This window comes from Triturus cristatus, unplaced genomic scaffold (genome assembly GCF_964204655.1).
Source record: "Triturus cristatus unplaced genomic scaffold, aTriCri1.1 SCAFFOLD_292, whole genome shotgun sequence".
NCBI lineage: Eukaryota > Metazoa > Chordata > Amphibia > Caudata > Salamandridae > Triturus > Triturus cristatus.
Window position 1 is genome coordinate 226,133 of NW_028188527.1, and position 275,737 is coordinate 501,869.

The following is a 275,737-nucleotide window of genomic DNA, read 5'->3' on the forward strand; positions in this document are numbered from 1 at the left end:
AGCCAGGGGTGAAACCTGAAATCTTACCCTGCGCGGAGCTCCATGACCCTGGGTAGAAGGCGCGACTTCATCCCCTTGAAGCCTAACAACTACAAATGTCACAAGTATCAGTAAAACTGGTGCCAGGAGGCTGGATGTAGGCCCAAGACCTTGCAGGCCTTATTCTGATACTGTAAAGGAGTTAAATACACTTTCCTGAGTATGTGATGTGTTTTATTTTCACTCCTCCAGCCTGGGGCGAAGCCTGAAATCTTACCCTGCGTGGAGCTCCATGACCCTGGGTAGAAGGTGCGACTTCATCCCCTTGAAGCCTAACACCTGCAAATGTCACAAGTATCAGTAAAACTGGTGCCAGGAGGCTGGAAGTAGTCCCAAGGCCTTGCAGGCCTTATTCTGATACTGTAAAGCAGCTAAATACTCTTTCCTGAGTATGTGAAGTGTTTTATGTTCACACTTCCATCCAGGGGTGAACCCTGAAATCTCACCCTGCGCGGAGCTCCATAACCCTGGGTAGAAGGTGCGACTTCATCCCCTTGAAGCCTAACCCCTGCAAATGTCACAAGTATCAGTAAACTGGTGCCAGGAGGCTGGAAGTAGGCCCAAGGCCTTGCAGGCCTTATTCTGATACTGTAAAGCACCTAATACACTTTCCTGAGTATGTGAAGTGTTTTATTTTCACACTTCCATCCAGGGGTAAACCCTGAAATCTTACCCTGCGCGGAGCTCCATAACCCTGGGTAGAAGGTGCGACTTCATCCCCTTGATGCCTAACACCTGCAAATGTCACAAGTATCAGTAAATTGGTGCCAGGAGGCTGGAAGTAGGCCCAAGGCCTTGCAGGCCTTGTTCAGATACTGTAAAGGAGTGAAATGCACTTTACTGAGTATGCGAAGTGTTTTGTTTTCACCCCTGCAGCCAGGGGTGAAACCGGAAATCTTACCCTGCGCGGAGCTCCATAACCCTGGGTAGAAGGTGCGACTTCATCCCCTTGATGCCTAACACCTGCAAATGTCACAAGTATCAGTAAATTGGTGCCTGGAGTCTGGAAACACACCCAAGACCTTGCAGGCCTTGTTCTGATGCTGTGAAGGAGTTAAATACACTTTACTGAGTCTGTGAAGTGTTTTGTTTTCACCCCTGCAGCCAGGGGTGAAACCTGTAATCTTACCCTGCGCGGAGCTCCATAACCCTGGGTAGAAGGTGCGACTTCATCCCCTTGAAGCTTAACACCTTAAAATGTCACAAGTATCAGTAAATTGGTGCCTGGAGGCTGGAAGTAGGCCCAAGGCCTTGCAGGCCTTGTTCTGATACTGTTAAGGGTTAAATAGACTTTACTGAGTATGTGAAGTGTTTTATTTTCGCACCACAGCCAGGGGTGAATCCTGAAATCTTACCCTGCGCGGAGCTCCATAACCCTGGGTAGAAGGTGCGACTTCATCCCCTTGAAGCCTAACACCTGCAAATGTCACAAGTATCAGTAAAATTGGTGCCTGGAGGCTGGAGGTAGGCCCAAGGCCTTGTTCTGATACTGTAAAGGGGTTAAATACACTTTGCTGAGTATGTGAAGTGTTGCGTTTTCACATCTCCAGCCCGGGGCGAAACTTGAAATCTTACCCTGCGCGGAGCTCCATAGCCCTGGGTAGAACGAGCTACTGTGTCCCCATAAACCTGTAAATTTCAAAATGTCATAAAAAGAACAAAACAAGCGCCTGGAGGCTAGAAATGGGCCCGAGACACTGAAGTCTTGGATCTGATAATGTAAAGGGCTTTATGTACCCTTTGAGTGAAGTATTTTTCCCACCTCCAGTCGAGGGGTAAATCCTGAAATATTACCCCAATTGGAGCACCCTGTGTAGAAAAAGTGACTTCGTCCCATTTGACCTAAAATTTTAGTATTTTTATTTTTATTTTTTATTAAACATTGTTAAAGGGGTGACTGGAGGCTACAAAATGGACCAGATACTGTGAAGGACGTTATTTCATTTTTGGGTGAAAAAAAATAAAAATATATGTATTTTATTAGGATTACGATTTTTTTTTTTTTGGGGGGCCCATCTCCAGCTGAGGGGGAAAACCTGAAATGTTACCCGAAGTGGAGCTCCATTGCCCCGGGTAGAAGTAGTGCCGTGGTCCCCTTGAACCAAAATGTCAACAAAACAATAATAAAAAAAAAAAAGCACTAAAACAGGTGCTTAGAGTCCCGAAATCGGTCACAAAAAAAAATGAGGATCGCACACCCCATGGGCCTGCATGGGAACGCTCTATTTTACCGACTATTAAGCCCCCACGAAGTGGGGGCTTACAGCGCCCGAGCGAGAGACAAAAGTTAGAGGTAGCGCGGCCGTTCCGCCGCCCGGCCATCTGGTCGCGCAGCTCCGTGGGCCATCTGGTCGCGCAAATCGGCGACCAGATGGCCGGCCGCGCGGCCGCCGCCGCTAGCTCGAACCTTTGTCCCTCATTCGTGTTCTGTAAGCCCCCACTACGTGGGGGCTTAATAGTCGAGGGAAATGACCGGCCCTGGGCCGGGCCAAACTCGCCATGGGTCCCCAGTCCAGGGCTCCAGGATGGCGGGCCCCCGGGCCGGGCTATACCCGCCTTAGGTCCCAAGTACAGAGCTCCAGAATGGCGGGCCCCTGGGCCGGGCTATACCCGCCTTAGGTGGCCAGTACAGGGCTTCAGGACAGCGGGCCCCGTGGGCGGGACTAGGATGGACGCGGGGCTCCAGGAAGGTGCCCTGGCCCCAGGACAGTGCCTTGCATGGCGGTTTCGGAGAAATGCCCCCCTCACCCGACCGGCTGTGGGCCTACAAAGCAGGCCTGCCCTGCGGGATCCCTAGTGCATAGATACAGCTCTCCCATGACATCGTGGTCGGCTCTTAAAAGAGCCTTTGGGTTGGTGTTTTTTTTTCTCTTTCTTTCCGTGGGCAAGTCGAGAGTTTAACCGCCGAATCCGTAGAGGGTGCGGCCCTGGCGCTTCAGGGCGTAAACGACATCCATGGCGGTGACGGTCTTCCTCTTGGCGTGCTCGGTGTAGGTGACGGCGTCCCGGATCACATTCTCCAGGAAAACCTTCAGCACCCCGCGGGTCTCCTCGTAGATGAGGCCGGAGATGCGCTTGACCCCGCCACGGCGCGCCAGGCGGCGAATGGCCGGCTTGGTGATGCCCTGGATGTTGTCCCGGAGCACCTTGCGGTGCCTCTTGGCGCCGCCTTTGCCGAGCCCCTTCCCTCCTTTGCCGCGTCCAGACATGTTGTCCTGTCGGTACTGTGACTGAGCAGAAATGAGGAAACAGCCAGCGACGGCTGCTTATATGGAGGAGCTGCGGCGGACCGGCTAGGGCGCTCCAAGCGGCCCACGTGACTCAACGGAAGGCGAGGGGGAGCCCGCCCCTGGACCGCCCTCTGCAGGGAGCGGGGGGCTGGAGCGGCCGTTGCCGTTTGAAAAAGAGCGCGCTCCCAGCCGCCTCTTTGTCGTGGGCTCAGCAGCTGCCGCCGGGGCACGGATCACAGTCAAGCACACACACACGCCTCCCTTCCCGGCCCCCACTCATCACCGCGGCCCGCCTAACCCTGGCGCTCGGTGCCCGCTCCCACTATGAACAGCAGGCTCTGAAATGTTTTAATGGAGCCAACACATTAACGGCCTCACCGGCACCACCCCGCTGTGTGCGGCCGCCCGCAACCCCGTAACACTGTCCACAGGTCAGGCCCGGTCGTGGCAAGTCTGTAAACTGCCCCTATAAACACGTATTTATTTATTTTTACAAAAAGATTATTCTCGTCGGCCTCAAGCTCGGTTTTGGGACGGGGGCAGCATTTATGTGTCCGTCCGAGGGCTTGGGCATCCCTCCTATGTAGCGACGGTGCGGGCGCTGCCGCGACTATGAAGCCTGCCAGAGTAACACCTTGGCACGGATACGCTCTTTGATGGAGTCTGTGGTTGGCCCTGAAAAGAGCCTTTGTGTTTAGGGTGTGTTTCCACGGTGGTCTGCGGGCCTTTACTTGCTTGCTTTGCCCCCTGCCTTGTGGCTCTCGGTTTTCTTGGGCAGCAGCACGGCCTGGATGTTGGGCAGGACTCCTCCCTGGGCGATGGTGACTCGGCCCAGCAGCTTATTCAGCTCCTCGTCGTTGCGGATGGCCAGCTGGAGGTGTCTGGGGATGATGCGGGTCTTCTTGTTGTCACGGGCAGCGTTGCCGGCCAGCTCCAGGATCTCAGCGGTCAGGTACTCCAGGACTGCAGCCAAATAGACGGGGGCACCGGCGCCCACCCTCTCGGCGTAGCTTCCCTTCCGGAGTAACCTGTGCACACGGCCCACGGGGAACTGGAGCCCGGCTCTGGAAGAGCGTGTCTTGGCCTTAGCGCGGGCCTTTCCTCCTTGCTTTCCGCGTCCAGACATGGCGATCGATGCAGGGGCTCACTCACACAACAGAGAGATTAGTACTGCTGTTCGGCTCGACTCCGGCGATATAAAGACTTCGGGTGCGTCTGATTGGTTGACAGCTAGGCGCTGATAGTACTTCTCATTGGAGGGAGGAGGGCTTCTGTTTCACCAATCAGAGACCCAGAACCGCAGTACACTAGGAGGTGGGGGGCTTGCCTTTGCCTGCCAATGAGAAGGGAGAGCAGAGAAGCAGCTACTTTACACGCCCAGCCTATAAATACAAGTGCCGGGCTCGCCTGGCCTTATTTCTCTCGGCTCCACAGGAAGCGGTGCAGATTGTCGACCATGCCTGAACCAGCCAAGTCCGCGCCGGCTCCCAAGAAGGGCTCCAAGAAAGCGCTCTCCAAGCCGCCCAAGAAGGACGGGAAGAAGCGCAAGAGGAGCAGGAAGGAAAGCTATGCAACCTACATTTACAAAGTGATGAAGCAGGTGCACCCGGACACCGGCATCTCCTCTAAGGCCATGGGCATCATGAACTCCTTCGTGAACGACATCTTCGAGCGCATCGCCGGGGAGGCTTCCCGCCTGGCCCACTACAACTCGCGGCGCACCATCACCTCCCGGGAGATCCAGACCGCAGTGCGTCTGCTGCTGCCCGGAGAGCTGGCCAAGCACGCCGTGTCGGAGGGCACCAAGGCCGTCACCAAGTACACCAGCGCCAAGTAAGGCTTCGAGGCGCATCCCCAACTAACACAACGGCTCTTTTAAGGGCCAACCACGTCCTCCCCTAAGAGCTAATGTGCTTCTATTATGACCGGAGAAATAAGTGTTTTAAAAGGTAATGTTGAGCGCACAAGACCCGCTCTCACGGGTCTTGCTGCAGACCGAGGGACGATGGAGCAGGCAACCCGTTTTTAATAAACATGTTTATATGAATGAGCCCTCTCTTTGGGACCAAGTCTCACGTAAGCACTGTAATGTAACGATGACGTTAAATGAGCGAGGGACGATGGAGCAGGCAACCCGTTTTGCCTGTTTAAATAAACCTGTTTATATGAATGAGCCCTCTCTTTGGTACCAAGTGTCACATAAGCACTGTAATGTAACGATGACGTTAAATGAGCCCACGGGCTTATTGTTTTCGGCGACCAGTTTTAGTGTGTGCGGGTGTCACGTTGTGTTTGTACTTTAAGACCAAGGGCAACGGCAATAATCCGCCCCTGGGCAAGCGCTCCCGAAATCGGACACATGAACCCGATGTACCGGGAGCACAGATGCCCCACAGCGCTGGCTTGTGACCAGCGGATCCCAACACAACCCTCCACCCAAACAAAGCTCTTTATTAAACGATGGACACATTGAAGATGCGATTGTGCACTGTGAACACGGAGTGCTCTGGTCACCCAGTGCCGGTATAAGTTACCCAGTACTCGTGGTACTCTCAGCCAGCCCACCCACCCTAACCTGTAGAACATGCCATGGCAGATAAGAGAAGCTCGTATGTGACAGGGTGGTGGCCCTTAAAAGAGCCGTTGTGGTGGTTGTTCGGGTCGGCGTGTCTCCTTAGGCCCTCTCGCCTCGGATACGACGGGCCAGCTGGATGTCCTTGGGCATGATGGTCACCCTCTTGGCGTGGATGGCGCACAGGTTGGTGTCCTCGAAGAGCCCCACCAGGTAGGCCTCGCTGGCCTCTTGCAGGGCCATGACGGCGGAGCTCTGGAAGCGCAGGTCGGTCTTGAAGTCCTGGGCGATCTCCCTCACCAAGCGCTGGAAGGGCAGCTTGCGGATGAGGAGCTCGGTGGACTTCTGGTAGCGGCGGATCTCGCGGAGAGCCACAGTGCCGGGTCGGTAGCGGTGAGGCTTCTTGACGCCGCCGGTGGCAGGCGCGCTCTTGCGGGCAGCCTTGGTGGCCAGCTGCTTGCGAGGCGCTTTGCCGCCGGTGGACTTGCGGGCTGTCTGCTTGGTGCGGGCCATGGCGGGAGCGGTCTCTCTCAGCGACAAGCGAGGAAGAATGGAGTTCAAGCAGGCAAGAGCCCTATTTATGCACTCGAAGACGGAGGGCTGCTCTGGTTGGCTGAAGCGACCGCCCCACGTTTGAAAATAGCCCGCGGTGTGCAATGATTGGCCAATGAACCGGAGGCTGCAGCCTGTCTCTCCAATGAGCTGTGGAGAAAAAGACACCCTCCGATTGGATGATGTACGTTGGAGCCGTAGCCCGCGCTTGGGTCAGCCTTTGTCTCCGTGTCCATCCATAGTCACACGAACCACTCGCCCCCGGTCAACTGGGCGAGGAGCCCAGGATTTTATAAGTGTACTGCCCTTGGTCACCCTGGAACACGCCGCCGTTAACTGCGCTCGATTTCACGTTCACAATCGTCTGCTTTATGCAGACACCACTTCGAATCTGCCCGGATACAGTGAAAGCACCAAGGCACACGTTATTTCACATTTATTATAAACGGAGGTCTAATAAACTCCCAGACCCCCTTCTTTATTTGGTACACAGATTTCAATCCACGCAGCACCAAAAGAGCCGTTTACATGACCAAGATCACACACGGCACTCGCGTGCGGAAAGGTGCGCTATGGATTTACTGTGCCGTTTATTATTATAGAGAAGTGTGCACGCGGGGTGCAAGGGTGGGGACGAACAAGCTCTCTTCTGGACCGGGTGGATGGCTCTTAAAAGAGCCGTTGTGTTTGCAGTGTCTTGGTGCAAGCCCTTACTTCTTCTTGGGCGCTGCCTTCTTGGGCTTGGCTGCTTTGGGCTTGGCTGCCTTGGGTTTGACTACCTTGGCAGGGCTTTTCTTGGCCACTTTGGGCTTCGCCGCCTTGGCTTTCGCTGGGCTCTTGGCAGCCTTCTTGGCGGGGGCAGCCTTGGGCTTCTTGGGGCTCTTTGCTGCCGCAGGCTTCTTGACCTTCTTCGGGCTCTTCTTGACCCCCGCGGGAGCCTTTTTGGGCTTCTTGGCGGCAGGGGCAGCTTTCTTGGCCGCTGGTTTCTTGGTCTTGGCGGCCGCCTTCTTGGCCGCCTTCTTGCCCTCCAGCTGCTTCTTGTTCACCTTGAAGGATCCGGAGGCCCCGGTGCCCTTCAGCTGGGCCAGGGCGCCTTTGCTGACCAGGCTCTTGAGGGAGGCCTTGACCCGGCTCTTGTTCTTGTCCACATCGTAGCCCTCGGCGACCAGCCCCTTCTTCATGGCCGACAGGGAGACTCCCTTCCTCTCGGCAGAGGCGGTCACCACCTTCAGGATCAGATCGGCCACGCTGGGGCCGGAAGGCTTCTTGGCCTTGGAGGCCCCCGCTGTCTTCTTCTGCTGCTTTTTCTTGGGGGCGACCTCAGCGGGAGGCGCCGCGGCGGCTGGAGCGGTTTCGGCCATTGTAATGCGAGTCTCGGCGCGGGCGCTGTCACTGAACAGAAATGTCCCTCCCAAACCCGAGCCCCGTGAATATATACAGGGAGGAGCCGGCCTCTGATTGGTCCCGAGCAGACAGGGCTGTGCGAGGCACACTCGGCTCTTTGCTCCCAGCTGACTTTTGTGTTTCCTACCTTCGGATTATCCACGTTTTAAAACACAATCAGTTAAACACGCGCTTCCACGCATACATGACCAGGAGCCCAGCTTCGGCCCTCTCCCGGGCCTGCCCCCGTTTCGGATCCACCCCTCATCCCTGGCTTGTGATCCGCGGGGAGAATCGGCGCTCCCCCGACGGCGGGCGCCTCCATGCCTGAAATCCCGGGCTCCGGACCCCTTTTCCCCGGTCCTCTCTCGACTCCTGCGGCCGGGAGCGGCGGCCCGCGGGAGGGAGGGGGCTCCTGCAGGGAGCGGGCCCTGTGGCGTCACAGTGGGGCTGCGGGGGCCGCGGGGAGCGCGTTCTGGAACGGGCCGAAGTAACACAGGGCTCCGCCGGCCGAGCGCGGGGTGGAAACAATGCCAGGGAGCCCCTGGCACGGGGGCCAGGGGGCCCTCCCCGCGCGCCTGCACCCTCGGCTGTGGCACCCTCGGCTCGGGGCTTACAAGCAGCGGGGCACGGCCCTGGCTCCAGCCTCGCACGCATCACCAGGCGGCCGTGTGCTGGCAGCTTCACATGCAGGCAGAGAGCATTCACTGCCGAGCGCCGAGCCAGAGGAGGCGGGTGCAGACTCAATACAATAAATACACAGTGACACAATGAAGGAAGGCGGCCGAGTTAGGCCTACATGTTTTAAGACACCCCAAGTGAGAGCAGAGGGTGTGAATGCACCTGAAATGGTGACCCCAGTACCGGCATGGAGGCACTCTGCTGAGCTGATTTTTACAGCTGGAGCTAGGTGTACCTCTGAGGTGACATCTGTAGACAGAGTGAGTTACTGTATGTCAGACGCTGAGCCTATGACCGGGGAGGCCCACTGCGGAACTGAATAGTACAGTACAGAGTGAGGCCTGTGACTACCACTGTTCTACTGAGCCCTATCGCTGGAGTGGGGACCACTCCTGAATCCAATGGTATGTCACGAGGGAGACCTGAGACCAGAAATCATATTCTGCGCACTGTAGCCTGATCGAGGCCTGCTGCTAATTTGGATGGAGGTAGGGGAAGAAAACAAAACACTTCACAAAGTCCAGAACGCACATGAACACCATTCACAGTATCAGATCTTAGCCTTCAGGATCTCCGGCCCATCCCTAGCTTCCAGGTACATGTTTTAGTAATATTTGTGACATTTGGAGGTTTACAGCTTCAAGGGGATGAAGTCGCACCTTCTACCCAGGGTTATGGAGCTCCGCGCAGGGTGAGATTTCAGGGTTCACCCCTGGCTGGAGGTGTGAAAACAAAACAATCCACATAGTCACACCTCCAGCCAGGGGTGAACCCTGAAATCTCACCCTGCGCATAGCTCCATAACCCTGGGTAGAAGGTGCAACTACGTCCCCTTGAAGCTTATCTCCTCCAAAGGTCACAAAGTATCAGTAAAACTGGTGCCTGGAGGCTAGAAACACACCCAAGGCCATGCAGGTCTTGTTCTGATACTGTAACGGAGTTCACACCTCCAAACCTCAAATCGTACCCTGCGCGGAGCTCCATGACCCTGGGTACAAGGTGCGACTTCATCCCCTTGAAGCCTAACACCTTAAAATGTCACAAAGTATCAGTAATACTGGTGCCTGGAGGCTGGAAGTAGGCCCAAGGCCTTGCAGGCCTTATTCTGATACTGTAAAGGAGTTAAATACACTTTCCTGAGTATGTGAAGTGTTTTATTTTCACTCCTCCAGCCTGGGGTGAAGCCTGAAATCTTACCCTGCGCGGAGCTCCATGACACTGGGTACAAGGTGTGACTTCATCCCCTTGAAGCTTAACACCTTAAAATGTCACAAAGTATCAGTAATACTGGTGCCTGGAGGCTGGAAGTAGGCCCAAGGCCTTGCAGGCCTTATTCTGATACGGTAAAGGAGTTAATTACACTTTCCGGAGTATGTGAAGTGTTTTATTGTCACACCTCAAGCCTGGGGTGAACCCTGAAATCTCACCCTGCGCGGAGCTCCATGACCCTGGGTAGAAGGTGCAACTTCATCCCCTTGAAGCCTAACACCTGCAAATGTCACAAGTATCAGTAAAACTGGTGCCAGGAGGCTCGAAGTAGGCCCAAGGACTTGCAGGCCTTATTCTGATACTGTAAAGGAGATAAATACACTTTCCTGAGTATGTGAAGTGTTTTATTTTCACTCCTCCAGCCTGGGGTAAACCCTGAAATCTCACTCTGCGCGGAGCTCCATAACCCTGGGTAGAAGGTGCGGCTTCATCCCCTTGAAGCCTAACCCCTGCAAATGTCACAAGTATCAGTAAATTGGTGCCAGGAGGCTGGAAGTAGGCCCAAGGCCTTGCAGGCCTTGTTCTGATACTGTAAAGGAGTGAAATGCACTTTACTGAGTATGCGAAGTGTTTTGTTTTCACCCCTGCAGCCAGGGGTGAAACCTGAAATCTTACCCTGCGCGGAGCTCCATAACCCTGGGTAGAAGGTGCGACTTCATCCCCTTGATGCCTAACACCTGCAAATGTCACAAGTATCAGTAAATTGGTGCCTGGAGGCTGGAAACACACCCAAGGCCTTGCAGGCCTTGTTCTGATGCTGTGAAGGAGTTAAATACACTTTACTGAGTCTGTGAAGTGTTTTGTTTTCACCCCTGCAGCCAGGGGTGAAACCTGAAATCTTACCCTGCGCGGAGCTCCATAACCCTGGGTAGAAGGTGCGACTTCATCCCCTTGAAGCCTAACACCTTTAAATGTCACAAGTATCAGTAAAACTGGTGCCAGGAGGCTGGAAGTAGGCCCAAGGCCTTGCAGGCCTTGTTCTGATACTGTTAAGGGTTAAATAGACTGTACTGAGTATGTGAAGTGTTTTATTTTCGCACCACAGCCAGGGGTGAATCCTGAAATCTTACCCTGCGCGGAGCTCCATAACCCTGGGTAGAAGGTGCGACTTCATCCCCTTGAAGCCTAACACCTGCAAATGTCACAAGTATCAGTAAAATTGGTGCCTGGAGGCTGGAGGTAGGCCCAAGGCCTTGTTCTGATACTGTAAAGGGGTTAAATACACTTTGCTGAGTATGTGAAGTGTTGCGTTTTCACATCTCCAGCCCGGGGCGAAACTTGAAATCTTACCCTGCGCGGAGCTCCATAGCCCTGGGTAGAACGAGCTACTGTGTCCCCATAAACCTGTAAATTTCAAAATGTCATAAAAAGAACAAAACAAGCGCCTGGAGGCTAGAAATGGGCCCGAGACACTGAAGTCTTGGATCTGATAATGTAAAGGGCTTTATGTACCCTTTGAGTGAAGTATTTTTCCCACCTCCAGTCGAGGGGTAAATCCTGAAATATTACCCCAATTGGAGCACCCTGTGTAGAAAAAGTGACTTCGTCCCATTTGACCTAAAATTTTAGTATTTTTATTTTTATTTTTTATTAAACATTGTTAAAGGGGTGACTGGAGGCTACAAAATGGACCAGATACTGTGAAGGACGTTATTTCATTTTTGGGTGAAAAAAAATAAAAATATATGTATTTTATTAGGATTACGATTTTTTTTTTTTTGGGGGGCCCATCTCCAGCTGAGGGGGAAAACCTGAAATGTTACCCGAAGTGGAGCTCCATTGCCCCGGGTAGAAGTAGTGCCGTGGTCCCCTTGAACCAAAATGTCAACAAAACAATAATAAAAAAAAAAAAGCACTAAAACAGGTGCTTAGAGTCCCGAAATCGGTCACAAAAAAAAATGAGGATCGCACACCCCATGGGCCTGCATGGGAACGCTCTATTTTACCGACTATTAAGCCCCCACGAAGTGGGGGCTTACAGCGCCCGAGCGAGAGACAAAAGTTAGAGGTAGCGCGGCCGTTCCGCCGCCCGGCCATCTGGTCGCGCAGCTCCGTGGGCCATCTGGTCGCGCAAATCGGCGACCAGATGGCCGGCCGCGCGGCCGCCGCCGCTAGCTCGAACCTTTGTCCCTCATTCGTGTTCTGTAAGCCCCCACTACGTGGGGGCTTAATAGTCGAGGGAAATGACCGGCCCTGGGCCGGGCCAAACTCGCCATGGGTCCCCAGTCCAGGGCTCCAGGATGGCGGGCCCCCGGGCCGGGCTATACCCGCCTTAGGTCCCAAGTACAGAGCTCCAGAATGGCGGGCCCCTGGGCCGGGCTATACCCGCCTTAGGTGGCCAGTACAGGGCTTCAGGACAGCGGGCCCCGTGGGCGGGACTAGGATGGACGCGGGGCTCCAGGAAGGTGCCCTGGCCCCAGGACAGTGCCTTGCATGGCGGTTTCGGAGAAATGCCCCCCTCACCCGACCGGCTGTGGGCCTACAAAGCAGGCCTGCCCTGCGGGATCCCTAGTGCATAGATACAGCTCTCCCATGACATCGTGGTCGGCTCTTAAAAGAGCCTTTGGGTTGGTGTTTTTTTTTCTCTTTCTTTCCGTGGGCAAGTCGAGAGTTTAACCGCCGAATCCGTAGAGGGTGCGGCCCTGGCGCTTCAGGGCGTAAACGACATCCATGGCGGTGACGGTCTTCCTCTTGGCGTGCTCGGTGTAGGTGACGGCGTCCCGGATCACATTCTCCAGGAAAACCTTCAGCACCCCGCGGGTCTCCTCGTAGATGAGGCCGGAGATGCGCTTGACCCCGCCACGGCGCGCCAGGCGGCGAATGGCCGGCTTGGTGATGCCCTGGATGTTGTCCCGGAGCACCTTGCGGTGCCTCTTGGCGCCGCCTTTGCCGAGCCCCTTCCCTCCTTTGCCGCGTCCAGACATGTTGTCCTGTCGGTACTGTGACTGAGCAGAAATGAGGAAACAGCCAGCGACGGCTGCTTATATGGAGGAGCTGCGGCGGACCGGCTAGGGCGCTCCAAGCGGCCCACGTGACTCAACGGAAGGCGAGGGGGAGCCCGCCCCTGGACCGCCCTCTGCAGGGAGCGGGGGGCTGGAGCGGCCGTTGCCGTTTGAAAAAGAGCGCGCTCCCAGCCGCCTCTTTGTCGTGGGCTCAGCAGCTGCCGCCGGGGCACGGATCACAGTCAAGCACACACACACGCCTCCCTTCCCGGCCCCCACTCATCACCGCGGCCCGCCTAACCCTGGCGCTCGGTGCCCGCTCCCACTATGAACAGCAGGCTCTGAAATGTTTTAATGGAGCCAACACATTAACGGCCTCACCGGCACCACCCCGCTGTGTGCGGCCGCCCGCAACCCCGTAACACTGTCCACAGGTCAGGCCCGGTCGTGGCAAGTCTGTAAACTGCCCCTATAAACACGTATTTATTTATTTTTACAAAAAGATTATTCTCGTCGGCCTCAAGCTCGGTTTTGGGACGGGGGCAGCATTTATGTGTCCGTCCGAGGGCTTGGGCATCCCTCCTATGTAGCGACGGTGCGGGCGCTGCCGCGACTATGAAGCCTGCCAGAGTAACACCTTGGCACGGATACGCTCTTTGATGGAGTCTGTGGTTGGCCCTGAAAAGAGCCTTTGTGTTTAGGGTGTGTTTCCACGGTGGTCTGCGGGCCTTTACTTGCTTGCTTTGCCCCCTGCCTTGTGGCTCTCGGTTTTCTTGGGCAGCAGCACGGCCTGGATGTTGGGCAGGACTCCTCCCTGGGCGATGGTGACTCGGCCCAGCAGCTTATTCAGCTCCTCGTCGTTGCGGATGGCCAGCTGGAGGTGTCTGGGGATGATGCGGGTCTTCTTGTTGTCACGGGCAGCGTTGCCGGCCAGCTCCAGGATCTCAGCGGTCAGGTACTCCAGGACTGCAGCCAAATAGACGGGGGCACCGGCGCCCACCCTCTCGGCGTAGCTTCCCTTCCGGAGTAACCTGTGCACACGGCCCACGGGGAACTGGAGCCCGGCTCTGGAAGAGCGTGTCTTGGCCTTAGCGCGGGCCTTTCCTCCTTGCTTTCCGCGTCCAGACATGGCGATCGATGCAGGGGCTCACTCACACAACAGAGAGATTAGTACTGCTGTTCGGCTCGACTCCGGCGATATAAAGACTTCGGGTGCGTCTGATTGGTTGACAGCTAGGCGCTGATAGTACTTCTCATTGGAGGGAGGAGGGCTTCTGTTTCACCAATCAGAGACCCAGAACCGCAGTACACTAGGAGGTGGGGGGCTTGCCTTTGCCTGCCAATGAGAAGGGAGAGCAGAGAAGCAGCTACTTTACACGCCCAGCCTATAAATACAAGTGCCGGGCTCGCCTGGCCTTATTTCTCTCGGCTCCACAGGAAGCGGTGCAGATTGTCGACCATGCCTGAACCAGCCAAGTCCGCGCCGGCTCCCAAGAAGGGCTCCAAGAAAGCGCTCTCCAAGCCGCCCAAGAAGGACGGGAAGAAGCGCAAGAGGAGCAGGAAGGAAAGCTATGCAACCTACATTTACAAAGTGATGAAGCAGGTGCACCCGGACACCGGCATCTCCTCTAAGGCCATGGGCATCATGAACTCCTTCGTGAACGACATCTTCGAGCGCATCGCCGGGGAGGCTTCCCGCCTGGCCCACTACAACTCGCGGCGCACCATCACCTCCCGGGAGATCCAGACCGCAGTGCGTCTGCTGCTGCCCGGAGAGCTGGCCAAGCACGCCGTGTCGGAGGGCACCAAGGCCGTCACCAAGTACACCAGCGCCAAGTAAGGCTTCGAGGCGCATCCCCAACTAACACAACGGCTCTTTTAAGGGCCAACCACGTCCTCCCCTAAGAGCTAATGTGCTTCTATTATGACCGGAGAAATAAGTGTTTTAAAAGGTAATGTTGAGCGCACAAGACCCGCTCTCACGGGTCTTGCTGCAGACCGAGGGACGATGGAGCAGGCAACCCGTTTTTAATAAACATGTTTATATGAATGAGCCCTCTCTTTGGGACCAAGTCTCACGTAAGCACTGTAATGTAACGATGACGTTAAATGAGCGAGGGACGATGGAGCAGGCAACCCGTTTTGCCTGTTTAAATAAACCTGTTTATATGAATGAGCCCTCTCTTTGGTACCAAGTGTCACATAAGCACTGTAATGTAACGATGACGTTAAATGAGCCCACGGGCTTATTGTTTTCGGCGACCAGTTTTAGTGTGTGCGGGTGTCACGTTGTGTTTGTACTTTAAGACCAAGGGCAACGGCAATAATCCGCCCCTGGGCAAGCGCTCCCGAAATCGGACACATGAACCCGATGTACCGGGAGCACAGATGCCCCACAGCGCTGGCTTGTGACCAGCGGATCCCAACACAACCCTCCACCCAAACAAAGCTCTTTATTAAACGATGGACACATTGAAGATGCGATTGTGCACTGTGAACACGGAGTGCTCTGGTCACCCAGTGCCGGTATAAGTTACCCAGTACTCGTGGTACTCTCAGCCAGCCCACCCACCCTAACCTGTAGAACATGCCATGGCAGATAAGAGAAGCTCGTATGTGACAGGGTGGTGGCCCTTAAAAGAGCCGTTGTGGTGGTTGTTCGGGTCGGCGTGTCTCCTTAGGCCCTCTCGCCTCGGATACGACGGGCCAGCTGGATGTCCTTGGGCATGATGGTCACCCTCTTGGCGTGGATGGCGCACAGGTTGGTGTCCTCGAAGAGCCCCACCAGGTAGGCCTCGCTGGCCTCTTGCAGGGCCATGACGGCGGAGCTCTGGAAGCGCAGGTCGGTCTTGAAGTCCTGGGCGATCTCCCTCACCAAGCGCTGGAAGGGCAGCTTGCGGATGAGGAGCTCGGTGGACTTCTGGTAGCGGCGGATCTCGCGGAGAGCCACAGTGCCGGGTCGGTAGCGGTGAGGCTTCTTGACGCCGCCGGTGGCAGGCGCGCTCTTGCGGGCAGCCTTGGTGGCCAGCTGCTTGCGAGGCGCTTTGCCGCCGGTGGACTTGCGGGCTGTCTGCTTGGTGCGGGCCATGGCGGGAGCGGTCTCTCTCAGCGACAAGCGAGGAAGAATGGAGTTCAAGCAGGCAAGAGCCCTATTTATGCACTCGAAGACGGAGGGCTGCTCTGGTTGGCTGAAGCGACCGCCCCACGTTTGAAAATAGCCCGCGGTGTGCAATGATTGGCCAATGAACCGGAGGCTGCAGCCTGTCTCTCCAATGAGCTGTGGAGAAAAAGACACCCTCCGATTGGATGATGTACGTTGGAGCCGTAGCCCGCGCTTGGGTCAGCCTTTGTCTCCGTGTCCATCCATAGTCACACGAACCACTCGCCCCCGGTCAACTGGGCGAGGAGCCCAGGATTTTATAAGTGTACTGCCCTTGGTCACCCTGGAACACGCCGCCGTTAACTGCGCTCGATTTCACGTTCACAATCGTCTGCTTTATGCAGACACCACTTCGAATCTGCCCGGATACAGTGAAAGCACCAAGGCACACGTTATTTCACATTTATTATAAACGGAGGTCTAATAAACTCCCAGACCCCCTTCTTTATTTGGTACACAGATTTCAATCCACGCAGCACCAAAAGAGCCGTTTACATGACCAAGATCACACACGGCACTCGCGTGCGGAAAGGTGCGCTATGGATTTACTGTGCCGTTTATTATTATAGAGAAGTGTGCACGCGGGGTGCAAGGGTGGGGACGAACAAGCTCTCTTCTGGACCGGGTGGATGGCTCTTAAAAGAGCCGTTGTGTTTGCAGTGTCTTGGTGCAAGCCCTTACTTCTTCTTGGGCGCTGCCTTCTTGGGCTTGGCTGCTTTGGGCTTGGCTGCCTTGGGTTTGACTACCTTGGCAGGGCTTTTCTTGGCCACTTTGGGCTTCGCCGCCTTGGCTTTCGCTGGGCTCTTGGCAGCCTTCTTGGCGGGGGCAGCCTTGGGCTTCTTGGGGCTCTTTGCTGCCGCAGGCTTCTTGACCTTCTTCGGGCTCTTCTTGACCCCCGCGGGAGCCTTTTTGGGCTTCTTGGCGGCAGGGGCAGCTTTCTTGGCCGCTGGTTTCTTGGTCTTGGCGGCCGCCTTCTTGGCCGCCTTCTTGCCCTCCAGCTGCTTCTTGTTCACCTTGAAGGATCCGGAGGCCCCGGTGCCCTTCAGCTGGGCCAGGGCGCCTTTGCTGACCAGGCTCTTGAGGGAGGCCTTGACCCGGCTCTTGTTCTTGTCCACATCGTAGCCCTCGGCGACCAGCCCCTTCTTCATGGCCGACAGGGAGACTCCCTTCCTCTCGGCAGAGGCGGTCACCACCTTCAGGATCAGATCGGCCACGCTGGGGCCGGAAGGCTTCTTGGCCTTGGAGGCCCCCGCTGTCTTCTTCTGCTGCTTTTTCTTGGGGGCGACCTCAGCGGGAGGCGCCGCGGCGGCTGGAGCGGTTTCGGCCATTGTAATGCGAGTCTCGGCGCGGGCGCTGTCACTGAACAGAAATGTCCCTCCCAAACCCGAGCCCCGTGAATATATACAGGGAGGAGCCGGCCTCTGATTGGTCCCGAGCAGACAGGGCTGTGCGAGGCACACTCGGCTCTTTGCTCCCAGCTGACTTTTGTGTTTCCTACCTTCGGATTATCCACGTTTTAAAACACAATCAGTTAAACACGCGCTTCCACGCATACATGACCAGGAGCCCAGCTTCGGCCCTCTCCCGGGCCTGCCCCCGTTTCGGATCCACCCCTCATCCCTGGCTTGTGATCCGCGGGGAGAATCGGCGCTCCCCCGACGGCGGGCGCCTCCATGCCTGAAATCCCGGGCTCCGGACCCCTTTTCCCCGGTCCTCTCTCGACTCCTGCGGCCGGGAGCGGCGGCCCGCGGGAGGGAGGGGGCTCCTGCAGGGAGCGGGCCCTGTGGCGTCACAGTGGGGCTGCGGGGGCCGCGGGGAGCGCGTTCTGGAACGGGCCGAAGTAACACAGGGCTCCGCCGGCCGAGCGCGGGGTGGAAACAATGCCAGGGAGCCCCTGGCACGGGGGCCAGGGGGCCCTCCCCGCGCGCCTGCACCCTCGGCTGTGGCACCCTCGGCTCGGGGCTTACAAGCAGCGGGGCACGGCCCTGGCTCCAGCCTCGCACGCATCACCAGGCGGCCGTGTGCTGGCAGCTTCACATGCAGGCAGAGAGCATTCACTGCCGAGCGCCGAGCCAGAGGAGGCGGGTGCAGACTCAATACAATAAATACACAGTGACACAATGAAGGAAGGCGGCCGAGTTAGGCCTACATGTTTTAAGACACCCCAAGTGAGAGCAGAGGGTGTGAATGCACCTGAAATGGTGACCCCAGTACCGGCATGGAGGCACTCTGCTGAGCTGATTTTTACAGCTGGAGCTAGGTGTACCTCTGAGGTGACATCTGTAGACAGAGTGAGTTACTGTATGTCAGACGCTGAGCCTATGACCGGGGAGGCCCACTGCGGAACTGAATAGTACAGTACAGAGTGAGGCCTGTGACTACCACTGTTCTACTGAGCCCTATCGCTGGAGTGGGGACCACTCCTGAATCCAATGGTATGTCACGAGGGAGACCTGAGACCAGAAATCATATTCTGCGCACTGTAGCCTGATCGAGGCCTGCTGCTAATTTGGATGGAGGTAGGGGAAGAAAACAAAACACTTCACAAAGTCCAGAACGCACATGAACACCATTCACAGTATCAGATCTTAGCCTTCAGGATCTCCGGCCCATCCCTAGCTTCCAGGTACATGTTTTAGTAATATTTGTGACATTTGGAGGTTTACAGCTTCAAGGGGATGAAGTCGCACCTTCTACCCAGGGTTATGGAGCTCCGCGCAGGGTGAGATTTCAGGGTTCACCCCTGGCTGGAGGTGTGAAAACAAAACAATCCACATAGTCACACCTCCAGCCAGGGGTGAACCCTGAAATCTCACCCTGCGCATAGCTCCATAACCCTGGGTAGAAGGTGCAACTACGTCCCCTTGAAGCTTATCTCCTCCAAAGGTCACAAAGTATCAGTAAAACTGGTGCCTGGAGGCTAGAAACACACCCAAGGCCATGCAGGTCTTGTTCTGATACTGTAACGGAGTTCACACCTCCAAACCTCAAATCGTACCCTGCGCGGAGCTCCATGACCCTGGGTACAAGGTGCGACTTCATCCCCTTGAAGCCTAACACCTTAAAATGTCACAAAGTATCAGTAATACTGGTGCCTGGAGGCTGGAAGTAGGCCCAAGGCCTTGCAGGCCTTATTCTGATACTGTAAAGGAGTTAAATACACTTTCCTGAGTATGTGAAGTGTTTTATTTTCACTCCTCCAGCCTGGGGTGAAGCCTGAAATCTTACCCTGCGCGGAGCTCCATGACACTGGGTACAAGGTGTGACTTCATCCCCTTGAAGCTTAACACCTTAAAATGTCACAAAGTATCAGTAATACTGGTGCCTGGAGGCTGGAAGTAGGCCCAAGGCCTTGCAGGCCTTATTCTGATACGGTAAAGGAGTTAATTACACTTTCCGGAGTATGTGAAGTGTTTTATTGTCACACCTCAAGCCTGGGGTGAACCCTGAAATCTCACCCTGCGCGGAGCTCCATGACCCTGGGTAGAAGGTGCAACTTCATCCCCTTGAAGCCTAACACCTGCAAATGTCACAAGTATCAGTAAAACTGGTGCCAGGAGGCTCGAAGTAGGCCCAAGGACTTGCAGGCCTTATTCTGATACTGTAAAGGAGATAAATACACTTTCCTGAGTATGTGAAGTGTTTTATTTTCACTCCTCCAGCCTGGGGTAAACCCTGAAATCTCACTCTGCGCGGAGCTCCATAACCCTGGGTAGAAGGTGCGGCTTCATCCCCTTGAAGCCTAACCCCTGCAAATGTCACAAGTATCAGTAAATTGGTGCCAGGAGGCTGGAAGTAGGCCCAAGGCCTTGCAGGCCTTGTTCTGATACTGTAAAGGAGTGAAATGCACTTTACTGAGTATGCGAAGTGTTTTGTTTTCACCCCTGCAGCCAGGGGTGAAACCTGAAATCTTACCCTGCGCGGAGCTCCATAACCCTGGGTAGAAGGTGCGACTTCATCCCCTTGATGCCTAACACCTGCAAATGTCACAAGTATCAGTAAATTGGTGCCTGGAGGCTGGAAACACACCCAAGGCCTTGCAGGCCTTGTTCTGATGCTGTGAAGGAGTTAAATACACTTTACTGAGTCTGTGAAGTGTTTTGTTTTCACCCCTGCAGCCAGGGGTGAAACCTGAAATCTTACCCTGCGCGGAGCTCCATGACCCTGGGTAGAAGGCGCGACTTCATCCCCTTGAAGCCTAACAACTACAAATGTCACAAGTATCAGTAAAACTGGTGCCAGGAGGCTGGATGTAGGCCCAAGGCCTTGCAGGCCTTATTCTGATACTGTAAAGGAGTTAAATACACTTTCCTGAGTATGTGATGTGTTTTATTTTCACTCCTCCAGCCTGGGGCGAAGCCTGAAATCTTACCCTGCGTGGAGCTCCATGACCCTGGGTAGAAGGTGCGACTTCATCCCCTTGAAGCCTAACACCTGCAAATGTCACAAGTATCAGTAAAACTGGTGCCAGGAGGCTGGAAGTAGTCCCAAGGCCTTGCAGGCCTTATTCTGATACTGTAAAGCAGCTAAATACTCTTTCCTGAGTATGTGAAGTGTTTTATGTTCACACTTCCATCCAGGGGTGAACCCTGAAATCTCACCCTGCGCGGAGCTCCATAACCCTGGGTAGAAGGTGCGACTTCATCCCCATGATGCCTCACACCTGCAAATGTCACAAGTATCAGTAAATTGGTGCCTGGAGGCTGGAAACACACCCAAGACCTTGCAGGCCTTGTTTTGATGCTGTGAAGGAGTTAAATACACTTTACTGAGTCTGTGAAGTGTTTTGTTTTCACACCTGCAGCCGGGGGTGAAACCTGAAATCTTACCCTGCGCGGAGCTCCATAAACCTGGGTAGAAGGTGCGACTTCATCCCCTTGAAGCCTAACACCTGCAAATGTCACAAGTATCAGTAAAACTGGTGCCAGGAGTCTGGAAGTAGGCCCAAGGCCTTGCAGGCCTCATTCTGATACTGTAAAGGAGCTAAATACACTTTCCTGAGTATGTGAAGTGTTTTATTTTCCCACCTGCAGCCAGGGGTGAACCCTGAAATCTCACCCTGCGCGGAGCTCCATGACCCTGGGTAGAAGGTGCGACTTCATCCCCTTGATGCCTAACACCTGCAAATGTCACAAGTATCAGTAAAACTGGTGCCAGGAGGCTGGAAGTAGGCCCAAGGCCTTGCATGCCTTATTCTGATACTGTAAAGCAGCTACATACACTTTCCTGAGTATGTGAAGTGTTTTATGTTCACACTTCCATCCAGGGGTAAACCCTGAAATCTCACCCTGCGCGGAGCTCCATAACCCTGGGTAGAAGGTGCGACTTCATCCCCTTGAAGCCTAACCCCTGCAAATGTCACAAGTATCAGTAAACTGGTGCCAGGAGGCTGGAAGTAGGCCCAAGGCCTTGCAGGCCTTATTCTGATACTGTAAAGCACCTAATACACTTTCCTGAGTATGTGAAGTGTTTTATTTTCACACTTCCATCCAGGGGTAAACCCTGAAATCTCACCCTGCGCGGAGCTCCATAACCCTGGGTAGAAGGTGCGACTTCATCCCCTTGAAGCCTAACCCCTGCAAATGTCACAAGTATCAGTAAAACTGGTGCCAGGAGTCTGGAAGTAGGCCCAAGGCCTTGCAGGCCTCATTCTGATACTGTAAAGGAGCTAAATACACTTTCCTGAGTATGTGAAGTGTTTTATTTTCCCACCTGCAGCCAGGGGTGAACCCTGAAATCTCACCCTGCGCGGAGCTCCATGACCCTGGGTAGAAGGTGCGACTTCATCCCCTTGATGCCTAACACCTGCAAATGTCACAAGTATCAGTAAAACTGGTGCCAGGAGGCTGGAAGTAGGCCCAAGGCCTTGCATGCCTTATTCTGATACTGTAAAGCAGCTACATACACTTTCCTGAGTATGTGAAGTGTTTTATGTTCACACTTCCATCCAGGGGTAAACCCTGAAATCTCACTCTGCGCGGAGCTCCATAACCCTGGGTAGAAGGTGCGGCTTCATCCCCTTGAAGCCTAACCCCTGCAAATGTCACAAGTATCAGTAAATTGGTGCCAGGAGGCTGGAAGTAGGCCCAAGGCCTTGCAGGCCTTGTTCTGATACTGTAAAGGAGTGAAATGCACTTTACTGAGTATGCGAAGTGTTTTGTTTTCACCCCTGCAGCCAGGGGTGAAACCTGAAATCTTACCCTGCGCGGAGCTCCATAACCCTGGGTAGAAGGTGCGACTTCATCCCCTTGATGCCTAACACCTGCAAATGTCACAAGTATCAGTAAATTGGTGCCTGGAGGCTGGAAACACACCCAAGGCCTTGCAGGCCTTGTTCTGATGCTGTGAAGGAGTTAAATACACTTTACTGAGTCTGTGAAGTGTTTTGTTTTCACCCCTGCAGCCAGGGGTGAAACCTGAAATCTTACCCTGCGCGGAGCTCCATGACCCTGGGTAGAAGGCGCGACTTCATCCCCTTGAAGCCTAACACCTGCAAATGTCACAAGTATCAGAAAAACTGGTGCCAGGAGGCTGGAAGTAGGCCCAAGGCCTTGCAGGCCCTATTCTGATACTGGAAAGGAGATAAAAACACTTTCCTGAGAATGTGAAGTGTTTTATTTTCTCAGCTCAAGCCTGGGGTGAACCCTGAAATCTTACCCTGCGCGGAGCTCCATAAACCTGGGTAGAAGGTGCGACTTCATCCCCTTGAAGCCTAAAACCTGCAAATGTCACAAAGTATCAGTAAAACTAGTGCCAGGATGCTGGAAACACACACACGGCCTTGCAGGCCTCATTCTGATACTGTAAAGGAGCTAAATACACTTTCCTGAGTATGTGAAGTGTTTTATTTTCCCACCTGCAGCCAGGGGTGAACCCTGAAATCTCACCCTGCGCGGAGCTCCATGACCCTGGGTAGAAGGTGCGACTTCATCCCCTTGATGCCTAACACCTGCAAATGTCACAAGTATCAGTAAAACTGGTGCCAGGAGGCTGGAAGTAGGCCCAAGGCCTTGCATGCCTTATTCTGATACTGTAAAGCAGCTACATACACTTTCCTGAGTATGTGAAGTGTTTTATGTTCACACTTCCATCCAGGGGTAAACCCTGAAATCTCACCCTGCGCGGAGCTCCATAACCCTGGGTAGAAGGTGCGACTTCATCCCCTTGAAGCCTAACCCCTGCAAATGTCACAAGTATCAGTAAACTGGTGCCAGGAGGCTGGAAGTAGGCCCAAGGCCTTGCAGGCCTTATTCTGATACTGTAAAGCACCTAATACACTTTCCTGAGTATGTGAAGTGTTTTATTTTCACACTTCCATCCAGGGGTAAACCCTGAAATCTCACCCTGCGCGGAGCTCCATAACCCTGGGTAGAAGGTGCGACTTCATCCCCTTGAAGCCTAACCCCTGCAAATGTCACAAGTATCAGTAAAACTGGTGCCAGGAGTCTGGAAGTAGGCCCAAGGCCTTGCAGGCCTCATTCTGATACTGTAAAGGAGCTAAATACACTTTCCTGAGTATGTGAAGTGTTTTATTTTCCCACCTGCAGCCAGGGGTGAACCCTGAAATCTCACCCTGCGCGGAGCTCCATGACCCTGGGTAGAAGGTGCGACTTCATCCCCTTGATGCCTAACACCTGCAAATGTCACAAGTATCAGTAAAACTGGTGCCAGGAGGCTGGAAGTAGGCCCAAGGCCTTGCATGCCTTATTCTGATACTGTAAAGCAGCTACATACACTTTCCTGAGTATGTGAAGTGTTTTATGTTCACACTTCCATCCAGGGGTAAACCCTGAAATCTCACTCTGCGCGGAGCTCCATAACCCTGGGTAGAAGGTGCGGCTTCATCCCCTTGAAGCCTAACCCCTGCAAATGTCACAAGTATCAGTAAATTGGTGCCAGGAGGCTGGAAGTAGGCCCAAGGCCTTGCAGGCCTTGTTCTGATACTGTAAAGGAGTGAAATGCACTTTACTGAGTATGCGAAGTGTTTTGTTTTCACCCCTGCAGCCAGGGGTGAAACCTGAAATCTTACCCTGCGCGGAGCTCCATAACCCTGGGTAGAAGGTGCGACTTCATCCCCTTGATGCCTAACACCTGCAAATGTCACAAGTATCAGTAAATTGGTGCCTGGAGGCTGGAAACACACCCAAGGCCTTGCAGGCCTTGTTCTGATGCTGTGAAGGAGTTAAATACACTTTACTGAGTCTGTGAAGTGTTTTGTTTTCACCCCTGCAGCCAGGGGTGAAACCTGAAATCTTACCCTGCGCGGAGCTCCATGACCCTGGGTAGAAGGCGCGACTTCATCCCCTTGAAGCCTAACACCTGCAAATGTCACAAGTATCAGAAAAACTGGTGCCAGGAGGCTGGAAGTAGGCCCAAGGCCTTGCAGGCCCTATTCTGATACTGGAAAGGAGATAAAAACACTTTCCTGAGAATGTGAAGTGTTTTATTTTCTCAGCTCAAGCCTGGGGTGAACCCTGAAATCTTACCCTGCGCGGAGCTCCATAAACCTGGGTAGAAGGTGCGACTTCATCCCCTTGAAGCCTAAAACCTGCAAATGTCACAAAGTATCAGTAAAACTAGTGCCAGGATGCTGGAAACACACACACGGCCTTGCAGGCCTCATTCTGATACTGTAAAGGAGCTAAATACACTTTCCTGAGTATGTGAAGTGTTTTATTTTCCCACCTGCAGCCAGGGGTGAACCCTGAAATCTCACCCTGCGCGGAGCTCCATGACCCTGGGTAGAAGGTGCGACTTCATCCCCTTGATGCCTAACACCTGCAAATGTCACAAGTATCAGTAAAACTGGTGCCAGGAGGCTGGAAGTAGGCCCAAGGCCTTGCATGCCTTATTCTGATACTGTAAAGCAGCTACATACACTTTCCTGAGTATGTGAAGTGTTTTATGTTCACACTTCCATCCAGGGGTAAACCCTGAAATCTCACCCTGCGCGGAGCTCCATAACCCTGGGTAGAAGGTGCGACTTCATCCCCTTGAAGCCTAACCCCTGCAAATGTCACAAGTATCAGTAAACTGGTGCCAGGAGGCTGGAAGTAGGCCCAAGGCCTTGCAGGCCTTATTCTGATACTGTAAAGCACCTAATACACTTTCCTGAGTATGTGAAGTGTTTTATTTTCACACTTCCATCCAGGGGTAAACCCTGAAATCTCACCCTGCGCGGAGCTCCATAACCCTGGGTAGAAGGTGCGACTTCATCCCCTTGAAGCCTAACCCCTGCAAATGTCACAAGTATCAGTAAAACTGGTGCCAGGAGTCTGGAAGTAGGCCCAAGGCCTTGCAGGCCTCATTCTGATACTGTAAAGGAGCTAAATACACTTTCCTGAGTATGTGAAGTGTTTTATTTTCCCACCTGCAGCCAGGGGTGAACCCTGAAATCTCACCCTGCGCGGAGCTCCATGACCCTGGGTAGAAGGTGCGACTTCATCCCCTTGATGCCTAACACCTGCAAATGTCACAAGTATCAGTAAAACTGGTGCCAGGAGGCTGGAAGTAGGCCCAAGGCCTTGCATGCCTTATTCTGATACTGTAAAGCAGCTACATACACTTTCCTGAGTATGTGAAGTGTTTTATGTTCACACTTCCATCCAGGGGTAAACCCTGAAATCTCACTCTGCGCGGAGCTCCATAACCCTGGGTAGAAGGTGCGGCTTCATCCCCTTGAAGCCTAACCCCTGCAAATGTCACAAGTATCAGTAAATTGGTGCCAGGAGGCTGGAAGTAGGCCCAAGGCCTTGCAGGCCTTGTTCTGATACTGTAAAGGAGTGAAATGCACTTTACTGAGTATGCGAAGTGTTTTGTTTTCACCCCTGCAGCCAGGGGTGAAACCTGAAATCTTACCCTGCGCGGAGCTCCATAACCCTGGGTAGAAGGTGCGACTTCATCCCCTTGATGCCTAACACCTGCAAATGTCACAAGTATCAGTAAATTGGTGCCTGGAGGCTGGAAACACACCCAAGGCCTTGCAGGCCTTGTTCTGATGCTGTGAAGGAGTTAAATACACTTTACTGAGTCTGTGAAGTGTTTTGTTTTCACCCCTGCAGCCAGGGGTGAAACCTGAAATCTTACCCTGCGCGGAGCTCCATGACCCTGGTTAGAAGGCGCGACTTCATCCCCTTGAAGCCTAACAACTACGAATGTCACAAGTATCAGTAAAACTGGTGCCAGGAGGCTGGATGTAGGCCCAAGGCCTTGCAGGCCTTATTCTGATACTGTAAAGGAGTTAAATACACTTTCCTGAGTATGTGATGTGTTTTATTTTCACTCCTCCAGCCTGGGGCGAAGCCTGAAATCTTACCCTGCGTGGAGCTCCATGACCCTGGGTAGAAGGTGCGACTTCATCCCCTTGAAGCCTAACACCTGCAAATGTCACAAGTATCAGTAAAACTGGTGCCAGGAGGCTGGAAGTAGTCCCAAGGCCTTGCAGGCCTTATTCTGATACTGTAAAGCAGCTAAATACTCTTTCCTGAGTATGTGAAGTGTTTTATGTTCACACTTCCATCCAGGGGTGAACCCTGAAATCTCACCCTGCGCGGAGCTCCATAACCCTGGGTAGAAGGTGCGACTTCATCCCCATGATGCCTCACACCTGCAAATGTCACAAGTATCAGTAAATTGGTGCCTGGAGGCTGGAAACACACCCAAGACCTTGCAGGCCTTATTCTGATACTGTAAAGCAGCTAAATACACTTTCCTGAGTATGTGAAGTGTTTTATTTTCACACTTCCATCCGGGGGTAAACCCTGAAATCTCACCCTGCGCGGAGCTCCATAACCCTGGGTAGAAGGTGCGGCTTCATCCCCTTGAAGCCTAACCCCTGCAAATGTCACAAGTATCAGTAAATTGGTGCCTGGAGGCTGGAAACACACCCAAGGCCTTGCAGGCCTTGTTCTGATGCTGTGAAGGAGTTAAATACACTTTACTGAGTCTGTGAAGTGTTTTGTTTTCACCCCTGCAGCCAGGGGTGAAACCTGAAATCTTACCCTGCGCGGAGCTCCATAACCCTGGGTAGAAGGTGCGACTTCATCCCCTTGAAGCCTAACACCTTTAAATGTCACAAGTATCAGTAAAACTGGTGCCAGGAGGCTGGAAGTAGGCCCAAGGCCTTGCAGGCCTTGTTCTGATACTGTTAAGGGTTAAATAGACTGTACTGAGTATGTGAAGTGTTTTATTTTCGCACCACAGCCAGGGGTGAATCCTGAAATCTTACCCTGCGCGGAGCTCCATAACCCTGGGTAGAAGGTGCGACTTCATCCCCTTGAAGCCTAACACCTGCAAATGTCACAAGTATCAGTAAAATTGGTGCCTGGAGGCTGGAGGTAGGCCCAAGGCCTTGTTCTGATACTGTAAAGGGGTTAAATACACTTTGCTGAGTATGTGAAGTGTTGCGTTTTCACATCTCCAGCCCGGGGCGAAACTTGAAATCTTACCCTGCGCGGAGCTCCATAGCCCTGGGTAGAACGAGCTACTGTGTCCCCATAAACCTGTAAATTTCAAAATGTCATAAAAAGAACAAAACAAGCGCCTGGAGGCTAGAAATGGGCCCGAGACACTGAAGTCTTGGATCTGATAATGTAAAGGGCTTTATGTACCCTTTGAGTGAAGTATTTTTCCCACCTCCAGTCGAGGGGTAAATCCTGAAATATTACCCCAATTGGAGCACCCTGTGTAGAAAAAGTGACTTCGTCCCATTTGACCTAAAATTTTAGTATTTTTATTTTTATATTTTTTTTTAAACATTGTTAAAGGGGTGACTGGAGGCTACAAAATGGACCAGATACTGTGAAGGACGTTATTTCATTTTTGGGTGAAAAAAAATAAAAATATATGTATTTTATTAGGATTACGATTTTTTTTTTTTTGGGGGGCCCATCTCCAGCTGAGGGGGAAAACCTGAAATGTTACCCGAAGTGGAGCTCCATTGCCCCGGGTAGAAGTAGTGCCGTGGTCCCCTTGAACCAAAATGTCAACAAAACAATAATAAAAAAAAAAAAGCACTAAAACAGGTGCTTAGAGTCCCGAAATCGGTCACAAAAAAAATGAGGATCGCACACCCCATGGGCCTGCATGGGAACGCTCTATTTTACCGACTATTAAGCCCCCACGAAGTGGGGGCTTACAGCGCCCGAGCGAGAGACAAAAGTTAGAGGTAGCGCGGCCGTTCCGCCGCCCGGCCATCTGGTCGCGCAGCTCCGTGGGCCATCTGGTCGCGCAAATCGGCGACAAGATGGCCGGCCGCGCGGCCGCCGCCGCTAGCTCGAACCTTTGTCCCTCATTCGTGTTCTGTAAGCCCCCACTACGTGGGGGCTTAATAGTCGAGGGAAATGACCGGCCCTGGGCCGGGCCAAACTCGCCATGGGTCCCCAGTCCAGGGCTCCAGGATGGCGGGCCCCCGGGCCGGGCTATACCCGCCTTAGGTCCCAAGTACAGAGCTCCAGAATGGCGGGCCCCTGGGCCGGGCTATACCCGCCTTAGGTGGCCAGTACAGGGCTTCAGGACAGCGGGCCCCGTGGGCGGGACTAGGATGGACGCGGGGCTCCAGGAAGGTGCCCTGGCCCCAGGACAGTGCCTTGCATGGCGGTTTCGGAGAAATGCCCCCCTCACCCGACCGGCTGTGGGCCTACAAAGCAGGCCTGCCCTGCGGGATCCCTAGTGCATAGATACAGCTCTCCCATGACATCGTGGTCGGCTCTTAAAAGAGCCTTTGGGTTGGTGTTTTTTTTTCTCTTTCTTTCCGTGGGCAAGTCGAGAGTTTAACCGCCGAATCCGTAGAGGGTGCGGCCCTGGCGCTTCAGGGCGTAAACGACATCCATGGCGGTGACGGTCTTCCTCTTGGCGTGCTCGGTGTAGGTGACGGCGTCCCGGATCACATTCTCCAGGAAAACCTTCAGCACCCCGCGGGTCTCCTCGTAGATGAGGCCGGAGATGCGCTTGACCCCGCCACGGCGCGCCAGGCGGCGAATGGCCGGCTTGGTGATGCCCTGGATGTTGTCCCGGAGCACCTTGCGGTGCCTCTTGGCGCCGCCTTTGCCGAGCCCCTTCCCTCCTTTGCCGCGTCCAGACATGTTGTCCTGTCGGTACTGTGACTGAGCAGAAATGAGGAAACAGCCAGCGACGGCTGCTTATATGGAGGAGCTGCGGCGGACCGGCTAGGGCGCTCCAAGCGGCCCACGTGACTCAACGGAAGGCGAGGGGGAGCCCGCCCCTGGACCGCCCTCTGCAGGGAGCGGGGGGCTGGAGCGGCCGTTGCCGTTTGAAAAAGAGCGCGCTCCCAGCCGCCTCTTTGTCGTGGGCTCAGCAGCTGCCGCCGGGGCACGGATCACAGTCAAGCACACACACACGCCTCCCTTCCCGGCCCCCACTCATCACCGCGGCCCGCCTAACCCTGGCGCTCGGTGCCCGCTCCCACTATGAACAGCAGGCTCTGAAATGTTTTAATGGAGCCAACACATTAACGGCCTCACCGGCACCACCCCGCTGTGTGCGGCCGCCCGCAACCCCGTAACACTGTCCACAGGTCAGGCCCGGTCGTGGCAAGTCTGTAAACTGCCCCTATAAACACGTATTTATTTATTTTTACAAAAAGATTATTCTCGTCGGCCTCAAGCTCGGTTTTGGGACGGGGGCAGCATTTATGTGTCCGTCCGAGGGCTTGGGCATCCCTCCTATGTAGCGACGGTGCGGGCGCTGCCGCGACTATGAAGCCTGCCAGAGTAACACCTTGGCACGGATACGCTCTTTGATGGAGTCTGTGGTTGGCCCTGAAAAGAGCCTTTGTGTTTAGGGTGTGTTTCCACGGTGGTCTGCGGGCCTTTACTTGCTTGCTTTGCCCCCTGCCTTGTGGCTCTCGGTTTTCTTGGGCAGCAGCACGGCCTGGATGTTGGGCAGGACTCCTCCCTGGGCGATGGTGACTCGGCCCAGCAGCTTATTCAGCTCCTCGTCGTTGCGGATGGCCAGCTGGAGGTGTCTGGGGATGATGCGGGTCTTCTTGTTGTCACGGGCAGCGTTGCCGGCCAGCTCCAGGATCTCAGCGGTCAGGTACTCCAGGACTGCAGCCAAATAGACGGGGGCACCGGCGCCCACCCTCTCGGCGTAGCTTCCCTTCCGGAGTAACCTGTGCACACGGCCCACGGGGAACTGGAGCCCGGCTCTGGAAGAGCGTGTCTTGGCCTTAGCGCGGGCCTTTCCTCCTTGCTTTCCGCGTCCAGACATGGCGATCGATGCAGGGGCTCACTCACACAACAGAGAGATTAGTACTGCTGTTCGGCTCGACTCCGGCGATATAAAGACTTCGGGTGCGTCTGATTGGTTGACAGCTAGGCGCTGATAGTACTTCTCATTGGAGGGAGGAGGGCTTCTGTTTCACCAATCAGAGACCCAGAACCGCAGTACACTAGGAGGTGGGGGGCTTGCCTTTGCCTGCCAATGAGAAGGGAGAGCAGAGAAGCAGCTACTTTACACGCCCAGCCTATAAATACAAGTGCCGGGCTCGCCTGGCCTTATTTCTCTCGGCTCCACAGGAAGCGGTGCAGATTGTCGACCATGCCTGAACCAGCCAAGTCCGCGCCGGCTCCCAAGAAGGGCTCCAAGAAAGCGCTCTCCAAGCCGCCCAAGAAGGACGGGAAGAAGCGCAAGAGGAGCAGGAAGGAAAGCTATGCAATCTACATTTACAAAGTGATGAAGCAGGTGCACCCGGACACCGGCATCTCCTCTAAGGCCATGGGCATCATGAACTCCTTCGTGAACGACATCTTCGAGCGCATCGCCGGGGAGGCTTCCCGCCTGGCCCACTACAACTCGCGGCGCACCATCACCTCCCGGGAGATCCAGACCGCAGTGCGTCTGCTGCTGCCCGGAGAGCTGGCCAAGCACGCCGTGTCGGAGGGCACCAAGGCCGTCACCAAGTACACCAGCGCCAAGTAAGGCTTCGAGGCGCATCCCCAACTAACACAACGGCTCTTTTAAGGGCCAACCACGTCCTCCCCTAAGAGCTAATGTGCTTCTATTATGACCGGAGAAATAAGTGTTTTAAAAGGTAATGTTGAGCGCACAAGACCCGCTCTCACGGGTCTTGCTGCAGACCGAGGGACGATGGAGCAGGCAACCCGTTTTTAATAAACATGTTTATATGAATGAGCCCTCTCTTTGGGACCAAGTCTCACGTAAGCACTGTAATGTAACGATGACGTTAAATGAGCGAGGGACGATGGAGCAGGCAACCCGTTTTGCCTGTTTAAATAAACCTGTTTATATGAATGAGCCCTCTCTTTGGTACCAAGTGTCACATAAGCACTGTAATGTAACGATGACGTTAAATGAGCCCACGGGCTTATTGTTTTCGGCGACCAGTTTTAGTGTGTGCGGGTGTCACGTTGTGTTTGTACTTTAAGACCAAGGGCAACGGCAATAATCCGCCCCTGGGCAAGCGCTCCCGAAATCGGACACATGAACCCGATGTACCGGGAGCACAGATGCCCCACAGCGCTGGCTTGTGACCAGCGGATCCCAACACAACCCTCCACCCAAACAAAGCTCTTTATTAAACGATGGACACATTGAAGATGCGATTGTGCACTGTGAACACGGAGTGCTCTGGTCACCCAGTGCCGGTATAAGTTACCCAGTACTCGTGGTACTCTCAGCCAGCCCACCCACCCTAACCTGTAGAACATGCCATGGCAGATAAGAGAAGCTCGTATGTGACAGGGTGGTGGCCCTTAAAAGAGCCGTTGTGGTGGTTGTTCGGGTCGGCGTGTCTCCTTAGGCCCTCTCGCCTCGGATACGACGGGCCAGCTGGATGTCCTTGGGCATGATGGTCACCCTCTTGGCGTGGATGGCGCACAGGTTGGTGTCCTCGAAGAGCCCCACCAGGTAGGCCTCGCTGGCCTCTTGCAGGGCCATGACGGCGGAGCTCTGGAAGCGCAGGTCGGTCTTGAAGTCCTGGGCGATCTCCCTCACCAAGCGCTGGAAGGGCAGCTTGCGGATGAGGAGCTCGGTGGACTTCTGGTAGCGGCGGATCTCGCGGAGAGCCACAGTGCCGGGTCGGTAGCGGTGAGGCTTCTTGACGCCGCCGGTGGCAGGCGCGCTCTTGCGGGCAGCCTTGGTGGCCAGCTGCTTGCGAGGCGCTTTGCCGCCGGTGGACTTGCGGGCTGTCTGCTTGGTGCGGGCCATGGCGGGAGCGGTCTCTCTCAGCGACAAGCGAGGAAGAATGGAGTTCAAGCAGGCAAGAGCCCTATTTATGCACTCGAAGACGGAGGGCTGCTCTGGTTGGCTGAAGCGACCGCCCCACGTTTGAAAATAGCCCGCGGTGTGCAATGATTGGCCAATGAACCGGAGGCTGCAGCCTGTCTCTCCAATGAGCTGTGGAGAAAAAGACACCCTCCGATTGGATGATGTACGTTGGAGCCGTAGCCCGCGCTTGGGTCAGCCTTTGTCTCCGTGTCCATCCATAGTCACACGAACCACTCGCCCCCGGTCAACTGGGCGAGGAGCCCAGGATTTTATAAGTGTACTGCCCTTGGTCACCCTGGAACACGCCGCCGTTAACTGCGCTCGATTTCACGTTCACAATCGTCTGCTTTATGCAGACACCACTTCGAATCTGCCCGGATACAGTGAAAGCACCAAGGCACACGTTATTTCACATTTATTATAAACGGAGGTCTAATAAACTCCCAGACCCCCTTCTTTATTTGGTACACAGATTTCAATCCACGCAGCACCAAAAGAGCCGTTTACATGACCAAGATCACACACGGCACTCGCGTGCGGAAAGGTGCGCTATGGATTTACTGTGCCGTTTATTATTATAGAGAAGTGTGCACGCGGGGTGCAAGGGTGGGGACGAACAAGCTCTCTTCTGGACCGGGTGGATGGCTCTTAAAAGAGCCGTTGTGTTTGCAGTGTCTTGGTGCAAGCCCTTACTTCTTCTTGGGCGCTGCCTTCTTGGGCTTGGCTGCTTTGGGCTTGGCTGCCTTGGGTTTGACTACCTTGGCAGGGCTTTTCTTGGCCACTTTGGGCTTCGCCGCCTTGGCTTTCGCTGGGCTCTTGGCAGCCTTCTTGGCGGGGGCAGCCTTGGGCTTCTTGGGGCTCTTTGCTGCCGCAGGCTTCTTGACCTTCTTCGGGCTCTTCTTGACCCCCGCGGGAGCCTTTTTGGGCTTCTTGGCGGCAGGGGCAGCTTTCTTGGCCGCTGGTTTCTTGGTCTTGGCGGCCGCCTTCTTGGCCGCCTTCTTGCCCTCCAGCTGCTTCTTGTTCACCTTGAAGGATCCGGAGGCCCCGGTGCCCTTCAGCTGGGCCAGGGCGCCTTTGCTGACCAGGCTCTTGAGGGAGGCCTTGACCCGGCTCTTGTTCTTGTCCACATCGTAGCCCTCGGCGACCAGCCCCTTCTTCATGGCCGACAGGGAGACTCCCTTCCTCTCGGCAGAGGCGGTCACCACCTTCAGGATCAGATCGGCCACGCTGGGGCCGGAAGGCTTCTTGGCCTTGGAGGCCCCCGCTGTCTTCTTCTGCTGCTTTTTCTTGGGGGCGACCTCAGCGGGAGGCGCCGCGGCGGCTGGAGCGGTTTCGGCCATTGTAATGCGAGTCTCGGCGCGGGCGCTGTCACTGAACAGAAATGTCCCTCCCAAACCCGAGCCCCGTGAATATATACAGGGAGGAGCCGGCCTCTGATTGGTCCCGAGCAGACAGGGCTGTGCGAGGCACACTCGGCTCTTTGCTCCCAGCTGACTTTTGTGTTTCCTACCTTCGGATTATCCACGTTTTAAAACACAATCAGTTAAACACGCGCTTCCACGCATACATGACCAGGAGCCCAGCTTCGGCCCTCTCCCGGGCCTGCCCCCGTTTCGGATCCACCCCTCATCCCTGGCTTGTGATCCGCGGGGAGAATCGGCGCTCCCCCGACGGCGGGCGCCTCCATGCCTGAAATCCCGGGCTCCGGACCCCTTTTCCCCGGTCCTCTCTCGACTCCTGCGGCCGGGAGCGGCGGCCCGCGGGAGGGAGGGGGCTCCTGCAGGGAGCGGGCCCTGTGGCGTCACAGTGGGGCTGCGGGGGCCGCGGGGAGCGCGTTCTGGAACGGGCCGAAGTAACACAGGGCTCCGCCGGCCGAGCGCGGGGTGGAAACAATGCCAGGGAGCCCCTGGCACGGGGGCCAGGGGGCCCTCCCCGCGCGCCTGCACCCTCGGCTGTGGCACCCTCGGCTCGGGGCTTACAAGCAGCGGGGCACGGCCCTGGCTCCAGCCTCGCACGCATCACCAGGCGGCCGTGTGCTGGCAGCTTCACATGCAGGCAGAGAGCATTCACTGCCGAGCGCCGAGCCAGAGGAGGCGGGTGCAGACTCAATACAATAAATACACAGTGACACAATGAAGGAAGGCGGCCGAGTTAGGCCTACATGTTTTAAGACACCCCAAGTGAGAGCAGAGGGTGTGAATGCACCTGAAATGGTGACCCCAGTACCGGCATGGAGGCACTCTGCTGAGCTGATTTTTACAGCTGGAGCTAGGTGTACCTCTGAGGTGACATCTGTAGACAGAGTGAGTTACTGTATGTCAGACGCTGAGCCTATGACCGGGGAGGCCCACTGCGGAACTGAATAGTACAGTACAGAGTGAGGCCTGTGACTACCACTGTTCTACTGAGCCCTATCGCTGGAGTGGGGACCACTCCTGAATCCAATGGTATGTCACGAGGGAGACCTGAGACCAGAAATCATATTCTGCGCACTGTAGCCTGATCGAGGCCTGCTGCTAATTTGGATGGAGGTAGGGGAAGAAAACAAAACACTTCACAAAGTCCAGAACGCACATGAACACCATTCACAGTATCAGATCTTAGCCTTCAGGATCTCCGGCCCATCCCTAGCTTCCAGGTACATGTTTTAGTAATATTTGTGACATTTGGAGGTTTACAGCTTCAAGGGGATGAAGTCGCACCTTCTACCCAGGGTTATGGAGCTCCGCGCAGGGTGAGATTTCAGGGTTCACCCCTGGCTGGAGGTGTGAAAACAAAACAATCCACATAGTCACACCTCCAGCCAGGGGTGAACCCTGAAATCTCACCCTGCGCATAGCTCCATAACCCTGGGTAGAAGGTGCAACTACGTCCCCTTGAAGCTTATCTCCTCCAAAGGTCACAAAGTATCAGTAAAACTGGTGCCTGGAGGCTAGAAACACACCCAAGGCCATGCAGGTCTTGTTCTGATACTGTAACGGAGTTCACACCTCCAAACCTGAAATCGTACCCTGCGCGGAGCTCCATGACCCTGGGTACAAGGTGCGACTTCATCCCCTTGAAGCCTAACACCTTAAAATGTCACAAAGTATCAGTAATACTGGTGCCTGGAGGCTGGAAGTAGGCCCAAGGCCTTGCAGGCCTTATTCTGATACTGTAAAGGAGTTAAATACACTTTCCTGAGTATGTGAAGTGTTTTATTTTCACTCCTCCAGCCTGGGGTGAAGCCTGAAATCTTACCCTGCGCGGAGCTCCATGACACTGGGTACAAGGTGTGACTTCATCCCCTTGAAGCTTAACACCTTAAAATGTCACAAAGTATCAGTAATACTGGTGCCTGGAGGCTGGAAGTAGGCCCAAGGCCTTGCAGGCCTTATTCTGATACGGTAAAGGAGTTAATTACACTTTCCGGAGTATGTGAAGTGTTTTATTGTCACACCTCAAGCCTGGGGTGAACCCTGAAATCTCACCCTGCGCGGAGCTCCATGACCCTGGGTAGAAGGTGCAACTTCATCCCCTTGAAGCCTAACACCTGCAAATGTCACAAGTATCAGTAAAACTGGTGCCAGGAGGCTCGAAGTAGGCCCAAGGACTTGCAGGCCTTATTCTGATACTGTAAAGGAGATAAATACACTTTCCTGAGTATGTGAAGTGTTTTATTTTCACTCCTCCAGCCTGGGGTAAACCCTGAAATCTCACTCTGCGCGGAGCTCCATAACCCTGGGTAGAAGGTGCGGCTTCATCCCCTTGAAGCCTAACCCCTGCAAATGTCACAAGTATCAGTAAATTGGTGCCAGGAGGCTGGAAGTAGGCCCAAGGCCTTGCAGGCCTTGTTCTGATACTGTAAAGGAGTGAAATGCACTTTACTGAGTATGCGAAGTGTTTTGTTTTCACCCCTGCAGCCAGGGGTGAAACCTGAAATCTTACCCTGCGCGGAGCTCCATAACCCTGGGTAGAAGGTGCGACTTCATCCCCTTGATGCCTAACACCTGCAAATGTCACAAGTATCAGTAAATTGGTGCCTGGAGGCTGGAAACACACCCAAGGCCTTGCAGGCCTTGTTCTGATGCTGTGAAGGAGTTAAATACACTTTACTGAGTCTGTGAAGTGTTTTGTTTTCACCCCTGCAGCCAGGGGTGAAACCTGAAATCTTACCCTGCGCGGAGCTCCATGACCCTGGGTAGAAGGCGCGACTTCATCCCCTTGAAGCCTAACAACTACAAATGTCACAAGTATCAGTAAAACTGGTGCCAGGAGGCTGGATGTAGGCCCAAGGCCTTGCAGGCCTTATTCTGATACTGTAAAGGAGTTAAATACACTTTCCTGAGTATGTGATGTGTTTTATTTTCACTCCTCCAGCCTGGGGCGAAGCCTGAAATCTTACCCTGCGTGGAGCTCCATGACCCTGGGTAGAAGGTGCGACTTCATCCCCTTGAAGCCTAACACCTGCAAATGTCACAAGTATCAGTAAAACTGGTGCCAGGAGGCTGGAAGTAGTCCCAAGGCCTTGCAGGCCTTATTCTGATACTGTAAAGCAGCTAAATACTCTTTCCTGAGTATGTGAAGTGTTTTATGTTCACACTTCCATCCAGGGGTGAACCCTGAAATCTCACCCTGCGCGGAGCTCCATAACCCTGGGTAGAAGGTGCGACTTCATCCCCATGATGCCTCACACCTGCAAATGTCACAAGTATCAGTAAATTGGTGCCTGGAGGCTGGAAACACACCCAAGACCTTGCAGGCCTTGTTTTGATGCTGTGAAGGAGTTAAATACACTTTACTGAGTCTGTGAAGTGTTTTGTTTTCACACCTGCAGCCGGGGGTGAAACCTGAAATCTTACCCTGCGCGGAGCTCCATAAACCTGGGTAGAAGGTGCGACTTCATCCCCTTGAAGCCTAACACCTGCAAATGTCACAAGTATCAGTAAAACTGGTGCCAGGAGTCTGGAAGTAGGCCCAAGGCCTTGCAGGCCTCATTCTGATACTGTAAAGGAGCTAAATACACTTTCCTGAGTATGTGAAGTGTTTTATTTTCCCACCTGCAGCCAGGGGTGAACCCTGAAATCTCACCCTGCGCGGAGCTCCATGACCCTGGGTAGAAGGTGCGACTTCATCCCCTTGATGCCTAACACCTGCAAATGTCACAAGTATCAGTAAAACTGGTGCCAGGAGGCTGGAAGTAGGCCCAAGGCCTTGCATGCCTTATTCTGATACTGTAAAGCAGCTACATACACTTTCCTGAGTATGTGAAGTGTTTTATGTTCACACTTCCATCCAGGGGTAAACCCTGAAATCTCACCCTGCGCGGAGCTCCATAACCCTGGGTAGAAGGTGCGACTTCATCCCCTTGAAGCCTAACCCCTGCAAATGTCACAAGTATCAGTAAACTGGTGCCAGGAGGCTGGAAGTAGGCCCAAGGCCTTGCAGGCCTTATTCTGATACTGTAAAGCACCTAATACACTTTCCTGAGTATGTGAAGTGTTTTATTTTCACACTTCCATCCAGGGGTAAACCCTGAAATCTCACCCTGCGCGGAGCTCCATAACCCTGGGTAGAAGGTGCGACTTCATCCCCTTGAAGCCTAACCCCTGCAAATGTCACAAGTATCAGTAAAACTGGTGCCAGGAGTCTGGAAGTAGGCCCAAGGCCTTGCAGGCCTCATTCTGATACTGTAAAGGAGCTAAATACACTTTCCTGAGTATGTGAAGTGTTTTATTTTCCCACCTGCAGCCAGGGGTGAACCCTGAAATCTCACCCTGCGCGGAGCTCCATGACCCTGGGTAGAAGGTGCGACTTCATCCCCTTGATGCCTAACACCTGCAAATGTCACAAGTATCAGTAAAACTGGTGCCAGGAGGCTGGAAGTAGGCCCAAGGCCTTGCATGCCTTATTCTGATACTGTAAAGCAGCTACATACACTTTCCTGAGTATGTGAAGTGTTTTATGTTCACACTTCCATCCAGGGGTAAACCCTGAAATCTCACTCTGCGCGGAGCTCCATAACCCTGGGTAGAAGGTGCGGCTTCATCCCCTTGAAGCCTAACCCCTGCAAATGTCACAAGTATCAGTAAATTGGTGCCAGGAGGCTGGAAGTAGGCCCAAGGCCTTGCAGGCCTTGTTCTGATACTGTAAAGGAGTGAAATGCACTTTACTGAGTATGCGAAGTGTTTTGTTTTCACCCCTGCAGCCAGGGGTGAAACCTGAAATCTTACCCTGCGCGGAGCTCCATAACCCTGGGTAGAAGGTGCGACTTCATCCCCTTGATGCCTAACACCTGCAAATGTCACAAGTATCAGTAAATTGGTGCCTGGAGGCTGGAAACACACCCAAGGCCTTGCAGGCCTTGTTCTGATGCTGTGAAGGAGTTAAATACACTTTACTGAGTCTGTGAAGTGTTTTGTTTTCACCCCTGCAGCCAGGGGTGAAACCTGAAATCTTACCCTGCGCGGAGCTCCATGACCCTGGGTAGAAGGCGCGACTTCATCCCCTTGAAGCCTAACACCTGCAAATGTCACAAGTATCAGAAAAACTGGTGCCAGGAGGCTGGAAGTAGGCCCAAGGCCTTGCAGGCCCTATTCTGATACTGGAAAGGAGATAAAAACACTTTCCTGAGAATGTGAAGTGTTTTATTTTCTCAGCTCAAGCCTGGGGTGAACCCTGAAATCTTACCCTGCGCGGAGCTCCATAAACCTGGGTAGAAGGTGCGACTTCATCCCCTTGAAGCCTAAAACCTGCAAATGTCACAAAGTATCAGTAAAACTAGTGCCAGGATGCTGGAAACACACACACGGCCTTGCAGGCCTCATTCTGATACTGTAAAGGAGCTAAATACACTTTCCTGAGTATGTGAAGTGTTTTATTTTCCCACCTGCAGCCAGGGGTGAACCCTGAAATCTCACCCTGCGCGGAGCTCCATGACCCTGGGTAGAAGGTGCGACTTCATCCCCTTGATGCCTAACACCTGCAAATGTCACAAGTATCAGTAAAACTGGTGCCAGGAGGCTGGAAGTAGGCCCAAGGCCTTGCATGCCTTATTCTGATACTGTAAAGCAGCTACATACACTTTCCTGAGTATGTGAAGTGTTTTATGTTCACACTTCCATCCAGGGGTAAACCCTGAAATCTCACCCTGCGCGGAGCTCCATAACCCTGGGTAGAAGGTGCGACTTCATCCCCTTGAAGCCTAACCCCTGCAAATGTCACAAGTATCAGTAAACTGGTGCCAGGAGGCTGGAAGTAGGCCCAAGGCCTTGCAGGCCTTATTCTGATACTGTAAAGCACCTAATACACTTTCCTGAGTATGTGAAGTGTTTTATTTTCACACTTCCATCCAGGGGTAAACCCTGAAATCTCACCCTGCGCGGAGCTCCATAACCCTGGGTAGAAGGTGCGACTTCATCCCCTTGAAGCCTAACCCCTGCAAATGTCACAAGTATCAGTAAAACTGGTGCCAGGAGTCTGGAAGTAGGCCCAAGGCCTTGCAGGCCTCATTCTGATACTGTAAAGGAGCTAAATACACTTTCCTGAGTATGTGAAGTGTTTTATTTTCCCACCTGCAGCCAGGGGTGAACCCTGAAATCTCACCCTGCGCGGAGCTCCATGACCCTGGGTAGAAGGTGCGACTTCATCCCCTTGATGCCTAACACCTGCAAATGTCACAAGTATCAGTAAAACTGGTGCCAGGAGGCTGGAAGTAGGCCCAAGGCCTTGCATGCCTTATTCTGATACTGTAAAGCAGCTACATACACTTTCCTGAGTATGTGAAGTGTTTTATGTTCACACTTCCATCCAGGGGTAAACCCTGAAATCTCACTCTGCGCGGAGCTCCATAACCCTGGGTAGAAGGTGCGGCTTCATCCCCTTGAAGCCTAACCCCTGCAAATGTCACAAGTATCAGTAAATTGGTGCCAGGAGGCTGGAAGTAGGCCCAAGGCCTTGCAGGCCTTGTTCTGATACTGTAAAGGAGTGAAATGCACTTTACTGAGTATGCGAAGTGTTTTGTTTTCACCCCTGCAGCCAGGGGTGAAACCTGAAATCTTACCCTGCGCGGAGCTCCATAACCCTGGGTAGAAGGTGCGACTTCATCCCCTTGATGCCTAACACCTGCAAATGTCACAAGTATCAGTAAATTGGTGCCTGGAGGCTGGAAACACACCCAAGGCCTTGCAGGCCTTGTTCTGATGCTGTGAAGGAGTTAAATACACTTTACTGAGTCTGTGAAGTGTTTTGTTTTCACCCCTGCAGCCAGGGGTGAAACCTGAAATCTTACCCTGCGCGGAGCTCCATGACCCTGGGTAGAAGGCGCGACTTCATCCCCTTGAAGCCTAACACCTGCAAATGTCACAAGTATCAGAAAAACTGGTGCCAGGAGGCTGGAAGTAGGCCCAAGGCCTTGCAGGCCCTATTCTGATACTGGAAAGGAGATAAAAACACTTTCCTGAGAATGTGAAGTGTTTTATTTTCTCAGCTCAAGCCTGGGGTGAACCCTGAAATCTTACCCTGCGCGGAGCTCCATAAACCTGGGTAGAAGGTGCGACTTCATCCCCTTGAAGCCTAAAACCTGCAAATGTCACAAAGTATCAGTAAAACTAGTGCCAGGATGCTGGAAACACACACACGGCCTTGCAGGCCTCATTCTGATACTGTAAAGGAGCTAAATACACTTTCCTGAGTATGTGAAGTGTTTTATTTTCCCACCTGCAGCCAGGGGTGAACCCTGAAATCTCACCCTGCGCGGAGCTCCATGACCCTGGGTAGAAGGTGCGACTTCATCCCCTTGATGCCTAACACCTGCAAATGTCACAAGTATCAGTAAAACTGGTGCCAGGAGGCTGGAAGTAGGCCCAAGGCCTTGCATGCCTTATTCTGATACTGTAAAGCAGCTACATACACTTTCCTGAGTATGTGAAGTGTTTTATGTTCACACTTCCATCCAGGGGTAAACCCTGAAATCTCACCCTGCGCGGAGCTCCATAACCCTGGGTAGAAGGTGCGACTTCATCCCCTTGAAGCCTAACCCCTGCAAATGTCACAAGTATCAGTAAACTGGTGCCAGGAGGCTGGAAGTAGGCCCAAGGCCTTGCAGGCCTTATTCTGATACTGTAAAGCACCTAATACACTTTCCTGAGTATGTGAAGTGTTTTATTTTCACACTTCCATCCAGGGGTAAACCCTGAAATCTCACCCTGCGCGGAGCTCCATAACCCTGGGTAGAAGGTGCGACTTCATCCCCTTGAAGCCTAACCCCTGCAAATGTCACAAGTATCAGTAAAACTGGTGCCAGGAGTCTGGAAGTAGGCCCAAGGCCTTGCAGGCCTCATTCTGATACTGTAAAGGAGCTAAATACACTTTCCTGAGTATGTGAAGTGTTTTATTTTCCCACCTGCAGCCAGGGGTGAACCCTGAAATCTCACCCTGCGCGGAGCTCCATGACCCTGGGTAGAAGGTGCGACTTCATCCCCTTGATGCCTAACACCTGCAAATGTCACAAGTATCAGTAAAACTGGTGCCAGGAGGCTGGAAGTAGGCCCAAGGCCTTGCATGCCTTATTCTGATACTGTAAAGCAGCTACATACACTTTCCTGAGTATGTGAAGTGTTTTATGTTCACACTTCCATCCAGGGGTAAACCCTGAAATCTCACTCTGCGCGGAGCTCCATAACCCTGGGTAGAAGGTGCGGCTTCATCCCCTTGAAGCCTAACCCCTGCAAATGTCACAAGTATCAGTAAATTGGTGCCAGGAGGCTGGAAGTAGGCCCAAGGCCTTGCAGGCCTTGTTCTGATACTGTAAAGGAGTGAAATGCACTTTACTGAGTATGCGAAGTGTTTTGTTTTCACCCCTGCAGCCAGGGGTGAAACCTGAAATCTTACCCTGCGCGGAGCTCCATAACCCTGGGTAGAAGGTGCGACTTCATCCCCTTGATGCCTAACACCTGCAAATGTCACAAGTATCAGTAAATTGGTGCCTGGAGGCTGGAAACACACCCAAGGCCTTGCAGGCCTTGTTCTGATGCTGTGAAGGAGTTAAATACACTTTACTGAGTCTGTGAAGTGTTTTGTTTTCACCCCTGCAGCCAGGGGTGAAACCTGAAATCTTACCCTGCGCGGAGCTCCATGACCCTGGGTAGAAGGCGCGACTTCATCCCCTTGAAGCCTAACACCTGCAAATGTCACAAGTATCAGAAAAACTGGTGCCAGGAGGCTGGAAGTAGGCCCAAGGCCTTGCAGGCCCTATTCTGATACTGGAAAGGAGATAAAAACACTTTCCTGAGAATGTGAAGTGTTTTATTTTCTCAGCTCAAGCCTGGGGTGAACCCTGAAATCTTACCCTGCGCGGAGCTCCATAAACCTGGGTAGAAGGTGCGACTTCATCCCCTTGAAGCCTAAAACCTGCAAATGTCACAAAGTATCAGTAAAACTAGTGCCAGGATGCTGGAAACACACACACGGCCTTGCAGGCCTTATTCTGATACTGTAAAGGAGTTAAATACACTTTCCTGAGTATGTGAAGTGTTTTATTTTCACTCCTCGAGCCTGGGGTGAAGCCTGAAATCTTACCCTGCGCGGAGCTCCATGACCCTGGGTACAAGGTGTGACTTCATCCCCTTGAAGCTTAACACCTTAAAATGTCACAAGTATCAGTAAATTGGTGCCTGGAGGCTGGAAACACACACACAGCCTTGCAGGCCTTATTCTGATACTGTAAAGGAGTTAAATACACTTTACTGAGTCTGTGAAGTGTTTTGTTTTCACCCCTGCAGCCAGGGGTGAAACCTGAAATCTTACCCTGCGCGGAGCTCCATAACCCTGGGTAGAAGGTGCGACTTCATCCCCATGATGCCTCACACCTGCAAATGTCACAAGTATCAGTAAATTGGTGCCTGGAGGCTGGAAACACACCCAAGACCTTGCAGGCCTTGTTCTGATGCTGTGAAGGAGTTAAATACACTTTACTGAGTCTGTGAAGTGTTTTGTTTTCACACCTGCAGCCGGGGGTGAAACCTGAAATCTTACCCTGCGCGGAGCTCCATAAACCTGGGTAGAAGGTGCGACTTCATCCCCTTGAAGCCTAACACCTGCAAATGTCACAAGTATCAGTAAAACTGGTGCCAGGAGTCTGGAAGTAGGCCCAAGGCCTTGCAGGCCTCATTCTGATACTGTAAAGGAGCTAAATACACTTTCCTGAGTATGTGAAGTGTTTTATTTTCCTACCTGCAGCCAGGGGTGAACCCTGAAATCTCACCCTGCGCGGAGCTCCATGACCCTGGGTAGAAGGTGCGCCTTCATCCCCTTGATGCCTAACACCTGCAAATGTCACAAGTATCAGTAAAACTGGTGCCAGGAGGCTGGAAGTAGGCCCAAGGCCTTGCATGCCTTATTCTGATACTGTAAAGCAGCTACATACACTTTCCTGAGTATGTGAAGTGTTTTATGTTCACACTTCCATCCAGGGGTAAACCCTGAAATCTCACCCTGCGCGGAGCTCCATAACCCTGGGTAGAAGGTGCGACTTCATCCCCTTGAAGCCTAACCCCTGCAAATGTCACAAGTATCAGTAAATTGGTGCCAGGAGGCTGGAAGTAGGCCCAAGGCCTTGCAGGCCTTGTTCTGATACTGTAAAGGAGTGAAATGCACTTTACTGAGTATGCGAAGTGTTTTGTTTTCACCCCTGCAGCCAGGGGTGAAACCGGAAATCTTACCCTGCGCGGAGCTCCATAACCCTGGGTAGAAGGTGCGACTTCATCCCCTTGATGCCTAACACCTGCAAATGTCACAAGTATCAGTAAATTGGTGCCTGGAGTCTGGAAACACACCCAAGACCTTGCAGGCCTTGTTCTGATGCTGTGAAGGAGTTAAATACACTTTACTGAGTCTGTGAAGTGTTTTGTTTTCACCCCTGCAGCCAGGGGTGAAACCTGAAATCTTACCCTGCGCGGAGCTCCATAACCCTGGGTAGAAGGTGCGACTTCATCCCCATGATGCCTCACACCTGCAAATGTCACAAGTATCAGTAAATTGGTGCCTGGAGGCTGGAAACACACCCAAGACCTTGCAGGCCTTGTTCTGATGCTGTGAAGGAGTTAAATACACTTTACTGAGTCTGTGAAGTGTTTTGTTTTCACACCTGCAGCCGGGGGTGAAACCTGAAATCTTACCCTGCGCGGAGCTCCATAAACCTGGGTAGAAGGTGCGACTTCATCCCCTTGAAGCCTAACACCTGCAAATGTCACAAGTATCAGTAAAACTGGTGCCAGGAGTCTGGAAGTAGGCCCAAGGCCTTGCAGGCCTCATTCTGATACTGTAAAGGAGCTAAATACACTTTCCTGAGTATGTGAAGTGTTTTATTTTCCCACCTGCAGCCAGGGGTGAACCCTGAAATCTCACCCTGCGCGGAGCTCCATGACCCTGGGTAGAAGGTGCGCCTTCATCCCCTTGATGCCTAACACCTGCAAATGTCACAAGTATCAGTAAAACTGGTGCCAGGAGGCTGGAAGTAGGCCCAAGGCCTTGCATGCCTTATTCTGATACTGTAAAGCAGCTACATACACTTTCCTGAGTATGTGAAGTGTTTTATGTTCACACTTCCATCCAGGGGTAAACCCTGAAATCTCACCCTGCGCGGAGCTCCATAACCCTGGGTAGAAGGTGCGACTTCATCCCCTTGAAGCCTAACCCCTGCAAATGTCACAAGTATCAGTAAATTGGTGCCAGGAGGCTGGAAGTAGGCCCAAGGCCTTGCAGGCCTTGTTCTGATACTGTAAAGGAGTGAAATGCACTTTACTGAGTATGCGAAGTGTTTTGTTTTCACCCCTGCAGTCAGGGGTGAAACCGGAAATCTTACCCTGCGCGGAGCTCCATAACCCTGGGTAGAAGGTGCGACTTCATCCCCTTGATGCCTAACACCTGCAAATGTCACAAGTATCAGTAAATTGGTGCCTGGAGTCTGGAAACACACCCAAGACCTTGCAGGCCTTGTTCTGATGCTGTGAAGGAGTTAAATACACTTTACTGAGTCTGTGAAGTGTTTTGTTTTCACCCCTGCAGCCAGGGGTGAAACCTGAAATCTTACCCTGCGAGGAGCTCCATAACCCTGGGTAGAAGGTGCGACTTCATCCCCTTGAAGCTTAACACCTTAAAATGTCACAAGTATCAGTAAATTGGTGCCTGGAGGCTGGAAACACACCCAAGACCTTGCAGGCCTTGTTCTGATGCTGTGAAGGAGTTAAATACACTTTCCTGAGTCTGTGAAGTGTTTTGTTTTCACCCCTGCAGCCAGGGGTGAAACCTGTAATCTTACCCTGCGCGGAGCTCCATAACCCTGGGTAGAAGGTGCGACTTCATCCCCTTGATGCCTAACACCTGCAAATGTCACAAGTATCAGTAAATTGGTGCCTGGAGGCTGGAAACACACCCAAGACCTTGCAGGCCTTGTTCTGATGCTGTGAAGGAGTTAAATACACTTTACTGAGTCTGTGAAGTGTTTTGTTTTCACACCTGCAGCCAGGGGTGAAACATGAAACCTTACCCTGCGCGGAGCTCCATAACCCTGGGTAGAAGGTGCGACTTCATCCCCTCACAGCTTAACACCTTAAAATGTCACAAGTATCAGTAAATTGGTGCCTGGAGGCTGGAAACACACCCAAGACCTTGCAGGCCTTGTTCTGATGCTGTGAAGGAGTTAAATACACTTTCCTGAGTCTGTGAAGTGTTTTGTTTTCACCCCTGCAGCCAAGGGTGAAACCTGTAATCTTACCCTGCGCGGAGCTCCATAACCCTGGGTAGAAGGTGCGACTTCATCCCCTTGATGCCTAACACCTGCAAAATGTCACAAGTTTCAGTACAACTGGTGCCAGGAGGCTGAAAAGAGGCCCACGGCCTTGCAGGCCTTATTCTGATACTGTAAAGCAGCTAAATACACTTTCCTGAGTATGTGAAGTGTTTTATGTTCACACTTCCATCCAGGGGTAAACCCTGAAATCTCACCCTGCGCGGAGCTCCATAACCCTGGGTAGCAGGTGCGACTTCATCCCCATGATGCCTCACACCTGCAAATGTCACAAGTATCAGTAAATTGGTGCCTGGAGGCTGGAAACACACCCAAGACTAACCCCGGGCGTAGCACTACGCTTCGCCCACGTAGTGTACGTAGCGCTGCCTGCTTCGCACTTTCCGAAGTAGGCGAAGCAGGGCAGCGCTACGCACACGCCGAGGGCGAAGCGTAGCTGCTTGCCACCCGCCACCCACCTCCCGCCCGCCCTTCTTTTAAATATATGAGCAATGAAAAATAAAGTAAAGTAAGTCGACTTACCCGTAAGCGCGGCGTCTCCGGGGCTCCCTCTTTCAGTTTCTAATTTCTTCTGGCAAATGCGCATGCGCGGACACCCGCGCATGCGCATTTCTCGCGAGAAATGCGCATGCGCGGGCGTCCGCGCATGCGCATTTGCCAGAAGAAATTAGAAACTGAAAGAGGGAGCCCCGGAGACGCCGCGCTTACGGGTAAGTCGACTTACTTTTACTTTATTTTTCATTGCTTATAATATTTAAAAGAATGGCGGGTGGGAGGTGGGTGGCACGTAGTGGGGCTACGCGAAGCGCGTAGTGTGCGTAGATTTGGGCACACTACGTGCTGCTTCACGTAGCCCCACTACGCCCACTACGCCCACCCTTACCCAAGACCTTGCAGGCCTTGTTTTGATGCTGTGAAGGAGTTAAATACACTTTACTGAGTCTGTGAAGTGTTTTGTTTTCACACCTGCAGCCGGGGGTGAAACCTGAAATCTTACCCTGCGCGGAGCTCCATAAACCTGGGTAGAAGGTGCGACTTCATCCCCTTGAAGCCTAACACCTGCAAATGTCACAAGTATCAGTAAAACGGGTGCCAGGAGTCTGGAAGTAGGCCCAAGGCCTTGCAGGCCTCATTCTGATACTGTAAAGGAGCTAAATACACTTTCCTGAGTATGTGAAGTGTTTTATGTTCACACTTCCATCCAGGGGTAAACCCTGAAATCTCACCCTGCGCGGAGCTCCATAACCCTGGGTAGAAGGTGCGACTTCATCCCCTTGAAGCCTAACCCCTGCAAATGTCACAAGTATCAGTAAAACTGGTGCCAGGAGGCTGGAAGTAGTCCCAAGGCCTTGCAGGCCTTATTCTGATACTGTAAAGCAGCTAAATACTCTTTCCTGAGTATGTGAAGTGTTTTATGTTCACACTTCCATCCAGGGGTGAACCCTGAAATCTCACCCTGCGCGGAGTTCCATAACCCTGGATAGAAGGTGCAACTTCATCCCCTTGAAGCCTAACCCTGCAAATGTCACAAGTATCAGTAAATTGGTGCCAGGAGGCTGGAAGTAGGCCCAAGGCCTTGCAGGCCTTGTTCTGATACTGTAAAGGAGTGAAATGCACTTTACTGAGTATGTGAAGTGTTTTGTTTTCACCCCTGCAGCCAGGGGTGAAACCTGAAATCTTACCCTGCGCGGAGCTCCATAACCCTGGGTAGAAGGTGCGACTTCATCCCCTTGATGCCTAACACCTGCAAATGTCACAAGTATCAGTAAATTGGTGCCTGGAGGCTGGAAACACACCCAAGACCTTGCAGGCCTTGTTCTGATACTGTAAAGTAGCTAAATACACTTTACTGAGTCTGTGAAGTGTTTTGTTTTCACCCCTGCAGCCAGGGGTGAAACCTGAAATCTTACCCTGCGAGGAGCTCCATAACCCTGGGTAGAAGGTGCGACTTCATCCCCTTGAAGCTTAACACCTTAAAATGTCACAAGTATCAGTAAATTGGTGCCTGGAGGCTGGAAACACACCCAAGACCTTGCAGGCCTTGTTCTGATGCTGTGAAGGAGTTAAATACACTTTCCTGAGTCTGTGAAGTGTTTTGTTTTCACCCCTGCAGCCAGGGGTGAAACCTGTAATCTTACCCTGCGCGGAGCTCCATAACCCTGGGTAGAAGGTGCGACTTCATCCCCTTGATGCCTAACACCTGCAAATGTCACAAGTATCAGTAAATTGGTGCCTGGAGGCTGGAAACACACCCAAGACCTTGCAGGCCTTGTTCTGATGCTGTGAAGGAGTTAAATACACTTTACTGAGTCTGTGAAGTGTTTTGTTTTCACACCTGCAGCCAGGGGTGAAACATGAAACCTTACCCTGCGCGGAGCTCCATAACCCTGGGTAGAAGGTGCGACTTCATCCCCTCACAGCTTAACACCTTAAAATGTCACAAGTATCAGTAAATTGGTGCCTGGAGGCTGGAAACACACCCAAGACCTTGCAGGCCTTGTTCTGATGCTGTGAAGGAGTTAAATACACTTTCCTGAGTCTGTGAAGTGTTTTGTTTTCACCCCTGCAGCCAAGGGTGAAACCTGTAATCTTACCCTGCGCGGAGCTCCATAACCCTGGGTAGAAGGTGCGACTTCATCCCCTTGATGCCTAACACCTGCAAAATGTCACAAGTTTCAGTACAACTGGTGCCAGGAGGCTGAAAAGAGGCCCACGGCCTTGCAGGCCTTATTCTAAAACTGTAAAGCAGCTAAATACACTTTCCTGAGTATGTGAAGTGTTTTATGTTCACACTTCCATCCAGGGGTAAACCCTGAAATCTCACCCTGCGCGGAGCTCCATAACCCTGGGTAGCAGGTGCGACTTCATCCCCATGATGCCTCACACCTGCAAATGTCACAAGTATCAGTAAATTGGTGCCTGGAGGCTGGAAACACACCCAAGACTAACCCCGGGCGTAGCACTACGCTTCGCCCACGTAGTGTACGTAGCGCTGCCTGCTTCGCACTTTCCGAAGTAGGCGAAGCAGGGCAGCGCTACGCACACGCCGAGGGCGAAGCGTAGCTGCTTGCCACCCGCCACCCACCTCCCGCCCGCCCTTCTTTTAAATATATGAGCAATGAAAAATAAAGTAAAGTAAGTCGACTTACCCGTAAGCGCGGCGTCTCCGGGGCTCCCTCTTTCAGTTTCTAATTTCTTCTGGCAAATGCGCATGCGCGGACACCCGCGCATGCGCATTTCTCGCGAGAAATGCGCATGCGCGGGCGTCCGCGCATGCGCATTTGCCAGAAGAAATTAGAAACTGAAAGAGGGAGCCCCGGAGACGCCGCGCTTACGGGTAAGTCGACTTACTTTTACTTTATTTTTCATTGCTTATAATATTTAAAAGAATGGCGGGTGGGAGGTGGGTGGCACGTAGTGGGGCTACGCGAAGCGCGTAGTGTGCGTAGATTTGGGCACACTACGTGCTGCTTCACGTAGCCCCACTACGCCCACTACGCCCACCCTTACCCAAGACCTTGCAGGCCTTGTTTTGATGCTGTGAAGGAGTTAAATACACTTTACTGAGTCTGTGAAGTGTTTTGTTTTCACACCTGCAGCCGGGGGTGAAACCTGAAATCTTACCCTGCGCGGAGCTCCATAAACCTGGGTAGAAGGTGCGACTTCATCCCCTTGAAGCCTAACACCTGCAAATGTCACAAGTATCAGTAAAACGGGTGCCAGGAGTCTGGAAGTAGGCCCAAGGCCTTGCAGGCCTCATTCTGATACTGTAAAGGAGCTAAATACACTTTCCTGAGTATGTGAAGTGTTTTATGTTCACACTTCCATCCAGGGGTAAACCCTGAAATCTCACCCTGCGCGGAGCTCCATAACCCTGGGTAGAAGGTGCGACTTCATCCCCTTGAAGCCTAACCCCTGCAAATGTCACAAGTATCAGTAAAACTGGTGCCAGGAGGCTGGAAGTAGTCCCAAGGCCTTGCAGGCCTTATTCTGATACTGTAAAGCAGCTAAATACTCTTTCCTGAGTATGTGAAGTGTTTTATGTTCACACTTCCATCCAGGGGTGAACCCTGAAATCTCACCCTGCGCGGAGTTCCATAACCCTGGATAGAAGGTGCGACTTCATCCCCTTGAAGCCTAACCCTGCAAATGTCACAAGTATCAGTAAATTGGTGCCAGGAGGCTGGAAGTAGGCCCAAGGCCTTGCAGGCCTTGTTCTGATACTGTAAAGGAGTGAAATGCACTTTACTGAGTATGTGAAGTGTTTTGTTTTCACCCCTGCAGCCAGGGGTGAAACCTGAAATCTTACCCTGCGCGGAGCTCCATAACCCTGGGTAGAAGGTGCGACTTCATCCCCTTGATGCCTAACACCTGCAAATGTCACAAGTATCAGTAAATTGGTGCCTGGAGGCTGGAAACACACCCAAGACCTTGCAGGCCTTGTTCTGATGCTGTGAAGGAGTTAAATACACTTTACTGAGTCTGTGAAGTGTTTTGTTTTCACCCCTGCAGCCAGGGGTGAAACCTGAAATCTTACCCTGCGCGGAGCTCCATGACCCTGGGTAGAAGGCGCGACTTCATCCCCTTGAAGCCTAACAACTACAAATGTCACAAGTATCAGTAAAACTGGTGCCAGGAGGCTGGATGTAGGCCCAAGGCCTTGCAGGCCTTATTCTGATACTGTAAAGGAGTTAAATACACTTTCCTGAGTATGTGATGTGTTTTATTTTCACTCCTCCAGCCTGGGGCGAAGCCTGAAATCTTACCCTGCGTGGAGCTCCATGACCCTGGGTAGAAGGTGCGACTTCATCCCCTTGAAGCCTAACACCTGCAAATGTCACAAGTATCAGTAAAACTGGTGCCAGGAGGCTGGAAGTAGTCCCAAGGCCTTGCAGGCCTTATTCTGATACTGTAAAGCAGCTAAATACTCTTTCCTGAGTATGTGAAGTGTTTTATGTTCACACTTCCATCCAGGGGTGAACCCTGAAATCTCACCCTGCGCGGAGCTCCATAACCCTGGGTAGAAGGTGCGACTTCATCCCCATGATGCCTCACACCTGCAAATGTCACAAGTATCAGTAAATTGGTGCCTGGAGGCTGGAAACACACCCAAGACCTTGCAGGCCTTGTTCTGATGCTGTGAAGGAGTTAAATACACTTTACTGAGTCTGTGAAGTGTTTTGTTTTCACCCCTGCAGCCAGGGGTGAAACCTGAAATCTTACCCTGCGCGGAGCTCCATGACCCTGGGTAGAAGGCGCGACTTCATCCCCTTGAAGCCTAACAACTACAAATGTCACAAGTATCAGTAAAACTGGTGCCAGGAGGCTGGATGTAGGCCCAAGGCCTTGCAGGCCTTATTCTGATACTGTAAAGGAGTTAAATACACTTTCCTGAGTATGTGATGTGTTTTATTTTCACTCCTCCAGCCTGGGGCGAAGCCTGAAATCTTACCCTGCGTGGAGCTCCATGACCCTGGGTAGAAGGTGCGACTTCATCCCCTTGAAGCCTAACACCTGCAAATGTCACAAGTATCAGTAAAACTGGTGCCAGGAGGCTGGAAGTAGTCCCAAGGCCTTGCAGGCCTTATTCTGATACTGTAAAGCAGCTAAATACTCTTTCCTGAGTATGTGAAGTGTTTTATGTTCACACTTCCATCCAGGGGTGAACCCTGAAATCTCACCCTGCGCGGAGCTCCATAACCCTGGGTAGAAGGTGCGACTTCATCCCCATGATGCCTCACACCTGCAAATGTCACAAGTATCAGTAAATTGGTGCCTGGAGGCTGGAAACACACCCAAGACCTTGCAGGCCTTATTCTGATACTGTAAAGCAGCTAAATACACTTTCCTGAGTATGTGAAGTGTTTTATTTTCACACTTCCATCCGGGGGTAAACCCTGAAATCTCACCCTGCGCGGAGCTCCATAACCCTGGGTAGAAGGTGCGACTTCATCCCCTTGAAGCCTAACCCCTGCAAATGTCACAAGTATCAGTAAACTGGTGCCAGGAGGCTGGAAGTAGGCCCAAGGCCTTGCAGGCCTTATTCTGATACTGTAAAGCACCTAATACACTTTCCTGAGTATGTGAAGTGTTTTATTTTCACACTTCCATCCAGGGGTAAACCCTGAAATCTTACCCTGCGCGGAGCTCCATAACCCTGGGTAGAAGGTGCGACTTCATCCCCTTGATGCCTAACACCTGCAAATGTCACAAGTATCAGTAAATTGGTGCCTGGAGGCTGGAAACACACCCAAGGCCTTGCAGGCCTTGTTCTGATGCTGTGAAAGAGTTAAATACACTTTACTGAGTCTGTGAAGTGTTTTGTTTTCACCCCTGCAGCCAGGGGTGAAACCTGAAATCTTACCCTGCGCGGAGCTCCATGACCCTGGGTAGAAGGTGCTACTTCATCCCCTTGAAGCCTAACACCTGCAAATGTCACAAGTATCAGTAAAACTGGTGCCAGGAGTCTGGAAGTAGGCCCAAGGCCTTGCAGGCCTCATTCTGATACTGTAAAGGAGCTAAATACACTTTCCTGAGTATGTGAAGTGTTTTATTTTCCCACCTGCAGCCAGGGGTGAACCCTGAAATCTCACCCTGCGCGGAGCTCCATGACCCTGGGTAGAAGGTGCGACTTCATCCCCTTGATGCCTAACACCTGCAAATGTCACAAGTATCAGTAAAACTGGTGCCAGGAGGCTGGAAGTAGTCCCAAGGCCTTGCAGGCCTTATTCTGATACTGTAAAGCAGCTACATACACTTTCCTGAGTATGTGAAGTGTTTTATGTTCACACTTCCATCCAGGGGTAAACCCTGAAATCTCACTCTGCGCGGAGCTCCATAACCCTGGGTAGAAGGTGCGGCTTCATCCCCTTGAAGCCTAACCCCTGCAAATGTCACAAGTATCAGTAAATTGGTGCCAGGAGGCTGGAAGTAGGCCCAAGGCCTTGCAGGCCTTGTTCTGATACTGTAAAGGAGTGAAATGCACTTTACTGAGTATGCGAAGTGTTTTGTTTTCACCCCTGCAGCCAGGGGTGAAACCTGAAATCTTACCCTGCGCGGAGCTCCATAACCCTGGGTAGAAGGTGCGACTTCATCCCCTTGATGCCTAACACCTGCAAATGTCACAAGTATCAGTAAATTGGTGCCTGGAGGCTGGAAACACACCCAAGGCCTTGCAGGCCTTGTTCTGATGCTGTGAAGGAGTTAAATACACTTTACTGAGTCTGTGAAGTGTTTTGTTTTCACCCCTGCAGCCAGGGGTGAAACCTGAAATCTTACCCTGCGCGGAGCTCCATGACCCTGGGTAGAAGGCGCGACTTCATCCCCTTGAAGCCTAACAACTACAAATGTCACAAGTATCAGTAAAACTGGTGCCAGGAGGCTGGATGTAGGCCCAAGGCCTTGCAGGCCTTATTCTGATACTGTAAAGGAGTTAAATACACTTTCCTGAGTATGTGATGTGTTTTATTTTCACTCCTCCAGCCTGGGGCGAAGCCTGAAATCTTACCCTGCGTGGAGCTCCATGACCCTGGGTAGAAGGTGCGACTTCATCCCCTTGAAGCCTAACACCTGCAAATGTCACAAGTATCAGTAAAACTGGTGCCAGGAGGCTGGAAGTAGTCCCAAGGCCTTGCAGGCCTTATTCTGATACTGTAAAGCAGCTAAATACTCTTTCCTGAGTATGTGAAGTGTTTTATGTTCACACTTCCATCCAGGGGTGAACCCTGAAATCTCACCCTGCGCGGAGCTCCATAACCCTGGGTAGAAGGTGCGACTTCATCCCCATGATGCCTCACACCTGCAAATGTCACAAGTATCAGTAAATTGGTGCCTGGAGGCTGGAAACACACCCAAGACCTTGCAGGCCTTGTTTTGATGCTGTGAAGGAGTTAAATACACTTTACTGAGTCTGTGAAGTGTTTTGTTTTCACACCTGCAGCCGGGGGTGAAACCTGAAATCTTACCCTGCGCGGAGCTCCATAAACCTGGGTAGAAGGTGCGACTTCATCCCCTTGAAGCCTAACACCTGCAAATGTCACAAGTATCAGTAAAACTGGTGCCAGGAGTCTGGAAGTAGGCCCAAGGCCTTGCAGGCCTCATTCTGATACTGTAAAGGAGCTAAATACACTTTCCTGAGTATGTGAAGTGTTTTATTTTCCCACCTGCAGCCAGGGGTGAACCCTGAAATCTCACCCTGCGCGGAGCTCCATAACCCTGGGTAGAAGGTGCGACTTCATCCCCTTGAAGCCTAACCCCTGCAAATGTCACAAGTATCAGTAAACTGGTGCCAGGAGGCTGGAAGTAGGCCCAAGGCCTTGCAGGCCTTATTCTGATACTGTAAAGCACCTAATACACTTTCCTGAGTATGTGAAGTGTTTTATTTTCACACTTCCATCCAGGGGTAAACCCTGAAATCTCACCCTGCGCGGAGCTCCATAACCCTGGGTAGAAGGTGCGACTTCATCCCCTTGAAGCCTAACCCCTGCAAATGTCACAAGTATCAGTAAAACTGGTGCCAGGAGTCTGGAAGTAGGCCCAAGGCCTTGCAGGCCTCATTCTGATACTGTAAAGGAGCTAAATACACTTTCCTGAGTATGTGAAGTGTTTTATTTTCCCACCTGCAGCCAGGGGTGAACCCTGAAATCTCACCCTGCGCGGAGCTCCATGACCCTGGGTAGAAGGTGCGACTTCATCCCCTTGATGCCTAACACCTGCAAATGTCACAAGTATCAGTAAAACTGGTGCCAGGAGGCTGGAAGTAGGCCCAAGGCCTTGCATGCCTTATTCTGATACTGTAAAGCAGCTACATACACTTTCCTGAGTATGTGAAGTGTTTTATGTTCACACTTCCATCCAGGGGTAAACCCTGAAATCTCACTCTGCGCGGAGCTCCATAACCCTGGGTAGAAGGTGCGGCTTCATCCCCTTGAAGCCTAACCCCTGCAAATGTCACAAGTATCAGTAAATTGGTGCCAGGAGGCTGGAAGTAGGCCCAAGGCCTTGCAGGCCTTGTTCTGATACTGTAAAGGAGTGAAATGCACTTTACTGAGTATGCGAAGTGTTTTGTTTTCACCCCTGCAGCCAGGGGTGAAACCTGAAATCTTACCCTGCGCGGAGCTCCATAACCCTGGGTAGAAGGTGCGACTTCATCCCCTTGATGCCTAACACCTGCAAATGTCACAAGTATCAGTAAATTGGTGCCTGGAGGCTGGAAACACACCCAAGGCCTTGCAGGCCTTGTTCTGATGCTGTGAAGGAGTTAAATACACTTTACTGAGTCTGTGAAGTGTTTTGTTTTCACCCCTGCAGCCAGGGGTGAAACCTGAAATCTTACCCTGCGCGGAGCTCCATGACCCTGGTTAGAAGGCGCGACTTCATCCCCTTGAAGCCTAACAACTACGAATGTCACAAGTATCAGTAAAACTGGTGCCAGGAGGCTGGATGTAGGCCCAAGGCCTTGCAGGCCTTATTCTGATACTGTAAAGGAGTTAAATACACTTTCCTGAGTATGTGATGTGTTTTATTTTCACTCCTCCAGCCTGGGGCGAAGCCTGAAATCTTACCCTGCGTGGAGCTCCATGACCCTGGGTAGAAGGTGCGACTTCATCCCCTTGAAGCCTAACACCTGCAAATGTCACAAGTATCAGTAAAACTGGTGCCAGGAGGCTGGAAGTAGTCCCAAGGCCTTGCAGGCCTTATTCTGATACTGTAAAGCAGCTAAATACTCTTTCCTGAGTATGTGAAGTGTTTTATGTTCACACTTCCATCCAGGGGTGAACCCTGAAATCTCACCCTGCGCGGAGCTCCATAACCCTGGGTAGAAGGTGCGACTTCATCCCCATGATGCCTCACACCTGCAAATGTCACAAGTATCAGTAAATTGGTGCCTGGAGGCTGGAAACACACCCAAGACCTTGCAGGCCTTATTCTGATACTGTAAAGCAGCTAAATACACTTTCCTGAGTATGTGAAGTGTTTTATTTTCACACTTCCATCCGGGGGTAAACCCTGAAATCTCACCCTGCGCGGAGCTCCATAACCCTGGGTAGAAGGTGCGGCTTCATCCCCTTGAAGCCTAACCCCTGCAAATGTCACAAGTATCAGTAAATTGGTGCCTGGAGGCTGGAAACACACCCAAGGCCTTGCAGGCCTTGTTCTGATGCTGTGAAGGAGTTAAATACACTTTACTGAGTCTGTGAAGTGTTTTGTTTTCACCCCTGCAGCCAGGGGTGAAACCTGAAATCTTACCCTGCGCGGAGCTCCATAACCCTGGGTAGAAGGTGCGACTTCATCCCCTTGAAGCCTAACACCTTTAAATGTCACAAGTATCAGTAAAACTGGTGCCAGGAGGCTGGAAGTAGGCCCAAGGCCTTGCAGGCCTTGTTCTGATACTGTTAAGGGTTAAATAGACTGTACTGAGTATGTGAAGTGTTTTATTTTCGCACCACAGCCAGGGGTGAATCCTGAAATCTTACCCTGCGCGGAGCTCCATAACCCTGGGTAGAAGGTGCGACTTCATCCCCTTGAAGCCTAACACCTGCAAATGTCACAAGTATCAGTAAAATTGGTGCCTGGAGGCTGGAGGTAGGCCCAAGGCCTTGTTCTGATACTGTAAAGGGGTTAAATACACTTTGCTGAGTATGTGAAGTGTTGCGTTTTCACATCTCCAGCCCGGGGCGAAACTTGAAATCTTACCCTGCGCGGAGCTCCATAGCCCTGGGTAGAACGAGCTACTGTGTCCCCATAAACCTGTAAATTTCAAAATGTCATAAAAAGAACAAAACAAGCGCCTGGAGGCTAGAAATGGGCCCGAGACACTGAAGTCTTGGATCTGATAATGTAAAGGGCTTTATGTACCCTTTGAGTGAAGTATTTTTCCCACCTCCAGTCGAGGGGTAAATCCTGAAATATTACCCCAATTGGAGCACCCTGTGTAGAAAAAGTGACTTCGTCCCATTTGACCTAAAATTTTAGTATTTTTATTTTTATATTTTTTTTTAAACATTGTTAAAGGGGTGACTGGAGGCTACAAAATGGACCAGATACTGTGAAGGACGTTATTTCATTTTTGGGTGAAAAAAAATAAAAATATATGTATTTTATTAGGATTACGATTTTTTTTTTTTTGGGGGGCCCATCTCCAGCTGAGGGGGAAAACCTGAAATGTTACCCGAAGTGGAGCTCCATTGCCCCGGGTAGAAGTAGTGCCGTGGTCCCCTTGAACCAAAATGTCAACAAAACAATAATAAAAAAAAAAAAGCACTAAAACAGGTGCTTAGAGTCCCGAAATCGGTCACAAAAAAAATGAGGATCGCACACCCCATGGGCCTGCATGGGAACGCTCTATTTTACCGACTATTAAGCCCCCACGAAGTGGGGGCTTACAGCGCCCGAGCGAGAGACAAAAGTTAGAGGTAGCGCGGCCGTTCCGCCGCCCGGCCATCTGGTCGCGCAGCTCCGTGGGCCATCTGGTCGCGCAAATCGGCGACAAGATGGCCGGCCGCGCGGCCGCCGCCGCTAGCTCGAACCTTTGTCCCTCATTCGTGTTCTGTAAGCCCCCACTACGTGGGGGCTTAATAGTCGAGGGAAATGACCGGCCCTGGGCCGGGCCAAACTCGCCATGGGTCCCCAGTCCAGGGCTCCAGGATGGCGGGCCCCCGGGCCGGGCTATACCCGCCTTAGGTCCCAAGTACAGAGCTCCAGAATGGCGGGCCCCTGGGCCGGGCTATACCCGCCTTAGGTGGCCAGTACAGGGCTTCAGGACAGCGGGCCCCGTGGGCGGGACTAGGATGGACGCGGGGCTCCAGGAAGGTGCCCTGGCCCCAGGACAGTGCCTTGCATGGCGGTTTCGGAGAAATGCCCCCCTCACCCGACCGGCTGTGGGCCTACAAAGCAGGCCTGCCCTGCGGGATCCCTAGTGCATAGATACAGCTCTCCCATGACATCGTGGTCGGCTCTTAAAAGAGCCTTTGGGTTGGTGTTTTTTTTTCTCTTTCTTTCCGTGGGCAAGTCGAGAGTTTAACCGCCGAATCCGTAGAGGGTGCGGCCCTGGCGCTTCAGGGCGTAAACGACATCCATGGCGGTGACGGTCTTCCTCTTGGCGTGCTCGGTGTAGGTGACGGCGTCCCGGATCACATTCTCCAGGAAAACCTTCAGCACCCCGCGGGTCTCCTCGTAGATGAGGCCGGAGATGCGCTTGACCCCGCCACGGCGCGCCAGGCGGCGAATGGCCGGCTTGGTGATGCCCTGGATGTTGTCCCGGAGCACCTTGCGGTGCCTCTTGGCGCCGCCTTTGCCGAGCCCCTTCCCTCCTTTGCCGCGTCCAGACATGTTGTCCTGTCGGTACTGTGACTGAGCAGAAATGAGGAAACAGCCAGCGACGGCTGCTTATATGGAGGAGCTGCGGCGGACCGGCTAGGGCGCTCCAAGCGGCCCACGTGACTCAACGGAAGGCGAGGGGGAGCCCGCCCCTGGACCGCCCTCTGCAGGGAGCGGGGGGCTGGAGCGGCCGTTGCCGTTTGAAAAAGAGCGCGCTCCCAGCCGCCTCTTTGTCGTGGGCTCAGCAGCTGCCGCCGGGGCACGGATCACAGTCAAGCACACACACACGCCTCCCTTCCCGGCCCCCACTCATCACCGCGGCCCGCCTAACCCTGGCGCTCGGTGCCCGCTCCCACTATGAACAGCAGGCTCTGAAATGTTTTAATGGAGCCAACACATTAACGGCCTCACCGGCACCACCCCGCTGTGTGCGGCCGCCCGCAACCCCGTAACACTGTCCACAGGTCAGGCCCGGTCGTGGCAAGTCTGTAAACTGCCCCTATAAACACGTATTTATTTATTTTTACAAAAAGATTATTCTCGTCGGCCTCAAGCTCGGTTTTGGGACGGGGGCAGCATTTATGTGTCCGTCCGAGGGCTTGGGCATCCCTCCTATGTAGCGACGGTGCGGGCGCTGCCGCGACTATGAAGCCTGCCAGAGTAACACCTTGGCACGGATACGCTCTTTGATGGAGTCTGTGGTTGGCCCTGAAAAGAGCCTTTGTGTTTAGGGTGTGTTTCCACGGTGGTCTGCGGGCCTTTACTTGCTTGCTTTGCCCCCTGCCTTGTGGCTCTCGGTTTTCTTGGGCAGCAGCACGGCCTGGATGTTGGGCAGGACTCCTCCCTGGGCGATGGTGACTCGGCCCAGCAGCTTATTCAGCTCCTCGTCGTTGCGGATGGCCAGCTGGAGGTGTCTGGGGATGATGCGGGTCTTCTTGTTGTCACGGGCAGCGTTGCCGGCCAGCTCCAGGATCTCAGCGGTCAGGTACTCCAGGACTGCAGCCAAATAGACGGGGGCACCGGCGCCCACCCTCTCGGCGTAGCTTCCCTTCCGGAGTAACCTGTGCACACGGCCCACGGGGAACTGGAGCCCGGCTCTGGAAGAGCGTGTCTTGGCCTTAGCGCGGGCCTTTCCTCCTTGCTTTCCGCGTCCAGACATGGCGATCGATGCAGGGGCTCACTCACACAACAGAGAGATTAGTACTGCTGTTCGGCTCGACTCCGGCGATATAAAGACTTCGGGTGCGTCTGATTGGTTGACAGCTAGGCGCTGATAGTACTTCTCATTGGAGGGAGGAGGGCTTCTGTTTCACCAATCAGAGACCCAGAACCGCAGTACACTAGGAGGTGGGGGGCTTGCCTTTGCCTGCCAATGAGAAGGGAGAGCAGAGAAGCAGCTACTTTACACGCCCAGCCTATAAATACAAGTGCCGGGCTCGCCTGGCCTTATTTCTCTCGGCTCCACAGGAAGCGGTGCAGATTGTCGACCATGCCTGAACCAGCCAAGTCCGCGCCGGCTCCCAAGAAGGGCTCCAAGAAAGCGCTCTCCAAGCCGCCCAAGAAGGACGGGAAGAAGCGCAAGAGGAGCAGGAAGGAAAGCTATGCAATCTACATTTACAAAGTGATGAAGCAGGTGCACCCGGACACCGGCATCTCCTCTAAGGCCATGGGCATCATGAACTCCTTCGTGAACGACATCTTCGAGCGCATCGCCGGGGAGGCTTCCCGCCTGGCCCACTACAACTCGCGGCGCACCATCACCTCCCGGGAGATCCAGACCGCAGTGCGTCTGCTGCTGCCCGGAGAGCTGGCCAAGCACGCCGTGTCGGAGGGCACCAAGGCCGTCACCAAGTACACCAGCGCCAAGTAAGGCTTCGAGGCGCATCCCCAACTAACACAACGGCTCTTTTAAGGGCCAACCACGTCCTCCCCTAAGAGCTAATGTGCTTCTATTATGACCGGAGAAATAAGTGTTTTAAAAGGTAATGTTGAGCGCACAAGACCCGCTCTCACGGGTCTTGCTGCAGACCGAGGGACGATGGAGCAGGCAACCCGTTTTTAATAAACCTGTTTATATGAATGAGCCCTCTCTTTGGTACCAAGTGTCACATAAGCACTGTAATGTAACGATGACGTTAAATGAGCCCACGGGCTTATTGTTTTCGGCGACCAGTTTTAGTGTGTGCGGGTGTCACGTTGTGTTTGTACTTTAAGACCAAGGGCAACGGCAATAATCCGCCCCTGGGCAAGCGCTCCCGAAATCGGACACATGAACCCGATGTACCGGGAGCACAGATGCCCCACAGCGCTGGCTTGTGACCAGCGGATCCCAACACAACCCTCCACCCAAACAAAGCTCTTTATTAAACGATGGACACATTGAAGATGCGATTGTGCACTGTGAACACGGAGTGCTCTGGTCACCCAGTGCCGGTATAAGTTACCCAGTACTCGTGGTACTCTCAGCCAGCCCACCCACCCTAACCTGTAGAACATGCCATGGCAGATAAGAGAAGCTCGTATGTGACAGGGTGGTGGCCCTTAAAAGAGCCGTTGTGGTGGTTGTTCGGGTCGGCGTGTCTCCTTAGGCCCTCTCGCCTCGGATACGACGGGCCAGCTGGATGTCCTTGGGCATGATGGTCACCCTCTTGGCGTGGATGGCGCACAGGTTGGTGTCCTCGAAGAGCCCCACCAGGTAGGCCTCGCTGGCCTCTTGCAGGGCCATGACGGCGGAGCTCTGGAAGCGCAGGTCGGTCTTGAAGTCCTGGGCGATCTCCCTCACCAAGCGCTGGAAGGGCAGCTTGCGGATGAGGAGCTCGGTGGACTTCTGGTAGCGGCGGATCTCGCGGAGAGCCACAGTGCCGGGTCGGTAGCGGTGAGGCTTCTTGACGCCGCCGGTGGCAGGCGCGCTCTTGCGGGCAGCCTTGGTGGCCAGCTGCTTGCGAGGCGCTTTGCCGCCGGTGGACTTGCGGGCTGTCTGCTTGGTGCGGGCCATGGCGGGAGCGGTCTCTCTCAGCGACAAGCGAGGAAGAATGGAGTTCAAGCAGGCAAGAGCCCTATTTATGCACTCGAAGACGGAGGGCTGCTCTGGTTGGCTGAAGCGACCGCCCCACGTTTGAAAATAGCCCGCGGTGTGCAATGATTGGCCAATGAACCGGAGGCTGCAGCCTGTCTCTCCAATGAGCTGTGGAGAAAAAGACACCCTCCGATTGGATGATGTACGTTGGAGCCGTAGCCCGCGCTTGGGTCAGCCTTTGTCTCCGTGTCCATCCATAGTCACACGAACCACTCGCCCCCGGTCAACTGGGCGAGGAGCCCAGGATTTTATAAGTGTACTGCCCTTGGTCACCCTGGAACACGCCGCCGTTAACTGCGCTCGATTTCACGTTCACAATCGTCTGCTTTATGCAGACACCACTTCGAATCTGCCCGGATACAGTGAAAGCACCAAGGCACACGTTATTTCACATTTATTATAAACGGAGGTCTAATAAACTCCCAGACCCCCTTCTTTATTTGGTACACAGATTTCAATCCACGCAGCACCAAAAGAGCCGTTTACATGACCAAGATCACACACGGCACTCGCGTGCGGAAAGGTGCGCTATGGATTTACTGTGCCGTTTATTATTATAGAGAAGTGTGCACGCGGGGTGCAAGGGTGGGGACGAACAAGCTCTCTTCTGGACCGGGTGGATGGCTCTTAAAAGAGCCGTTGTGTTTGCAGTGTCTTGGTGCAAGCCCTTACTTCTTCTTGGGCGCTGCCTTCTTGGGCTTGGCTGCTTTGGGCTTGGCTGCCTTGGGTTTGACTACCTTGGCAGGGCTTTTCTTGGCCACTTTGGGCTTCGCCGCCTTGGCTTTCGCTGGGCTCTTGGCAGCCTTCTTGGCGGGGGCAGCCTTGGGCTTCTTGGGGCTCTTTGCTGCCGCAGGCTTCTTGACCTTCTTCGGGCTCTTCTTGACCCCCGCGGGAGCCTTTTTGGGCTTCTTGGCGGCAGGGGCAGCTTTCTTGGCCGCTGGTTTCTTGGTCTTGGCGGCCGCCTTCTTGGCCGCCTTCTTGCCCTCCAGCTGCTTCTTGTTCACCTTGAAGGATCCGGAGGCCCCGGTGCCCTTCAGCTGGGCCAGGGCGCCTTTGCTGACCAGGCTCTTGAGGGAGGCCTTGACCCGGCTCTTGTTCTTGTCCACATCGTAGCCCTCGGCGACCAGCCCCTTCTTCATGGCCGACAGGGAGACTCCCTTCCTCTCGGCAGAGGCGGTCACCACCTTCAGGATCAGATCGGCCACGCTGGGGCCGGAAGGCTTCTTGGCCTTGGAGGCCCCCGCTGTCTTCTTCTGCTGCTTTTTCTTGGGGGCGACCTCAGCGGGAGGCGCCGCGGCGGCTGGAGCGGTTTCGGCCATTGTAATGCGAGTCTCGGCGCGGGCGCTGTCACTGAACAGAAATGTCCCTCCCAAACCCGAGCCCCGTGAATATATACAGGGAGGAGCCGGCCTCTGATTGGTCCCGAGCAGACAGGGCTGTGCGAGGCACACTCGGCTCTTTGCTCCCAGCTGACTTTTGTGTTTCCTACCTTCGGATTATCCACGTTTTAAAACACAATCAGTTAAACACGCGCTTCCACGCATACATGACCAGGAGCCCAGCTTCGGCCCTCTCCCGGGCCTGCCCCCGTTTCGGATCCACCCCTCATCCCTGGCTTGTGATCCGCGGGGAGAATCGGCGCTCCCCCGACGGCGGGCGCCTCCATGCCTGAAATCCCGGGCTCCGGACCCCTTTTCCCCGGTCCTCTCTCGACTCCTGCGGCCGGGAGCGGCGGCCCGCGGGAGGGAGGGGGCTCCTGCAGGGAGCGGGCCCTGTGGCGTCACAGTGGGGCTGCGGGGGCCGCGGGGAGCGCGTTCTGGAACGGGCCGAAGTAACACAGGGCTCCGCCGGCCGAGCGCGGGGTGGAAACAATGCCAGGGAGCCCCTGGCACGGGGGCCAGGGGGCCCTCCCCGCGCGCCTGCACCCTCGGCTGTGGCACCCTCGGCTCGGGGCTTACAAGCAGCGGGGCACGGCCCTGGCTCCAGCCTCGCACGCATCACCAGGCGGCCGTGTGCTGGCAGCTTCACATGCAGGCAGAGAGCATTCACTGCCGAGCGCCGAGCCAGAGGAGGCGGGTGCAGACTCAATACAATAAATACACAGTGACACAATGAAGGAAGGCGGCCGAGTTAGGCCTACATGTTTTAAGACACCCCAAGTGAGAGCAGAGGGTGTGAATGCACCTGAAATGGTGACCCCAGTACCGGCATGGAGGCACTCTGCTGAGCTGATTTTTACAGCTGGAGCTAGGTGTACCTCTGAGGTGACATCTGTAGACAGAGTGAGTTACTGTATGTCAGACGCTGAGCCTATGACCGGGGAGGCCCACTGCGGAACTGAATAGTACAGTACAGAGTGAGGCCTGTGACTACCACTGTTCTACTGAGCCCTATCGCTGGAGTGGGGACCACTCCTGAATCCAATGGTATGTCACGAGGGAGACCTGAGACCAGAAATCATATTCTGCGCACTGTAGCCTGATCGAGGCCTGCTGCTAATTTGGATGGAGGTAGGGGAAGAAAACAAAACACTTCACAAAGTCCAGAACGCACATGAACACCATTCACAGTATCAGATCTTAGCCTTCAGGATCTCCGGCCCATCCCTAGCTTCCAGGTACATGTTTTAGTAATATTTGTGACATTTGGAGGTTTACAGCTTCAAGGGGATGAAGTCGCACCTTCTACCCAGGGTTATGGAGCTCCGCGCAGGGTGAGATTTCAGGGTTCACCCCTGGCTGGAGGTGTGAAAACAAAACAATCCACATAGTCACACCTCCAGCCAGGGGTGAACCCTGAAATCTCACCCTGCGCATAGCTCCATAACCCTGGGTAGAAGGTGCAACTACGTCCCCTTGAAGCTTATCTCCTCCAAAGGTCACAAAGTATCAGTAAAACTGGTGCCTGGAGGCTAGAAACACACCCAAGGCCATGCAGGTCTTGTTCTGATACTGTAACGGAGTTCACACCTCCAAACCTGAAATCGTACCCTGCGCGGAGCTCCATGACCCTGGGTACAAGGTGCGACTTCATCCCCTTGAAGCCTAACACCTTAAAATGTCACAAAGTATCAGTAATACTGGTGCCTGGAGGCTGGAAGTAGGCCCAAGGCCTTGCAGGCCTTATTCTGATACTGTAAAGGAGTTAAATACACTTTCCTGAGTATGTGAAGTGTTTTATTTTCACTCCTCCAGCCTGGGGTGAAGCCTGAAATCTTACCCTGCGCGGAGCTCCATGACACTGGGTACAAGGTGTGACTTCATCCCCTTGAAGCTTAACACCTTAAAATGTCACAAAGTATCAGTAATACTGGTGCCTGGAGGCTGGAAGTAGGCCCAAGGCCTTGCAGGCCTTATTCTGATACGGTAAAGGAGTTAATTACACTTTCCGGAGTATGTGAAGTGTTTTATTGTCACACCTCAAGCCTGGGGTGAACCCTGAAATCTCACCCTGCGCGGAGCTCCATGACCCTGGGTAGAAGGTGCAACTTCATCCCCTTGAAGCCTAACACCTGCAAATGTCACAAGTATCAGTAAAACTGGTGCCAGGAGGCTCGAAGTAGGCCCAAGGACTTGCAGGCCTTATTCTGATACTGTAAAGGAGATAAATACACTTTCCTGAGTATGTGAAGTGTTTTATTTTCACTCCTCCAGCCTGGGGTAAACCCTGAAATCTCACTCTGCGCGGAGCTCCATAACCCTGGGTAGAAGGTGCGGCTTCATCCCCTTGAAGCCTAACCCCTGCAAATGTCACAAGTATCAGTAAATTGGTGCCAGGAGGCTGGAAGTAGGCCCAAGGCCTTGCAGGCCTTGTTCTGATACTGTAAAGGAGTGAAATGCACTTTACTGAGTATGCGAAGTGTTTTGTTTTCACCCCTGCAGCCAGGGGTGAAACCTGAAATCTTACCCTGCGCGGAGCTCCATAACCCTGGGTAGAAGGTGCGACTTCATCCCCTTGATGCCTAACACCTGCAAATGTCACAAGTATCAGTAAATTGGTGCCTGGAGGCTGGAAACACACCCAAGGCCTTGCAGGCCTTGTTCTGATGCTGTGAAGGAGTTAAATACACTTTACTGAGTCTGTGAAGTGTTTTGTTTTCACCCCTGCAGCCAGGGGTGAAACCTGAAATCTTACCCTGCGCGGAGCTCCATGACCCTGGGTAGAAGGCGCGACTTCATCCCCTTGAAGCCTAACAACTACAAATGTCACAAGTATCAGTAAAACTGGTGCCAGGAGGCTGGATGTAGGCCCAAGGCCTTGCAGGCCTTATTCTGATACTGTAAAGGAGTTAAATACACTTTCCTGAGTATGTGATGTGTTTTATTTTCACTCCTCCAGCCTGGGGCGAAGCCTGAAATCTTACCCTGCGTGGAGCTCCATGACCCTGGGTAGAAGGTGCGACTTCATCCCCTTGAAGCCTAACACCTGCAAATGTCACAAGTATCAGTAAAACTGGTGCCAGGAGGCTGGAAGTAGTCCCAAGGCCTTGCAGGCCTTATTCTGATACTGTAAAGCAGCTAAATACTCTTTCCTGAGTATGTGAAGTGTTTTATGTTCACACTTCCATCCAGGGGTGAACCCTGAAATCTCACCCTGCGCGGAGCTCCATAACCCTGGGTAGAAGGTGCGACTTCATCCCCATGATGCCTCACACCTGCAAATGTCACAAGTATCAGTAAATTGGTGCCTGGAGGCTGGAAACACACCCAAGACCTTGCAGGCCTTGTTTTGATGCTGTGAAGGAGTTAAATACACTTTACTGAGTCTGTGAAGTGTTTTGTTTTCACACCTGCAGCCGGGGGTGAAACCTGAAATCTTACCCTGCGCGGAGCTCCATAACCCTGGGTAGAAGGTGCGACTTCATCCCCATGATGCCTCACACCTGCAAATGTCACAAGTATCAGTAAATTGGTGCCTGGAGGCTGGAAACACACCCAAGACCTTGCAGGCCTTGTTCTGATGCTGTGAAGGAGTTAAATACACTTTACTGAGTCTGTGAAGTGTTTTGTTTTCACACCTGCAGCCGGGGGTGAAACCTGAAATCTTACCCTGCGCGGAGCTCCATAAACCTGGGTAGAAGGTGCGACTTCATCCCCTTGAAGCCTAACACCTGCAAATGTCACAAGTATCAGTAAAACTGGTGCCAGGAGTCTGGAAGTAGGCCCAAGGCCTTGCAGGCCTCATTCTGATACTGTAAAGGAGCTAAATACACTTTCCTGAGTATGTGAAGTGTTTTATTTTCCCACCTGCAGCCAGGGGTGAACCCTGAAATCTCACCCTGCGCGGAGCTCCATGACCCTGGGTAGAAGGTGCGCCTTCATCCCCTTGATGCCTAACACCTGCAAATGTCACAAGTATCAGTAAAACTGGTGCCAGGAGGCTGGAAGTAGGCCCAAGGCCTTGCATGCCTTATTCTGATACTGTAAAGCAGCTACATACACTTTCCTGAGTATGTGAAGTGTTTTATGTTCACACTTCCATCCAGGGGTAAACCCTGAAATCTCACCCTGCGCGGAGCTCCATAACCCTGGGTAGAAGGTGCGACTTCATCCCCTTGAAGCCTAACCCCTGCAAATGTCACAAGTATCAGTAAATTGGTGCCAGGAGGCTGGAAGTAGGCCCAAGGCCTTGCAGGCCTTGTTCTGATACTGTAAAGGAGTGAAATGCACTTTACTGAGTATGCGAAGTGTTTTGTTTTCACCCCTGCAGTCAGGGGTGAAACCGGAAATCTTACCCTGCGCGGAGCTCCATAACCCTGGGTAGAAGGTGCGACTTCATCCCCTTGATGCCTAACACCTGCAAATGTCACAAGTATCAGTAAATTGGTGCCTGGAGTCTGGAAACACACCCAAGACCTTGCAGGCCTTGTTCTGATGCTGTGAAGGAGTTAAATACACTTTACTGAGTCTGTGAAGTGTTTTGTTTTCACCCCTGCAGCCAGGGGTGAAACCTGAAATCTTACCCTGCGAGGAGCTCCATAACCCTGGGTAGAAGGTGCGACTTCATCCCCTTGAAGCTTAACACCTTAAAATGTCACAAGTATCAGTAAATTGGTGCCTGGAGGCTGGAAACACACCCAAGACCTTGCAGGCCTTGTTCTGATGCTGTGAAGGAGTTAAATACACTTTCCTGAGTCTGTGAAGTGTTTTGTTTTCACCCCTGCAGCCAGGGGTGAAACCTGTAATCTTACCCTGCGCGGAGCTCCATAACCCTGGGTAGAAGGTGCGACTTCATCCCCTTGATGCCTAACACCTGCAAATGTCACAAGTATCAGTAAATTGGTGCCTGGAGGCTGGAAACACACCCAAGACCTTGCAGGCCTTGTTCTGATGCTGTGAAGGAGTTAAATACACTTTACTGAGTCTGTGAAGTGTTTTGTTTTCACACCTGCAGCCAGGGGTGAAACATGAAACCTTACCCTGCGCGGAGCTCCATAACCCTGGGTAGAAGGTGCGACTTCATCCCCTCACAGCTTAACACCTTAAAATGTCACAAGTATCAGTAAATTGGTGCCTGGAGGCTGGAAACACACCCAAGACCTTGCAGGCCTTGTTCTGATGCTGTGAAGGAGTTAAATACACTTTCCTGAGTCTGTGAAGTGTTTTGTTTTCACCCCTGCAGCCAAGGGTGAAACCTGTAATCTTACCCTGCGCGGAGCTCCATAACCCTGGGTAGAAGGTGCGACTTCATCCCCTTGATGCCTAACACCTGCAAAATGTCACAAGTTTCAGTACAACTGGTGCCAGGAGGCTGAAAAGAGGCCCACGGCCTTGCAGGCCTTATTCTGATACTGTAAAGCAGCTAAATACACTTTCCTGAGTATGTGAAGTGTTTTATGTTCACACTTCCATCCAGGGGTAAACCCTGAAATCTCACCCTGCGCGGAGCTCCATAACCCTGGGTAGCAGGTGCGACTTCATCCCCATGATGCCTCACACCTGCAAATGTCACAAGTATCAGTAAATTGGTGCCTGGAGGCTGGAAACACACCCAAGACTAACCCCGGGCGTAGCACTACGCTTCGCCCACGTAGTGTACGTAGCGCTGCCTGCTTCGCACTTTCCGAAGTAGGCGAAGCAGGGCAGCGCTACGCACACGCCGAGGGCGAAGCGTAGCTGCTTGCCACCCGCCACCCACCTCCCGCCCGCCCTTCTTTTAAATATATGAGCAATGAAAAATAAAGTAAAGTAAGTCGACTTACCCGTAAGCGCGGCGTCTCCGGGGCTCCCTCTTTCAGTTTCTAATTTCTTCTGGCAAATGCGCATGCGCGGACACCCGCGCATGCGCATTTCTCGCGAGAAATGCGCATGCGCGGGCGTCCGCGCATGCGCATTTGCCAGAAGAAATTAGAAACTGAAAGAGGGAGCCCCGGAGACGCCGCGCTTACGGGTAAGTCGACTTACTTTTACTTTATTTTTCATTGCTTATAATATTTAAAAGAATGGCGGGTGGGAGGTGGGTGGCACGTAGTGGGGCTACGCGAAGCGCGTAGTGTGCGTAGATTTGGGCACACTACGTGCTGCTTCACGTAGCCCCACTACGCCCACTACGCCCACCCTTACCCAAGACCTTGCAGGCCTTGTTTTGATGCTGTGAAGGAGTTAAATACACTTTACTGAGTCTGTGAAGTGTTTTGTTTTCACACCTGCAGCCGGGGGTGAAACCTGAAATCTTACCCTGCGCGGAGCTCCATAAACCTGGGTAGAAGGTGCGACTTCATCCCCTTGAAGCCTAACACCTGCAAATGTCACAAGTATCAGTAAAACGGGTGCCAGGAGTCTGGAAGTAGGCCCAAGGCCTTGCAGGCCTCATTCTGATACTGTAAAGGAGCTAAATACACTTTCCTGAGTATGTGAAGTGTTTTATGTTCACACTTCCATCCAGGGGTAAACCCTGAAATCTCACCCTGCGCGGAGCTCCATAACCCTGGGTAGAAGGTGCGACTTCATCCCCTTGAAGCCTAACCCCTGCAAATGTCACAAGTATCAGTAAAACTGGTGCCAGGAGGCTGGAAGTAGTCCCAAGGCCTTGCAGGCCTTATTCTGATACTGTAAAGCAGCTAAATACTCTTTCCTGAGTATGTGAAGTGTTTTATGTTCACACTTCCATCCAGGGGTGAACCCTGAAATCTCACCCTGCGCGGAGTTCCATAACCCTGGATAGAAGGTGCAACTTCATCCCCTTGAAGCCTAACCCTGCAAATGTCACAAGTATCAGTAAATTGGTGCCAGGAGGCTGGAAGTAGGCCCAAGGCCTTGCAGGCCTTGTTCTGATACTGTAAAGGAGTGAAATGCACTTTACTGAGTATGTGAAGTGTTTTGTTTTCACCCCTGCAGCCAGGGGTGAAACCTGAAATCTTACCCTGCGCGGAGCTCCATAACCCTGGGTAGAAGGTGCGACTTCATCCCCTTGATGCCTAACACCTGCAAATGTCACAAGTATCAGTAAATTGGTGCCTGGAGGCTGGAAACACACCCAAGACCTTGCAGGCCTTGTTCTGATACTGTAAAGTAGCTAAATACACTTTACTGAGTCTGTGAAGTGTTTTGTTTTCACCCCTGCAGCCAGGGGTGAAACCTGAAATCTTACCCTGCGAGGAGCTCCATAACCCTGGGTAGAAGGTGCGACTTCATCCCCTTGAAGCTTAACACCTTAAAATGTCACAAGTATCAGTAAATTGGTGCCTGGAGGCTGGAAACACACCCAAGACCTTGCAGGCCTTGTTCTGATGCTGTGAAGGAGTTAAATACACTTTCCTGAGTCTGTGAAGTGTTTTGTTTTCACCCCTGCAGCCAGGGGTGAAACCTGTAATCTTACCCTGCGCGGAGCTCCATAACCCTGGGTAGAAGGTGCGACTTCATCCCCTTGATGCCTAACACCTGCAAATGTCACAAGTATCAGTAAATTGGTGCCTGGAGGCTGGAAACACACCCAAGACCTTGCAGGCCTTGTTCTGATGCTGTGAAGGAGTTAAATACACTTTACTGAGTCTGTGAAGTGTTTTGTTTTCACACCTGCAGCCAGGGGTGAAACATGAAACCTTACCCTGCGCGGAGCTCCATAACCCTGGGTAGAAGGTGCGACTTCATCCCCTCACAGCTTAACACCTTAAAATGTCACAAGTATCAGTAAATTGGTGCCTGGAGGCTGGAAACACACCCAAGACCTTGCAGGCCTTGTTCTGATGCTGTGAAGGAGTTAAATACACTTTCCTGAGTCTGTGAAGTGTTTTGTTTTCACCCCTGCAGCCAAGGGTGAAACCTGTAATCTTACCCTGCGCGGAGCTCCATAACCCTGGGTAGAAGGTGCGACTTCATCCCCTTGATGCCTAACACCTGCAAAATGTCACAAGTTTCAGTACAACTGGTGCCAGGAGGCTGAAAAGAGGCCCACGGCCTTGCAGGCCTTATTCTAAAACTGTAAAGCAGCTAAATACACTTTCCTGAGTATGTGAAGTGTTTTATGTTCACACTTCCATCCAGGGGTAAACCCTGAAATCTCACCCTGCGCGGAGCTCCATAACCCTGGGTAGCAGGTGCGACTTCATCCCCATGATGCCTCACACCTGCAAATGTCACAAGTATCAGTAAATTGGTGCCTGGAGGCTGGAAACACACCCAAGACTAACCCCGGGCGTAGCACTACGCTTCGCCCACGTAGTGTACGTAGCGCTGCCTGCTTCGCACTTTCCGAAGTAGGCGAAGCAGGGCAGCGCTACGCACACGCCGAGGGCGAAGCGTAGCTGCTTGCCACCCGCCACCCACCTCCCGCCCGCCCTTCTTTTAAATATATGAGCAATGAAAAATAAAGTAAAGTAAGTCGACTTACCCGTAAGCGCGGCGTCTCCGGGGCTCCCTCTTTCAGTTTCTAATTTCTTCTGGCAAATGCGCATGCGCGGACACCCGCGCATGCGCATTTCTCGCGAGAAATGCGCATGCGCGGGCGTCCGCGCATGCGCATTTGCCAGAAGAAATTAGAAACTGAAAGAGGGAGCCCCGGAGACGCCGCGCTTACGGGTAAGTCGACTTACTTTTACTTTATTTTTCATTGCTTATAATATTTAAAAGAATGGCGGGTGGGAGGTGGGTGGCACGTAGTGGGGCTACGCGAAGCGCGTAGTGTGCGTAGATTTGGGCACACTACGTGCTGCTTCACGTAGCCCCACTACGCCCACTACGCCCACCCTTACCCAAGACCTTGCAGGCCTTGTTTTGATGCTGTGAAGGAGTTAAATACACTTTACTGAGTCTGTGAAGTGTTTTGTTTTCACACCTGCAGCCGGGGGTGAAACCTGAAATCTTACCCTGCGCGGAGCTCCATAAACCTGGGTAGAAGGTGCGACTTCATCCCCTTGAAGCCTAACACCTGCAAATGTCACAAGTATCAGTAAAACGGGTGCCAGGAGTCTGGAAGTAGGCCCAAGGCCTTGCAGGCCTCATTCTGATACTGTAAAGGAGCTAAATACACTTTCCTGAGTATGTGAAGTGTTTTATGTTCACACTTCCATCCAGGGGTAAACCCTGAAATCTCACCCTGCGCGGAGCTCCATAACCCTGGGTAGAAGGTGCGACTTCATCCCCTTGAAGCCTAACCCCTGCAAATGTCACAAGTATCAGTAAAACTGGTGCCAGGAGGCTGGAAGTAGTCCCAAGGCCTTGCAGGCCTTATTCTGATACTGTAAAGCAGCTAAATACTCTTTCCTGAGTATGTGAAGTGTTTTATGTTCACACTTCCATCCAGGGGTGAACCCTGAAATCTCACCCTGCGCGGAGTTCCATAACCCTGGATAGAAGGTGCGACTTCATCCCCTTGAAGCCTAACCCTGCAAATGTCACAAGTATCAGTAAATTGGTGCCAGGAGGCTGGAAGTAGGCCCAAGGCCTTGCAGGCCTTGTTCTGATACTGTAAAGGAGTGAAATGCACTTTACTGAGTATGTGAAGTGTTTTGTTTTCACCCCTGCAGCCAGGGGTGAAACCTGAAATCTTACCCTGCGCGGAGCTCCATAACCCTGGGTAGAAGGTGCGACTTCATCCCCTTGATGCCTAACACCTGCAAATGTCACAAGTATCAGTAAATTGGTGCCTGGAGGCTGGAAACACACCCAAGACCTTGCAGGCCTTGTTCTGATGCTGTGAAGGAGTTAAATACACTTTACTGAGTCTGTGAAGTGTTTTGTTTTCACCCCTGCAGCCAGGGGTGAAACCTGAAATCTTACCCTGCGCGGAGCTCCATGACCCTGGGTAGAAGGCGCGACTTCATCCCCTTGAAGCCTAACAACTACAAATGTCACAAGTATCAGTAAAACTGGTGCCAGGAGGCTGGATGTAGGCCCAAGGCCTTGCAGGCCTTATTCTGATACTGTAAAGGAGTTAAATACACTTTCCTGAGTATGTGATGTGTTTTATTTTCACTCCTCCAGCCTGGGGCGAAGCCTGAAATCTTACCCTGCGTGGAGCTCCATGACCCTGGGTAGAAGGTGCGACTTCATCCCCTTGAAGCCTAACACCTGCAAATGTCACAAGTATCAGTAAAACTGGTGCCAGGAGGCTGGAAGTAGTCCCAAGGCCTTGCAGGCCTTATTCTGATACTGTAAAGCAGCTAAATACTCTTTCCTGAGTATGTGAAGTGTTTTATGTTCACACTTCCATCCAGGGGTGAACCCTGAAATCTCACCCTGCGCGGAGCTCCATAACCCTGGGTAGAAGGTGCGACTTCATCCCCATGATGCCTCACACCTGCAAATGTCACAAGTATCAGTAAATTGGTGCCTGGAGGCTGGAAACACACCCAAGACCTTGCAGGCCTTGTTCTGATGCTGTGAAGGAGTTAAATACACTTTACTGAGTCTGTGAAGTGTTTTGTTTTCACCCCTGCAGCCAGGGGTGAAACCTGAAATCTTACCCTGCGCGGAGCTCCATGACCCTGGGTAGAAGGCGCGACTTCATCCCCTTGAAGCCTAACAACTACAAATGTCACAAGTATCAGTAAAACTGGTGCCAGGAGGCTGGATGTAGGCCCAAGGCCTTGCAGGCCTTATTCTGATACTGTAAAGGAGTTAAATACACTTTCCTGAGTATGTGATGTGTTTTATTTTCACTCCTCCAGCCTGGGGCGAAGCCTGAAATCTTACCCTGCGTGGAGCTCCATGACCCTGGGTAGAAGGTGCGACTTCATCCCCTTGAAGCCTAACACCTGCAAATGTCACAAGTATCAGTAAAACTGGTGCCAGGAGGCTGGAAGTAGTCCCAAGGCCTTGCAGGCCTTATTCTGATACTGTAAAGCAGCTAAATACTCTTTCCTGAGTATGTGAAGTGTTTTATGTTCACACTTCCATCCAGGGGTGAACCCTGAAATCTCACCCTGCGCGGAGCTCCATAACCCTGGGTAGAAGGTGCGACTTCATCCCCATGATGCCTCACACCTGCAAATGTCACAAGTATCAGTAAATTGGTGCCTGGAGGCTGGAAACACACCCAAGACCTTGCAGGCCTTATTCTGATACTGTAAAGCAGCTAAATACACTTTCCTGAGTATGTGAAGTGTTTTATTTTCACACTTCCATCCGGGGGTAAACCCTGAAATCTCACCCTGCGCGGAGCTCCATAACCCTGGGTAGAAGGTGCGACTTCATCCCCTTGAAGCCTAACCCCTGCAAATGTCACAAGTATCAGTAAACTGGTGCCAGGAGGCTGGAAGTAGGCCCAAGGCCTTGCAGGCCTTATTCTGATACTGTAAAGCACCTAATACACTTTCCTGAGTATGTGAAGTGTTTTATTTTCACACTTCCATCCAGGGGTAAACCCTGAAATCTTACCCTGCGCGGAGCTCCATAACCCTGGGTAGAAGGTGCGACTTCATCCCCTTGATGCCTAACACCTGCAAATGTCACAAGTATCAGTAAATTGGTGCCTGGAGGCTGGAAACACACCCAAGGCCTTGCAGGCCTTGTTCTGATGCTGTGAAAGAGTTAAATACACTTTACTGAGTCTGTGAAGTGTTTTGTTTTCACCCCTGCAGCCAGGGGTGAAACCTGAAATCTTACCCTGCGCGGAGCTCCATGACCCTGGGTAGAAGGTGCTACTTCATCCCCTTGAAGCCTAACACCTGCAAATGTCACAAGTATCAGTAAAACTGGTGCCAGGAGTCTGGAAGTAGGCCCAAGGCCTTGCAGGCCTCATTCTGATACTGTAAAGGAGCTAAATACACTTTCCTGAGTATGTGAAGTGTTTTATTTTCCCACCTGCAGCCAGGGGTGAACCCTGAAATCTCACCCTGCGCGGAGCTCCATGACCCTGGGTAGAAGGTGCGACTTCATCCCCTTGATGCCTAACACCTGCAAATGTCACAAGTATCAGTAAAACTGGTGCCAGGAGGCTGGAAGTAGTCCCAAGGCCTTGCAGGCCTTATTCTGATACTGTAAAGCAGCTACATACACTTTCCTGAGTATGTGAAGTGTTTTATGTTCACACTTCCATCCAGGGGTAAACCCTGAAATCTCACTCTGCGCGGAGCTCCATAACCCTGGGTAGAAGGTGCGGCTTCATCCCCTTGAAGCCTAACCCCTGCAAATGTCACAAGTATCAGTAAATTGGTGCCAGGAGGCTGGAAGTAGGCCCAAGGCCTTGCAGGCCTTGTTCTGATACTGTAAAGGAGTGAAATGCACTTTACTGAGTATGCGAAGTGTTTTGTTTTCACCCCTGCAGCCAGGGGTGAAACCTGAAATCTTACCCTGCGCGGAGCTCCATAACCCTGGGTAGAAGGTGCGACTTCATCCCCTTGATGCCTAACACCTGCAAATGTCACAAGTATCAGTAAATTGGTGCCTGGAGGCTGGAAACACACCCAAGGCCTTGCAGGCCTTGTTCTGATGCTGTGAAGGAGTTAAATACACTTTACTGAGTCTGTGAAGTGTTTTGTTTTCACCCCTGCAGCCAGGGGTGAAACCTGAAATCTTACCCTGCGCGGAGCTCCATGACCCTGGGTAGAAGGCGCGACTTCATCCCCTTGAAGCCTAACAACTACAAATGTCACAAGTATCAGTAAAACTGGTGCCAGGAGGCTGGATGTAGGCCCAAGGCCTTGCAGGCCTTATTCTGATACTGTAAAGGAGTTAAATACACTTTCCTGAGTATGTGATGTGTTTTATTTTCACTCCTCCAGCCTGGGGCGAAGCCTGAAATCTTACCCTGCGTGGAGCTCCATGACCCTGGGTAGAAGGTGCGACTTCATCCCCTTGAAGCCTAACACCTGCAAATGTCACAAGTATCAGTAAAACTGGTGCCAGGAGGCTGGAAGTAGTCCCAAGGCCTTGCAGGCCTTATTCTGATACTGTAAAGCAGCTAAATACTCTTTCCTGAGTATGTGAAGTGTTTTATGTTCACACTTCCATCCAGGGGTGAACCCTGAAATCTCACCCTGCGCGGAGCTCCATAACCCTGGGTAGAAGGTGCGACTTCATCCCCATGATGCCTCACACCTGCAAATGTCACAAGTATCAGTAAATTGGTGCCTGGAGGCTGGAAACACACCCAAGACCTTGCAGGCCTTGTTTTGATGCTGTGAAGGAGTTAAATACACTTTACTGAGTCTGTGAAGTGTTTTGTTTTCACACCTGCAGCCGGGGGTGAAACCTGAAATCTTACCCTGCGCGGAGCTCCATAAACCTGGGTAGAAGGTGCGACTTCATCCCCTTGAAGCCTAACACCTGCAAATGTCACAAGTATCAGTAAAACTGGTGCCAGGAGTCTGGAAGTAGGCCCAAGGCCTTGCAGGCCTCATTCTGATACTGTAAAGGAGCTAAATACACTTTCCTGAGTATGTGAAGTGTTTTATTTTCCCACCTGCAGCCAGGGGTGAACCCTGAAATCTCACCCTGCGCGGAGCTCCATAACCCTGGGTAGAAGGTGCGACTTCATCCCCTTGAAGCCTAACCCCTGCAAATGTCACAAGTATCAGTAAACTGGTGCCAGGAGGCTGGAAGTAGGCCCAAGGCCTTGCAGGCCTTATTCTGATACTGTAAAGCACCTAATACACTTTCCTGAGTATGTGAAGTGTTTTATTTTCACACTTCCATCCAGGGGTAAACCCTGAAATCTCACCCTGCGCGGAGCTCCATAACCCTGGGTAGAAGGTGCGACTTCATCCCCTTGAAGCCTAACCCCTGCAAATGTCACAAGTATCAGTAAAACTGGTGCCAGGAGTCTGGAAGTAGGCCCAAGGCCTTGCAGGCCTCATTCTGATACTGTAAAGGAGCTAAATACACTTTCCTGAGTATGTGAAGTGTTTTATTTTCCCACCTGCAGCCAGGGGTGAACCCTGAAATCTCACCCTGCGCGGAGCTCCATGACCCTGGGTAGAAGGTGCGACTTCATCCCCTTGATGCCTAACACCTGCAAATGTCACAAGTATCAGTAAAACTGGTGCCAGGAGGCTGGAAGTAGGCCCAAGGCCTTGCATGCCTTATTCTGATACTGTAAAGCAGCTACATACACTTTCCTGAGTATGTGAAGTGTTTTATGTTCACACTTCCATCCAGGGGTAAACCCTGAAATCTCACTCTGCGCGGAGCTCCATAACCCTGGGTAGAAGGTGCGGCTTCATCCCCTTGAAGCCTAACCCCTGCAAATGTCACAAGTATCAGTAAATTGGTGCCAGGAGGCTGGAAGTAGGCCCAAGGCCTTGCAGGCCTTGTTCTGATACTGTAAAGGAGTGAAATGCACTTTACTGAGTATGCGAAGTGTTTTGTTTTCACCCCTGCAGCCAGGGGTGAAACCTGAAATCTTACCCTGCGCGGAGCTCCATAACCCTGGGTAGAAGGTGCGACTTCATCCCCTTGATGCCTAACACCTGCAAATGTCACAAGTATCAGTAAATTGGTGCCTGGAGGCTGGAAACACACCCAAGGCCTTGCAGGCCTTGTTCTGATGCTGTGAAGGAGTTAAATACACTTTACTGAGTCTGTGAAGTGTTTTGTTTTCACCCCTGCAGCCAGGGGTGAAACCTGAAATCTTACCCTGCGCGGAGCTCCATGACCCTGGTTAGAAGGCGCGACTTCATCCCCTTGAAGCCTAACAACTACGAATGTCACAAGTATCAGTAAAACTGGTGCCAGGAGGCTGGATGTAGGCCCAAGGCCTTGCAGGCCTTATTCTGATACTGTAAAGGAGTTAAATACACTTTCCTGAGTATGTGATGTGTTTTATTTTCACTCCTCCAGCCTGGGGCGAAGCCTGAAATCTTACCCTGCGTGGAGCTCCATGACCCTGGGTAGAAGGTGCGACTTCATCCCCTTGAAGCCTAACACCTGCAAATGTCACAAGTATCAGTAAAACTGGTGCCAGGAGGCTGGAAGTAGTCCCAAGGCCTTGCAGGCCTTATTCTGATACTGTAAAGCAGCTAAATACTCTTTCCTGAGTATGTGAAGTGTTTTATGTTCACACTTCCATCCAGGGGTGAACCCTGAAATCTCACCCTGCGCGGAGCTCCATAACCCTGGGTAGAAGGTGCGACTTCATCCCCATGATGCCTCACACCTGCAAATGTCACAAGTATCAGTAAATTGGTGCCTGGAGGCTGGAAACACACCCAAGACCTTGCAGGCCTTATTCTGATACTGTAAAGCAGCTAAATACACTTTCCTGAGTATGTGAAGTGTTTTATTTTCACACTTCCATCCGGGGGTAAACCCTGAAATCTCACCCTGCGCGGAGCTCCATAACCCTGGGTAGAAGGTGCGGCTTCATCCCCTTGAAGCCTAACCCCTGCAAATGTCACAAGTATCAGTAAATTGGTGCCTGGAGGCTGGAAACACACCCAAGGCCTTGCAGGCCTTGTTCTGATGCTGTGAAGGAGTTAAATACACTTTACTGAGTCTGTGAAGTGTTTTGTTTTCACCCCTGCAGCCAGGGGTGAAACCTGAAATCTTACCCTGCGCGGAGCTCCATAACCCTGGGTAGAAGGTGCGACTTCATCCCCTTGAAGCCTAACACCTTTAAATGTCACAAGTATCAGTAAAACTGGTGCCAGGAGGCTGGAAGTAGGCCCAAGGCCTTGCAGGCCTTGTTCTGATACTGTTAAGGGTTAAATAGACTGTACTGAGTATGTGAAGTGTTTTATTTTCGCACCACAGCCAGGGGTGAATCCTGAAATCTTACCCTGCGCGGAGCTCCATAACCCTGGGTAGAAGGTGCGACTTCATCCCCTTGAAGCCTAACACCTGCAAATGTCACAAGTATCAGTAAAATTGGTGCCTGGAGGCTGGAGGTAGGCCCAAGGCCTTGTTCTGATACTGTAAAGGGGTTAAATACACTTTGCTGAGTATGTGAAGTGTTGCGTTTTCACATCTCCAGCCCGGGGCGAAACTTGAAATCTTACCCTGCGCGGAGCTCCATAGCCCTGGGTAGAACGAGCTACTGTGTCCCCATAAACCTGTAAATTTCAAAATGTCATAAAAAGAACAAAACAAGCGCCTGGAGGCTAGAAATGGGCCCGAGACACTGAAGTCTTGGATCTGATAATGTAAAGGGCTTTATGTACCCTTTGAGTGAAGTATTTTTCCCACCTCCAGTCGAGGGGTAAATCCTGAAATATTACCCCAATTGGAGCACCCTGTGTAGAAAAAGTGACTTCGTCCCATTTGACCTAAAATTTTAGTATTTTTATTTTTATATTTTTTTTTAAACATTGTTAAAGGGGTGACTGGAGGCTACAAAATGGACCAGATACTGTGAAGGACGTTATTTCATTTTTGGGTGAAAAAAAATAAAAATATATGTATTTTATTAGGATTACGATTTTTTTTTTTTTGGGGGGCCCATCTCCAGCTGAGGGGGAAAACCTGAAATGTTACCCGAAGTGGAGCTCCATTGCCCCGGGTAGAAGTAGTGCCGTGGTCCCCTTGAACCAAAATGTCAACAAAACAATAATAAAAAAAAAAAAGCACTAAAACAGGTGCTTAGAGTCCCGAAATCGGTCACAAAAAAAATGAGGATCGCACACCCCATGGGCCTGCATGGGAACGCTCTATTTTACCGACTATTAAGCCCCCACGAAGTGGGGGCTTACAGCGCCCGAGCGAGAGACAAAAGTTAGAGGTAGCGCGGCCGTTCCGCCGCCCGGCCATCTGGTCGCGCAGCTCCGTGGGCCATCTGGTCGCGCAAATCGGCGACAAGATGGCCGGCCGCGCGGCCGCCGCCGCTAGCTCGAACCTTTGTCCCTCATTCGTGTTCTGTAAGCCCCCACTACGTGGGGGCTTAATAGTCGAGGGAAATGACCGGCCCTGGGCCGGGCCAAACTCGCCATGGGTCCCCAGTCCAGGGCTCCAGGATGGCGGGCCCCCGGGCCGGGCTATACCCGCCTTAGGTCCCAAGTACAGAGCTCCAGAATGGCGGGCCCCTGGGCCGGGCTATACCCGCCTTAGGTGGCCAGTACAGGGCTTCAGGACAGCGGGCCCCGTGGGCGGGACTAGGATGGACGCGGGGCTCCAGGAAGGTGCCCTGGCCCCAGGACAGTGCCTTGCATGGCGGTTTCGGAGAAATGCCCCCCTCACCCGACCGGCTGTGGGCCTACAAAGCAGGCCTGCCCTGCGGGATCCCTAGTGCATAGATACAGCTCTCCCATGACATCGTGGTCGGCTCTTAAAAGAGCCTTTGGGTTGGTGTTTTTTTTTCTCTTTCTTTCCGTGGGCAAGTCGAGAGTTTAACCGCCGAATCCGTAGAGGGTGCGGCCCTGGCGCTTCAGGGCGTAAACGACATCCATGGCGGTGACGGTCTTCCTCTTGGCGTGCTCGGTGTAGGTGACGGCGTCCCGGATCACATTCTCCAGGAAAACCTTCAGCACCCCGCGGGTCTCCTCGTAGATGAGGCCGGAGATGCGCTTGACCCCGCCACGGCGCGCCAGGCGGCGAATGGCCGGCTTGGTGATGCCCTGGATGTTGTCCCGGAGCACCTTGCGGTGCCTCTTGGCGCCGCCTTTGCCGAGCCCCTTCCCTCCTTTGCCGCGTCCAGACATGTTGTCCTGTCGGTACTGTGACTGAGCAGAAATGAGGAAACAGCCAGCGACGGCTGCTTATATGGAGGAGCTGCGGCGGACCGGCTAGGGCGCTCCAAGCGGCCCACGTGACTCAACGGAAGGCGAGGGGGAGCCCGCCCCTGGACCGCCCTCTGCAGGGAGCGGGGGGCTGGAGCGGCCGTTGCCGTTTGAAAAAGAGCGCGCTCCCAGCCGCCTCTTTGTCGTGGGCTCAGCAGCTGCCGCCGGGGCACGGATCACAGTCAAGCACACACACACGCCTCCCTTCCCGGCCCCCACTCATCACCGCGGCCCGCCTAACCCTGGCGCTCGGTGCCCGCTCCCACTATGAACAGCAGGCTCTGAAATGTTTTAATGGAGCCAACACATTAACGGCCTCACCGGCACCACCCCGCTGTGTGCGGCCGCCCGCAACCCCGTAACACTGTCCACAGGTCAGGCCCGGTCGTGGCAAGTCTGTAAACTGCCCCTATAAACACGTATTTATTTATTTTTACAAAAAGATTATTCTCGTCGGCCTCAAGCTCGGTTTTGGGACGGGGGCAGCATTTATGTGTCCGTCCGAGGGCTTGGGCATCCCTCCTATGTAGCGACGGTGCGGGCGCTGCCGCGACTATGAAGCCTGCCAGAGTAACACCTTGGCACGGATACGCTCTTTGATGGAGTCTGTGGTTGGCCCTGAAAAGAGCCTTTGTGTTTAGGGTGTGTTTCCACGGTGGTCTGCGGGCCTTTACTTGCTTGCTTTGCCCCCTGCCTTGTGGCTCTCGGTTTTCTTGGGCAGCAGCACGGCCTGGATGTTGGGCAGGACTCCTCCCTGGGCGATGGTGACTCGGCCCAGCAGCTTATTCAGCTCCTCGTCGTTGCGGATGGCCAGCTGGAGGTGTCTGGGGATGATGCGGGTCTTCTTGTTGTCACGGGCAGCGTTGCCGGCCAGCTCCAGGATCTCAGCGGTCAGGTACTCCAGGACTGCAGCCAAATAGACGGGGGCACCGGCGCCCACCCTCTCGGCGTAGCTTCCCTTCCGGAGTAACCTGTGCACACGGCCCACGGGGAACTGGAGCCCGGCTCTGGAAGAGCGTGTCTTGGCCTTAGCGCGGGCCTTTCCTCCTTGCTTTCCGCGTCCAGACATGGCGATCGATGCAGGGGCTCACTCACACAACAGAGAGATTAGTACTGCTGTTCGGCTCGACTCCGGCGATATAAAGACTTCGGGTGCGTCTGATGGGTTGACAGCTAGGCGCTGATAGTACTTCTCATTGGAGGGAGGAGGGCTTCTGTTTCACCAATCAGAGACCCAGAACCGCAGTACACTAGGAGGTGGGGGGCTTGCCTTTGCCTGCCAATGAGAAGGGAGAGCAGAGAAGCAGCTACTTTACACGCCCAGCCTATAAATACAAGTGCCGGGCTCGCCTGGCCTTATTTCTCTCGGCTCCACAGGAAGCGGTGCAGATTGTCGACCATGCCTGAACCAGCCAAGTCCGCGCCGGCTCCCAAGAAGGGCTCCAAGAAAGCGCTCTCCAAGCCGCCCAAGAAGGACGGGAAGAAGCGCAAGAGGAGCAGGAAGGAAAGCTATGCAATCTACATTTACAAAGTGATGAAGCAGGTGCACCCGGACACCGGCATCTCCTCTAAGGCCATGGGCATCATGAACTCCTTCGTGAACGACATCTTCGAGCGCATCGCCGGGGAGGCTTCCCGCCTGGCCCACTACAACTCGCGGCGCACCATCACCTCCCGGGAGATCCAGACCGCAGTGCGTCTGCTGCTGCCCGGAGAGCTGGCCAAGCACGCCGTGTCGGAGGGCACCAAGGCCGTCACCAAGTACACCAGCGCCAAGTAAGGCTTCGAGGCGCATCCCCAACTAACACAACGGCTCTTTTAAGGGCCAACCACGTCCTCCCCTAAGAGCTAATGTGCTTCTATTATGACCGGAGAAATAAGTGTTTTAAAAGGTAATGTTGAGCGCACAAGACCCGCTCTCACGGGTCTTGCTGCAGACCGAGGGACGATGGAGCAGGCAACCCGTTTTTAATAAACATGTTTATATGAATGAGCCCTCTCTTTGGGACCAAGTCTCACGTAAGCACTGTAATGTAACGATGACGTTAAATGAGCGAGGGACGATGGAGCAGGCAACCCGTTTTGCCTGTTTAAATAAACCTGTTTATATGAATGAGCCCTCTCTTTGGTACCAAGTGTCACATAAGCACTGTAATGTAACGATGACGTTAAATGAGCCCACGGGCTTATTGTTTTCGGCGACCAGTTTTAGTGTGTGCGGGTGTCACGTTGTGTTTGTACTTTAAGACCAAGGGCAACGGCAATAATCCGCCCCTGGGCAAGCGCTCCCGAAATCGGACACATGAACCCGATGTACCGGGAGCACAGATGCCCCACAGCGCTGGCTTGTGACCAGCGGATCCCAACACAACCCTCCACCCAAACAAAGCTCTTTATTAAACGATGGACACATTGAAGATGCGATTGTGCACTGTGAACACGGAGTGCTCTGGTCACCCAGTGCCGGTATAAGTTACCCAGTACTCGTGGTACTCTCAGCCAGCCCACCCACCCTAACCTGTAGAACATGCCATGGCAGATAAGAGAAGCTCGTATGTGACAGGGTGGTGGCCCTTAAAAGAGCCGTTGTGGTGGTTGTTCGGGTCGGCGTGTCTCCTTAGGCCCTCTCGCCTCGGATACGACGGGCCAGCTGGATGTCCTTGGGCATGATGGTCACCCTCTTGGCGTGGATGGCGCACAGGTTGGTGTCCTCGAAGAGCCCCACCAGGTAGGCCTCGCTGGCCTCTTGCAGGGCCATGACGGCGGAGCTCTGGAAGCGCAGGTCGGTCTTGAAGTCCTGGGCGATCTCCCTCACCAAGCGCTGGAAGGGCAGCTTGCGGATGAGGAGCTCGGTGGACTTCTGGTAGCGGCGGATCTCGCGGAGAGCCACAGTGCCGGGTCGGTAGCGGTGAGGCTTCTTGACGCCGCCGGTGGCAGGCGCGCTCTTGCGGGCAGCCTTGGTGGCCAGCTGCTTGCGAGGCGCTTTGCCGCCGGTGGACTTGCGGGCTGTCTGCTTGGTGCGGGCCATGGCGGGAGCGGTCTCTCTCAGCGACAAGCGAGGAAGAATGGAGTTCAAGCAGGCAAGAGCCCTATTTATGCACTCGAAGACGGAGGGCTGCTCTGGTTGGCTGAAGCGACCGCCCCACGTTTGAAAATAGCCCGCGGTGTGCAATGATTGGCCAATGAACCGGAGGCTGCAGCCTGTCTCTCCAATGAGCTGTGGAGAAAAAGACACCCTCCGATTGGATGATGTACGTTGGAGCCGTAGCCCGCGCTTGGGTCAGCCTTTGTCTCCGTGTCCATCCATAGTCACACGAACCACTCGCCCCCGGTCAACTGGGCGAGGAGCCCAGGATTTTATAAGTGTACTGCCCTTGGTCACCCTGGAACACGCCGCCGTTAACTGCGCTCGATTTCACGTTCACAATCGTCTGCTTTATGCAGACACCACTTCGAATCTGCCCGGATACAGTGAAAGCACCAAGGCACACGTTATTTCACATTTATTATAAACGGAGGTCTAATAAACTCCCAGACCCCCTTCTTTATTTGGTACACAGATTTCAATCCACGCAGCACCAAAAGAGCCGTTTACATGACCAAGATCACACACGGCACTCGCGTGCGGAAAGGTGCGCTATGGATTTACTGTGCCGTTTATTATTATAGAGAAGTGTGCACGCGGGGTGCAAGGGTGGGGACGAACAAGCTCTCTTCTGGACCGGGTGGATGGCTCTTAAAAGAGCCGTTGTGTTTGCAGTGTCTTGGTGCAAGCCCTTACTTCTTCTTGGGCGCTGCCTTCTTGGGCTTGGCTGCTTTGGGCTTGGCTGCCTTGGGTTTGACTACCTTGGCAGGGCTTTTCTTGGCCACTTTGGGCTTCGCCGCCTTGGCTTTCGCTGGGCTCTTGGCAGCCTTCTTGGCGGGGGCAGCCTTGGGCTTCTTGGGGCTCTTTGCTGCCGCAGGCTTCTTGACCTTCTTCGGGCTCTTCTTGACCCCCGCGGGAGCCTTTTTGGGCTTCTTGGCGGCAGGGGCAGCTTTCTTGGCCGCTGGTTTCTTGGTCTTGGCGGCCGCCTTCTTGGCCGCCTTCTTGCCCTCCAGCTGCTTCTTGTTCACCTTGAAGGATCCGGAGGCCCCGGTGCCCTTCAGCTGGGCCAGGGCGCCTTTGCTGACCAGGCTCTTGAGGGAGGCCTTGACCCGGCTCTTGTTCTTGTCCACATCGTAGCCCTCGGCGACCAGCCCCTTCTTCATGGCCGACAGGGAGACTCCCTTCCTCTCGGCAGAGGCGGTCACCACCTTCAGGATCAGATCGGCCACGCTGGGGCCGGAAGGCTTCTTGGCCTTGGAGGCCCCCGCTGTCTTCTTCTGCTGCTTTTTCTTGGGGGCGACCTCAGCGGGAGGCGCCGCGGCGGCTGGAGCGGTTTCGGCCATTGTAATGCGAGTCTCGGCGCGGGCGCTGTCACTGAACAGAAATGTCCCTCCCAAACCCGAGCCCCGTGAATATATACAGGGAGGAGCCGGCCTCTGATTGGTCCCGAGCAGACAGGGCTGTGCGAGGCACACTCGGCTCTTTGCTCCCAGCTGACTTTTGTGTTTCCTACCTTCGGATTATCCACGTTTTAAAACACAATCAGTTAAACACGCGCTTCCACGCATACATGACCAGGAGCCCAGCTTCGGCCCTCTCCCGGGCCTGCCCCCGTTTCGGATCCACCCCTCATCCCTGGCTTGTGATCCGCGGGGAGAATCGGCGCTCCCCCGACGGCGGGCGCCTCCATGCCTGAAATCCCGGGCTCCGGACCCCTTTTCCCCGGTCCTCTCTCGACTCCTGCGGCCGGGAGCGGCGGCCCGCGGGAGGGAGGGGGCTCCTGCAGGGAGCGGGCCCTGTGGCGTCACAGTGGGGCTGCGGGGGCCGCGGGGAGCGCGTTCTGGAACGGGCCGAAGTAACACAGGGCTCCGCCGGCCGAGCGCGGGGTGGAAACAATGCCAGGGAGCCCCTGGCACGGGGGCCAGGGGGCCCTCCCCGCGCGCCTGCACCCTCGGCTGTGGCACCCTCGGCTCGGGGCTTACAAGCAGCGGGGCACGGCCCTGGCTCCAGCCTCGCACGCATCACCAGGCGGCCGTGTGCTGGCAGCTTCACATGCAGGCAGAGAGCATTCACTGCCGAGCGCCGAGCCAGAGGAGGCGGGTGCAGACTCAATACAATAAATACACAGTGACACAATGAAGGAAGGCGGCCGAGTTAGGCCTACATGTTTTAAGACACCCCAAGTGAGAGCAGAGGGTGTGAATGCACCTGAAATGGTGACCCCAGTACCGGCATGGAGGCACTCTGCTGAGCTGATTTTTACAGCTGGAGCTAGGTGTACCTCTGAGGTGACATCTGTAGACAGAGTGAGTTACTGTATGTCAGACGCTGAGCCTATGACCGGGGAGGCCCACTGCGGAACTGAATAGTACAGTACAGAGTGAGGCCTGTGACTACCACTGTTCTACTGAGCCCTATCGCTGGAGTGGGGACCACTCCTGAATCCAATGGTATGTCACGAGGGAGACCTGAGACCAGAAATCATATTCTGCGCACTGTAGCCTGATCGAGGCCTGCTGCTAATTTGGATGGAGGTAGGGGAAGAAAACAAAACACTTCACAAAGTCCAGAACGCACATGAACACCATTCACAGTATCAGATCTTAGCCTTCAGGATCTCCGGCCCATCCCTAGCTTCCAGGTACATGTTTTAGTAATATTTGTGACATTTGGAGGTTTACAGCTTCAAGGGGATGAAGTCGCACCTTCTACCCAGGGTTATGGAGCTCCGCGCAGGGTGAGATTTCAGGGTTCACCCCTGGCTGGAGGTGTGAAAACAAAACAATCCACATAGTCACACCTCCAGCCAGGGGTGAACCCTGAAATCTCACCCTGCGCATAGCTCCATAACCCTGGGTAGAAGGTGCAACTACGTCCCCTTGAAGCTTATCTCCTCCAAAGGTCACAAAGTATCAGTAAAACTGGTGCCTGGAGGCTAGAAACACACCCAAGGCCATGCAGGTCTTGTTCTGATACTGTAACGGAGTTCACACCTCCAAACCTGAAATCGTACCCTGCGCGGAGCTCCATGACCCTGGGTACAAGGTGCGACTTCATCCCCTTGAAGCCTAACACCTTAAAATGTCACAAAGTATCAGTAATACTGGTGCCTGGAGGCTGGAAGTAGGCCCAAGGCCTTGCAGGCCTTATTCTGATACTGTAAAGGAGTTAAATACACTTTCCTGAGTATGTGAAGTGTTTTATTTTCACTCCTCCAGCCTGGGGTGAAGCCTGAAATCTTACCCTGCGCGGAGCTCCATGACACTGGGTACAAGGTGTGACTTCATCCCCTTGAAGCTTAACACCTTAAAATGTCACAAAGTATCAGTAATACTGGTGCCTGGAGGCTGGAAGTAGGCCCAAGGCCTTGCAGGCCTTATTCTGATACGGTAAAGGAGTTAATTACACTTTCCGGAGTATGTGAAGTGTTTTATTGTCACACCTCAAGCCTGGGGTGAACCCTGAAATCTCACCCTGCGCGGAGCTCCATGACCCTGGGTAGAAGGTGCAACTTCATCCCCTTGAAGCCTAACACCTGCAAATGTCACAAGTATCAGTAAAACTGGTGCCAGGAGGCTCGAAGTAGGCCCAAGGACTTGCAGGCCTTATTCTGATACTGTAAAGGAGATAAATACACTTTCCTGAGTATGTGAAGTGTTTTATTTTCACTCCTCCAGCCTGGGGTAAACCCTGAAATCTCACTCTGCGCGGAGCTCCATAACCCTGGGTAGAAGGTGCGGCTTCATCCCCTTGAAGCCTAACCCCTGCAAATGTCACAAGTATCAGTAAATTGGTGCCAGGAGGCTGGAAGTAGGCCCAAGGCCTTGCAGGCCTTGTTCTGATACTGTAAAGGAGTGAAATGCACTTTACTGAGTATGCGAAGTGTTTTGTTTTCACCCCTGCAGCCAGGGGTGAAACCTGAAATCTTACCCTGCGCGGAGCTCCATAACCCTGGGTAGAAGGTGCGACTTCATCCCCTTGATGCCTAACACCTGCAAATGTCACAAGTATCAGTAAATTGGTGCCTGGAGGCTGGAAACACACCCAAGGCCTTGCAGGCCTTGTTCTGATGCTGTGAAGGAGTTAAATACACTTTACTGAGTCTGTGAAGTGTTTTGTTTTCACCCCTGCAGCCAGGGGTGAAACCTGAAATCTTACCCTGCGCGGAGCTCCATGACCCTGGGTAGAAGGCGCGACTTCATCCCCTTGAAGCCTAACAACTACAAATGTCACAAGTATCAGTAAAACTGGTGCCAGGAGGCTGGATGTAGGCCCAAGGCCTTGCAGGCCTTATTCTGATACTGTAAAGGAGTTAAATACACTTTCCTGAGTATGTGATGTGTTTTATTTTCACTCCTCCAGCCTGGGGCGAAGCCTGAAATCTTACCCTGCGTGGAGCTCCATGACCCTGGGTAGAAGGTGCGACTTCATCCCCTTGAAGCCTAACACCTGCAAATGTCACAAGTATCAGTAAAACTGGTGCCAGGAGGCTGGAAGTAGTCCCAAGGCCTTGCAGGCCTTATTCTGATACTGTAAAGCAGCTAAATACTCTTTCCTGAGTATGTGAAGTGTTTTATGTTCACACTTCCATCCAGGGGTGAACCCTGAAATCTCACCCTGCGCGGAGCTCCATAACCCTGGGTAGAAGGTGCGACTTCATCCCCATGATGCCTCACACCTGCAAATGTCACAAGTATCAGTAAATTGGTGCCTGGAGGCTGGAAACACACCCAAGACCTTGCAGGCCTTGTTTTGATGCTGTGAAGGAGTTAAATACACTTTACTGAGTCTGTGAAGTGTTTTGTTTTCACACCTGCAGCCGGGGGTGAAACCTGAAATCTTACCCTGCGCGGAGCTCCATAACCCTGGGTAGAAGGTGCGACTTCATCCCCATGATGCCTCACACCTGCAAATGTCACAAGTATCAGTAAATTGGTGCCTGGAGGCTGGAAACACACCCAAGACCTTGCAGGCCTTGTTCTGATGCTGTGAAGGAGTTAAATACACTTTACTGAGTCTGTGAAGTGTTTTGTTTTCACACCTGCAGCCGGGGGTGAAACCTGAAATCTTACCCTGCGCGGAGCTCCATAAACCTGGGTAGAAGGTGCGACTTCATCCCCTTGAAGCCTAACACCTGCAAATGTCACAAGTATCAGTAAAACTGGTGCCAGGAGTCTGGAAGTAGGCCCAAGGCCTTGCAGGCCTCATTCTGATACTGTAAAGGAGCTAAATACACTTTCCTGAGTATGTGAAGTGTTTTATTTTCCCACCTGCAGCCAGGGGTGAACCCTGAAATCTCACCCTGCGCGGAGCTCCATGACCCTGGGTAGAAGGTGCGCCTTCATCCCCTTGATGCCTAACACCTGCAAATGTCACAAGTATCAGTAAAACTGGTGCCAGGAGGCTGGAAGTAGGCCCAAGGCCTTGCATGCCTTATTCTGATACTGTAAAGCAGCTACATACACTTTCCTGAGTATGTGAAGTGTTTTATGTTCACACTTCCATCCAGGGGTAAACCCTGAAATCTCACCCTGCGCGGAGCTCCATAACCCTGGGTAGAAGGTGCGACTTCATCCCCTTGAAGCCTAACCCCTGCAAATGTCACAAGTATCAGTAAATTGGTGCCAGGAGGCTGGAAGTAGGCCCAAGGCCTTGCAGGCCTTGTTCTGATACTGTAAAGGAGTGAAATGCACTTTACTGAGTATGCGAAGTGTTTTGTTTTCACCCCTGCAGTCAGGGGTGAAACCGGAAATCTTACCCTGCGCGGAGCTCCATAACCCTGGGTAGAAGGTGCGACTTCATCCCCTTGATGCCTAACACCTGCAAATGTCACAAGTATCAGTAAATTGGTGCCTGGAGTCTGGAAACACACCCAAGACCTTGCAGGCCTTGTTCTGATGCTGTGAAGGAGTTAAATACACTTTACTGAGTCTGTGAAGTGTTTTGTTTTCACCCCTGCAGCCAGGGGTGAAACCTGAAATCTTACCCTGCGAGGAGCTCCATAACCCTGGGTAGAAGGTGCGACTTCATCCCCTTGAAGCTTAACACCTTAAAATGTCACAAGTATCAGTAAATTGGTGCCTGGAGGCTGGAAACACACCCAAGACCTTGCAGGCCTTGTTCTGATGCTGTGAAGGAGTTAAATACACTTTCCTGAGTCTGTGAAGTGTTTTGTTTTCACCCCTGCAGCCAGGGGTGAAACCTGTAATCTTACCCTGCGCGGAGCTCCATAACCCTGGGTAGAAGGTGCGACTTCATCCCCTTGATGCCTAACACCTGCAAATGTCACAAGTATCAGTAAATTGGTGCCTGGAGGCTGGAAACACACCCAAGACCTTGCAGGCCTTGTTCTGATGCTGTGAAGGAGTTAAATACACTTTACTGAGTCTGTGAAGTGTTTTGTTTTCACACCTGCAGCCAGGGGTGAAACATGAAACCTTACCCTGCGCGGAGCTCCATAACCCTGGGTAGAAGGTGCGACTTCATCCCCTCACAGCTTAACACCTTAAAATGTCACAAGTATCAGTAAATTGGTGCCTGGAGGCTGGAAACACACCCAAGACCTTGCAGGCCTTGTTCTGATGCTGTGAAGGAGTTAAATACACTTTCCTGAGTCTGTGAAGTGTTTTGTTTTCACCCCTGCAGCCAAGGGTGAAACCTGTAATCTTACCCTGCGCGGAGCTCCATAACCCTGGGTAGAAGGTGCGACTTCATCCCCTTGATGCCTAACACCTGCAAAATGTCACAAGTTTCAGTACAACTGGTGCCAGGAGGCTGAAAAGAGGCCCACGGCCTTGCAGGCCTTATTCTGATACTGTAAAGCAGCTAAATACACTTTCCTGAGTATGTGAAGTGTTTTATGTTCACACTTCCATCCAGGGGTAAACCCTGAAATCTCACCCTGCGCGGAGCTCCATAACCCTGGGTAGCAGGTGCGACTTCATCCCCATGATGCCTCACACCTGCAAATGTCACAAGTATCAGTAAATTGGTGCCTGGAGGCTGGAAACACACCCAAGACTAACCCCGGGCGTAGCACTACGCTTCGCCCACGTAGTGTACGTAGCGCTGCCTGCTTCGCACTTTCCGAAGTAGGCGAAGCAGGGCAGCGCTACGCACACGCCGAGGGCGAAGCGTAGCTGCTTGCCACCCGCCACCCACCTCCCGCCCGCCCTTCTTTTAAATATATGAGCAATGAAAAATAAAGTAAAGTAAGTCGACTTACCCGTAAGCGCGGCGTCTCCGGGGCTCCCTCTTTCAGTTTCTAATTTCTTCTGGCAAATGCGCATGCGCGGACACCCGCGCATGCGCATTTCTCGCGAGAAATGCGCATGCGCGGGCGTCCGCGCATGCGCATTTGCCAGAAGAAATTAGAAACTGAAAGAGGGAGCCCCGGAGACGCCGCGCTTACGGGTAAGTCGACTTACTTTTACTTTATTTTTCATTGCTTATAATATTTAAAAGAATGGCGGGTGGGAGGTGGGTGGCACGTAGTGGGGCTACGCGAAGCGCGTAGTGTGCGTAGATTTGGGCACACTACGTGCTGCTTCACGTAGCCCCACTACGCCCACTACGCCCACCCTTACCCAAGACCTTGCAGGCCTTGTTTTGATGCTGTGAAGGAGTTAAATACACTTTACTGAGTCTGTGAAGTGTTTTGTTTTCACACCTGCAGCCGGGGGTGAAACCTGAAATCTTACCCTGCGCGGAGCTCCATAAACCTGGGTAGAAGGTGCGACTTCATCCCCTTGAAGCCTAACACCTGCAAATGTCACAAGTATCAGTAAAACGGGTGCCAGGAGTCTGGAAGTAGGCCCAAGGCCTTGCAGGCCTCATTCTGATACTGTAAAGGAGCTAAATACACTTTCCTGAGTATGTGAAGTGTTTTATGTTCACACTTCCATCCAGGGGTAAACCCTGAAATCTCACCCTGCGCGGAGCTCCATAACCCTGGGTAGAAGGTGCGACTTCATCCCCTTGAAGCCTAACCCCTGCAAATGTCACAAGTATCAGTAAAACTGGTGCCAGGAGGCTGGAAGTAGTCCCAAGGCCTTGCAGGCCTTATTCTGATACTGTAAAGCAGCTAAATACTCTTTCCTGAGTATGTGAAGTGTTTTATGTTCACACTTCCATCCAGGGGTGAACCCTGAAATCTCACCCTGCGCGGAGTTCCATAACCCTGGATAGAAGGTGCAACTTCATCCCCTTGAAGCCTAACCCTGCAAATGTCACAAGTATCAGTAAATTGGTGCCAGGAGGCTGGAAGTAGGCCCAAGGCCTTGCAGGCCTTGTTCTGATACTGTAAAGGAGTGAAATGCACTTTACTGAGTATGTGAAGTGTTTTGTTTTCACCCCTGCAGCCAGGGGTGAAACCTGAAATCTTACCCTGCGCGGAGCTCCATAACCCTGGGTAGAAGGTGCGACTTCATCCCCTTGATGCCTAACACCTGCAAATGTCACAAGTATCAGTAAATTGGTGCCTGGAGGCTGGAAACACACCCAAGACCTTGCAGGCCTTGTTCTGATACTGTAAAGTAGCTAAATACACTTTACTGAGTCTGTGAAGTGTTTTGTTTTCACCCCTGCAGCCAGGGGTGAAACCTGAAATCTTACCCTGCGAGGAGCTCCATAACCCTGGGTAGAAGGTGCGACTTCATCCCCTTGAAGCTTAACACCTTAAAATGTCACAAGTATCAGTAAATTGGTGCCTGGAGGCTGGAAACACACCCAAGACCTTGCAGGCCTTGTTCTGATGCTGTGAAGGAGTTAAATACACTTTCCTGAGTCTGTGAAGTGTTTTGTTTTCACCCCTGCAGCCAGGGGTGAAACCTGTAATCTTACCCTGCGCGGAGCTCCATAACCCTGGGTAGAAGGTGCGACTTCATCCCCTTGATGCCTAACACCTGCAAATGTCACAAGTATCAGTAAATTGGTGCCTGGAGGCTGGAAACACACCCAAGACCTTGCAGGCCTTGTTCTGATGCTGTGAAGGAGTTAAATACACTTTACTGAGTCTGTGAAGTGTTTTGTTTTCACACCTGCAGCCAGGGGTGAAACATGAAACCTTACCCTGCGCGGAGCTCCATAACCCTGGGTAGAAGGTGCGACTTCATCCCCTCACAGCTTAACACCTTAAAATGTCACAAGTATCAGTAAATTGGTGCCTGGAGGCTGGAAACACACCCAAGACCTTGCAGGCCTTGTTCTGATGCTGTGAAGGAGTTAAATACACTTTCCTGAGTCTGTGAAGTGTTTTGTTTTCACCCCTGCAGCCAAGGGTGAAACCTGTAATCTTACCCTGCGCGGAGCTCCATAACCCTGGGTAGAAGGTGCGACTTCATCCCCTTGATGCCTAACACCTGCAAAATGTCACAAGTTTCAGTACAACTGGTGCCAGGAGGCTGAAAAGAGGCCCACGGCCTTGCAGGCCTTATTCTAAAACTGTAAAGCAGCTAAATACACTTTCCTGAGTATGTGAAGTGTTTTATGTTCACACTTCCATCCAGGGGTAAACCCTGAAATCTCACCCTGCGCGGAGCTCCATAACCCTGGGTAGCAGGTGCGACTTCATCCCCATGATGCCTCACACCTGCAAATGTCACAAGTATCAGTAAATTGGTGCCTGGAGGCTGGAAACACACCCAAGACTAACCCCGGGCGTAGCACTACGCTTCGCCCACGTAGTGTACGTAGCGCTGCCTGCTTCGCACTTTCCGAAGTAGGCGAAGCAGGGCAGCGCTACGCACACGCCGAGGGCGAAGCGTAGCTGCTTGCCACCCGCCACCCACCTCCCGCCCGCCCTTCTTTTAAATATATGAGCAATGAAAAATAAAGTAAAGTAAGTCGACTTACCCGTAAGCGCGGCGTCTCCGGGGCTCCCTCTTTCAGTTTCTAATTTCTTCTGGCAAATGCGCATGCGCGGACACCCGCGCATGCGCATTTCTCGCGAGAAATGCGCATGCGCGGGCGTCCGCGCATGCGCATTTGCCAGAAGAAATTAGAAACTGAAAGAGGGAGCCCCGGAGACGCCGCGCTTACGGGTAAGTCGACTTACTTTTACTTTATTTTTCATTGCTTATAATATTTAAAAGAATGGCGGGTGGGAGGTGGGTGGCACGTAGTGGGGCTACGCGAAGCGCGTAGTGTGCGTAGATTTGGGCACACTACGTGCTGCTTCACGTAGCCCCACTACGCCCACTACGCCCACCCTTACCCAAGACCTTGCAGGCCTTGTTTTGATGCTGTGAAGGAGTTAAATACACTTTACTGAGTCTGTGAAGTGTTTTGTTTTCACACCTGCAGCCGGGGGTGAAACCTGAAATCTTACCCTGCGCGGAGCTCCATAAACCTGGGTAGAAGGTGCGACTTCATCCCCTTGAAGCCTAACACCTGCAAATGTCACAAGTATCAGTAAAACGGGTGCCAGGAGTCTGGAAGTAGGCCCAAGGCCTTGCAGGCCTCATTCTGATACTGTAAAGGAGCTAAATACACTTTCCTGAGTATGTGAAGTGTTTTATGTTCACACTTCCATCCAGGGGTAAACCCTGAAATCTCACCCTGCGCGGAGCTCCATAACCCTGGGTAGAAGGTGCGACTTCATCCCCTTGAAGCCTAACCCCTGCAAATGTCACAAGTATCAGTAAAACTGGTGCCAGGAGGCTGGAAGTAGTCCCAAGGCCTTGCAGGCCTTATTCTGATACTGTAAAGCAGCTAAATACTCTTTCCTGAGTATGTGAAGTGTTTTATGTTCACACTTCCATCCAGGGGTGAACCCTGAAATCTCACCCTGCGCGGAGTTCCATAACCCTGGATAGAAGGTGCGACTTCATCCCCTTGAAGCCTAACCCTGCAAATGTCACAAGTATCAGTAAATTGGTGCCAGGAGGCTGGAAGTAGGCCCAAGGCCTTGCAGGCCTTGTTCTGATACTGTAAAGGAGTGAAATGCACTTTACTGAGTATGTGAAGTGTTTTGTTTTCACCCCTGCAGCCAGGGGTGAAACCTGAAATCTTACCCTGCGCGGAGCTCCATAACCCTGGGTAGAAGGTGCGACTTCATCCCCTTGATGCCTAACACCTGCAAATGTCACAAGTATCAGTAAATTGGTGCCTGGAGGCTGGAAACACACCCAAGACCTTGCAGGCCTTGTTCTGATGCTGTGAAGGAGTTAAATACACTTTACTGAGTCTGTGAAGTGTTTTGTTTTCACCCCTGCAGCCAGGGGTGAAACCTGAAATCTTACCCTGCGCGGAGCTCCATGACCCTGGGTAGAAGGCGCGACTTCATCCCCTTGAAGCCTAACAACTACAAATGTCACAAGTATCAGTAAAACTGGTGCCAGGAGGCTGGATGTAGGCCCAAGGCCTTGCAGGCCTTATTCTGATACTGTAAAGGAGTTAAATACACTTTCCTGAGTATGTGATGTGTTTTATTTTCACTCCTCCAGCCTGGGGCGAAGCCTGAAATCTTACCCTGCGTGGAGCTCCATGACCCTGGGTAGAAGGTGCGACTTCATCCCCTTGAAGCCTAACACCTGCAAATGTCACAAGTATCAGTAAAACTGGTGCCAGGAGGCTGGAAGTAGTCCCAAGGCCTTGCAGGCCTTATTCTGATACTGTAAAGCAGCTAAATACTCTTTCCTGAGTATGTGAAGTGTTTTATGTTCACACTTCCATCCAGGGGTGAACCCTGAAATCTCACCCTGCGCGGAGCTCCATAACCCTGGGTAGAAGGTGCGACTTCATCCCCATGATGCCTCACACCTGCAAATGTCACAAGTATCAGTAAATTGGTGCCTGGAGGCTGGAAACACACCCAAGACCTTGCAGGCCTTGTTCTGATGCTGTGAAGGAGTTAAATACACTTTACTGAGTCTGTGAAGTGTTTTGTTTTCACCCCTGCAGCCAGGGGTGAAACCTGAAATCTTACCCTGCGCGGAGCTCCATGACCCTGGGTAGAAGGCGCGACTTCATCCCCTTGAAGCCTAACAACTACAAATGTCACAAGTATCAGTAAAACTGGTGCCAGGAGGCTGGATGTAGGCCCAAGGCCTTGCAGGCCTTATTCTGATACTGTAAAGGAGTTAAATACACTTTCCTGAGTATGTGATGTGTTTTATTTTCACTCCTCCAGCCTGGGGCGAAGCCTGAAATCTTACCCTGCGTGGAGCTCCATGACCCTGGGTAGAAGGTGCGACTTCATCCCCTTGAAGCCTAACACCTGCAAATGTCACAAGTATCAGTAAAACTGGTGCCAGGAGGCTGGAAGTAGTCCCAAGGCCTTGCAGGCCTTATTCTGATACTGTAAAGCAGCTAAATACTCTTTCCTGAGTATGTGAAGTGTTTTATGTTCACACTTCCATCCAGGGGTGAACCCTGAAATCTCACCCTGCGCGGAGCTCCATAACCCTGGGTAGAAGGTGCGACTTCATCCCCATGATGCCTCACACCTGCAAATGTCACAAGTATCAGTAAATTGGTGCCTGGAGGCTGGAAACACACCCAAGACCTTGCAGGCCTTATTCTGATACTGTAAAGCAGCTAAATACACTTTCCTGAGTATGTGAAGTGTTTTATTTTCACACTTCCATCCGGGGGTAAACCCTGAAATCTCACCCTGCGCGGAGCTCCATAACCCTGGGTAGAAGGTGCGACTTCATCCCCTTGAAGCCTAACCCCTGCAAATGTCACAAGTATCAGTAAACTGGTGCCAGGAGGCTGGAAGTAGGCCCAAGGCCTTGCAGGCCTTATTCTGATACTGTAAAGCACCTAATACACTTTCCTGAGTATGTGAAGTGTTTTATTTTCACACTTCCATCCAGGGGTAAACCCTGAAATCTTACCCTGCGCGGAGCTCCATAACCCTGGGTAGAAGGTGCGACTTCATCCCCTTGATGCCTAACACCTGCAAATGTCACAAGTATCAGTAAATTGGTGCCTGGAGGCTGGAAACACACCCAAGGCCTTGCAGGCCTTGTTCTGATGCTGTGAAAGAGTTAAATACACTTTACTGAGTCTGTGAAGTGTTTTGTTTTCACCCCTGCAGCCAGGGGTGAAACCTGAAATCTTACCCTGCGCGGAGCTCCATGACCCTGGGTAGAAGGTGCTACTTCATCCCCTTGAAGCCTAACACCTGCAAATGTCACAAGTATCAGTAAAACTGGTGCCAGGAGTCTGGAAGTAGGCCCAAGGCCTTGCAGGCCTCATTCTGATACTGTAAAGGAGCTAAATACACTTTCCTGAGTATGTGAAGTGTTTTATTTTCCCACCTGCAGCCAGGGGTGAACCCTGAAATCTCACCCTGCGCGGAGCTCCATGACCCTGGGTAGAAGGTGCGACTTCATCCCCTTGATGCCTAACACCTGCAAATGTCACAAGTATCAGTAAAACTGGTGCCAGGAGGCTGGAAGTAGTCCCAAGGCCTTGCAGGCCTTATTCTGATACTGTAAAGCAGCTACATACACTTTCCTGAGTATGTGAAGTGTTTTATGTTCACACTTCCATCCAGGGGTAAACCCTGAAATCTCACTCTGCGCGGAGCTCCATAACCCTGGGTAGAAGGTGCGGCTTCATCCCCTTGAAGCCTAACCCCTGCAAATGTCACAAGTATCAGTAAATTGGTGCCAGGAGGCTGGAAGTAGGCCCAAGGCCTTGCAGGCCTTGTTCTGATACTGTAAAGGAGTGAAATGCACTTTACTGAGTATGCGAAGTGTTTTGTTTTCACCCCTGCAGCCAGGGGTGAAACCTGAAATCTTACCCTGCGCGGAGCTCCATAACCCTGGGTAGAAGGTGCGACTTCATCCCCTTGATGCCTAACACCTGCAAATGTCACAAGTATCAGTAAATTGGTGCCTGGAGGCTGGAAACACACCCAAGGCCTTGCAGGCCTTGTTCTGATGCTGTGAAGGAGTTAAATACACTTTACTGAGTCTGTGAAGTGTTTTGTTTTCACCCCTGCAGCCAGGGGTGAAACCTGAAATCTTACCCTGCGCGGAGCTCCATGACCCTGGGTAGAAGGCGCGACTTCATCCCCTTGAAGCCTAACAACTACAAATGTCACAAGTATCAGTAAAACTGGTGCCAGGAGGCTGGATGTAGGCCCAAGGCCTTGCAGGCCTTATTCTGATACTGTAAAGGAGTTAAATACACTTTCCTGAGTATGTGATGTGTTTTATTTTCACTCCTCCAGCCTGGGGCGAAGCCTGAAATCTTACCCTGCGTGGAGCTCCATGACCCTGGGTAGAAGGTGCGACTTCATCCCCTTGAAGCCTAACACCTGCAAATGTCACAAGTATCAGTAAAACTGGTGCCAGGAGGCTGGAAGTAGTCCCAAGGCCTTGCAGGCCTTATTCTGATACTGTAAAGCAGCTAAATACTCTTTCCTGAGTATGTGAAGTGTTTTATGTTCACACTTCCATCCAGGGGTGAACCCTGAAATCTCACCCTGCGCGGAGCTCCATAACCCTGGGTAGAAGGTGCGACTTCATCCCCATGATGCCTCACACCTGCAAATGTCACAAGTATCAGTAAATTGGTGCCTGGAGGCTGGAAACACACCCAAGACCTTGCAGGCCTTGTTTTGATGCTGTGAAGGAGTTAAATACACTTTACTGAGTCTGTGAAGTGTTTTGTTTTCACACCTGCAGCCGGGGGTGAAACCTGAAATCTTACCCTGCGCGGAGCTCCATAAACCTGGGTAGAAGGTGCGACTTCATCCCCTTGAAGCCTAACACCTGCAAATGTCACAAGTATCAGTAAAACTGGTGCCAGGAGTCTGGAAGTAGGCCCAAGGCCTTGCAGGCCTCATTCTGATACTGTAAAGGAGCTAAATACACTTTCCTGAGTATGTGAAGTGTTTTATTTTCCCACCTGCAGCCAGGGGTGAACCCTGAAATCTCACCCTGCGCGGAGCTCCATAACCCTGGGTAGAAGGTGCGACTTCATCCCCTTGAAGCCTAACCCCTGCAAATGTCACAAGTATCAGTAAACTGGTGCCAGGAGGCTGGAAGTAGGCCCAAGGCCTTGCAGGCCTTATTCTGATACTGTAAAGCACCTAATACACTTTCCTGAGTATGTGAAGTGTTTTATTTTCACACTTCCATCCAGGGGTAAACCCTGAAATCTCACCCTGCGCGGAGCTCCATAACCCTGGGTAGAAGGTGCGACTTCATCCCCTTGAAGCCTAACCCCTGCAAATGTCACAAGTATCAGTAAAACTGGTGCCAGGAGTCTGGAAGTAGGCCCAAGGCCTTGCAGGCCTCATTCTGATACTGTAAAGGAGCTAAATACACTTTCCTGAGTATGTGAAGTGTTTTATTTTCCCACCTGCAGCCAGGGGTGAACCCTGAAATCTCACCCTGCGCGGAGCTCCATGACCCTGGGTAGAAGGTGCGACTTCATCCCCTTGATGCCTAACACCTGCAAATGTCACAAGTATCAGTAAAACTGGTGCCAGGAGGCTGGAAGTAGGCCCAAGGCCTTGCATGCCTTATTCTGATACTGTAAAGCAGCTACATACACTTTCCTGAGTATGTGAAGTGTTTTATGTTCACACTTCCATCCAGGGGTAAACCCTGAAATCTCACTCTGCGCGGAGCTCCATAACCCTGGGTAGAAGGTGCGGCTTCATCCCCTTGAAGCCTAACCCCTGCAAATGTCACAAGTATCAGTAAATTGGTGCCAGGAGGCTGGAAGTAGGCCCAAGGCCTTGCAGGCCTTGTTCTGATACTGTAAAGGAGTGAAATGCACTTTACTGAGTATGCGAAGTGTTTTGTTTTCACCCCTGCAGCCAGGGGTGAAACCTGAAATCTTACCCTGCGCGGAGCTCCATAACCCTGGGTAGAAGGTGCGACTTCATCCCCTTGATGCCTAACACCTGCAAATGTCACAAGTATCAGTAAATTGGTGCCTGGAGGCTGGAAACACACCCAAGGCCTTGCAGGCCTTGTTCTGATGCTGTGAAGGAGTTAAATACACTTTACTGAGTCTGTGAAGTGTTTTGTTTTCACCCCTGCAGCCAGGGGTGAAACCTGAAATCTTACCCTGCGCGGAGCTCCATGACCCTGGTTAGAAGGCGCGACTTCATCCCCTTGAAGCCTAACAACTACGAATGTCACAAGTATCAGTAAAACTGGTGCCAGGAGGCTGGATGTAGGCCCAAGGCCTTGCAGGCCTTATTCTGATACTGTAAAGGAGTTAAATACACTTTCCTGAGTATGTGATGTGTTTTATTTTCACTCCTCCAGCCTGGGGCGAAGCCTGAAATCTTACCCTGCGTGGAGCTCCATGACCCTGGGTAGAAGGTGCGACTTCATCCCCTTGAAGCCTAACACCTGCAAATGTCACAAGTATCAGTAAAACTGGTGCCAGGAGGCTGGAAGTAGTCCCAAGGCCTTGCAGGCCTTATTCTGATACTGTAAAGCAGCTAAATACTCTTTCCTGAGTATGTGAAGTGTTTTATGTTCACACTTCCATCCAGGGGTGAACCCTGAAATCTCACCCTGCGCGGAGCTCCATAACCCTGGGTAGAAGGTGCGACTTCATCCCCATGATGCCTCACACCTGCAAATGTCACAAGTATCAGTAAATTGGTGCCTGGAGGCTGGAAACACACCCAAGACCTTGCAGGCCTTATTCTGATACTGTAAAGCAGCTAAATACACTTTCCTGAGTATGTGAAGTGTTTTATTTTCACACTTCCATCCGGGGGTAAACCCTGAAATCTCACCCTGCGCGGAGCTCCATAACCCTGGGTAGAAGGTGCGGCTTCATCCCCTTGAAGCCTAACCCCTGCAAATGTCACAAGTATCAGTAAATTGGTGCCTGGAGGCTGGAAACACACCCAAGGCCTTGCAGGCCTTGTTCTGATGCTGTGAAGGAGTTAAATACACTTTACTGAGTCTGTGAAGTGTTTTGTTTTCACCCCTGCAGCCAGGGGTGAAACCTGAAATCTTACCCTGCGCGGAGCTCCATAACCCTGGGTAGAAGGTGCGACTTCATCCCCTTGAAGCCTAACACCTTTAAATGTCACAAGTATCAGTAAAACTGGTGCCAGGAGGCTGGAAGTAGGCCCAAGGCCTTGCAGGCCTTGTTCTGATACTGTTAAGGGTTAAATAGACTGTACTGAGTATGTGAAGTGTTTTATTTTCGCACCACAGCCAGGGGTGAATCCTGAAATCTTACCCTGCGCGGAGCTCCATAACCCTGGGTAGAAGGTGCGACTTCATCCCCTTGAAGCCTAACACCTGCAAATGTCACAAGTATCAGTAAAATTGGTGCCTGGAGGCTGGAGGTAGGCCCAAGGCCTTGTTCTGATACTGTAAAGGGGTTAAATACACTTTGCTGAGTATGTGAAGTGTTGCGTTTTCACATCTCCAGCCCGGGGCGAAACTTGAAATCTTACCCTGCGCGGAGCTCCATAGCCCTGGGTAGAACGAGCTACTGTGTCCCCATAAACCTGTAAATTTCAAAATGTCATAAAAAGAACAAAACAAGCGCCTGGAGGCTAGAAATGGGCCCGAGACACTGAAGTCTTGGATCTGATAATGTAAAGGGCTTTATGTACCCTTTGAGTGAAGTATTTTTCCCACCTCCAGTCGAGGGGTAAATCCTGAAATATTACCCCAATTGGAGCACCCTGTGTAGAAAAAGTGACTTCGTCCCATTTGACCTAAAATTTTAGTATTTTTATTTTTATATTTTTTTTTAAACATTGTTAAAGGGGTGACTGGAGGCTACAAAATGGACCAGATACTGTGAAGGACGTTATTTCATTTTTGGGTGAAAAAAAATAAAAATATATGTATTTTATTAGGATTACGATTTTTTTTTTTTTGGGGGGCCCATCTCCAGCTGAGGGGGAAAACCTGAAATGTTACCCGAAGTGGAGCTCCATTGCCCCGGGTAGAAGTAGTGCCGTGGTCCCCTTGAACCAAAATGTCAACAAAACAATAATAAAAAAAAAAAAGCACTAAAACAGGTGCTTAGAGTCCCGAAATCGGTCACAAAAAAAATGAGGATCGCACACCCCATGGGCCTGCATGGGAACGCTCTATTTTACCGACTATTAAGCCCCCACGAAGTGGGGGCTTACAGCGCCCGAGCGAGAGACAAAAGTTAGAGGTAGCGCGGCCGTTCCGCCGCCCGGCCATCTGGTCGCGCAGCTCCGTGGGCCATCTGGTCGCGCAAATCGGCGACAAGATGGCCGGCCGCGCGGCCGCCGCCGCTAGCTCGAACCTTTGTCCCTCATTCGTGTTCTGTAAGCCCCCACTACGTGGGGGCTTAATAGTCGAGGGAAATGACCGGCCCTGGGCCGGGCCAAACTCGCCATGGGTCCCCAGTCCAGGGCTCCAGGATGGCGGGCCCCCGGGCCGGGCTATACCCGCCTTAGGTCCCAAGTACAGAGCTCCAGAATGGCGGGCCCCTGGGCCGGGCTATACCCGCCTTAGGTGGCCAGTACAGGGCTTCAGGACAGCGGGCCCCGTGGGCGGGACTAGGATGGACGCGGGGCTCCAGGAAGGTGCCCTGGCCCCAGGACAGTGCCTTGCATGGCGGTTTCGGAGAAATGCCCCCCTCACCCGACCGGCTGTGGGCCTACAAAGCAGGCCTGCCCTGCGGGATCCCTAGTGCATAGATACAGCTCTCCCATGACATCGTGGTCGGCTCTTAAAAGAGCCTTTGGGTTGGTGTTTTTTTTTCTCTTTCTTTCCGTGGGCAAGTCGAGAGTTTAACCGCCGAATCCGTAGAGGGTGCGGCCCTGGCGCTTCAGGGCGTAAACGACATCCATGGCGGTGACGGTCTTCCTCTTGGCGTGCTCGGTGTAGGTGACGGCGTCCCGGATCACATTCTCCAGGAAAACCTTCAGCACCCCGCGGGTCTCCTCGTAGATGAGGCCGGAGATGCGCTTGACCCCGCCACGGCGCGCCAGGCGGCGAATGGCCGGCTTGGTGATGCCCTGGATGTTGTCCCGGAGCACCTTGCGGTGCCTCTTGGCGCCGCCTTTGCCGAGCCCCTTCCCTCCTTTGCCGCGTCCAGACATGTTGTCCTGTCGGTACTGTGACTGAGCAGAAATGAGGAAACAGCCAGCGACGGCTGCTTATATGGAGGAGCTGCGGCGGACCGGCTAGGGCGCTCCAAGCGGCCCACGTGACTCAACGGAAGGCGAGGGGGAGCCCGCCCCTGGACCGCCCTCTGCAGGGAGCGGGGGGCTGGAGCGGCCGTTGCCGTTTGAAAAAGAGCGCGCTCCCAGCCGCCTCTTTGTCGTGGGCTCAGCAGCTGCCGCCGGGGCACGGATCACAGTCAAGCACACACACACGCCTCCCTTCCCGGCCCCCACTCATCACCGCGGCCCGCCTAACCCTGGCGCTCGGTGCCCGCTCCCACTATGAACAGCAGGCTCTGAAATGTTTTAATGGAGCCAACACATTAACGGCCTCACCGGCACCACCCCGCTGTGTGCGGCCGCCCGCAACCCCGTAACACTGTCCACAGGTCAGGCCCGGTCGTGGCAAGTCTGTAAACTGCCCCTATAAACACGTATTTATTTATTTTTACAAAAAGATTATTCTCGTCGGCCTCAAGCTCGGTTTTGGGACGGGGGCAGCATTTATGTGTCCGTCCGAGGGCTTGGGCATCCCTCCTATGTAGCGACGGTGCGGGCGCTGCCGCGACTATGAAGCCTGCCAGAGTAACACCTTGGCACGGATACGCTCTTTGATGGAGTCTGTGGTTGGCCCTGAAAAGAGCCTTTGTGTTTAGGGTGTGTTTCCACGGTGGTCTGCGGGCCTTTACTTGCTTGCTTTGCCCCCTGCCTTGTGGCTCTCGGTTTTCTTGGGCAGCAGCACGGCCTGGATGTTGGGCAGGACTCCTCCCTGGGCGATGGTGACTCGGCCCAGCAGCTTATTCAGCTCCTCGTCGTTGCGGATGGCCAGCTGGAGGTGTCTGGGGATGATGCGGGTCTTCTTGTTGTCACGGGCAGCGTTGCCGGCCAGCTCCAGGATCTCAGCGGTCAGGTACTCCAGGACTGCAGCCAAATAGACGGGGGCACCGGCGCCCACCCTCTCGGCGTAGCTTCCCTTCCGGAGTAACCTGTGCACACGGCCCACGGGGAACTGGAGCCCGGCTCTGGAAGAGCGTGTCTTGGCCTTAGCGCGGGCCTTTCCTCCTTGCTTTCCGCGTCCAGACATGGCGATCGATGCAGGGGCTCACTCACACAACAGAGAGATTAGTACTGCTGTTCGGCTCGACTCCGGCGATATAAAGACTTCGGGTGCGTCTGATGGGTTGACAGCTAGGCGCTGATAGTACTTCTCATTGGAGGGAGGAGGGCTTCTGTTTCACCAATCAGAGACCCAGAACCGCAGTACACTAGGAGGTGGGGGGCTTGCCTTTGCCTGCCAATGAGAAGGGAGAGCAGAGAAGCAGCTACTTTACACGCCCAGCCTATAAATACAAGTGCCGGGCTCGCCTGGCCTTATTTCTCTCGGCTCCACAGGAAGCGGTGCAGATTGTCGACCATGCCTGAACCAGCCAAGTCCGCGCCGGCTCCCAAGAAGGGCTCCAAGAAAGCGCTCTCCAAGCCGCCCAAGAAGGACGGGAAGAAGCGCAAGAGGAGCAGGAAGGAAAGCTATGCAATCTACATTTACAAAGTGATGAAGCAGGTGCACCCGGACACCGGCATCTCCTCTAAGGCCATGGGCATCATGAACTCCTTCGTGAACGACATCTTCGAGCGCATCGCCGGGGAGGCTTCCCGCCTGGCCCACTACAACTCGCGGCGCACCATCACCTCCCGGGAGATCCAGACCGCAGTGCGTCTGCTGCTGCCCGGAGAGCTGGCCAAGCACGCCGTGTCGGAGGGCACCAAGGCCGTCACCAAGTACACCAGCGCCAAGTAAGGCTTCGAGGCGCATCCCCAACTAACACAACGGCTCTTTTAAGGGCCAACCACGTCCTCCCCTAAGAGCTAATGTGCTTCTATTATGACCGGAGAAATAAGTGTTTTAAAAGGTAATGTTGAGCGCACAAGACCCGCTCTCACGGGTCTTGCTGCAGACCGAGGGACGATGGAGCAGGCAACCCGTTTTTAATAAACATGTTTATATGAATGAGCCCTCTCTTTGGGACCAAGTCTCACGTAAGCACTGTAATGTAACGATGACGTTAAATGAGCGAGGGACGATGGAGCAGGCAACCCGTTTTGCCTGTTTAAATAAACCTGTTTATATGAATGAGCCCTCTCTTTGGTACCAAGTGTCACATAAGCACTGTAATGTAACGATGACGTTAAATGAGCCCACGGGCTTATTGTTTTCGGCGACCAGTTTTAGTGTGTGCGGGTGTCACGTTGTGTTTGTACTTTAAGACCAAGGGCAACGGCAATAATCCGCCCCTGGGCAAGCGCTCCCGAAATCGGACACATGAACCCGATGTACCGGGAGCACAGATGCCCCACAGCGCTGGCTTGTGACCAGCGGATCCCAACACAACCCTCCACCCAAACAAAGCTCTTTATTAAACGATGGACACATTGAAGATGCGATTGTGCACTGTGAACACGGAGTGCTCTGGTCACCCAGTGCCGGTATAAGTTACCCAGTACTCGTGGTACTCTCAGCCAGCCCACCCACCCTAACCTGTAGAACATGCCATGGCAGATAAGAGAAGCTCGTATGTGACAGGGTGGTGGCCCTTAAAAGAGCCGTTGTGGTGGTTGTTCGGGTCGGCATGTCTCCTTAGGCCCTCTCGCCTCGGATACGACGGGCCAGCTGGATGTCCTTGGGCATGATGGTCACCCTCTTGGCGTGGATGGCGCACAGGTTGGTGTCCTCGAAGAGCCCCACCAGGTAGGCCTCGCTGGCCTCTTGCAGGGCCATGACGGCGGAGCTCTGGAAGCGCAGGTCGGTCTTGAAGTCCTGGGCGATCTCCCTCACCAAGCGCTGGAAGGGCAGCTTGCGGATGAGGAGCTCGGTGGACTTCTGGTAGCGGCGGATCTCGCGGAGAGCCACAGTGCCGGGTCGGTAGCGGTGAGGCTTCTTGACGCCGCCGGTGGCAGGCGCGCTCTTGCGGGCAGCCTTGGTGGCCAGCTGCTTGCGAGGCGCTTTGCCGCCGGTGGACTTGCGGGCTGTCTGCTTGGTGCGGGCCATGGCGGGAGCGGTCTCTCTCAGCGACAAGCGAGGAAGAATGGAGTTCAAGCAGGCAAGAGCCCTATTTATGCACTCGAAGACGGAGGGCTGCTCTGGTTGGCTGAAGCGACCGCCCCACGTTTGAAAATAGCCCGCGGTGTGCAATGATTGGCCAATGAACCGGAGGCTGCAGCCTGTCTCTCCAATGAGCTGTGGAGAAAAAGACACCCTCCGATTGGATGATGTACGTTGGAGCCGTAGCCCGCGCTTGGGTCAGCCTTTGTCTCCGTGTCCATCCATAGTCACACGAACCACTCGCCCCCGGTCAACTGGGCGAGGAGCCCAGGATTTTATAAGTGTACTGCCCTTGGTCACCCTGGAACACGCCGCCGTTAACTGCGCTCGATTTCACGTTCACAATCGTCTGCTTTATGCAGACACCACTTCGAATCTGCCCGGATACAGTGAAAGCACCAAGGCACACGTTATTTCACATTTATTATAAACGGAGGTCTAATAAACTCCCAGACCCCCTTCTTTATTTGGTACACAGATTTCAATCCACGCAGCACCAAAAGAGCCGTTTACATGACCAAGATCACACACGGCACTCGCGTGCGGAAAGGTGCGCTATGGATTTACTGTGCCGTTTATTATTATAGAGAAGTGTGCACGCGGGGTGCAAGGGTGGGGACGAACAAGCTCTCTTCTGGACCGGGTGGATGGCTCTTAAAAGAGCCGTTGTGTTTGCAGTGTCTTGGTGCAAGCCCTTACTTCTTCTTGGGCGCTGCCTTCTTGGGCTTGGCTGCTTTGGGCTTGGCTGCCTTGGGTTTGACTACCTTGGCAGGGCTTTTCTTGGCCACTTTGGGCTTCGCCGCCTTGGCTTTCGCTGGGCTCTTGGCAGCCTTCTTGGCGGGGGCAGCCTTGGGCTTCTTGGGGCTCTTTGCTGCCGCAGGCTTCTTGACCTTCTTCGGGCTCTTCTTGACCCCCGCGGGAGCCTTTTTGGGCTTCTTGGCGGCAGGGGCAGCTTTCTTGGCCGCTGGTTTCTTGGTCTTGGCGGCCGCCTTCTTGGCCGCCTTCTTGCCCTCCAGCTGCTTCTTGTTCACCTTGAAGGATCCGGAGGCCCCGGTGCCCTTCAGCTGGGCCAGGGCGCCTTTGCTGACCAGGCTCTTGAGGGAGGCCTTGACCCGGCTCTTGTTCTTGTCCACATCGTAGCCCTCGGCGACCAGCCCCTTCTTCATGGCCGACAGGGAGACTCCCTTCCTCTCGGCAGAGGCGGTCACCACCTTCAGGATCAGATCGGCCACGCTGGGGCCGGAAGGCTTCTTGGCCTTGGAGGCCCCCGCTGTCTTCTTCTGCTGCTTTTTCTTGGGGGCGACCTCAGCGGGAGGCGCCGCGGCGGCTGGAGCGGTTTCGGCCATTGTAATGCGAGTCTCGGCGCGGGCGCTGTCACTGAACAGAAATGTCCCTCCCAAACCCGAGCCCCGTGAATATATACAGGGAGGAGCCGGCCTCTGATTGGTCCCGAGCAGACAGGGCTGTGCGAGGCACACTCGGCTCTTTGCTCCCAGCTGACTTTTGTGTTTCCTACCTTCGGATTATCCACGTTTTAAAACACAATCAGTTAAACACGCGCTTCCACGCATACATGACCAGGAGCCCAGCTTCGGCCCTCTCCCGGGCCTGCCCCCGTTTCGGATCCACCCCTCATCCCTGGCTTGTGATCCGCGGGGAGACTCGGCGCTCCCCCGACGGCGGGCGCCTCCATGCCTGAAATCCCGGGCTCCGGACCCCTTTTCCCCGGTCCTCTCTCGACTCCTGCGGCCGGGAGCGGCGGCCCGCGGGAGGGAGGGGGCTCCTGCAGGGAGCGGGCCCTGTGGCGTCACAGTGGGGCTGCGGGGGCCGCGGGGAGCGCGTTCTGGAACGGGCCGAAGTAACACAGGGCTCCGCCGGCCGAGCGCGGGGTGGAAACAATGCCAGGGAGCCCCTGGCACGGGGGCCAGGGGGCCCTCCCCGCGCGCCTGCACCCTCGGCTGTGGCACCCTCGGCTCGGGGCTTACAAGCAGCGGGGCACGGCCCTGGCTCCAGCCTCGCACGCATCACCAGGCGGCCGTGTGCTGGCAGCTTCACATGCAGGCAGAGAGCATTCACTGCCGAGCGCCGAGCCAGAGGAGGCGGGTGCAGACTCAATACAATAAATACACAGTGACACAATGAAGGAAGGCGGCCGAGTTAGGCCTACATGTTTTAAGACACCCCAAGTGAGAGCAGAGGGTGTGAATGCACCTGAAATGGTGACCCCAGTACCGGCATGGAGGCACTCTGCTGAGCTGATTTTTACAGCTGGAGCTAGGTGTACCTCTGAGGTGACATCTGTAGACAGAGTGAGTTACTGTATGTCAGACGCTGAGCCTATGACCGGGGAGGCCCACTGCGGAACTGAATAGTACAGTACAGAGTGAGGCCTGTGACTACCACTGTTCTACTGAGCCCTATCGCTGGAGTGGGGACCACTCCTGAATCCAATGGTATGTCACGAGGGAGACCTGAGACCAGAAATCATATTCTGCGCACTGTAGCCTGATCGAGGCCTGCTGCTAATTTGGATGGAGGTAGGGGAAGAAAACAAAACACTTCACAAAGTCCAGAACGCACATGAACACCATTCACAGTATCAGATCTTAGCCTTCAGGATCTCCGGCCCATCCCTAGCTTCCAGGTACATGTTTTAGTAATATTTGTGACATTTGGAGGTTTACAGCTTCAAGGGGATGAAGTCGCACCTTCTACCCAGGGTTATGGAGCTCCGCGCAGGGTGAGATTTCAGGGTTCACCCCTGGCTGGAGGTGTGAAAACAAAACAATCCACATAGTCACACCTCCAGCCAGGGGTGAACCCTGAAATCTCACCCTGCGCATAGCTCCATAACCCTGGGTAGAAGGTGCAACTACGTCCCCTTGAAGCTTATCTCCTCCAAAGGTCACAAAGTATCAGTAAAACTGGTGCCTGGAGGCTAGAAACACACCCAAGGCCATGCAGGTCTTGTTCTGATACTGTAACGGAGTTCACACCTCCAAACCTGAAATCGTACCCTGCGCGGAGCTCCATGACCCTGGGTACAAGGTGCGACTTCATCCCCTTGAAGCCTAACACCTTAAAATGTCACAAAGTATCAGTAATACTGGTGCCTGGAGGCTGGAAGTAGGCCCAAGGCCTTGCAGGCCTTATTCTGATACTGTAAAGGAGTTAAATACACTTTCCTGAGTATGTGAAGTGTTTTATTTTCACTCCTCCAGCCTGGGGTGAAGCCTGAAATCTTACCCTGCGCGGAGCTCCATGACACTGGGTACAAGGTGTGACTTCATCCCCTTGAAGCTTAACACCTTAAAATGTCACAAAGTATCAGTAATACTGGTGCCTGGAGGCTGGAAGTAGGCCCAAGGCCTTGCAGGCCTTATTCTGATACGGTAAAGGAGTTAATTACACTTTCCGGAGTATGTGAAGTGTTTTATTGTCACACCTCAAGCCTGGGGTGAACCCTGAAATCTCACCCTGCGCGGAGCTCCATGACCCTGGGTAGAAGGTGCAACTTCATCCCCTTGAAGCCTAACACCTGCAAATGTCACAAGTATCAGTAAAACTGGTGCCAGGAGGCTCGAAGTAGGCCCAAGGACTTGCAGGCCTTATTCTGATACTGTAAAGGAGATAAATACACTTTCCTGAGTATGTGAAGTGTTTTATTTTCACTCCTCCAGCCTGGGGTAAACCCTGAAATCTCACTCTGCGCGGAGCTCCATAACCCTGGGTAGAAGGTGCGGCTTCATCCCCTTGAAGCCTAACCCCTGCAAATGTCACAAGTATCAGTAAATTGGTGCCAGGAGGCTGGAAGTAGGCCCAAGGCCTTGCAGGCCTTGTTCTGATACTGTAAAGGAGTGAAATGCACTTTACTGAGTATGCGAAGTGTTTTGTTTTCACCCCTGCAGCCAGGGGTGAAACCTGAAATCTTACCCTGCGCGGAGCTCCATAACCCTGGGTAGAAGGTGCGACTTCATCCCCTTGATGCCTAACACCTGCAAATGTCACAAGTATCAGTAAATTGGTGCCTGGAGGCTGGAAACACACCCAAGGCCTTGCAGGCCTTGTTCTGATGCTGTGAAGGAGTTAAATACACTTTACTGAGTCTGTGAAGTGTTTTGTTTTCACCCCTGCAGCCAGGGGTGAAACCTGAAATCTTACCCTGCGCGGAGCTCCATGACCCTGGGTAGAAGGCGCGACTTCATCCCCTTGAAGCCTAACAACTACAAATGTCACAAGTATCAGTACAACTGGTGCCAGGAGGCTGGATGTAGGCCCAAGGCCTTGCAGGCCTTATTCTGATACTGTAAAGGAGTTAAATACACTTTCCTGAGTATGTGATGTGTTTTATTTTCACTCCTCCAGCCTGGGGCGAAGCCTGAAATCTTACCCTGCGTGGAGCTCCATGACCCTGGGTAGAAGGTGCGACTTCATCCCCTTGAAGCCTAACACCTGCAAATGTCACAAGTATCAGTAAAACTGGTGCCAGGAGGCTGGAAGTAGTCCCAAGGCCTTGCAGGCCTTATTCTGATACTGTAAAGCAGCTAAATACTCTTTCCTGAGTATGTGAAGTGTTTTATGTTCACACTTCCATCCAGGGGTGAACCCTGAAATCTCACCCTGCGCGGAGCTCCATAACCCTGGGTAGAAGGTGCGACTTCATCCCCATGATGCCTCACACCTGCAAATGTCACAAGTATCAGTAAATTGGTGCCTGGAGGCTGGAAACACACCCAAGACCTTGCAGGCCTTGTTTTGATGCTGTGAAGGAGTTAAATACACTTTACTGAGTCTGTGAAGTGTTTTGTTTTCACACCTGCAGCCGGGGGTGAAACCTGAAATCTTACCCTGCGCGGAGCTCCATAAACCTGGGTAGAAGGTGCGACTTCATCCCCTTGAAGCCTAACACCTGCAAATGTCACAAGTATCAGTAAAACTGGTGCCAGGAGTCTGGAAGTAGGCCCAAGGCCTTGCAGGCCTCATTCTGATACTGTAAAGGAGCTAAATACACTTTCCTGAGTATGTGAAGTGTTTTATTTTCCCACCTGCAGCCAGGGGTGAACCCTGAAATCTCACCCTGCGCGGAGCTCCATGACCCTGGGTAGAAGGTGCGACTTCATCCCCTTGATGCCTAACACCTGCAAATGTCACAAGTATCAGTAAAACTGGTGCCAGGAGGCTGGAAGTAGGCCCAAGGCCTTGCATGCCTTATTCTGATACTGTAAAGCAGCTACATACACTTTCCTGAGTATGTGAAGTGTTTTATGTTCACACTTCCATCCAGGGGTAAACCCTGAAATCTCACCCTGCGCGGAGCTCCATAACCCTGGGTAGAAGGTGCGACTTCATCCCCTTGAAGCCTAACCCCTGCAAATGTCACAAGTATCAGTAAACTGGTGCCAGGAGGCTGGAAGTAGGCCCAAGGCCTTGCAGGCCTTATTCTGATACTGTAAAGCACCTAATACACTTTCCTGAGTATGTGAAGTGTTTTATTTTCACACTTCCATCCAGGGGTAAACCCTGAAATCTCACCCTGCGCGGAGCTCCATAACCCTGGGTAGAAGGTGCGACTTCATCCCCTTGAAGCCTAACCCCTGCAAATGTCACAAGTATCAGTAAAACTGGTGCCAGGAGTCTGGAAGTAGGCCCAAGGCCTTGCAGGCCTCATTCTGATACTGTAAAGGAGCTAAATACACTTTCCTGAGTATGTGAAGTGTTTTATTTTCCCACCTGCAGCCAGGGGTGAACCCTGAAATCTCACCCTGCGCGGAGCTCCATGACCCTGGGTAGAAGGTGCGACTTCATCCCCTTGATGCCTAACACCTGCAAATGTCACAAGTATCAGTAAAACTGGTGCCAGGAGGCTGGAAGTAGGCCCAAGGCCTTGCATGCCTTATTCTGATACTGTAAAGCAGCTACATACACTTTCCTGAGTATGTGAAGTGTTTTATGTTCACACTTCCATCCAGGGGTAAACCCTGAAATCTCACTCTGCGCGGAGCTCCATAACCCTGGGTAGAAGGTGCGGCTTCATCCCCTTGAAGCCTAACCCCTGCAAATGTCACAAGTATCAGTAAATTGGTGCCAGGAGGCTGGAAGTAGGCCCAAGGCCTTGCAGGCCTTGTTCTGATACTGTAAAGGAGTGAAATGCACTTTACTGAGTATGCGAAGTGTTTTGTTTTCACCCCTGCAGCCAGGGGTGAAACCTGAAATCTTACCCTGCGCGGAGCTCCATAACCCTGGGTAGAAGGTGCGACTTCATCCCCTTGATGCCTAACACCTGCAAATGTCACAAGTATCAGTAAATTGGTGCCTGGAGGCTGGAAACACACCCAAGGCCTTGCAGGCCTTGTTCTGATGCTGTGAAGGAGTTAAATACACTTTACTGAGTCTGTGAAGTGTTTTGTTTTCACCCCTGCAGCCAGGGGTGAAACCTGAAATCTTACCCTGCGCGGAGCTCCATGACCCTGGGTAGAAGGCGCGACTTCATCCCCTTGAAGCCTAACACCTGCAAATGTCACAAGTATCAGAAAAACTGGTGCCAGGAGGCTGGAAGTAGGCCCAAGGCCTTGCAGGCCCTATTCTGATACTGGAAAGGAGATAAAAACACTTTCCTGAGAATGTGAAGTGTTTTATTTTCTCAGCTCAAGCCTGGGGTGAACCCTGAAATCTTACCCTGCGCGGAGCTCCATAAACCTGGGTAGAAGGTGCGACTTCATCCCCTTGAAGCCTAAAACCTGCAAATGTCACAAAGTATCAGTAAAACTAGTGCCAGGATGCTGGAAACACACACACGGCCTTGCAGGCCTCATTCTGATACTGTAAAGGAGCTAAATACACTTTCCTGAGTATGTGAAGTGTTTTATTTTCCCACCTGCAGCCAGGGGTGAACCCTGAAATCTCACCCTGCGCGGAGCTCCATGACCCTGGGTAGAAGGTGCGACTTCATCCCCTTGATGCCTAACACCTGCAAATGTCACAAGTATCAGTAAAACTGGTGCCAGGAGGCTGGAAGTAGGCCCAAGGCCTTGCATGCCTTATTCTGATACTGTAAAGCAGCTACATACACTTTCCTGAGTATGTGAAGTGTTTTATGTTCACACTTCCATCCAGGGGTAAACCCTGAAATCTCACCCTGCGCGGAGCTCCATAACCCTGGGTAGAAGGTGCGACTTCATCCCCTTGAAGCCTAACCCCTGCAAATGTCACAAGTATCAGTAAACTGGTGCCAGGAGGCTGGAAGTAGGCCCAAGGCCTTGCAGGCCTTATTCTGATACTGTAAAGCACCTAATACACTTTCCTGAGTATGTGAAGTGTTTTATTTTCACACTTCCATCCAGGGGTAAACCCTGAAATCTCACCCTGCGCGGAGCTCCATAACCCTGGGTAGAAGGTGCGACTTCATCCCCTTGAAGCCTAACCCCTGCAAATGTCACAAGTATCAGTAAAACTGGTGCCAGGAGTCTGGAAGTAGGCCCAAGGCCTTGCAGGCCTCATTCTGATACTGTAAAGGAGCTAAATACACTTTCCTGAGTATGTGAAGTGTTTTATTTTCCCACCTGCAGCCAGGGGTGAACCCTGAAATCTCACCCTGCGCGGAGCTCCATGACCCTGGGTAGAAGGTGCGACTTCATCCCCTTGATGCCTAACACCTGCAAATGTCACAAGTATCAGTAAAACTGGTGCCAGGAGGCTGGAAGTAGGCCCAAGGCCTTGCATGCCTTATTCTGATACTGTAAAGCAGCTACATACACTTTCCTGAGTATGTGAAGTGTTTTATGTTCACACTTCCATCCAGGGGTAAACCCTGAAATCTCACTCTGCGCGGAGCTCCATAACCCTGGGTAGAAGGTGCGGCTTCATCCCCTTGAAGCCTAACCCCTGCAAATGTCACAAGTATCAGTAAATTGGTGCCAGGAGGCTGGAAGTAGGCCCAAGGCCTTGCAGGCCTTGTTCTGATACTGTAAAGGAGTGAAATGCACTTTACTGAGTATGCGAAGTGTTTTGTTTTCACCCCTGCAGCCAGGGGTGAAACCTGAAATCTTACCCTGCGCGGAGCTCCATAACCCTGGGTAGAAGGTGCGACTTCATCCCCTTGATGCCTAACACCTGCAAATGTCACAAGTATCAGTAAATTGGTGCCTGGAGGCTGGAAACACACCCAAGGCCTTGCAGGCCTTGTTCTGATGCTGTGAAGGAGTTAAATACACTTTACTGAGTCTGTGAAGTGTTTTGTTTTCACCCCTGCAGCCAGGGGTGAAACCTGAAATCTTACCCTGCGCGGAGCTCCATGACCCTGGTTAGAAGGCGCGACTTCATCCCCTTGAAGCCTAACAACTACGAATGTCACAAGTATCAGTAAAACTGGTGCCAGGAGGCTGGATGTAGGCCCAAGGCCTTGCAGGCCTTATTCTGATACTGTAAAGGAGTTAAATACACTTTCCTGAGTATGTGATGTGTTTTATTTTCACTCCTCCAGCCTGGGGCGAAGCCTGAAATCTTACCCTGCGTGGAGCTCCATGACCCTGGGTAGAAGGTGCGACTTCATCCCCTTGAAGCCTAACACCTGCAAATGTCACAAGTATCAGTAAAACTGGTGCCAGGAGGCTGGAAGTAGTCCCAAGGCCTTGCAGGCCTTATTCTGATACTGTAAAGCAGCTAAATACTCTTTCCTGAGTATGTGAAGTGTTTTATGTTCACACTTCCATCCAGGGGTGAACCCTGAAATCTCACCCTGCGCGGAGCTCCATAACCCTGGGTAGAAGGTGCGACTTCATCCCCATGATGCCTCACACCTGCAAATGTCACAAGTATCAGTAAATTGGTGCCTGGAGGCTGGAAACACACCCAAGACCTTGCAGGCCTTATTCTGATACTGTAAAGCAGCTAAATACACTTTCCTGAGTATGTGAAGTGTTTTATTTTCACACTTCCATCCGGGGGTAAACCCTGAAATCTCACCCTGCGCGGAGCTCCATAACCCTGGGTAGAAGGTGCGGCTTCATCCCCTTGAAGCCTAACCCCTGCAAATGTCACAAGTATCAGTAAATTGGTGCCTGGAGGCTGGAAACACACCCAAGGCCTTGCAGGCCTTGTTCTGATGCTGTGAAGGAGTTAAATACACTTTACTGAGTCTGTGAAGTGTTTTGTTTTCACCCCTGCAGCCAGGGGTGAAACCTGAAATCTTACCCTGCGCGGAGCTCCATAACCCTGGGTAGAAGGTGCGACTTCATCCCCTTGAAGCCTAACACCTTTAAATGTCACAAGTATCAGTAAAACTGGTGCCAGGAGGCTGGAAGTAGGCCCAAGGCCTTGCAGGCCTTGTTCTGATACTGTTAAGGGTTAAATAGACTGTACTGAGTATGTGAAGTGTTTTATTTTCGCACCACAGCCAGGGGTGAATCCTGAAATCTTACCCTGCGCGGAGCTCCATAACCCTGGGTAGAAGGTGCGACTTCATCCCCTTGAAGCCTAACACCTGCAAATGTCACAAGTATCAGTAAAATTGGTGCCTGGAGGCTGGAGGTAGGCCCAAGGCCTTGTTCTGATACTGTAAAGGGGTTAAATACACTTTGCTGAGTATGTGAAGTGTTGCGTTTTCACATCTCCAGCCCGGGGCGAAACTTGAAATCTTACCCTGCGCGGAGCTCCATAGCCCTGGGTAGAACGAGCTACTGTGTCCCCATAAACCTGTAAATTTCAAAATGTCATAAAAAGAACAAAACAAGCGCCTGGAGGCTAGAAATGGGCCCGAGACACTGAAGTCTTGGATCTGATAATGTAAAGGGCTTTATGTACCCTTTGAGTGAAGTATTTTTCCCACCTCCAGTCGAGGGGTAAATCCTGAAATATTACCCCAATTGGAGCACCCTGTGTAGAAAAAGTGACTTCGTCCCATTTGACCTAAAATTTTAGTATTTTTATTTTTATATTTTTTTTTAAACATTGTTAAAGGGGTGACTGGAGGCTACAAAATGGACCAGATACTGTGAAGGACGTTATTTCATTTTTGGGTGAAAAAAAATAAAAATATATGTATTTTATTAGGATTACGATTTTTTTTTTTTTGGGGGGCCCATCTCCAGCTGAGGGGGAAAACCTGAAATGTTACCCGAAGTGGAGCTCCATTGCCCCGGGTAGAAGTAGTGCCGTGGTCCCCTTGAACCAAAATGTCAACAAAACAATAATAAAAAAAAAAAAGCACTAAAACAGGTGCTTAGAGTCCCGAAATCGGTCACAAAAAAAATGAGGATCGCACACCCCATGGGCCTGCATGGGAACGCTCTATTTTACCGACTATTAAGCCCCCACGAAGTGGGGGCTTACAGCGCCCGAGCGAGAGACAAAAGTTAGAGGTAGCGCGGCCGTTCCGCCGCCCGGCCATCTGGTCGCGCAGCTCCGTGGGCCATCTGGTCGCGCAAATCGGCGACAAGATGGCCGGCCGCGCGGCCGCCGCCGCTAGCTCGAACCTTTGTCCCTCATTCGTGTTCTGTAAGCCCCCACTACGTGGGGGCTTAATAGTCGAGGGAAATGACCGGCCCTGGGCCGGGCCAAACTCGCCATGGGTCCCCAGTCCAGGGCTCCAGGATGGCGGGCCCCCGGGCCGGGCTATACCCGCCTTAGGTCCCAAGTACAGAGCTCCAGAATGGCGGGCCCCTGGGCCGGGCTATACCCGCCTTAGGTGGCCAGTACAGGGCTTCAGGACAGCGGGCCCCGTGGGCGGGACTAGGATGGACGCGGGGCTCCAGGAAGGTGCCCTGGCCCCAGGACAGTGCCTTGCATGGCGGTTTCGGAGAAATGCCCCCCTCACCCGACCGGCTGTGGGCCTACAAAGCAGGCCTGCCCTGCGGGATCCCTAGTGCATAGATACAGCTCTCCCATGACATCGTGGTCGGCTCTTAAAAGAGCCTTTGGGTTGGTGTTTTTTTTTCTCTTTCTTTCCGTGGGCAAGTCGAGAGTTTAACCGCCGAATCCGTAGAGGGTGCGGCCCTGGCGCTTCAGGGCGTAAACGACATCCATGGCGGTGACGGTCTTCCTCTTGGCGTGCTCGGTGTAGGTGACGGCGTCCCGGATCACATTCTCCAGGAAAACCTTCAGCACCCCGCGGGTCTCCTCGTAGATGAGGCCGGAGATGCGCTTGACCCCGCCACGGCGCGCCAGGCGGCGAATGGCCGGCTTGGTGATGCCCTGGATGTTGTCCCGGAGCACCTTGCGGTGCCTCTTGGCGCCGCCTTTGCCGAGCCCCTTCCCTCCTTTGCCGCGTCCAGACATGTTGTCCTGTCGGTACTGTGACTGAGCAGAAATGAGGAAACAGCCAGCGACGGCTGCTTATATGGAGGAGCTGCGGCGGACCGGCTAGGGCGCTCCAAGCGGCCCACGTGACTCAACGGAAGGCGAGGGGGAGCCCGCCCCTGGACCGCCCTCTGCAGGGAGCGGGGGGCTGGAGCGGCCGTTGCCGTTTGAAAAAGAGCGCGCTCCCAGCCGCCTCTTTGTCGTGGGCTCAGCAGCTGCCGCCGGGGCACGGATCACAGTCAAGCACACACACACGCCTCCCTTCCCGGCCCCCACTCATCACCGCGGCCCGCCTAACCCTGGCGCTCGGTGCCCGCTCCCACTATGAACAGCAGGCTCTGAAATGTTTTAATGGAGCCAACACATTAACGGCCTCACCGGCACCACCCCGCTGTGTGCGGCCGCCCGCAACCCCGTAACACTGTCCACAGGTCAGGCCCGGTCGTGGCAAGTCTGTAAACTGCCCCTATAAACACGTATTTATTTATTTTTACAAAAAGATTATTCTCGTCGGCCTCAAGCTCGGTTTTGGGACGGGGGCAGCATTTATGTGTCCGTCCGAGGGCTTGGGCATCCCTCCTATGTAGCGACGGTGCGGGCGCTGCCGCGACTATGAAGCCTGCCAGAGTAACACCTTGGCACGGATACGCTCTTTGATGGAGTCTGTGGTTGGCCCTGAAAAGAGCCTTTGTGTTTAGGGTGTGTTTCCACGGTGGTCTGCGGGCCTTTACTTGCTTGCTTTGCCCCCTGCCTTGTGGCTCTCGGTTTTCTTGGGCAGCAGCACGGCCTGGATGTTGGGCAGGACTCCTCCCTGGGCGATGGTGACTCGGCCCAGCAGCTTATTCAGCTCCTCGTCGTTGCGGATGGCCAGCTGGAGGTGTCTGGGGATGATGCGGGTCTTCTTGTTGTCACGGGCAGCGTTGCCGGCCAGCTCCAGGATCTCAGCGGTCAGGTACTCCAGGACTGCAGCCAAATAGACGGGGGCACCGGCGCCCACCCTCTCGGCGTAGCTTCCCTTCCGGAGTAACCTGTGCACACGGCCCACGGGGAACTGGAGCCCGGCTCTGGAAGAGCGTGTCTTGGCCTTAGCGCGGGCCTTTCCTCCTTGCTTTCCGCGTCCAGACATGGCGATCGATGCAGGGGCTCACTCACACAACAGAGAGATTAGTACTGCTGTTCGGCTCGACTCCGGCGATATAAAGACTTCGGGTGCGTCTGATGGGTTGACAGCTAGGCGCTGATAGTACTTCTCATTGGAGGGAGGAGGGCTTCTGTTTCACCAATCAGAGACCCAGAACCGCAGTACACTAGGAGGTGGGGGGCTTGCCTTTGCCTGCCAATGAGAAGGGAGAGCAGAGAAGCAGCTACTTTACACGCCCAGCCTATAAATACAAGTGCCGGGCTCGCCTGGCCTTATTTCTCTCGGCTCCACAGGAAGCGGTGCAGATTGTCGACCATGCCTGAACCAGCCAAGTCCGCGCCGGCTCCCAAGAAGGGCTCCAAGAAAGCGCTCTCCAAGCCGCCCAAGAAGGACGGGAAGAAGCGCAAGAGGAGCAGGAAGGAAAGCTATGCAATCTACATTTACAAAGTGATGAAGCAGGTGCACCCGGACACCGGCATCTCCTCTAAGGCCATGGGCATCATGAACTCCTTCGTGAACGACATCTTCGAGCGCATCGCCGGGGAGGCTTCCCGCCTGGCCCACTACAACTCGCGGCGCACCATCACCTCCCGGGAGATCCAGACCGCAGTGCGTCTGCTGCTGCCCGGAGAGCTGGCCAAGCACGCCGTGTCGGAGGGCACCAAGGCCGTCACCAAGTACACCAGCGCCAAGTAAGGCTTCGAGGCGCATCCCCAACTAACACAACGGCTCTTTTAAGGGCCAACCACGTCCTCCCCTAAGAGCTAATGTGCTTCTATTATGACCGGAGAAATAAGTGTTTTAAAAGGTAATGTTGAGCGCACAAGACCCGCTCTCACGGGTCTTGCTGCAGACCGAGGGACGATGGAGCAGGCAACCCGTTTTTAATAAACATGTTTATATGAATGAGCCCTCTCTTTGGGACCAAGTCTCACGTAAGCACTGTAATGTAACGATGACGTTAAATGAGCGAGGGACGATGGAGCAGGCAACCCGTTTTGCCTGTTTAAATAAACCTGTTTATATGAATGAGCCCTCTCTTTGGTACCAAGTGTCACATAAGCACTGTAATGTAACGATGACGTTAAATGAGCCCACGGGCTTATTGTTTTCGGCGACCAGTTTTAGTGTGTGCGGGTGTCACGTTGTGTTTGTACTTTAAGACCAAGGGCAACGGCAATAATCCGCCCCTGGGCAAGCGCTCCCGAAATCGGACACATGAACCCGATGTACCGGGAGCACAGATGCCCCACAGCGCTGGCTTGTGACCAGCGGATCCCAACACAACCCTCCACCCAAACAAAGCTCTTTATTAAACGATGGACACATTGAAGATGCGATTGTGCACTGTGAACACGGAGTGCTCTGGTCACCCAGTGCCGGTATAAGTTACCCAGTACTCGTGGTACTCTCAGCCAGCCCACCCACCCTAACCTGTAGAACATGCCATGGCAGATAAGAGAAGCTCGTATGTGACAGGGTGGTGGCCCTTAAAAGAGCCGTTGTGGTGGTTGTTCGGGTCGGCGTGTCTCCTTAGGCCCTCTCGCCTCGGATACGACGGGCCAGCTGGATGTCCTTGGGCATGATGGTCACCCTCTTGGCGTGGATGGCGCACAGGTTGGTGTCCTCGAAGAGCCCCACCAGGTAGGCCTCGCTGGCCTCTTGCAGGGCCATGACGGCGGAGCTCTGGAAGCGCAGGTCGGTCTTGAAGTCCTGGGCGATCTCCCTCACCAAGCGCTGGAAGGGCAGCTTGCGGATGAGGAGCTCGGTGGACTTCTGGTAGCGGCGGATCTCGCGGAGAGCCACAGTGCCGGGTCGGTAGCGGTGAGGCTTCTTGACGCCGCCGGTGGCAGGCGCGCTCTTGCGGGCAGCCTTGGTGGCCAGCTGCTTGCGAGGCGCTTTGCCGCCGGTGGACTTGCGGGCTGTCTGCTTGGTGCGGGCCATGGCGGGAGCGGTCTCTCTCAGCGACAAGCGAGGAAGAATGGAGTTCAAGCAGGCAAGAGCCCTATTTATGCACTCGAAGACGGAGGGCTGCTCTGGTTGGCTGAAGCGACCGCCCCACGTTTGAAAATAGCCCGCGGTGTGCAATGATTGGCCAATGAACCGGAGGCTGCAGCCTGTCTCTCCAATGAGCTGTGGAGAAAAAGACACCCTCCGATTGGATGATGTACGTTGGAGCCGTAGCCCGCGCTTGGGTCAGCCTTTGTCTCCGTGTCCATCCATAGTCACACGAACCACTCGCCCCCGGTCAACTGGGCGAGGAGCCCAGGATTTTATAAGTGTACTGCCCTTGGTCACCCTGGAACACGCCGCCGTTAACTGCGCTCGATTTCACGTTCACAATCGTCTGCTTTATGCAGACACCACTTCGAATCTGCCCGGATACAGTGAAAGCACCAAGGCACACGTTATTTCACATTTATTATAAACGGAGGTCTAATAAACTCCCAGACCCCCTTCTTTATTTGGTACACAGATTTCAATCCACGCAGCACCAAAAGAGCCGTTTACATGACCAAGATCACACACGGCACTCGCGTGCGGAAAGGTGCGCTATGGATTTACTGTGCCGTTTATTATTATAGAGAAGTGTGCACGCGGGGTGCAAGGGTGGGGACGAACAAGCTCTCTTCTGGACCGGGTGGATGGCTCTTAAAAGAGCCGTTGTGTTTGCAGTGTCTTGGTGCAAGCCCTTACTTCTTCTTGGGCGCTGCCTTCTTGGGCTTGGCTGCTTTGGGCTTGGCTGCCTTGGGTTTGACTACCTTGGCAGGGCTTTTCTTGGCCACTTTGGGCTTCGCCGCCTTGGCTTTCGCTGGGCTCTTGGCAGCCTTCTTGGCGGGGGCAGCCTTGGGCTTCTTGGGGCTCTTTGCTGCCGCAGGCTTCTTGACCTTCTTCGGGCTCTTCTTGACCCCCGCGGGAGCCTTTTTGGGCTTCTTGGCGGCAGGGGCAGCTTTCTTGGCCGCTGGTTTCTTGGTCTTGGCGGCCGCCTTCTTGGCCGCCTTCTTGCCCTCCAGCTGCTTCTTGTTCACCTTGAAGGATCCGGAGGCCCCGGTGCCCTTCAGCTGGGCCAGGGCGCCTTTGCTGACCAGGCTCTTGAGGGAGGCCTTGACCCGGCTCTTGTTCTTGTCCACATCGTAGCCCTCGGCGACCAGCCCCTTCTTCATGGCCGACAGGGAGACTCCCTTCCTCTCGGCAGAGGCGGTCACCACCTTCAGGATCAGATCGGCCACGCTGGGGCCGGAAGGCTTCTTGGCCTTGGAGGCCCCCGCTGTCTTCTTCTGCTGCTTTTTCTTGGGGGCGACCTCAGCGGGAGGCGCCGCGGCGGCTGGAGCGGTTTCGGCCATTGTAATGCGAGTCTCGGCGCGGGCGCTGTCACTGAACAGAAATGTCCCTCCCAAACCCGAGCCCCGTGAATATATACAGGGAGGAGCCGGCCTCTGATTGGTCCCGAGCAGACAGGGCTGTGCGAGGCACACTCGGCTCTTTGCTCCCAGCTGACTTTTGTGTTTCCTACCTTCGGATTATCCACGTTTTAAAACACAATCAGTTAAACACGCGCTTCCACGCATACATGACCAGGAGCCCAGCTTCGGCCCTCTCCCGGGCCTGCCCCCGTTTCGGATCCACCCCTCATCCCTGGCTTGTGATCCGCGGGGAGACTCGGCGCTCCCCCGACGGCGGGCGCCTCCATGCCTGAAATCCCGGGCTCCGGACCCCTTTTCCCCGGTCCTCTCTCGACTCCTGCGGCCGGGAGCGGCGGCCCGCGGGAGGGAGGGGGCTCCTGCAGGGAGCGGGCCCTGTGGCGTCACAGTGGGGCTGCGGGGGCCGCGGGGAGCGCGTTCTGGAACGGGCCGAAGTAACACAGGGCTCCGCCGGCCGAGCGCGGGGTGGAAACAATGCCAGGGAGCCCCTGGCACGGGGGCCAGGGGGCCCTCCCCGCGCGCCTGCACCCTCGGCTGTGGCACCCTCGGCTCGGGGCTTACAAGCAGCGGGGCACGGCCCTGGCTCCAGCCTCGCACGCATCACCAGGCGGCCGTGTGCTGGCAGCTTCACATGCAGGCAGAGAGCATTCACTGCCGAGCGCCGAGCCAGAGGAGGCGGGTGCAGACTCAATACAATAAATACACAGTGACACAATGAAGGAAGGCGGCCGAGTTAGGCCTACATGTTTTAAGACACCCCAAGTGAGAGCAGAGGGTGTGAATGCACCTGAAATGGTGACCCCAGTACCGGCATGGAGGCACTCTGCTGAGCTGATTTTTACAGCTGGAGCTAGGTGTACCTCTGAGGTGACATCTGTAGACAGAGTGAGTTACTGTATGTCAGACGCTGAGCCTATGACCGGGGAGGCCCACTGCGGAACTGAATAGTACAGTACAGAGTGAGGCCTGTGACTACCACTGTTCTACTGAGCCCTATCGCTGGAGTGGGGACCACTCCTGAATCCAATGGTATGTCACGAGGGAGACCTGAGACCAGAAATCATATTCTGCGCACTGTAGCCTGATCGAGGCCTGCTGCTAATTTGGATGGAGGTAGGGGAAGAAAACAAAACACTTCACAAAGTCCAGAACGCACATGAACACCATTCACAGTATCAGATCTTAGCCTTCAGGATCTCCGGCCCATCCCTAGCTTCCAGGTACATGTTTTAGTAATATTTGTGACATTTGGAGGTTTACAGCTTCAAGGGGATGAAGTCGCACCTTCTACCCAGGGTTATGGAGCTCCGCGCAGGGTGAGATTTCAGGGTTCACCCCTGGCTGGAGGTGTGAAAACAAAACAATCCACATAGTCACACCTCCAGCCAGGGGTGAACCCTGAAATCTCACCCTGCGCATAGCTCCATAACCCTGGGTAGAAGGTGCAACTACGTCCCCTTGAAGCTTATCTCCTCCAAAGGTCACAAAGTATCAGTAAAACTGGTGCCTGGAGGCTAGAAACACACCCAAGGCCATGCAGGTCTTGTTCTGATACTGTAACGGAGTTCACACCTCCAAACCTGAAATCGTACCCTGCGCGGAGCTCCATGACCCTGGGTACAAGGTGCGACTTCATCCCCTTGAAGCCTAACACCTTAAAATGTCACAAAGTATCAGTAATACTGGTGCCTGGAGGCTGGAAGTAGGCCCAAGGCCTTGCAGGCCTTATTCTGATACTGTAAAGGAGTTAAATACACTTTCCTGAGTATGTGAAGTGTTTTATTTTCACTCCTCCAGCCTGGGGTGAAGCCTGAAATCTTACCCTGCGCGGAGCTCCATGACACTGGGTACAAGGTGTGACTTCATCCCCTTGAAGCTTAACACCTTAAAATGTCACAAAGTATCAGTAATACTGGTGCCTGGAGGCTGGAAGTAGGCCCAAGGCCTTGCAGGCCTTATTCTGATACGGTAAAGGAGTTAATTACACTTTCCGGAGTATGTGAAGTGTTTTATTGTCACACCTCAAGCCTGGGGTGAACCCTGAAATCTCACCCTGCGCGGAGCTCCATGACCCTGGGTAGAAGGTGCAACTTCATCCCCTTGAAGCCTAACACCTGCAAATGTCACAAGTATCAGTAAAACTGGTGCCAGGAGGCTCGAAGTAGGCCCAAGGACTTGCAGGCCTTATTCTGATACTGTAAAGGAGATAAATACACTTTCCTGAGTATGTGAAGTGTTTTATTTTCACTCCTCCAGCCTGGGGTAAACCCTGAAATCTCACTCTGCGCGGAGCTCCATAACCCTGGGTAGAAGGTGCGGCTTCATCCCCTTGAAGCCTAACCCCTGCAAATGTCACAAGTATCAGTAAATTGGTGCCAGGAGGCTGGAAGTAGGCCCAAGGCCTTGCAGGCCTTGTTCTGATACTGTAAAGGAGTGAAATGCACTTTACTGAGTATGCGAAGTGTTTTGTTTTCACCCCTGCAGCCAGGGGTGAAACCTGAAATCTTACCCTGCGCGGAGCTCCATAACCCTGGGTAGAAGGTGCGACTTCATCCCCTTGATGCCTAACACCTGCAAATGTCACAAGTATCAGTAAATTGGTGCCTGGAGGCTGGAAACACACCCAAGGCCTTGCAGGCCTTGTTCTGATGCTGTGAAGGAGTTAAATACACTTTACTGAGTCTGTGAAGTGTTTTGTTTTCACCCCTGCAGCCAGGGGTGAAACCTGAAATCTTACCCTGCGCGGAGCTCCATGACCCTGGGTAGAAGGCGCGACTTCATCCCCTTGAAGCCTAACAACTACAAATGTCACAAGTATCAGTAAAACTGGTGCCAGGAGGCTGGATGTAGGCCCAAGGCCTTGCAGGCCTTATTCTGATACTGTAAAGGAGTTAAATACACTTTCCTGAGTATGTGATGTGTTTTATTTTCACTCCTCCAGCCTGGGGCGAAGCCTGAAATCTTACCCTGCGTGGAGCTCCATGACCCTGGGTAGAAGGTGCGACTTCATCCCCTTGAAGCCTAACACCTGCAAATGTCACAAGTATCAGTAAAACTGGTGCCAGGAGGCTGGAAGTAGTCCCAAGGCCTTGCAGGCCTTATTCTGATACTGTAAAGCAGCTAAATACTCTTTCCTGAGTATGTGAAGTGTTTTATGTTCACACTTCCATCCAGGGGTGAACCCTGAAATCTCACCCTGCGCGGAGCTCCATAACCCTGGGTAGAAGGTGCGACTTCATCCCCATGATGCCTCACACCTGCAAATGTCACAAGTATCAGTAAATTGGTGCCTGGAGGCTGGAAACACACCCAAGACCTTGCAGGCCTTGTTTTGATGCTGTGAAGGAGTTAAATACACTTTACTGAGTCTGTGAAGTGTTTTGTTTTCACACCTGCAGCCGGGGGTGAAACCTGAAATCTTACCCTGCGCGGAGCTCCATAAACCTGGGTAGAAGGTGCGACTTCATCCCCTTGAAGCCTAACACCTGCAAATGTCACAAGTATCAGTAAAACTGGTGCCAGGAGTCTGGAAGTAGGCCCAAGGCCTTGCAGGCCTCATTCTGATACTGTAAAGGAGCTAAATACACTTTCCTGAGTATGTGAAGTGTTTTATTTTCCCACCTGCAGCCAGGGGTGAACCCTGAAATCTCACCCTGCGCGGAGCTCCATGACCCTGGGTAGAAGGTGCGACTTCATCCCCTTGATGCCTAACACCTGCAAATGTCACAAGTATCAGTAAAACTGGTGCCAGGAGGCTGGAAGTAGGCCCAAGGCCTTGCATGCCTTATTCTGATACTGTAAAGCAGCTACATACACTTTCCTGAGTATGTGAAGTGTTTTATGTTCACACTTCCATCCAGGGGTAAACCCTGAAATCTCACCCTGCGCGGAGCTCCATAACCCTGGGTAGAAGGTGCGACTTCATCCCCTTGAAGCCTAACCCCTGCAAATGTCACAAGTATCAGTAAACTGGTGCCAGGAGGCTGGAAGTAGGCCCAAGGCCTTGCAGGCCTTATTCTGATACTGTAAAGCACCTAATACACTTTCCTGAGTATGTGAAGTGTTTTATTTTCACACTTCCATCCAGGGGTAAACCCTGAAATCTCACCCTGCGCGGAGCTCCATAACCCTGGGTAGAAGGTGCGACTTCATCCCCTTGAAGCCTAACCCCTGCAAATGTCACAAGTATCAGTAAAACTGGTGCCAGGAGTCTGGAAGTAGGCCCAAGGCCTTGCAGGCCTCATTCTGATACTGTAAAGGAGCTAAATACACTTTCCTGAGTATGTGAAGTGTTTTATTTTCCCACCTGCAGCCAGGGGTGAACCCTGAAATCTCACCCTGCGCGGAGCTCCATGACCCTGGGTAGAAGGTGCGACTTCATCCCCTTGATGCCTAACACCTGCAAATGTCACAAGTATCAGTAAAACTGGTGCCAGGAGGCTGGAAGTAGGCCCAAGGCCTTGCATGCCTTATTCTGATACTGTAAAGCAGCTACATACACTTTCCTGAGTATGTGAAGTGTTTTATGTTCACACTTCCATCCAGGGGTAAACCCTGAAATCTCACTCTGCGCGGAGCTCCATAACCCTGGGTAGAAGGTGCGGCTTCATCCCCTTGAAGCCTAACCCCTGCAAATGTCACAAGTATCAGTAAATTGGTGCCAGGAGGCTGGAAGTAGGCCCAAGGCCTTGCAGGCCTTGTTCTGATACTGTAAAGGAGTGAAATGCACTTTACTGAGTATGCGAAGTGTTTTGTTTTCACCCCTGCAGCCAGGGGTGAAACCTGAAATCTTACCCTGCGCGGAGCTCCATAACCCTGGGTAGAAGGTGCGACTTCATCCCCTTGATGCCTAACACCTGCAAATGTCACAAGTATCAGTAAATTGGTGCCTGGAGGCTGGAAACACACCCAAGGCCTTGCAGGCCTTGTTCTGATGCTGTGAAGGAGTTAAATACACTTTACTGAGTCTGTGAAGTGTTTTGTTTTCACCCCTGCAGCCAGGGGTGAAACCTGAAATCTTACCCTGCGCGGAGCTCCATGACCCTGGGTAGAAGGCGCGACTTCATCCCCTTGAAGCCTAACACCTGCAAATGTCACAAGTATCAGAAAAACTGGTGCCAGGAGGCTGGAAGTAGGCCCAAGGCCTTGCAGGCCCTATTCTGATACTGGAAAGGAGATAAAAACACTTTCCTGAGAATGTGAAGTGTTTTATTTTCTCAGCTCAAGCCTGGGGTGAACCCTGAAATCTTACCCTGCGCGGAGCTCCATAAACCTGGGTAGAAGGTGCGACTTCATCCCCTTGAAGCCTAAAACCTGCAAATGTCACAAAGTATCAGTAAAACTAGTGCCAGGATGCTGGAAACACACACACGGCCTTGCAGGCCTCATTCTGATACTGTAAAGGAGCTAAATACACTTTCCTGAGTATGTGAAGTGTTTTATTTTCCCACCTGCAGCCAGGGGTGAACCCTGAAATCTCACCCTGCGCGGAGCTCCATGACCCTGGGTAGAAGGTGCGACTTCATCCCCTTGATGCCTAACACCTGCAAATGTCACAAGTATCAGTAAAACTGGTGCCAGGAGGCTGGAAGTAGGCCCAAGGCCTTGCATGCCTTATTCTGATACTGTAAAGCAGCTACATACACTTTCCTGAGTATGTGAAGTGTTTTATGTTCACACTTCCATCCAGGGGTAAACCCTGAAATCTCACCCTGCGCGGAGCTCCATAACCCTGGGTAGAAGGTGCGACTTCATCCCCTTGAAGCCTAACCCCTGCAAATGTCACAAGTATCAGTAAACTGGTGCCAGGAGGCTGGAAGTAGGCCCAAGGCCTTGCAGGCCTTATTCTGATACTGTAAAGCACCTAATACACTTTCCTGAGTATGTGAAGTGTTTTATTTTCACACTTCCATCCAGGGGTAAACCCTGAAATCTCACCCTGCGCGGAGCTCCATAACCCTGGGTAGAAGGTGCGACTTCATCCCCTTGAAGCCTAACCCCTGCAAATGTCACAAGTATCAGTAAAACTGGTGCCAGGAGTCTGGAAGTAGGCCCAAGGCCTTGCAGGCCTCATTCTGATACTGTAAAGGAGCTAAATACACTTTCCTGAGTATGTGAAGTGTTTTATTTTCCCACCTGCAGCCAGGGGTGAACCCTGAAATCTCACCCTGCGCGGAGCTCCATGACCCTGGGTAGAAGGTGCGACTTCATCCCCTTGATGCCTAACACCTGCAAATGTCACAAGTATCAGTAAAACTGGTGCCAGGAGGCTGGAAGTAGGCCCAAGGCCTTGCATGCCTTATTCTGATACTGTAAAGCAGCTACATACACTTTCCTGAGTATGTGAAGTGTTTTATGTTCACACTTCCATCCAGGGGTAAACCCTGAAATCTCACTCTGCGCGGAGCTCCATAACCCTGGGTAGAAGGTGCGGCTTCATCCCCTTGAAGCCTAACCCCTGCAAATGTCACAAGTATCAGTAAATTGGTGCCAGGAGGCTGGAAGTAGGCCCAAGGCCTTGCAGGCCTTGTTCTGATACTGTAAAGGAGTGAAATGCACTTTACTGAGTATGCGAAGTGTTTTGTTTTCACCCCTGCAGCCAGGGGTGAAACCTGAAATCTTACCCTGCGCGGAGCTCCATAACCCTGGGTAGAAGGTGCGACTTCATCCCCTTGATGCCTAACACCTGCAAATGTCACAAGTATCAGTAAATTGGTGCCTGGAGGCTGGAAACACACCCAAGGCCTTGCAGGCCTTGTTCTGATGCTGTGAAGGAGTTAAATACACTTTACTGAGTCTGTGAAGTGTTTTGTTTTCACCCCTGCAGCCAGGGGTGAAACCTGAAATCTTACCCTGCGCGGAGCTCCATGACCCTGGTTAGAAGGCGCGACTTCATCCCCTTGAAGCCTAACAACTACGAATGTCACAAGTATCAGTAAAACTGGTGCCAGGAGGCTGGATGTAGGCCCAAGGCCTTGCAGGCCTTATTCTGATACTGTAAAGGAGTTAAATACACTTTCCTGAGTATGTGATGTGTTTTATTTTCACTCCTCCAGCCTGGGGCGAAGCCTGAAATCTTACCCTGCGTGGAGCTCCATGACCCTGGGTAGAAGGTGCGACTTCATCCCCTTGAAGCCTAACACCTGCAAATGTCACAAGTATCAGTAAAACTGGTGCCAGGAGGCTGGAAGTAGTCCCAAGGCCTTGCAGGCCTTATTCTGATACTGTAAAGCAGCTAAATACTCTTTCCTGAGTATGTGAAGTGTTTTATGTTCACACTTCCATCCAGGGGTGAACCCTGAAATCTCACCCTGCGCGGAGCTCCATAACCCTGGGTAGAAGGTGCGACTTCATCCCCATGATGCCTCACACCTGCAAATGTCACAAGTATCAGTAAATTGGTGCCTGGAGGCTGGAAACACACCCAAGACCTTGCAGGCCTTATTCTGATACTGTAAAGCAGCTAAATACACTTTCCTGAGTATGTGAAGTGTTTTATTTTCACACTTCCATCCGGGGGTAAACCCTGAAATCTCACCCTGCGCGGAGCTCCATAACCCTGGGTAGAAGGTGCGGCTTCATCCCCTTGAAGCCTAACCCCTGCAAATGTCACAAGTATCAGTAAATTGGTGCCTGGAGGCTGGAAACACACCCAAGGCCTTGCAGGCCTTGTTCTGATGCTGTGAAGGAGTTAAATACACTTTACTGAGTCTGTGAAGTGTTTTGTTTTCACCCCTGCAGCCAGGGGTGAAACCTGAAATCTTACCCTGCGCGGAGCTCCATAACCCTGGGTAGAAGGTGCGACTTCATCCCCTTGAAGCCTAACACCTTTAAATGTCACAAGTATCAGTAAAACTGGTGCCAGGAGGCTGGAAGTAGGCCCAAGGCCTTGCAGGCCTTGTTCTGATACTGTTAAGGGTTAAATAGACTGTACTGAGTATGTGAAGTGTTTTATTTTCGCACCACAGCCAGGGGTGAATCCTGAAATCTTACCCTGCGCGGAGCTCCATAACCCTGGGTAGAAGGTGCGACTTCATCCCCTTGAAGCCTAACACCTGCAAATGTCACAAGTATCAGTAAAATTGGTGCCTGGAGGCTGGAGGTAGGCCCAAGGCCTTGTTCTGATACTGTAAAGGGGTTAAATACACTTTGCTGAGTATGTGAAGTGTTGCGTTTTCACATCTCCAGCCCGGGGCGAAACTTGAAATCTTACCCTGCGCGGAGCTCCATAGCCCTGGGTAGAACGAGCTACTGTGTCCCCATAAACCTGTAAATTTCAAAATGTCATAAAAAGAACAAAACAAGCGCCTGGAGGCTAGAAATGGGCCCGAGACACTGAAGTCTTGGATCTGATAATGTAAAGGGCTTTATGTACCCTTTGAGTGAAGTATTTTTCCCACCTCCAGTCGAGGGGTAAATCCTGAAATATTACCCCAATTGGAGCACCCTGTGTAGAAAAAGTGACTTCGTCCCATTTGACCTAAAATTTTAGTATTTTTATTTTTATATTTTTTTTTAAACATTGTTAAAGGGGTGACTGGAGGCTACAAAATGGACCAGATACTGTGAAGGACGTTATTTCATTTTTGGGTGAAAAAAAATAAAAATATATGTATTTTATTAGGATTACGATTTTTTTTTTTTTGGGGGGCCCATCTCCAGCTGAGGGGGAAAACCTGAAATGTTACCCGAAGTGGAGCTCCATTGCCCCGGGTAGAAGTAGTGCCGTGGTCCCCTTGAACCAAAATGTCAACAAAACAATAATAAAAAAAAAAAAGCACTAAAACAGGTGCTTAGAGTCCCGAAATCGGTCACAAAAAAAATGAGGATCGCACACCCCATGGGCCTGCATGGGAACGCTCTATTTTACCGACTATTAAGCCCCCACGAAGTGGGGGCTTACAGCGCCCGAGCGAGAGACAAAAGTTAGAGGTAGCGCGGCCGTTCCGCCGCCCGGCCATCTGGTCGCGCAGCTCCGTGGGCCATCTGGTCGCGCAAATCGGCGACAAGATGGCCGGCCGCGCGGCCGCCGCCGCTAGCTCGAACCTTTGTCCCTCATTCGTGTTCTGTAAGCCCCCACTACGTGGGGGCTTAATAGTCGAGGGAAATGACCGGCCCTGGGCCGGGCCAAACTCGCCATGGGTCCCCAGTCCAGGGCTCCAGGATGGCGGGCCCCCGGGCCGGGCTATACCCGCCTTAGGTCCCAAGTACAGAGCTCCAGAATGGCGGGCCCCTGGGCCGGGCTATACCCGCCTTAGGTGGCCAGTACAGGGCTTCAGGACAGCGGGCCCCGTGGGCGGGACTAGGATGGACGCGGGGCTCCAGGAAGGTGCCCTGGCCCCAGGACAGTGCCTTGCATGGCGGTTTCGGAGAAATGCCCCCCTCACCCGACCGGCTGTGGGCCTACAAAGCAGGCCTGCCCTGCGGGATCCCTAGTGCATAGATACAGCTCTCCCATGACATCGTGGTCGGCTCTTAAAAGAGCCTTTGGGTTGGTGTTTTTTTTTCTCTTTCTTTCCGTGGGCAAGTCGAGAGTTTAACCGCCGAATCCGTAGAGGGTGCGGCCCTGGCGCTTCAGGGCGTAAACGACATCCATGGCGGTGACGGTCTTCCTCTTGGCGTGCTCGGTGTAGGTGACGGCGTCCCGGATCACATTCTCCAGGAAAACCTTCAGCACCCCGCGGGTCTCCTCGTAGATGAGGCCGGAGATGCGCTTGACCCCGCCACGGCGCGCCAGGCGGCGAATGGCCGGCTTGGTGATGCCCTGGATGTTGTCCCGGAGCACCTTGCGGTGCCTCTTGGCGCCGCCTTTGCCGAGCCCCTTCCCTCCTTTGCCGCGTCCAGACATGTTGTCCTGTCGGTACTGTGACTGAGCAGAAATGAGGAAACAGCCAGCGACGGCTGCTTATATGGAGGAGCTGCGGCGGACCGGCTAGGGCGCTCCAAGCGGCCCACGTGACTCAACGGAAGGCGAGGGGGAGCCCGCCCCTGGACCGCCCTCTGCAGGGAGCGGGGGGCTGGAGCGGCCGTTGCCGTTTGAAAAAGAGCGCGCTCCCAGCCGCCTCTTTGTCGTGGGCTCAGCAGCTGCCGCCGGGGCACGGATCACAGTCAAGCACACACACACGCCTCCCTTCCCGGCCCCCACTCATCACCGCGGCCCGCCTAACCCTGGCGCTCGGTGCCCGCTCCCACTATGAACAGCAGGCTCTGAAATGTTTTAATGGAGCCAACACATTAACGGCCTCACCGGCACCACCCCGCTGTGTGCGGCCGCCCGCAACCCCGTAACACTGTCCACAGGTCAGGCCCGGTCGTGGCAAGTCTGTAAACTGCCCCTATAAACACGTATTTATTTATTTTTACAAAAAGATTATTCTCGTCGGCCTCAAGCTCGGTTTTGGGACGGGGGCAGCATTTATGTGTCCGTCCGAGGGCTTGGGCATCCCTCCTATGTAGCGACGGTGCGGGCGCTGCCGCGACTATGAAGCCTGCCAGAGTAACACCTTGGCACGGATACGCTCTTTGATGGAGTCTGTGGTTGGCCCTGAAAAGAGCCTTTGTGTTTAGGGTGTGTTTCCACGGTGGTCTGCGGGCCTTTACTTGCTTGCTTTGCCCCCTGCCTTGTGGCTCTCGGTTTTCTTGGGCAGCAGCACGGCCTGGATGTTGGGCAGGACTCCTCCCTGGGCGATGGTGACTCGGCCCAGCAGCTTATTCAGCTCCTCGTCGTTGCGGATGGCCAGCTGGAGGTGTCTGGGGATGATGCGGGTCTTCTTGTTGTCACGGGCAGCGTTGCCGGCCAGCTCCAGGATCTCAGCGGTCAGGTACTCCAGGACTGCAGCCAAATAGACGGGGGCACCGGCGCCCACCCTCTCGGCGTAGCTTCCCTTCCGGAGTAACCTGTGCACACGGCCCACGGGGAACTGGAGCCCGGCTCTGGAAGAGCGTGTCTTGGCCTTAGCGCGGGCCTTTCCTCCTTGCTTTCCGCGTCCAGACATGGCGATCGATGCAGGGGCTCACTCACACAACAGAGAGATTAGTACTGCTGTTCGGCTCGACTCCGGCGATATAAAGACTTCGGGTGCGTCTGATGGGTTGACAGCTAGGCGCTGATAGTACTTCTCATTGGAGGGAGGAGGGCTTCTGTTTCACCAATCAGAGACCCAGAACCGCAGTACACTAGGAGGTGGGGGGCTTGCCTTTGCCTGCCAATGAGAAGGGAGAGCAGAGAAGCAGCTACTTTACACGCCCAGCCTATAAATACAAGTGCCGGGCTCGCCTGGCCTTATTTCTCTCGGCTCCACAGGAAGCGGTGCAGATTGTCGACCATGCCTGAACCAGCCAAGTCCGCGCCGGCTCCCAAGAAGGGCTCCAAGAAAGCGCTCTCCAAGCCGCCCAAGAAGGACGGGAAGAAGCGCAAGAGGAGCAGGAAGGAAAGCTATGCAATCTACATTTACAAAGTGATGAAGCAGGTGCACCCGGACACCGGCATCTCCTCTAAGGCCATGGGCATCATGAACTCCTTCGTGAACGACATCTTCGAGCGCATCGCCGGGGAGGCTTCCCGCCTGGCCCACTACAACTCGCGGCGCACCATCACCTCCCGGGAGATCCAGACCGCAGTGCGTCTGCTGCTGCCCGGAGAGCTGGCCAAGCACGCCGTGTCGGAGGGCACCAAGGCCGTCACCAAGTACACCAGCGCCAAGTAAGGCTTCGAGGCGCATCCCCAACTAACACAACGGCTCTTTTAAGGGCCAACCACGTCCTCCCCTAAGAGCTAATGTGCTTCTATTATGACCGGAGAAATAAGTGTTTTAAAAGGTAATGTTGAGCGCACAAGACCCGCTCTCACGGGTCTTGCTGCAGACCGAGGGACGATGGAGCAGGCAACCCGTTTTTAATAAACATGTTTATATGAATGAGCCCTCTCTTTGGGACCAAGTCTCACGTAAGCACTGTAATGTAACGATGACGTTAAATGAGCGAGGGACGATGGAGCAGGCAACCCGTTTTGCCTGTTTAAATAAACCTGTTTATATGAATGAGCCCTCTCTTTGGTACCAAGTGTCACATAAGCACTGTAATGTAACGATGACGTTAAATGAGCCCACGGGCTTATTGTTTTCGGCGACCAGTTTTAGTGTGTGCGGGTGTCACGTTGTGTTTGTACTTTAAGACCAAGGGCAACGGCAATAATCCGCCCCTGGGCAAGCGCTCCCGAAATCGGACACATGAACCCGATGTACCGGGAGCACAGATGCCCCACAGCGCTGGCTTGTGACCAGCGGATCCCAACACAACCCTCCACCCAAACAAAGCTCTTTATTAAACGATGGACACATTGAAGATGCGATTGTGCACTGTGAACACGGAGTGCTCTGGTCACCCAGTGCCGGTATAAGTTACCCAGTACTCGTGGTACTCTCAGCCAGCCCACCCACCCTAACCTGTAGAACATGCCATGGCAGATAAGAGAAGCTCGTATGTGACAGGGTGGTGGCCCTTAAAAGAGCCGTTGTGGTGGTTGTTCGGGTCGGCATGTCTCCTTAGGCCCTCTCGCCTCGGATACGACGGGCCAGCTGGATGTCCTTGGGCATGATGGTCACCCTCTTGGCGTGGATGGCGCACAGGTTGGTGTCCTCGAAGAGCCCCACCAGGTAGGCCTCGCTGGCCTCTTGCAGGGCCATGACGGCGGAGCTCTGGAAGCGCAGGTCGGTCTTGAAGTCCTGGGCGATCTCCCTCACCAAGCGCTGGAAGGGCAGCTTGCGGATGAGGAGCTCGGTGGACTTCTGGTAGCGGCGGATCTCGCGGAGAGCCACAGTGCCGGGTCGGTAGCGGTGAGGCTTCTTGACGCCGCCGGTGGCAGGCGCGCTCTTGCGGGCAGCCTTGGTGGCCAGCTGCTTGCGAGGCGCTTTGCCGCCGGTGGACTTGCGGGCTGTCTGCTTGGTGCGGGCCATGGCGGGAGCGGTCTCTCTCAGCGACAAGCGAGGAAGAATGGAGTTCAAGCAGGCAAGAGCCCTATTTATGCACTCGAAGACGGAGGGCTGCTCTGGTTGGCTGAAGCGACCGCCCCACGTTTGAAAATAGCCCGCGGTGTGCAATGATTGGCCAATGAACCGGAGGCTGCAGCCTGTCTCTCCAATGAGCTGTGGAGAAAAAGACACCCTCCGATTGGATGATGTACGTTGGAGCCGTAGCCCGCGCTTGGGTCAGCCTTTGTCTCCGTGTCCATCCATAGTCACACGAACCACTCGCCCCCGGTCAACTGGGCGAGGAGCCCAGGATTTTATAAGTGTACTGCCCTTGGTCACCCTGGAACACGCCGCCGTTAACTGCGCTCGATTTCACGTTCACAATCGTCTGCTTTATGCAGACACCACTTCGAATCTGCCCGGATACAGTGAAAGCACCAAGGCACACGTTATTTCACATTTATTATAAACGGAGGTCTAATAAACTCCCAGACCCCCTTCTTTATTTGGTACACAGATTTCAATCCACGCAGCACCAAAAGAGCCGTTTACATGACCAAGATCACACACGGCACTCGCGTGCGGAAAGGTGCGCTATGGATTTACTGTGCCGTTTATTATTATAGAGAAGTGTGCACGCGGGGTGCAAGGGTGGGGACGAACAAGCTCTCTTCTGGACCGGGTGGATGGCTCTTAAAAGAGCCGTTGTGTTTGCAGTGTCTTGGTGCAAGCCCTTACTTCTTCTTGGGCGCTGCCTTCTTGGGCTTGGCTGCTTTGGGCTTGGCTGCCTTGGGTTTGACTACCTTGGCAGGGCTTTTCTTGGCCACTTTGGGCTTCGCCGCCTTGGCTTTCGCTGGGCTCTTGGCAGCCTTCTTGGCGGGGGCAGCCTTGGGCTTCTTGGGGCTCTTTGCTGCCGCAGGCTTCTTGACCTTCTTCGGGCTCTTCTTGACCCCCGCGGGAGCCTTTTTGGGCTTCTTGGCGGCAGGGGCAGCTTTCTTGGCCGCTGGTTTCTTGGTCTTGGCGGCCGCCTTCTTGGCCGCCTTCTTGCCCTCCAGCTGCTTCTTGTTCACCTTGAAGGATCCGGAGGCCCCGGTGCCCTTCAGCTGGGCCAGGGCGCCTTTGCTGACCAGGCTCTTGAGGGAGGCCTTGACCCGGCTCTTGTTCTTGTCCACATCGTAGCCCTCGGCGACCAGCCCCTTCTTCATGGCCGACAGGGAGACTCCCTTCCTCTCGGCAGAGGCGGTCACCACCTTCAGGATCAGATCGGCCACGCTGGGGCCGGAAGGCTTCTTGGCCTTGGAGGCCCCCGCTGTCTTCTTCTGCTGCTTTTTCTTGGGGGCGACCTCAGCGGGAGGCGCCGCGGCGGCTGGAGCGGTTTCGGCCATTGTAATGCGAGTCTCGGCGCGGGCGCTGTCACTGAACAGAAATGTCCCTCCCAAACCCGAGCCCCGTGAATATATACAGGGAGGAGCCGGCCTCTGATTGGTCCCGAGCAGACAGGGCTGTGCGAGGCACACTCGGCTCTTTGCTCCCAGCTGACTTTTGTGTTTCCTACCTTCGGATTATCCACGTTTTAAAACACAATCAGTTAAACACGCGCTTCCACGCATACATGACCAGGAGCCCAGCTTCGGCCCTCTCCCGGGCCTGCCCCCGTTTCGGATCCACCCCTCATCCCTGGCTTGTGATCCGCGGGGAGACTCGGCGCTCCCCCGACGGCGGGCGCCTCCATGCCTGAAATCCCGGGCTCCGGACCCCTTTTCCCCGGTCCTCTCTCGACTCCTGCGGCCGGGAGCGGCGGCCCGCGGGAGGGAGGGGGCTCCTGCAGGGAGCGGGCCCTGTGGCGTCACAGTGGGGCTGCGGGGGCCGCGGGGAGCGCGTTCTGGAACGGGCCGAAGTAACACAGGGCTCCGCCGGCCGAGCGCGGGGTGGAAACAATGCCAGGGAGCCCCTGGCACGGGGGCCAGGGGGCCCTCCCCGCGCGCCTGCACCCTCGGCTGTGGCACCCTCGGCTCGGGGCTTACAAGCAGCGGGGCACGGCCCTGGCTCCAGCCTCGCACGCATCACCAGGCGGCCGTGTGCTGGCAGCTTCACATGCAGGCAGAGAGCATTCACTGCCGAGCGCCGAGCCAGAGGAGGCGGGTGCAGACTCAATACAATAAATACACAGTGACACAATGAAGGAAGGCGGCCGAGTTAGGCCTACATGTTTTAAGACACCCCAAGTGAGAGCAGAGGGTGTGAATGCACCTGAAATGGTGACCCCAGTACCGGCATGGAGGCACTCTGCTGAGCTGATTTTTACAGCTGGAGCTAGGTGTACCTCTGAGGTGACATCTGTAGACAGAGTGAGTTACTGTATGTCAGACGCTGAGCCTATGACCGGGGAGGCCCACTGCGGAACTGAATAGTACAGTACAGAGTGAGGCCTGTGACTACCACTGTTCTACTGAGCCCTATCGCTGGAGTGGGGACCACTCCTGAATCCAATGGTATGTCACGAGGGAGACCTGAGACCAGAAATCATATTCTGCGCACTGTAGCCTGATCGAGGCCTGCTGCTAATTTGGATGGAGGTAGGGGAAGAAAACAAAACACTTCACAAAGTCCAGAACGCACATGAACACCATTCACAGTATCAGATCTTAGCCTTCAGGATCTCCGGCCCATCCCTAGCTTCCAGGTACATGTTTTAGTAATATTTGTGACATTTGGAGGTTTACAGCTTCAAGGGGATGAAGTCGCACCTTCTACCCAGGGTTATGGAGCTCCGCGCAGGGTGAGATTTCAGGGTTCACCCCTGGCTGGAGGTGTGAAAACAAAACAATCCACATAGTCACACCTCCAGCCAGGGGTGAACCCTGAAATCTCACCCTGCGCATAGCTCCATAACCCTGGGTAGAAGGTGCAACTACGTCCCCTTGAAGCTTATCTCCTCCAAAGGTCACAAAGTATCAGTAAAACTGGTGCCTGGAGGCTAGAAACACACCCAAGGCCATGCAGGTCTTGTTCTGATACTGTAACGGAGTTCACACCTCCAAACCTGAAATCGTACCCTGCGCGGAGCTCCATGACCCTGGGTACAAGGTGCGACTTCATCCCCTTGAAGCCTAACACCTTAAAATGTCACAAAGTATCAGTAATACTGGTGCCTGGAGGCTGGAAGTAGGCCCAAGGCCTTGCAGGCCTTATTCTGATACTGTAAAGGAGTTAAATACACTTTCCTGAGTATGTGAAGTGTTTTATTTTCACTCCTCCAGCCTGGGGTGAAGCCTGAAATCTTACCCTGCGCGGAGCTCCATGACACTGGGTACAAGGTGTGACTTCATCCCCTTGAAGCTTAACACCTTAAAATGTCACAAAGTATCAGTAATACTGGTGCCTGGAGGCTGGAAGTAGGCCCAAGGCCTTGCAGGCCTTATTCTGATACGGTAAAGGAGTTAATTACACTTTCCGGAGTATGTGAAGTGTTTTATTGTCACACCTCAAGCCTGGGGTGAACCCTGAAATCTCACCCTGCGCGGAGCTCCATGACCCTGGGTAGAAGGTGCAACTTCATCCCCTTGAAGCCTAACACCTGCAAATGTCACAAGTATCAGTAAAACTGGTGCCAGGAGGCTCGAAGTAGGCCCAAGGACTTGCAGGCCTTATTCTGATACTGTAAAGGAGATAAATACACTTTCCTGAGTATGTGAAGTGTTTTATTTTCACTCCTCCAGCCTGGGGTAAACCCTGAAATCTCACTCTGCGCGGAGCTCCATAACCCTGGGTAGAAGGTGCGGCTTCATCCCCTTGAAGCCTAACCCCTGCAAATGTCACAAGTATCAGTAAATTGGTGCCAGGAGGCTGGAAGTAGGCCCAAGGCCTTGCAGGCCTTGTTCTGATACTGTAAAGGAGTGAAATGCACTTTACTGAGTATGCGAAGTGTTTTGTTTTCACCCCTGCAGCCAGGGGTGAAACCTGAAATCTTACCCTGCGCGGAGCTCCATAACCCTGGGTAGAAGGTGCGACTTCATCCCCTTGATGCCTAACACCTGCAAATGTCACAAGTATCAGTAAATTGGTGCCTGGAGGCTGGAAACACACCCAAGGCCTTGCAGGCCTTGTTCTGATGCTGTGAAGGAGTTAAATACACTTTACTGAGTCTGTGAAGTGTTTTGTTTTCACCCCTGCAGCCAGGGGTGAAACCTGAAATCTTACCCTGCGCGGAGCTCCATGACCCTGGGTAGAAGGCGCGACTTCATCCCCTTGAAGCCTAACAACTACAAATGTCACAAGTATCAGTAAAACTGGTGCCAGGAGGCTGGATGTAGGCCCAAGGCCTTGCAGGCCTTATTCTGATACTGTAAAGGAGTTAAATACACTTTCCTGAGTATGTGATGTGTTTTATTTTCACTCCTCCAGCCTGGGGCGAAGCCTGAAATCTTACCCTGCGTGGAGCTCCATGACCCTGGGTAGAAGGTGCGACTTCATCCCCTTGAAGCCTAACACCTGCAAATGTCACAAGTATCAGTAAAACTGGTGCCAGGAGGCTGGAAGTAGTCCCAAGGCCTTGCAGGCCTTATTCTGATACTGTAAAGCAGCTAAATACTCTTTCCTGAGTATGTGAAGTGTTTTATGTTCACACTTCCATCCAGGGGTGAACCCTGAAATCTCACCCTGCGCGGAGCTCCATAACCCTGGGTAGAAGGTGCGACTTCATCCCCATGATGCCTCACACCTGCAAATGTCACAAGTATCAGTAAATTGGTGCCTGGAGGCTGGAAACACACCCAAGACCTTGCAGGCCTTGTTTTGATGCTGTGAAGGAGTTAAATACACTTTACTGAGTCTGTGAAGTGTTTTGTTTTCACACCTGCAGCCGGGGGTGAAACCTGAAATCTTACCCTGCGCGGAGCTCCATAAACCTGGGTAGAAGGTGCGACTTCATCCCCTTGAAGCCTAACACCTGCAAATGTCACAAGTATCAGTAAAACTGGTGCCAGGAGTCTGGAAGTAGGCCCAAGGCCTTGCAGGCCTCATTCTGATACTGTAAAGGAGCTAAATACACTTTCCTGAGTATGTGAAGTGTTTTATTTTCCCACCTGCAGCCAGGGGTGAACCCTGAAATCTCACCCTGCGCGGAGCTCCATGACCCTGGGTAGAAGGTGCGACTTCATCCCCTTGATGCCTAACACCTGCAAATGTCACAAGTATCAGTAAAACTGGTGCCAGGAGGCTGGAAGTAGGCCCAAGGCCTTGCATGCCTTATTCTGATACTGTAAAGCAGCTACATACACTTTCCTGAGTATGTGAAGTGTTTTATGTTCACACTTCCATCCAGGGGTAAACCCTGAAATCTCACCCTGCGCGGAGCTCCATAACCCTGGGTAGAAGGTGCGACTTCATCCCCTTGAAGCCTAACCCCTGCAAATGTCACAAGTATCAGTAAACTGGTGCCAGGAGGCTGGAAGTAGGCCCAAGGCCTTGCAGGCCTTATTCTGATACTGTAAAGCACCTAATACACTTTCCTGAGTATGTGAAGTGTTTTATTTTCACACTTCCATCCAGGGGTAAACCCTGAAATCTCACCCTGCGCGGAGCTCCATAACCCTGGGTAGAAGGTGCGACTTCATCCCCTTGAAGCCTAACCCCTGCAAATGTCACAAGTATCAGTAAAACTGGTGCCAGGAGTCTGGAAGTAGGCCCAAGGCCTTGCAGGCCTCATTCTGATACTGTAAAGGAGCTAAATACACTTTCCTGAGTATGTGAAGTGTTTTATTTTCCCACCTGCAGCCAGGGGTGAACCCTGAAATCTCACCCTGCGCGGAGCTCCATGACCCTGGGTAGAAGGTGCGACTTCATCCCCTTGATGCCTAACACCTGCAAATGTCACAAGTATCAGTAAAACTGGTGCCAGGAGGCTGGAAGTAGGCCCAAGGCCTTGCATGCCTTATTCTGATACTGTAAAGCAGCTACATACACTTTCCTGAGTATGTGAAGTGTTTTATGTTCACACTTCCATCCAGGGGTAAACCCTGAAATCTCACTCTGCGCGGAGCTCCATAACCCTGGGTAGAAGGTGCGGCTTCATCCCCTTGAAGCCTAACCCCTGCAAATGTCACAAGTATCAGTAAATTGGTGCCAGGAGGCTGGAAGTAGGCCCAAGGCCTTGCAGGCCTTGTTCTGATACTGTAAAGGAGTGAAATGCACTTTACTGAGTATGCGAAGTGTTTTGTTTTCACCCCTGCAGCCAGGGGTGAAACCTGAAATCTTACCCTGCGCGGAGCTCCATAACCCTGGGTAGAAGGTGCGACTTCATCCCCTTGATGCCTAACACCTGCAAATGTCACAAGTATCAGTAAATTGGTGCCTGGAGGCTGGAAACACACCCAAGGCCTTGCAGGCCTTGTTCTGATGCTGTGAAGGAGTTAAATACACTTTACTGAGTCTGTGAAGTGTTTTGTTTTCACCCCTGCAGCCAGGGGTGAAACCTGAAATCTTACCCTGCGCGGAGCTCCATGACCCTGGGTAGAAGGCGCGACTTCATCCCCTTGAAGCCTAACACCTGCAAATGTCACAAGTATCAGAAAAACTGGTGCCAGGAGGCTGGAAGTAGGCCCAAGGCCTTGCAGGCCCTATTCTGATACTGGAAAGGAGATAAAAACACTTTCCTGAGAATGTGAAGTGTTTTATTTTCTCAGCTCAAGCCTGGGGTGAACCCTGAAATCTTACCCTGCGCGGAGCTCCATAAACCTGGGTAGAAGGTGCGACTTCATCCCCTTGAAGCCTAAAACCTGCAAATGTCACAAAGTATCAGTAAAACTAGTGCCAGGATGCTGGAAACACACACACGGCCTTGCAGGCCTCATTCTGATACTGTAAAGGAGCTAAATACACTTTCCTGAGTATGTGAAGTGTTTTATTTTCCCACCTGCAGCCAGGGGTGAACCCTGAAATCTCACCCTGCGCGGAGCTCCATGACCCTGGGTAGAAGGTGCGACTTCATCCCCTTGATGCCTAACACCTGCAAATGTCACAAGTATCAGTAAAACTGGTGCCAGGAGGCTGGAAGTAGGCCCAAGGCCTTGCATGCCTTATTCTGATACTGTAAAGCAGCTACATACACTTTCCTGAGTATGTGAAGTGTTTTATGTTCACACTTCCATCCAGGGGTAAACCCTGAAATCTCACCCTGCGCGGAGCTCCATAACCCTGGGTAGAAGGTGCGACTTCATCCCCTTGAAGCCTAACCCCTGCAAATGTCACAAGTATCAGTAAACTGGTGCCAGGAGGCTGGAAGTAGGCCCAAGGCCTTGCAGGCCTTATTCTGATACTGTAAAGCACCTAATACACTTTCCTGAGTATGTGAAGTGTTTTATTTTCACACTTCCATCCAGGGGTAAACCCTGAAATCTCACCCTGCGCGGAGCTCCATAACCCTGGGTAGAAGGTGCGACTTCATCCCCTTGAAGCCTAACCCCTGCAAATGTCACAAGTATCAGTAAAACTGGTGCCAGGAGTCTGGAAGTAGGCCCAAGGCCTTGCAGGCCTCATTCTGATACTGTAAAGGAGCTAAATACACTTTCCTGAGTATGTGAAGTGTTTTATTTTCCCACCTGCAGCCAGGGGTGAACCCTGAAATCTCACCCTGCGCGGAGCTCCATGACCCTGGGTAGAAGGTGCGACTTCATCCCCTTGATGCCTAACACCTGCAAATGTCACAAGTATCAGTAAAACTGGTGCCAGGAGGCTGGAAGTAGGCCCAAGGCCTTGCATGCCTTATTCTGATACTGTAAAGCAGCTACATACACTTTCCTGAGTATGTGAAGTGTTTTATGTTCACACTTCCATCCAGGGGTAAACCCTGAAATCTCACTCTGCGCGGAGCTCCATAACCCTGGGTAGAAGGTGCGGCTTCATCCCCTTGAAGCCTAACCCCTGCAAATGTCACAAGTATCAGTAAATTGGTGCCAGGAGGCTGGAAGTAGGCCCAAGGCCTTGCAGGCCTTGTTCTGATACTGTAAAGGAGTGAAATGCACTTTACTGAGTATGCGAAGTGTTTTGTTTTCACCCCTGCAGCCAGGGGTGAAACCTGAAATCTTACCCTGCGCGGAGCTCCATAACCCTGGGTAGAAGGTGCGACTTCATCCCCTTGATGCCTAACACCTGCAAATGTCACAAGTATCAGTAAATTGGTGCCTGGAGGCTGGAAACACACCCAAGGCCTTGCAGGCCTTGTTCTGATGCTGTGAAGGAGTTAAATACACTTTACTGAGTCTGTGAAGTGTTTTGTTTTCACCCCTGCAGCCAGGGGTGAAACCTGAAATCTTACCCTGCGCGGAGCTCCATGACCCTGGTTAGAAGGCGCGACTTCATCCCCTTGAAGCCTAACAACTACGAATGTCACAAGTATCAGTAAAACTGGTGCCAGGAGGCTGGATGTAGGCCCAAGGCCTTGCAGGCCTTATTCTGATACTGTAAAGGAGTTAAATACACTTTCCTGAGTATGTGATGTGTTTTATTTTCACTCCTCCAGCCTGGGGCGAAGCCTGAAATCTTACCCTGCGTGGAGCTCCATGACCCTGGGTAGAAGGTGCGACTTCATCCCCTTGAAGCCTAACACCTGCAAATGTCACAAGTATCAGTAAAACTGGTGCCAGGAGGCTGGAAGTAGTCCCAAGGCCTTGCAGGCCTTATTCTGATACTGTAAAGCAGCTAAATACTCTTTCCTGAGTATGTGAAGTGTTTTATGTTCACACTTCCATCCAGGGGTGAACCCTGAAATCTCACCCTGCGCGGAGCTCCATAACCCTGGGTAGAAGGTGCGACTTCATCCCCATGATGCCTCACACCTGCAAATGTCACAAGTATCAGTAAATTGGTGCCTGGAGGCTGGAAACACACCCAAGACCTTGCAGGCCTTATTCTGATACTGTAAAGCAGCTAAATACACTTTCCTGAGTATGTGAAGTGTTTTATTTTCACACTTCCATCCGGGGGTAAACCCTGAAATCTCACCCTGCGCGGAGCTCCATAACCCTGGGTAGAAGGTGCGGCTTCATCCCCTTGAAGCCTAACCCCTGCAAATGTCACAAGTATCAGTAAATTGGTGCCTGGAGGCTGGAAACACACCCAAGGCCTTGCAGGCCTTGTTCTGATGCTGTGAAGGAGTTAAATACACTTTACTGAGTCTGTGAAGTGTTTTGTTTTCACCCCTGCAGCCAGGGGTGAAACCTGAAATCTTACCCTGCGCGGAGCTCCATAACCCTGGGTAGAAGGTGCGACTTCATCCCCTTGAAGCCTAACACCTTTAAATGTCACAAGTATCAGTAAAACTGGTGCCAGGAGGCTGGAAGTAGGCCCAAGGCCTTGCAGGCCTTGTTCTGATACTGTTAAGGGTTAAATAGACTGTACTGAGTATGTGAAGTGTTTTATTTTCGCACCACAGCCAGGGGTGAATCCTGAAATCTTACCCTGCGCGGAGCTCCATAACCCTGGGTAGAAGGTGCGACTTCATCCCCTTGAAGCCTAACACCTGCAAATGTCACAAGTATCAGTAAAATTGGTGCCTGGAGGCTGGAGGTAGGCCCAAGGCCTTGTTCTGATACTGTAAAGGGGTTAAATACACTTTGCTGAGTATGTGAAGTGTTGCGTTTTCACATCTCCAGCCCGGGGCGAAACTTGAAATCTTACCCTGCGCGGAGCTCCATAGCCCTGGGTAGAACGAGCTACTGTGTCCCCATAAACCTGTAAATTTCAAAATGTCATAAAAAGAACAAAACAAGCGCCTGGAGGCTAGAAATGGGCCCGAGACACTGAAGTCTTGGATCTGATAATGTAAAGGGCTTTATGTACCCTTTGAGTGAAGTATTTTTCCCACCTCCAGTCGAGGGGTAAATCCTGAAATATTACCCCAATTGGAGCACCCTGTGTAGAAAAAGTGACTTCGTCCCATTTGACCTAAAATTTTAGTATTTTTATTTTTATATTTTTTTTTAAACATTGTTAAAGGGGTGACTGGAGGCTACAAAATGGACCAGATACTGTGAAGGACGTTATTTCATTTTTGGGTGAAAAAAAATAAAAATATATGTATTTTATTAGGATTACGATTTTTTTTTTTTTGGGGGGCCCATCTCCAGCTGAGGGGGAAAACCTGAAATGTTACCCGAAGTGGAGCTCCATTGCCCCGGGTAGAAGTAGTGCCGTGGTCCCCTTGAACCAAAATGTCAACAAAACAATAATAAAAAAAAAAAAGCACTAAAACAGGTGCTTAGAGTCCCGAAATCGGTCACAAAAAAAATGAGGATCGCACACCCCATGGGCCTGCATGGGAACGCTCTATTTTACCGACTATTAAGCCCCCACGAAGTGGGGGCTTACAGCGCCCGAGCGAGAGACAAAAGTTAGAGGTAGCGCGGCCGTTCCGCCGCCCGGCCATCTGGTCGCGCAGCTCCGTGGGCCATCTGGTCGCGCAAATCGGCGACAAGATGGCCGGCCGCGCGGCCGCCGCCGCTAGCTCGAACCTTTGTCCCTCATTCGTGTTCTGTAAGCCCCCACTACGTGGGGGCTTAATAGTCGAGGGAAATGACCGGCCCTGGGCCGGGCCAAACTCGCCATGGGTCCCCAGTCCAGGGCTCCAGGATGGCGGGCCCCCGGGCCGGGCTATACCCGCCTTAGGTCCCAAGTACAGAGCTCCAGAATGGCGGGCCCCTGGGCCGGGCTATACCCGCCTTAGGTGGCCAGTACAGGGCTTCAGGACAGCGGGCCCCGTGGGCGGGACTAGGATGGACGCGGGGCTCCAGGAAGGTGCCCTGGCCCCAGGACAGTGCCTTGCATGGCGGTTTCGGAGAAATGCCCCCCTCACCCGACCGGCTGTGGGCCTACAAAGCAGGCCTGCCCTGCGGGATCCCTAGTGCATAGATACAGCTCTCCCATGACATCGTGGTCGGCTCTTAAAAGAGCCTTTGGGTTGGTGTTTTTTTTTCTCTTTCTTTCCGTGGGCAAGTCGAGAGTTTAACCGCCGAATCCGTAGAGGGTGCGGCCCTGGCGCTTCAGGGCGTAAACGACATCCATGGCGGTGACGGTCTTCCTCTTGGCATGCTCGGTGTAGGTGACGGCGTCCCGGATCACATTCTCCAGGAAAACCTTCAGCACCCCGCGGGTCTCCTCGTAGATGAGGCCGGAGATGCGCTTGACCCCGCCACGGCGCGCCAGGCGGCGAATGGCCGGCTTGGTGATGCCCTGGATGTTGTCCCGGAGCACCTTGCGGTGCCTCTTGGCGCCGCCTTTGCCGAGCCCCTTCCCTCCTTTGCCGCGTCCAGACATGTTGTCCTGTCGGTACTGTGACTGAGCAGAAATGAGGAAACAGCCAGCGACGGCTGCTTATATGGAGGAGCTGCGGCGGACCGGCTAGGGCGCTCCAAGCGGCCCACGTGACTCAACGGAAGGCGAGGGGGAGCCCGCCCCTGGACCGCCCTCTGCAGGGAGCGGGGGGCTGGAGCGGCCGTTGCCGTTTGAAAAAGAGCGCGCTCCCAGCCGCCTCTTTGTCGTGGGCTCAGCAGCTGCCGCCGGGGCACGGATCACAGTCAAGCACACACACACGCCTCCCTTCCCGGCCCCCACTCATCACCGCGGCCCGCCTAACCCTGGCGCTCGGTGCCCGCTCCCACTATGAACAGCAGGCTCTGAAATGTTTTAATGGAGCCAACACATTAACGGCCTCACCGGCACCACCCCGCTGTGTGCGGCCGCCCGCAACCCCGTAACACTGTCCACAGGTCAGGCCCGGTCGTGGCAAGTCTGTAAACTGCCCCTATAAACACGTATTTATTTATTTTTACAAAAAGATTATTCTCGTCGGCCTCAAGCTCGGTTTTGGGACGGGGGCAGCATTTATGTGTCCGTCCGAGGGCTTGGGCATCCCTCCTATGTAGCGACGGTGCGGGCGCTGCCGCGACTATGAAGCCTGCCAGAGTAACACCTTGGCACGGATACGCTCTTTGATGGAGTCTGTGGTTGGCCCTGAAAAGAGCCTTTGTGTTTAGGGTGTGTTTCCACGGTGGTCTGCGGGCCTTTACTTGCTTGCTTTGCCCCCTGCCTTGTGGCTCTCGGTTTTCTTGGGCAGCAGCACGGCCTGGATGTTGGGCAGGACTCCTCCCTGGGCGATGGTGACTCGGCCCAGCAGCTTATTCAGCTCCTCGTCGTTGCGGATGGCCAGCTGGAGGTGTCTGGGGATGATGCGGGTCTTCTTGTTGTCACGGGCAGCGTTGCCGGCCAGCTCCAGGATCTCAGCGGTCAGGTACTCCAGGACTGCAGCCAAATAGACGGGGGCACCGGCGCCCACCCTCTCGGCGTAGCTTCCCTTCCGGAGTAACCTGTGCACACGGCCCACGGGGAACTGGAGCCCGGCTCTGGAAGAGCGTGTCTTGGCCTTAGCGCGGGCCTTTCCTCCTTGCTTTCCGCGTCCAGACATGGCGATCGATGCAGGGGCTCACTCACACAACAGAGAGATTAGTACTGCTGTTCGGCTCGACTCCGGCGATATAAAGACTTCGGGTGCGTCTGATGGGTTGACAGCTAGGCGCTGATAGTACTTCTCATTGGAGGGAGGAGGGCTTCTGTTTCACCAATCAGAGACCCAGAACCGCAGTACACTAGGAGGTGGGGGGCTTGCCTTTGCCTGCCAATGAGAAGGGAGAGCAGAGAAGCAGCTACTTTACACGCCCAGCCTATAAATACAAGTGCCGGGCTCGCCTGGCCTTATTTCTCTCGGCTCCACAGGAAGCGGTGCAGATTGTCGACCATGCCTGAACCAGCCAAGTCCGCGCCGGCTCCCAAGAAGGGCTCCAAGAAAGCGCTCTCCAAGCCGCCCAAGAAGGACGGGAAGAAGCGCAAGAGGAGCAGGAAGGAAAGCTATGCAATCTACATTTACAAAGTGATGAAGCAGGTGCACCCGGACACCGGCATCTCCTCTAAGGCCATGGGCATCATGAACTCCTTCGTGAACGACATCTTCGAGCGCATCGCCGGGGAGGCTTCCCGCCTGGCCCACTACAACTCGCGGCGCACCATCACCTCCCGGGAGATCCAGACCGCAGTGCGTCTGCTGCTGCCCGGAGAGCTGGCCAAGCACGCCGTGTCGGAGGGCACCAAGGCCGTCACCAAGTACACCAGCGCCAAGTAAGGCTTCGAGGCGCATCCCCAACTAACACAACGGCTCTTTTAAGGGCCAACCACGTCCTCCCCTAAGAGCTAATGTGCTTCTATTATGACCGGAGAAATAAGTGTTTTAAAAGGTAATGTTGAGCGCACAAGACCCGCTCTCACGGGTCTTGCTGCAGACCGAGGGACGATGGAGCAGGCAACCCGTTTTTAATAAACATGTTTATATGAATGAGCCCTCTCTTTGGGACCAAGTCTCACGTAAGCACTGTAATGTAACGATGACGTTAAATGAGCGAGGGACGATGGAGCAGGCAACCCGTTTTGCCTGTTTAAATAAACCTGTTTATATGAATGAGCCCTCTCTTTGGTACCAAGTGTCACATAAGCACTGTAATGTAACGATGACGTTAAATGAGCCCACGGGCTTATTGTTTTCGGCGACCAGTTTTAGTGTGTGCGGGTGTCACGTTGTGTTTGTACTTTAAGACCAAGGGCAACGGCAATAATCCGCCCCTGGGCAAGCGCTCCCGAAATCGGACACATGAACCCGATGTACCGGGAGCACAGATGCCCCACAGCGCTGGCTTGTGACCAGCGGATCCCAACACAACCCTCCACCCAAACAAAGCTCTTTATTAAACGATGGACACATTGAAGATGCGATTGTGCACTGTGAACACGGAGTGCTCTGGTCACCCAGTGCCGGTATAAGTTACCCAGTACTCGTGGTACTCTCAGCCAGCCCACCCACCCTAACCTGTAGAACATGCCATGGCAGATAAGAGAAGCTCGTATGTGACAGGGTGGTGGCCCTTAAAAGAGCCGTTGTGGTGGTTGTTCGGGTCGGCATGTCTCCTTAGGCCCTCTCGCCTCGGATACGACGGGCCAGCTGGATGTCCTTGGGCATGATGGTCACCCTCTTGGCGTGGATGGCGCACAGGTTGGTGTCCTCGAAGAGCCCCACCAGGTAGGCCTCGCTGGCCTCTTGCAGGGCCATGACGGCGGAGCTCTGGAAGCGCAGGTCGGTCTTGAAGTCCTGGGCGATCTCCCTCACCAAGCGCTGGAAGGGCAGCTTGCGGATGAGGAGCTCGGTGGACTTCTGGTAGCGGCGGATCTCGCGGAGAGCCACAGTGCCGGGTCGGTAGCGGTGAGGCTTCTTGACGCCGCCGGTGGCAGGCGCGCTCTTGCGGGCAGCCTTGGTGGCCAGCTGCTTGCGAGGCGCTTTGCCGCCGGTGGACTTGCGGGCTGTCTGCTTGGTGCGGGCCATGGCGGGAGCGGTCTCTCTCAGCGACAAGCGAGGAAGAATGGAGTTCAAGCAGGCAAGAGCCCTATTTATGCACTCGAAGACGGAGGGCTGCTCTGGTTGGCTGAAGCGACCGCCCCACGTTTGAAAATAGCCCGCGGTGTGCAATGATTGGCCAATGAACCGGAGGCTGCAGCCTGTCTCTCCAATGAGCTGTGGAGAAAAAGACACCCTCCGATTGGATGATGTACGTTGGAGCCGTAGCCCGCGCTTGGGTCAGCCTTTGTCTCCGTGTCCATCCATAGTCACACGAACCACTCGCCCCCGGTCAACTGGGCGAGGAGCCCAGGATTTTATAAGTGTACTGCCCTTGGTCACCCTGGAACACGCCGCCGTTAACTGCGCTCGATTTCACGTTCACAATCGTCTGCTTTATGCAGACACCACTTCGAATCTGCCCGGATACAGTGAAAGCACCAAGGCACACGTTATTTCACATTTATTATAAACGGAGGTCTAATAAACTCCCAGACCCCCTTCTTTATTTGGTACACAGATTTCAATCCACGCAGCACCAAAAGAGCCGTTTACATGACCAAGATCACACACGGCACTCGCGTGCGGAAAGGTGCGCTATGGATTTACTGTGCCGTTTATTATTATAGAGAAGTGTGCACGCGGGGTGCAAGGGTGGGGACGAACAAGCTCTCTTCTGGACCGGGTGGATGGCTCTTAAAAGAGCCGTTGTGTTTGCAGTGTCTTGGTGCAAGCCCTTACTTCTTCTTGGGCGCTGCCTTCTTGGGCTTGGCTGCTTTGGGCTTGGCTGCCTTGGGTTTGACTACCTTGGCAGGGCTTTTCTTGGCCACTTTGGGCTTCGCCGCCTTGGCTTTCGCTGGGCTCTTGGCAGCCTTCTTGGCGGGGGCAGCCTTGGGCTTCTTGGGGCTCTTTGCTGCCGCAGGCTTCTTGACCTTCTTCGGGCTCTTCTTGACCCCCGCGGGAGCCTTTTTGGGCTTCTTGGCGGCAGGGGCAGCTTTCTTGGCCGCTGGTTTCTTGGTCTTGGCGGCCGCCTTCTTGGCCGCCTTCTTGCCCTCCAGCTGCTTCTTGTTCACCTTGAAGGATCCGGAGGCCCCGGTGCCCTTCAGCTGGGCCAGGGCGCCTTTGCTGACCAGGCTCTTGAGGGAGGCCTTGACCCGGCTCTTGTTCTTGTCCACATCGTAGCCCTCGGCGACCAGCCCCTTCTTCATGGCCGACAGGGAGACTCCCTTCCTCTCGGCAGAGGCGGTCACCACCTTCAGGATCAGATCGGCCACGCTGGGGCCGGAAGGCTTCTTGGCCTTGGAGGCCCCCGCTGTCTTCTTCTGCTGCTTTTTCTTGGGGGCGACCTCAGCGGGAGGCGCCGCGGCGGCTGGAGCGGTTTCGGCCATTGTAATGCGAGTCTCGGCGCGGGCGCTGTCACTGAACAGAAATGTCCCTCCCAAACCCGAGCCCCGTGAATATATACAGGGAGGAGCCGGCCTCTGATTGGTCCCGAGCAGACAGGGCTGTGCGAGGCACACTCGGCTCTTTGCTCCCAGCTGACTTTTGTGTTTCCTACCTTCGGATTATCCACGTTTTAAAACACAATCAGTTAAACACGCGCTTCCACGCATACATGACCAGGAGCCCAGCTTCGGCCCTCTCCCGGGCCTGCCCCCGTTTCGGATCCACCCCTCATCCCTGGCTTGTGATCCGCGGGGAGACTCGGCGCTCCCCCGACGGCGGGCGCCTCCATGCCTGAAATCCCGGGCTCCGGACCCCTTTTCCCCGGTCCTCTCTCGACTCCTGCGGCCGGGAGCGGCGGCCCGCGGGAGGGAGGGGGCTCCTGCAGGGAGCGGGCCCTGTGGCGTCACAGTGGGGCTGCGGGGGCCGCGGGGAGCGCGTTCTGGAACGGGCCGAAGTAACACAGGGCTCCGCCGGCCGAGCGCGGGGTGGAAACAATGCCAGGGAGCCCCTGGCACGGGGGCCAGGGGGCCCTCCCCGCGCGCCTGCACCCTCGGCTGTGGCACCCTCGGCTCGGGGCTTACAAGCAGCGGGGCACGGCCCTGGCTCCAGCCTCGCACGCATCACCAGGCGGCCGTGTGCTGGCAGCTTCACATGCAGGCAGAGAGCATTCACTGCCGAGCGCCGAGCCAGAGGAGGCGGGTGCAGACTCAATACAATAAATACACAGTGACACAATGAAGGAAGGCGGCCGAGTTAGGCCTACATGTTTTAAGACACCCCAAGTGAGAGCAGAGGGTGTGAATGCACCTGAAATGGTGACCCCAGTACCGGCATGGAGGCACTCTGCTGAGCTGATTTTTACAGCTGGAGCTAGGTGTACCTCTGAGGTGACATCTGTAGACAGAGTGAGTTACTGTATGTCAGACGCTGAGCCTATGACCGGGGAGGCCCACTGCGGAACTGAATAGTACAGTACAGAGTGAGGCCTGTGACTACCACTGTTCTACTGAGCCCTATCGCTGGAGTGGGGACCACTCCTGAATCCAATGGTATGTCACGAGGGAGACCTGAGACCAGAAATCATATTCTGCGCACTGTAGCCTGATCGAGGCCTGCTGCTAATTTGGATGGAGGTAGGGGAAGAAAACAAAACACTTCACAAAGTCCAGAACGCACATGAACACCATTCACAGTATCAGATCTTAGCCTTCAGGATCTCCGGCCCATCCCTAGCTTCCAGGTACATGTTTTAGTAATATTTGTGACATTTGGAGGTTTACAGCTTCAAGGGGATGAAGTCGCACCTTCTACCCAGGGTTATGGAGCTCCGCGCAGGGTGAGATTTCAGGGTTCACCCCTGGCTGGAGGTGTGAAAACAAAACAATCCACATAGTCACACCTCCAGCCAGGGGTGAACCCTGAAATCTCACCCTGCGCATAGCTCCATAACCCTGGGTAGAAGGTGCAACTACGTCCCCTTGAAGCTTATCTCCTCCAAAGGTCACAAAGTATCAGTAAAACTGGTGCCTGGAGGCTAGAAACACACCCAAGGCCATGCAGGTCTTGTTCTGATACTGTAACGGAGTTCACACCTCCAAACCTGAAATCGTACCCTGCGCGGAGCTCCATGACCCTGGGTACAAGGTGCGACTTCATCCCCTTGAAGCCTAACACCTTAAAATGTCACAAAGTATCAGTAATACTGGTGCCTGGAGGCTGGAAGTAGGCCCAAGGCCTTGCAGGCCTTATTCTGATACTGTAAAGGAGTTAAATACACTTTCCTGAGTATGTGAAGTGTTTTATTTTCACTCCTCCAGCCTGGGGTGAAGCCTGAAATCTTACCCTGCGCGGAGCTCCATGACACTGGGTACAAGGTGTGACTTCATCCCCTTGAAGCTTAACACCTTAAAATGTCACAAAGTATCAGTAATACTGGTGCCTGGAGGCTGGAAGTAGGCCCAAGGCCTTGCAGGCCTTATTCTGATACGGTAAAGGAGTTAATTACACTTTCCGGAGTATGTGAAGTGTTTTATTGTCACACCTCAAGCCTGGGGTGAACCCTGAAATCTCACCCTGCGCGGAGCTCCATGACCCTGGGTAGAAGGTGCAACTTCATCCCCTTGAAGCCTAACACCTGCAAATGTCACAAGTATCAGTAAAACTGGTGCCAGGAGGCTCGAAGTAGGCCCAAGGACTTGCAGGCCTTATTCTGATACTGTAAAGGAGATAAATACACTTTCCTGAGTATGTGAAGTGTTTTATTTTCACTCCTCCAGCCTGGGGTAAACCCTGAAATCTCACTCTGCGCGGAGCTCCATAACCCTGGGTAGAAGGTGCGGCTTCATCCCCTTGAAGCCTAACCCCTGCAAATGTCACAAGTATCAGTAAATTGGTGCCAGGAGGCTGGAAGTAGGCCCAAGGCCTTGCAGGCCTTGTTCTGATACTGTAAAGGAGTGAAATGCACTTTACTGAGTATGCGAAGTGTTTTGTTTTCACCCCTGCAGCCAGGGGTGAAACCTGAAATCTTACCCTGCGCGGAGCTCCATAACCCTGGGTAGAAGGTGCGACTTCATCCCCTTGATGCCTAACACCTGCAAATGTCACAAGTATCAGTAAATTGGTGCCTGGAGGCTGGAAACACACCCAAGGCCTTGCAGGCCTTGTTCTGATGCTGTGAAGGAGTTAAATACACTTTACTGAGTCTGTGAAGTGTTTTGTTTTCACCCCTGCAGCCAGGGGTGAAACCTGAAATCTTACCCTGCGCGGAGCTCCATGACCCTGGGTAGAAGGCGCGACTTCATCCCCTTGAAGCCTAACAACTACAAATGTCACAAGTATCAGTAAAACTGGTGCCAGGAGGCTGGATGTAGGCCCAAGGCCTTGCAGGCCTTATTCTGATACTGTAAAGGAGTTAAATACACTTTCCTGAGTATGTGATGTGTTTTATTTTCACTCCTCCAGCCTGGGGCGAAGCCTGAAATCTTACCCTGCGTGGAGCTCCATGACCCTGGGTAGAAGGTGCGACTTCATCCCCTTGAAGCCTAACACCTGCAAATGTCACAAGTATCAGTAAAACTGGTGCCAGGAGGCTGGAAGTAGTCCCAAGGCCTTGCAGGCCTTATTCTGATACTGTAAAGCAGCTAAATACTCTTTCCTGAGTATGTGAAGTGTTTTATGTTCACACTTCCATCCAGGGGTGAACCCTGAAATCTCACCCTGCGCGGAGCTCCATAACCCTGGGTAGAAGGTGCGACTTCATCCCCATGATGCCTCACACCTGCAAATGTCACAAGTATCAGTAAATTGGTGCCTGGAGGCTGGAAACACACCCAAGACCTTGCAGGCCTTGTTTTGATGCTGTGAAGGAGTTAAATACACTTTACTGAGTCTGTGAAGTGTTTTGTTTTCACACCTGCAGCCGGGGGTGAAACCTGAAATCTTACCCTGCGCGGAGCTCCATAAACCTGGGTAGAAGGTGCGACTTCATCCCCTTGAAGCCTAACACCTGCAAATGTCACAAGTATCAGTAAAACTGGTGCCAGGAGTCTGGAAGTAGGCCCAAGGCCTTGCAGGCCTCATTCTGATACTGTAAAGGAGCTAAATACACTTTCCTGAGTATGTGAAGTGTTTTATTTTCCCACCTGCAGCCAGGGGTGAACCCTGAAATCTCACCCTGCGCGGAGCTCCATGACCCTGGGTAGAAGGTGCGACTTCATCCCCTTGATGCCTAACACCTGCAAATGTCACAAGTATCAGTAAAACTGGTGCCAGGAGGCTGGAAGTAGGCCCAAGGCCTTGCATGCCTTATTCTGATACTGTAAAGCAGCTACATACACTTTCCTGAGTATGTGAAGTGTTTTATGTTCACACTTCCATCCAGGGGTAAACCCTGAAATCTCACCCTGCGCGGAGCTCCATAACCCTGGGTAGAAGGTGCGACTTCATCCCCTTGAAGCCTAACCCCTGCAAATGTCACAAGTATCAGTAAACTGGTGCCAGGAGGCTGGAAGTAGGCCCAAGGCCTTGCAGGCCTTATTCTGATACTGTAAAGCACCTAATACACTTTCCTGAGTATGTGAAGTGTTTTATTTTCACACTTCCATCCAGGGGTAAACCCTGAAATCTCACCCTGCGCGGAGCTCCATAACCCTGGGTAGAAGGTGCGACTTCATCCCCTTGAAGCCTAACCCCTGCAAATGTCACAAGTATCAGTAAAACTGGTGCCAGGAGTCTGGAAGTAGGCCCAAGGCCTTGCAGGCCTCATTCTGATACTGTAAAGGAGCTAAATACACTTTCCTGAGTATGTGAAGTGTTTTATTTTCCCACCTGCAGCCAGGGGTGAACCCTGAAATCTCACCCTGCGCGGAGCTCCATGACCCTGGGTAGAAGGTGCGACTTCATCCCCTTGATGCCTAACACCTGCAAATGTCACAAGTATCAGTAAAACTGGTGCCAGGAGGCTGGAAGTAGGCCCAAGGCCTTGCATGCCTTATTCTGATACTGTAAAGCAGCTACATACACTTTCCTGAGTATGTGAAGTGTTTTATGTTCACACTTCCATCCAGGGGTAAACCCTGAAATCTCACTCTGCGCGGAGCTCCATAACCCTGGGTAGAAGGTGCGGCTTCATCCCCTTGAAGCCTAACCCCTGCAAATGTCACAAGTATCAGTAAATTGGTGCCAGGAGGCTGGAAGTAGGCCCAAGGCCTTGCAGGCCTTGTTCTGATACTGTAAAGGAGTGAAATGCACTTTACTGAGTATGCGAAGTGTTTTGTTTTCACCCCTGCAGCCAGGGGTGAAACCTGAAATCTTACCCTGCGCGGAGCTCCATAACCCTGGGTAGAAGGTGCGACTTCATCCCCTTGATGCCTAACACCTGCAAATGTCACAAGTATCAGTAAATTGGTGCCTGGAGGCTGGAAACACACCCAAGGCCTTGCAGGCCTTGTTCTGATGCTGTGAAGGAGTTAAATACACTTTACTGAGTCTGTGAAGTGTTTTGTTTTCACCCCTGCAGCCAGGGGTGAAACCTGAAATCTTACCCTGCGCGGAGCTCCATGACCCTGGGTAGAAGGCGCGACTTCATCCCCTTGAAGCCTAACACCTGCAAATGTCACAAGTATCAGAAAAACTGGTGCCAGGAGGCTGGAAGTAGGCCCAAGGCCTTGCAGGCCCTATTCTGATACTGGAAAGGAGATAAAAACACTTTCCTGAGAATGTGAAGTGTTTTATTTTCTCAGCTCAAGCCTGGGGTGAACCCTGAAATCTTACCCTGCGCGGAGCTCCATAAACCTGGGTAGAAGGTGCGACTTCATCCCCTTGAAGCCTAAAACCTGCAAATGTCACAAAGTATCAGTAAAACTAGTGCCAGGATGCTGGAAACACACACACGGCCTTGCAGGCCTCATTCTGATACTGTAAAGGAGCTAAATACACTTTCCTGAGTATGTGAAGTGTTTTATTTTCCCACCTGCAGCCAGGGGTGAACCCTGAAATCTCACCCTGCGCGGAGCTCCATGACCCTGGGTAGAAGGTGCGACTTCATCCCCTTGATGCCTAACACCTGCAAATGTCACAAGTATCAGTAAAACTGGTGCCAGGAGGCTGGAAGTAGGCCCAAGGCCTTGCATGCCTTATTCTGATACTGTAAAGCAGCTACATACACTTTCCTGAGTATGTGAAGTGTTTTATGTTCACACTTCCATCCAGGGGTAAACCCTGAAATCTCACCCTGCGCGGAGCTCCATAACCCTGGGTAGAAGGTGCGACTTCATCCCCTTGAAGCCTAACCCCTGCAAATGTCACAAGTATCAGTAAACTGGTGCCAGGAGGCTGGAAGTAGGCCCAAGGCCTTGCAGGCCTTATTCTGATACTGTAAAGCACCTAATACACTTTCCTGAGTATGTGAAGTGTTTTATTTTCACACTTCCATCCAGGGGTAAACCCTGAAATCTCACCCTGCGCGGAGCTCCATAACCCTGGGTAGAAGGTGCGACTTCATCCCCTTGAAGCCTAACCCCTGCAAATGTCACAAGTATCAGTAAAACTGGTGCCAGGAGTCTGGAAGTAGGCCCAAGGCCTTGCAGGCCTCATTCTGATACTGTAAAGGAGCTAAATACACTTTCCTGAGTATGTGAAGTGTTTTATTTTCCCACCTGCAGCCAGGGGTGAACCCTGAAATCTCACCCTGCGCGGAGCTCCATGACCCTGGGTAGAAGGTGCGACTTCATCCCCTTGATGCCTAACACCTGCAAATGTCACAAGTATCAGTAAAACTGGTGCCAGGAGGCTGGAAGTAGGCCCAAGGCCTTGCATGCCTTATTCTGATACTGTAAAGCAGCTACATACACTTTCCTGAGTATGTGAAGTGTTTTATGTTCACACTTCCATCCAGGGGTAAACCCTGAAATCTCACTCTGCGCGGAGCTCCATAACCCTGGGTAGAAGGTGCGGCTTCATCCCCTTGAAGCCTAACCCCTGCAAATGTCACAAGTATCAGTAAATTGGTGCCAGGAGGCTGGAAGTAGGCCCAAGGCCTTGCAGGCCTTGTTCTGATACTGTAAAGGAGTGAAATGCACTTTACTGAGTATGCGAAGTGTTTTGTTTTCACCCCTGCAGCCAGGGGTGAAACCTGAAATCTTACCCTGCGCGGAGCTCCATAACCCTGGGTAGAAGGTGCGACTTCATCCCCTTGATGCCTAACACCTGCAAATGTCACAAGTATCAGTAAATTGGTGCCTGGAGGCTGGAAACACACCCAAGGCCTTGCAGGCCTTGTTCTGATGCTGTGAAGGAGTTAAATACACTTTACTGAGTCTGTGAAGTGTTTTGTTTTCACCCCTGCAGCCAGGGGTGAAACCTGAAATCTTACCCTGCGCGGAGCTCCATGACCCTGGTTAGAAGGCGCGACTTCATCCCCTTGAAGCCTAACAACTACGAATGTCACAAGTATCAGTAAAACTGGTGCCAGGAGGCTGGATGTAGGCCCAAGGCCTTGCAGGCCTTATTCTGATACTGTAAAGGAGTTAAATACACTTTCCTGAGTATGTGATGTGTTTTATTTTCACTCCTCCAGCCTGGGGCGAAGCCTGAAATCTTACCCTGCGTGGAGCTCCATGACCCTGGGTAGAAGGTGCGACTTCATCCCCTTGAAGCCTAACACCTGCAAATGTCACAAGTATCAGTAAAACTGGTGCCAGGAGGCTGGAAGTAGTCCCAAGGCCTTGCAGGCCTTATTCTGATACTGTAAAGCAGCTAAATACTCTTTCCTGAGTATGTGAAGTGTTTTATGTTCACACTTCCATCCAGGGGTGAACCCTGAAATCTCACCCTGCGCGGAGCTCCATAACCCTGGGTAGAAGGTGCGACTTCATCCCCATGATGCCTCACACCTGCAAATGTCACAAGTATCAGTAAATTGGTGCCTGGAGGCTGGAAACACACCCAAGACCTTGCAGGCCTTATTCTGATACTGTAAAGCAGCTAAATACACTTTCCTGAGTATGTGAAGTGTTTTATTTTCACACTTCCATCCGGGGGTAAACCCTGAAATCTCACCCTGCGCGGAGCTCCATAACCCTGGGTAGAAGGTGCGGCTTCATCCCCTTGAAGCCTAACCCCTGCAAATGTCACAAGTATCAGTAAATTGGTGCCTGGAGGCTGGAAACACACCCAAGGCCTTGCAGGCCTTGTTCTGATGCTGTGAAGGAGTTAAATACACTTTACTGAGTCTGTGAAGTGTTTTGTTTTCACCCCTGCAGCCAGGGGTGAAACCTGAAATCTTACCCTGCGCGGAGCTCCATAACCCTGGGTAGAAGGTGCGACTTCATCCCCTTGAAGCCTAACACCTTTAAATGTCACAAGTATCAGTAAAACTGGTGCCAGGAGGCTGGAAGTAGGCCCAAGGCCTTGCAGGCCTTGTTCTGATACTGTTAAGGGTTAAATAGACTGTACTGAGTATGTGAAGTGTTTTATTTTCGCACCACAGCCAGGGGTGAATCCTGAAATCTTACCCTGCGCGGAGCTCCATAACCCTGGGTAGAAGGTGCGACTTCATCCCCTTGAAGCCTAACACCTGCAAATGTCACAAGTATCAGTAAAATTGGTGCCTGGAGGCTGGAGGTAGGCCCAAGGCCTTGTTCTGATACTGTAAAGGGGTTAAATACACTTTGCTGAGTATGTGAAGTGTTGCGTTTTCACATCTCCAGCCCGGGGCGAAACTTGAAATCTTACCCTGCGCGGAGCTCCATAGCCCTGGGTAGAACGAGCTACTGTGTCCCCATAAACCTGTAAATTTCAAAATGTCATAAAAAGAACAAAACAAGCGCCTGGAGGCTAGAAATGGGCCCGAGACACTGAAGTCTTGGATCTGATAATGTAAAGGGCTTTATGTACCCTTTGAGTGAAGTATTTTTCCCACCTCCAGTCGAGGGGTAAATCCTGAAATATTACCCCAATTGGAGCACCCTGTGTAGAAAAAGTGACTTCGTCCCATTTGACCTAAAATTTTAGTATTTTTATTTTTATTTTTTATTAAACATTGTTAAAGGGGTGACTGGAGGCTACAAAATGGACCAGATACTGTGAAGGACGTTATTTCATTTTTGGGTGAAAAAAAATAAAAATATATGTATTTTATTAGGATTACGATTTTTTTTTTTTTGGGGGGCCCATCTCCAGCTGAGGGGGAAAACCTGAAATGTTACCCGAAGTGGAGCTCCATTGCCCCGGGTAGAAGTAGTGCCGTGGTCCCCTTGAACCAAAATGTCAACAAAACAATAATAAAAAAAAAAAAGCACTAAAACAGGTGCTTAGAGTCCCGAAATCGGTCACAAAAAAAATGAGGATCGCACACCCCATGGGCCTGCATGGGAACGCTCTATTTTACCGACTATTAAGCCCCCACGAAGTGGGGGCTTACAGCGCCCGAGCGAGAGACAAAAGTTAGAGGTAGCGCGGCCGTTCCGCCGCCCGGCCATCTGGTCGCGCAGCTCCGTGGGCCATCTGGTCGCGCAAATCGGCGACCAGATGGCCGGCCGCGCGGCCGCCGCCGCTAGCTCGAACCTTTGTCCCTCATTCGTGTTCTGTAAGCCCCCACTACGTGGGGGCTTAATAGTCGAGGGAAATGACCGGCCCTGGGCCGGGCCAAACTCGCCATGGGTCCCCAGTCCAGGGCTCCAGGATGGCGGGCCCCCGGGCCGGGCTATACCCGCCTTAGGTCCCAAGTACAGAGCTCCAGAATGGCGGGCCCCTGGGCCGGGCTATACCCGCCTTAGGTGGCCAGTACAGGGCTTCAGGACAGCGGGCCCCGTGGGCGGGACTAGGATGGACGCGGGGCTCCAGGAAGGTGCCCTGGCCCCAGGACAGTGCCTTGCATGGCGGTTTCGGAGAAATGCCCCCCTCACCCGACCGGCTGTGGGCCTACAAAGCAGGCCTGCCCTGCGGGATCCCTAGTGCATAGATACAGCTCTCCCATGACATCGTGGTCGGCTCTTAAAAGAGCCTTTGGGTTGGTGTTTTTTTTTCTCTTTCTTTCCGTGGGCAAGTCGAGAGTTTAACCGCCGAATCCGTAGAGGGTGCGGCCCTGGCGCTTCAGGGCGTAAACGACATCCATGGCGGTGACGGTCTTCCTCTTGGCGTGCTCGGTGTAGGTGACGGCGTCCCGGATCACATTCTCCAGGAAAACCTTCAGCACCCCGCGGGTCTCCTCGTAGATGAGGCCGGAGATGCGCTTGACCCCGCCACGGCGCGCCAGGCGGCGAATGGCCGGCTTGGTGATGCCCTGGATGTTGTCCCGGAGCACCTTGCGGTGCCTCTTGGCGCCGCCTTTGCCGAGCCCCTTCCCTCCTTTGCCGCGTCCAGACATGTTGTCCTGTCGGTACTGTGACTGAGCAGAAATGAAGAAACAGCCAGCGACGGCTGCTTATATGGAGGAGCTGCGGCGGACCGGCTAGGGCGCTCCAAGCGGCCCACGTGACTCAACGGAAGGCGAGGGGGAGCCCGCCCCTGGACCGCCCTCTGCAGGGAGCGGGGGGCTGGAGCGGCCGTTGCCGTTTGAAAAAGAGCGCGCTCCCAGCCGCCTCTTTGTCGTGGGCTCAGCAGCTGCCGCCGGGGCACGGATCACAGTCAAGCACACACACACGCCTCCCTTCCCGGCCCCCACTCATCACCGCGGCCCGCCTAACCCTGGCGCTCGGTGCCCGCTCCCACTATGAACAGCAGGCTCTGAAATGTTTTAATGGAGCCAACACATTAACGGCCTCACCGGCACCACCCCGCTGTGTGCGGCCGCCCGCAACCCCGTAACACTGTCCACAGGTCAGGCCCGGTCGTGGCAAGTCTGTAAACTGCCCCTATAAACACGTATTTATTTATTTTTACAAAAAGATTATTCTCGTCGGCCTCAAGCTCGGTTTTGGGACGGGGGCAGCATTTATGTGTCCGTCCGAGGGCTTGGGCATCCCTCCTATGTAGCGACGGTGCGGGCGCTGCCGCGACTATGAAGCCTGCCAGAGTAACACCTTGGCACGGATACGCTCTTTGATGGAGTCTGTGGTTGGCCCTGAAAAGAGCCTTTGTGTTTAGGGTGTGTTTCCACGGTGGTCTGCGGGCCTTTACTTGCTTGCTTTGCCCCCTGCCTTGTGGCTCTCGGTTTTCTTGGGCAGCAGCACGGCCTGGATGTTGGGCAGGACTCCTCCCTGGGCGATGGTGACTCGGCCCAGCAGCTTATTCAGCTCCTCGTCGTTGCGGATGGCCAGCTGGAGGTGTCTGGGGATGATGCGGGTCTTCTTGTTGTCACGGGCAGCGTTGCCGGCCAGCTCCAGGATCTCAGCGGTCAGGTACTCCAGGACTGCAGCCAAATAGACGGGGGCACCGGCGCCCACCCTCTCGGCGTAGCTTCCCTTCCGGAGTAACCTGTGCACACGGCCCACGGGGAACTGGAGCCCGGCTCTGGAAGAGCGTGTCTTGGCCTTAGCGCGGGCCTTTCCTCCTTGCTTTCCGCGTCCAGACATGGCGATCGATGCAGGGGCTCACTCACACAACAGAGAGATTAGTACTGCTGTTCGGCTCGACTCCGGCGATATAAAGACTTCGGGTGCGTCTGATTGGTTGACAGCTAGGCGCTGATAGTACTTCTCATTGGAGGGAGGAGGGCTTCTGTTTCACCAATCAGAGACCCAGAACCGCAGTACACTAGGAGGTGGGGGGCTTGCCTTTGCCTGCCAATGAGAAGGGAGAGCAGAGAAGCAGCTACTTTACACGCCCAGCCTATAAATACAAGTGCCGGGCTCGCCTGGCCTTATTTCTCTCGGCTCCACAGGAAGCGGTGCAGATTGTCGACCATGCCTGAACCAGCCAAGTCCGCGCCGGCTCCCAAGAAGGGCTCCAAGAAAGCGCTCTCCAAGCCGCCCAAGAAGGACGGGAAGAAGCGCAAGAGGAGCAGGAAGGAAAGCTATGCAATCTACATTTACAAAGTGATGAAGCAGGTGCACCCGGACACCGGCATCTCCTCTAAGGCCATGGGCATCATGAACTCCTTCGTGAACGACATCTTCGAGCGCATCGCCGGGGAGGCTTCCCGCCTGGCCCACTACAACTCGCGGCGCACCATCACCTCCCGGGAGATCCAGACCGCAGTGCGTCTGCTGCTGCCCGGAGAGCTGGCCAAGCACGCCGTGTCGGAGGGCACCAAGGCCGTCACCAAGTACACCAGCGCCAAGTAAGGCTTCGAGGCGCATCCCCAACTAACACAACGGCTCTTTTAAGGGCCAACCACGTCCTCCCCTAAGAGCTAATGTGCTTCTATTATGACCGGAGAAATAAGTGTTTTAAAAGGTAATGTTGAGCGCACAAGACCCGCTCTCACGGGTCTTGCTGCAGACCGAGGGACGATGGAGCAGGCAACCCGTTTTTAATAAACATGTTTATATGAATGAGCCCTCTCTTTGGGACCAAGTCTCACGTAAGCACTGTAATGTAACGATGACGTTAAATGAGCGAGGGACGATGGAGCAGGCAACCCGTTTTGCCTGTTTAAATAAACCTGTTTATATGAATGAGCCCTCTCTTTGGTACCAAGTGTCACATAAGCACTGTAATGTAACGATGACGTTAAATGAGCCCACGGGCTTATTGTTTTCGGCGACCAGTTTTAGTGTGTGCGGGTGTCACGTTGTGTTTGTACTTTAAGACCAAGGGCAACGGCAATAATCCGCCCCTGGGCAAGCGCTCCCGAAATCGGACACATGAACCCGATGTACCGGGAGCACAGATGCCCCACAGCGCTGGCTTGTGACCAGCGGATCCCAACACAACCCTCCACCCAAACAAAGCTCTTTATTAAACGATGGACACATTGAAGATGCGATTGTGCACTGTGAACACGGAGTGCTCTGGTCACCCAGTGCCGGTATAAGTTACCCAGTACTCGTGGTACTCTCAGCCAGCCCACCCACCCTAACCTGTAGAACATGCCATGGCAGATAAGAGAAGCTCGTATGTGACAGGGTGGTGGCCCTTAAAAGAGCCGTTGTGGTGGTTGTTCGGGTCGGCGTGTCTCCTTAGGCCCTCTCGCCTCGGATACGACGGGCCAGCTGGATGTCCTTGGGCATGATGGTCACCCTCTTGGCGTGGATGGCGCACAGGTTGGTGTCCTCGAAGAGCCCCACCAGGTAGGCCTCGCTGGCCTCTTGCAGGGCCATGACGGCGGAGCTCTGGAAGCGCAGGTCGGTCTTGAAGTCCTGGGCGATCTCCCTCACCAAGCGCTGGAAGGGCAGCTTGCGGATGAGGAGCTCGGTGGACTTCTGGTAGCGGCGGATCTCGCGGAGAGCCACAGTGCCGGGTCGGTAGCGGTGAGGCTTCTTGACGCCGCCGGTGGCAGGCGCGCTCTTGCGGGCAGCCTTGGTGGCCAGCTGCTTGCGAGGCGCTTTGCCGCCGGTGGACTTGCGGGCTGTCTGCTTGGTGCGGGCCATGGCGGGAGCGGTCTCTCTCAGCGACAAGCGAGGAAGAATGGAGTTCAAGCAGGCAAGAGCCCTATTTATGCACTCGAAGACGGAGGGCTGCTCTGGTTGGCTGAAGCGACCGCCCCACGTTTGAAAATAGCCCGCGGTGTGCAATGATTGGCCAATGAACCGGAGGCTGCAGCCTGTCTCTCCAATGAGCTGTGGAGAAAAAGACACCCTCCGATTGGATGATGTACGTTGGAGCCGTAGCCCGCGCTTGGGTCAGCCTTTGTCTCCGTGTCCATCCATAGTCACACGAACCACTCGCCCCCGGTCAACTGGGCGAGGAGCCCAGGATTTTATAAGTGTACTGCCCTTGGTCACCCTGGAACACGCCGCCGTTAACTGCGCTCGATTTCACGTTCACAATCGTCTGCTTTATGCAGACACCACTTCGAATCTGCCCGGATACAGTGAAAGCACCAAGGCACACGTTATTTCACATTTATTATAAACGGAGGTCTAATAAACTCCCAGACCCCCTTCTTTATTTGGTACACAGATTTCAATCCACGCAGCACCAAAAGAGCCGTTTACATGACCAAGATCACACACGGCACTCGCGTGCGGAAAGGTGCGCTATGGATTTACTGTGCCGTTTATTATTATAGAGAAGTGTGCACGCGGGGTGCAAGGGTGGGGACGAACAAGCTCTCTTCTGGACCGGGTGGATGGCTCTTAAAAGAGCCGTTGTGTTTGCAGTGTCTTGGTGCAAGCCCTTACTTCTTCTTGGGCGCTGCCTTCTTGGGCTTGGCTGCTTTGGGCTTGGCTGCCTTGGGTTTGACTACCTTGGCAGGGCTTTTCTTGGCCACTTTGGGCTTCGCCGCCTTGGCTTTCGCTGGGCTCTTGGCAGCCTTCTTGGCGGGGGCAGCCTTGGGCTTCTTGGGGCTCTTTGCTGCCGCAGGCTTCTTGACCTTCTTCGGGCTCTTCTTGACCCCCGCGGGAGCCTTTTTGGGCTTCTTGGCGGCAGGGGCAGCTTTCTTGGCCGCTGGTTTCTTGGTCTTGGCGGCCGCCTTCTTGGCCGCCTTCTTGCCCTCCAGCTGCTTCTTGTTCACCTTGAAGGATCCGGAGGCCCCGGTGCCCTTCAGCTGGGCCAGGGCGCCTTTGCTGACCAGGCTCTTGAGGGAGGCCTTGACCCGGCTCTTGTTCTTGTCCACATCGTAGCCCTCGGCGACCAGCCCCTTCTTCATGGCCGACAGGGAGACTCCCTTCCTCTCGGCAGAGGCGGTCACCACCTTCAGGATCAGATCGGCCACGCTGGGGCCGGAAGGCTTCTTGGCCTTGGAGGCCCCCGCTGTCTTCTTCTGCTGCTTTTTCTTGGGGGCGACCTCAGCGGGAGGCGCCGCGGCGGCTGGAGCGGTTTCGGCCATTGTAATGCGAGTCTCGGCGCGGGCGCTGTCACTGAACAGAAATGTCCCTCCCAAACCCGAGCCCCGTGAATATATACAGGGAGGAGCCGGCCTCTGATTGGTCCCGAGCAGACAGGGCTGTGCGAGGCACACTCGGCTCTTTGCTCCCAGCTGACTTTTGTGTTTCCTACCTTCGGATTATCCACGTTTTAAAACACAATCAGTTAAACACGCGCTTCCACGCATACATGACCAGGAGCCCAGCTTCGGCCCTCTCCCGGGCCTGCCCCCGTTTCGGATCCACCCCTCATCCCTGGCTTGTGATCCGCGGGGAGACTCGGCGCTCCCCCGACGGCGGGCGCCTCCATGCCTGAAATCCCGGGCTCCGGACCCCTTTTCCCCGGTCCTCTCTCGACTCCTGCGGCCGGGAGCGGCGGCCCGCGGGAGGGAGGGGGCTCCTGCAGGGAGCGGGCCCTGTGGCGTCACAGTGGGGCTGCGGGGGCCGCGGGGAGCGCGTTCTGGAACGGGCCGAAGTAACACAGGGCTCCGCCGGCCGAGCGCGGGGTGGAAACAATGCCAGGGAGCCCCTGGCACGGGGGCCAGGGGGCCCTCCCCGCGCGCCTGCACCCTCGGCTGTGGCACCCTCGGCTCGGGGCTTACAAGCAGCGGGGCACGGCCCTGGCTCCAGCCTCGCACGCATCACCAGGCGGCCGTGTGCTGGCAGCTTCACATGCAGGCAGAGAGCATTCACTGCCGAGCGCCGAGCCAGAGGAGGCGGGTGCAGACTCAATACAATAAATACACAGTGACACAATGAAGGAAGGCGGCCGAGTTAGGCCTACATGTTTTAAGACACCCCAAGTGAGAGCAGAGGGTGTGAATGCACCTGAAATGGTGACCCCAGTACCGGCATGGAGGCACTCTGCTGAGCTGATTTTTACAGCTGGAGCTAGGTGTACCTCTGAGGTGACATCTGTAGACAGAGTGAGTTACTGTATGTCAGACGCTGAGCCTATGACCGGGGAGGCCCACTGCGGAACTGAATAGTACAGTACAGAGTGAGGCCTGTGACTACCACTGTTCTACTGAGCCCTATCGCTGGAGTGGGGACCACTCCTGAATCCAATGGTATGTCACGAGGGAGACCTGAGACCAGAAATCATATTCTGCGCACTGTAGCCTGATCGAGGCCTGCTGCTAATTTGGATGGAGGTAGGGGAAGAAAACAAAACACTTCACAAAGTCCAGAACGCACATGAACACCATTCACAGTATCAGATCTTAGCCTTCAGGATCTCCGGCCCATCCCTAGCTTCCAGGTACATGTTTTAGTAATATTTGTGACATTTGGAGGTTTACAGCTTCAAGGGGATGAAGTCGCACCTTCTACCCAGGGTTATGGAGCTCCGCGCAGGGTGAGATTTCAGGGTTCACCCCTGGCTGGAGGTGTGAAAACAAAACAATCCACATAGTCACACCTCCAGCCAGGGGTGAACCCTGAAATCTCACCCTGCGCATAGCTCCATAACCCTGGGTAGAAGGTGCAACTACGTCCCCTTGAAGCTTATCTCCTCCAAAGGTCACAAAGTATCAGTAAAACTGGTGCCTGGAGGCTAGAAACACACCCAAGGCCATGCAGGTCTTGTTCTGATACTGTAACGGAGTTCACACCTCCAAACCTGAAATCGTACCCTGCGCGGAGCTCCATGACCCTGGGTACAAGGTGCGACTTCATCCCCTTGAAGCCTAACACCTTAAAATGTCACAAAGTATCAGTAATACTGGTGCCTGGAGGCTGGAAGTAGGCCCAAGGCCTTGCAGGCCTTATTCTGATACTGTAAAGGAGTTAAATACACTTTCCTGAGTATGTGAAGTGTTTTATTTTCACTCCTCCAGCCTGGGGTGAAGCCTGAAATCTTACCCTGCGCGGAGCTCCATGACACTGGGTACAAGGTGTGACTTCATCCCCTTGAAGCTTAACACCTTAAAATGTCACAAAGTATCAGTAATACTGGTGCCTGGAGGCTGGAAGTAGGCCCAAGGCCTTGCAGGCCTTATTCTGATACGGTAAAGGAGTTAATTACACTTTCCGGAGTATGTGAAGTGTTTTATTGTCACACCTCAAGCCTGGGGTGAACCCTGAAATCTCACCCTGCGCGGAGCTCCATGACCCTGGGTAGAAGGTGCAACTTCATCCCCTTGAAGCCTAACACCTGCAAATGTCACAAGTATCAGTAAAACTGGTGCCAGGAGGCTCGAAGTAGGCCCAAGGACTTGCAGGCCTTATTCTGATACTGTAAAGGAGATAAATACACTTTCCTGAGTATGTGAAGTGTTTTATTTTCACTCCTCCAGCCTGGGGTAAACCCTGAAATCTCACTCTGCGCGGAGCTCCATAACCCTGGGTAGAAGGTGCGGCTTCATCCCCTTGAAGCCTAACCCCTGCAAATGTCACAAGTATCAGTAAATTGGTGCCAGGAGGCTGGAAGTAGGCCCAAGGCCTTGCAGGCCTTGTTCTGATACTGTAAAGGAGTGAAATGCACTTTACTGAGTATGCGAAGTGTTTTGTTTTCACCCCTGCAGCCAGGGGTGAAACCTGAAATCTTACCCTGCGCGGAGCTCCATAACCCTGGGTAGAAGGTGCGACTTCATCCCCTTGATGCCTAACACCTGCAAATGTCACAAGTATCAGTAAATTGGTGCCTGGAGGCTGGAAACACACCCAAGGCCTTGCAGGCCTTGTTCTGATGCTGTGAAGGAGTTAAATACACTTTACTGAGTCTGTGAAGTGTTTTGTTTTCACCCCTGCAGCCAGGGGTGAAACCTGAAATCTTACCCTGCGCGGAGCTCCATGACCCTGGGTAGAAGGCGCGACTTCATCCCCTTGAAGCCTAACAACTACAAATGTCACAAGTATCAGTAAAACTGGTGCCAGGAGGCTGGATGTAGGCCCAAGGCCTTGCAGGCCTTATTCTGATACTGTAAAGGAGTTAAATACACTTTCCTGAGTATGTGATGTGTTTTATTTTCACTCCTCCAGCCTGGGGCGAAGCCTGAAATCTTACCCTGCGTGGAGCTCCATGACCCTGGGTAGAAGGTGCGACTTCATCCCCTTGAAGCCTAACACCTGCAAATGTCACAAGTATCAGTAAAACTGGTGCCAGGAGGCTGGAAGTAGTCCCAAGGCCTTGCAGGCCTTATTCTGATACTGTAAAGCAGCTAAATACTCTTTCCTGAGTATGTGAAGTGTTTTATGTTCACACTTCCATCCAGGGGTGAACCCTGAAATCTCACCCTGCGCGGAGCTCCATAACCCTGGGTAGAAGGTGCGACTTCATCCCCATGATGCCTCACACCTGCAAATGTCACAAGTATCAGTAAATTGGTGCCTGGAGGCTGGAAACACACCCAAGACCTTGCAGGCCTTGTTTTGATGCTGTGAAGGAGTTAAATACACTTTACTGAGTCTGTGAAGTGTTTTGTTTTCACACCTGCAGCCGGGGGTGAAACCTGAAATCTTACCCTGCGCGGAGCTCCATAAACCTGGGTAGAAGGTGCGACTTCATCCCCTTGAAGCCTAACACCTGCAAATGTCACAAGTATCAGTAAAACTGGTGCCAGGAGTCTGGAAGTAGGCCCAAGGCCTTGCAGGCCTCATTCTGATACTGTAAAGGAGCTAAATACACTTTCCTGAGTATGTGAAGTGTTTTATTTTCCCACCTGCAGCCAGGGGTGAACCCTGAAATCTCACCCTGCGCGGAGCTCCATGACCCTGGGTAGAAGGTGCGACTTCATCCCCTTGATGCCTAACACCTGCAAATGTCACAAGTATCAGTAAAACTGGTGCCAGGAGGCTGGAAGTAGGCCCAAGGCCTTGCATGCCTTATTCTGATACTGTAAAGCAGCTACATACACTTTCCTGAGTATGTGAAGTGTTTTATGTTCACACTTCCATCCAGGGGTAAACCCTGAAATCTCACCCTGCGCGGAGCTCCATAACCCTGGGTAGAAGGTGCGACTTCATCCCCTTGAAGCCTAACCCCTGCAAATGTCACAAGTATCAGTAAACTGGTGCCAGGAGGCTGGAAGTAGGCCCAAGGCCTTGCAGGCCTTATTCTGATACTGTAAAGCACCTAATACACTTTCCTGAGTATGTGAAGTGTTTTATTTTCACACTTCCATCCAGGGGTAAACCCTGAAATCTCAACCGGCGCGGAGCTCCATAACCCTGGGTAGAAGGTGCGACTTCATCCCCTTGAAGCCTAACCCCTGCAAATGTCACAAGTATCAGTAAAACTGGTGCCAGGAGTCTGGAAGTAGGCCCAAGGCCTTGCAGGCCTCATTCTGATACTGTAAAGGAGCTAAATACACTTTCCTGAGTATGTGAAGTGTTTTATTTTCCCACCTGCAGCCAGGGGTGAACCCTGAAATCTCACCCTGCGCGGAGCTCCATGACCCTGGGTAGAAGGTGCGACTTCATCCCCTTGATGCCTAACACCTGCAAATGTCACAAGTATCAGTAAAACTGGTGCCAGGAGGCTGGAAGTAGGCCCAAGGCCTTGCATGCCTTATTCTGATACTGTAAAGCAGCTACATACACTTTCCTGAGTATGTGAAGTGTTTTATGTTCACACTTCCATCCAGGGGTAAACCCTGAAATCTCACTCTGCGCGGAGCTCCATAACCCTGGGTAGAAGGTGCGGCTTCATCCCCTTGAAGCCTAACCCCTGCAAATGTCACAAGTATCAGTAAATTGGTGCCAGGAGGCTGGAAGTAGGCCCAAGGCCTTGCAGGCCTTGTTCTGATACTGTAAAGGAGTGAAATGCACTTTACTGAGTATGCGAAGTGTTTTGTTTTCACCCCTGCAGCCAGGGGTGAAACCTGAAATCTTACCCTGCGCGGAGCTCCATAACCCTGGGTAGAAGGTGCGACTTCATCCCCTTGATGCCTAACACCTGCAAATGTCACAAGTATCAGTAAATTGGTGCCTGGAGGCTGGAAACACACCCAAGGCCTTGCAGGCCTTGTTCTGATGCTGTGAAGGAGTTAAATACACTTTACTGAGTCTGTGAAGTGTTTTGTTTTCACCCCTGCAGCCAGGGGTGAAACCTGAAATCTTACCCTGCGCGGAGCTCCATGACCCTGGGTAGAAGGCGCGACTTCATCCCCTTGAAGCCTAACACCTGCAAATGTCACAAGTATCAGAAAAACTGGTGCCAGGAGGCTGGAAGTAGGCCCAAGGCCTTGCAGGCCCTATTCTGATACTGGAAAGGAGATAAAAACACTTTCCTGAGAATGTGAAGTGTTTTATTTTCTCAGCTCAAGCCTGGGGTGAACCCTGAAATCTTACCCTGCGCGGAGCTCCATAAACCTGGGTAGAAGGTGCGACTTCATCCCCTTGAAGCCTAAAACCTGCAAATGTCACAAAGTATCAGTAAAACTAGTGCCAGGATGCTGGAAACACACACACGGCCTTGCAGGCCTTATTCTGATACTGTAAAGGAGTTAAATACACTTTCCTGAGTATGTGAAGTGTTTTATTTTCACTCCTCGAGCCTGGGGTGAAGCCTGAAATCTTACCCTGCGCGGAGCTCCATGACCCTGGGTACAAGGTGTGACTTCATCCCCTTGAAGCTTAACACCTTAAAATGTCACAAGTATCAGTAAATTGGTGCCTGGAGGCTGGAAACACACACACAGCCTTGCAGGCCTTATTCTGATACTGTAAAGGAGTTAAATACACTTTACTGAGTCTGTGAAGTGTTTTGTTTTCACCCCTGCAGCCAGGGGTGAAACCTGAAATCTTACCCTGCGCGGAGCTCCATAACCCTGGGTAGAAGGTGCGACTTCATCCCCATGATGCCTCACACCTGCAAATGTCACAAGTATCAGTAAATTGGTGCCTGGAGGCTGGAAACACACCCAAGACCTTGCAGGCCTTGTTCTGATGCTGTGAAGGAGTTAAATACACTTTACTGAGTCTGTGAAGTGTTTTGTTTTCACACCTGCAGCCGGGGGTGAAACCTGAAATCTTACCCTGCGCGGAGCTCCATAAACCTGGGTAGAAGGTGCGACTTCATCCCCTTGAAGCCTAACACCTGCAAATGTCACAAGTATCAGTAAAACTGGTGCCAGGAGTCTGGAAGTAGGCCCAAGGCCTTGCAGGCCTCATTCTGATACTGTAAAGGAGCTAAATACACTTTCCTGAGTATGTGAAGTGTTTTATTTTCCTACCTGCAGCCAGGGGTGAACCCTGAAATCTCACCCTGCGCGGAGCTCCATGACCCTGGGTAGAAGGTGCGCCTTCATCCCCTTGATGCCTAACACCTGCAAATGTCACAAGTATCAGTAAAACTGGTGCCAGGAGGCTGGAAGTAGGCCCAAGGCCTTGCATGCCTTATTCTGATACTGTAAAGCAGCTACATACACTTTCCTGAGTATGTGAAGTGTTTTATGTTCACACTTCCATCCAGGGGTAAACCCTGAAATCTCACCCTGCGCGGAGCTCCATAACCCTGGGTAGAAGGTGCGACTTCATCCCCTTGAAGCCTAACCCCTGCAAATGTCACAAGTATCAGTAAATTGGTGCCAGGAGGCTGGAAGTAGGCCCAAGGCCTTGCAGGCCTTGTTCTGATACTGTAAAGGAGTGAAATGCACTTTACTGAGTATGCGAAGTGTTTTGTTTTCACCCCTGCAGCCAGGGGTGAAACCGGAAATCTTACCCTGCGCGGAGCTCCATAACCCTGGGTAGAAGGTGCGACTTCATCCCCTTGATGCCTAACACCTGCAAATGTCACAAGTATCAGTAAATTGGTGCCTGGAGTCTGGAAACACACCCAAGACCTTGCAGGCCTTGTTCTGATGCTGTGAAGGAGTTAAATACACTTTACTGAGTCTGTGAAGTGTTTTGTTTTCACCCCTGCAGCCAGGGGTGAAACCTGAAATCTTACCCTGCGCGGAGCTCCATAACCCTGGGTAGAAGGTGCGACTTCATCCCCATGATGCCTCACACCTGCAAATGTCACAAGTATCAGTAAATTGGTGCCTGGAGGCTGGAAACACACCCAAGACCTTGCAGGCCTTGTTCTGATGCTGTGAAGGAGTTAAATACACTTTACTGAGTCTGTGAAGTGTTTTGTTTTCACACCTGCAGCCGGGGGTGAAACCTGAAATCTTACCCTGCGCGGAGCTCCATAAACCTGGGTAGAAGGTGCGACTTCATCCCCTTGAAGCCTAACACCTGCAAATGTCACAAGTATCAGTAAAACTGGTGCCAGGAGTCTGGAAGTAGGCCCAAGGCCTTGCAGGCCTCATTCTGATACTGTAAAGGAGCTAAATACACTTTCCTGAGTATGTGAAGTGTTTTATTTTCCCACCTGCAGCCAGGGGTGAACCCTGAAATCTCACCCTGCGCGGAGCTCCATGACCCTGGGTAGAAGGTGCGCCTTCATCCCCTTGATGCCTAACACCTGCAAATGTCACAAGTATCAGTAAAACTGGTGCCAGGAGGCTGGAAGTAGGCCCAAGGCCTTGCATGCCTTATTCTGATAGTGTAAAGCAGCTACATACACTTTCCTGAGTATGTGAAGTGTTTTATGTTCACACTTCCATCCAGGGGTAAACCCTGAAATCTCACCCTGCGCGGAGCTCCATAACCCTGGGTAGAAGGTGCGACTTCATCCCCTTGAAGCCTAACCCCTGCAAATGTCACAAGTATCAGTAAATTGGTGCCAGGAGGCTGGAAGTAGGCCCAAGGCCTTGCAGGCCTTGTTCTGATACTGTAAAGGAGTGAAATGCACTTTACTGAGTATGCGAAGTGTTTTGTTTTCACCCCTGCAGTCAGGGGTGAAACCGGAAATCTTACCCTGCGCGGAGCTCCATAACCCTGGGTAGAAGGTGCGACTTCATCCCCTTGATGCCTAACACCTGCAAATGTCACAAGTATCAGTAAATTGGTGCCTGGAGTCTGGAAACACACCCAAGACCTTGCAGGCCTTGTTCTGATGCTGTGAAGGAGTTAAATACACTTTACTGAGTCTGTGAAGTGTTTTGTTTTCACCCCTGCAGCCAGGGGTGAAACCTGAAATCTTACCCTGCGAGGAGCTCCATAACCCTGGGTAGAAGGTGCGACTTCATCCCCTTGAAGCTTAACACCTTAAAATGTCACAAGTATCAGTAAATTGGTGCCTGGAGGCTGGAAACACACCCAAGACCTTGCAGGCCTTGTTCTGATGCTGTGAAGGAGTTAAATACACTTTCCTGAGTCTGTGAAGTGTTTTGTTTTCACCCCTGCAGCCAGGGGTGAAACCTGTAATCTTACCCTGCGCGGAGCTCCATAACCCTGGGTAGAAGGTGCGACTTCATCCCCTTGATGCCTAACACCTGCAAATGTCACAAGTATCAGTAAATTGGTGCCTGGAGGCTGGAAACACACCCAAGACCTTGCAGGCCTTGTTCTGATGCTGTGAAGGAGTTAAATACACTTTACTGAGTCTGTGAAGTGTTTTGTTTTCACACCTGCAGCCAGGGGTGAAACATGAAACCTTACCCTGCGCGGAGCTCCATAACCCTGGGTAGAAGGTGCGACTTCATCCCCTCACAGCTTAACACCTTAAAATGTCACAAGTATCAGTAAATTGGTGCCTGGAGGCTGGAAACACACCCAAGACCTTGCAGGCCTTGTTCTGATGCTGTGAAGGAGTTAAATACACTTTACTGAGTCTGTGAAGTGTTTTGTTTTCACACCTGCAGCCAGGGGTGAAACATGAAACCTTACCCTGCGCGGAGCTCCATAACCCTGGGTAGAAGGTGCGACTTCATCCCCTCACAGCTTAACACCTTAAAATGTCACAAGTATCAGTAAATTGGTGCCTGGAGGCTGGAAACACACCCAAGACCTTGCAGGCCTTGTTCTGATGCTGTGAAGGAGTTAAATACACTTTCCTGAGTCTGTGAAGTGTTTTGTTTTCACCCCTGCAGCCAAGGGTGAAACCTGTAATCTTACCCTGCGCGGAGCTCCATAACCCTGGGTAGAAGGTGCGACTTCATCCCCTTGATGCCTAACACCTGCAAAATGTCACAAGTTTCAGTACAACTGGTGCCAGGAGGCTGAAAAGAGGCCCACGGCCTTGCAGGCCTTATTCTGATACTGTAAAGCAGCTAAATACACTTTCCTGAGTATGTGAAGTGTTTTATGTTCACACTTCCATCCAGGGGTAAACCCTGAAATCTCACCCTGCGCGGAGCTCCATAACCCTGGGTAGCAGGTGCGACTTCATCCCCATGATGCCTCACACCTGCAAATGTCACAAGTATCAGTAAATTGGTGCCTGGAGGCTGGAAACACACCCAAGACTAACCCCGGGCGTAGCACTACGCTTCGCCCACGTAGTGTACGTAGCGCTGCCTGCTTCGCACTTTCCGAAGTAGGCGAAGCAGGGCAGCGCTACGCACACGCCGAGGGCGAAGCGTAGCTGCTTGCCACCCGCCACCCACCTCCCGCCCGCCCTTCTTTTAAATATATGAGCAATGAAAAATAAAGTAAAGTAAGTCGACTTACCCGTAAGCGCGGCGTCTCCGGGGCTCCCTCTTTCAGTTTCTAATTTCTTCTGGCAAATGCGCATGCGCGGACACCCGCGCATGCGCATTTCTCGCGAGAAATGCGCATGCGCGGGCGTCCGCGCATGCGCATTTGCCAGAAGAAATTAGAAACTGAAAGAGGGAGCCCCGGAGACGCCGCGCTTACGGGTAAGTCGACTTACTTTTACTTTATTTTTCATTGCTTATAATATTTAAAAGAATGGCGGGTGGGAGGTGGGTGGCACGTAGTGGGGCTACGCGAAGCGCGTAGTGTGCGTAGATTTGGGCACACTACGTGCTGCTTCACGTAGCCCCACTACGCCCACTACGCCCACCCTTACCCAAGACCTTGCAGGCCTTGTTTTGATGCTGTGAAGGAGTTAAATACACTTTACTGAGTCTGTGAAGTGTTTTGTTTTCACACCTGCAGCCGGGGGTGAAACCTGAAATCTTACCCTGCGCGGAGCTCCATAAACCTGGGTAGAAGGTGCGACTTCATCCCCTTGAAGCCTAACACCTGCAAATGTCACAAGTATCAGTAAAACGGGTGCCAGGAGTCTGGAAGTAGGCCCAAGGCCTTGCAGGCCTCATTCTGATACTGTAAAGGAGCTAAATACACTTTCCTGAGTATGTGAAGTGTTTTATGTTCACACTTCCATCCAGGGGTAAACCCTGAAATCTCACCCTGCGCGGAGCTCCATAACCCTGGGTAGAAGGTGCGACTTCATCCCCTTGAAGCCTAACCCCTGCAAATGTCACAAGTATCAGTAAAACTGGTGCCAGGAGGCTGGAAGTAGTCCCAAGGCCTTGCAGGCCTTATTCTGATACTGTAAAGCAGCTAAATACTCTTTCCTGAGTATGTGAAGTGTTTTATGTTCACACTTCCATCCAGGGGTGAACCCTGAAATCTCACCCTGCGCGGAGTTCCATAACCCTGGATAGAAGGTGCGACTTCATCCCCTTGAAGCCTAACCCTGCAAATGTCACAAGTATCAGTAAATTGGTGCCAGGAGGCTGGAAGTAGGCCCAAGGCCTTGCAGGCCTTGTTCTGATACTGTAAAGGAGTGAAATGCACTTTACTGAGTATGTGAAGTGTTTTGTTTTCACCCCTGCAGCCAGGGGTGAAACCTGAAATCTTACCCTGCGCGGAGCTCCATAACCCTGGGTAGAAGGTGCGACTTCATCCCCTTGATGCCTAACACCTGCAAATGTCACAAGTATCAGTAAATTGGTGCCTGGAGGCTGGAAACACACCCAAGACCTTGCAGGCCTTGTTCTGATACTGTAAAGTAGCTAAATACACTTTACTGAGTCTGTGAAGTGTTTTGTTTTCACCCCTGCAGCCAGGGGTGAAACCTGAAATCTTACCCTGCGAGGAGCTCCATAACCCTGGGTAGAAGGTGCGACTTCATCCCCTTGAAGCTTAACACCTTAAAATGTCACAAGTATCAGTAAATTGGTGCCTGGAGGCTGGAAACACACCCAAGACCTTGCAGGCCTTGTTCTGATGCTGTGAAGGAGTTAAATACACTTTCCTGAGTCTGTGAAGTGTTTTGTTTTCACCCCTGCAGCCAGGGGTGAAACCTGTAATCTTACCCTGCGCGGAGCTCCATAACCCTGGGTAGAAGGTGCGACTTCATCCCCTTGATGCCTAACACCTGCAAATGTCACAAGTATCAGTAAATTGGTGCCTGGAGGCTGGAAACACACCCAAGACCTTGCAGGCCTTGTTCTGATGCTGTGAAGGAGTTAAATACACTTTACTGAGTCTGTGAAGTGTTTTGTTTTCACACCTGCAGCCAGGGGTGAAACATGAAACCTTACCCTGCGCGGAGCTCCATAACCCTGGGTAGAAGGTGCGACTTCATCCCCTCACAGCTTAACACCTTAAAATGTCACAAGTATCAGTAAATTGGTGCCTGGAGGCTGGAAACACACCCAAGACCTTGCAGGCCTTGTTCTGATGCTGTGAAGGAGTTAAATACACTTTCCTGAGTCTGTGAAGTGTTTTGTTTTCACCCCTGCAGCCAAGGGTGAAACCTGTAATCTTACCCTGCGCGGAGCTCCATAACCCTGGGTAGAAGGTGCGACTTCATCCCCTTGATGCCTAACACCTGCAAAATGTCACAAGTTTCAGTACAACTGGTGCCAGGAGGCTGAAAAGAGGCCCACGGCCTTGCAGGCCTTATTCTAAAACTGTAAAGCAGCTAAATACACTTTCCTGAGTATGTGAAGTGTTTTATGTTCACACTTCCATCCAGGGGTAAACCCTGAAATCTCACCCTGCGCGGAGCTCCATAACCCTGGGTAGCAGGTGCGACTTCATCCCCATGATGCCTCACACCTGCAAATGTCACAAGTATCAGTAAATTGGTGCCTGGAGGCTGGAAACACACCCAAGACTAACCCCGGGCGTAGCACTACGCTTCGCCCACGTAGTGTACGTAGCGCTGCCTGCTTCGCACTTTCCGAAGTAGGCGAAGCAGGGCAGCGCTACGCACACGCCGAGGGCGAAGCGTAGCTGCTTGCCACCCGCCACCCACCTCCCGCCCGCCCTTCTTTTAAATATATGAGCAATGAAAAATAAAGTAAAGTAAGTCGACTTACCCGTAAGCGCGGCGTCTCCGGGGCTCCCTCTTTCAGTTTCTAATTTCTTCTGGCAAATGCGCATGCGCGGACACCCGCGCATGCGCATTTCTCGCGAGAAATGCGCATGCGCGGGCGTCCGCGCATGCGCATTTGCCAGAAGAAATTAGAAACTGAAAGAGGGAGCCCCGGAGACGCCGCGCTTACGGGTAAGTCGACTTACTTTTACTTTATTTTTCATTGCTTATAATATTTAAAAGAATGGCGGGTGGGAGGTGGGTGGCACGTAGTGGGGCTACGCGAAGCGCGTAGTGTGCGTAGATTTGGGCACACTACGTGCTGCTTCACGTAGCCCCACTACGCCCACTACGCCCACCCTTACCCAAGACCTTGCAGGCCTTGTTTTGATGCTGTGAAGGAGTTAAATACACTTTACTGAGTCTGTGAAGTGTTTTGTTTTCACACCTGCAGCCGGGGGTGAAACCTGAAATCTTACCCTGCGCGGAGCTCCATAAACCTGGGTAGAAGGTGCGACTTCATCCCCTTGAAGCCTAACACCTGCAAATGTCACAAGTATCAGTAAAACGGGTGCCAGGAGTCTGGAAGTAGGCCCAAGGCCTTGCAGGCCTCATTCTGATACTGTAAAGGAGCTAAATACACTTTCCTGAGTATGTGAAGTGTTTTATGTTCACACTTCCATCCAGGGGTAAACCCTGAAATCTCACCCTGCGCGGAGCTCCATAACCCTGGGTAGAAGGTGCGACTTCATCCCCTTGAAGCCTAACCCCTGCAAATGTCACAAGTATCAGTAAAACTGGTGCCAGGAGGCTGGAAGTAGTCCCAAGGCCTTGCAGGCCTTATTCTGATACTGTAAAGCAGCTAAATACTCTTTCCTGAGTATGTGAAGTGTTTTATGTTCACACTTCCATCCAGGGGTGAACCCTGAAATCTCACCCTGCGCGGAGTTCCATAACCCTGGATAGAAGGTGCGACTTCATCCCCTTGAAGCCTAACCCTGCAAATGTCACAAGTATCAGTAAATTGGTGCCAGGAGGCTGGAAGTAGGCCCAAGGCCTTGCAGGCCTTGTTCTGATACTGTAAAGGAGTGAAATGCACTTTACTGAGTATGTGAAGTGTTTTGTTTTCACCCCTGCAGCCAGGGGTGAAACCTGAAATCTTACCCTGCGCGGAGCTCCATAACCCTGGGTAGAAGGTGCGACTTCATCCCCTTGATGCCTAACACCTGCAAATGTCACAAGTATCAGTAAATTGGTGCCTGGAGGCTGGAAACACACCCAAGACCTTGCAGGCCTTGTTCTGATGCTGTGAAGGAGTTAAATACACTTTACTGAGTCTGTGAAGTGTTTTGTTTTCACCCCTGCAGCCAGGGGTGAAACCTGAAATCTTACCCTGCGCGGAGCTCCATGACCCTGGGTAGAAGGCGCGACTTCATCCCCTTGAAGCCTAACAACTACAAATGTCACAAGTATCAGTAAAACTGGTGCCAGGAGGCTGGATGTAGGCCCAAGGCCTTGCAGGCCTTATTCTGATACTGTAAAGGAGTTAAATACACTTTCCTGAGTATGTGATGTGTTTTATTTTCACTCCTCCAGCCTGGGGCGAAGCCTGAAATCTTACCCTGCGTGGAGCTCCATGACCCTGGGTAGAAGGTGCGACTTCATCCCCTTGAAGCCTAACCCCTGCAAATGTCACAAGTATCAGTAAAACTGGTGCCAGGAGGCTGGAAGTAGTCCCAAGGCCTTGCAGGCCTTATTCTGATACTGTAAAGCAGCTAAATACTCTTTCCTGAGTATGTGAAGTGTTTTATGTTCACACTTCCATCCAGGGGTGAACCCTGAAATCTCACCCTGCGCGGAGTTCCATAACCCTGGATAGAAGGTGCGACTTCATCCCCTTGAAGCCTAACCCTGCAAATGTCACAAGTATCAGTAAATTGGTGCCAGGAGGCTGGAAGTAGGCCCAAGGCCTTGCAGGCCTTGTTCTGATACTGTAAAGGAGTGAAATGCACTTTACTGAGTATGTGAAGTGTTTTGTTTTCACCCCTGCAGCCAGGGGTGAAACCTGAAATCTTACCCTGCGCGGAGCTCCATAACCCTGGGTAGAAGGTGCGACTTCATCCCCTTGATGCCTAACACCTGCAAATGTCACAAGTATCAGTAAATTGGTGCCTGGAGGCTGGAAACACACCCAAGACCTTGCAGGCCTTGTTCTGATACTGTAAAGTAGCTAAATACACTTTACTGAGTCTGTGAAGTGTTTTGTTTTCACCCCTGCAGCCAGGGGTGAAACCTGAAATCTTACCCTGCGAGGAGCTCCATAACCCTGGGTAGAAGGTGCGACTTCATCCCCTTGAAGCTTAACACCTTAAAATGTCACAAGTATCAGTAAATTGGTGCCTGGAGGCTGGAAACACACCCAAGACCTTGCAGGCCTTGTTCTGATGCTGTGAAGGAGTTAAATACACTTTCCTGAGTCTGTGAAGTGTTTTGTTTTCACCCCTGCAGCCAGGGGTGAAACCTGTAATCTTACCCTGCGCGGAGCTCCATAACCCTGGGTAGAAGGTGCGACTTCATCCCCTTGATGCCTAACACCTGCAAATGTCACAAGTATCAGTAAATTGGTGCCTGGAGGCTGGAAACACACCCAAGACCTTGCAGGCCTTGTTCTGATGCTGTGAAGGAGTTAAATACACTTTACTGAGTCTGTGAAGTGTTTTGTTTTCACACCTGCAGCCAGGGGTGAAACATGAAACCTTACCCTGCGCGGAGCTCCATAACCCTGGGTAGAAGGTGCGACTTCATCCCCTCACAGCTTAACACCTTAAAATGTCACAAGTATCAGTAAATTGGTGCCTGGAGGCTGGAAACACACCCAAGACCTTGCAGGCCTTGTTCTGATGCTGTGAAGGAGTTAAATACACTTTCCTGAGTCTGTGAAGTGTTTTGTTTTCACCCCTGCAGCCAAGGGTGAAACCTGTAATCTTACCCTGCGCGGAGCTCCATAACCCTGGGTAGAAGGTGCGACTTCATCCCCTTGATGCCTAACACCTGCAAAATGTCACAAGTTTCAGTACAACTGGTGCCAGGAGGCTGAAAAGAGGCCCACGGCCTTGCAGGCCTTATTCTAAAACTGTAAAGCAGCTAAATACACTTTCCTGAGTATGTGAAGTGTTTTATGTTCACACTTCCATCCAGGGGTAAACCCTGAAATCTCACCCTGCGCGGAGCTCCATAACCCTGGGTAGCAGGTGCGACTTCATCCCCATGATGCCTCACACCTGCAAATGTCACAAGTATCAGTAAATTGGTGCCTGGAGGCTGGAAACACACCCAAGACTAACCCCGGGCGTAGCACTACGCTTCGCCCACGTAGTGTACGTAGCGCTGCCTGCTTCGCACTTTCCGAAGTAGGCGAAGCAGGGCAGCGCTACGCACACGCCGAGGGCGAAGCGTAGCTGCTTGCCACCCGCCACCCACCTCCCGCCCGCCCTTCTTTTAAATATATGAGCAATGAAAAATAAAGTAAAGTAAGTCGACTTACCCGTAAGCGCGGCGTCTCCGGGGCTCCCTCTTTCAGTTTCTAATTTCTTCTGGCAAATGCGCATGCGCGGACACCCGCGCATGCGCATTTCTCGCGAGAAATGCGCATGCGCGGGCGTCCGCGCATGCGCATTTGCCAGAAGAAATTAGAAACTGAAAGAGGGAGCCCCGGAGACGCCGCGCTTACGGGTAAGTCGACTTACTTTTACTTTATTTTTCATTGCTTATAATATTTAAAAGAATGGCGGGTGGGAGGTGGGTGGCACGTAGTGGGGCTACGCGAAGCGCGTAGTGTGCGTAGATTTGGGCACACTACGTGCTGCTTCACGTAGCCCCACTACGCCCACTACGCCCACCCTTACCCAAGACCTTGCAGGCCTTGTTTTGATGCTGTGAAGGAGTTAAATACACTTTACTGAGTCTGTGAAGTGTTTTGTTTTCACACCTGCAGCCGGGGGTGAAACCTGAAATCTTACCCTGCGCGGAGCTCCATAAACCTGGGTAGAAGGTGCGACTTCATCCCCTTGAAGCCTAACACCTGCAAATGTCACAAGTATCAGTAAAACGGGTGCCAGGAGTCTGGAAGTAGGCCCAAGGCCTTGCAGGCCTCATTCTGATACTGTAAAGGAGCTAAATACACTTTCCTGAGTATGTGAAGTGTTTTATGTTCACACTTCCATCCAGGGGTAAACCCTGAAATCTCACCCTGCGCGGAGCTCCATAACCCTGGGTAGAAGGTGCGACTTCATCCCCTTGAAGCCTAACCCCTGCAAATGTCACAAGTATCAGTAAAACTGGTGCCAGGAGGCTGGAAGTAGTCCCAAGGCCTTGCAGGCCTTATTCTGATACTGTAAAGCAGCTAAATACTCTTTCCTGAGTATGTGAAGTGTTTTATGTTCACACTTCCATCCAGGGGTGAACCCTGAAATCTCACCCTGCGCGGAGTTCCATAACCCTGGATAGAAGGTGCGACTTCATCCCCTTGAAGCCTAACCCTGCAAATGTCACAAGTATCAGTAAATTGGTGCCAGGAGGCTGGAAGTAGGCCCAAGGCCTTGCAGGCCTTGTTCTGATACTGTAAAGGAGTGAAATGCACTTTACTGAGTATGTGAAGTGTTTTGTTTTCACCCCTGCAGCCAGGGGTGAAACCTGAAATCTTACCCTGCGCGGAGCTCCATAACCCTGGGTAGAAGGTGCGACTTCATCCCCTTGATGCCTAACACCTGCAAATGTCACAAGTATCAGTAAATTGGTGCCTGGAGGCTGGAAACACACCCAAGACCTTGCAGGCCTTGTTCTGATGCTGTGAAGGAGTTAAATACACTTTACTGAGTCTGTGAAGTGTTTTGTTTTCACCCCTGCAGCCAGGGGTGAAACCTGAAATCTTACCCTGCGCGGAGCTCCATGACCCTGGGTAGAAGGCGCGACTTCATCCCCTTGAAGCCTAACAACTACAAATGTCACAAGTATCAGTAAAACTGGTGCCAGGAGGCTGGATGTAGGCCCAAGGCCTTGCAGGCCTTATTCTGATACTGTAAAGGAGTTAAATACACTTTCCTGAGTATGTGATGTGTTTTATTTTCACTCCTCCAGCCTGGGGCGAAGCCTGAAATCTTACCCTGCGTGGAGCTCCATGACCCTGGGTAGAAGGTGCGACTTCATCCCCTTGAAGCCTAACACCTGCAAATGTCACAAGTATCAGTAAAACTGGTGCCAGGAGGCTGGAAGTAGTCCCAAGGCCTTGCAGGCCTTATTCTGATACTGTAAAGCAGCTAAATACTCTTTCCTGAGTATGTGAAGTGTTTTATGTTCACACTTCCATCCAGGGGTGAACCCTGAAATCTCACCCTGCGCGGAGCTCCATAACCCTGGGTAGAAGGTGCGACTTCATCCCCATGATGCCTCACACCTGCAAATGTCACAAGTATCAGTAAATTGGTGCCTGGAGGCTGGAAACACACCCAAGACCTTGCAGGCCTTGTTCTGATGCTGTGAAGGAGTTAAATACACTTTACTGAGTCTGTGAAGTGTTTTGTTTTCACCCCTGCAGCCAGGGGTGAAACCTGAAATCTTACCCTGCGCGGAGCTCCATGACCCTGGGTAGAAGGCGCGACTTCATCCCCTTGAAGCCTAACAACTACAAATGTCACAAGTATCAGTAAAACTGGTGCCAGGAGGCTGGATGTAGGCCCAAGGCCTTGCAGGCCTTATTCTGATACTGTAAAGGAGTTAAATACACTTTCCTGAGTATGTGATGTGTTTTATTTTCACTCCTCCAGCCTGGGGCGAAGCCTGAAATCTTACCCTGCGTGGAGCTCCATGACCCTGGGTAGAAGGTGCGACTTCATCCCCTTGAAGCCTAACACCTGCAAATGTCACAAGTATCAGTAAAACTGGTGCCAGGAGGCTGGAAGTAGTCCCAAGGCCTTGCAGGCCTTATTCTGATACTGTAAAGCAGCTAAATACTCTTTCCTGAGTATGTGAAGTGTTTTATGTTCACACTTCCATCCAGGGGTGAACCCTGAAATCTCACCCTGCGCGGAGCTCCATAACCCTGGGTAGAAGGTGCGACTTCATCCCCATGATGCCTCACACCTGCAAATGTCACAAGTATCAGTAAATTGGTGCCTGGAGGCTGGAAACACACCCAAGACCTTGCAGGCCTTATTCTGATACTGTAAAGCAGCTAAATACACTTTCCTGAGTATGTGAAGTGTTTTATTTTCACACTTCCATCCGGGGGTAAACCCTGAAATCTCACCCTGCGCGGAGCTCCATAACCCTGGGTAGAAGGTGCGACTTCATCCCCTTGAAGCCTAACCCCTGCAAATGTCACAAGTATCAGTAAACTGGTGCCAGGAGGCTGGAAGTAGGCCCAAGGCCTTGCAGGCCTTATTCTGATACTGTAAAGCACCTAATACACTTTCCTGAGTATGTGAAGTGTTTTATTTTCACACTTCCATCCAGGGGTAAACCCTGAAATCTTACCCTGCGCGGAGCTCCATAACCCTGGGTAGAAGGTGCGACTTCATCCCCTTGATGCCTAACACCTGCAAATGTCACAAGTATCAGTAAATTGGTGCCTGGAGGCTGGAAACACACCCAAGGCCTTGCAGGCCTTGTTCTGATGCTGTGAAAGAGTTAAATACACTTTACTGAGTCTGTGAAGTGTTTTGTTTTCACCCCTGCAGCCAGGGGTGAAACCTGAAATCTTACCCTGCGCGGAGCTCCATGACCCTGGGTAGAAGGTGCTACTTCATCCCCTTGAAGCCTAACACCTGCAAATGTCACAAGTATCAGTAAAACTGGTGCCAGGAGTCTGGAAGTAGGCCCAAGGCCTTGCAGGCCTCATTCTGATACTGTAAAGGAGCTAAATACACTTTCCTGAGTATGTGAAGTGTTTTATTTTCCCACCTGCAGCCAGGGGTGAACCCTGAAATCTCACCCTGCGCGGAGCTCCATGACCCTGGGTAGAAGGTGCGACTTCATCCCCTTGATGCCTAACACCTGCAAATGTCACAAGTATCAGTAAAACTGGTGCCAGGAGGCTGGAAGTAGTCCCAAGGCCTTGCAGGCCTTATTCTGATACTGTAAAGCAGCTACATACACTTTCCTGAGTATGTGAAGTGTTTTATGTTCACACTTCCATCCAGGGGTAAACCCTGAAATCTCACTCTGCGCGGAGCTCCATAACCCTGGGTAGAAGGTGCGGCTTCATCCCCTTGAAGCCTAACCCCTGCAAATGTCACAAGTATCAGTAAATTGGTGCCAGGAGGCTGGAAGTAGGCCCAAGGCCTTGCAGGCCTTGTTCTGATACTGTAAAGGAGTGAAATGCACTTTACTGAGTATGCGAAGTGTTTTGTTTTCACCCCTGCAGCCAGGGGTGAAACCTGAAATCTTACCCTGCGCGGAGCTCCATAACCCTGGGTAGAAGGTGCGACTTCATCCCCTTGATGCCTAACACCTGCAAATGTCACAAGTATCAGTAAATTGGTGCCTGGAGGCTGGAAACACACCCAAGGCCTTGCAGGCCTTGTTCTGATGCTGTGAAGGAGTTAAATACACTTTACTGAGTCTGTGAAGTGTTTTGTTTTCACCCCTGCAGCCAGGGGTGAAACCTGAAATCTTACCCTGCGCGGAGCTCCATGACCCTGGGTAGAAGGCGCGACTTCATCCCCTTGAAGCCTAACAACTACAAATGTCACAAGTATCAGTAAAACTGGTGCCAGGAGGCTGGATGTAGGCCCAAGGCCTTGCAGGCCTTATTCTGATACTGTAAAGGAGTTAAATACACTTTCCTGAGTATGTGATGTGTTTTATTTTCACTCCTCCAGCCTGGGGCGAAGCCTGAAATCTTACCCTGCGTGGAGCTCCATGACCCTGGGTAGAAGGTGCGACTTCATCCCCTTGAAGCCTAACACCTGCAAATGTCACAAGTATCAGTAAAACTGGTGCCAGGAGGCTGGAAGTAGTCCCAAGGCCTTGCAGGCCTTATTCTGATACTGTAAAGCAGCTAAATACTCTTTCCTGAGTATGTGAAGTGTTTTATGTTCACACTTCCATCCAGGGGTGAACCCTGAAATCTCACCCTGCGCGGAGCTCCATAACCCTGGGTAGAAGGTGCGACTTCATCCCCATGATGCCTCACACCTGCAAATGTCACAAGTATCAGTAAATTGGTGCCTGGAGGCTGGAAACACACCCAAGACCTTGCAGGCCTTGTTTTGATGCTGTGAAGGAGTTAAATACACTTTACTGAGTCTGTGAAGTGTTTTGTTTTCACACCTGCAGCCGGGGGTGAAACCTGAAATCTTACCCTGCGCGGAGCTCCATAAACCTGGGTAGAAGGTGCGACTTCATCCCCTTGAAGCCTAACACCTGCAAATGTCACAAGTATCAGTAAAACTGGTGCCAGGAGTCTGGAAGTAGGCCCAAGGCCTTGCAGGCCTCATTCTGATACTGTAAAGGAGCTAAATACACTTTCCTGAGTATGTGAAGTGTTTTATTTTCCCACCTGCAGCCAGGGGTGAACCCTGAAATCTCACCCTGCGCGGAGCTCCATGACCCTGGGTAGAAGGTGCGACTTCATCCCCTTGATGCCTAACACCTGCAAATGTCACAAGTATCAGTAAAACTGGTGCCAGGAGGCTGGAAGTAGGCCCAAGGCCTTGCATGCCTTATTCTGATACTGTAAAGCAGCTACATACACTTTCCTGAGTATGTGAAGTGTTTTATGTTCACACTTCCATCCAGGGGTAAACCCTGAAATCTCACCCTGCGCGGAGCTCCATAACCCTGGGTAGAAGGTGCGACTTCATCCCCTTGAAGCCTAACCCCTGCAAATGTCACAAGTATCAGTAAACTGGTGCCAGGAGGCTGGAAGTAGGCCCAAGGCCTTGCAGGCCTTATTCTGATACTGTAAAGCACCTAATACACTTTCCTGAGTATGTGAAGTGTTTTATTTTCACACTTCCATCCAGGGGTAAACCCTGAAATCTCACCCTGCGCGGAGCTCCATAACCCTGGGTAGAAGGTGCGACTTCATCCCCTTGAAGCCTAACCCCTGCAAATGTCACAAGTATCAGTAAAACTGGTGCCAGGAGTCTGGAAGTAGGCCCAAGGCCTTGCAGGCCTCATTCTGATACTGTAAAGGAGCTAAATACACTTTCCTGAGTATGTGAAGTGTTTTATTTTCCCACCTGCAGCCAGGGGTGAACCCTGAAATCTCACCCTGCGCGGAGCTCCATGACCCTGGGTAGAAGGTGCGACTTCATCCCCTTGATGCCTAACACCTGCAAATGTCACAAGTATCAGTAAAACTGGTGCCAGGAGGCTGGAAGTAGGCCCAAGGCCTTGCATGCCTTATTCTGATACTGTAAAGCAGCTACATACACTTTCCTGAGTATGTGAAGTGTTTTATGTTCACACTTCCATCCAGGGGTAAACCCTGAAATCTCACTCTGCGCGGAGCTCCATAACCCTGGGTAGAAGGTGCGGCTTCATCCCCTTGAAGCCTAACCCCTGCAAATGTCACAAGTATCAGTAAATTGGTGCCAGGAGGCTGGAAGTAGGCCCAAGGCCTTGCAGGCCTTGTTCTGATACTGTAAAGGAGTGAAATGCACTTTACTGAGTATGCGAAGTGTTTTGTTTTCACCCCTGCAGCCAGGGGTGAAACCTGAAATCTTACCCTGCGCGGAGCTCCATAACCCTGGGTAGAAGGTGCGACTTCATCCCCTTGATGCCTAACACCTGCAAATGTCACAAGTATCAGTAAATTGGTGCCTGGAGGCTGGAAACACACCCAAGGCCTTGCAGGCCTTGTTCTGATGCTGTGAAGGAGTTAAATACACTTTACTGAGTCTGTGAAGTGTTTTGTTTTCACCCCTGCAGCCAGGGGTGAAACCTGAAATCTTACCCTGCGCGGAGCTCCATGACCCTGGTTAGAAGGCGCGACTTCATCCCCTTGAAGCCTAACAACTACGAATGTCACAAGTATCAGTAAAACTGGTGCCAGGAGGCTGGATGTAGGCCCAAGGCCTTGCAGGCCTTATTCTGATACTGTAAAGGAGTTAAATACACTTTCCTGAGTATGTGATGTGTTTTATTTTCACTCCTCCAGCCTGGGGCGAAGCCTGAAATCTTACCCTGCGTGGAGCTCCATGACCCTGGGTAGAAGGTGCGACTTCATCCCCTTGAAGCCTAACACCTGCAAATGTCACAAGTATCAGTAAAACTGGTGCCAGGAGGCTGGAAGTAGTCCCAAGGCCTTGCAGGCCTTATTCTGATACTGTAAAGCAGCTAAATACTCTTTCCTGAGTATGTGAAGTGTTTTATGTTCACACTTCCATCCAGGGGTGAACCCTGAAATCTCACCCTGCGCGGAGCTCCATAACCCTGGGTAGAAGGTGCGACTTCATCCCCATGATGCCTCACACCTGCAAATGTCACAAGTATCAGTAAATTGGTGCCTGGAGGCTGGAAACACACCCAAGACCTTGCAGGCCTTATTCTGATACTGTAAAGCAGCTAAATACACTTTCCTGAGTATGTGAAGTGTTTTATTTTCACACTTCCATCCGGGGGTAAACCCTGAAATCTCACCCTGCGCGGAGCTCCATAACCCTGGGTAGAAGGTGCGGCTTCATCCCCTTGAAGCCTAACCCCTGCAAATGTCACAAGTATCAGTAAATTGGTGCCTGGAGGCTGGAAACACACCCAAGGCCTTGCAGGCCTTGTTCTGATGCTGTGAAGGAGTTAAATACACTTTACTGAGTCTGTGAAGTGTTTTGTTTTCACCCCTGCAGCCAGGGGTGAAACCTGAAATCTTACCCTGCGCGGAGCTCCATAACCCTGGGTAGAAGGTGCGACTTCATCCCCTTGAAGCCTAACACCTTTAAATGTCACAAGTATCAGTAAAACTGGTGCCAGGAGGCTGGAAGTAGGCCCAAGGCCTTGCAGGCCTTGTTCTGATACTGTTAAGGGTTAAATAGACTGTACTGAGTATGTGAAGTGTTTTATTTTCGCACCACAGCCAGGGGTGAATCCTGAAATCTTACCCTGCGCGGAGCTCCATAACCCTGGGTAGAAGGTGCGACTTCATCCCCTTGAAGCCTAACACCTGCAAATGTCACAAGTATCAGTAAAATTGGTGCCTGGAGGCTGGAGGTAGGCCCAAGGCCTTGTTCTGATACTGTAAAGGGGTTAAATACACTTTGCTGAGTATGTGAAGTGTTGCGTTTTCACATCTCCAGCCCGGGGCGAAACTTGAAATCTTACCCTGCGCGGAGCTCCATAGCCCTGGGTAGAACGAGCTACTGTGTCCCCATAAACCTGTAAATTTCAAAATGTCATAAAAAGAACAAAACAAGCGCCTGGAGGCTAGAAATGGGCCCGAGACACTGAAGTCTTGGATCTGATAATGTAAAGGGCTTTATGTACCCTTTGAGTGAAGTATTTTTCCCACCTCCAGTCGAGGGGTAAATCCTGAAATATTACCCCAATTGGAGCACCCTGTGTAGAAAAAGTGACTTCGTCCCATTTGACCTAAAATTTTAGTATTTTTATTTTTATTTTTTATTAAACATTGTTAAAGGGGTGACTGGAGGCTACAAAATGGACCAGATACTGTGAAGGACGTTATTTCATTTTTGGGTGAAAAAAAATAAAAATATATGTATTTTATTAGGATTACGATTTTTTTTTTTTTGGGGGGCCCATCTCCAGCTGAGGGGGAAAACCTGAAATGTTACCCGAAGTGGAGCTCCATTGCCCCGGGTAGAAGTAGTGCCGTGGTCCCCTTGAACCAAAATGTCAACAAAACAATAATAAAAAAAAAAAAGCACTAAAACAGGTGCTTAGAGTCCCGAAATCGGTCACAAAAAAAAATGAGGATCGCACACCCCATGGGCCTGCATGGGAACGCTCTATTTTACCGACTATTAAGCCCCCACGAAGTGGGGGCTTACAGCGCCCGAGCGAGAGACAAAAGTTAGAGGTAGCGCGGCCGTTCCGCCGCCCGGCCATCTGGTCGCGCAGCTCCGTGGGCCATCTGGTCGCGCAAATCGGCGACCAGATGGCCGGCCGCGCGGCCGCCGCCGCTAGCTCGAACCTTTGTCCCTCATTCGTGTTCTGTAAGCCCCCACTACGTGGGGGCTTAATAGTCGAGGGAAATGACCGGCCCTGGGCCGGGCCAAACTCGCCATGGGTCCCCAGTCCAGGGCTCCAGGATGGCGGGCCCCCGGGCCGGGCTATACCCGCCTTAGGTCCCAAGTACAGAGCTCCAGAATGGCGGGCCCCTGGGCCGGGCTATACCCGCCTTAGGTGGCCAGTACAGGGCTTCAGGACAGCGGGCCCCGTGGGCGGGACTAGGATGGACGCGGGGCTCCAGGAAGGTGCCCTGGCCCCAGGACAGTGCCTTGCATGGCGGTTTCGGAGAAATGCCCCCCTCACCCGACCGGCTGTGGGCCTACAAAGCAGGCCTGCCCTGCGGGATCCCTAGTGCATAGATACAGCTCTCCCATGACATCGTGGTCGGCTCTTAAAAGAGCCTTTGGGTTGGTGTTTTTTTTTCTCTTTCTTTCCGTGGGCAAGTCGAGAGTTTAACCGCCGAATCCGTAGAGGGTGCGGCCCTGGCGCTTCAGGGCGTAAACGACATCCATGGCGGTGACGGTCTTCCTCTTGGCGTGCTCGGTGTAGGTGACGGCGTCCCGGATCACATTCTCCAGGAAAACCTTCAGCACCCCGCGGGTCTCCTCGTAGATGAGGCCGGAGATGCGCTTGACCCCGCCACGGCGCGCCAGGCGGCGAATGGCCGGCTTGGTGATGCCCTGGATGTTGTCCCGGAGCACCTTGCGGTGCCTCTTGGCGCCGCCTTTGCCGAGCCCCTTCCCTCCTTTGCCGCGTCCAGACATGTTGTCCTGTCGGTACTGTGACTGAGCAGAAATGAGGAAACAGCCAGCGACGGCTGCTTATATGGAGGAGCTGCGGCGGACCGGCTAGGGCGCTCCAAGCGGCCCACGTGACTCAACGGAAGGCGAGGGGGAGCCCGCCCCTGGACCGCCCTCTGCAGGGAGCGGGGGGCTGGAGCGGCCGTTGCCGTTTGAAAAAGAGCGCGCTCCCAGCCGCCTCTTTGTCGTGGGCTCAGCAGCTGCCGCCGGGGCACGGATCACAGTCAAGCACACACACACGCCTCCCTTCCCGGCCCCCACTCATCACCGCGGCCCGCCTAACCCTGGCGCTCGGTGCCCGCTCCCACTATGAACAGCAGGCTCTGAAATGTTTTAATGGAGCCAACACATTAACGGCCTCACCGGCACCACCCCGCTGTGTGCGGCCGCCCGCAACCCCGTAACACTGTCCACAGGTCAGGCCCGGTCGTGGCAAGTCTGTAAACTGCCCCTATAAACACGTATTTATTTATTTTTACAAAAAGATTATTCTCGTCGGCCTCAAGCTCGGTTTTGGGACGGGGGCAGCATTTATGTGTCCGTCCGAGGGCTTGGGCATCCCTCCTATGTAGCGACGGTGCGGGCGCTGCCGCGACTATGAAGCCTGCCAGAGTAACACCTTGGCACGGATACGCTCTTTGATGGAGTCTGTGGTTGGCCCTGAAAAGAGCCTTTGTGTTTAGGGTGTGTTTCCACGGTGGTCTGCGGGCCTTTACTTGCTTGCTTTGCCCCCTGCCTTGTGGCTCTCGGTTTTCTTGGGCAGCAGCACGGCCTGGATGTTGGGCAGGACTCCTCCCTGGGCGATGGTGACTCGGCCCAGCAGCTTATTCAGCTCCTCGTCGTTGCGGATGGCCAGCTGGAGGTGTCTGGGGATGATGCGGGTCTTCTTGTTGTCACGGGCAGCGTTGCCGGCCAGCTCCAGGATCTCAGCGGTCAGGTACTCCAGGACTGCAGCCAAATAGACGGGGGCACCGGCGCCCACCCTCTCGGCGTAGCTTCCCTTCCGGAGTAACCTGTGCACACGGCCCACGGGGAACTGGAGCCCGGCTCTGGAAGAGCGTGTCTTGGCCTTAGCGCGGGCCTTTCCTCCTTGCTTTCCGCGTCCAGACATGGCGATCGATGCAGGGGCTCACTCACACAACAGAGAGATTAGTACTGCTGTTCGGCTCGACTCCGGCGATATAAAGACTTCGGGTGCGTCTGATTGGTTGACAGCTAGGCGCTGATAGTACTTCTCATTGGAGGGAGGAGGGCTTCTGTTTCACCAATCAGAGACCCAGAACCGCAGTACACTAGGAGGTGGGGGGCTTGCCTTTGCCTGCCAATGAGAAGGGAGAGCAGAGAAGCAGCTACTTTACACGCCCAGCCTATAAATACAAGTGCCGGGCTCGCCTGGCCTTATTTCTCTCGGCTCCACAGGAAGCGGTGCAGATTGTCGACCATGCCTGAACCAGCCAAGTCCGCGCCGGCTCCCAAGAAGGGCTCCAAGAAAGCGCTCTCCAAGCCGCCCAAGAAGGACGGGAAGAAGCGCAAGAGGAGCAGGAAGGAAAGCTATGCAATCTACATTTACAAAGTGATGAAGCAGGTGCACCCGGACACCGGCATCTCCTCTAAGGCCATGGGCATCATGAACTCCTTCGTGAACGACATCTTCGAGCGCATCGCCGGGGAGGCTTCCCGCCTGGCCCACTACAACTCGCGGCGCACCATCACCTCCCGGGAGATCCAGACCGCAGTGCGTCTGCTGCTGCCCGGAGAGCTGGCCAAGCACGCCGTGTCGGAGGGCACCAAGGCCGTCACCAAGTACACCAGCGCCAAGTAAGGCTTCGAGGCGCATCCCCAACTAACACAACGGCTCTTTTAAGGGCCAACCACGTCCTCCCCTAAGAGCTAATGTGCTTCTATTATGACCGGAGAAATAAGTGTTTTAAAAGGTAATGTTGAGCGCACAAGACCCGCTCTCACGGGTCTTGCTGCAGACCGAGGGACGATGGAGCAGGCAACCCGTTTTTAATAAACATGTTTATATGAATGAGCCCTCTCTTTGGGACCAAGTCTCACGTAAGCACTGTAATGTAACGATGACGTTAAATGAGCGAGGGACGATGGAGCAGGCAACCCGTTTTGCCTGTTTAAATAAACCTGTTTATATGAATGAGCCCTCTCTTTGGTACCAAGTGTCACATAAGCACTGTAATGTAACGATGACGTTAAATGAGCCCACGGGCTTATTGTTTTCGGCGACCAGTTTTAGTGTGTGCGGGTGTCACGTTGTGTTTGTACTTTAAGACCAAGGGCAACGGCAATAATCCGCCCCTGGGCAAGCGCTCCCGAAATCGGACACATGAACCCGATGTACCGGGAGCACAGATGCCCCACAGCGCTGGCTTGTGACCAGCGGATCCCAACACAACCCTCCACCCAAACAAAGCTCTTTATTAAACGATGGACACATTGAAGATGCGATTGTGCACTGTGAACACGGAGTGCTCTGGTCACCCAGTGCCGGTATAAGTTACCCAGTACTCGTGGTACTCTCAGCCAGCCCACCCACCCTAACCTGTAGAACATGCCATGGCAGATAAGAGAAGCTCGTATGTGACAGGGTGGTGGCCCTTAAAAGAGCCGTTGTGGTGGTTGTTCGGGTCGGCGTGTCTCCTTAGGCCCTCTCGCCTCGGATACGACGGGCCAGCTGGATGTCCTTGGGCATGATGGTCACCCTCTTGGCGTGGATGGCGCACAGGTTGGTGTCCTCGAAGAGCCCCACCAGGTAGGCCTCGCTGGCCTCTTGCAGGGCCATGACGGCGGAGCTCTGGAAGCGCAGGTCGGTCTTGAAGTCCTGGGCGATCTCCCTCACCAAGCGCTGGAAGGGCAGCTTGCGGATGCGGATCTCGCGGAGAGCCACAGTGCCGGGTCGGTAGCGGTGAGGCTTCTTGACGCCGCCGGTGGCAGGCGCGCTCTTGCGGGCAGCCTTGGTGGCCAGCTGCTTGCGAGGCGCTTTGCCGCCGGTGGACTTGCGGGCTGTCTGCTTGGTGCGGGCCATGGCGGGAGCGGTCTCTCTCAGCGACAAGCGAGGAAGAATGGAGTTCAAGCAGGCAAGAGCCCTATTTATGCACTCGAAGACGGAGGGCTGCTCTGGTTGGCTGAAGCGACCGCCCCACGTTTGAAAATAGCCCGCGGTGTGCAATGATTGGCCAATGAACCGGAGGCTGCAGCCTGTCTCTCCAATGAGCTGTGGAGAAAAAGACACCCTCCGATTGGATGATGTACGTTGGAGCCGTAGCCCGCGCTTGGGTCAGCCTTTGTCTCCGTGTCCATCCATAGTCACACGAACCACTCGCCCCCGGTCAACTGGGCGAGGAGCCCAGGATTTTATAAGTGTACTGCCCTTGGTCACCCTGGAACACGCCGCCGTTAACTGCGCTCGATTTCACGTTCACAATCGTCTGCTTTATGCAGACACCACTTCGAATCTGCCCGGATACAGTGAAAGCACCAAGGCACACGTTATTTCACATTTATTATAAACGGAGGTCTAATAAACTCCCAGACCCCCTTCTTTATTTGGTACACAGATTTCAATCCACGCAGCACCAAAAGAGCCGTTTACATGACCAAGATCACACACGGCACTCGCGTGCGGAAAGGTGCGCTATGGATTTACTGTGCCGTTTATTATTATAGAGAAGTGTGCACGCGGGGTGCAAGGGTGGGGACGAACAAGCTCTCTTCTGGACCGGGTGGATGGCTCTTAAAAGAGCCGTTGTGTTTGCAGTGTCTTGGTGCAAGCCCTTACTTCTTCTTGGGCGCTGCCTTCTTGGGCTTGGCTGCTTTGGGCTTGGCTGCCTTGGGTTTGACTACCTTGGCAGGGCTTTTCTTGGCCACTTTGGGCTTCGCCGCCTTGGCTTTCGCTGGGCTCTTGGCAGCCTTCTTGGCGGGGGCAGCCTTGGGCTTCTTGGGGCTCTTTGCTGCCGCAGGCTTCTTGACCTTCTTCGGGCTCTTCTTGACCCCCGCGGGAGCCTTTTTGGGCTTCTTGGCGGCAGGGGCAGCTTTCTTGGCCGCTGGTTTCTTGGTCTTGGCGGCCGCCTTCTTGGCCGCCTTCTTGCCCTCCAGCTGCTTCTTGTTCACCTTGAAGGATCCGGAGGCCCCGGTGCCCTTCAGCTGGGCCAGGGCGCCTTTGCTGACCAGGCTCTTGAGGGAGGCCTTGACCCGGCTCTTGTTCTTGTCCACATCGTAGCCCTCGGCGACCAGCCCCTTCTTCATGGCCGACAGGGAGACTCCCTTCCTCTCGGCAGAGGCGGTCACCACCTTCAGGATCAGATCGGCCACGCTGGGGCCGGAAGGCTTCTTGGCCTTGGAGGCCCCCGCTGTCTTCTTCTGCTGCTTTTTCTTGGGGGCGACCTCAGCGGGAGGCGCCGCGGCGGCTGGAGCGGTTTCGGCCATTGTAATGCGAGTCTCGGCGCGGGCGCTGTCACTGAACAGAAATGTCCCTCCCAAACCCGAGCCCCGTGAATATATACAGGGAGGAGCCGGCCTCTGATTGGTCCCGAGCAGACAGGGCTGTGCGAGGCACACTCGGCTCTTTGCTCCCAGCTGACTTTTGTGTTTCCTACCTTCGGATTATCCACGTTTTAAAACACAATCAGTTAAACACGCGCTTCCACGCATACATGACCAGGAGCCCAGCTTCGGCCCTCTCCCGGGCCTGCCCCCGTTTCGGATCCACCCCTCATCCCTGGCTTGTGATCCGCGGGGAGACTCGGCGCTCCCCCGACGGCGGGCGCCTCCATGCCTGAAATCCCGGGCTCCGGACCCCTTTTCCCCGGTCCTCTCTCGACTCCTGCGGCCGGGAGCGGCGGCCCGCGGGAGGGAGGGGGCTCCTGCAGGGAGCGGGCCCTGTGGCGTCACAGTGGGGCTGCGGGGGCCGCGGGGAGCGCGTTCTGGAACGGGCCGAAGTAACACAGGGCTCCGCCGGCCGAGCGCGGGGTGGAAACAATGCCAGGGAGCCCCTGGCACGGGGGCCAGGGGGCCCTCCCCGCGCGCCTGCACCCTCGGCTGTGGCACCCTCGGCTCGGGGCTTACAAGCAGCGGGGCACGGCCCTGGCTCCAGCCTCGCACGCATCACCAGGCGGCCGTGTGCTGGCAGCTTCACATGCAGGCAGAGAGCATTCACTGCCGAGCGCCGAGCCAGAGGAGGCGGGTGCAGACTCAATACAATAAATACACAGTGACACAATGAAGGAAGGCGGCCGAGTTAGGCCTACATGTTTTAAGACACCCCAAGTGAGAGCAGAGGGTGTGAATGCACCTGAAATGGTGACCCCAGTACCGGCATGGAGGCACTCTGCTGAGCTGATTTTTACAGCTGGAGCTAGGTGTACCTCTGAGGTGACATCTGTAGACAGAGTGAGTTACTGTATGTCAGACGCTGAGCCTATGACCGGGGAGGCCCACTGCGGAACTGAATAGTACAGTACAGAGTGAGGCCTGTGACTACCACTGTTCTACTGAGCCCTATCGCTGGAGTGGGGACCACTCCTGAATCCAATGGTATGTCACGAGGGAGACCTGAGACCAGAAATCATATTCTGCGCACTGTAGCCTGATCGAGGCCTGCTGCTAATTTGGATGGAGGTAGGGGAAGAAAACAAAACACTTCACAAAGTCCAGAACGCACATGAACACCATTCACAGTATCAGATCTTAGCCTTCAGGATCTCCGGCCCATCCCTAGCTTCCAGGTACATGTTTTAGTAATATTTGTGACATTTGGAGGTTTACAGCTTCAAGGGGATGAAGTCGCACCTTCTACCCAGGGTTATGGAGCTCCGCGCAGGGTGAGATTTCAGGGTTCACCCCTGGCTGGAGGTGTGAAAACAAAACAATCCACATAGTCACACCTCCAGCCAGGGGTGAACCCTGAAATCTCACCCTGCGCATAGCTCCATAACCCTGGGTAGAAGGTGCAACTACGTCCCCTTGAAGCTTATCTCCTCCAAAGGTCACAAAGTATCAGTAAAACTGGTGCCTGGAGGCTAGAAACACACCCAAGGCCATGCAGGTCTTGTTCTGATACTGTAACGGAGTTCACACCTCCAAACCTGAAATCGTACCCTGCGCGGAGCTCCATGACCCTGGGTACAAGGTGCGACTTCATCCCCTTGAAGCCTAACACCTTAAAATGTCACAAAGTATCAGTAATACTGGTGCCTGGAGGCTGGAAGTAGGCCCAAGGCCTTGCAGGCCTTATTCTGATACTGTAAAGGAGTTAAATACACTTTCCTGAGTATGTGAAGTGTTTTATTTTCACTCCTCCAGCCTGGGGTGAAGCCTGAAATCTTACCCTGCGCGGAGCTCCATGACACTGGGTACAAGGTGTGACTTCATCCCCTTGAAGCTTAACACCTTAAAATGTCACAAAGTATCAGTAATACTGGTGCCTGGAGGCTGGAAGTAGGCCCAAGGCCTTGCAGGCCTTATTCTGATACGGTAAAGGAGTTAATTACACTTTCCGGAGTATGTGAAGTGTTTTATTGTCACACCTCAAGCCTGGGGTGAACCCTGAAATCTCACCCTGCGCGGAGCTCCATGACCCTGGGTAGAAGGTGCAACTTCATCCCCTTGAAGCCTAACACCTGCAAATGTCACAAGTATCAGTAAAACTGGTGCCAGGAGGCTCGAAGTAGGCCCAAGGACTTGCAGGCCTTATTCTGATACTGTAAAGGAGATAAATACACTTTCCTGAGTATGTGAAGTGTTTTATTTTCACTCCTCCAGCCTGGGGTAAACCCTGAAATCTCACTCTGCGCGGAGCTCCATAACCCTGGGTAGAAGGTGCGGCTTCATCCCCTTGAAGCCTAACCCCTGCAAATGTCACAAGTATCAGTAAATTGGTGCCAGGAGGCTGGAAGTAGGCCCAAGGCCTTGCAGGCCTTGTTCTGATACTGTAAAGGAGTGAAATGCACTTTACTGAGTATGTGAAGTGTTTTGTTTTCACCCCTGCAGCCAGGGGTGAAACCTGAAATCTTACCCTGCGCGGAGCTCCATAACCCTGGGTAGAAGGTGCGACTTCATCCCCTTGATGCCTAACACCTGCAAATGTCACAAGTATCAGTAAATTGGTGCCTGGAGGCTGGAAACACACCCAAGACCTTGCAGGCCTTGTTCTGATGCTGTGAAGGAGTTAAATACACTTTACTGAGTCTGTGAAGTGTTTTGTTTTCACCCCTGCAGCCAGGGGTGAAACCTGAAATCTTACCCTGCGCGGAGCTCCATGACCCTGGGTAGAAGGCGCGACTTCATCCCCTTGAAGCCTAACAACTACAAATGTCACAAGTATCAGTAAAACTGGTGCCAGGAGGCTGGATGTAGGCCCAAGGCCTTGCAGGCCTTATTCTGATACTGTAAAGGAGTTAAATACACTTTCCTGAGTATGTGATGTGTTTTATTTTCACTCCTCCAGCCTGGGGCGAAGCCTGAAATCTTACCCTGCGTGGAGCTCCATGACCCTGGGTAGAAGGTGCGACTTCATCCCCTTGAAGCCTAACACCTGCAAATGTCACAAGTATCAGTAAAACTGGTGCCAGGAGGCTGGAAGTAGTCCCAAGGCCTTGCAGGCCTTATTCTGATACTGTAAAGCAGCTAAATACTCTTTCCTGAGTATGTGAAGTGTTTTATGTTCACACTTCCATCCAGGGGTGAACCCTGAAATCTCACCCTGCGCGGAGCTCCATAACCCTGGGTAGAAGGTGCGACTTCATCCCCATGATGCCTCACACCTGCAAATGTCACAAGTATCAGTAAATTGGTGCCTGGAGGCTGGAAACACACCCAAGACCTTGCAGGCCTTGTTCTGATGCTGTGAAGGAGTTAAATACACTTTACTGAGTCTGTGAAGTGTTTTGTTTTCACCCCTGCAGCCAGGGGTGAAACCTGAAATCTTACCCTGCGCGGAGCTCCATGACCCTGGGTAGAAGGCGCGACTTCATCCCCTTGAAGCCTAACAACTACAAATGTCACAAGTATCAGTAAAACTGGTGCCAGGAGGCTGGATGTAGGCCCAAGGCCTTGCAGGCCTTATTCTGATACTGTAAAGGAGTTAAATACACTTTCCTGAGTATGTGATGTGTTTTATTTTCACTCCTCCAGCCTGGGGCGAAGCCTGAAATCTTACCCTGCGTGGAGCTCCATGACCCTGGGTAGAAGGTGCGACTTCATCCCCTTGAAGCCTAACACCTGCAAATGTCACAAGTATCAGTAAAACTGGTGCCAGGAGGCTGGAAGTAGTCCCAAGGCCTTGCAGGCCTTATTCTGATACTGTAAAGCAGCTAAATACTCTTTCCTGAGTATGTGAAGTGTTTTATGTTCACACTTCCATCCAGGGGTGAACCCTGAAATCTCACCCTGCGCGGAGCTCCATAACCCTGGGTAGAAGGTGCGACTTCATCCCCATGATGCCTCACACCTGCAAATGTCACAAGTATCAGTAAATTGGTGCCTGGAGGCTGGAAACACACCCAAGACCTTGCAGGCCTTATTCTGATACTGTAAAGCAGCTAAATACACTTTCCTGAGTATGTGAAGTGTTTTATTTTCACACTTCCATCCGGGGGTAAACCCTGAAATCTCACCCTGCGCGGAGCTCCATAACCCTGGGTAGAAGGTGCGACTTCATCCCCTTGAAGCCTAACCCCTGCAAATGTCACAAGTATCAGTAAACTGGTGCCATGAGGCTGGAAGTAGGCCCAAGGCCTTGCAGGCCTTATTCTGATACTGTAAAGCACCTAATACACTTTCCTGAGTATGTGAAGTGTTTTATTTTCACACTTCCATCCAGGGGTAAACCCTGAAATCTTACCCTGCGCGGAGCTCCATAACCCTGGGTAGAAGGTGCGACTTCATCCCCTTGATGCCTAACACCTGCAAATGTCACAAGTATCAGTAAATTGGTGCCTGGAGGCTGGAAACACACCCAAGGCCTTGCAGGCCTTGTTCTGATGCTGTGAAAGAGTTAAATACACTTTACTGAGTCTGTGAAGTGTTTTGTTTTCACCCCTGCAGCCAGGGGTGAAACCTGAAATCTTACCCTGCGCGGAGCTCCATGACCCTGGGTAGAAGGTGCTACTTCATCCCCTTGAAGCCTAACACCTGCAAATGTCACAAGTATCAGTAAAACTGGTGCCAGGAGTCTGGAAGTAGGCCCAAGGCCTTGCAGGCCTCATTCTGATACTGTAAAGGAGCTAAATACACTTTCCTGAGTATGTGAAGTGTTTTATTTTCCCACCTGCAGCCAGGGGTGAACCCTGAAATCTCACCCTGCGCGGAGCTCCATGACCCTGGGTAGAAGGTGCGACTTCATCCCCTTGATGCCTAACACCTGCAAATGTCACAAGTATCAGTAAAACTGGTGCCAGGAGGCTGGAAGTAGTCCCAAGGCCTTGCAGGCCTTATTCTGATACTGTAAAGCAGCTACATACACTTTCCTGAGTATGTGAAGTGTTTTATGTTCACACTTCCATCCAGGGGTAAACCCTGAAATCTCACTCTGCGCGGAGCTCCATAACCCTGGGTAGAAGGTGCGGCTTCATCCCCTTGAAGCCTAACCCCTGCAAATGTCACAAGTATCAGTAAATTGGTGCCAGGAGGCTGGAAGTAGGCCCAAGGCCTTGCAGGCCTTGTTCTGATACTGTAAAGGAGTGAAATGCACTTTACTGAGTATGCGAAGTGTTTTGTTTTCACCCCTGCAGCCAGGGGTGAAACCTGAAATCTTACCCTGCGCGGAGCTCCATAACCCTGGGTAGAAGGTGCGACTTCATCCCCTTGATGCCTAACACCTGCAAATGTCACAAGTATCAGTAAATTGGTGCCTGGAGGCTGGAAACACACCCAAGGCCTTGCAGGCCTTGTTCTGATGCTGTGAAGGAGTTAAATACACTTTACTGAGTCTGTGAAGTGTTTTGTTTTCACCCCTGCAGCCAGGGGTGAAACCTGAAATCTTACCCTGCGCGGAGCTCCATGACCCTGGGTAGAAGGCGCGACTTCATCCCCTTGAAGCCTAACAACTACAAATGTCACAAGTATCAGTAAAACTGGTGCCAGGAGGCTGGATGTAGGCCCAAGGCCTTGCAGGCCTTATTCTGATACTGTAAAGGAGTTAAATACACTTTCCTGAGTATGTGATGTGTTTTATTTTCACTCCTCCAGCCTGGGGCGAAGCCTGAAATCTTACCCTGCGTGGAGCTCCATGACCCTGGGTAGAAGGTGCGACTTCATCCCCTTGAAGCCTAACACCTGCAAATGTCACAAGTATCAGTAAAACTGGTGCCAGGAGGCTGGAAGTAGTCCCAAGGCCTTGCAGGCCTTATTCTGATACTGTAAAGCAGCTAAATACTCTTTCCTGAGTATGTGAAGTGTTTTATGTTCACACTTCCATCCAGGGGTGAACCCTGAAATCTCACCCTGCGCGGAGCTCCATAACCCTGGGTAGAAGGTGCGACTTCATCCCCATGATGCCTCACACCTGCAAATGTCACAAGTATCAGTAAATTGGTGCCTGGAGGCTGGAAACACACCCAAGACCTTGCAGGCCTTGTTTTGATGCTGTGAAGGAGTTAAATACACTTTACTGAGTCTGTGAAGTGTTTTGTTTTCACACCTGCAGCCGGGGGTGAAACCTGAAATCTTACCCTGCGCGGAGCTCCATAAACCTGGGTAGAAGGTGCGACTTCATCCCCTTGAAGCCTAACACCTGCAAATGTCACAAGTATCAGTAAAACTGGTGCCAGGAGTCTGGAAGTAGGCCCAAGGCCTTGCAGGCCTCATTCTGATACTGTAAAGGAGCTAAATACACTTTCCTGAGTATGTGAAGTGTTTTATTTTCCCACCTGCAGCCAGGGGTGAACCCTGAAATCTCACCCTGCGCGGAGCTCCATGACCCTGGGTAGAAGGTGCGACTTCATCCCCTTGATGCCTAACACCTGCAAATGTCACAAGTATCAGTAAAACTGGTGCCAGGAGGCTGGAAGTAGGCCCAAGGCCTTGCATGCCTTATTCTGATACTGTAAAGCAGCTACATACACTTTCCTGAGTATGTGAAGTGTTTTATGTTCACACTTCCATCCAGGGGTAAACCCTGAAATCTCACCCTGCGCGGAGCTCCATAACCCTGGGTAGAAGGTGCGACTTCATCCCCTTGAAGCCTAACCCCTGCAAATGTCACAAGTATCAGTAAACTGGTGCCAGGAGGCTGGAAGTAGGCCCAAGGCCTTGCAGGCCTTATTCTGATACTGTAAAGCACCTAATACACTTTCCTGAGTATGTGAAGTGTTTTATTTTCACACTTCCATCCAGGGGTAAACCCTGAAATCTCACCCTGCGCGGAGCTCCATAACCCTGGGTAGAAGGTGCGACTTCATCCCCTTGAAGCCTAACCCCTGCAAATGTCACAAGTATCAGTAAAACTGGTGCCAGGAGTCTGGAAGTAGGCCCAAGGCCTTGCAGGCCTCATTCTGATACTGTAAAGGAGCTAAATACACTTTCCTGAGTATGTGAAGTGTTTTATTTTCCCACCTGCAGCCAGGGGTGAACCCTGAAATCTCACCCTGCGCGGAGCTCCATGACCCTGGGTAGAAGGTGCGACTTCATCCCCTTGATGCCTAACACCTGCAAATGTCACAAGTATCAGTAAAACTGGTGCCAGGAGGCTGGAAGTAGGCCCAAGGCCTTGCATGCCTTATTCTGATACTGTAAAGCAGCTACATACACTTTCCTGAGTATGTGAAGTGTTTTATGTTCACACTTCCATCCAGGGGTAAACCCTGAAATCTCACTCTGCGCGGAGCTCCATAACCCTGGGTAGAAGGTGCGGCTTCATCCCCTTGAAGCCTAACCCCTGCAAATGTCACAAGTATCAGTAAATTGGTGCCAGGAGGCTGGAAGTAGGCCCAAGGCCTTGCAGGCCTTGTTCTGATACTGTAAAGGAGTGAAATGCACTTTACTGAGTATGCGAAGTGTTTTGTTTTCACCCCTGCAGCCAGGGGTGAAACCTGAAATCTTACCCTGCGCGGAGCTCCATAACCCTGGGTAGAAGGTGCGACTTCATCCCCTTGATGCCTAACACCTGCAAATGTCACAAGTATCAGTAAATTGGTGCCTGGAGGCTGGAAACACACCCAAGGCCTTGCAGGCCTTGTTCTGATGCTGTGAAGGAGTTAAATACACTTTACTGAGTCTGTGAAGTGTTTTGTTTTCACCCCTGCAGCCAGGGGTGAAACCTGAAATCTTACCCTGCGCGGAGCTCCATGACCCTGGTTAGAAGGCGCGACTTCATCCCCTTGAAGCCTAACAACTACGAATGTCACAAGTATCAGTAAAACTGGTGCCAGGAGGCTGGATGTAGGCCCAAGGCCTTGCAGGCCTTATTCTGATACTGTAAAGGAGTTAAATACACTTTCCTGAGTATGTGATGTGTTTTATTTTCACTCCTCCAGCCTGGGGCGAAGCCTGAAATCTTACCCTGCGTGGAGCTCCATGACCCTGGGTAGAAGGTGCGACTTCATCCCCTTGAAGCCTAACACCTGCAAATGTCACAAGTATCAGTAAAACTGGTGCCAGGAGGCTGGAAGTAGTCCCAAGGCCTTGCAGGCCTTATTCTGATACTGTAAAGCAGCTAAATACTCTTTCCTGAGTATGTGAAGTGTTTTATGTTCACACTTCCATCCAGGGGTGAACCCTGAAATCTCACCCTGCGCGGAGCTCCATAACCCTGGGTAGAAGGTGCGACTTCATCCCCATGATGCCTCACACCTGCAAATGTCACAAGTATCAGTAAATTGGTGCCTGGAGGCTGGAAACACACCCAAGACCTTGCAGGCCTTATTCTGATACTGTAAAGCAGCTAAATACACTTTCCTGAGTATGTGAAGTGTTTTATTTTCACACTTCCATCCGGGGGTAAACCCTGAAATCTCACCCTGCGCGGAGCTCCATAACCCTGGGTAGAAGGTGCGGCTTCATCCCCTTGAAGCCTAACCCCTGCAAATGTCACAAGTATCAGTAAATTGGTGCCTGGAGGCTGGAAACACACCCAAGGCCTTGCAGGCCTTGTTCTGATGCTGTGAAGGAGTTAAATACACTTTACTGAGTCTGTGAAGTGTTTTGTTTTCACCCCTGCAGCCAGGGGTGAAACCTGAAATCTTACCCTGCGCGGAGCTCCATAACCCTGGGTAGAAGGTGCGACTTCATCCCCTTGAAGCCTAACACCTTTAAATGTCACAAGTATCAGTAAAACTGGTGCCAGGAGGCTGGAAGTAGGCCCAAGGCCTTGCAGGCCTTGTTCTGATACTGTTAAGGGTTAAATAGACTGTACTGAGTATGTGAAGTGTTTTATTTTCGCACCACAGCCAGGGGTGAATCCTGAAATCTTACCCTGCGCGGAGCTCCATAACCCTGGGTAGAAGGTGCGACTTCATCCCCTTGAAGCCTAACACCTGCAAATGTCACAAGTATCAGTAAAATTGGTGCCTGGAGGCTGGAGGTAGGCCCAAGGCCTTGTTCTGATACTGTAAAGGGGTTAAATACACTTTGCTGAGTATGTGAAGTGTTGCGTTTTCACATCTCCAGCCCGGGGCGAAACTTGAAATCTTACCCTGCGCGGAGCTCCATAGCCCTGGGTAGAACGAGCTACTGTGTCCCCATAAACCTGTAAATTTCAAAATGTCATAAAAAGAACAAAACAAGCGCCTGGAGGCTAGAAATGGGCCCGAGACACTGAAGTCTTGGATCTGATAATGTAAAGGGCTTTATGTACCCTTTGAGTGAAGTATTTTTCCCACCTCCAGTCGAGGGGTAAATCCTGAAATATTACCCCAATTGGAGCACCCTGTGTAGAAAAAGTGACTTCGTCCCATTTGACCTAAAATTTTAGTATTTTTATTTTTATTTTTTATTAAACATTGTTAAAGGGGTGACTGGAGGCTACAAAATGGACCAGATACTGTGAAGGACGTTATTTCATTTTTGGGTGAAAAAAAATAAAAATATATGTATTTTATTAGGATTACGATTTTTTTTTTTTTGGGGGGCCCATCTCCAGCTGAGGGGGAAAACCTGAAATGTTACCCGAAGTGGAGCTCCATTGCCCCGGGTAGAAGTAGTGCCGTGGTCCCCTTGAACCAAAATGTCAACAAAACAATAATAAAAAAAAAAAAGCACTAAAACAGGTGCTTAGAGTCCCGAAATCGGTCACAAAAAAAAATGAGGATCGCACACCCCATGGGCCTGCATGGGAACGCTCTATTTTACCGACTATTAAGCCCCCACGAAGTGGGGGCTTACAGCGCCCGAGCGAGAGACAAAAGTTAGAGGTAGCGCGGCCGTTCCGCCGCCCGGCCATCTGGTCGCGCAGCTCCGTGGGCCATCTGGTCGCGCAAATCGGCGACCAGATGGCCGGCCGCGCGGCCGCCGCCGCTAGCTCGAACCTTTGTCCCTCATTCGTGTTCTGTAAGCCCCCACTACGTGGGGGCTTAATAGTCGAGGGAAATGACCGGCCCTGGGCCGGGCCAAACTCGCCATGGGTCCCCAGTCCAGGGCTCCAGGATGGCGGGCCCCCGGGCCGGGCTATACCCGCCTTAGGTCCCAAGTACAGAGCTCCAGAATGGCGGGCCCCTGGGCCGGGCTATACCCGCCTTAGGTGGCCAGTACAGGGCTTCAGGACAGCGGGCCCCGTGGGCGGGACTAGGATGGACGCGGGGCTCCAGGAAGGTGCCCTGGCCCCAGGACAGTGCCTTGCATGGCGGTTTCGGAGAAATGCCCCCCTCACCCGACCGGCTGTGGGCCTACAAAGCAGGCCTGCCCTGCGGGATCCCTAGTGCATAGATACAGCTCTCCCATGACATCGTGGTCGGCTCTTAAAAGAGCCTTTGGGTTGGTGTTTTTTTTTCTCTTTCTTTCCGTGGGCAAGTCGAGAGTTTAACCGCCGAATCCGTAGAGGGTGCGGCCCTGGCGCTTCAGGGCGTAAACGACATCCATGGCGGTGACGGTCTTCCTCTTGGCGTGCTCGGTGTAGGTGACGGCGTCCCGGATCACATTCTCCAGGAAAACCTTCAGCACCCCGCGGGTCTCCTCGTAGATGAGGCCGGAGATGCGCTTGACCCCGCCACGGCGCGCCAGGCGGCGAATGGCCGGCTTGGTGATGCCCTGGATGTTGTCCCGGAGCACCTTGCGGTGCCTCTTGGCGCCGCCTTTGCCGAGCCCCTTCCCTCCTTTGCCGCGTCCAGACATGTTGTCCTGTCGGTACTGTGACTGAGCAGAAATGAGGAAACAGCCAGCGACGGCTGCTTATATGGAGGAGCTGCGGCGGACCGGCTAGGGCGCTCCAAGCGGCCCACGTGACTCAACGGAAGGCGAGGGGGAGCCCGCCCCTGGACCGCCCTCTGCAGGGAGCGGGGGGCTGGAGCGGCCGTTGCCGTTTGAAAAAGAGCGCGCTCCCAGCCGCCTCTTTGTCGTGGGCTCAGCAGCTGCCGCCGGGGCACGGATCACAGTCAAGCACACACACACGCCTCCCTTCCCGGCCCCCACTCATCACCGCGGCCCGCCTAACCCTGGCGCTCGGTGCCCGCTCCCACTATGAACAGCAGGCTCTGAAATGTTTTAATGGAGCCAACACATTAACGGCCTCACCGGCACCACCCCGCTGTGTGCGGCCGCCCGCAACCCCGTAACACTGTCCACAGGTCAGGCCCGGTCGTGGCAAGTCTGTAAACTGCCCCTATAAACACGTATTTATTTATTTTTACAAAAAGATTATTCTCGTCGGCCTCAAGCTCGGTTTTGGGACGGGGGCAGCATTTATGTGTCCGTCCGAGGGCTTGGGCATCCCTCCTATGTAGCGACGGTGCGGGCGCTGCCGCGACTATGAAGCCTGCCAGAGTAACACCTTGGCACGGATACGCTCTTTGATGGAGTCTGTGGTTGGCCCTGAAAAGAGCCTTTGTGTTTAGGGTGTGTTTCCACGGTGGTCTGCGGGCCTTTACTTGCTTGCTTTGCCCCCTGCCTTGTGGCTCTCGGTTTTCTTGGGCAGCAGCACGGCCTGGATGTTGGGCAGGACTCCTCCCTGGGCGATGGTGACTCGGCCCAGCAGCTTATTCAGCTCCTCGTCGTTGCGGATGGCCAGCTGGAGGTGTCTGGGGATGATGCGGGTCTTCTTGTTGTCACGGGCAGCGTTGCCGGCCAGCTCCAGGATCTCAGCGGTCAGGTACTCCAGGACTGCAGCCAAATAGACGGGGGCACCGGCGCCCACCCTCTCGGCGTAGCTTCCCTTCCGGAGTAACCTGTGCACACGGCCCACGGGGAACTGGAGCCCGGCTCTGGAAGAGCGTGTCTTGGCCTTAGCGCGGGCCTTTCCTCCTTGCTTTCCGCGTCCAGACATGGCGATCGATGCAGGGGCTCACTCACACAACAGAGAGATTAGTACTGCTGTTCGGCTCGACTCCGGCGATATAAAGACTTCGGGTGCGTCTGATTGGTTGACAGCTAGGCGCTGATAGTACTTCTCATTGGAGGGAGGAGGGCTTCTGTTTCACCAATCAGAGACCCAGAACCGCAGTACACTAGGAGGTGGGGGGCTTGCCTTTGCCTGCCAATGAGAAGGGAGAGCAGAGAAGCAGCTACTTTACACGCCCAGCCTATAAATACAAGTGCCGGGCTCGCCTGGCCTTATTTCTCTCGGCTCCACAGGAAGCGGTGCAGATTGTCGACCATGCCTGAACCAGCCAAGTCCGCGCCGGCTCCCAAGAAGGGCTCCAAGAAAGCGCTCTCCAAGCCGCCCAAGAAGGACGGGAAGAAGCGCAAGAGGAGCAGGAAGGAAAGCTATGCAATCTACATTTACAAAGTGATGAAGCAGGTGCACCCGGACACCGGCATCTCCTCTAAGGCCATGGGCATCATGAACTCCTTCGTGAACGACATCTTCGAGCGCATCGCCGGGGAGGCTTCCCGCCTGGCCCACTACAACTCGCGGCGCACCATCACCTCCCGGGAGATCCAGACCGCAGTGCGTCTGCTGCTGCCCGGAGAGCTGGCCAAGCACGCCGTGTCGGAGGGCACCAAGGCCGTCACCAAGTACACCAGCGCCAAGTAAGGCTTCGAGGCGCATCCCCAACTAACACAACGGCTCTTTTAAGGGCCAACCACGTCCTCCCCTAAGAGCTAATGTGCTTCTATTATGACCGGAGAAATAAGTGTTTTAAAAGGTAATGTTGAGCGCACAAGACCCGCTCTCACGGGTCTTGCTGCAGACCGAGGGACGATGGAGCAGGCAACCCGTTTTTAATAAACATGTTTATATGAATGAGCCCTCTCTTTGGGACCAAGTCTCACGTAAGCACTGTAATGTAACGATGACGTTAAATGAGCGAGGGACGATGGAGCAGGCAACCCGTTTTGCCTGTTTAAATAAACCTGTTTATATGAATGAGCCCTCTCTTTGGTACCAAGTGTCACATAAGCACTGTAATGTAACGATGACGTTAAATGAGCCCACGGGCTTATTGTTTTCGGCGACCAGTTTTAGTGTGTGCGGGTGTCACGTTGTGTTTGTACTTTAAGACCAAGGGCAACGGCAATAATCCGCCCCTGGGCAAGCGCTCCCGAAATCGGACACATGAACCCGATGTACCGGGAGCACAGATGCCCCACAGCGCTGGCTTGTGACCAGCGGATCCCAACACAACCCTCCACCCAAACAAAGCTCTTTATTAAACGATGGACACATTGAAGATGCGATTGTGCACTGTGAACACGGAGTGCTCTGGTCACCCAGTGCCGGTATAAGTTACCCAGTACTCGTGGTACTCTCAGCCAGCCCACCCACCCTAACCTGTAGAACATGCCATGGCAGATAAGAGAAGCTCGTATGTGACAGGGTGGTGGCCCTTAAAAGAGCCGTTGTGGTGGTTGTTCGGGTCGGCGTGTCTCCTTAGGCCCTCTCGCCTCGGATACGACGGGCCAGCTGGATGTCCTTGGGCATGATGGTCACCCTCTTGGCGTGGATGGCGCACAGGTTGGTGTCCTCGAAGAGCCCCACCAGGTAGGCCTCGCTGGCCTCTTGCAGGGCCATGACGGCGGAGCTCTGGAAGCGCAGGTCGGTCTTGAAGTCCTGGGCGATCTCCCTCACCAAGCGCTGGAAGGGCAGCTTGCGGATGAGGAGCTCGGTGGACTTCTGGTAGCGGCGGATCTCGCGGAGAGCCACAGTGCCGGGTCGGTAGCGGTGAGGCTTCTTGACGCCGCCGGTGGCAGGCGCGCTCTTGCGGGCAGCCTTGGTGGCCAGCTGCTTGCGAGGCGCTTTGCCGCCGGTGGACTTGCGGGCTGTCTGCTTGGTGCGGGCCATGGCGGGAGCGGTCTCTCTCAGCGACAAGCGAGGAAGAATGGAGTTCAAGCAGGCAAGAGCCCTATTTATGCACTCGAAGACGGAGGGCTGCTCTGGTTGGCTGAAGCGACCGCCCCACGTTTGAAAATAGCCCGCGGTGTGCAATGATTGGCCAATGAACCGGAGGCTGCAGCCTGTCTCTCCAATGAGCTGTGGAGAAAAAGACACCCTCCGATTGGATGATGTACGTTGGAGCCGTAGCCCGCGCTTGGGTCAGCCTTTGTCTCCGTGTCCATCCATAGTCACACGAACCACTCGCCCCCGGTCAACTGGGCGAGGAGCCCAGGATTTTATAAGTGTACTGCCCTTGGTCACCCTGGAACACGCCGCCGTTAACTGCGCTCGATTTCACGTTCACAATCGTCTGCTTTATGCAGACACCACTTCGAATCTGCCCGGATACAGTGAAAGCACCAAGGCACACGTTATTTCACATTTATTATAAACGGAGGTCTAATAAACTCCCAGACCCCCTTCTTTATTTGGTACACAGATTTCAATCCACGCAGCACCAAAAGAGCCGTTTACATGACCAAGATCACACACGGCACTCGCGTGCGGAAAGGTGCGCTATGGATTTACTGTGCCGTTTATTATTATAGAGAAGTGTGCACGCGGGGTGCAAGGGTGGGGACGAACAAGCTCTCTTCTGGACCGGGTGGATGGCTCTTAAAAGAGCCGTTGTGTTTGCAGTGTCTTGGTGCAAGCCCTTACTTCTTCTTGGGCGCTGCCTTCTTGGGCTTGGCTGCTTTGGGCTTGGCTGCCTTGGGTTTGACTACCTTGGCAGGGCTTTTCTTGGCCACTTTGGGCTTCGCCGCCTTGGCTTTCGCTGGGCTCTTGGCAGCCTTCTTGGCGGGGGCAGCCTTGGGCTTCTTGGGGCTCTTTGCTGCCGCAGGCTTCTTGACCTTCTTCGGGCTCTTCTTGACCCCCGCGGGAGCCTTTTTGGGCTTCTTGGCGGCAGGGGCAGCTTTCTTGGCCGCTGGTTTCTTGGTCTTGGCGGCCGCCTTCTTGGCCGCCTTCTTGCCCTCCAGCTGCTTCTTGTTCACCTTGAAGGATCCGGAGGCCCCGGTGCCCTTCAGCTGGGCCAGGGCGCCTTTGCTGACCAGGCTCTTGAGGGAGGCCTTGACCCGGCTCTTGTTCTTGTCCACATCGTAGCCCTCGGCGACCAGCCCCTTCTTCATGGCCGACAGGGAGACTCCCTTCCTCTCGGCAGAGGCGGTCACCACCTTCAGGATCAGATCGGCCACGCTGGGGCCGGAAGGCTTCTTGGCCTTGGAGGCCCCCGCTGTCTTCTTCTGCTGCTTTTTCTTGGGGGCGACCTCAGCGGGAGGCGCCGCGGCGGCTGGAGCGGTTTCGGCCATTGTAATGCGAGTCTCGGCGCGGGCGCTGTCACTGAACAGAAATGTCCCTCCCAAACCCGAGCCCCGTGAATATATACAGGGAGGAGCCGGCCTCTGATTGGTCCCGAGCAGACAGGGCTGTGCGAGGCACACTCGGCTCTTTGCTCCCAGCTGACTTTTGTGTTTCCTACCTTCGGATTATCCACGTTTTAAAACACAATCAGTTAAACACGCGCTTCCACGCATACATGACCAGGAGCCCAGCTTCGGCCCTCTCCCGGGCCTGCCCCCGTTTCGGATCCACCCCTCATCCCTGGCTTGTGATCCGCGGGGAGACTCGGCGCTCCCCCGACGGCGGGCGCCTCCATGCCTGAAATCCCGGGCTCCGGACCCCTTTTCCCCGGTCCTCTCTCGACTCCTGCGGCCGGGAGAGGCGGCCCGCGGGAGGGAGGGGGCTCCTGCAGGGAGCGGGCCCTGTGGCGTCACAGTGGGGCTGCGGGGGCCGCGGGGAGCGCGTTCTGGAACGGGCCGAAGTAACACAGGGCTCCGCCGGCCGAGCGCGGGGTGGAAACAATGCCAGGGAGCCCCTGGCACGGGGGCCAGGGGGCCCTCCCCGCGCGCCTGCACCCTCGGCTGTGGCACCCTCGGCTCGGGGCTTACAAGCAGCGGGGCACGGCCCTGGCTCCAGCCTCGCACGCATCACCAGGCGGCCGTGTGCTGGCAGCTTCACATGCAGGCAGAGAGCATTCACTGCCGAGCGCCGAGCCAGAGGAGGCGGGTGCAGACTCAATACAATAAATACACAGTGACACAATGAAGGAAGGCGGCCGAGTTAGGCCTACATGTTTTAAGACACCCCAAGTGAGAGCAGAGGGTGTGAATGCACCTGAAATGGTGACCCCAGTACCGGCATGGAGGCACTCTGCTGAGCTGATTTTTACAGCTGGAGCTAGGTGTACCTCTGAGGTGACATCTGTAGACAGAGTGAGTTACTGTATGTCAGACGCTGAGCCTATGACCGGGGAGGCCCACTGCGGAACTGAATAGTACAGTACAGAGTGAGGCCTGTGACTACCACTGTTCTACTGAGCCCTATCGCTGGAGTGGGGACCACTCCTGAATCCAATGGTATGTCACGAGGGAGACCTGAGACCAGAAATCATATTCTGCGCACTGTAGCCTGATCGAGGCCTGCTGCTAATTTGGATGGAGGTAGGGGAAGAAAACAAAACACTTCACAAAGTCCAGAACGCACATGAACACCATTCACAGTATCAGATCTTAGCCTTCAGGATCTCCGGCCCATCCCTAGCTTCCAGGTACATGTTTTAGTAATATTTGTGACATTTGGAGGTTTACAGCTTCAAGGGGATGAAGTCGCACCTTCTACCCAGGGTTATGGAGCTCCGCGCAGGGTGAGATTTCAGGGTTCACCCCTGGCTGGAGGTGTGAAAACAAAACAATCCACATAGTCACACCTCCAGCCAGGGGTGAACCCTGAAATCTCACCCTGCGCATAGCTCCATAACCCTGGGTAGAAGGTGCAACTACGTCCCCTTGAAGCTTATCTCCTCCAAAGGTCACAAAGTATCAGTAAAACTGGTGCCTGGAGGCTAGAAACACACCCAAGGCCATGCAGGTCTTGTTCTGATACTGTAACGGAGTTCACACCTCCAAACCTGAAATCGTACCCTGCGCGGAGCTCCATGACCCTGGGTACAAGGTGCGACTTCATCCCCTTGAAGCCTAACACCTTAAAATGTCACAAAGTATCAGTAATACTGGTGCCTGGAGGCTGGAAGTAGGCCCAAGGCCTTGCAGGCCTTATTCTGATACTGTAAAGGAGTTAAATACACTTTCCTGAGTATGTGAAGTGTTTTATTTTCACTCCTCCAGCCTGGGGTGAAGCCTGAAATCTTACCCTGCGCGGAGCTCCATGACACTGGGTACAAGGTGTGACTTCATCCCCTTGAAGCTTAACACCTTAAAATGTCACAAAGTATCAGTAATACTGGTGCCTGGAGGCTGGAAGTAGGCCCAAGGCCTTGCAGGCCTTATTCTGATACGGTAAAGGAGTTAATTACACTTTCCGGAGTATGTGAAGTGTTTTATTGTCACACCTCAAGCCTGGGGTGAACCCTGAAATCTCACCCTGCGCGGAGCTCCATGACCCTGGGTAGAAGGTGCAACTTCATCCCCTTGAAGCCTAACACCTGCAAATGTCACAAGTATCAGTAAAACTGGTGCCAGGAGGCTCGAAGTAGGCCCAAGGACTTGCAGGCCTTATTCTGATACTGTAAAGGAGATAAATACACTTTCCTGAGTATGTGAAGTGTTTTATTTTCACTCCTCCAGCCTGGGGTAAACCCTGAAATCTCACTCTGCGCGGAGCTCCATAACCCTGGGTAGAAGGTGCGGCTTCATCCCCTTGAAGCCTAACCCCTGCAAATGTCACAAGTATCAGTAAATTGGTGCCAGGAGGCTGGAAGTAGGCCCAAGGCCTTGCAGGCCTTGTTCTGATACTGTAAAGGAGTGAAATGCACTTTACTGAGTATGCGAAGTGTTTTGTTTTCACCCCTGCAGCCAGGGGTGAAACCTGAAATCTTACCCTGCGCGGAGCTCCATAACCCTGGGTAGAAGGTGCGACTTCATCCCCTTGATGCCTAACACCTGCAAATGTCACAAGTATCAGTAAATTGGTGCCTGGAGGCTGGAAACACACCCAAGGCCTTGCAGGCCTTGTTCTGATGCTGTGAAGGAGTTAAATACACTTTACTGAGTCTGTGAAGTGTTTTGTTTTCACCCCTGCAGCCAGGGGTGAAACCTGAAATCTTACCCTGCGCGGAGCTCCATGACCCTGGGTAGAAGGCGCGACTTCATCCCCTTGAAGCCTAACAACTACAAATGTCACAAGTATCAGTACAACTGGTGCCAGGAGGCTGGATGTAGGCCCAAGGCCTTGCAGGCCTTATTCTGATACTGTAAAGGAGTTAAATACACTTTCCTGAGTATGTGATGTGTTTTATTTTCACTCCTCCAGCCTGGGGCGAAGCCTGAAATCTTACCCTGCGTGGAGCTCCATGACCCTGGGTAGAAGGTGCGACTTCATCCCCTTGAAGCCTAACACCTGCAAATGTCACAAGTATCAGTAAAACTGGTGCCAGGAGGCTGGAAGTAGTCCCAAGGCCTTGCAGGCCTTATTCTGATACTGTAAAGCAGCTAAATACTCTTTCCTGAGTATGTGAAGTGTTTTATGTTCACACTTCCATCCAGGGGTGAACCCTGAAATCTCACCCTGCGCGGAGCTCCATAACCCTGGGTAGAAGGTGCGACTTCATCCCCATGATGCCTCACACCTGCAAATGTCACAAGTATCAGTAAATTGGTGCCTGGAGGCTGGAAACACACCCAAGACCTTGCAGGCCTTGTTTTGATGCTGTGAAGGAGTTAAATACACTTTACTGAGTCTGTGAAGTGTTTTGTTTTCACACCTGCAGCCGGGGGTGAAACCTGAAATCTTACCCTGCGCGGAGCTCCATAAACCTGGGTAGAAGGTGCGACTTCATCCCCTTGAAGCCTAACACCTGCAAATGTCACAAGTATCAGTAAAACTGGTGCCAGGAGTCTGGAAGTAGGCCCAAGGCCTTGCAGGCCTCATTCTGATACTGTAAAGGAGCTAAATACACTTTCCTGAGTATGTGAAGTGTTTTATTTTCCCACCTGCAGCCAGGGGTGAACCCTGAAATCTCACCCTGCGCGGAGCTCCATGACCCTGGGTAGAAGGTGCGACTTCATCCCCTTGATGCCTAACACCTGCAAATGTCACAAGTATCAGTAAAACTGGTGCCAGGAGGCTGGAAGTAGGCCCAAGGCCTTGCATGCCTTATTCTGATACTGTAAAGCAGCTACATACACTTTCCTGAGTATGTGAAGTGTTTTATGTTCACACTTCCATCCAGGGGTAAACCCTGAAATCTCACCCTGCGCGGAGCTCCATAACCCTGGGTAGAAGGTGCGACTTCATCCCCTTGAAGCCTAACCCCTGCAAATGTCACAAGTATCAGTAAACTGGTGCCAGGAGGCTGGAAGTAGGCCCAAGGCCTTGCAGGCCTTATTCTGATACTGTAAAGCACCTAATACACTTTCCTGAGTATGTGAAGTGTTTTATTTTCACACTTCCATCCAGGGGTAAACCCTGAAATCTCACCCTGCGCGGAGCTCCATAACCCTGGGTAGAAGGTGCGACTTCATCCCCTTGAAGCCTAACCCCTGCAAATGTCACAAGTATCAGTAAAACTGGTGCCAGGAGTCTGGAAGTAGGCCCAAGGCCTTGCAGGCCTCATTCTGATACTGTAAAGGAGCTAAATACACTTTCCTGAGTATGTGAAGTGTTTTATTTTCCCACCTGCAGCCAGGGGTGAACCCTGAAATCTCACCCTGCGCGGAGCTCCATGACCCTGGGTAGAAGGTGCGACTTCATCCCCTTGATGCCTAACACCTGCAAATGTCACAAGTATCAGTAAAACTGGTGCCAGGAGGCTGGAAGTAGGCCCAAGGCCTTGCATGCCTTATTCTGATACTGTAAAGCAGCTACATACACTTTCCTGAGTATGTGAAGTGTTTTATGTTCACACTTCCATCCAGGGGTAAACCCTGAAATCTCACTCTGCGCGGAGCTCCATAACCCTGGGTAGAAGGTGCGGCTTCATCCCCTTGAAGCCTAACCCCTGCAAATGTCACAAGTATCAGTAAATTGGTGCCAGGAGGCTGGAAGTAGGCCCAAGGCCTTGCAGGCCTTGTTCTGATACTGTAAAGGAGTGAAATGCACTTTACTGAGTATGCGAAGTGTTTTGTTTTCACCCCTGCAGCCAGGGGTGAAACCTGAAATCTTACCCTGCGCGGAGCTCCATAACCCTGGGTAGAAGGTGCGACTTCATCCCCTTGATGCCTAACACCTGCAAATGTCACAAGTATCAGTAAATTGGTGCCTGGAGGCTGGAAACACACCCAAGGCCTTGCAGGCCTTGTTCTGATGCTGTGAAGGAGTTAAATACACTTTACTGAGTCTGTGAAGTGTTTTGTTTTCACCCCTGCAGCCAGGGGTGAAACCTGAAATCTTACCCTGCGCGGAGCTCCATGACCCTGGGTAGAAGGCGCGACTTCATCCCCTTGAAGCCTAACACCTGCAAATGTCACAAGTATCAGAAAAACTGGTGCCAGGAGGCTGGAAGTAGGCCCAAGGCCTTGCAGGCCCTATTCTGATACTGGAAAGGAGATAAAAACACTTTCCTGAGAATGTGAAGTGTTTTATTTTCTCAGCTCAAGCCTGGGGTGAACCCTGAAATCTTACCCTGCGCGGAGCTCCATAAACCTGGGTAGAAGGTGCGACTTCATCCCCTTGAAGCCTAAAACCTGCAAATGTCACAAAGTATCAGTAAAACTAGTGCCAGGATGCTGGAAACACACACACGGCCTTGCAGGCCTCATTCTGATACTGTAAAGGAGCTAAATACACTTTCCTGAGTATGTGAAGTGTTTTATTTTCCCACCTGCAGCCAGGGGTGAACCCTGAAATCTCACCCTGCGCGGAGCTCCATGACCCTGGGTAGAAGGTGCGACTTCATCCCCTTGATGCCTAACACCTGCAAATGTCACAAGTATCAGTAAAACTGGTGCCAGGAGGCTGGAAGTAGGCCCAAGGCCTTGCATGCCTTATTCTGATACTGTAAAGCAGCTACATACACTTTCCTGAGTATGTGAAGTGTTTTATGTTCACACTTCCATCCAGGGGTAAACCCTGAAATCTCACCCTGCGCGGAGCTCCATAACCCTGGGTAGAAGGTGCGACTTCATCCCCTTGAAGCCTAACCCCTGCAAATGTCACAAGTATCAGTAAACTGGTGCCAGGAGGCTGGAAGTAGGCCCAAGGCCTTGCAGGCCTTATTCTGATACTGTAAAGCACCTAATACACTTTCCTGAGTATGTGAAGTGTTTTATTTTCACACTTCCATCCAGGGGTAAACCCTGAAATCTCACCCTGCGCGGAGCTCCATAACCCTGGGTAGAAGGTGCGACTTCATCCCCTTGAAGCCTAACCCCTGCAAATGTCACAAGTATCAGTAAAACTGGTGCCAGGAGTCTGGAAGTAGGCCCAAGGCCTTGCAGGCCTCATTCTGATACTGTAAAGGAGCTAAATACACTTTCCTGAGTATGTGAAGTGTTTTATTTTCCCACCTGCAGCCAGGGGTGAACCCTGAAATCTCACCCTGCGCGGAGCTCCATGACCCTGGGTAGAAGGTGCGACTTCATCCCCTTGATGCCTAACACCTGCAAATGTCACAAGTATCAGTAAAACTGGTGCCAGGAGGCTGGAAGTAGGCCCAAGGCCTTGCATGCCTTATTCTGATACTGTAAAGCAGCTACATACACTTTCCTGAGTATGTGAAGTGTTTTATGTTCACACTTCCATCCAGGGGTAAACCCTGAAATCTCACTCTGCGCGGAGCTCCATAACCCTGGGTAGAAGGTGCGGCTTCATCCCCTTGAAGCCTAACCCCTGCAAATGTCACAAGTATCAGTAAATTGGTGCCAGGAGGCTGGAAGTAGGCCCAAGGCCTTGCAGGCCTTGTTCTGATACTGTAAAGGAGTGAAATGCACTTTACTGAGTATGCGAAGTGTTTTGTTTTCACCCCTGCAGCCAGGGGTGAAACCTGAAATCTTACCCTGCGCGGAGCTCCATAACCCTGGGTAGAAGGTGCGACTTCATCCCCTTGATGCCTAACACCTGCAAATGTCACAAGTATCAGTAAATTGGTGCCTGGAGGCTGGAAACACACCCAAGGCCTTGCAGGCCTTGTTCTGATGCTGTGAAGGAGTTAAATACACTTTACTGAGTCTGTGAAGTGTTTTGTTTTCACCCCTGCAGCCAGGGGTGAAACCTGAAATCTTACCCTGCGCGGAGCTCCATGACCCTGGTTAGAAGGCGCGACTTCATCCCCTTGAAGCCTAACAACTACGAATGTCACAAGTATCAGTAAAACTGGTGCCAGGAGGCTGGATGTAGGCCCAAGGCCTTGCAGGCCTTATTCTGATACTGTAAAGGAGTTAAATACACTTTCCTGAGTATGTGATGTGTTTTATTTTCACTCCTCCAGCCTGGGGCGAAGCCTGAAATCTTACCCTGCGTGGAGCTCCATGACCCTGGGTAGAAGGTGCGACTTCATCCCCTTGAAGCCTAACACCTGCAAATGTCACAAGTATCAGTAAAACTGGTGCCAGGAGGCTGGAAGTAGTCCCAAGGCCTTGCAGGCCTTATTCTGATACTGTAAAGCAGCTAAATACTCTTTCCTGAGTATGTGAAGTGTTTTATGTTCACACTTCCATCCAGGGGTGAACCCTGAAATCTCACCCTGCGCGGAGTTCCATAACCCTGGATAGAAGGTGCGACTTCATCCCCTTGAAGCCTAACCCTGCAAATGTCACAAGTATCAGTAAATTGGTGCCAGGAGGCTGGAAGTAGGCCCAAGGCCTTGCAGGCCTTGTTCTGATACTGTAAAGGAGTGAAATGCACTTCACTGAGTATGTGAAGTGTTTTGTTTTCACCCCTGCAGCCAGGGGTGAAACCTGAAATCTTACCCTGCGCGGAGCTCCATAACCCTGGGTAGAAGGTGCGACTTCATCCCCTTGATGCCTAACACCTGCAAATGTCACAAGTATCAGTAAATTGGTGCCTGGAGGCTGGAAACACACCCAAGACCTTGCAGGCCTTGTTCTGATGCTGTGAAGGAGTTAAATACACTTTACTGAGTCTGTGAAGTGTTTTGTTTTCACCCCTGCAGCCAGGGGTGAAACCTGAAATCTTACCCTGCGCGGAGCTCCATGACCCTGGGTAGAAGGCGCGACTTCATCCCCTTGAAGCCTAACAACTACAAATGTCACAAGTATCAGTAAAACTGGTGCCAGGAGGCTGGATGTAGGCCCAAGGCCTTGCAGGCCTTATTCTGATACTGTAAAGGAGTTAAATACACTTTCCTGAGTATGTGATGTGTTTTATTTTCACTCCTCCAGCCTGGGGCGAAGCCTGAAATCTTACCCTGCGTGGAGCTCCATGACCCTGGGTAGAAGGTGCGACTTCATCCCCTTGAAGCCTAACACCTGCAAATGTCACAAGTATCAGTAAAACTGGTGCCAGGAGGCTGGAAGTAGTCCCAAGGCCTTGCAGGCCTTATTCTGATACTGTAAAGCAGCTAAATACTCTTTCCTGAGTATGTGAAGTGTTTTATGTTCACACTTCCATCCAGGGGTGAACCCTGAAATCTCACCCTGCGCGGAGCTCCATAACCCTGGGTAGAAGGTGCGACTTCATCCCCATGATGCCTCACACCTGCAAATGTCACAAGTATCAGTAAATTGGTGCCTGGAGGCTGGAAACACACCCAAGACCTTGCAGGCCTTGTTCTGATGCTGTGAAGGAGTTAAATACACTTTACTGAGTCTGTGAAGTGTTTTGTTTTCACCCCTGCAGCCAGGGGTGAAACCTGAAATCTTACCCTGCGCGGAGCTCCATGACCCTGGGTAGAAGGCGCGACTTCATCCCCTTGAAGCCTAACAACTACAAATGTCACAAGTATCAGTAAAACTGGTGCCAGGAGGCTGGATGTAGGCCCAAGGCCTTGCAGGCCTTATTCTGATACTGTAAAGGAGTTAAATACACTTTCCTGAGTATGTGATGTGTTTTATTTTCACTCCTCCAGCCTGGGGCGAAGCCTGAAATCTTACCCTGCGTGGAGCTCCATGACCCTGGGTAGAAGGTGCGACTTCATCCCCTTGAAGCCTAACACCTGCAAATGTCACAAGTATCAGTAAAACTGGTGCCAGGAGGCTGGAAGTAGTCCCAAGGCCTTGCAGGCCTTATTCTGATACTGTAAAGCAGCTAAATACTCTTTCCTGAGTATGTGAAGTGTTTTATGTTCACACTTCCATCCAGGGGTGAACCCTGAAATCTCACCCTGCGCGGAGCTCCATAACCCTGGGTAGAAGGTGCGACTTCATCCCCATGATGCCTCACACCTGCAAATGTCACAAGTATCAGTAAATTGGTGCCTGGAGGCTGGAAACACACCCAAGACCTTGCAGGCCTTATTCTGATACTGTAAAGCAGCTAAATACACTTTCCTGAGTATGTGAAGTGTTTTATTTTCACACTTCCATCCGGGGGTAAACCCTGAAATCTCACCCTGCGCGGAGCTCCATAACCCTGGGTAGAAGGTGCGACTTCATCCCCTTGAAGCCTAACCCCTGCAAATGTCACAAGTATCAGTAAACTGGTGCCATGAGGCTGGAAGTAGGCCCAAGGCCTTGCAGGCCTTATTCTGATACTGTAAAGCACCTAATACACTTTCCTGAGTATGTGAAGTGTTTTATTTTCACACTTCCATCCAGGGGTAAACCCTGAAATCTTACCCTGCGCGGAGCTCCATAACCCTGGGTAGAAGGTGCGACTTCATCCCCTTGATGCCTAACACCTGCAAATGTCACAAGTATCAGTAAATTGGTGCCTGGAGGCTGGAAACACACCCAAGGCCTTGCAGGCCTTGTTCTGATGCTGTGAAAGAGTTAAATACACTTTACTGAGTCTGTGAAGTGTTTTGTTTTCACCCCTGCAGCCAGGGGTGAAACCTGAAATCTTACCCTGCGCGGAGCTCCATGACCCTGGGTAGAAGGTGCTACTTCATCCCCTTGAAGCCTAACACCTGCAAATGTCACAAGTATCAGTAAAACTGGTGCCAGGAGTCTGGAAGTAGGCCCAAGGCCTTGCAGGCCTCATTCTGATACTGTAAAGGAGCTAAATACACTTTCCTGAGTATGTGAAGTGTTTTATTTTCCCACCTGCAGCCAGGGGTGAACCCTGAAATCTCACCCTGCGCGGAGCTCCATGACCCTGGGTAGAAGGTGCGACTTCATCCCCTTGATGCCTAACACCTGCAAATGTCACAAGTATCAGTAAAACTGGTGCCAGGAGGCTGGAAGTAGTCCCAAGGCCTTGCAGGCCTTATTCTGATACTGTAAAGCAGCTACATACACTTTCCTGAGTATGTGAAGTGTTTTATGTTCACACTTCCATCCAGGGGTAAACCCTGAAATCTCACTCTGCGCGGAGCTCCATAACCCTGGGTAGAAGGTGCGGCTTCATCCCCTTGAAGCCTAACCCCTGCAAATGTCACAAGTATCAGTAAATTGGTGCCAGGAGGCTGGAAGTAGGCCCAAGGCCTTGCAGGCCTTGTTCTGATACTGTAAAGGAGTGAAATGCACTTTACTGAGTATGCGAAGTGTTTTGTTTTCACCCCTGCAGCCAGGGGTGAAACCTGAAATCTTACCCTGCGCGGAGCTCCATAACCCTGGGTAGAAGGTGCGACTTCATCCCCTTGATGCCTAACACCTGCAAATGTCACAAGTATCAGTAAATTGGTGCCTGGAGGCTGGAAACACACCCAAGGCCTTGCAGGCCTTGTTCTGATGCTGTGAAGGAGTTAAATACACTTTACTGAGTCTGTGAAGTGTTTTGTTTTCACCCCTGCAGCCAGGGGTGAAACCTGAAATCTTACCCTGCGCGGAGCTCCATGACCCTGGGTAGAAGGCGCGACTTCATCCCCTTGAAGCCTAACAACTACAAATGTCACAAGTATCAGTAAAACTGGTGCCAGGAGGCTGGATGTAGGCCCAAGGCCTTGCAGGCCTTATTCTGATACTGTAAAGGAGTTAAATACACTTTCCTGAGTATGTGATGTGTTTTATTTTCACTCCTCCAGCCTGGGGCGAAGCCTGAAATCTTACCCTGCGTGGAGCTCCATGACCCTGGGTAGAAGGTGCGACTTCATCCCCTTGAAGCCTAACACCTGCAAATGTCACAAGTATCAGTAAAACTGGTGCCAGGAGGCTGGAAGTAGTCCCAAGGCCTTGCAGGCCTTATTCTGATACTGTAAAGCAGCTAAATACTCTTTCCTGAGTATGTGAAGTGTTTTATGTTCACACTTCCATCCAGGGGTGAACCCTGAAATCTCACCCTGCGCGGAGCTCCATAACCCTGGGTAGAAGGTGCGACTTCATCCCCATGATGCCTCACACCTGCAAATGTCACAAGTATCAGTAAATTGGTGCCTGGAGGCTGGAAACACACCCAAGACCTTGCAGGCCTTGTTTTGATGCTGTGAAGGAGTTAAATACACTTTACTGAGTCTGTGAAGTGTTTTGTTTTCACACCTGCAGCCGGGGGTGAAACCTGAAATCTTACCCTGCGCGGAGCTCCATAAACCTGGGTAGAAGGTGCGACTTCATCCCCTTGAAGCCTAACACCTGCAAATGTCACAAGTATCAGTAAAACTGGTGCCAGGAGTCTGGAAGTAGGCCCAAGGCCTTGCAGGCCTCATTCTGATACTGTAAAGGAGCTAAATACACTTTCCTGAGTATGTGAAGTGTTTTATTTTCCCACCTGCAGCCAGGGGTGAACCCTGAAATCTCACCCTGCGCGGAGCTCCATAACCCTGGGTAGAAGGTGCGACTTCATCCCCTTGAAGCCTAACCCCTGCAAATGTCACAAGTATCAGTAAACTGGTGCCAGGAGGCTGGAAGTAGGCCCAAGGCCTTGCAGGCCTTATTCTGATACTGTAAAGCACCTAATACACTTTCCTGAGTATGTGAAGTGTTTTATTTTCACACTTCCATCCAGGGGTAAACCCTGAAATCTCACCCTGCGCGGAGCTCCATAACCCTGGGTAGAAGGTGCGACTTCATCCCCTTGAAGCCTAACCCCTGCAAATGTCACAAGTATCAGTAAAACTGGTGCCAGGAGTCTGGAAGTAGGCCCAAGGCCTTGCAGGCCTCATTCTGATACTGTAAAGGAGCTAAATACACTTTCCTGAGTATGTGAAGTGTTTTATTTTCCCACCTGCAGCCAGGGGTGAACCCTGAAATCTCACCCTGCGCGGAGCTCCATGACCCTGGGTAGAAGGTGCGACTTCATCCCCTTGATGCCTAACACCTGCAAATGTCACAAGTATCAGTAAAACTGGTGCCAGGAGGCTGGAAGTAGGCCCAAGGCCTTGCATGCCTTATTCTGATACTGTAAAGCAGCTACATACACTTTCCTGAGTATGTGAAGTGTTTTATGTTCACACTTCCATCCAGGGGTAAACCCTGAAATCTCACTCTGCGCGGAGCTCCATAACCCTGGGTAGAAGGTGCGGCTTCATCCCCTTGAAGCCTAACCCCTGCAAATGTCACAAGTATCAGTAAATTGGTGCCAGGAGGCTGGAAGTAGGCCCAAGGCCTTGCAGGCCTTGTTCTGATACTGTAAAGGAGTGAAATGCACTTTACTGAGTATGCGAAGTGTTTTGTTTTCACCCCTGCAGCCAGGGGTGAAACCTGAAATCTTACCCTGCGCGGAGCTCCATAACCCTGGGTAGAAGGTGCGACTTCATCCCCTTGATGCCTAACACCTGCAAATGTCACAAGTATCAGTAAATTGGTGCCTGGAGGCTGGAAACACACCCAAGGCCTTGCAGGCCTTGTTCTGATGCTGTGAAGGAGTTAAATACACTTTACTGAGTCTGTGAAGTGTTTTGTTTTCACCCCTGCAGCCAGGGGTGAAACCTGAAATCTTACCCTGCGCGGAGCTCCATGACCCTGGTTAGAAGGCGCGACTTCATCCCCTTGAAGCCTAACAACTACGAATGTCACAAGTATCAGTAAAACTGGTGCCAGGAGGCTGGATGTAGGCCCAAGGCCTTGCAGGCCTTATTCTGATACTGTAAAGGAGTTAAATACACTTTCCTGAGTATGTGATGTGTTTTATTTTCACTCCTCCAGCCTGGGGCGAAGCCTGAAATCTTACCCTGCGTGGAGCTCCATGACCCTGGGTAGAAGGTGCGACTTCATCCCCTTGAAGCCTAACACCTGCAAATGTCACAAGTATCAGTAAAACTGGTGCCAGGAGGCTGGAAGTAGTCCCAAGGCCTTGCAGGCCTTATTCTGATACTGTAAAGCAGCTAAATACTCTTTCCTGAGTATGTGAAGTGTTTTATGTTCACACTTCCATCCAGGGGTGAACCCTGAAATCTCACCCTGCGCGGAGCTCCATAACCCTGGGTAGAAGGTGCGACTTCATCCCCATGATGCCTCACACCTGCAAATGTCACAAGTATCAGTAAATTGGTGCCTGGAGGCTGGAAACACACCCAAGACCTTGCAGGCCTTATTCTGATACTGTAAAGCAGCTAAATACACTTTCCTGAGTATGTGAAGTGTTTTATTTTCACACTTCCATCCGGGGGTAAACCCTGAAATCTCACCCTGCGCGGAGCTCCATAACCCTGGGTAGAAGGTGCGGCTTCATCCCCTTGAAGCCTAACCCCTGCAAATGTCACAAGTATCAGTAAATTGGTGCCTGGAGGCTGGAAACACACCCAAGGCCTTGCAGGCCTTGTTCTGATGCTGTGAAGGAGTTAAATACACTTTACTGAGTCTGTGAAGTGTTTTGTTTTCACCCCTGCAGCCAGGGGTGAAACCTGAAATCTTACCCTGCGCGGAGCTCCATAACCCTGGGTAGAAGGTGCGACTTCATCCCCTTGAAGCCTAACACCTTTAAATGTCACAAGTATCAGTAAAACTGGTGCCAGGAGGCTGGAAGTAGGCCCAAGGCCTTGCAGGCCTTGTTCTGATACTGTTAAGGGTTAAATAGACTGTACTGAGTATGTGAAGTGTTTTATTTTCGCACCACAGCCAGGGGTGAATCCTGAAATCTTACCCTGCGCGGAGCTCCATAACCCTGGGTAGAAGGTGCGACTTCATCCCCTTGAAGCCTAACACCTGCAAATGTCACAAGTATCAGTAAAATTGGTGCCTGGAGGCTGGAGGTAGGCCCAAGGCCTTGTTCTGATACTGTAAAGGGGTTAAATACACTTTGCTGAGTATGTGAAGTGTTGCGTTTTCACATCTCCAGCCCGGGGCGAAACTTGAAATCTTACCCTGCGCGGAGCTCCATAGCCCTGGGTAGAACGAGCTACTGTGTCCCCATAAACCTGTAAATTTCAAAATGTCATAAAAAGAACAAAACAAGCGCCTGGAGGCTAGAAATGGGCCCGAGACACTGAAGTCTTGGATCTGATAATGTAAAGGGCTTTATGTACCCTTTGAGTGAAGTATTTTTCCCACCTCCAGTCGAGGGGTAAATCCTGAAATATTACCCCAATTGGAGCACCCTGTGTAGAAAAAGTGACTTCGTCCCATTTGACCTAAAATTTTAGTATTTTTATTTTTATTTTTTATTAAACATTGTTAAAGGGGTGACTGGAGGCTACAAAATGGACCAGATACTGTGAAGGACGTTATTTCATTTTTGGGTGAAAAAAAATAAAAATATATGTATTTTATTAGGATTACGATTTTTTTTTTTTTGGGGGGCCCATCTCCAGCTGAGGGGGAAAACCTGAAATGTTACCCGAAGTGGAGCTCCATTGCCCCGGGTAGAAGTAGTGCCGTGGTCCCCTTGAACCAAAATGTCAACAAAACAATAATAAAAAAAAAAAAGCACTAAAACAGGTGCTTAGAGTCCCGAAATCGGTCACAAAAAAAATGAGGATCGCACACCCCATGGGCCTGCATGGGAACGCTCTATTTTACCGACTATTAAGCCCCCACGAAGTGGGGGCTTACAGCGCCCGAGCGAGAGACAAAAGTTAGAGGTAGCGCGGCCGTTCCGCCGCCCGGCCATCTGGTCGCGCAGCTCCGTGGGCCATCTGGTCGCGCAAATCGGCGACCAGATGGCCGGCCGCGCGGCCGCCGCCGCTAGCTCGAACCTTTGTCCCTCATTCGTGTTCTGTAAGCCCCCACTACGTGGGGGCTTAATAGTCGAGGGAAATGACCGGCCCTGGGCCGGGCCAAACTCGCCATGGGTCCCCAGTCCAGGGCTCCAGGATGGCGGGCCCCCGGGCCGGGCTATACCCGCCTTAGGTCCCAAGTACAGAGCTCCAGAATGGCGGGCCCCTGGGCCGGGCTATACCCGCCTTAGGTGGCCAGTACAGGGCTTCAGGACAGCGGGCCCCGTGGGCGGGACTAGGATGGACGCGGGGCTCCAGGAAGGTGCCCTGGCCCCAGGACAGTGCCTTGCATGGCGGTTTCGGAGAAATGCCCCCCTCACCCGACCGGCTGTGGGCCTACAAAGCAGGCCTGCCCTGCGGGATCCCTAGTGCATAGATACAGCTCTCCCATGACATCGTGGTCGGCTCTTAAAAGAGCCTTTGGGTTGGTGTTTTTTTTTCTCTTTCTTTCCGTGGGCAAGTCGAGAGTTTAACCGCCGAATCCGTAGAGGGTGCGGCCCTGGCGCTTCAGGGCGTAAACGACATCCATGGCGGTGACGGTCTTCCTCTTGGCGTGCTCGGTGTAGGTGACGGCGTCCCGGATCACATTCTCCAGGAAAACCTTCAGCACCCCGCGGGTCTCCTCGTAGATGAGGCCGGAGATGCGCTTGACCCCGCCACGGCGCGCCAGGCGGCGAATGGCCGGCTTGGTGATGCCCTGGATGTTGTCCCGGAGCACCTTGCGGTGCCTCTTGGCGCCGCCTTTGCCGAGCCCCTTCCCTCCTTTGCCGCGTCCAGACATGTTGTCCTGTCGGTACTGTGACTGAGCAGAAATGAGGAAACAGCCAGCGACGGCTGCTTATATGGAGGAGCTGCGGCGGACCGGCTAGGGCGCTCCAAGCGGCCCACGTGACTCAACGGAAGGCGAGGGGGAGCCCGCCCCTGGACCGCCCTCTGCAGGGAGCGGGGGGCTGGAGCGGCCGTTGCCGTTTGAAAAAGAGCGCGCTCCCAGCCGCCTCTTTGTCGTGGGCTCAGCAGCTGCCGCCGGGGCACGGATCACAGTCAAGCACACACACACGCCTCCCTTCCCGGCCCCCACTCATCACCGCGGCCCGCCTAACCCTGGCGCTCGGTGCCCGCTCCCACTATGAACAGCAGGCTCTGAAATGTTTTAATGGAGCCAACACATTAACGGCCTCACCGGCACCACCCCGCTGTGTGCGGCCGCCCGCAACCCCGTAACACTGTCCACAGGTCAGGCCCGGTCGTGGCAAGTCTGTAAACTGCCCCTATAAACACGTATTTATTTATTTTTACAAAAAGATTATTCTCGTCGGCCTCAAGCTCGGTTTTGGGACGGGGGCAGCATTTATGTGTCCGTCCGAGGGCTTGGGCATCCCTCCTATGTAGCGACGGTGCGGGCGCTGCCGCGACTATGAAGCCTGCCAGAGTAACACCTTGGCACGGATACGCTCTTTGATGGAGTCTGTGGTTGGCCCTGAAAAGAGCCTTTGTGTTTAGGGTGTGTTTCCACGGTGGTCTGCGGGCCTTTACTTGCTTGCTTTGCCCCCTGCCTTGTGGCTCTCGGTTTTCTTGGGCAGCAGCACGGCCTGGATGTTGGGCAGGACTCCTCCCTGGGCGATGGTGACTCGGCCCAGCAGCTTATTCAGCTCCTCGTCGTTGCGGATGGCCAGCTGGAGGTGTCTGGGGATGATGCGGGTCTTCTTGTTGTCACGGGCAGCGTTGCCGGCCAGCTCCAGGATCTCAGCGGTCAGGTACTCCAGGACTGCAGCCAAATAGACGGGGGGCACCGGCGCCCACCCTCTCGGCGTAGCTTCCCTTCCGGAGTAACCTGTGCACACGGCCCACGGGGAACTGGAGCCCGGCTCTGGAAGAGCGTGTCTTGGCCTTAGCGCGGGCCTTTCCTCCTTGCTTTCCGCGTCCAGACATGGCGATCGATGCAGGGGCTCACTCACACAACAGAGAGATTAGTACTGCTGTTCGGCTCGACTCCGGCGATATAAAGACTTCGGGTGCGTCTGATTGGTTGACAGCTAGGCGCTGATAGTACTTCTCATTGGAGGGAGGAGGGCTTCTGTTTCACCAATCAGAGACCCAGAACCGCAGTACACTAGGAGGTGGGGGGCTTGCCTTTGCCTGCCAATGAGAAGGGAGAGCAGAGAAGCAGCTACTTTACACGCCCAGCCTATAAATACAAGTGCCGGGCTCGCCTGGCCTTATTTCTCTCGGCTCCACAGGAAGCGGTGCAGATTGTCGACCATGCCTGAACCAGCCAAGTCCGCGCCGGCTCCCAAGAAGGGCTCCAAGAAAGCGCTCTCCAAGCCGCCCAAGAAGGACGGGAAGAAGCGCAAGAGGAGCAGGAAGGAAAGCTATGCAATCTACATTTACAAAGTGATGAAGCAGGTGCACCCGGACACCGGCATCTCCTCTAAGGCCATGGGCATCATGAACTCCTTCGTGAACGACATCTTCGAGCGCATCGCCGGGGAGGCTTCCCGCCTGGCCCACTACAACTCGCGGCGCACCATCACCTCCCGGGAGATCCAGACCGCAGTGCGTCTGCTGCTGCCCGGAGAGCTGGCCAAGCACGCCGTGTCGGAGGGCACCAAGGCCGTCACCAAGTACACCAGCGCCAAGTAAGGCTTCGAGGCGCATCCCCAACTAACACAACGGCTCTTTTAAGGGCCAACCACGTCCTCCCCTAAGAGCTAATGTGCTTCTATTATGACCGGAGAAATAAGTGTTTTAAAAGGTAATGTTGAGCGCACAAGACCCGCTCTCACGGGTCTTGCTGCAGACCGAGGGACGATGGAGCAGGCAACCCGTTTTTAATAAACATGTTTATATGAATGAGCCCTCTCTTTGGGACCAAGTCTCACGTAAGCACTGTAATGTAACGATGACGTTAAATGAGCGAGGGACGATGGAGCAGGCAACCCGTTTTGCCTGTTTAAATAAACCTGTTTATATGAATGAGCCCTCTCTTTGGTACCAAGTGTCACATAAGCACTGTAATGTAACGATGACGTTAAATGAGCCCACGGGCTTATTGTTTTCGGCGACCAGTTTTAGTGTGTGCGGGTGTCACGTTGTGTTTGTACTTTAAGACCAAGGGCAACGGCAATAATCCGCCCCTGGGCAAGCGCTCCCGAAATCGGACACATGAACCCGATGTACCGGGAGCACAGATGCCCCACAGCGCTGGCTTGTGACCAGCGGATCCCAACACAACCCTCCACCCAAACAAAGCTCTTTATTAAACGATGGACACATTGAAGATGCGATTGTGCACTGTGAACACGGAGTGCTCTGGTCACCCAGTGCCGGTATAAGTTACCCAGTACTCGTGGTACTCTCAGCCAGCCCACCCACCCTAACCTGTAGAACATGCCATGGCAGATAAGAGAAGCTCGTAGGTGACAGGGTGGTGGCCCTTAAAAGAGCCGTTGTGGTGGTTGTTCGGGTCGGCGTGTCTCCTTAGGCCCTCTCGCCTCGGATACGACGGGCCAGCTGGATGTCCTTGGGCATGATGGTCACCCTCTTGGCGTGGATGGCGCACAGGTTGGTGTCCTCGAAGAGCCCCACCAGGTAGGCCTCGCTGGCCTCTTGCAGGGCCATGACGGCGGAGCTCTGGAAGCGCAGGTCGGTCTTGAAGTCCTGGGCGATCTCCCTCACCAAGCGCTGGAAGGGCAGCTTGCGGATGAGGAGCTCGGTGGACTTCTGGTAGCGGCGGATCTCGCGGAGAGCCACAGTGCCGGGTCGGTAGCGGTGAGGCTTCTTGACGCCGCCGGTGGCAGGCGCGCTCTTGCGGGCAGCCTTGGTGGCCAGCTGCTTGCGAGGCGCTTTGCCGCCGGTGGACTTGCGGGCTGTCTGCTTGGTGCGGGCCATGGCGGGAGCGGTCTCTCTCAGCGACAAGCGAGGAAGAATGGAGTTCAAGCAGGCAAGAGCCCTATTTATGCACTCGAAGACGGAGGGCTGCTCTGGTTGGCTGAAGCGACCGCCCCACGTTTGAAAATAGCCCGCGGTGTGCAATGATTGGCCAATGAACCGGAGGCTGCAGCCTGTCTCTCCAATGAGCTGTGGAGAAAAAGACACCCTCCGATTGGATGATGTACGTTGGAGCCGTAGCCCGCGCTTGGGTCAGCCTTTGTCTCCGTGTCCATCCATAGTCACACGAACCACTCGCCCCCGGTCAACTGGGCGAGGAGCCCAGGATTTTATAAGTGTACTGCCCTTGGTCACCCTGGAACACGCCGCCGTTAACTGCGCTCGATTTCACGTTCACAATCGTCTGCTTTATGCAGACACCACTTCGAATCTGCCCGGATACAGTGAAAGCACCAAGGCACACGTTATTTCACATTTATTATAAACGGAGGTCTAATAAACTCCCAGACCCCCTTCTTTATTTGGTACACAGATTTCAATCCACGCAGCACCAAAAGAGCCGTTTACATGACCAAGATCACACACGGCACTCGCGTGCGGAAAGGTGCGCTATGGATTTACTGTGCCGTTTATTATTATAGAGAAGTGTGCACGCGGGGTGCAAGGGTGGGGACGAACAAGCTCTCTTCTGGACCGGGTGGATGGCTCTTAAAAGAGCCGTTGTGTTTGCAGTGTCTTGGTGCAAGCCCTTACTTCTTCTTGGGCGCTGCCTTCTTGGGCTTGGCTGCTTTGGGCTTGGCTGCCTTGGGTTTGACTACCTTGGCAGGGCTTTTCTTGGCCACTTTGGGCTTCGCCGCCTTGGCTTTCGCTGGGCTCTTGGCAGCCTTCTTGGCGGGGGCAGCCTTGGGCTTCTTGGGGCTCTTTGCTGCCGCAGGCTTCTTGACCTTCTTCGGGCTCTTCTTGACCCCCGCGGGAGCCTTTTTGGGCTTCTTGGCGGCAGGGGCAGCTTTCTTGGCCGCTGGTTTCTTGGTCTTGGCGGCCGCCTTCTTGGCCGCCTTCTTGCCCTCCAGCTGCTTCTTGTTCACCTTGAAGGATCCGGAGGCCCCGGTGCCCTTCAGCTGGGCCAGGGCGCCTTTGCTGACCAGGCTCTTGAGGGAGGCCTTGACCCGGCTCTTGTTCTTGTCCACATCGTAGCCCTCGGCGACCAGCCCCTTCTTCATGGCCGACAGGGAGACTCCCTTCCTCTCGGCAGAGGCGGTCACCACCTTCAGGATCAGATCGGCCACGCTGGGGCCGGAAGGCTTCTTGGCCTTGGAGGCCCCCGCTGTCTTCTTCTGCTGCTTTTTCTTGGGGGCGACCTCAGCGGGAGGCGCCGCGGCGGCTGGAGCGGTTTCGGCCATTGTAATGCGAGTCTCGGCGCGGGCGCTGTCACTGAACAGAAATGTCCCTCCCAAACCCGAGCCCCGTGAATATATACAGGGAGGAGCCGGCCTCTGATTGGTCCCGAGCAGACAGGGCTGTGCGAGGCACACTCGGCTCTTTGCTCCCAGCTGACTTTTGTGTTTCCTACCTTCGGATTATCCACGTTTTAAAACACAATCAGTTAAACACGCGCTTCCACGCATACATGACCAGGAGCCCAGCTTCGGCCCTCTCCCGGGCCTGCCCCCGTTTCGGATCCACCCCTCATCCCTGGCTTGTGATCCGCGGGGAGACTCGGCGCTCCCCCGACGGCGGGCGCCTCCATGCCTGAAATCCCGGGCTCCGGACCCCTTTTCCCCGGTCCTCTCTCGACTCCTGCGGCCGGGAGCGGCGGCCCGCGGGAGGGAGGGGGCTCCTGCAGGGAGCGGGCCCTGTGGCGTCACAGTGGGGCTGCGGGGGCCGCGGGGAGCGCGTTCTGGAACGGGCCGAAGTAACACAGGGCTCCGCCGGCCGAGCGCGGGGTGGAAACAATGCCAGGGAGCCCCTGGCACGGGGGCCAGGGGGCCCTCCCCGCGCGCCTGCACCCTCGGCTGTGGCACCCTCGGCTCGGGGCTTACAAGCAGCGGGGCACGGCCCTGGCTCCAGCCTCGCACGCATCACCAGGCGGCCGTGTGCTGGCAGCTTCACATGCAGGCAGAGAGCATTCACTGCCGAGCGCCGAGCCAGAGGAGGCGGGTGCAGACTCAATACAATAAATACACAGTGACACAATGAAGGAAGGCGGCCGAGTTAGGCCTACATGTTTTAAGACACCCCAAGTGAGAGCAGAGGGTGTGAATGCACCTGAAATGGTGACCCCAGTACCGGCATGGAGGCACTCTGCTGAGCTGATTTTTACAGCTGGAGCTAGGTGTACCTCTGAGGTGACATCTGTAGACAGAGTGAGTTACTGTATGTCAGACGCTGAGCCTATGACCGGGGAGGCCCACTGCGGAACTGAATAGTACAGTACAGAGTGAGGCCTGTGACTACCACTGTTCTACTGAGCCCTATCGCTGGAGTGGGGACCACTCCTGAATCCAATGGTATGTCACGAGGGAGACCTGAGACCAGAAATCATATTCTGCGCACTGTAGCCTGATCGAGGCCTGCTGCTAATTTGGATGGAGGTAGGGGAAGAAAACAAAACACTTCACAAAGTCCAGAACGCACATGAACACCATTCACAGTATCAGATCTTGGCCTTCAGGATCTCCGGCCCATCCCTAGCTTCCAGGTACATGTTTTAGTAATATTTGTGACATTTGGAGGTTTACAGCTTCAAGGGGATGAAGTCGCACCTTCTACCCAGGGTTATGGAGCTCCGCGCAGGGTGAGATTTCAGGGTTCACCCCTGGCTGGAGGTGTGAAAACAAAACAATCCACATAGTCACACCTCCAGCCAGGGGTGAACCCTGAAATCTCACCCTGCGCATAGCTCCATAACCCTGGGTAGAAGGTGCAACTACGTCCCCTTGAAGCTTATCTCCTCCAAAGGTCACAAAGTATCAGTAAAACTGGTGCCTGGAGGCTAGAAACACACCCAAGGCCATGCAGGTCTTGTTCTGATACTGTAACGGAGTTCACACCTCCAAACCTGAAATCGTACCCTGCGCGGAGCTCCATGACCCTGGGTACAAGGTGCGACTTCATCCCCTTGAAGCCTAACACCTTAAAATGTCACAAAGTATCAGTAATACTGGTGCCTGGAGGCTGGAAGTAGGCCCAAGGCCTTGCAGGCCTTATTCTGATACTGTAAAGGAGTTAAATACACTTTCCTGAGTATGTGAAGTGTTTTATTTTCACTCCTCCAGCCTGGGGTGAAGCCTGAAATCTTACCCTGCGCGGAGCTCCATGACACTGGGTACAAGGTGTGACTTCATCCCCTTGAAGCTTAACACCTTAAAATGTCACAAAGTATCAGTAATACTGGTGCCTGGAGGCTGGAAGTAGGCCCAAGGCCTTGCAGGCCTTATTCTGATACGGTAAAGGAGTTAATTACACTTTCCGGAGTATGTGAAGTGTTTTATTGTCACACCTCAAGCCTGGGGTGAACCCTGAAATCTCACCCTGCGCGGAGCTCCATGACCCTGGGTAGAAGGTGCAACTTCATCCCCTTGAAGCCTAACACCTGCAAATGTCACAAGTATCAGTAAAACTGGTGCCAGGAGGCTCGAAGTAGGCCCAAGGACTTGCAGGCCTTATTCTGATACTGTAAAGGAGATAAATACACTTTCCTGAGTATGTGAAGTGTTTTATTTTCACTCCTCCAGCCTGGGGTAAACCCTGAAATCTCACTCTGCGCGGAGCTCCATAACCCTGGGTAGAAGGTGCGGCTTCATCCCCTTGAAGCCTAACCCCTGCAAATGTCACAAGTATCAGTAAATTGGTGCCAGGAGGCTGGAAGTAGGCCCAAGGCCTTGCAGGCCTTGTTCTGATACTGTAAAGGAGTGAAATGCACTTTACTGAGTATGCGAAGTGTTTTGTTTTCACCCCTGCAGCCAGGGGTGAAACCTGAAATCTTACCCTGCGCGGAGCTCCATAACCCTGGGTAGAAGGTGCGACTTCATCCCCTTGATGCCTAACACCTGCAAATGTCACAAGTATCAGTAAATTGGTGCCTGGAGGCTGGAAACACACCCAAGGCCTTGCAGGCCTTGTTCTGATGCTGTGAAGGAGTTAAATACACTTTACTGAGTCTGTGAAGTGTTTTGTTTTCACCCCTGCAGCCAGGGGTGAAACCTGAAATCTTACCCTGCGCGGAGCTCCATGACCCTGGGTAGAAGGCGCGACTTCATCCCCTTGAAGCCTAACAACTACAAATGTCACAAGTATCAGTAAAACTGGTGCCAGGAGGCTGGATGTAGGCCCAAGGCCTTGCAGGCCTTATTCTGATACTGTAAAGGAGTTAAATACACTTTCCTGAGTATGTGATGTGTTTTATTTTCACTCCTCCAGCCTGGGGCGAAGCCTGAAATCTTACCCTGCGTGGAGCTCCATGACCCTGGGTAGAAGGTGCGACTTCATCCCCTTGAAGCCTAACACCTGCAAATGTCACAAGTATCAGTAAAACTGGTGCCAGGAGGCTGGAAGTAGTCCCAAGGCCTTGCAGGCCTTATTCTGATACTGTAAAGCAGCTAAATACTCTTTCCTGAGTATGTGAAGTGTTTTATGTTCACACTTCCATCCAGGGGTGAACCCTGAAATCTCACCCTGCGCGGAGCTCCATAACCCTGGGTAGAAGGTGCGACTTCATCCCCATGATGCCTCACACCTGCAAATGTCACAAGTATCAGTAAATTGGTGCCTGGAGGCTGGAAACACACCCAAGACCTTGCAGGCCTTGTTTTGATGCTGTGAAGGAGTTAAATACACTTTACTGAGTCTGTGAAGTGTTTTGTTTTCACACCTGCAGCCGGGGGTGAAACCTGAAATCTTACCCTGCGCGGAGCTCCATAAACCTGGGTAGAAGGTGCGACTTCATCCCCTTGAAGCCTAACACCTGCAAATGTCACAAGTATCAGTAAAACTGGTGCCAGGAGTCTGGAAGTAGGCCCAAGGCCTTGCAGGCCTCATTCTGATACTGTAAAGGAGCTAAATACACTTTCCTGAGTATGTGAAGTGTTTTATTTTCCCACCTGCAGCCAGGGGTGAACCCTGAAATCTCACCCTGCGCGGAGCTCCATGACCCTGGGTAGAAGGTGCGACTTCATCCCCTTGATGCCTAACACCTGCAAATGTCACAAGTATCAGTAAAACTGGTGCCAGGAGGCTGGAAGTAGGCCCAAGGCCTTGCATGCCTTATTCTGATACTGTAAAGCAGCTACATACACTTTCCTGAGTATGTGAAGTGTTTTATGTTCACACTTCCATCCAGGGGTAAACCCTGAAATCTCACCCTGCGCGGAGCTCCATAACCCTGGGTAGAAGGTGCGACTTCATCCCCTTGAAGCCTAACCCCTGCAAATGTCACAAGTATCAGTAAACTGGTGCCAGGAGGCTGGAAGTAGGCCCAAGGCCTTGCAGGCCTTATTCTGATACTGTAAAGCACCTAATACACTTTCCTGAGTATGTGAAGTGTTTTATTTTCACACTTCCATCCAGGGGTAAACCCTGAAATCTCACCCTGCGCGGAGCTCCATAACCCTGGGTAGAAGGTGCGACTTCATCCCCTTGAAGCCTAACCCCTGCAAATGTCACAAGTATCAGTAAAACTGGTGCCAGGAGTCTGGAAGTAGGCCCAAGGCCTTGCAGGCCTCATTCTGATACTGTAAAGGAGCTAAATACACTTTCCTGAGTATGTGAAGTGTTTTATTTTCCCACCTGCAGCCAGGGGTGAACCCTGAAATCTCACCCTGCGCGGAGCTCCATGACCCTGGGTAGAAGGTGCGACTTCATCCCCTTGATGCCTAACACCTGCAAATGTCACAAGTATCAGTAAAACTGGTGCCAGGAGGCTGGAAGTAGGCCCAAGGCCTTGCATGCCTTATTCTGATACTGTAAAGCAGCTACATACACTTTCCTGAGTATGTGAAGTGTTTTATGTTCACACTTCCATCCAGGGGTAAACCCTGAAATCTCACTCTGCGCGGAGCTCCATAACCCTGGGTAGAAGGTGCGGCTTCATCCCCTTGAAGCCTAACCCCTGCAAATGTCACAAGTATCAGTAAATTGGTGCCAGGAGGCTGGAAGTAGGCCCAAGGCCTTGCAGGCCTTGTTCTGATACTGTAAAGGAGTGAAATGCACTTTACTGAGTATGCGAAGTGTTTTGTTTTCACCCCTGCAGCCAGGGGTGAAACCTGAAATCTTACCCTGCGCGGAGCTCCATAACCCTGGGTAGAAGGTGCGACTTCATCCCCTTGATGCCTAACACCTGCAAATGTCACAAGTATCAGTAAATTGGTGCCTGGAGGCTGGAAACACACCCAAGGCCTTGCAGGCCTTGTTCTGATGCTGTGAAGGAGTTAAATACACTTTACTGAGTCTGTGAAGTGTTTTGTTTTCACCCCTGCAGCCAGGGGTGAAACCTGAAATCTTACCCTGCGCGGAGCTCCATGACCCTGGGTAGAAGGCGCGACTTCATCCCCTTGAAGCCTAACACCTGCAAATGTCACAAGTATCAGAAAAACTGGTGCCAGGAGGCTGGAAGTAGGCCCAAGGCCTTGCAGGCCCTATTCTGATACTGGAAAGGAGATAAAAACACTTTCCTGAGAATGTGAAGTGTTTTATTTTCTCAGCTCAAGCCTGGGGTGAACCCTGAAATCTTACCCTGCGCGGAGCTCCATAAACCTGGGTAGAAGGTGCGACTTCATCCCCTTGAAGCCTAAAACCTGCAAATGTCACAAAGTATCAGTAAAACTAGTGCCAGGATGCTGGAAACACACACACGGCCTTGCAGGCCTTATTCTGATACTGTAAAGGAGTTAAATACACTTTCCTGAGTATGTGAAGTGTTTTATTTTCACTCCTCGAGCCTGGGGTGAAGCCTGAAATCTTACCCTGCGCGGAGCTCCATGACCCTGGGTACAAGGTGTGACTTCATCCCCTTGAAGCTTAACACCTTAAAATGTCACAAGTATCAGTAAATTGGTGCCTGGAGGCTGGAAACACACACACAGCCTTGCAGGCCTTATTCTGATACTGTAAAGGAGTTAAATACACTTTACTGAGTCTGTGAAGTGTTTTGTTTTCACCCCTGCAGCCAGGGGTGAAACCTGAAATCTTACCCTGCGCGGAGCTCCATAACCCTGGGTAGAAGGTGCGACTTCATCCCCATGATGCCTCACACCTGCAAATGTCACAAGTATCAGTAAATTGGTGCCTGGAGGCTGGAAACACACCCAAGACCTTGCAGGCCTTGTTCTGATGCTGTGAAGGAGTTAAATACACTTTACTGAGTCTGTGAAGTGTTTTGTTTTCACACCTGCAGCCGGGGGTGAAACCTGAAATCTTACCCTGCGCGGAGCTCCATAAACCTGGGTAGAAGGTGCGACTTCATCCCCTTGAAGCCTAACACCTGCAAATGTCACAAGTATCAGTAAAACTGGTGCCAGGAGTCTGGAAGTAGGCCCAAGGCCTTGCAGGCCTCATTCTGATACTGTAAAGGAGCTAAATACACTTTCCTGAGTATGTGAAGTGTTTTATTTTCCTACCTGCAGCCAGGGGTGAACCCTGAAATCTCACCCTGCGCGGAGCTCCATGACCCTGGGTAGAAGGTGCGCCTTCATCCCCTTGATGCCTAACACCTGCAAATGTCACAAGTATCAGTAAAACTGGTGCCAGGAGGCTGGAAGTAGGCCCAAGGCCTTGCATGCCTTATTCTGATACTGTAAAGCAGCTACATACACTTTCCTGAGTATGTGAAGTGTTTTATGTTCACACTTCCATCCAGGGGTAAACCCTGAAATCTCACCCTGCGCGGAGCTCCATAACCCTGGGTAGAAGGTGCGACTTCATCCCCTTGAAGCCTAACCCCTGCAAATGTCACAAGTATCAGTAAATTGGTGCCAGGAGGCTGGAAGTAGGCCCAAGGCCTTGCAGGCCTTGTTCTGATACTGTAAAGGAGTGAAATGCACTTTACTGAGTATGCGAAGTGTTTTGTTTTCACCCCTGCAGCCAGGGGTGAAACCGGAAATCTTACCCTGCGCGGAGCTCCATAACCCTGGGTAGAAGGTGCGACTTCATCCCCTTGATGCCTAACACCTGCAAATGTCACAAGTATCAGTAAATTGGTGCCTGGAGTCTGGAAACACACCCAAGACCTTGCAGGCCTTGTTCTGATGCTGTGAAGGAGTTAAATACACTTTACTGAGTCTGTGAAGTGTTTTGTTTTCACCCCTGCAGCCAGGGGTGAAACCTGAAATCTTACCCTGCGCGGAGCTCCATAACCCTGGGTAGAAGGTGCGACTTCATCCCCATGATGCCTCACACCTGCAAATGTCACAAGTATCAGTAAATTGGTGCCTGGAGGCTGGAAACACACCCAAGACCTTGCAGGCCTTGTTCTGATGCTGTGAAGGAGTTAAATACACTTTACTGAGTCTGTGAAGTGTTTTGTTTTCACACCTGCAGCCGGGGGTGAAACCTGAAATCTTACCCTGCGCGGAGCTCCATAAACCTGGGTAGAAGGTGCGACTTCATCCCCTTGAAGCCTAACACCTGCAAATGTCACAAGTATCAGTAAAACTGGTGCCAGGAGTCTGGAAGTAGGCCCAAGGCCTTGCAGGCCTCATTCTGATACTGTAAAGGAGCTAAATACACTTTCCTGAGTATGTGAAGTGTTTTATTTTCCCACCTGCAGCCAGGGGTGAACCCTGAAATCTCACCCTGCGCGGAGCTCCATGACCCTGGGTAGAAGGTGCGCCTTCATCCCCTTGATGCCTAACACCTGCAAATGTCACAAGTATCAGTAAAACTGGTGCCAGGAGGCTGGAAGTAGGCCCAAGGCCTTGCATGCCTTATTCTGATACTGTAAAGCAGCTACATACACTTTCCTGAGTATGTGAAGTGTTTTATGTTCACACTTCCATCCAGGGGTAAACCCTGAAATCTCACCCTGCGCGGAGCTCCATAACCCTGGGTAGAAGGTGCGACTTCATCCCCTTGAAGCCTAACCCCTGCAAATGTCACAAGTATCAGTAAATTGGTGCCAGGAGGCTGGAAGTAGGCCCAAGGCCTTGCAGGCCTTGTTCTGATACTGTAAAGGAGTGAAATGCACTTTACTGAGTATGCGAAGTGTTTTGTTTTCACCCCTGCAGTCAGGGGTGAAACCGGAAATCTTACCCTGCGCGGAGCTCCATAACCCTGGGTAGAAGGTGCGACTTCATCCCCTTGATGCCTAACACCTGCAAATGTCACAAGTATCAGTAAATTGGTGCCTGGAGTCTGGAAACACACCCAAGACCTTGCAGGCCTTGTTCTGATGCTGTGAAGGAGTTAAATACACTTTACTGAGTCTGTGAAGTGTTTTGTTTTCACCCCTGCAGCCAGGGGTGAAACCTGAAATCTTACCCTGCGAGGAGCTCCATAACCCTGGGTAGAAGGTGCGACTTCATCCCCTTGAAGCTTAACACCTTAAAATGTCACAAGTATCAGTAAATTGGTGCCTTGAGGCTGGAAACACACCCAAGACCTTGCAGGCCTTGTTCTGATGCTGTGAAGGAGTTAAATACACTTTCCTGAGTCTGTGAAGTGTTTTGTTTTCACCCCTGCAGCCAGGGGTGAAACCTGTAATCTTACCCTGCGCGGAGCTCCATAACCCTGGGTAGAAGGTGCGACTTCATCCCCTTGATGCCTAACACCTGCAAATGTCACAAGTATCAGTAAATTGGTACCTGGAGGCTGGAAACACACCCAAGACCTTGCAGGCCTTGTTCTGATGCTGTGAAGGAGTTAAATACACTTTACTGAGTCTGTGAAGTGTTTTGTTTTCACACCTGCAGCCAGGGGTGAAACATGAAACCTTACCCTGCGCGGAGCTCCATAACCCTGGGTAGAAGGTGCGACTTCATCCCCTCACAGCTTAACACCTTAAAATGTCACAAGTATCAGTAAATTGGTGCCTGGAGGCTGGAAACACACCCAAGACCTTGCAGGCCTTGTTCTGATGCTGTGAAGGAGTTAAATACACTTTACTGAGTCTGTGAAGTGTTTTGTTTTCACACCTGCAGCCAGGGGTGAAACATGAAACCTTACCCTGCGCGGAGCTCCATAACCCTGGGTAGAAGGTGCGACTTCATCCCCTCACAGCTTAACACCTTAAAATGTCACAAGTATCAGTAAATTGGTGCCTGGAGGCTGGAAACACACCCAAGACCTTGCAGGCCTTGTTCTGATGCTGTGAAGGAGTTAAATACACTTTCCTGAGTCTGTGAAGTGTTTTGTTTTCACCCCTGCAGCCAAGGGTGAAACCTGTAATCTTACCCTGCGCGGAGCTCCATAACCCTGGGTAGAAGGTGCGACTTCATCCCCTTGATGCCTAACACCTGCAAAATGTCACAAGTTTCAGTACAACTGGTGCCAGGAGGCTGAAAAGAGGCCCACGGACTTGCAGGCCTTATTCTGATACTGTAAAGCAGCTAAATACACTTTCCTGAGTATGTGAAGTGTTTTATGTTCACACTTCCATCCAGGGGTAAACCCTGAAATCTCACCCTGCGCGGAGCTCCATAACCCTGGGTAGCAGGTGCGACTTCATCCCCATGATGCCTCACACCTGCAAATGTCACAAGTATCAGTAAATTGGTGCCTGGAGGCTGGAAACACACCCAAGACTAACCCCGGGCGTAGCACTACGCTTCGCCCACGTAGTGTACGTAGCGCTGCCTGCTTCGCACTTTCCGAAGTAGGCGAAGCAGGGCAGCGCTACGCACACGCCGAGGGCGAAGCGTAGCTGCTTGCCACCCGCCACCCACCTCCCGCCCGCCCTTCTTTTAAATATATGAGCAATGAAAAATAAAGTAAAGTAAGTCGACTTACCCGTAAGCGCGGCGTCTCCGGGGCTCCCTCTTTCAGTTTCTAATTTCTTCTGGCAAATGCGCATGCGCGGACACCCGCGCATGCGCATTTCTCGCGAGAAATGCGCATGCGCGGGCGTCCGCGCATGCGCATTTGCCAGAAGAAATTAGAAACTGAAAGAGGGAGCCCCGGAGACGCCGCGCTTACGGGTAAGTCGACTTACTTTTACTTTATTTTTCATTGCTTATAATATTTAAAAGAATGGCGGGTGGGAGGTGGGTGGCACGTAGTGGGGCTACGCGAAGCGCGTAGTGTGCGTAGATTTGGGCACACTACGTGCTGCTTCACGTAGCCCCACTACGCCCACTACGCCCACCCTTACCCAAGACCTTGCAGGCCTTGTTTTGATGCTGTGAAGGAGTTAAATACACTTTACTGAGTCTGTGAAGTGTTTTGTTTTCACACCTGCAGCCGGGGGTGAAACCTGAAATCTTACCCTGCGCGGAGCTCCATAAACCTGGGTAGAAGGTGCGACTTCATCCCCTTGAAGCCTAACACCTGCAAATGTCACAAGTATCAGTAAAACGGGTGCCAGGAGTCTGGAAGTAGGCCCAAGGCCTTGCAGGCCTCATTCTGATACTGTAAAGGAGCTAAATACACTTTCCTGAGTATGTGAAGTGTTTTATGTTCACACTTCCATCCAGGGGTAAACCCTGAAATCTCACCCTGCGCGGAGCTCCATAACCCTGGGTAGAAGGTGCGACTTCATCCCCTTGAAGCCTAACCCCTGCAAATGTCACAAGTATCAGTAAAACTGGTGCCAGGAGGCTGGAAGTAGTCCCAAGGCCTTGCAGGCCTTATTCTGATACTGTAAAGCAGCTAAATACTCTTTCCTGAGTATGTGAAGTGTTTTATGTTCACACTTCCATCCAGGGGTGAACCCTGAAATCTCACCCTGCGCGGAGTTCCATAACCCTGGATAGAAGGTGCGACTTCATCCCCTTGAAGCCTAACCCTGCAAATGTCACAAGTATCAGTAAATTGGTGCCAGGAGGCTGGAAGTAGGCCCAAGGCCTTGCAGGCCTTGTTCTGATACTGTAAAGGAGTGAAATGCACTTTACTGAGTATGTGAAGTGTTTTGTTTTCACCCCTGCAGCCAGGGGTGAAACCTGAAATCTTACCCTGCGCGGAGCTCCATAACCCTGGGTAGAAGGTGCGACTTCATCCCCTTGATGCCTAACACCTGCAAATGTCACAAGTATCAGTAAATTGGTGCCTGGAGGCTGGAAACACACCCAAGACCTTGCAGGCCTTGTTCTGATACTGTAAAGTAGCTAAATACACTTTACTGAGTCTGTGAAGTGTTTTGTTTTCACCCCTGCAGCCAGGGGTGAAACCTGAAATCTTACCCTGCGAGGAGCTCCATAACCCTGGGTAGAAGGTGCGACTTCATCCCCTTGAAGCTTAACACCTTAAAATGTCACAAGTATCAGTAAATTGGTGCCTGGAGGCTGGAAACACACCCAAGACCTTGCAGGCCTTGTTCTGATGCTGTGAAGGAGTTAAATACACTTTCCTGAGTCTGTGAAGTGTTTTGTTTTCACCCCTGCAGCCAGGGGTGAAACCTGTAATCTTACCCTGCGCGGAGCTCCATAACCCTGGGTAGAAGGTGCGACTTCATCCCCTTGATGCCTAACACCTGCAAATGTCACAAGTATCAGTAAATTGGTGCCTGGAGGCTGGAAACACACCCAAGACCTTGCAGGCCTTGTTCTGATGCTGTGAAGGAGTTAAATACACTTTACTGAGTCTGTGAAGTGTTTTGTTTTCACACCTGCAGCCAGGGGTGAAACATGAAACCTTACCCTGCGCGGAGCTCCATAACCCTGGGTAGAAGGTGCGACTTCATCCCCTCACAGCTTAACACCTTAAAATGTCACAAGTATCAGTAAATTGGTGCCTGGAGGCTGGAAACACACCCAAGACCTTGCAGGCCTTGTTCTGATGCTGTGAAGGAGTTAAATACACTTTCCTGAGTCTGTGAAGTGTTTTGTTTTCACCCCTGCAGCCAAGGGTGAAACCTGTAATCTTACCCTGCGCGGAGCTCCATAACCCTGGGTAGAAGGTGCGACTTCATCCCCTTGATGCCTAACACCTGCAAAATGTCACAAGTTTCAGTACAACTGGTGCCAGGAGGCTGAAAAGAGGCCCACGGCCTTGCAGGCCTTATTCTGATACTGTAAAGCAGCTAAATACACTTTCCTGAGTATGTGAAGTGTTTTATGTTCACACTTCCATCCAGGGGTAAACCCTGAAATCTCACCCTGCGCGGAGCTCCATAACCCTGGGTAGCAGGTGCGACTTCATCCCCATGATGCCTCACACCTGCAAATGTCACAAGTATCAGTAAATTGGTGCCTGGAGGCTGGAAACACACCCAAGACTAACCCCGGGCGTAGCACTACGCTTCGCCCACGTAGTGTACGTAGCGCTGCCTGCTTCGCACTTTCCGAAGTAGGCGAAGCAGGGCAGCGCTACGCACACGCCGAGGGCGAAGCGTAGCTGCTTGCCACCCGCCACCCACCTCCCGCCCGCCCTTCTTTTAAATATATGAGCAATGAAAAATAAAGTAAAGTAAGTCGACTTACCCGTAAGCGCGGCGTCTCCGGGGCTCCCTCTTTCAGTTTCTAATTTCTTCTGGCAAATGCGCATGCGCGGACACCCGCGCATGCGCATTTCTCGCGAGAAATGCGCATGCGCGGGCGTCCGCGCATGCGCATTTGCCAGAAGAAATTAGAAACTGAAAGAGGGAGCCCCGGAGACGCCGCGCTTACGGGTAAGTCGACTTACTTTTACTTTATTTTTCATTGCTTATAATATTTAAAAGAATGGCGGGTGGGAGGTGGGTGGCACGTAGTGGGGCTACGCGAAGCGCGTAGTGTGCGTAGATTTGGGCACACTACGTGCTGCTTCACGTAGCCCCACTACGCCCACTACGCCCACCCTTACCCAAGACCTTGCAGGCCTTGTTTTGATGCTGTGAAGGAGTTAAATACACTTTACTGAGTCTGTGAAGTGTTTTGTTTTCACACCTGCAGCCGGGGGTGAAACCTGAAATCTTACCCTGCGCGGAGCTCCATAAACCTGGGTAGAAGGTGCGACTTCATCCCCTTGAAGCCTAACACCTGCAAATGTCACAAGTATCAGTAAAACGGGTGCCAGGAGTCTGGAAGTAGGCCCAAGGCCTTGCAGGCCTCATTCTGATACTGTAAAGGAGCTAAATACACTTTCCTGAGTATGTGAAGTGTTTTATGTTCACACTTCCATCCAGGGGTAAACCCTGAAATCTCACCCTGCGCGGAGCTCCATAACCCTGGGTAGAAGGTGCGACTTCATCCCCTTGAAGCCTAACCCCTGCAAATGTCACAAGTATCAGTAAAACTGGTGCCAGGAGGCTGGAAGTAGTCCCAAGGCCTTGCAGGCCTTATTCTGATACTGTAAAGCAGCTAAATACTCTTTCCTGAGTATGTGAAGTGTTTTATGTTCACACTTCCATCCAGGGGTGAACCCTGAAATCTCACCCTGCGCGGAGTTCCATAACCCTGGATAGAAGGTGCGACTTCATCCCCTTGAAGCCTAACCCTGCAAATGTCACAAGTATCAGTAAATTGGTGCCAGGAGGCTGGAAGTAGGCCCAAGGCCTTGCAGGCCTTGTTCTGATACTGTAAAGGAGTGAAATGCACTTTACTGAGTATGTGAAGTGTTTTGTTTTCACCCCTGCAGCCAGGGGTGAAACCTGAAATCTTACCCTGCGCGGAGCTCCATAACCCTGGGTAGAAGGTGCGACTTCATCCCCTTGATGCCTAACACCTGCAAATGTCACAAGTATCAGTAAATTGGTGCCTGGAGGCTGGAAACACACCCAAGACCTTGCAGGCCTTGTTCTGATGCTGTGAAGGAGTTAAATACACTTTACTGAGTCTGTGAAGTGTTTTGTTTTCACCCCTGCAGCCAGGGGTGAAACCTGAAATCTTACCCTGCGCGGAGCTCCATGACCCTGGGTAGAAGGCGCGACTTCATCCCCTTGAAGCCTAACAACTACAAATGTCACAAGTATCAGTAAAACTGGTGCCAGGAGGCTGGATGTAGGCCCAAGGCCTTGCAGGCCTTATTCTGATACTGTAAAGGAGTTAAATACACTTTCCTGAGTATGTGATGTGTTTTCTTTTCACTCCTCCAGCCTGGGGCGAAGCCTGAAATCTTACCCTGCGTGGAGCTCCATGACCCTGGGTAGAAGGTGCGACTTCATCCCCTTGAAGCCTAACACCTGCAAATGTCACAAGTATCAGTAAAACTGGTGCCAGGAGGCTGGAAGTAGTCCCAAGGCCTTGCAGGCCTTATTCTGATACTGTAAAGCAGCTAAATACTCTTTCCTGAGTATGTGAAGTGTTTTATGTTCACACTTCCATCCAGGGGTGAACCCTGAAATCTCACCCTGCGCGGAGCTCCATAACCCTGGGTAGAAGGTGCGACTTCATCCCCATGATGCCTCACACCTGCAAATGTCACAAGTATCAGTAAATTGGTGCCTGGAGGCTGGAAACACACCCAAGACCTTGCAGGCCTTGTTCTGATGCTGTGAAGGAGTTAAATACACTTTACTGAGTCTGTGAAGTGTTTTGTTTTCACCCCTGCAGCCAGGGGTGAAACCTGAAATCTTACCCTGCGCGGAGCTCCATGACCCTGGGTAGAAGGCGCGACTTCATCCCCTTGAAGCCTAACAACTACAAATGTCACAAGTATCAGTAAAACTGGTGCCAGGAGGCTGGATGTAGGCCCAAGGCCTTGCAGGCCTTATTCTGATACTGTAAAGGAGTTAAATACACTTTCCTGAGTATGTGATGTGTTTTATTTTCACTCCTCCAGCCTGGGGCGAAGCCTGAAATCTTACCCTGCGTGGAGCTCCATGACCCTGGGTAGAAGGTGCGACTTCATCCCCTTGAAGCCTAACACCTGCAAATGTCACAAGTATCAGTAAAACTGGTGCCAGGAGGCTGGAAGTAGTCCCAAGGCCTTGCAGGCCTTATTCTGATACTGTAAAGCAGCTAAATACTCTTTCCCGAGTATGTGAAGTGTTTTATGTTCACACTTCCATCCAGGGGTGAACCCTGAAATCTCACCCTGCGCGGAGCTCCATAACCCTGGGTAGAAGGTGCGACTTCATCCCCATGATGCCTCACACCTGCAAATGTCACAAGTATCAGTAAATTGGTGCCTGGAGGCTGGAAACACACCCAAGACCTTGCAGGCCTTATTCTGATACTGTAAAGCAGCTAAATACACTTTCCTGAGTATGTGAAGTGTTTTATTTTCACACTTCCATCCGGGGGTAAACCCTGAAATCTCACCCTGCGCGGAGCTCCATAACCCTGGGTAGAAGGTGCGACTTCATCCCCTTGAAGCCTAACCCCTGCAAATGTCACAAGTATCAGTAAACTGGTGCCAGGAGGCTGGAAGTAGGCCCAAGGCCTTGCAGGCCTTATTCTGATACTGTAAAGCACCTAATACACTTTCCTGAGTATGTGAAGTGTTTTATTTTCACACTTCCATCCAGGGGTAAACCCTGAAATCTTACCCTGCGCGGAGCTCCATAACCCTGGGTAGAAGGTGCGACTTCATCCCCTTGATGCCTAACACCTGCAAATGTCACAAGTATCAGTAAATTGGTGCCTGGAGGCTGGAAACACACCCAAGGCCTTGCAGGCCTTGTTCTGATGCTGTGAAAGAGTTAAATACACTTTACTGAGTCTGTGAAGTGTTTTGTTTTCACCCCTGCAGCCAGGGGTGAAACCTGAAATCTTACCCTGCGCGGAGCTCCATGACCCTGGGTAGAAGGTGCTACTTCATCCCCTTGAAGCCTAACACCTGCAAATGTCACAAGTATCAGTAAAACTGGTGCCAGGAGTCTGGAAGTAGGCCCAAGGCCTTGCAGGCCTCATTCTGATACTGTAAAGGAGCTAAATACACTTTCCTGAGTATGTGAAGTGTTTTATTTTCCCACCTGCAGCCAGGGGTGAACCCTGAAATCTCACCCTGCGCGGAGCTCCATGACCCTGGGTAGAAGGTGCGACTTCATCCCCTTGATGCCTAACACCTGCAAATGTCACAAGTATCAGTAAAACTGGTGCCAGGAGGCTGGAAGTAGTCCCAAGGCCTTGCAGGCCTTATTCTGATACTGTAAAGCAGCTACATACACTTTCCTGAGTATGTGAAGTGTTTTATGTTCACACTTCCATCCAGGGGTAAACCCTGAAATCTCACTCTGCGCGGAGCTCCATAACCCTGGGTAGAAGGTGCGGCTTCATCCCCTTGAAGCCTAACCCCTGCAAATGTCACAAGTATCAGTAAATTGGTGCCAGGAGGCTGGAAGTAGGCCCAAGGCCTTGCAGGCCTTGTTCTGATACTGTAAAGGAGTGAAATGCACTTTACTGAGTATGCGAAGTGTTTTGTTTTCACCCCTGCAGCCAGGGGTGAAACCTGAAATCTTACCCTGCGCGGAGCTCCATAACCCTGGGTAGAAGGTGCGACTTCATCCCCTTGATGCCTAACACCTGCAAATGTCACAAGTATCAGTAAATTGGTGCCTGGAGGCTGGAAACACACCCAAGGCCTTGCAGGCCTTGTTCTGATGCTGTGAAGGAGTTAAATACACTTTACTGAGTCTGTGAAGTGTTTTGTTTTCACCCCTGCAGCCAGGGGTGAAACCTGAAATCTTACCCTGCGCGGAGCTCCATGACCCTGGGTAGAAGGCGCGACTTCATCCCCTTGAAGCCTAACAACTACAAATGTCACAAGTATCAGTAAAACTGGTGCCAGGAGGCTGGATGTAGGCCCAAGGCCTTGCAGGCCTTATTCTGATACTGTAAAGGAGTTAAATACACTTTCCTGAGTATGTGATGTGTTTTATTTTCACTCCTCCAGCCTGGGGCGAAGCCTGAAATCTTACCCTGCGTGGAGCTCCATGACCCTGGGTAGAAGGTGCGACTTCATCCCCTTGAAGCCTAACACCTGCAAATGTCACAAGTATCAGTAAAACTGGTGCCAGGAGGCTGGAAGTAGTCCCAAGGCCTTGCAGGCCTTATTCTGATACTGTAAAGCAGCTAAATACTCTTTCCTGAGTATGTGAAGTGTTTTATGTTCACACTTCCATCCAGGGGTGAACCCTGAAATCTCACCCTGCGCGGAGCTCCATAACCCTGGGTAGAAGGTGCGACTTCATCCCCATGATGCCTCACACCTGCAAATGTCACAAGTATCAGTAAATTGGTGCCTGGAGGCTGGAAACACACCCAAGACCTTGCAGGCCTTGTTTTGATGCTGTGAAGGAGTTAAATACACTTTACTGAGTCTGTGAAGTGTTTTGTTTTCACACCTGCAGCCGGGGGTGAAACCTGAAATCTTACCCTGCGCGGAGCTCCATAAACCTGGGTAGAAGGTGCGACTTCATCCCCTTGAAGCCTAACACCTGCAAATGTCACAAGTATCAGTAAAACTGGTGCCAGGAGTCTGGAAGTAGGCCCAAGGCCTTGCAGGCCTCATTCTGATACTGTAAAGGAGCTAAATACACTTTCCTGAGTATGTGAAGTGTTTTATTTTCCCACCTGCAGCCAGGGGTGAACCCTGAAATCTCACCCTGCGCGGAGCTCCATGACCCTGGGTAGAAGGTGCGACTTCATCCCCTTGATGCCTAACACCTGCAAATGTCACAAGTATCAGTAAAACTGGTGCCAGGAGGCTGGAAGTAGGCCCAAGGCCTTGCATGCCTTATTCTGATACTGTAAAGCAGCTACATACACTTTCCTGAGTATGTGAAGTGTTTTATGTTCACACTTCCATCCAGGGGTAAACCCTGAAATCTCACCCTGCGCGGAGCTCCATAACCCTGGGTAGAAGGTGCGACTTCATCCCCTTGAAGCCTAACCCCTGCAAATGTCACAAGTATCAGTAAACTGGTGCCAGGAGGCTGGAAGTAGGCCCAAGGCCTTGCAGGCCTTATTCTGATACTGTAAAGCACCTAATACACTTTCCTGAGTATGTGAAGTGTTTTATTTTCACACTTCCATCCAGGGGTAAACCCTGAAATCTCACCCTGCGCGGAGCTCCATAACCCTGGGTAGAAGGTGCGACTTCATCCCCTTGAAGCCTAACCCCTGCAAATGTCACAAGTATCAGTAAAACTGGTGCCAGGAGTCTGGAAGTAGGCCCAAGGCCTTGCAGGCCTCATTCTGATACTGTAAAGGAGCTAAATACACTTTCCTGAGTATGTGAAGTGTTTTATTTTCCCACCTGCAGCCAGGGGTGAACCCTGAAATCTCACCCTGCGCGGAGCTCCATGACCCTGGGTAGAAGGTGCGACTTCATCCCCTTGATGCCTAACACCTGCAAATGTCACAAGTATCAGTAAAACTGGTGCCAGGAGGCTGGAAGTAGGCCCAAGGCCTTGCATGCCTTATTCTGATACTGTAAAGCAGCTACATACACTTTCCTGAGTATGTGAAGTGTTTTATGTTCACACTTCCATCCAGGGGTAAACCCTGAAATCTCACTCTGCGCGGAGCTCCATAACCCTGGGTAGAAGGTGCGGCTTCATCCCCTTGAAGCCTAACCCCTGCAAATGTCACAAGTATCAGTAAATTGGTGCCAGGAGGCTGGAAGTAGGCCCAAGGCCTTGCAGGCCTTGTTCTGATACTGTAAAGGAGTGAAATGCACTTTACTGAGTATGCGAAGTGTTTTGTTTTCACCCCTGCAGCCAGGGGTGAAACCTGAAATCTTACCCTGCGCGGAGCTCCATAACCCTGGGTAGAAGGTGCGACTTCATCCCCTTGATGCCTAACACCTGCAAATGTCACAAGTATCAGTAAATTGGTGCCTGGAGGCTGGAAACACACCCAAGGCCTTGCAGGCCTTGTTCTGATGCTGTGAAGGAGTTAAATACACTTTACTGAGTCTGTGAAGTGTTTTGTTTTCACCCCTGCAGCCAGGGGTGAAACCTGAAATCTTACCCTGCGCGGAGCTCCATGACCCTGGGTAGAAGGCGCGACTTCATCCCCTTGAAGCCTAACACCTGCAAATGTCACAAGTATCAGAAAAACTGGTGCCAGGAGGCTGGAAGTAGGCCCAAGGCCTTGCAGGCCCTATTCTGATACTGGAAAGGAGATAAAAACACTTTCCTGAGAATGTGAAGTGTTTTATTTTCTCAGCTCAAGCCTGGGGTGAACCCTGAAATCTTACCCTGCGCGGAGCTCCATAAACCTGGGTAGAAGGTGCGACTTCATCCCCTTGAAGCCTAAAACCTGCAAATGTCACAAAGTATCAGTAAAACTAGTGCCAGGATGCTGGAAACACACACACGGCCTTGCAGGCCTTATTCTGATACTGTAAAGGAGTTAAATACACTTTCCTGAGTATGTGAAGTGTTTTATTTTCACTCCTCGAGCCTGGGGTGAAGCCTGAAATCTTACCCTGCGCGGAGCTCCATGACCCTGGGTACAAGGTGTGACTTCATCCCCTTGAAGCTTAACACCTTAAAATGTCACAAGTATCAGTAAATTGGTGCCTGGAGGCTGGAAACACACACACAGCCTTGCAGGCCTTATTCTGATACTGTAAAGGAGTTAAATACACTTTACTGAGTCTGTGAAGTGTTTTGTTTTCACCCCTGCAGCCAGGGGTGAAACCTGAAATCTTACCCTGCGCGGAGCTCCATAACCCTGGGTAGAAGGTGCGACTTCATCCCCATGATGCCTCACACCTGCAAATGTCACAAGTATCAGTAAATTGGTGCCTGGAGGCTGGAAACACACCCAAGACCTTGCAGGCCTTGTTCTGATGCTGTGAAGGAGTTAAATACACTTTACTGAGTCTGTGAAGTGTTTTGTTTTCACACCTGCAGCCGGGGGTGAAACCTGAAATCTTACCCTGCGCGGAGCTCCATAAACCTGGGTAGAAGGTGCGACTTCATCCCCTTGAAGCCTAACACCTGCAAATGTCACAAGTATCAGTAAAACTGGTGCCAGGAGTCTGGAAGTAGGCCCAAGGCCTTGCAGGCCTCATTCTGATACTGTAAAGGAGCTAAATACACTTTCCTGAGTATGTGAAGTGTTTTATTTTCCTACCTGCAGCCAGGGGTGAACCCTGAAATCTCACCCTGCGCGGAGCTCCATGACCCTGGGTAGAAGGTGCGCCTTCATCCCCTTGATGCCTAACACCTGCAAATGTCACAAGTATCAGTAAAACTGGTGCCAGGAGGCTGGAAGTAGGCCCAAGGCCTTGCATGCCTTATTCTGATACTGTAAAGCAGCTACATACACTTTCCTGAGTATGTGAAGTGTTTTATGTTCACACTTCCATCCAGGGGTAAACCCTGAAATCTCACCCTGCGCGGAGCTCCATAACCCTGGGTAGAAGGTGCGACTTCATCCCCTTGAAGCCTAACCCCTGCAAATGTCACAAGTATCAGTAAATTGGTGCCAGGAGGCTGGAAGTAGGCCCAAGGCCTTGCAGGCCTTGTTCTGATACTGTAAAGGAGTGAAATGCACTTTACTGAGTATGCGAAGTGTTTTGTTTTCACCCCTGCAGCCAGGGGTGAAACCGGAAATCTTACCCTGCGCGGAGCTCCATAACCCTGGGTAGAAGGTGCGACTTCATCCCCTTGATGCCTAACACCTGCAAATGTCACAAGTATCAGTAAATTGGTGCCTGGAGTCTGGAAACACACCCAAGACCTTGCAGGCCTTGTTCTGATGCTGTGAAGGAGTTAAATACACTTTACTGAGTCTGTGAAGTGTTTTGTTTTCACCCCTGCAGCCAGGGGTGAAACCTGAAATCTTACCCTGCGCGGAGCTCCATAACCCTGGGTAGAAGGTGCGACTTCATCCCCATGATGCCTCACACCTGCAAATGTCACAAGTATCAGTAAATTGGTGCCTGGAGGCTGGAAACACACCCAAGACCTTGCAGGCCTTGTTCTGATGCTGTGAAGGAGTTAAATACACTTTACTGAGTCTGTGAAGTGTTTTGTTTTCACACCTGCAGCCGGGGGTGAAACCTGAAATCTTACCCTGCGCGGAGCTCCATAAACCTGGGTAGAAGGTGCGACTTCATCCCCTTGAAGCCTAACACCTGCAAATGTCACAAGTATCAGTAAAACTGGTGCCAGGAGTCTGGAAGTAGGCCCAAGGCCTTGCAGGCCTCATTCTGATACTGTAAAGGAGCTAAATACACTTTCCTGAGTATGTGAAGTGTTTTATTTTCCCACCTGCAGCCAGGGGTGAACCCTGAAATCTCACCCTGCGCGGAGCTCCATGACCCTGGGTAGAAGGTGCGCCTTCATCCCCTTGATGCCTAACACCTGCAAATGTCACAAGTATCAGTAAAACTGGTGCCAGGAGGCTGGAAGTAGGCCCAAGGCCTTGCATGCCTTATTCTGATACTGTAAAGCAGCTACATACACTTTCCTGAGTATGTGAAGTGTTTTATGTTCACACTTCCATCCAGGGGTAAACCCTGAAATCTCACCCTGCGCGGAGCTCCATAACCCTGGGTAGAAGGTGCGACTTCATCCCCTTGAAGCCTAACCCCTGCAAATGTCACAAGTATCAGTAAATTGGTGCCAGGAGGCTGGAAGTAGGCCCAAGGCCTTGCAGGCCTTGTTCTGATACTGTAAAGGAGTGAAATGCACTTTACTGAGTATGCGAAGTGTTTTGTTTTCACCCCTGCAGTCAGGGGTGAAACCGGAAATCTTACCCTGCGCGGAGCTCCATAACCCTGGGTAGAAGGTGCGACTTCATCCCCTTGATGCCTAACACCTGCAAATGTCACAAGTATCAGTAAATTGGTGCCTGGAGTCTGGAAACACACCCAAGACCTTGCAGGCCTTGTTCTGATGCTGTGAAGGAGTTAAATACACTTTACTGAGTCTGTGAAGTGTTTTGTTTTCACCCCTGCAGCCAGGGGTGAAACCTGAAATCTTACCCTGCGAGGAGCTCCATAACCCTGGGTAGAAGGTGCGACTTCATCCCCTTGAAGCTTAACACCTTAAAATGTCACAAGTATCAGTAAATTGGTGCCTTGAGGCTGGAAACACACCCAAGACCTTGCAGGCCTTGTTCTGATGCTGTGAAGGAGTTAAATACACTTTCCTGAGTCTGTGAAGTGTTTTGTTTTCACCCCTGCAGCCAGGGGTGAAACCTGTAATCTTACCCTGCGCGGAGCTCCATAACCCTGGGTAGAAGGTGCGACTTCATCCCCTTGATGCCTAACACCTGCAAATGTCACAAGTATCAGTAAATTGGTACCTGGAGGCTGGAAACACACCCAAGACCTTGCAGGCCTTGTTCTGATGCTGTGAAGGAGTTAAATACACTTTACTGAGTCTGTGAAGTGTTTTGTTTTCACACCTGCAGCCAGGGGTGAAACATGAAACCTTACCCTGCGCGGAGCTCCATAACCCTGGGTAGAAGGTGCGACTTCATCCCCTCACAGCTTAACACCTTAAAATGTCACAAGTATCAGTAAATTGGTGCCTGGAGGCTGGAAACACACCCAAGACCTTGCAGGCCTTGTTCTGATGCTGTGAAGGAGTTAAATACACTTTACTGAGTCTGTGAAGTGTTTTGTTTTCACACCTGCAGCCAGGGGTGAAACATGAAACCTTACCCTGCGCGGAGCTCCATAACCCTGGGTAGAAGGTGCGACTTCATCCCCTCACAGCTTAACACCTTAAAATGTCACAAGTATCAGTAAATTGGTGCCTGGAGGCTGGAAACACACCCAAGACCTTGCAGGCCTTGTTCTGATGCTGTGAAGGAGTTAAATACACTTTCCTGAGTCTGTGAAGTGTTTTGTTTTCACCCCTGCAGCCAAGGGTGAAACCTGTAATCTTACCCTGCGCGGAGCTCCATAACCCTGGGTAGAAGGTGCGACTTCATCCCCTTGATGCCTAACACCTGCAAAATGTCACAAGTTTCAGTACAACTGGTGCCAGGAGGCTGAAAAGAGGCCCACGGACTTGCAGGCCTTATTCTGATACTGTAAAGCAGCTAAATACACTTTCCTGAGTATGTGAAGTGTTTTATGTTCACACTTCCATCCAGGGGTAAACCCTGAAATCTCACCCTGCGCGGAGCTCCATAACCCTGGGTAGCAGGTGCGACTTCATCCCCATGATGCCTCACACCTGCAAATGTCACAAGTATCAGTAAATTGGTGCCTGGAGGCTGGAAACACACCCAAGACTAACCCCGGGCGTAGCACTACGCTTCGCCCACGTAGTGTACGTAGCGCTGCCTGCTTCGCACTTTCCGAAGTAGGCGAAGCAGGGCAGCGCTACGCACACGCCGAGGGCGAAGCGTAGCTGCTTGCCACCCGCCACCCACCTCCCGCCCGCCCTTCTTTTAAATATATGAGCAATGAAAAATAAAGTAAAGTAAGTCGACTTACCCGTAAGCGCGGCGTCTCCGGGGCTCCCTCTTTCAGTTTCTAATTTCTTCTGGCAAATGCGCATGCGCGGACACCCGCGCATGCGCATTTCTCGCGAGAAATGCGCATGCGCGGGCGTCCGCGCATGCGCATTTGCCAGAAGAAATTAGAAACTGAAAGAGGGAGCCCCGGAGACGCCGCGCTTACGGGTAAGTCGACTTACTTTTACTTTATTTTTCATTGCTTATAATATTTAAAAGAATGGCGGGTGGGAGGTGGGTGGCACGTAGTGGGGCTACGCGAAGCGCGTAGTGTGCGTAGATTTGGGCACACTACGTGCTGCTTCACGTAGCCCCACTACGCCCACTACGCCCACCCTTACCCAAGACCTTGCAGGCCTTGTTTTGATGCTGTGAAGGAGTTAAATACACTTTACTGAGTCTGTGAAGTGTTTTGTTTTCACACCTGCAGCCGGGGGTGAAACCTGAAATCTTACCCTGCGCGGAGCTCCATAAACCTGGGTAGAAGGTGCGACTTCATCCCCTTGAAGCCTAACACCTGCAAATGTCACAAGTATCAGTAAAACGGGTGCCAGGAGTCTGGAAGTAGGCCCAAGGCCTTGCAGGCCTCATTCTGATACTGTAAAGGAGCTAAATACACTTTCCTGAGTATGTGAAGTGTTTTATGTTCACACTTCCATCCAGGGGTAAACCCTGAAATCTCACCCTGCGCGGAGCTCCATAACCCTGGGTAGAAGGTGCGACTTCATCCCCTTGAAGCCTAACCCCTGCAAATGTCACAAGTATCAGTAAAACTGGTGCCAGGAGGCTGGAAGTAGTCCCAAGGCCTTGCAGGCCTTATTCTGATACTGTAAAGCAGCTAAATACTCTTTCCTGAGTATGTGAAGTGTTTTATGTTCACACTTCCATCCAGGGGTGAACCCTGAAATCTCACCCTGCGCGGAGTTCCATAACCCTGGATAGAAGGTGCGACTTCATCCCCTTGAAGCCTAACCCTGCAAATGTCACAAGTATCAGTAAATTGGTGCCAGGAGGCTGGAAGTAGGCCCAAGGCCTTGCAGGCCTTGTTCTGATACTGTAAAGGAGTGAAATGCACTTTACTGAGTATGTGAAGTGTTTTGTTTTCACCCCTGCAGCCAGGGGTGAAACCTGAAATCTTACCCTGCGCGGAGCTCCATAACCCTGGGTAGAAGGTGCGACTTCATCCCCTTGATGCCTAACACCTGCAAATGTCACAAGTATCAGTAAATTGGTGCCTGGAGGCTGGAAACACACCCAAGACCTTGCAGGCCTTGTTCTGATACTGTAAAGTAGCTAAATACACTTTACTGAGTCTGTGAAGTGTTTTGTTTTCACCCCTGCAGCCAGGGGTGAAACCTGAAATCTTACCCTGCGAGGAGCTCCATAACCCTGGGTAGAAGGTGCGACTTCATCCCCTTGAAGCTTAACACCTTAAAATGTCACAAGTATCAGTAAATTGGTGCCTGGAGGCTGGAAACACACCCAAGACCTTGCAGGCCTTGTTCTGATGCTGTGAAGGAGTTAAATACACTTTCCTGAGTCTGTGAAGTGTTTTGTTTTCACCCCTGCAGCCAGGGGTGAAACCTGTAATCTTACCCTGCGCGGAGCTCCATAACCCTGGGTAGAAGGTGCGACTTCATCCCCTTGATGCCTAACACCTGCAAATGTCACAAGTATCAGTAAATTGGTGCCTGGAGGCTGGAAACACACCCAAGACCTTGCAGGCCTTGTTCTGATGCTGTGAAGGAGTTAAATACACTTTACTGAGTCTGTGAAGTGTTTTGTTTTCACACCTGCAGCCAGGGGTGAAACATGAAACCTTACCCTGCGCGGAGCTCCATAACCCTGGGTAGAAGGTGCGACTTCATCCCCTCACAGCTTAACACCTTAAAATGTCACAAGTATCAGTAAATTGGTGCCTGGAGGCTGGAAACACACCCAAGACCTTGCAGGCCTTGTTCTGATGCTGTGAAGGAGTTAAATACACTTTCCTGAGTCTGTGAAGTGTTTTGTTTTCACCCCTGCAGCCAAGGGTGAAACCTGTAATCTTACCCTGCGCGGAGCTCCATAACCCTGGGTAGAAGGTGCGACTTCATCCCCTTGATGCCTAACACCTGCAAAATGTCACAAGTTTCAGTACAACTGGTGCCAGGAGGCTGAAAAGAGGCCCACGGCCTTGCAGGCCTTATTCTGATACTGTAAAGCAGCTAAATACACTTTCCTGAGTATGTGAAGTGTTTTATGTTCACACTTCCATCCAGGGGTAAACCCTGAAATCTCACCCTGCGCGGAGCTCCATAACCCTGGGTAGCAGGTGCGACTTCATCCCCATGATGCCTCACACCTGCAAATGTCACAAGTATCAGTAAATTGGTGCCTGGAGGCTGGAAACACACCCAAGACTAACCCCGGGCGTAGCACTACGCTTCGCCCACGTAGTGTACGTAGCGCTGCCTGCTTCGCACTTTCCGAAGTAGGCGAAGCAGGGCAGCGCTACGCACACGCCGAGGGCGAAGCGTAGCTGCTTGCCACCCGCCACCCACCTCCCGCCCGCCCTTCTTTTAAATATATGAGCAATGAAAAATAAAGTAAAGTAAGTCGACTTACCCGTAAGCGCGGCGTCTCCGGGGCTCCCTCTTTCAGTTTCTAATTTCTTCTGGCAAATGCGCATGCGCGGACACCCGCGCATGCGCATTTCTCGCGAGAAATGCGCATGCGCGGGCGTCCGCGCATGCGCATTTGCCAGAAGAAATTAGAAACTGAAAGAGGGAGCCCCGGAGACGCCGCGCTTACGGGTAAGTCGACTTACTTTTACTTTATTTTTCATTGCTTATAATATTTAAAAGAATGGCGGGTGGGAGGTGGGTGGCACGTAGTGGGGCTACGCGAAGCGCGTAGTGTGCGTAGATTTGGGCACACTACGTGCTGCTTCACGTAGCCCCACTACGCCCACTACGCCCACCCTTACCCAAGACCTTGCAGGCCTTGTTTTGATGCTGTGAAGGAGTTAAATACACTTTACTGAGTCTGTGAAGTGTTTTGTTTTCACACCTGCAGCCGGGGGTGAAACCTGAAATCTTACCCTGCGCGGAGCTCCATAAACCTGGGTAGAAGGTGCGACTTCATCCCCTTGAAGCCTAACACCTGCAAATGTCACAAGTATCAGTAAAACGGGTGCCAGGAGTCTGGAAGTAGGCCCAAGGCCTTGCAGGCCTCATTCTGATACTGTAAAGGAGCTAAATACACTTTCCTGAGTATGTGAAGTGTTTTATGTTCACACTTCCATCCAGGGGTAAACCCTGAAATCTCACCCTGCGCGGAGCTCCATAACCCTGGGTAGAAGGTGCGACTTCATCCCCTTGAAGCCTAACCCCTGCAAATGTCACAAGTATCAGTAAAACTGGTGCCAGGAGGCTGGAAGTAGTCCCAAGGCCTTGCAGGCCTTATTCTGATACTGTAAAGCAGCTAAATACTCTTTCCTGAGTATGTGAAGTGTTTTATGTTCACACTTCCATCCAGGGGTGAACCCTGAAATCTCACCCTGCGCGGAGTTCCATAACCCTGGATAGAAGGTGCGACTTCATCCCCTTGAAGCCTAACCCTGCAAATGTCACAAGTATCAGTAAATTGGTGCCAGGAGGCTGGAAGTAGGCCCAAGGCCTTGCAGGCCTTGTTCTGATACTGTAAAGGAGTGAAATGCACTTTACTGAGTATGTGAAGTGTTTTGTTTTCACCCCTGCAGCCAGGGGTGAAACCTGAAATCTTACCCTGCGCGGAGCTCCATAACCCTGGGTAGAAGGTGCGACTTCATCCCCTTGATGCCTAACACCTGCAAATGTCACAAGTATCAGTAAATTGGTGCCTGGAGGCTGGAAACACACCCAAGACCTTGCAGGCCTTGTTCTGATGCTGTGAAGGAGTTAAATACACTTTACTGAGTCTGTGAAGTGTTTTGTTTTCACCCCTGCAGCCAGGGGTGAAACCTGAAATCTTACCCTGCGCGGAGCTCCATGACCCTGGGTAGAAGGCGCGACTTCATCCCCTTGAAGCCTAACAACTACAAATGTCACAAGTATCAGTAAAACTGGTGCCAGGAGGCTGGATGTAGGCCCAAGGCCTTGCAGGCCTTATTCTGATACTGTAAAGGAGTTAAATACACTTTCCTGAGTATGTGATGTGTTTTCTTTTCACTCCTCCAGCCTGGGGCGAAGCCTGAAATCTTACCCTGCGTGGAGCTCCATGACCCTGGGTAGAAGGTGCGACTTCATCCCCTTGAAGCCTAACACCTGCAAATGTCACAAGTATCAGTAAAACTGGTGCCAGGAGGCTGGAAGTAGTCCCAAGGCCTTGCAGGCCTTATTCTGATACTGTAAAGCAGCTAAATACTCTTTCCTGAGTATGTGAAGTGTTTTATGTTCACACTTCCATCCAGGGGTGAACCCTGAAATCTCACCCTGCGCGGAGCTCCATAACCCTGGGTAGAAGGTGCGACTTCATCCCCATGATGCCTCACACCTGCAAATGTCACAAGTATCAGTAAATTGGTGCCTGGAGGCTGGAAACACACCCAAGACCTTGCAGGCCTTGTTCTGATGCTGTGAAGGAGTTAAATACACTTTACTGAGTCTGTGAAGTGTTTTGTTTTCACCCCTGCAGCCAGGGGTGAAACCAGAAATCTTACCCTGCGCGGAGCTCCATGACCCTGGGTAGAAGGCGCGACTTCATCCCCTTGAAGCCTAACAACTACAAATGTCACAAGTATCAGTAAAACTGGTGCCAGGAGGCTGGATGTAGGCCCAAGGCCTTGCAGGCCTTATTCTGATACTGTAAAGGAGTTAAATACACTTTCCTGAGTATGTGATGTGTTTTATTTTCACTCCTCCAGCCTGGGGCGAAGCCTGAAATCTTACCCTGCGTGGAGCTCCATGACCCTGGGTAGAAGGTGCGACTTCATCCCCTTGAAGCCTAACACCTGCAAATGTCACAAGTATCAGTAAAACTGGTGCCAGGAGGCTGGAAGTAGTCCCAAGGCCTTGCAGGCCTTATTCTGATACTGTAAAGCAGCTAAATACTCTTTCCCGAGTATGTGAAGTGTTTTATGTTCACACTTCCATCCAGGGGTGAACCCTGAAATCTCACCCTGCGCGGAGCTCCATAACCCTGGGTAGAAGGTGCGACTTCATCCCCATGATGCCTCACACCTGCAAATGTCACAAGTATCAGTAAATTGGTGCCTGGAGGCTGGAAACACACCCAAGACCTTGCAGGCCTTATTCTGATACTGTAAAGCAGCTAAATACACTTTCCTGAGTATGTGAAGTGTTTTATTTTCACACTTCCATCCGGGGGTAAACCCTGAAATCTCACCCTGCGCGGAGCTCCATAACCCTGGGTAGAAGGTGCGACTTCATCCCCTTGAAGCCTAACCCCTGCAAATGTCACAAGTATCAGTAAACTGGTGCCAGGAGGCTGGAAGTAGGCCCAAGGCCTTGCAGGCCTTATTCTGATACTGTAAAGCACCTAATACACTTTCCTGAGTATGTGAAGTGTTTTATTTTCACACTTCCATCCAGGGGTAAACCCTGAAATCTTACCCTGCGCGGAGCTCCATAACCCTGGGTAGAAGGTGCGACTTCATCCCCTTGATGCCTAACACCTGCAAATGTCACAAGTATCAGTAAATTGGTGCCTGGAGGCTGGAAACACACCCAAGGCCTTGCAGGCCTTGTTCTGATGCTGTGAAAGAGTTAAATACACTTTACTGAGTCTGTGAAGTGTTTTGTTTTCACCCCTGCAGCCAGGGGTGAAACCTGAAATCTTACCCTGCGCGGAGCTCCATGACCCTGGGTAGAAGGTGCTACTTCATCCCCTTGAAGCCTAACACCTGCAAATGTCACAAGTATCAGTAAAACTGGTGCCAGGAGTCTGGAAGTAGGCCCAAGGCCTTGCAGGCCTCATTCTGATACTGTAAAGGAGCTAAATACACTTTCCTGAGTATGTGAAGTGTTTTATTTTCCCACCTGCAGCCAGGGGTGAACCCTGAAATCTCACCCTGCGCGGAGCTCCATGACCCTGGGTAGAAGGTGCGACTTCATCCCCTTGATGCCTAACACCTGCAAATGTCACAAGTATCAGTAAAACTGGTGCCAGGAGGCTGGAAGTAGTCCCAAGGCCTTGCAGGCCTTATTCTGATACTGTAAAGCAGCTACATACACTTTCCTGAGTATGTGAAGTGTTTTATGTTCACACTTCCATCCAGGGGTAAACCCTGAAATCTCACTCTGCGCGGAGCTCCATAACCCTGGGTAGAAGGTGCGGCTTCATCCCCTTGAAGCCTAACCCCTGCAAATGTCACAAGTATCAGTAAATTGGTGCCAGGAGGCTGGAAGTAGGCCCAAGGCCTTGCAGGCCTTGTTCTGATACTGTAAAGGAGTGAAATGCACTTTACTGAGTATGCGAAGTGTTTTGTTTTCACCCCTGCAGCCAGGGGTGAAACCTGAAATCTTACCCTGCGCGGAGCTCCATAACCCTGGGTAGAAGGTGCGACTTCATCCCCTTGATGCCTAACACCTGCAAATGTCACAAGTATCAGTAAATTGGTGCCTGGAGGCTGGAAACACACCCAAGGCCTTGCAGGCCTTGTTCTGATGCTGTGAAGGAGTTAAATACACTTTACTGAGTCTGTGAAGTGTTTTGTTTTCACCCCTGCAGCCAGGGGTGAAACCTGAAATCTTACCCTGCGCGGAGCTCCATGACCCTGGGTAGAAGGCGCGACTTCATCCCCTTGAAGCCTAACAACTACAAATGTCACAAGTATCAGTAAAACTGGTGCCAGGAGGCTGGATGTAGGCCCAAGGCCTTGCAGGCCTTATTCTGATACTGTAAAGGAGTTAAATACACTTTCCTGAGTATGTGATGTGTTTTATTTTCACTCCTCCAGCCTGGGGCGAAGCCTGAAATCTTACCCTGCGTGGAGCTCCATGACCCTGGGTAGAAGGTGCGACTTCATCCCCTTGAAGCCTAACACCTGCAAATGTCACAAGTATCAGTAAAACTGGTGCCAGGAGGCTGGAAGTAGTCCCAAGGCCTTGCAGGCCTTATTCTGATACTGTAAAGCAGCTAAATACTCTTTCCTGAGTATGTGAAGTGTTTTATGTTCACACTTCCATCCAGGGGTGAACCCTGAAATCTCACCCTGCGCGGAGCTCCATAACCCTGGGTAGAAGGTGCGACTTCATCCCCATGATGCCTCACACCTGCAAATGTCACAAGTATCAGTAAATTGGTGCCTGGAGGCTGGAAACACACCCAAGACCTTGCAGGCCTTGTTTTGATGCTGTGAAGGAGTTAAATACACTTTACTGAGTCTGTGAAGTGTTTTGTTTTCACACCTGCAGCCGGGGGTGAAACCTGAAATCTTACCCTGCGCGGAGCTCCATAAACCTGGGTAGAAGGTGCGACTTCATCCCCTTGAAGCCTAACACCTGCAAATGTCACAAGTATCAGTAAAACTGGTGCCAGGAGTCTGGAAGTAGGCCCAAGGCCTTGCAGGCCTCATTCTGATACTGTAAAGGAGCTAAATACACTTTCCTGAGTATGTGAAGTGTTTTATTTTCCCACCTGCAGCCAGGGGTGAACCCTGAAATCTCACCCTGCGCGGAGCTCCATGACCCTGGGTAGAAGGTGCGACTTCATCCCCTTGATGCCTAACACCTGCAAATGTCACAAGTATCAGTAAAACTGGTGCCAGGAGGCTGGAAGTAGGCCCAAGGCCTTGCATGCCTTATTCTGATACTGTAAAGCAGCTACATACACTTTCCTGAGTATGTGAAGTGTTTTATGTTCACACTTCCATCCAGGGGTAAACCCTGAAATCTCACCCTGCGCGGAGCTCCATAACCCTGGGTAGAAGGTGCGACTTCATCCCCTTGAAGCCTAACCCCTGCAAATGTCACAAGTATCAGTAAACTGGTGCCAGGAGGCTGGAAGTAGGCCCAAGGCCTTGCAGGCCTTATTCTGATACTGTAAAGCACCTAATACACTTTCCTGAGTATGTGAAGTGTTTTATTTTCACACTTCCATCCAGGGGTAAACCCTGAAATCTCACCCTGCGCGGAGCTCCATAACCCTGGGTAGAAGGTGCGACTTCATCCCCTTGAAGCCTAACCCCTGCAAATGTCACAAGTATCAGTAAAACTGGTGCCAGGAGTCTGGAAGTAGGCCCAAGGCCTTGCAGGCCTCATTCTGATACTGTAAAGGAGCTAAATACACTTTCCTGAGTATGTGAAGTGTTTTATTTTCCCACCTGCAGCCAGGGGTGAACCCTGAAATCTCACCCTGCGCGGAGCTCCATGACCCTGGGTAGAAGGTGCGACTTCATCCCCTTGATGCCTAACACCTGCAAATGTCACAAGTATCAGTAAAACTGGTGCCAGGAGGCTGGAAGTAGGCCCAAGGCCTTGCATGCCTTATTCTGATACTGTAAAGCAGCTACATACACTTTCCTGAGTATGTGAAGTGTTTTATGTTCACACTTCCATCCAGGGGTAAACCCTGAAATCTCACTCTGCGCGGAGCTCCATAACCCTGGGTAGAAGGTGCGGCTTCATCCCCTTGAAGCCTAACCCCTGCAAATGTCACAAGTATCAGTAAATTGGTGCCAGGAGGCTGGAAGTAGGCCCAAGGCCTTGCAGGCCTTGTTCTGATACTGTAAAGGAGTGAAATGCACTTTACTGAGTATGCGAAGTGTTTTGTTTTCACCCCTGCAGCCAGGGGTGAAACCTGAAATCTTACCCTGCGCGGAGCTCCATAACCCTGGGTAGAAGGTGCGACTTCATCCCCTTGATGCCTAACACCTGCAAATGTCACAAGTATCAGTAAATTGGTGCCTGGAGGCTGGAAACACACCCAAGGCCTTGCAGGCCTTGTTCTGATGCTGTGAAGGAGTTAAATACACTTTACTGAGTCTGTGAAGTGTTTTGTTTTCACCCCTGCAGCCAGGGGTGAAACCTGAAATCTTACCCTGCGCGGAGCTCCATGACCCTGGTTAGAAGGCGCGACTTCATCCCCTTGAAGCCTAACAACTACGAATGTCACAAGTATCAGTAAAACTGGTGCCAGGAGGCTGGATGTAGGCCCAAGGCCTTGCAGGCCTTATTCTGATACTGTAAAGGAGTTAAATACACTTTCCTGAGTATGTGATGTGTTTTATTTTCACTCCTCCAGCCTGGGGCGAAGCCTGAAATCTTACCCTGCGTGGAGCTCCATGACCCTGGGTAGAAGGTGCGACTTCATCCCCTTGAAGCCTAACACCTGCAAATGTCACAAGTATCAGTAAAACTGGTGCCAGGAGGCTGGAAGTAGTCCCAAGGCCTTGCAGGCCTTATTCTGATACTGTAAAGCAGCTAAATACTCTTTCCTGAGTATGTGAAGTGTTTTATGTTCACACTTCCATCCAGGGGTGAACCCTGAAATCTCACCCTGCGCGGAGCTCCATAACCCTGGGTAGAAGGTGCGACTTCATCCCCATGATGCCTCACACCTGCAAATGTCACAAGTATCAGTAAATTGGTGCCTGGAGGCTGGAAACACACCCAAGACCTTGCAGGCCTTATTCTGATACTGTAAAGCAGCTAAATACACTTTCCTGAGTATGTGAAGTGTTTTATTTTCACACTTCCATCCGGGGGTAAACCCTGAAATCTCACCCTGCGCGGAGCTCCATAACCCTGGGTAGAAGGTGCGGCTTCATCCCCTTGAAGCCTAACCCCTGCAAATGTCACAAGTATCAGTAAATTGGTGCCTGGAGGCTGGAAACACACCCAAGGCCTTGCAGGCCTTGTTCTGATGCTGTGAAGGAGTTAAATACACTTTACTGAGTCTGTGAAGTGTTTTGTTTTCACCCCTGCAGCCAGGGGTGAAACCTGAAATCTTACCCTGCGCGGAGCTCCATAACCCTGGGTAGAAGGTGCGACTTCATCCCCTTGAAGCCTAACACCTTTAAATGTCACAAGTATCAGTAAAACTGGTGCCAGGAGGCTGGAAGTAGGCCCAAGGCCTTGCAGGCCTTGTTCTGATACTGTTAAGGGTTAAATAGACTGTACTGAGTATGTGAAGTGTTTTATTTTCGCACCACAGCCAGGGGTGAATCCTGAAATCTTACCCTGCGCGGAGCTCCATAACCCTGGGTAGAAGGTGCGACTTCATCCCCTTGAAGCCTAACACCTGCAAATGTCACAAGTATCAGTAAAATTGGTGCCTGGAGGCTGGAGGTAGGCCCAAGGCCTTGTTCTGATACTGTAAAGGGGTTAAATACACTTTGCTGAGTATGTGAAGTGTTGCGTTTTCACATCTCCAGCCCGGGGCGAAACTTGAAATCTTACCCTGCGCGGAGCTCCATAGCCCTGGGTAGAACGAGCTACTGTGTCCCCATAAACCTGTAAATTTCAAAATGTCATAAAAAGAACAAAACAAGCGCCTGGAGGCTAGAAATGGGCCCGAGACACTGAAGTCTTGGATCTGATAATGTAAAGGGCTTTATGTACCCTTTGAGTGAAGTATTTTTCCCACCTCCAGTCGAGGGGTAAATCCTGAAATATTACCCCAATTGGAGCACCCTGTGTAGAAAAAGTGACTTCGTCCCATTTGACCTAAAATTTTAGTATTTTTATTTTTATTTTTTATTAAACATTGTTAAAGGGGTGACTGGAGGCTACAAAATGGACCAGATACTGTGAAGGACGTTATTTCATTTTTGGGTGAAAAAAAATAAAAATATATGTATTTTATTAGGATTACGATTTTTTTTTTTTTTGGGGGCCCATCTCCAGCTGAGGGGGAAAACCTGAAATGTTACCCGAAGTGGAGCTCCATTGCCCCGGGTAGAAGTAGTGCCGTGGTCCCCTTGAACCAAAATGTCAACAAAACAATAATAAAAAAAAAAAAGCACTAAAACAGGTGCTTAGAGTCCCGAAATCGGTCACAAAAAAAAATGAGGATCGCACACCCCATGGGCCTGCATGGGAACGCTCTATTTTACCGACTATTAAGCCCCCACGAAGTGGGGGCTTACAGCGCCCGAGCGAGAGACAAAAGTTAGAGGTAGCGCGGCCGTTCCGCCGCCCGGCCATCTGGTCGCGCAGCTCCGTGGGCCATCTGGTCGCGCAAATCGGCGACCAGATGGCCGGCCGCGCGGCCGCCGCCGCTAGCTCGAACCTTTGTCCCTCATTCGTGTTCTGTAAGCCCCCACTACGTGGGGGCTTAATAGTCGAGGGAAATGACCGGCCCTGGGCCGGGCCAAACTCGCCATGGGTCCCCAGTCCAGGGCTCCAGGATGGCGGGCCCCCGGGCCGGGCTATACCCGCCTTAGGTCCCAAGTACAGAGCTCCAGAATGGCGGGCCCCTGGGCCGGGCTATACCCGCCTTAGGTGGCCAGTACAGGGCTTCAGGACAGCGGGCCCCGTGGGCGGGACTAGGATGGACGCGGGGCTCCAGGAAGGTGCCCTGGCCCCAGGACAGTGCCTTGCATGGCGGTTTCGGAGAAATGCCCCCCTCACCCGACCGGCTGTGGGCCTACAAAGCAGGCCTGCCCTGCGGGATCCCTAGTGCATAGATACAGCTCTCCCATGACATCGTGGTCGGCTCTTAAAAGAGCCTTTGGGTTGGTGTTTTTTTTTCTCTTTCTTTCCGTGGGCAAGTCGAGAGTTAAACCGCCGAATCCGTAGAGGGTGCGGCCCTGGCGCTTCAGGGCGTAAACGACATCCATGGCGGTGACGGTCTTCCTCTTGGCGTGCTCGGTGTAGGTGACGGCGTCCCGGATCACATTCTCCAGGAAAACCTTCAGCACCCCGCGGGTCTCCTCGTAGATGAGGCCGGAGATGCGCTTGACCCCGCCACGGCGCGCCAGGCGGCGAATGGCCGGCTTGGTGATGCCCTGGATGTTGTCCCGGAGCACCTTGCGGTGCCTCTTGGCGCCGCCTTTGCCGAGCCCCTTCCCTCCTTTGCCGCGTCCAGACATGTTGTCCTGTCGGTACTGTGACTGAGCAGAAATGAGGAAACAGCCAGCGACGGCTGCTTATATGGAGGAGCTGCGGCGGCCCGGCTAGGGCGCTCCAAGCGGCCCACGTGACTCAACGGAAGGCGAGGGGGAGCCCGCCCCTGGACCGCCCTCTGCAGGGAGCGGGGGGCTGGAGCGGCCGTTGCCGTTTGAAAAAGAGCGCGCTCCCAGCCGCCTCTTTGTCGTGGGCTCAGCAGCTGCCGCCGGGGCACGGATCACAGTCAAGCACACACACACGCCTCCCTTCCCGGCCCCCACTCATCACCGCGGCCCGCCTAACCCTGGCGCTCGGTGCCCGCTCCCACTATGAACAGCAGGCTCTGAAATGTTTTAATGGAGCCAACACATTAACGGCCTCACCGGCACCACCCCGCTGTGTGCGGCCGCCCGCAACCCCGTAACACTGTCCACAGGTCAGGCCCGGTCGTGGCAAGTCTGTAAACTGCCCCTATAAACACGTATTTATTTATTTTTACAAAAAGATTATTCTCGTCGGCCTCAAGCTCGGTTTTGGGACGGGGGCAGCATTTATGTGTCCGTCCGAGGGCTTGGGCATCCCTCCTATGTAGCGACGGTGCGGGCGCTGCCGCGACTATGAAGCCTGCCAGAGTAACACCTTGGCACGGATACGCTCTTTGATGGAGTCTGTGGTTGGCCCTGAAAAGAGCCTTTGTGTTTAGGGTGTGTTTCCACGGTGGTCTGCGGGCCTTTACTTGCTTGCTTTGCCCCCTGCCTTGTGGCTCTCGGTTTTCTTGGGCAGCAGCACGGCCTGGATGTTGGGCAGGACTCCTCCCTGGGCGATGGTGACTCGGCCCAGCAGCTTATTCAGCTCCTCGTCGTTGCGGATGGCCAGCTGGAGGTGTCTGGGGATGATGCGGGTCTTCTTGTTGTCACGGGCAGCGTTGCCGGCCAGCTCCAGGATCTCAGCGGTCAGGTACTCCAGGACTGCAGCCAAATAGACGGGGGGCACCGGCGCCCACCCTCTCGGCGTAGCTTCCCTTCCGGAGTAACCTGTGCACACGGCCCACGGGGAACTGGAGCCCGGCTCTGGAAGAGCGTGTCTTGGCCTTAGCGCGGGCCTTTCCTCCTTGCTTTCCGCGTCCAGACATGGCGATCGATGCAGGGGCTCACTCACACAACAGAGAGATTAGTACTGCTGTTCGGCTCGACTCCGGCGATATAAAGACTTCGGGTGCGTCTGATTGGTTGACAGCTAGGCGCTGATAGTACTTCTCATTGGAGGGAGGAGGGCTTCTGTTTCACCAATCAGAGACCCAGAACCGCAGTACACTAGGAGGTGGGGGGCTTGCCTTTGCCTGCCAATGAGAAGGGAGAGCAGAGAAGCAGCTACTTTACACGCCCAGCCTATAAATACAAGTGCCGGGCTCGCCTGGCCTTATTTCTCTCGGCTCCACAGGAAGCGGTGCAGATTGTCGACCATGCCTGAACCAGCCAAGTCCGCGCCGGCTCCCAAGAAGGGCTCCAAGAAAGCGCTCTCCAAGCCGCCCAAGAAGGACGGGAAGAAGCGCAAGAGGAGCAGGAAGGAAAGCTATGCAATCTACATTTACAAAGTGATGAAGCAGGTGCACCCGGACACCGGCATCTCCTCTAAGGCCATGGGCATCATGAACTCCTTCGTGAACGACATCTTCGAGCGCATCGCCGGGGAGGCTTCCCGCCTGGCCCACTACAACTCGCGGCGCACCATCACCTCCCGGGAGATCCAGACCGCAGTGCGTCTGCTGCTGCCCGGAGAGCTGGCCAAGCACGCCGTGTCGGAGGGCACCAAGGCCGTCACCAAGTACACCAGCGCCAAGTAAGGCTTCGAGGCGCATCCCCAACTAACACAACGGCTCTTTTAAGGGCCAACCACGTCCTCCCCTAAGAGCTAATGTGCTTCTATTATGACCGGAGAAATAAGTGTTTTAAAAGGTAATGTTGAGCGCACAAGACCCGCTCTCACGGGTCTTGCTGCAGACCGAGGGACGATGGAGCAGGCAACCCGTTTTTAATAAACATGTTTATATGAATGAGCCCTCTCTTTGGGACCAAGTCTCACGTAAGCACTGTAATGTAACGATGACGTTAAATGAGCGAGGGACGATGGAGCAGGCAACCCGTTTTGCCTGTTTAAATAAACCTGTTTATATGAATGAGCCCTCTCTTTGGTACCAAGTGTCACATAAGCACTGTAATGTAACGATGACGTTAAATGAGCCCACGGGCTTATTGTTTTCGGCGACCAGTTTTAGTGTGTGCGGGTGTCACGTTGTGTTTGTACTTTAAGACCAAGGGCAACGGCAATAATCCGCCCCTGGGCAAGCGCTCCCGAAATCGGACACATGAACCCGATGTACCGGGAGCACAGATGCCCCACAGCGCTGGCTTGTGACCAGCGGATCCCAACACAACCCTCCACCCAAACAAAGCTCTTTATTAAACGATGGACACATTGAAGATGCGATTGTGCACTGTGAACACGGAGTGCTCTGGTCACCCAGTGCCGGTATAAGTTACCCAGTACTCGTGGTACTCTCAGCCAGTCCACCCACCCTAACCTGTAGAACATGCCATGGCAGATAAGAGAAGCTCGTAGGTGACAGGGTGGTGGCCCTTAAAAGAGCCGTTGTGGTGGTTGTTCGGGTCGGCGTGTCTCCTTAGGCCCTCTCGCCTCGGATACGACGGGCCAGCTGGATGTCCTTGGGCATGATGGTCACCCTCTTGGCGTGGATGGCGCACAGGTTGGTGTCCTCGAAGAGCCCCACCAGGTAGGCCTCGCTGGCCTCTTGCAGGGCCATGACGGCGGAGCTCTGGAAGCGCAGGTCGGTCTTGAAGTCCTGGGCGATCTCCCTCACCAAGCGCTGGAAGGGCAGCTTGCGGATGAGGAGCTCGGTGGACTTCTGGTAGCGGCGGATCTCGCGGAGAGCCACAGTGCCGGGTCGGTAGCGGTGAGGCTTCTTGACGCCGCCGGTGGCAGGCGCGCTCTTGCGGGCAGCCTTGGTGGCCAGCTGCTTGCGAGGCGCTTTGCCGCCGGTGGACTTGCGGGCTGTCTGCTGGGAGCGGTCTCTCTCAGCGACAAGCGAGGAAGAATGGAGTTCAAGCAGGCAAGAGCCCTATTTATGCACTCGAAGACGGAGGGCTGCTCTGGTTGGCTGAAGCGACCGCCCCACGTTTGAAAATAGCCCGCGGTGTGCAATGATTGGCCAATGAACCGGAGGCTGCAGCCTGTCTCTCCAATGAGCTGTGGAGAAAAAGACACCCTCCGATTGGATGATGTACGTTGGAGCCGTAGCCCGCGCTTGGGTCAGCCTTTGTCTCCGTGTCCATCCATAGTCACACGAACCACTCGCCCCCGGTCAACTGGGCGAGGAGCCCAGGATTTTATAAGTGTACTGCCCTTGGTCACCCTGGAACACGCCGCCGTTAACTGCGCTCGATTTCACGTTCACAATCGTCTGCTTTATGCAGACACCACTTCGAATCTGCCCGGATACAGTGAAAGCACCAAGGCACACGTTATTTCACATTTATTATAAACGGAGGTCTAATAAACTCCCAGACCCCCTTCTTTATTTGGTACACAGATTTCAATCCACGCAGCACCAAAAGAGCCGTTTACATGACCAAGATCACACACGGCACTCGCGTGCGGAAAGGTGCGCTATGGATTTACTGTGCCGTTTATTATTATAGAGAAGTGTGCACGCGGGGTGCAAGGGTGGGGACGAACAAGCTCTCTTCTGGACCGGGTGGATGGCTCTTAAAAGAGCCGTTGTGTTTGCAGTGTCTTGGTGCAAGCCCTTACTTCTTCTTGGGCGCTGCCTTCTTGGGCTTGGCTGCTTTGGGCTTGGCTGCCTTGGGTTTGACTACCTTGGCAGGGCTTTTCTTGGCCACTTTGGGCTTCGCCGCCTTGGCTTTCGCTGGGCTCTTGGCAGCCTTCTTGGCGGGGGCAGCCTTGGGCTTCTTGGGGCTCTTTGCTGCCGCAGGCTTCTTGACCTTCTTCGGGCTCTTCTTGACCCCCGCGGGAGCCTTTTTGGGCTTCTTGGCGGCAGGGGCAGCTTTCTTGGCCGCTGGTTTCTTGGTCTTGGCGGCCGCCTTCTTGGCCGCCTTCTTGCCCTCCAGCTGCTTCTTGTTCACCTTGAAGGATCCGGAGGCCCCGGTGCCCTTCAGCTGGGCCAGGGCGCCTTTGCTGACCAGGCTCTTGAGGGAGGCCTTGACCCGGCTCTTGTTCTTGTCCACATCGTAGCCCTCGGCGACCAGCCCCTTCTTCATGGCCGACAGGGAGACTCCCTTCCTCTCGGCAGAGGCGGTCACCACCTTCAGGATCAGATCGGCCACGCTGGGGCCGGAAGGCTTCTTGGCCTTGGAGGCCCCCGCTGTCTTCTTCTGCTGCTTTTTCTTGGGGGCGACCTCAGCGGGAGGCGCCGCGGCGGCTGGAGCGGTTTCGGCCATTGTAATGCGAGTCTCGGCGCGGGCGCTGTCACTGAACAGAAATGTCCCTCCCAAACCCGAGCCCCGTGAATATATACAGGGAGGAGCCGGCCTCTGATTGGTCCCGAGCAGACAGGGCTGTGCGAGGCACACTCGGCTCTTTGCTGCCAGCTGACTTTTGTGTTTCCTACCTTCGGATTATCCACGTTTTAAAACACAATCAGTTAAACACGCGCTTCCACGCATACATGACCAGGAGCCCAGCTTCGGCCCTCTCCCGGGCCTGCCCCCGTTTCGGATCCACCCCTCATCCCTGGCTTGTGATCCGCGGGGAGACTCGGCGCTCCCCCGACGGCGGGCGCCTCCATGCCTGAAATCCCGGGCTCCGGACCCCTTTTCCCCGGTCCTCTCTCGACTCCTGCGGCCGGGAGCGGCGGCCCGCGGGAGGGAGGGGGCTCCTGCAGGGAGCGGGCCCTGTGGCGTCACAGTGGGGCTGCGGGGGCCGCGGGGAGCGCGTTCTGGAACGGGCCGAAGTAACACAGGGCTCCGCCGGCCGAGCGCGGGGTGGAAACAATGCCAGGGAGCCCCTGGCACGGGGGCCAGGGGGCCCTCCCCGCGCGCCTGCACCCTCGGCTGTGGCACCCTCGGCTCGGGGCTTACAAGCAGCGGGGCACGGCCCTGGCTCCAGCCTCGCACGCATCACCAGGCGGCCGTGTGCTGGCAGCTTCACATGCAGGCAGAGAGCATTCACTGCCGAGCGCCGAGCCAGAGGAGGCGGGTGCAGACTCAATACAATAAATACACAGTGACACAATGAAGGAAGGCGGCCGAGTTAGGCCTACATGTTTTAAGACACCCCAAGTGAGAGCAGAGGGTGTGAATGCACCTGAAATGGTGACCCCAGTACCGGCATGGAGGCACTCTGCTGAGCTGATTTTTACAGCTGGAGCTAGGTGTACCTCTGAGGTGACATCTGTAGACAGAGTGAGTTACTGTATGTCAGACGCTGAGCCTATGACCGGGGAGGCCCACTGCGGAACTGAATAGTACAGTACAGAGTGAGGCCTGTGACTACCACTGTTCTACTGAGCCCTATCGCTGGAGTGGGGACCACTCCTGAATCCAATGGTATGTCACGAGGGAGACCTGAGACCAGAAATCATATTCTGCGCACTGTAGCCTGATCGAGGCCTGCTGCTAATTTGGATGGAGGTAGGGGAAGAAAACAAAACACTTCACAAAGTCCAGAACGCACATGAACACCATTCACAGTATCAGATCTTAGCCTTCAGGATCTCCGGCCCATCCCTAGCTTCCAGGTACATGTTTTAGTAATATTTGTGACATTTGGAGGTTTACAGCTTCAAGGGGATGAAGTCGCACCTTCTACCCAGGGTTATGGAGCTCCGCGCAGGGTGAGATTTCAGGGTTCACCCCTGGCTGGAGGTGTGAAAACAAAACAATCCACATAGTCACACCTCCAGCCAGGGGTGAACCCTGAAATCTCACCCTGCGCATAGCTCCATAACCCTGGGTAGAAGGTGCAACTACGTCCCCTTGAAGCTTATCTCCTCCAAAGGTCACAAAGTATCAGTAAAACTGGTGCCTGGAGGCTAGAAACACACCCAAGGCCATGCAGGTCTTGTTCTGATACTGTAACGGAGTTCACACCTCCAAACCTGAAATCGTACCCTGCGCGGAGCTCCATGACCCTGGGTACAAGGTGCGACTTCATCCCCTTGAAGCCTAACACCTTAAAATGTCACAAAGTATCAGTAATACTGGTGCCTGGAGGCTGGAAGTAGGCCCAAGGCCTTGCAGGCCTTATTCTGATACTGTAAAGGAGTTAAATACACTTTCCTGAGTATGTGAAGTGTTTTATTTTCACTCCTCCAGCCTGGGGTGAAGCCTGAAATCTTACCCTGCGCGGAGCTCCATGACACTGGGTACAAGGTGTGACTTCATCCCCTTGAAGCTTAACACCTTAAAATGTCACAAAGTATCAGTAATACTGGTGCCTGGAGGCTGGAAGTAGGCCCAAGGCCTTGCAGGCCTTATTCTGATACGGTAAAGGAGTTAATTACACTTTCCGGAGTATGTGAAGTGTTTTATTGTCACACCTCAAGCCTGGGGTGAACCCTGAAATCTCACCCTGCGCGGAGCTCCATGACCCTGGGTAGAAGGTGCAACTTCATCCCCTTGAAGCCTAACACCTGCAAATGTCACAAGTATCAGTAAAACTGGTGCCAGGAGGCTCGAAGTAGGCCCAAGGACTTGCAGGCCTTATTCTGATACTGTAAAGGAGATAAATACACTTTCCTGAGTATGTGAAGTGTTTTATTTTCACTCCTCCAGCCTGGGGTAAACCCTGAAATCTCACTCTGCGCGGAGCTCCATAACCCTGGGTAGAAGGTGCGGCTTCATCCCCTTGAAGCCTAACCCCTGCAAATGTCACAAGTATCAGTAAATTGGTGCCAGGAGGCTGGAAGTAGGCCCAAGGCCTTGCAGGCCTTGTTCTGATACTGTAAAGGAGTGAAATGCACTTTACTGAGTATGCGAAGTGTTTTGTTTTCACCCCTGCAGCCAGGGGTGAAACCTGAAATCTTACCCTGCGCGGAGCTCCATAACCCTGGGTAGAAGGTGCGACTTCATCCCCTTGATGCCTAACACCTGCAAATGTCACAAGTATCAGTAAATTGGTGCCTGGAGGCTGGAAACACACCCAAGGCCTTGCAGGCCTTGTTCTGATGCTGTGAAGGAGTTAAATACACTTTACTGAGTCTGTGAAGTGTTTTGTTTTCACCCCTGCAGCCAGGGGTGAAACCTGAAATCTTACCCTGCGCGGAGCTCCATGACCCTGGGTAGAAGGCGCGACTTCATCCCCTTGAAGCCTAACAACTACAAATGTCACAAGTATCAGTAAAACTGGTGCCAGGAGGCTGGATGTAGGCCCAAGGCCTTGCAGGCCTTATTCTGATACTGTAAAGGAGTTAAATACACTTTCCTGAGTATGTGATGTGTTTTATTTTCACTCCTCCAGCCTGGGGCGAAGCCTGAAATCTTACCCTGCGTGGAGCTCCATGACCCTGGGTAGAAGGTGCGACTTCATCCCCTTGAAGCCTAACACCTGCAAATGTCACAAGTATCAGTAAAACTGGTGCCAGGAGGCTGGAAGTAGTCCCAAGGCCTTGCAGGCCTTATTCTGATACTGTAAAGCAGCTAAATACTCTTTCCTGAGTATGTGAAGTGTTTTATGTTCACACTTCCATCCAGGGGTGAACCCTGAAATCTCACCCTGCGCGGAGCTCCATAACCCTGGGTAGAAGGTGCGACTTCATCCCCATGATGCCTCACACCTGCAAATGTCACAAGTATCAGTAAATTGGTGCCTGGAGGCTGGAAACACACCCAAGACCTTGCAGGCCTTGTTTTGATGCTGTGAAGGAGTTAAATACACTTTACTGAGTCTGTGAAGTGTTTTATTCTCACACTTCCATCCAGGGGTGAACCCTGAAATCTCACCATGCGCGGAGCTCCATAACCCTGGGTAGAAGGTGCGACTTCATCCCCTTGAAGCCTAACACCTGCAAATGTCACAAGTATCAGTAAAACTGGTGCCAGGAGTCTGGAAGTAGGCCCAAGGCCTTGCAGGCCTCATTCTGATACTGTAAAGGAGCTAAATACACTTTCCTGAGTATGTGAAGTGTTTTATTTTCCCACCTGCAGCCAGGGGTGAACCCTGAAATCTCACCCTACGCGGAGCTCCATGACCCTGGGTAGAAGGTGCGACTTCATCCCCTTGATGCCTAACACCTGCAAATGTCACAAGTATCAGTAAAACTGGTGCCAGGAGGCTGGAAGTAGGCCCAAGGCCTTGCATGCCTTATTCTGATACTGTAAAGCAGCTACATACACTTTCCTGAGTATGTGAAGTGTTTTATGTTCACACTTCCATCCAGGGGTAAACCCTGAAATCTCACCCTGCGCGGAGCTCCATAACCCTGGGTAGAAGGTGCGACTTCATCCCCTTGAAGCCTAACCCCTGCAAATGTCACAAGTATCAGTAAACTGGTGCCAGGAGGCTGGAAGTAGGCCCAAGGCCTTGCAGGCCTTATTCTGATACTGTAAAGCACCTAATACACTTTCCTGAGTATGTGAAGTGTTTTATTTTCACACTTCCATCCAGGGGTAAACCCTGAAATCTCACCCTGCGCGGAGCTCCATAACCCTGGGTAGAAGGTGCGACTTCATCCCCTTGAAGCCTAACCCCTGCAAATGTCACAAGTATCAGTAAAACTGGTGCCAGGAGTCTGGAAGTAGGCCCAAGGCCTTGCAGGCCTCATTCTGATACTGTAAAGGAGCTAAATACACTTTCCTGAGTATGTGAAGTGTTTTATTTTCCCACCTGCAGCCAGGGGTGAACCCTGAAATCTCACCCTGCGCGGAGCTCCATGACCCTGGGTAGAAGGTGCGACTTCATCCCCTTGATGCCTAACACCTGCAAATGTCACAAGTATCAGTAAAACTGGTGCCAGGAGGCTGGAAGTAGGCCCAAGGCCTTGCATGCCTTATTCTGATACTGTAAAGCAGCTACATACACTTTCCTGAGTATGTGAAGTGTTTTATGTTCACACTTCCATCCAGGGGTAAACCCTGAAATCTCACTCTGCGCGGAGCTCCATAACCCTGGGTAGAAGGTGCGGCTTCATCCCCTTGAAGCCTAACCCCTGCAAATGTCACAAGTATCAGTAAATTGGTGCCAGGAGGCTGGAAGTAGGCCCAAGGCCTTGCAGGCCTTGTTCTGATACTGTAAAGGAGTGAAATGCACTTTACTGAGTATGCGAAGTGTTTTGTTTTCACCCCTGCAGCCAGGGGTGAAACCTGAAATCTTACCCTGCGCGGAGCTCCATAACCCTGGGTAGAAGGTGCGACTTCATCCCCTTGATGCCTAACACCTGCAAATGTCACAAGTATCAGTAAATTGGTGCCTGGAGGCTGGAAACACACCCAAGGCCTTGCAGGCCTTGTTCTGATGCTGTGAAGGAGTTAAATACACTTTACTGAGTCTGTGAAGTGTTTTGTTTTCACCCCTGCAGCCAGGGGTGAAACCTGAAATCTTACCCTGCGCGGAGCTCCATGACCCTGGGTAGAAGGCGCGACTTCATCCCCTTGAAGCCTAACACCTGCAAATGTCACAAGTATCAGAAAAACTGGTGCCAGGAGGCTGGAAGTAGGCCCAAGGCCTTGCAGGCCCTATTCTGATACTGGAAAGGAGATAAAAACACTTTCCTGAGAATGTGAAGTGTTTTATTTTCTCAGCTCAAGCCTGGGGTGAACCCTGAAATCTTACCCTGCGCGGAGCTCCATAAACCTGGGTAGAAGGTGCGACTTCATCCCCTTGAAGCCTAAAACCTGCAAATGTCACAAAGTATCAGTAAAACTAGTGCCAGGATGCTGGAAACACACACACGGCCTTGCAGGCCTTATTCTGATACTGTAAAGGAGTTAAATACACTTTCCTGAGTATGTGAAGTGTTTTATTTTCACTCCTCGAGCCTGGGGTGAAGCCTGAAATCTTACCCTGCGCGGAGCTCCATGACCCTGGGTACAAGGTGTGACTTCATCCCCTTGAAGCTTAACACCTTAAAATGTCACAAGTATCAGTAAATTGGTGCCTGGAGGCTGGAAACACACACACAGCCTTGCAGGCCTTATTCTGATACTGTAAAGGAGTTAAATACACTTTACTGAGTCTGTGAAGTGTTTTGTTTTCACCCCTGCAGCCAGGGGTGAAACCTGAAATCTTACCCTGCGCGGAGCTCCATAACCCTGGGTAGAAGGTGCGACTTCATCCCCATGATGCCTCACACCTGCAAATGTCACAAGTATCAGTAAATTGGTGCCTGGAGGCTGGAAACACACCCAAGACCTTGCAGGCCTTGTTCTGATGCTGTGAAGGAGTTAAATACACTTTACTGAGTCTGTGAAGTGTTTTGTTTTCACACCTGCAGCCGGGGGTGAAACCTGAAATCTTACCCTGCGCGGAGCTCCATAAACCTGGGTAGAAGGTGCGACTTCATCCCCTTGAAGCCTAACACCTGCAAATGTCACAAGTATCAGTAAAACTGGTGCCAGGAGTCTGGAAGTAGGCCCAAGGCCTTGCAGGCCTCATTCTGATACTGTAAAGGAGCTAAATACACTTTCCTGAGTATGTGAAGTGTTTTATTTTCCTACCTGCAGCCAGGGGTGAACCCTGAAATCTCACCCTGCGCGGAGCTCCATGACCCTGGGTAGAAGGTGCGCCTTCATCCCCTTGATGCCTAACACCTGCAAATGTCACAAGTATCAGTAAAACTGGTGCCAGGAGGCTGGAAGTAGGCCCAAGGCCTTGCATGCCTTATTCTGATACTGTAAAGCAGCTACATACACTTTCCTGAGTATGTGAAGTGT

At 52.5% G+C, this 275,737-nt stretch overlaps 33 protein-coding genes and 12 pseudogenes across 33 annotated transcripts; 3 read left to right on the top strand and 42 right to left on the bottom strand.

Moving 5' to 3' along the window:
• Window positions 1-2,539: 2,539 nt before the first annotated feature.
• On the bottom strand, window positions 2,540-4,395 carry LOC146768895 (uncharacterized; annotated as a pseudogene).
• Window positions 4,396-4,725: 330 nt separating this feature from the next.
• LOC146768896 (histone H2B 1.2-like) lies at window positions 4,726-5,885 on the top strand. The gene has a single exon (XM_085640614.1). It carries the CDS (start codon window positions 4,726-4,728, stop codon window positions 5,104-5,106), a length of 381 nt encoding a protein of 126 aa, XP_085496740.1. The 3' UTR covers window positions 5,107-5,885.
• Window positions 5,886-5,914: 29 nt separating this feature from the next.
• On the bottom strand, window positions 5,915-6,655 carry LOC146768897 (histone H3). Its single transcript, XM_085640616.1, has one exon. It carries the CDS (start codon window positions 6,352-6,354, stop codon window positions 5,944-5,946), a length of 411 nt encoding a protein of 136 aa, XP_085496742.1. The 5' UTR covers window positions 6,355-6,655; the 3' UTR covers window positions 5,915-5,943.
• Window positions 6,656-6,810: 155 nt separating this feature from the next.
• LOC146768898 (histone H1.3-like) lies at window positions 6,811-7,754 on the bottom strand. Its single transcript, XM_085640615.1, has one exon. It carries the CDS (start codon window positions 7,752-7,754, stop codon window positions 7,104-7,106), a length of 651 nt encoding a protein of 216 aa, XP_085496741.1. The 3' UTR covers window positions 6,811-7,103.
• A 4,187-nt stretch (window positions 7,755-11,941) lies between these two features.
• Window positions 11,942-13,797, bottom strand: LOC146768899 (uncharacterized; annotated as a pseudogene).
• A 330-nt stretch (window positions 13,798-14,127) lies between these two features.
• On the top strand, window positions 14,128-15,287 carry LOC146768900 (histone H2B 1.2-like). Its single transcript, XM_085640617.1, has one exon. The coding sequence runs from the start codon at window positions 14,128-14,130 to the stop codon at window positions 14,506-14,508; it is 381 nt and encodes a 126-aa protein (XP_085496743.1). The 3' UTR covers window positions 14,509-15,287.
• A 29-nt stretch (window positions 15,288-15,316) lies between these two features.
• On the bottom strand, window positions 15,317-16,057 carry LOC146768901 (histone H3). The gene has a single exon (XM_085640619.1). The coding sequence runs from the start codon at window positions 15,754-15,756 to the stop codon at window positions 15,346-15,348; it is 411 nt and encodes a 136-aa protein (XP_085496745.1). The 5' UTR covers window positions 15,757-16,057; the 3' UTR covers window positions 15,317-15,345.
• Window positions 16,058-16,212: 155 nt separating this feature from the next.
• On the bottom strand, window positions 16,213-17,156 carry LOC146768902 (histone H1.3-like). Its single transcript, XM_085640618.1, has one exon. It carries the CDS (start codon window positions 17,154-17,156, stop codon window positions 16,506-16,508), a length of 651 nt encoding a protein of 216 aa, XP_085496744.1. The 3' UTR covers window positions 16,213-16,505.
• Window positions 17,157-28,201: 11,045 nt separating this feature from the next.
• On the bottom strand, window positions 28,202-30,057 carry LOC146768903 (uncharacterized; annotated as a pseudogene).
• On the top strand, window positions 30,049-31,547 carry LOC146768904 (histone H2B 1.2-like). Its single transcript, XM_085640601.1, has one exon. The coding sequence runs from the start codon at window positions 30,271-30,273 to the stop codon at window positions 30,766-30,768; it is 498 nt and encodes a 165-aa protein (XP_085496727.1). The 5' UTR covers window positions 30,049-30,270; the 3' UTR covers window positions 30,769-31,547.
• Window positions 31,548-31,576: 29 nt separating this feature from the next.
• LOC146768905 (histone H3) lies at window positions 31,577-32,317 on the bottom strand. Its single transcript, XM_085640603.1, has one exon. It carries the CDS (start codon window positions 32,014-32,016, stop codon window positions 31,606-31,608), a length of 411 nt encoding a protein of 136 aa, XP_085496729.1. The 5' UTR covers window positions 32,017-32,317; the 3' UTR covers window positions 31,577-31,605.
• Window positions 32,318-32,472: 155 nt separating this feature from the next.
• On the bottom strand, window positions 32,473-33,416 carry LOC146768906 (histone H1.3-like). The gene has a single exon (XM_085640602.1). It carries the CDS (start codon window positions 33,414-33,416, stop codon window positions 32,766-32,768), a length of 651 nt encoding a protein of 216 aa, XP_085496728.1. The 3' UTR covers window positions 32,473-32,765.
• A 24,067-nt stretch (window positions 33,417-57,483) lies between these two features.
• Window positions 57,484-59,339, bottom strand: LOC146768907 (uncharacterized; annotated as a pseudogene).
• Window positions 59,340-60,735: 1,396 nt separating this feature from the next.
• Window positions 60,736-61,476, bottom strand: LOC146768908 (histone H3). Its single transcript, XM_085640644.1, has one exon. The coding sequence runs from the start codon at window positions 61,173-61,175 to the stop codon at window positions 60,765-60,767; it is 411 nt and encodes a 136-aa protein (XP_085496770.1). The 5' UTR covers window positions 61,176-61,476; the 3' UTR covers window positions 60,736-60,764.
• Window positions 61,477-61,631: 155 nt separating this feature from the next.
• LOC146768909 (histone H1.3-like) lies at window positions 61,632-62,575 on the bottom strand. Its single transcript, XM_085640643.1, has one exon. The coding sequence runs from the start codon at window positions 62,573-62,575 to the stop codon at window positions 61,925-61,927; it is 651 nt and encodes a 216-aa protein (XP_085496769.1). The 3' UTR covers window positions 61,632-61,924.
• A 16,981-nt stretch (window positions 62,576-79,556) lies between these two features.
• Window positions 79,557-81,412, bottom strand: LOC146768910 (uncharacterized; annotated as a pseudogene).
• A 1,519-nt stretch (window positions 81,413-82,931) lies between these two features.
• On the bottom strand, window positions 82,932-83,672 carry LOC146768911 (histone H3). Its single transcript, XM_085640642.1, has one exon. The coding sequence runs from the start codon at window positions 83,369-83,371 to the stop codon at window positions 82,961-82,963; it is 411 nt and encodes a 136-aa protein (XP_085496768.1). The 5' UTR covers window positions 83,372-83,672; the 3' UTR covers window positions 82,932-82,960.
• A 155-nt stretch (window positions 83,673-83,827) lies between these two features.
• Window positions 83,828-84,771, bottom strand: LOC146768912 (histone H1.3-like). The gene has a single exon (XM_085640641.1). The coding sequence runs from the start codon at window positions 84,769-84,771 to the stop codon at window positions 84,121-84,123; it is 651 nt and encodes a 216-aa protein (XP_085496767.1). The 3' UTR covers window positions 83,828-84,120.
• A 16,981-nt stretch (window positions 84,772-101,752) lies between these two features.
• On the bottom strand, window positions 101,753-103,608 carry LOC146768913 (uncharacterized; annotated as a pseudogene).
• A 1,548-nt stretch (window positions 103,609-105,156) lies between these two features.
• On the bottom strand, window positions 105,157-105,868 carry LOC146768914 (histone H3). The gene has a single exon (XM_085640621.1). It carries the CDS (start codon window positions 105,565-105,567, stop codon window positions 105,157-105,159), a length of 411 nt encoding a protein of 136 aa, XP_085496747.1. The 5' UTR covers window positions 105,568-105,868.
• Window positions 105,869-106,023: 155 nt separating this feature from the next.
• Window positions 106,024-106,967, bottom strand: LOC146768915 (histone H1.3-like). The gene has a single exon (XM_085640588.1). The coding sequence runs from the start codon at window positions 106,965-106,967 to the stop codon at window positions 106,317-106,319; it is 651 nt and encodes a 216-aa protein (XP_085496714.1). The 3' UTR covers window positions 106,024-106,316.
• A 9,216-nt stretch (window positions 106,968-116,183) lies between these two features.
• LOC146768916 (uncharacterized) lies at window positions 116,184-118,039 on the bottom strand (annotated as a pseudogene).
• Window positions 118,040-119,558: 1,519 nt separating this feature from the next.
• LOC146768917 (histone H3) lies at window positions 119,559-120,299 on the bottom strand. The gene has a single exon (XM_085640640.1). It carries the CDS (start codon window positions 119,996-119,998, stop codon window positions 119,588-119,590), a length of 411 nt encoding a protein of 136 aa, XP_085496766.1. The 5' UTR covers window positions 119,999-120,299; the 3' UTR covers window positions 119,559-119,587.
• A 155-nt stretch (window positions 120,300-120,454) lies between these two features.
• Window positions 120,455-121,398, bottom strand: LOC146768918 (histone H1.3-like). The gene has a single exon (XM_085640639.1). It carries the CDS (start codon window positions 121,396-121,398, stop codon window positions 120,748-120,750), a length of 651 nt encoding a protein of 216 aa, XP_085496765.1. The 3' UTR covers window positions 120,455-120,747.
• A 9,216-nt stretch (window positions 121,399-130,614) lies between these two features.
• Window positions 130,615-132,470, bottom strand: LOC146768919 (uncharacterized; annotated as a pseudogene).
• Window positions 132,471-134,018: 1,548 nt separating this feature from the next.
• Window positions 134,019-134,730, bottom strand: LOC146768920 (histone H3). Its single transcript, XM_085640622.1, has one exon. The coding sequence runs from the start codon at window positions 134,427-134,429 to the stop codon at window positions 134,019-134,021; it is 411 nt and encodes a 136-aa protein (XP_085496748.1). The 5' UTR covers window positions 134,430-134,730.
• Window positions 134,731-134,885: 155 nt separating this feature from the next.
• On the bottom strand, window positions 134,886-135,829 carry LOC146768921 (histone H1.3-like). Its single transcript, XM_085640587.1, has one exon. It carries the CDS (start codon window positions 135,827-135,829, stop codon window positions 135,179-135,181), a length of 651 nt encoding a protein of 216 aa, XP_085496713.1. The 3' UTR covers window positions 134,886-135,178.
• Window positions 135,830-145,045: 9,216 nt separating this feature from the next.
• LOC146768922 (uncharacterized) lies at window positions 145,046-146,901 on the bottom strand (annotated as a pseudogene).
• Window positions 146,902-148,449: 1,548 nt separating this feature from the next.
• On the bottom strand, window positions 148,450-149,161 carry LOC146768923 (histone H3). Its single transcript, XM_085640623.1, has one exon. It carries the CDS (start codon window positions 148,858-148,860, stop codon window positions 148,450-148,452), a length of 411 nt encoding a protein of 136 aa, XP_085496749.1. The 5' UTR covers window positions 148,861-149,161.
• Window positions 149,162-149,316: 155 nt separating this feature from the next.
• Window positions 149,317-150,260, bottom strand: LOC146768924 (histone H1.3-like). The gene has a single exon (XM_085640586.1). It carries the CDS (start codon window positions 150,258-150,260, stop codon window positions 149,610-149,612), a length of 651 nt encoding a protein of 216 aa, XP_085496712.1. The 3' UTR covers window positions 149,317-149,609.
• A 9,214-nt stretch (window positions 150,261-159,474) lies between these two features.
• LOC146768925 (uncharacterized) lies at window positions 159,475-161,330 on the bottom strand (annotated as a pseudogene).
• A 1,519-nt stretch (window positions 161,331-162,849) lies between these two features.
• On the bottom strand, window positions 162,850-163,590 carry LOC146768926 (histone H3). Its single transcript, XM_085640605.1, has one exon. The coding sequence runs from the start codon at window positions 163,287-163,289 to the stop codon at window positions 162,879-162,881; it is 411 nt and encodes a 136-aa protein (XP_085496731.1). The 5' UTR covers window positions 163,290-163,590; the 3' UTR covers window positions 162,850-162,878.
• Window positions 163,591-163,745: 155 nt separating this feature from the next.
• LOC146768927 (histone H1.3-like) lies at window positions 163,746-164,689 on the bottom strand. Its single transcript, XM_085640604.1, has one exon. The coding sequence runs from the start codon at window positions 164,687-164,689 to the stop codon at window positions 164,039-164,041; it is 651 nt and encodes a 216-aa protein (XP_085496730.1). The 3' UTR covers window positions 163,746-164,038.
• A 24,405-nt stretch (window positions 164,690-189,094) lies between these two features.
• On the bottom strand, window positions 189,095-205,134 carry LOC146768928 (uncharacterized). Its single transcript, XM_085640624.1, has 3 exons — window positions 204,812-205,134; window positions 192,559-193,136; window positions 189,095-189,809 (listed from the first exon to the last, which is right to left on the bottom strand). Exons 1-3 carry the CDS (start codon window positions 205,116-205,118, stop codon window positions 189,492-189,494), a joined length of 1,203 nt encoding a protein of 400 aa, XP_085496750.1. The 5' UTR covers window positions 205,119-205,134; the 3' UTR covers window positions 189,095-189,491.
• On the bottom strand, window positions 193,339-194,282 carry LOC146768929 (histone H1.3-like). Its single transcript, XM_085640598.1, has one exon. The coding sequence runs from the start codon at window positions 194,280-194,282 to the stop codon at window positions 193,632-193,634; it is 651 nt and encodes a 216-aa protein (XP_085496724.1). The 3' UTR covers window positions 193,339-193,631.
• Window positions 205,135-205,866: 732 nt separating the features above from the next.
• On the bottom strand, window positions 205,867-206,265 carry LOC146768930 (histone H2A type 2-C-like). The gene has a single exon (XM_085640625.1). The coding sequence runs from the start codon at window positions 206,263-206,265 to the stop codon at window positions 205,867-205,869; it is 399 nt and encodes a 132-aa protein (XP_085496751.1).
• Window positions 206,266-207,784: 1,519 nt separating this feature from the next.
• On the bottom strand, window positions 207,785-208,525 carry LOC146768931 (histone H3). Its single transcript, XM_085640600.1, has one exon. It carries the CDS (start codon window positions 208,222-208,224, stop codon window positions 207,814-207,816), a length of 411 nt encoding a protein of 136 aa, XP_085496726.1. The 5' UTR covers window positions 208,225-208,525; the 3' UTR covers window positions 207,785-207,813.
• Window positions 208,526-208,680: 155 nt separating this feature from the next.
• Window positions 208,681-209,624, bottom strand: LOC146768932 (histone H1.3-like). Its single transcript, XM_085640599.1, has one exon. The coding sequence runs from the start codon at window positions 209,622-209,624 to the stop codon at window positions 208,974-208,976; it is 651 nt and encodes a 216-aa protein (XP_085496725.1). The 3' UTR covers window positions 208,681-208,973.
• A 14,924-nt stretch (window positions 209,625-224,548) lies between these two features.
• LOC146768933 (histone H4) lies at window positions 224,549-225,298 on the bottom strand. The gene has a single exon (XM_085640593.1). It carries the CDS (start codon window positions 225,255-225,257, stop codon window positions 224,946-224,948), a length of 312 nt encoding a protein of 103 aa, XP_085496719.1. The 5' UTR covers window positions 225,258-225,298; the 3' UTR covers window positions 224,549-224,945.
• Window positions 225,299-225,329: 31 nt separating this feature from the next.
• Window positions 225,330-226,427, bottom strand: LOC146768934 (histone H2A type 2-C-like; annotated as a pseudogene).
• A 1,497-nt stretch (window positions 226,428-227,924) lies between these two features.
• LOC146768935 (histone H3) lies at window positions 227,925-228,665 on the bottom strand. Its single transcript, XM_085640592.1, has one exon. It carries the CDS (start codon window positions 228,362-228,364, stop codon window positions 227,954-227,956), a length of 411 nt encoding a protein of 136 aa, XP_085496718.1. The 5' UTR covers window positions 228,365-228,665; the 3' UTR covers window positions 227,925-227,953.
• Window positions 228,666-228,820: 155 nt separating this feature from the next.
• On the bottom strand, window positions 228,821-229,764 carry LOC146768936 (histone H1.3-like). The gene has a single exon (XM_085640591.1). The coding sequence runs from the start codon at window positions 229,762-229,764 to the stop codon at window positions 229,114-229,116; it is 651 nt and encodes a 216-aa protein (XP_085496717.1). The 3' UTR covers window positions 228,821-229,113.
• Window positions 229,765-263,483: 33,719 nt separating this feature from the next.
• On the bottom strand, window positions 263,484-264,817 carry LOC146768937 (histone H4-like). Its single transcript, XM_085640626.1, has 2 exons — window positions 264,511-264,817; window positions 263,484-263,512 (listed from the first exon to the last, which is right to left on the bottom strand). Exons 1-2 carry the CDS (start codon window positions 264,815-264,817, stop codon window positions 263,484-263,486), a joined length of 336 nt encoding a protein of 111 aa, XP_085496752.1.
• A 122-nt stretch (window positions 264,818-264,939) lies between these two features.
• On the bottom strand, window positions 264,940-265,987 carry LOC146768938 (histone H2A type 2-C-like; annotated as a pseudogene).
• A 1,497-nt stretch (window positions 265,988-267,484) lies between these two features.
• LOC146768939 (histone H3-like) lies at window positions 267,485-270,200 on the bottom strand. Its single transcript, XM_085640627.1, has 2 exons — window positions 270,195-270,200; window positions 267,485-267,924 (listed from the first exon to the last, which is right to left on the bottom strand). Exons 1-2 carry the CDS (start codon window positions 270,198-270,200, stop codon window positions 267,514-267,516), a joined length of 417 nt encoding a protein of 138 aa, XP_085496753.1. The 3' UTR covers window positions 267,485-267,513.
• Between the last annotated feature and the right edge of the window lie 5,537 nt (window positions 270,201-275,737).

Coding starts and splice junctions, on each gene's coding strand:
- LOC146768923 (XM_085640623.1), bottom strand. CDS start 148,860: ATGGCCCGCACCAAGCAGACAGCCCGCAAGTCCACCGGCGGCAAAGCG.
- LOC146768917 (XM_085640640.1), bottom strand. CDS start 119,998: ATGGCCCGCACCAAGCAGACAGCCCGCAAGTCCACCGGCGGCAAAGCG.
- LOC146768927 (XM_085640604.1), bottom strand. CDS start 164,689: ATGGCCGAAACCGCTCCAGCCGCCGCGGCGCCTCCCGCTGAGGTCGCC.
- LOC146768936 (XM_085640591.1), bottom strand. CDS start 229,764: ATGGCCGAAACCGCTCCAGCCGCCGCGGCGCCTCCCGCTGAGGTCGCC.
- LOC146768915 (XM_085640588.1), bottom strand. CDS start 106,967: ATGGCCGAAACCGCTCCAGCCGCCGCGGCGCCTCCCGCTGAGGTCGCC.
- LOC146768902 (XM_085640618.1), bottom strand. CDS start 17,156: ATGGCCGAAACCGCTCCAGCCGCCGCGGCGCCTCCCGCTGAGGTCGCC.
- LOC146768897 (XM_085640616.1), bottom strand. CDS start 6,354: ATGGCCCGCACCAAGCAGACAGCCCGCAAGTCCACCGGCGGCAAAGCG.
- LOC146768896 (XM_085640614.1), top strand. CDS start 4,726: ATGCCTGAACCAGCCAAGTCCGCGCCGGCTCCCAAGAAGGGCTCCAAG.
- LOC146768901 (XM_085640619.1), bottom strand. CDS start 15,756: ATGGCCCGCACCAAGCAGACAGCCCGCAAGTCCACCGGCGGCAAAGCG.
- LOC146768931 (XM_085640600.1), bottom strand. CDS start 208,224: ATGGCCCGCACCAAGCAGACAGCCCGCAAGTCCACCGGCGGCAAAGCG.
- LOC146768912 (XM_085640641.1), bottom strand. CDS start 84,771: ATGGCCGAAACCGCTCCAGCCGCCGCGGCGCCTCCCGCTGAGGTCGCC.
- LOC146768935 (XM_085640592.1), bottom strand. CDS start 228,364: ATGGCCCGCACCAAGCAGACAGCCCGCAAGTCCACCGGCGGCAAAGCG.
- LOC146768930 (XM_085640625.1), bottom strand. CDS start 206,265: ATGTCTGGACGCGGAAAGCAAGGAGGAAAGGCCCGCGCTAAGGCCAAG.
- LOC146768906 (XM_085640602.1), bottom strand. CDS start 33,416: ATGGCCGAAACCGCTCCAGCCGCCGCGGCGCCTCCCGCTGAGGTCGCC.
- LOC146768918 (XM_085640639.1), bottom strand. CDS start 121,398: ATGGCCGAAACCGCTCCAGCCGCCGCGGCGCCTCCCGCTGAGGTCGCC.
- LOC146768921 (XM_085640587.1), bottom strand. CDS start 135,829: ATGGCCGAAACCGCTCCAGCCGCCGCGGCGCCTCCCGCTGAGGTCGCC.
- LOC146768932 (XM_085640599.1), bottom strand. CDS start 209,624: ATGGCCGAAACCGCTCCAGCCGCCGCGGCGCCTCCCGCTGAGGTCGCC.
- LOC146768908 (XM_085640644.1), bottom strand. CDS start 61,175: ATGGCCCGCACCAAGCAGACAGCCCGCAAGTCCACCGGCGGCAAAGCG.
- LOC146768900 (XM_085640617.1), top strand. CDS start 14,128: ATGCCTGAACCAGCCAAGTCCGCGCCGGCTCCCAAGAAGGGCTCCAAG.
- LOC146768911 (XM_085640642.1), bottom strand. CDS start 83,371: ATGGCCCGCACCAAGCAGACAGCCCGCAAGTCCACCGGCGGCAAAGCG.
- LOC146768933 (XM_085640593.1), bottom strand. CDS start 225,257: ATGTCTGGACGCGGCAAAGGAGGGAAGGGGCTCGGCAAAGGCGGCGCC.
- LOC146768920 (XM_085640622.1), bottom strand. CDS start 134,429: ATGGCCCGCACCAAGCAGACAGCCCGCAAGTCCACCGGCGGCAAAGCG.
- LOC146768898 (XM_085640615.1), bottom strand. CDS start 7,754: ATGGCCGAAACCGCTCCAGCCGCCGCGGCGCCTCCCGCTGAGGTCGCC.
- LOC146768924 (XM_085640586.1), bottom strand. CDS start 150,260: ATGGCCGAAACCGCTCCAGCCGCCGCGGCGCCTCCCGCTGAGGTCGCC.
- LOC146768937 (XM_085640626.1), bottom strand. CDS start 264,817: ATGTCTGGACGCGGCAAAGGAGGGAAGGGGCTCGGCAAAGGCGGCGCC. Junction 263,513..264,510: donor CACCCTCTACGGATTCGGCG/GTTTAACTCTCG, acceptor TCCATTTTGTAG/CCTCCAGTCACCCCTTTAAC.
- LOC146768926 (XM_085640605.1), bottom strand. CDS start 163,289: ATGGCCCGCACCAAGCAGACAGCCCGCAAGTCCACCGGCGGCAAAGCG.
- LOC146768929 (XM_085640598.1), bottom strand. CDS start 194,282: ATGGCCGAAACCGCTCCAGCCGCCGCGGCGCCTCCCGCTGAGGTCGCC.
- LOC146768928 (XM_085640624.1), bottom strand. CDS start 205,118: ATGTCTGGACGCGGCAAAGGAGGGAAGGGGCTCGGCAAAGGCGGCGCC. Junction 193,137..204,811: donor CACCCTCTACGGATTCGGCG/GTTAAACTCTCG, acceptor GAGACAAAGGCT/GACCCAAGCGCGGGCTACGG. Junction 189,810..192,558: donor GCGCCATCCACGCCAAGAGG/GTGACCATCATG, acceptor CAGTACCGACAG/GACAACATGTCTGGACGCGG.
- LOC146768909 (XM_085640643.1), bottom strand. CDS start 62,575: ATGGCCGAAACCGCTCCAGCCGCCGCGGCGCCTCCCGCTGAGGTCGCC.
- LOC146768905 (XM_085640603.1), bottom strand. CDS start 32,016: ATGGCCCGCACCAAGCAGACAGCCCGCAAGTCCACCGGCGGCAAAGCG.
- LOC146768914 (XM_085640621.1), bottom strand. CDS start 105,567: ATGGCCCGCACCAAGCAGACAGCCCGCAAGTCCACCGGCGGCAAAGCG.
- LOC146768904 (XM_085640601.1), top strand. CDS start 30,271: ATGAGAAGGGAGAGCAGAGAAGCAGCTACTTTACACGCCCAGCCTATA.